Source organism: Anomaloglossus baeobatrachus, chromosome 1 (genome assembly GCF_048569485.1).
Source record: "Anomaloglossus baeobatrachus isolate aAnoBae1 chromosome 1, aAnoBae1.hap1, whole genome shotgun sequence".
Taxonomy (NCBI): Eukaryota; Metazoa; Chordata; class Amphibia; order Anura; family Aromobatidae; genus Anomaloglossus; species Anomaloglossus baeobatrachus.
Genome location: NC_134353.1, coordinates 337033260 through 337321617, shown reverse-complemented (window position 1 = coordinate 337321617; position 288358 = coordinate 337033260). Strand labels below are relative to the sequence as shown.

The window sequence follows — 288358 nt, the reverse complement described above, 5'->3', positions numbered from 1 at the left end:
TGCCAGCATTCACAGGAGATGATCATTTGTGCTATGCCAGGCTGTGCTTTAGCACGGCTCAGTACAGAACAAGCGATCAGACAGTGCAGGCTTCAAGTCCCCAAAGAGGACTAGTAAAATCTATAAAAAGTAGAAAAAGAAATGTTTTGGGAAAAAAAATAAACCTCAAAAGTTCAAATCACCCCTCTTTTGCCCCTTTGAAAATAAAGCAATAAAAAAAAATACATATTTGGTATCGCCGAGTTCAGAAATGCCGATTTATCAAAATATAAAATAAATAAATTAATTTGATTAGCAAATTGCGTAACTGAAAAAGAGAAGTCAAACCCCCCAAATTATGTTTTTTTTGGTCGCCGCAACACTGCAATAACAAGCTATCAAAATATTGTATCTAAATGAAAATAGTATAATTAAAAACATCAGTTCAAGACGCAAAAAAAACCACACATAGAAAAATGAGAACGCTACAGGTCTCACAAAATTGCAACAAAAGTGCAATTCTCTTTTTTTTGAGAAATTTCAGATTTTTTTTCACCACTTAGGTGAAAGTAAAACTGTACATGTTTGGTATCAACAAACTCGTACTGACTTGGGGAATCACAATACCAGGTCAGTTTTTACCATATAGTGAACATGATAAATAAAAACCCCACAAAAAATCGTGGAATTCCATTTTTTTGCAATTTCACCGCACTTGGAATTTTTTCCCATTTTCCAGTACAATATGTGGTAGAATGAATGGTGTCATTCAAAAGTACAACTCAACCTGCAAAAAATAAGCCCTCATATGGCTATATTGAAAGAAAAGTAAAAAAGTTATGACTCCTCGAAGAAGGGGAGGAAAAACTAAAAAAATTGGTAAATGGCCTCGGGGTGAAGGGGTCAATATTATTCCTAGACCTATTGATTAAAATGTACTTGTTCGGGGAACAAAAAATCTAAAAAATAAAATTACATTGAAAGGGGTTTTTCAATGTAATTTTATTTTTTAGATTTTTTTTTTCAATCTAATATGTCGTTATCTATGCTGTATATTTAAAAAGAATAAAATCAGAAATCTTGCCATTTTTACACTATCCACTAGGCCATAAGCTAGACTCGCACTTTCTGTTCTGTACAGAAAACATTTCAGCAGTGTTATCATCAGAGACACTTAACATGAAAGGCATTACTTCTACACTCATTAGATAATAGCCCCCACCATTCACAATATGTGATGCTACAGACCCCTCTTCTTGTCCTTACCTTTGCCCCGCTCAGTCTATTCCTGACTCAGTCCGTTCCTGCTAATGTCCATGTGCACAGGCAGGAAGTGGGAGTCTAATATTAGTGGCCATTGTGGAAATTGAATTTTACATAGGAATTAAAATATAAATCATTATCAACATTTTTTTTAAAGACTGTCTTAAACATTAGGTCATGTTTTTATGACACATTCATTTTAACACTAGAAGTCCCAGAGAGGGGTCATTTAACATTTCTACCATTGGAACTCTATGGAGCTCGAAATTCCTGAGACTTCTAGTGTTAAAGGGTACATCCGATTTTGACGTCCCTTTGCATAAAAAGTACATAGAGAAGCTTTCACTCTGGTGGTTTACCATGGCCACCTTTGTCATTGTCACCTATTCACTGGAAAAGATGACAGTTAATACTATCCGCAGCTGCACAGAGCTTTACAGATCAAAACCAATTGATAGAAATATGGATTCAGTGAAAGACAGTCATCTTTCTATTGCCCTGATCTTTTGTCTCCATCCAGGTAAATGCCGTTAGCCATATATTTATAAAAGTTTAGTTATGACATTTTCAAAAAAATGGAATCCTGCATCCTATCATTTCTGCACCATGTAATGTTTTTTTGGATTCTTATGAGTAAAGCCAGATATCTTTCCACAAGTCTTCATTTGTTGAAAATGTAATATCTGATTGCCAAGCCTAATAATAATTCCAGAATGTATGTAAACCAAGTGATCTAAGGATCTACATAGATAAGGAGACGGCTGCAGATGAAGATTAGAAACTGTATGGCTGGAATTTTAACCAGTTCGCACAATTTTAAGAGTCTTCTAGGATGTTTATCATAGACCATGGTTCATCATGGAGAGTGGTCATAAAGATAGGATACTATTTGGTGTTTTACTTGGATATAGGATTGTGAAGAATAACAAGGCCATGGCTGGTAAGGTCTGATAAAATTATTGACTGTATTTAAGTATCCGATTTTTAATACAGTAATTAGTACTCTCTGCTTTTGGTATTGATTGAGTGCAGAGTATCTCATATAGTGCATGTGAATTATAGAGGACACAGCACATTTTAAAGTTGGCGCCATCATTTCTAGTTATGTCCCTAATCCTAGCTATTGTCATGGCCGAAAGTGTTATCACCTTTGAAATCGTTCCAGAAAAAAAAGCATTTCAGAAAATTATTACAATTACACATTTTATTAGACACATGTTGATTTCCTTTGTGTGTATTGGAACAACACAAAAAAAACACAGGGAAAAAAGGCAAATTGGACACAATTTCACACAAAATTACAGATATGGACAGGACAAAATTGTTGGCACCCTCAGCTTATTATTTGGTTGCACACACTTTGCAATAAATATCCCTTCCTAGACCCATCAAAAAGCTTCTTACACCTGTCATCTAGAAATTTGGACCACTCTTATTTTGCAACTTCTCCAGGTCTCATATTTAAAGGGTACCGTCTCCCAACAGCAATTTTAAGATCACCCCACAGGTGTTCAATGGAATTTAGAATCGGGATGTAAAGACGCTTTAACAGGTCTGGTTGCTGAATAAAGTGAGTGCGCGTCCATTTCAACTCATCGGGTCATTGGCATATACAAACAAGTATATGCTAATGACTTGAAGAGTCGAAAGGGAAGTGCACTCACTTCATTCAGCAAAAAGACCCATGTTAAACGGCCGTCGTCTGACCAGCTACACTTGATCAATCCCTTTCCTGCCTGGACCAGACTAAAAGAAGTATTTTTACATGGTGAGTGCCACCTTTTCTTTTTGTGTATCAAAATTGATTTTTTGTTTCCCCATCCAGGGAACTTGATCTCCTCCCATAATCAATAACAGTGCTGAGACATTTCTTCTTTTCTCTGTATTTGGATTGTCAAACTTTTTGATTATGTTGCGCACTGTGGACAAAGGAATATCAAGATCTCTGGAGATGGACTTGTAACCTTGAGATTGTTGATATTTTTCAACAAAGTTTGTTCTTTAGCCCTAAGGGGTACTTCTCACATAGCGAGATCACTGCTGAGTCACAGGTTTTGTGATGTACCAGTGACCTCATCAGCGATCTCGCTGTGTGTGACACGAAGCAGCGACCAGGCCCCTGCTGTGAAATCGCTGATCGTTACACACTGTTCTGGTTCATTTTCTGCTCATTGGTCTCCCGCTGTGCAGCACACATTGGCATGTTTGATGGCGGGATACCAACGAGCGGTACGCTGGTAACCAGGGTAAATATCGGGTAACTAAGCAAAGCGCTTTGCTTAGTAACCTGATGTGTACCCTAGCTACGTATACAGTTAGGCAGCGCTGGCAGCCTCTAAGCGGTGTACGCTGGTAACCAGGGTAAATATCGGGTAACCAAGCAAGTTACCCGATATTTACCCTGGTTACCAAGCGCAGCATCGTTACACGAGTCGCTGGTGGTTGGTCGTTGGGAAGAGATGCCTGTTTGACAGCTCACTAGTGACCCTGTAGTGACGTACCAGCGATCCTGACCAGGTTGTATCGTGGTCAGAATCGCTAGTACGTTGTTTAGAGAGACACTACCCTAGCTACGTATACAGGGAGGCAGCGCTGGCAGCCTCTAAGCGGTGTACGCTGGTAACCAGGGTAAATATCGGGTAACCAAGCAAGTTACCTGATATTTACCCTGGTTACCAAGCGCAGCATCGTTACACGAGTCGCTGGTGGTTGGTCGCTGGTCGTTGGGAAGAGATGACTGTTTGACAGCTCACTAGCGACCCTGTAGCGATGTACCAGCGATCCTGACCAGGTTGTATCGTGGTCGGAATCGCTGCTACGTCGTTTAGTGAGACGGTACCCTAAGATAGTTCTCTTCTCCTGTTTCTGTTCTCCATGATTGGTGTGGCACACACAATGCAAATATTGAGTCAACTTCTCCCCTTTTTATCTGTTTTCAGGTGAGATTTTCATTTTGCCCACACATGTTACTTGCCGTAGGTAAGTTTGAACAAGCATCATATATTTGAAACAAAGTTGTTTTCGCACAATTTGGAAAGGTGCCAACAATTATGTTCCTCGCATTTTGGGAGTTTTATGTAAAATTATGTCCAATTTACCTTTTTTCTGTATTCTTTTTGTTGTTCCAATATACACAACGGAAATAAACATGTACATTTCAAAACATGTAATCGCAATATTCCTGAAAGACATTCTTCATTTTCTGCAACAATACTTTTAGGTATGACTATATGTACTGTAATTAAATGAATTTGCAGTTTCTATGTGAAAACATAGCCATGGTCAGGAATTTTTAGCAACTGAAAATATTAGCACTTATTCAGAATTGCAATGCTCCATTTGTGTATCGTTATGTGGTTTCTTCATCCATTTACTATATTTCTACGCTCAGACTCCAGTTACTGTCTATAGATGACAGGAATTTATATAGAGAACCTTGCAAAAGTATTGCATCCCTTGGCTTTTTACCTTTTTTTTGTTACATTACAACCTGTGTTTAAATATTTTTGTAATCCAATTTATGTATGATGCATCAACACTAAATAATATAAGTTGGGGAAGTGAAGTGAGAAAAATACAGGCAAAAATGTAATTTATAGGATAAAAATTGCCATGTCCATATGTATTCACCCCTTTTGCTATGAATCCCGTAGAAATTTCTAGGGCAAGCAATTACCTTCATAAGTCACACGCTTAGTGAAAGGAAATCCACCTGTGTGCAGTGTAAGTGTCCCGTGGTCTGTCATGTATATACACCTTTTGTGAAAGACCACAGAGGCTGCAACACCATTAAACAAGAGGCACCATTAGCCAAACACCATGAAGACCAAGGCGATCTCCAAACAAGTCTGAGACAAAGTTTTTGAAAGTACAAGTCAGGGTTGGGTTCTAAAAAAAATATCACAATCTCTGATGATCCTCCAGAGTACCATCAAATCCATTATCATCAAATGGAAAGAACATGGTACCACAACAAACCTCCAAAAGAGGTCCGCTCTCCAAAACTCTCAGCCTTAATCAAGTATGCAGCATAGAGACCAAAGTTAACCCTGAAAGAGCTGCAGAGTTCCCAAACAGAGACTGGAGTTTCTGTCCATACAACCACAATAAGCTGTGCACTCCATAGAGGTGGCTTTTATGAGAGTGGGCAGAAAAAAAAGCCTTTATGTACAGCCAAAAATTGGAAGGCTTGTTTTAAGTTTGCCAAAACACATGTGGCGGACTCCTCAAATGTATGGCAAATGGGGCTGTGGTCAGACCAAAATGTAAATTTTTGGCCACCAAGGTAAACCCTATATCTGACACAGCTCATCCCTTCAAGAACACCATCCCACAGTGAAACATGGTGGTGGCAGCATCATGCTGTGGGGATGTTTTTCAGCAGCTTGGACGGAAAATTATCCTATTCGAGAGGAAGATGGATGGTGCGAAATACAGGGATATTCGTCAGCAAAACCTGTTTCAGTCTGTCAGTGATTTGAGATTGGGAGGGTGGTTCCAACAAGACAATGACCTAAAGCATACTGATAAAGCAACACTCAAGTGGTTTAAGGGGAAACGTGTAAATATATTGGAGTGGCCGAGTCAAAGCACAGACCTTAATCCAATTGAGAATATATGATCAGACGTGAAGATTGCTGCTCACCAGAGGGAACCATCTAACTTGAAGGAGCTGATGCAGTTTTGCCTTGAGGAATGGGCAAAAATCCAAGTGGCAAAATGTGGAAAGCTCATTGAAACTTATCCAAAGTGACGTGCACCTGTAATTTCCACAAAAGGAGGCTCTACAAAGTACTGTCTTTAGGGGGGTGAATAGTTATGCCCACTGAATTTATCAGTTATTTGTCCTATTTGTTTGCTTCACAATAAAATGAAAACCAAATATTCACAGTTGTAGGCATGTTCTTTACATGAACTGATGCACACCCTCAAAAAAAACCCATGAAATTCAAGGTTGTGAGGTAGCAAAACATGAAAAATGCCAAAGGTGGGAATTGTTTTGCAAAGCACTGTACATGTGATGCTCCAATTTTTTATATGTATCTTCTGATCTATTTCTCAAAGTTGGACAGGGGAACATAGCCAATTGTATGGGGGTTATTGTTTTGTAAAATTTACACAGCCAATATAGCAAGTTAAATATCATTTTAAATGCATTGAGTTACTTCTTCTCCACTAGTTTTGTACTCCATCATGTGAGATACCCTGGGGCTTTCACAATTCAGATAACTGCTTTAGGAAACAGACAACAGGCTTGTTTGCAAACACATACCTACCACTTAAGTGAAAGGTCAATACAAAGTAGATCAGTCAGCTTTCCCTACCCTCTAATTTGTAGTGTAAAGATGATACAATGTCTGTGCAGACAATGAACCACCAAGAAATGTTCAGTGATTTCAGCTTAAAGGGCTTTTTATAATTTTTAAATGTGATAACTGATGAGAATGAAGGGGCCACAGTGCTGTGTTGTCAATTGAATAGGATCAGCTAAGTTTCTTACTCAGCGGTTGACCAGGAGAACTGCTGTGTAGAAAAAAACTAGCACTCCTACCATATAATTCTCAAGATGAATGGTGTTCACAAAGGTCAGACATCCAGCAATCATTGAAGGGGTTGTCCATTACTAGGACAACCCCTTCTGATTCAACATTTCTCCCCCAGGTAAAATAATAAAACCTACATTTACCTCCCTCTCAGTACTGCAGCTCATGTTGGGTTGTGACATTATGTGAGCCCCCTCGTCCAGTCAGCTCCGGCTTCTGTCTTCCCACTTTTGGACCAAACGAGTTAATCAACATTAAGTGTGGCTACTCTCACTTCCTGTTGATTGCTTCTGTGTCAGAAGACAGATGTCGGCACTTATTGGAAGCGCGGCACACGTGATGTTACAACTCCACATGAGCCCCGTATCTACTGGAACCGTGCCGGTACAGGAGGTGAGGATAGGCTTTATTATTTTATCTGAGGGAAATGTGGAATCAGAAGGGTTTGTCATAATAGTGGACAACCCTTTTAAGCGATGGCATAATCTAATGATATACCATCATTTTAAAATCTGGATATACCTTTTTAAAGCTTTGAGATCTGTGAATACAGCTCTTCATTGTAAAAAAAACTAGAGTTCGTATGCAGTAGAAGGCATTGGGAGCCAGCCTGGTTTGCTTGAATAACATGTCTTCTATATACACATGTTCCAAAGAATACCCTGCCAAGCACTCAGGGTAGGGCACTACTCTGGGAATCTTCTCGTTTTTCTCACCATGGTTATAAATGTAGTGTTATTGGAAACACTGCAGGGTTTGAGTGACATATAGATATTGTAACAAGGGAGCCTGCTCCTGTTTTATGATGTCCACGTAATCATAAATCACCTGACAAATTTTGTCTTTTTTGTTTTTACAAATAAAAAACTGTAAAAAGAGGTTCAAAGGTAAACCCATTTTTATATTTCAATCATACAGATACCCCACAGGTGAGATCGTGACGCTTCTGTCTATACACCATGTCCGTGAAGGAAATACCGGCTCTTAGTAATTATCTCTAGATCTACATAACTTTAAGATTAGTTTTTCTTTAAGCTCTATTTATTTTAACATAATGTATTAAATGTTGTTTTAAGTCCTAAAGTCTGATGGACAACTAAATATACCAATTTATTACAGAGACAAGAAACGTGTGATTTGCATTCTCAACAAAATGTTTTTCACGGGGCCATACTTAATAAAAGAAATATTACCCATGTTTTACCTAGTTTATAATAAAATCTCTGCCTCTTAATTGCACAACTTAATCTCCCAATATTTCTAAATTTGCCAACAATTCCCAAATCAGGAAATATATTGTATCATGAAAAGAGAAAACTTAAAACTCTATAATTGTGGCACATTGTACACTTGATATCTTACCTTACGGAATTCCTTCTGGGTGGTAAAACTAGTGATACATGTAACTTATTAGGACGGAATACAACTCGTCATTTCCGAGGGGTATTACTCCTTGTTGGTTCAGAAGAACAAACTAAAAGACTGCGCATATCACATATGTAATAAAGTATGAAGAAGTTCAAAGTACACAGGTTGGTTTAGGTCTGTTCAATGACAGGCAGACGTGCAAACGAATGTACAGTTTACGAAGGAGCTGCATTTAAATAGGACGTGAGATTGCTTATTAACTGTTCACAGGATGAAAATTGTGCTGAGGCAAACTCATAACTTTCCTGAACTTTGAGTTCATTCCTTAAGAGCTAGTTTCCGTCTCGTTAGACCTTGGAGGACTGGGTCTGTGCCCTGAAGTTTCACCCGACTATCTGTTTTATCCAGTGGTCATATATTAATTCTTCACTTTCATATTAAGATTTAAAGGCTTGTGAAACTTGTACTAATACTGTACAAAGATAACAGTTATGCCACAAATCACAACACACGGTAAAACATTTATTACAGCGTGATATGCAATAACTCATTGTCGTGATTTTTATTAAAAGTTCCCTTTAACTTACAGATTAAGTTTGACACTAATTATTATCGAGTGGTTATGTTGTAAACTGGGTACGTGGCTGCCACATATATCTGTATATCTTTTCCTGAGGGTAGAAAACATGAAATTTAGGATCTGCAAGCATGGCTGAGCTTATTCCTTCTAGTAAAGCAAAGCGGGAACGTTTCAGACCACTTTAATTATTAGAAAATAATAGTAGAGGAAATCTGCCAACAGATATCTAATGTGAATGTATATGTAGGGTTTTAAAAGGACAGGTCATCATTTTGTTCTTCCCATTGCAAACTGGTGCATAATTCAATTCAACCATGTAGTCGAATGAAACAAACACTGAAAGTAGTATGTGACGTACCGGAGACCTCAGTGACCTTTCACAAGTCAGTATGTAAAATATCTCATCTATTATGGTTAGTAGATGTATCCGGAAGCAATAACAGGTCCTTAATGAAGCAGTAGATGACACAGAGTGAGTTTGCCAAGTGCTGAAACGTATGACACTTTTTTCCTTTAGGATTTCTCTGCTTTCTCCATATTGTAAAAGGTATCTCCAAGTTTCAGTCAATACAGTTGAGTAGATAACATTCATGAAGATAAAGAATTAACCATAGGTAAATTTTTTTCTATATGTGCTGAAGGTATCCATCTGAGGTCACTTTAGGAGACTAATGTTATCTTTTTCCGGAATTTAGGTGAGCCATAAATACATGTCAATAGACAAAGAATGCGAGCTGCAGATTGCTTTATCTTATATGTTGCTTAATACCTTGCTGTCTGAATATAAGTCTCATAAGAAGACCATATTGTGGTGTTGGGAAATGACTACATTGTAAAGCTTCATTTTGACTTGCACATATGTATGTGATTTTTTACTGTCTTGACGGATTTGTGCAGAAGTATCCTAATGCAGGGCAAGTAATGATAGCCATCATTTAACTGTCACACAGAGTTTTGCTCAAAACTCGCCGAGTGTCATGGCGGCGAGTTAGATGCTGTTCACACTACAGATTCTGACACTCCACACTATGGTTTCGCTGGGGTGTCTAAGGTACACAGGCACGCTGGGGCGTCGACCAGCTGTGTGCTCATTAATGGTCAGGTTAAAAGGAGTTAACTTTTGCTAGCTGGCTGTTGTTGGAAATCACATTAAGCCCACCTTTTTAAGATAGTGGAATCTGTCTTCCCACATCGACTATAGTTTATTGCTCTGTTGGTCTGTGTGCTGTTCCGTCCCAGTTCTCCTGGTGATTATATTGCATGGTGCTTGGAGTTATTGTGAAATTCTCTTGTCGTCTTGTTGTTTCCTCCCTGCTCATATTTTCCGCCTTACCTCTTATTGTCTTATACCTTTGTGTGAGTATGCTGTTAGAGTTTAGTTTTTTCCTGTTTGTCTATCTTTGTTGGTTTTATCAAACTCCTGTCCAGGCCCTCCCCAGGGGTAGGGACGGGGGTATAAGCTCAGGGTTGGTCAAAAGCAGGGTCAGGTAGGCGGCTCAGACATTCTCACCTTCAGAGGTAACTCTGAAATAAGAGATAGCAAGGGTCCCCTAGTCTAAGGGCCAGTCTAGGAGTCCCGGTCCCCTGCGCACCCTGATCACCATGACATTAACCTACAGTAAAATCATACCTTATTTAACTATTTAAAATTTTTCCTTGCCCTTTGTGGACTTATACCGTTCCTTTCTATACACTGCTCTTTTCTTTCTTTATATGCCATTACGTAATGTCAGTGAATATTAATGTATTACTGTACTGTACTTGTGTACTTGGGACTTACATCAGTTTACTGTCTGTTACTTATTTTTAGCTACTACAGTCATATGAAAAAGTTTCGGCACCCCTATTAATGTTAACCTTTTTTCTTTATAACAATTTGGGTTTTTCCAACAGCTATTTCAGTTTCATATATCTAATAATTGATGGACTGAGTAATATTTCTGGATTGAAATGAGGTTTATTGTACTAACAGAAAATGTGCAATCTGCATTTGACCGGTGCAAAAGTATGGGCACCTCAACATAAAAGTGACATTAATATTTTGTAGATCCTCCTTTTGCAAAAATAACAGCCTCTAGTCGTTTCCTGTAGCTTTTAATGAGTTCCTGGATCCTGGATGAAGGTATATTTGACCATTCCTGTTTACAAAACAATTCCAGTTCAGTTAAGTTTGATGGTCGCCGAGCATGGACAGCACGCTTCAAATCATCCCACAGATTTTCAATGATATTCAGGTCTGGGGACTGGGATGGCCATTCCAGAACATTGTAATTGTTCCTCTGCATGAATGCCTGAGTAGATTTGGAGCGGTGTTTTGGATCATTGTCTTGCTGAAATATCCATACCCTGCGTAACTTCAACTTTGTCACTGATTCTTGTACATTATTGTCATGAATCTGCTGATACTGAGTTGAATCCATGCGACCCTCAACTTTTACAAGATTCCCGGTGGCGGCATTGGCCACACAGCCCCAAAGCATGATGGAACCTCCACCAAATTTTACTGTGGGTAGCAAGTGCTTTTCTTGGAATGCCGTGTTTTTTTGCCTCCATGCATAACGCCTTTTTGTATGACCAAACAACTCAATCTTTGTTTCATCAGTCCACAGGACCTTCTTCCAAAATGTAACTGGCTTGTCCAAATGTGCTTTTGCATACCTCAGGCGACTCTGTTTGTGGCGTGCTTGCAGAAACGGCTTCTTTCGCATCACTCTCCCATACAGCTTCTCCTTGTGCAACGTGCGCTGTATTGTTGACCGATGTACATTGACACCATTTGCAGCAAGATGATGCTGCAGGTCTTTGGAGGTGGTCTGTGGATTGTCCTAGACTGTTCTCACCATTCTTCTTCTCTGCCTTTCTGATATTTTTCTTGGCCTGCCACTTCTGGGCTTAACAAGAACTGTACCTGTGTTCTTCCATTTCCTTACTATGTTCCTCACAGTGGAAACTGACAGTTTAAATCGCTGAGACAACTTTTTGTATCCTTCCCCTGAACAACTATGTTGAATAATCTTTGTTTTCAGATCATTTGAGAGTTGTTTTGAGGAGCCCATGATGCCACTCTTCATGGGAGATTCAAATAGGAGAACAACTTGCAAGTGGCCACCTTAAATACCTTTTCTCATGATTGGATACACCTGCCTATGAAGTTCAAAGCTCATTGAGGTTACAAAACCAATTTAGTGCTTTAGTAAGTCAGTAAAAAGTAGTTAGGAGTGTTCAAATCAAGAAATTGATAAGGGTGCCCATACTTTTGCACAGGTCAAATCTTGTTTAAATGCGGATTGCACATTTTCTATTAGTACAATAAACCTCATTTCAATCCACAAATATTACTCAGTTTATCAGGTATTAGATATATGAAACTGAAATAGATGTTGCAAAAACCCAAATTGTTATAAAGAAAAAAGGTTAACATTAATAGGGGTGCCCAAACGTTTACATATGACTGTATATTTGCTGCTGGAATTAGCTTGAAATTTAAACCTGCTAAATTGAAAATTCATAACATTTTTCAAAGTAACTTGCTAACCAGGGCTTCATTTTGGTGGAGTCAGAGATGGAGTCCGACTCCTAAAAGATATAATAAATTGGGTACAGAGGTGCAGTGCAGTATCTGATGAATATTGTTTCATAAGAATTTGGGAAAGCTATGAAGTAAGTAGTGATGTTACCAATTTACTATAGTAAATTTATCACACATATGAGTCATGTAAAGTTGAAACCAGAAGTTTCCCTCCGCTCTCTATAAAGACACATGCAGGTTTTTCTCACTATCTGACATGAAATGAGAATAAACCTTTCCCATTTTAGGTCAATTAGGAACCAAAATTATTTTTATTTGCCTAATGCCAGAATAATGAGAGAGAATGTTTTAAGGCATTTTTATTACTTTCTGCAAAGTCAAACGTTTACATACACTATGGGTACACTGCCTTTAAAAAATATGGAACAGCCCATATGATGATGTAATGTCTTTGGAAGCTTCTGATAGGTTTATTGGCAACATCTGAGTTAATTAGAGACACCAACACACTGCTTTTTTTGTGTAGCATCATGGGAAAGTCAAAAGAAATCAGACAAGATCTCAGGAAGAGAATTGGGGATATGATGATCCAGTACCAGTATTCCCCGCTCCAGAGTTTTCCAGACCCGGCCTTTTCATGTCAGGAGTTAACTCCCATCAGCCTTGTTCTGGTTTCAGGAGACACTATATCTGGTCGCTGCACCAGCATTCCAGTGCTGGTTATAATTTTACTCTGCAGATTGTAACTGGCTCTGTTGAGATTTCATGTTTGATCTGACTCCTTATTACCATGCCCTGACCTATACCCTTCCCCATTCGTCGGTCTGTCCCAGTTCCTGACTTCCGGCTCCTGGCAGTTGTTTACCCATCCTGGTACATCCTCCTTCCCGTGTTTGTATCTCCTCACCCTCCGGTCTTGTCTTCTGTTCCCTGTGCCCTTTGTTTTTCCCTATGTATACCTGGTCTCCCGGCATCCGACCTAGGTTCTGTTTTCTGACTTGATCTTGATCTTCCCTTTGCAATGATATTATAATGGCCAAAATAGCTATATCCAATAAAGGATCAAGATTCTAAGATGACAGGTCTTAAACCATGACTAACAATAGAGGAATTATTCAGAATTAAATAAACAGAAGGTCACACATATGTACATAAACATTTGCTCAAAAATGGAATGATCTCACCAAAGTCGTCATGATCCATAAGGTAGATCAGGCTTCTCCTATGGTCTGTAGTCCTAATATCGGCCATGTGAGGCAGTGATGGGAGTCCATCAGTATCGCTGTTTGGGACTAATACTGACCCTTTCTTAACCCCTTAGCTCCCGCCCTTACAAGGGCAGTCCACAACTGGTCCTGTTGTGACTGACCCTTGTACTTCATCCAGGTGCCTCGGGAGAACATGACTACCCGCTGTGAGCTTCAGGGAGAGACTGAGTGAGCCGTGCGATCAGCAGTGACGTTGCTCAGGTTAGTTGCGGGCACAGCTGGAGGTTCCCACGGGCCTCCACCTTTGACTGCAGGTATCCTGACTTAAAACATCCTCTCAGCAGTATTCCAGCTTTATTGTTAATTATGTGTTTTCTCATCTGTTAGGGAAAATTGTAATCGTTTACCTTGATGACATTCTCATATATTCACAAGAGTTTTGCGTCTCATTTGGAACATGCCAGACTTGTATTACAAATGATCACAGTGAATAAATTGTACGCTAAGCTAGAAAAATGGGTATTTGCCGTTCATGAACTTCTATTTCTGGGTTACATTAGCTCAGCTGCAGGTTTTTTGGATGGATCCCATTAAATTATAGACTATTTTGAAATGGGACCATTCCGAGAACATCAAAACCCTGCAACATTTTTTAGATTTTGTTAATTATTACCAGAAGCTTTTTAAGAACTTCTCTACTATAGCAAGACTGCTTACTGACATGACTAAGAAAGGTACAGACTTCTCTAGATGGATTTAGGGTTCTTTATATGTTATTGACTGTCTTAAGAAGTGCTTCTCATCCACACCCATATTGATACAGTCGGATGTATCTCAACCTTTGATGGTGGGGGATGATGCGTCAGAGGCGGGGGTGGGAGCTGTATTGTCTCAAGGTCTGTGTCTTGGTAAACTGCGTTCATGCACCTTCTTTTTTAAGAAATAGTCTTCAAGCCGAAGGTAATTACAATATTGTAACATGGAATTATTGCCTTTTAAGTTAGCATTTGAGGAATGTTGACACTTTCTGGAGGGAGCTACTCATCCTGTTACAGTAATCGCGACCATACAAACCTTCTTTACCTTGAGTCAGCTAAATGTCTTACACCGAGACAAGCTCGATTAGTATTTTTTTTTACTAGGTTTTTTTTTTGTTGCTTATTGCCCTGACTCTAAAAACATTAAAGCCAACGATTTGTCCTAGAGTTTCCGGGTGGGGTTGGCAGTGGTAGAACCCTGTGAGGAACCTGTCCCCATTCTTCAAAAGGGAAAGGTGGTGTCAGCGCTCAGTACTGATGTGCAATCTGAGATTGCTAAGGCACCGGGTTCCGGTGACCAAGTTGTTTTTTCCCCTGAATCTTTGTCTTACTTTGTCAGACTATAGATTTCTACAGTGAAGTTACCTATAAATCAGCAGAACAGAGCCTTTATGCCCATACCTTTAGTATATGATGCCTGATCCTGTTGCCCGGTTCTTTTTAAAGATGTCCTTAATTTGTTGAGTACAGTGTAATAAAATAATAGTTGTACTTTGATTTTTTAAACAATTTTAGGCTTTCCCAGCAAAACGCAACTGATTGAATGAACAGGAATATGTATGCATACAAAAAGATATTGCACCACTTCCCATGTCTTATGCTTTATTTAAAATGTGTTAAAAATTGACCACATCTTTGTGTCATACGTTAGGTAAAAGTCCATGTGTGGATGGACATGCATGATTTGACATGTAAAAACAGCTATAGGTTACTTTACATTTTCCTTTACGTATGTATTATACCTCCCACGAGATTGACATACTAAGTGGTAAAAGTTGAGCAGAGAATAGTTTTTTTGTTAACTAAACTATCTTGCGAGCAGCATGACAGAGAGGGGCTACCAGAAAGCACATAGGCTGACTTGTATCTGAAGTAGCATCATTTTTCCCAATATGTACTTTTTAAGGGGATTTTCCATATTGACTGTATATGCCATCAATTTATGATTGGTGTGGTGAAATCTTTGGGAAACACATATTCTTAGAATAAAATGTGTACCTTTCTCCGTTTTTCTACACAGTTGGCGGCTGGCAATGTTTCAGCATGGCCTCATCTTTACGACATGTTGCAACAAATTTTTGATTGCAGGTAGCATCTTTGATAAATTACTGGATAAAATGTAACCATTTTTTCTACATCCACATCTTTTAAAAAGTAGTCTTTATTTTTACTTTTTCCTCCACTTTTACAAACTGACTTGGTGCTAAAGGCCCTGTTACACGCAACGACATCGCTAACGAGATGTTGTTGGGGTCACAGAATTCATGACGTACATCCGGCCTCGTTAGCGACGTTGTTGCGTGTGACACGTATGAGCGACCGCTAACGATGCAAAATACTCACCAAATCGTTGATTGTTGACACATTGTCCATTTCCCAAATATCGTTGCTGGAGGCAGGTTGTTCGTCGTTCCTGAGGCAGCATACATCGCTATGTGTGACACCGCAGGAACGACGAACAACACTGTACCTGCGTCCTCCTGCAACGAGGTGGGCGTGACTTTCATGCGGCTGCTCTCAGCCCCTCCGCTTCTATTGGACACCTGCCGTGTGACGTCACTGTGACGCCACATGAACTGCCCCCTTAGAAAAGAGGCTGTTCGCCAGCCACAGCGACGTTGCTAGTAAGGTAAGTATGTGTGACGGGTACCAGCGATTTTGTACGCCATGGGCAGCGATTTGCCCGTGATGCACAAACGACGGGGGCGGGTGCTTTCACGAGCGACATCGTTAGCGATGTCGCTGCGTGTAAAGCCCCCTTAAGGGTTATAAATTGTAGATCAAATGGTTAATATATTTGTCACATAGCAGGGAGAGGGGGCTATAGTGTTTTGTTATTGTGAATGGTTTTTAGATGTTTATATGACAGTCGTTGCTTTTAGTTGCATTGTATACAGCTGCCAAGTTAGGTGACTTTGTCATTTCAAACATTAAAGAGAACCTGTAAAAAGGATAAGGGTAACCACGCTAATTTTATTGCTGTGTACAGTCATGGCCAAAAGGTTTGAGAATGACACCAAAATTATATTTTCACATGATCTGTTGCCCTCTGGTTTTTAATTGTGTTTGTCTGATGTTTACATCACATACAGAAATATAATTGCAATCATGTTATGAGTACCAAAAGGTTATATTGACAGTTAGAATGAGTTAATGCAGCAAATCAATATTTGCAGTGTTGACCCTTCTTCTTCAGGACCTCTGCAATTCTCCCTGGCATGCTCTCAATCAACTTCTGGATCAAATCCTGACTGATAGCTGTCCATTCTTGCATAAGCACTGCTTGCATTTTGCCAGAATTTTTCGGTTTTTGTTTGTCCACCCGTCTCTTGATGATTGCCCACAAGTTCTCAATGGGATTAAGATCTGGGGAGTTTCCAGGCCATGGACCCAAAATCTCTATGTTTTGTTCCATGAGCCATTTAGTGATCACCTTTGCTTTATGACAAGGTGCTCCATCATGCTGGAAAAGGCATTGTTGGGCGCCAAACTGCTGTTGGACAGTTGGGAGAAGTTGCTCTTGGAGGACATTCTGGTACCATTCTTTATTCATGGCTGTGTTTTTAGGCAAGACTGTGAGTGAGCCAATTCCCTTGGCTGAGAAGCAACCCCACACATGAATCGTTTCAGGATGCTTAACAGTTGGCATGAGACAAGACTGGTGGTAGCGCTCACCTCTTCTTCTCCTAATAAGCTGTTTTCCAGATGTCCCAAACAATCGAAAAGGGGATTCATCTGAGAAAATGACTTTACCCGAGGCCTCAGCAGTCCACTCCCTGTACCTTTTGCAGAATATCAGTCGGTCCCTGATGTTTTTTCTGGAGAGAAGTGGCTTCTTTGCTGCCCTCCTTGAAACCAGGCCTTGCTCAAGCATTCTCCGCCTCACAGTGCGTGCAGAAGCACTCACACCAGTCTGCTGCCATTGCTGAGCTAGCTCGGCACTGCTGGTAGTCCGATCCTGCAGCTGAAACAGTTTTAAGATACGGTCCTGGCGTTTGCTGGTCCTTCTTGGGCGCCCTGGAGCCTTTTTGGCAACAATGGAAGCTCTCTCCTTGAAGTTCTTGATGATGCGATAGATTGTTGACTGAGGTGCAATCTTTGTAGCTGCGACACTCTTCCCTGTTAGGCCATTTTTGTGCAGAGCAATGATGGCTGCACGTGTTTCTTTAGAGATAACCATGGTTAACTGAAGAGAAACAATGATACCAAGCACCAGCCTCCTTTTAAAGTATCCAGTGGTGTCATTCTTACTTAATCATGACTGATTTATCGCTAGCCCTGTCCTCATCAACACCCACACCTGTGTTAATGGAACAATCACTAAAACAATGTTAGCTGCTCCTTTTAAGGCAGGAATGCAATGATGTTGAAATGTGTTTTGGGGGTTAAAGTTCATTTTCTTAGCCAATATTGACTTTGCAAGTAATTGCTGTTAAGCTGATCACTCTTTATGACATTCTGGAGTATATGCAAATTGCCATTAGAAAAACTTAAGCAGTAGACTTTGTAAAAATTAATATTTGTAGCATTCTCAAAACTTTTGGCCATGACTGTAGGGTAGTTAAACACAAATTCACACATACCTACCTGGGTTAAAATGCCTACCTAAAATGCCTACCTGAGCTTTCAATTTTAATGTAAATGAGGCTGCAAGTGCACTCAGGACAATAAATTGTTTGACGTCGAGGTTACAGGGTTTCATGTGAAGAATCAATGTTCCTAATGACATAAGTGACTAAGCAATGCTATAAACATTTACTGTATCGACATGACAAACTAATCTATTAAAAATTCATTTGCTAAAGTCTTATCTGTCATTAATACAAATGCAATAAATAACATAACAGTGTCATTAGTGGAATAAAGGACTGAGAGGCCATTGTGTGTTTTCCCTTATTGATTCCATTCTAATATTGTAAGAAGCATTTGTGATATTTCCATAGAATGAATATGCCTTAAATGTTATCTAAGTGTTTGTTAAAGTACGTTAATCATATATTGGATTGGTAACAACCCACCCAATCTACACAGAGAGATCAAACTATAGATGTCCATAAATGTAGTGATGTGTCTAATAAGGAGAAATTACACAGGTATAAAGTATGGAACATGTTTACTGAAGTTTATTTAATACTTAGTATGAAAACCTTTGTTGGTGATGACAGCTTCAAGATGCTTCCTGTAGGAAGAAACTAGTTGCATGCATTGCTCAGGTGTGATTTTCGTCCATTCTTCCACACAAACACTCTTCAAATCCTGAAGGTTCTGTAAGTTCCTTTTATGAACTCTGAGCTTTAATTCCTTCCATTACTTTTTTTTAGATTCAGGTCAGGTGATTGGCTGGACCATTTTAGCAGCTTTATTTTCCTAAAACTGAATGAGTTTCCTTGCCTGTGTGTTTGGGATCATTGTCTTGCTTAAATATCCAGCCTCATTTCACCTTCATTATCCTGGTAGATGGTAGCAGATTTTTATCAAGAAAGTCTTAGTACATTTGTTCATTCACCTTTCCTTCAAATACATGAAGTTTGAAAGTGTCTTATACTGAAAAACAGCCAAACACCATGATGTTCCCACCTCCACATTTCACTGTTGATATGGTGTTTTTTTGGGGTGACATGCAGTGCCTTTTGGCCTACAAACATAGTGTGTATTACGGAATCCAAACAGTTAAATATTTGTCTCATATGGCCAGACTATATTCTTCCAGTATTTCACAGGCTTGCCAAAATGTTGTTGAGCAAACTTTAACGTGCTTAAGCAAGCTTTTTACTTAGCAGTGGAGTTTTTTGTGTTCAGCGTGCATATAGGTCATGGAGGTTGAGTGCATTATCTATTATTTTCTTTGAAACCATTGAACCTGCTGATTCCAGGTTTTTCTGTAGCTCTCCACAGGTGATTCTTGGCTCTTGGACAACTCTTCTGATAATTCGTTTTACTCCTCTGTCTGAAATCTTGTGGGGAGCACCTGGTCGTTGTCTGTTTATGGGGAAATTATGTTCTTCCTGCTAACTTCCTGTTAATAGCCCCAACAGGTCTCAATAAAACCTTCAGTAGTTTAGAAATTCTTGTGCAACCAATGTCATCAGTATGTTTTCCAACAATAAGGTCGCAAAGTTCTTAAAAAAGCTCACTGGTTTTACCCATCACGAAATGTCTTGTGAGACACCTTTTTATAGGATATAAATTAAAACAGCTAATATTATTTTTTAGAAAGTGGCAGGATTGCTTTCTAATTACTGATAGATTTCAGCTGGTTTCATGACTTTCCATGGCTTTTTGCACTTCTTTTTCCCTGTGTAATTTCACATTATTACATATAACTTAATTTATTGACATCTGTGGTTTGAATTTTTTTTTTGCCTTTGTGGATTAGATGGGTTATTACTGACATCTGGTGAGAAATTCATGTTAATAGCACCTTTAGAAATATATTTACTTAGAAATTGGTGACGTTTGCAATCCTTATTTTAGCTACTGTACATACCCATCTACTGTTATCTGTGCATACTGTAAGCCCATGTTCACACAGGGCGTTTTTGTTGTGTTTTTGGTACTTTTTTGCAAACAAAACCTGATCTCTCGGCAATAAAGAAGCTGTGTTTTTAGCTGCTTTTTTGTGGAGTGTTTGCCTTCTTTAACAAAGCTGCATTTTTTTCACTCTTTGTTTTCAATGATGAAAAAGAGCAACAAAAACTTTGAAAAAATTGACATGCTGCTTTTTTAAAAAACGCAGCATTTTGACTTTTAAGTCAGGAAAAAATGCAGGCGTGTGTCTGTGTGCGCATGAGATTTCTGACATATTAGGGGTTTTGCTGGTACATCTTTTTATTAGCATGTGTTTGCATAAAGCCAGTGAAAAAACAATGCAAAAAAATGCACCAAAACGCTCAACATAGCCTTAAAGGAAAAACACCACCTCTACATATTATAGGTGATAACTGCCACTGAGATTCTTATTAATATGGGATATAAGTTTCACAATGATACAGCTATAAGCCATTTTTACATGTATCACCTGTTGTTTTGAGTTACTGATATATTAGATGTCCATATTAGCTATCACTGTCTTATGTCAATCATGCTCTCAAAATTACTTTTGTCTCCACATAGTAAAAAGGCTATGATTTAGATGTCATGCCCAAAGCTTGTCTATGCAGACCTCACTCTTCTCCGTCTTCAGCAGCACTTCCCTTAATAACAAAAGTACCATTATACTGCATAAAATATCCTCCCACACACTGTCTCCATAATGTCCCCCCCACACTGCCCCTCTCTATTCTGCCCACACTGCCCCTCTCCATACCACATAGCCTCTGTCCCATTTCCATACATTTGCCATAATCACCTTTATATCAACTCCTTGTAAGTTGTACTTTATGAACTTCCCTGACTGCCTTTTAGTAGATATTTCCTGATAATTGACAGAACTTCAAAAACTAATTCAGAATTTTTCCTTCCTCAGAGTTCTTAATGGAACCGCACATTACAACTTTGCTCAGCTAGATGAATTTATGGATCTTCTAATGAAAAATGGATTGGTGCCAGGTATGAAATCTGTATGCTAAAACTTTACAATATTCCAATAAATACTATGGAAACTATTTACATAAAAAAACCCCCAAAAAACAATAAACATTCAGCCAACAATTTTAATAAGAATTACTGCTTCTAAATTTGAGGTGGGGGGGTGGGGGGGGGTTCACTAAATCACACTTTTTAGCTCATATAGTGCAGATTGAGACTTTTAGTTGGTTACACGACAAGAGCCTGTCAATAGGTTTTTACTATGTACTCTGAGAACATCATGGCATAGAGGCTGAGACCCTGATTTCAGTGAGGTCACTTAATAGTCTGTGTGTTACTGTTTAAATAGAAGCAGTGTTTTAGTAGTAGAAGATTATCACTACAGGACTAATTGTCTTCTGCCTCTTAGTTAACTGCTTTGAGTAACCCTGCTCCCAACACAGATTAGCACTTTTTCTCAATGTACACATTGTACAGCATACTCAGAAAGCTGCCAATCTCTGAGCTGTGCTAGATCTGTAACAGAGAAAACAGTGATTTTATCACTAGAGTTGAGCGAGTAACTAACTATTCGTACTCGCTATACTCATGAGTACTGTCTAATACTTGCGTATTCGTTCCGAATAGCATGTGCAATGCAAGTCAATGGGGAAAAACTTGCAAAGTAACGAGTAACCCGAATGCTGCACTATTCGTGCGAGTAGCAAACAGTACGGCATTGAAGTTACTTGTTACATTGCGAGTTTTCCCCCACTGAATTGCATTGCACACACTATTCGGAATGAATACGCGAGTATTAGACAGTACTCGTTATGAGTATAGTGAGTACGAGTACGAATAGTTAGGTACTCGCTCAACTCTGTTTATCACAACTGCCGCACCCAGTAAACTAAATGATATATCTCTGGAATCAGGGTCTCAGCCCCTATATCATGTTGCTCTCACTTAGCAAAAACCTATTAACAAATTACCTTAAAGCACCACTCGAACAATTTTTTTTATTTTTACCGTTGGAGGGTTGCTTTTGATCTAAGGTCTCTGCCTCCTGTATTATACTCACTCTCCGGTGTTTTCACCCTTTATTGGCACCGCTCCAGTCCTGCGGCGTTATTTTGTGACGTTTGATTGGACGGAAGTCAGAAGTTACGCCGCAAGCTCTCAATGCAATGCAGAACGAGGTTTTTCATATACATTGAAGAGTAAGCTTCGGCGCTCCATGAAACACTGGAGCTGACGGTAGTTCACAAATCATAGAAGACCGACCGGAGCGTCGGCAATAGAGGATGAAGACGCGGCAAGTGAGTATAAGATGGGGGGCATAGGACTTGGAGTGGTGCTTTGTAAAAGGCTTTTCCATCATATTAAATAATAGTGTATTGCTAGAATATGCCATAGCTATCTCATTAGTGAGATTCTACCTCCTTGATTCTAGACAATCCCTACATTAAAGTTAATATATTCCTTTCAGCTTTTTCTCATCAAAATGCTGTTTTCATACAGGCTATCTTCAGAGATAAGGGATCTGTACTGGTCTAATGAGTGAGCCTTTGTGATACGTCAAAACTTTTATGTCTTTTTTTTTTCTAGGTTTTGAATTGATGGGAAGTCCATCTGACTATTTTACTAATTTTGAAGATAAAAGACAAGTGTTTGAATGGAGACAACTAATTTACTTGACCTCAAAACGGTACATTGGTAAGTTGCTGATTATTATTTGGTTGCATCTTAAGGACTTGAAACATTAGTTGATTTGATCCCCAAAAAATAGATAACATGAACTTCATCCCAGTGCACAGAGTGGGTGTGGAAACATTTTAATTCACAGTTCTTAATGATGGAGGTAATACACCAGAGTAATAAAGTTACCATTACACACATATTAAGCCCCTTAAAATAGCAGAAAAGAATATTAAGACTCCCAATAACCTTTTCTGATATGTAAACTGTTATGTGGGCTTTACATGAGACGACTGATCGTGCGATGAATCGTCGGGGGCACGGTTTTCGTGACGCACATCCGGCATCGTACACGACGGCGTCTCGTATAACACCTCCTAGCGACGCAGTATCGCTCACAAATCGTGAGTCGTGTACTCGTCGCTAGGTTTCTTAAAATTGTTTAATTAAAATGATGGCGGTTGTTCATCGTTTCCGTGGCATCACACGTTGCTCCGTGTGACACCCCGGGAACGATGAACAGCAGCTTACCTGCATCCCGCGGCTCCTGACGGCTATGTGGAAGGAAGGAGGTGGGCGGGATGTTTACATCCCGCTCATCTCCACCCCTCCGCTTCTATTGGCCGGCTGCCGTGTGACGTCGCTGTGACGCCGAACGTCCCTCCCACTCAATGAAGTGGACGTTCGTCGCCCACAGCGAGGTCGTCCGGAAGGTAAGTGTGTGTGACCGGGGTTAAACGAGTTTGCGCGACATGGGCAGCGATTTGCCCGTGACGCACAAACGACGGGGGCAGGTACGATCGATCGTGAAATCGCACGATCGGTCGTCCCGTGTAAAGCAGGCATTACTCTCACCAAGTTACCGGGTAGAAATTGAATGAGTACCATCCATCTTTAACTTTTATATAAACCTTGTATATCATAGATTCTACCTGGAATGGTGCCCTCCCTCTTTATGGTCTCTCCACTGGCATAACATAAAGTATTAATGGGATACAGTAGGTTTACCAATTTAGACAGTTACAAAGAGTTAACATAAAGGTCCTATGAGGTTTGACATTGCCTATTTAATGTAATTGGCAGGTGAAAATTTGTTTTTTCAAGGTTCTTAACTTTTTACTGGCACCTACGTAAGTTATCACCTTTCCAGTAGATATATGATATTGTTAGATCAGTGTGGTTCTACATCCATGATCATCGATGCCCAAGATGGATGACTTGTCCCCCCATTCATGCTCCTCTCGTCCACCATTTTAGCAGGATATATCCAAAATCTATAAAAAGCATCAACCCACTTTACTTAGGGCAGACCCTGTCCAGGAGAAACTATCTAAAAATGTATAAAGCAACAAATGTTATGATAGGTTCTTTTAACATCTGCATTGTGGCTTCTTTTTTAATGGAGACTATGAAAATAGTACCAAATCTGTCGGACAACAACTACAGCCAGAGTGTCATTGTGGTGCCACCACTGTAATGGGAAGTATACATCTGAATTCAAAATCTGATGAATGATGCTCCAAACCACTTTTATTAAACATGAGAAACTAAAGGAAATGAAAGGTCACCAATTCCAAACTGCAAAGTGTTGAAGACGTAGAATACACAACTGTATCATAGATGTTGGGTCACATGCAAAAGAAAACTATAGGTTCTTTTTGGAATTTGTGTATAGCAAACTTTGGACACATTATTTATAGAATAAAAGAATGTTCATATATACACTACTCACAAAAAGTTAGGGACATTTGGCTTTTAGGATGATCCTAAAATGCCCTCTATCTTTTTCAGGTGAACTAACTGTGACGTTCTCTAGCCATGTGAATGCACATGTCCAAATGTTCAAAAGGCCACTTTTGACTTGTAGGATTACTACTTCCAATAGGTGGCACTAGAGTTTGTCTCCTTCCTCCCTGGAGAGACAATTTGAATATTTCCCAGAAGAGCATTGCAGCTATAAGTTCCCCTAACTGGCAGCCAGATTGGTTTGTCAGGTCTCCGCAAGGAGAATAGTATTCCTCGTGGTCCCCACTATAGCTTCTCATATGCCAGATCAGATGCCATACTTTGCACTGATGAGGGGCAATCACCTCAAAACACTGTGTCTGCAAATTGGGGTTCTGATCTGGTATAAATCCTAAGTCATATGAAAAGGCTTGTTAAAAGGCCACTTTTGACTTGTAGAATTGCTACTTCCAATGGGTGGTGCTAGAGTTTGTCTCCTTCCTCCATGGAGAGACAATTCAAATGTTCAATGTTTCAGTACTTTTTGCACAACTTGCTGTTCTCTAAGAAGGAGCTTAATGGCAACATTCACAGCAGGTGTTTGATCCATGAATTGCACAATAAATTTCAGGGTTCAATTAGAATTGGTATTTAAACGGTCCCCCTCACCATGTTGTTCACATTTTAACATCATGAGACCAAGATGACATCTAACAATTTATTAACAATAACTTGCCATTGCGTGGCTTCAAGAAGGATGTTTTAAGACGGAAATGGCCACTAAGTTTATAGTAGTGTCATCAGCAGGTTGCAACAGAGACTGAAAGAGTCACACAAAGGCATAGAAGTGGCTGCCCTTTGGCCACATCCCACACTGATGACCGCTTCATTGTGAACAATGTCCTTCGGAAACCAATTATGAATGCCATACAAGTCCAGGCATATTAAAAGGAGCTGAAAAGCTCCCAATTGTTACATTAGACCATTTGAAACCATTTACATGGGCGGCACGGTGGCTCAGTAGTTAGCACTGTAGTCTTGCAGCGCTGGGGTCCTGGGTTCAAATCCCACCAAGGACACCATCTGCAAGGAGTTTGTATGTTCTCCCCGTTTTTGCGTGGGTTTCCTCCGGGTACTCCGATTTCCTCCCACACTCGAAAAACATACAGATAGGGACTTTAGATTGTGAGCCCCAATGGGGACAGTGTTGCCAATGTATGTAAAGTGCTGTGGAATTAATAGCGCTATATTAATTGAATAAAATTATTATTATTATTATTTACATCAGCGTGGTCTGTGTTTTTAGGTGACCTGCAAGGCTACCTAACCACACCACGAGGCACAGGCATCATCAACCTACTGGATGAGGGACCAGTGCTGTTCACTGATGAAAGTCAATTCATGCTGAGCAGAAATGACATCTGTCAACGATGTTGGAGACATCAGTGAGAGCACTATGCATCAGTCACTGTTGTTACCAGATGAGCCTTTTGTTGTGGTAGTGGTACCGTGTGGGTAGATTAGGTGTCTAGTCAATATAGAATTGCCCTACACTTTGTGAGTGATACAGTGAGAAATAACATTAATCCAGTCATTGTGCCTTTGCATGAACAACACGGGCCTAATTTTATTTTCATAGACAACAATGCCAAAGTTCATCGAGGTTGCATCATTAGGGAATGGCTGCTGGAGACTGGGGTACCTCAAATGGAGTAGCCTGCACTTTCTCCAGACTTGACTCCCATAGAAAACCTATGGGATCAGCTGAGTCGCCATGTAGAGGCTCTTAACTCTGTACTCCAGAACCCCAATGTCCTGAGGGTCACCCTTCTAGCAAAGTGGAATTTTATGCCTCAGTAGACAATAACTCGACTTGTAAACAGCATGAGATGTCGTTAAGCTGTAATTGATGCTCAAGGCCATATGACAAGTTATTGAGACATTGACATTTTTTTGTAAGGTACACTGTCATGATTTGACTGGGGGATAGCAAGGGACAGGGGATACTATGCTGTCCCTTATGCTAGGGCACCCTAGGCTATCTCTAACCTTAGGCTTAGTCCTGATTGTGGAGAGTCCAGTGCCTGGCTATTCTCCTGACCAGATCTAATCTGTTACCCTGCTCAGGAAATGAAGGGGCAAAGTATGATGGCAAAAAAGATTAAGATGGGAAAAACAAAACTCAGTGGCTGATGCATAGCACTCTCCTTAATGTTTCCAACATAGTTGACGGCCTCCATTTCTGCTCAACATGAATTGACTTTCATCCTTGAACAGCGCTGAGGCCCACTGGTCCCTCGTCTGGCAAGACAATGAGAACTGTGGCTGGTAGTGTGGTCTGGTACCATCTTGCATGCAGACCAAGCTGGTGTATTGAATGATCACTTGGGTGCCTCTCATGTCCATTAAATGTGCTTGGAATTGTGTAGCATTCATCATCCATTTACGAAGGGCATTGTTCCCAGTGAAGTGGTCATCAGTGTGAGATCTGGCCAAAAGATGTCCACTTCTGTGCCTTTCAGTGACTCTTCCAGTCTCTCTATATCTCTGTTGCAACCTTCTGGTCACACTCTTTGACACTCTAAGCTCAGTGGCCCTTCTTTCTGAGAACATCCTTGAAGCAATGGTGAGGTGCTGTTGATCAGTTGTTAGGTGTCTTATTGATCTCATGATATCAAGGTGTGGGCAGTAAGATGAGAAGGACTGTTTAAATACCAATTCTAATTGAACCCCGAAATTTATTGGGTGATTCATGGACCAAACACCTGTTATGAATTCTGCCATTAAACGCCTTGTAGAGAGCAGTAAGTTGTGCAAAAACATTGAACAGTTGGACATGTGCATTCAGAAGTTTAGAGACGGTCACATTAAGTTCACCTGAAAAGGTTGGAGTGCATTTTAGGATCATCCTGAAATTTCACCTGGAAGCCATATATTTCTAAATGTCATGGGTAGGTCAAGATTTAATGAAGACATTGTAGAAGATAAAGTGCATCAAATATCGCAGCTTGAAAGATGCCACCAATTTCAGAACACTAGTATTTTGTAATCTTTAGACAATTATCAGTAAAAATATTTTTCTGACTTTAAAGCCTGGCACCAGCTGACCATGTGTATTGATTGTCTACCTTGGTGCTTGGCGTGCCTGTGCCGAAGGCTGAATGCCAACGATACCTGTTCAGTAAGCGCAACTGATGTATTCATTGGTCAAAAACAAGCTATTTTCCAATGGTGACACTACTGGTTTCATTGAAACAGCCTTTGTTGCCCAAACAGTTGCTTCCACTGTCTTCTGCTCCATGGAGGTTGAATTTATGTGACAGAATATGCTGGCAGTGATTAGTATTGTGTATAGTGACAATATATTATTGCCGCTATGGTCCAATATTGTCTATTTATACACATTATGTTTATACTAGCTATATGTGTTAACATTGGAAATAAATCTTTTTATTTTATAAGGCTCTATTCACAATAGTACTGGATACTGCATCACATATTCCTGTAAAAATAACAGAAACCGCAATAGTACATCATGACCTCCCTTATATAAGTCCATCAGATCCATCTGCTATTGCCAGTGTCCATTGTGCAAAGGATTCGGAATTGCATAATGGTTTCTGTTTATTTGCCTGTTAGGGAGTAACCATTGTTTTAATTTTTATAAATTAGTAATACACATGAAAATAAGAAACTTTGTAATATATCTTAGAGAAATCTGCTTCTTCCTCCTGTTGGATTGATCTTTCACTTCATGGGTAAAATCTGTATTTGGTGAAGACAAAATGATGCCATTATTGAGATAGGAGATGACTGTTGGTGCTCATAAAGAGGGGAATTGGCAGAATTATGGAGGAGCATGAGGCACAAACATTCTGCTGCAAGTTCTCTAGACTTCACAGTTAGGGTACGCTCACACAAGCATATACATCTTACGATTGATATCTGATGTATTATGGGATAGCACTTGGAGCGATGTCATTTAATAGAGCTGGACTGATACCTGACTTTTTTCACTGACAGAATCAGCCAGTGAAAAAGAACCACAGCATACTGTGATTTGCTGCTCAATTCGAATGGTGCACATGTGATGCCCCTGGACTAGTCAGGGCGTCACAGGGGACTGCACGCTCTTTATCCTTAGTGCAGGACTCAACCCCTCTTGGTTCTGGGTTCCCAACTTGCAGCACTGCATTAGCATCCAAAAATCCCAATCACACCTCACACCACACTCTGTCAGGCACACCAGTGGGCTGCTAAGTTGGAATAGGGACGCCCACCTAGGGGTCAGGCAGACTGGTGGGGGGTGACAAGTCAGTTCAGTGGTAGCCCTCGAGCAGTAAGGAGCTAGGAGGGAGCGTGTGGCTCCCGAGGAGAAGAAGATTGGGTTACAGTCGGTGGTCTGGACCCGGAGGAGTTGGAGACCCGGTCGCGGGATATTGGGACTGGGTGCCTGACTTAGTCTCGGAGGACAGTCAGCAGCAAGTACAATAGCCGGTCTCGGACCGAAAGCACGGCGGGGTACTGTACCCTAGGTCGGGGAGAGGCTTCAAGTAACCCGGCAATTAATCTGCGGAGGATAGGGCCTTTATGGACTGTCCCCACGAAGCTCAGAGATTGGGGGCACTAGCGCAACGAAGGGGATAGGGCTTTCCAACCAAAGCAGCCCACTGAAATCCCAAACGTGAGCTCCTGAGAGCACAACTCGCTCACTCAAAAAGTGGGGAGCTGGGCCCGGACAGCTTCAAGCTTACGGGCCACTTGGACACTACTAAAATTTGTGCACGGAGTCAGGCTCCGGACCATCAGGCAGTACTGCAGGGGACGGATACCCGGACGAGCTCCCCCAAGAGAGGGCAGCGGCACCCAGGTTTACCACGTTGTCAGCGTCTGCTTCTGTATCTGAGTGAGTACCTGCGTTCCCCCTGCTCCCAGCTCCCCTGCGCTCCCCTGCTACCCCACCATCCAGAGTCCTGGAGCCTTCCCTACCCGTGGAGGGTAACGTCATCTGGCTGCCCCCATTCCATCACCCCGGGTACTCCCACAGGCAGCGGCGGTACTCCTTGTTACCGCACACCACGGGTGGCATCACGAACTATATATCTACCCTTGTAATAATCCCCCCATTTCCCTCGAGCCACGAGTAATCACCCCCGTATGCGAGCGGTTTGACCGCTACTGGGGCGGCGCACACACACACATTTAAGTCTTGGGTGCTTGGAAATCATCGAACTGCACACAGATATCATCTGAGTGCAGTCTGATTTCCATAGACCCGCAGAATGGAGAAGATGGAGAAATTTTGTTCTCCTTTTTCTCCTCACAGTGTCCAATAAGATGACACTCAGATCAAGCTTAGATCAGACTTTGATCAGTGTCATTAGCATAATTGACCTAATTCTCTCAATTGAGAAAGTCTATGTTCGTGTGACCCCGACCTTACACTTCTCCACATAATGTCATTATCTCAGTAATGGGATACTGTTCTCACTGAATACAGATTTTACCCATGAATTGGAAAAAAAAACCGGACAAATTGATGACTCACTGATAGTAAAAATTGACACACGGATGACACACTGATGATAAAAAAAAGACACATGGATCACATACCAAATGTAAAAATAGACACATAGATGACACACTGAAAAAAATAGACACATTGATGACACACTGATGACACATTGAGGGTAAAAACAGACACATAGATAACACATTGATGGTAAAAATGGACACACAGACCATACACTGATGGTAAAAATGGATACACAGATGACACACTGATGATAAAAACGGACACATGGATGACACTGATGATAAAAACAGACACACAGATGACACACTGATGGTAAAAATGGACACATGGATGACACACTGATGGTAAAAACGGACACACTGATGGTAAGAAAGGACACACAAACCATACACTGATGGTAAAAAAAGTACACACTATACTCTGATGGGAAAAATGGACACATGGATGACACACTAATGGTAAAAGCATATCCAGTGGCACTCAATAATATAAGGATACATTGGCATTGCATTACTGCTATAAGAATATTGGAGATAGGAGAAAAATACCTAGCTAATGTGAAAAATGAGCAAAAAGACATAGGCATTGCATTACTGCTTTGGAAATATTGGTAAAAATAAATTTTTAGCTTATGTATTGGCCAATCCATGAGAGCCCAATGACCTCGACAAGGTGATCTCATAATATCGGGGACCTACTGTAAATGCCTCTATGTTCGATTAAAAATCTGCATGTCTGGGCAGATAGATTTCTGGTTAGAGAAGATGGTGGACACACCCTTTTAACATTAGTTATATATTTTTCTCCTTTCTCCAATATTCTTATAGCAGTAATACAATGCCAATGTTTCCTCTCAATATTATTGAGGGCCACTGGCTATGCTTTTGTAGTTATGTTGTTTTTTCGGTTGGCGCCTATTCACATTTGTAGAAGATGCTGATCAGTTTTCTGATATGGTTGTAGTGCATTTGTTCTCACTTAGCAGCACTCCACCCCATAACCAGGATGTGTCCACTAGTTCACTGGTTTTACCCATTCTGAGATGTTTATTGTGTGGCACCTTGGTAATGAGACACCTTTTTATAGGTCATCAGTTGAACCAGTTGATGTTATTTTTCACTAAGTGACACGGTTGCTTTCTAATTATTTACTGATAGATTTCAGCTGGTGACATGACTTTCCGTGGCTTTTTTGCAACTTAGTTTCTTCATGTGTTCAATACTTTTTCCTGTGTAATTTCTCATTATAACACATGACAACATTTTGGGACATCAGTGATTTGATATATTTGCCTGTCTGGATTGGATGGGTTGTTATTGACATCTGGGGAGAATTTCATCTCAATGGCACCTTTAGAAATATATTTACTGTATTTTTTGGATTATAAGATGCACTTTTACTCCCAAAAATTTGGGAGGAAAGTGAGGGGTGCGTCTTATAATCTGAATGTAGCTTACCAGGGTGGTGGAGAGGGGTTGCAAGAGGCCGGAGGAATGCTGAGGTGCTGTGCAGGGGCTGCGGTAGCTGTGCAGGGGATGCAGTGACTGTGCTGTTTCTGCAGCCGCTGAGCAGGGTCTACAGCGGCTGCTGCTGGGGCGGCTGTGCGGTGTCTAAAGCGGCTCTGCAGGGTCTATGCGGGATCTCCAGCTGCTGTACAGGGTCTTCGGCGGCTGGATTTGCGCTGCTGGTCGGTTGGTGAGGACTTCAAATTATGCCGCTCGGAGTCTGCACGTGCGCAGATGGAGCTCTCGGCTCAAGCTCTCATTTGCGCAGGCACTGCCTCCTGCCCATTGATGTCCCTCCAGTGGACTTCAGGAAAATGGCACCCGGAGGTGGCGCTTGCGCAAATGAGATCTTGGCTTGCCATTGAGCCTAGAGCTCAAACTGCGCTGCCTCTGGGCACCATTTCTTTGAAGCCCTCACCGCGCGCAGCTGCCGCCGCCCGAGCACAGGAGTATAAGCCTACGCCGCAGCCCCAGCCTCTGCCGCAGTCCGAGCCTCCGCCGCTGCACCAGCACAGCCTACAGTTTCTGGAACGCCCATGCCTCCTGTGACTCCTCCACCACCGCTACTGCCCCCTCCGGCAAGACACCACCGGATTACAAGACGGACCCCATTTTTTATTTCAACCTTTTTTTGCTCTGAATTTGGGGTGCGTCTTATAATCCGGTGCGCCTTATAAAACGAAAAATACGGTACTTAGAAAATTGGGGACGTGCTCAATACTTATTTTACTTGCAGTATATCAATAAAATTGTACTTCCAAATATTGTCCTCTGTTCTAAGAGCGAGATGGGAGCGTTCAGATTCATCTTGCAACATTAGGCTGGAGTTTCACATCAACATACTCGTATGCCAGCAGTTTGCAGACAAGTTCCGCAACCAAAAACATTTCTGCATTTTGCTATTTAAGAGCTGTAATTTTGCTGTAAGTAAAATAGATAAATCACAGGCTAGGTGGACCAGTATGTGACTTGCATTGAAGTTTATGGCAAGCGACACTCATTCGACTCATTGCAACCAGCAACAGAAATCCAATGCATTTGCAATTATTTGTGACTCTGTGTCTAAGTCACTGCTGGTCACAGATCACAATGTGACACCATAATAAATCATTACCTTTGATTTCATAATATGATGCACCTTGCATGTGGACCTAGTCTTGTTATAGTGAGCACTTCCATCACAGATGGGCTTTACATATAGTTACCTAACATTATTATTATTGCTTTTTACAGATAAGTATGGTTTAGAACATGTCTCGAATTGGAATTTTGAAACCTGGAATGAACCAGACAATCATGGTTTCGACAATGTCTCCATTTCTGTAACAGGTATTTTGTTCTCCCTCAATCCTGGTTAGCGGCAGACCGGGAGATCTTAGAAATATGGAAAAATTATAGTTATTTCTAAATTTGTAGAAACCATCAGAAAGGCAACTTTTTTCTGATCTGGATGATGATACTAGGAGTGATACCCAGTGCAGGATTTGTAGTTTGTTTTCCCAGGATTTTTGTTTTTTTTCCATTTTTATCCAAGTGATGTTAACAGGGAAAGAAGACAGCACATTATAAAAGGCATAAAGCATGTGGATGTTACATACTGTGTAGAAAATGACATAGCAATCTGTAGAAATATTGTGGTTTATGAACTTAAAGCGGGTTTTACACGCTACGACATCGCTCAAGTGATCTCGTTGGGGGTCACGGAATTTGTGACGCACATCCGGTCGCTTTAGCAATGCCGTTGCGTATGACACCTATGAGCGATTTTGCATCGTCGCAAAAACGTACAAAATCGCTCATCGGTGACATGGGGGTCCATTCTCAAATATCGTTACTGCAGCAGTAACGAAGTTGTTCCTCATTCCTGCGGCAGCACACATCGCTCCGTGTGACACCACAGAAATGAGAAAACTCTCCTTACCTGCCTTCCGGCCACAATGCGGAAGGAAGGAGGTGGGCGGGATGTTCGTCCCGCTCATCTCCGCTCCTCCGCTTCTATTGGGCGGCGGTTCAGTGACGCTGCTGTGACGTCACTGTGATGCTGAACGAACCGCCCCCCTTAGAAAGGAGGCGGTTCGCCGGTCACAGCAACGTCGCAGGGAAGGTAAGTAGTGTGACAAGTCCGGGCGATGTTGTGCGATACAGGCAGAGGTTTGCCCGTGTCGCACAACTGATGGGGGCGGGTACACACGCTGGCGATATCGGTACCGATATCGCAGTGTGTAAAGCGGCCTTTAGGCTATGTGTACAATAGAGAGGGTTTTTAGAGGCAGCCAAAAATAATGAGTTTTCTAGTGGAAACTGCTTCAGGAAACACTACTTCTTTGGCGGCTTCACACTTGCGATTAACTCGCATGAGTGCAATGTGAGAAAATCTCGCATTGCACTCGGACCAATGTTAATCAATGAGGCAGCTCCCATCTGCTATTTTTTTCTCAGTCCAAATCGGACTGAGAAAAAAATCGCAGCATGCTGCGTTTTGGTGAGTTTCTCGCGCACGTCTCCCCAATTAAACACTATGGGTGCGTGGAAAAAACGGATGTCACACGGACGGCACACACACCATCCTAGTGACATGCGTTTTTCTAAATACATTTATCGCATGTTGCAGAAAACACTGGAAATGAGGGAGGTCTGTCGATGTCGGTCAATTTCTATCTCTGTCAATCGGTCTGTCTCTCTCTCTGTCGGTCTCTCTGTCTCCCTGTCATCGGTCTCTATCTCTCTCTGTCTGTCTATCCCTCTCTCCCCTCTCTCATACTCACCGATCCCCGTGCACCGGCGCGGCGCTGCACGGCTATCACAAAGCTTCGGCGGCTTTTCCCCTTTTGAAAAAGCCGGCCGCTCATTATTCCATCCAGTATTCACTGCTTTCCCCGCCCACCTTCGCCTATGATTGGTTGCAGTTAGTCATGCCCCCACATTGAGGGACAGCTGTTTCACTGCAACCAATTACAGCCGCCGGTGGGCGGGTCTATTTCGTGCAGTAAATTTAATAAATAAATAATTAAAAAAATGGGATGAGGTTCCCCCCAATTTTCATACCAGCCAGGGTAAAGCCATACAGCTGGAGGCTGGTATTGTCAGGATGGGGAGCGCCACATTATGGGGAGCCCCCCACCCTAAAAATATCAGCCAGCAGCCGCCCGGAATTGCCGCATCCATTAGATGCGACAGTCCCAGGACTGTACCCGGCTCATCCCAAATTGCCCTGGTGCGGTGGCAATCGAGGTAATAAAGACTTAATGGCAGCAACCCATAGCTGCCACCAAGTCCTAGTTTAATCATGGCTGGCGTCTCCCCGAGATACCTTCCATGATTAACCTGTAAGTTAAAGAAAATAAACACAAAAAACGAAAAATCCTTTATTTGAAATAAATGACAAAAAAACCCACACCTCTTTCACCACTTTATTCAAGTCCCCAAATACCCCTCCAGGTCCGACGTAATCCACAGAGGTCCCACGACACTTTCAGCTCTGCTACATCAGAAGCTGACAGAGAGCGGTCACAGACCACGACCGCTGTCTGCGAGCTCCCCGCAGCGACTGAAGTGAGTCGCGCTATCAGCTGTGCTGTCACTGAGGTTACCCGCGGCCACAGATCTCAGCGGGAGGACTGCAGCTAGCCACAGGTAACCTTAGTGATGGCACCGCTGATAGCGGAGATCACTTCAGTCACTCAGGGGAATTGCGGTCACCAGTGAGACCTTCACCAGTGACCGAAAATCAGGCCACGGCACACAGAGAGAGCTGCGGGATGACAATGAAGTCAGGTGAAGTTCATCCGACTTCTTTCTGATCGTGCGGCTCCGTCTGTGTCTGCTGTCAGCGGCCATTCAGCTCTGCTACATGGCTCTGTCTGTGTCTGCTGTCAGCGGTCATGTAGCAGAGCTGAAGGGCAGATGACATAGCTGCTGAGAATAAAAACGGATAACATACGCACCAAACACGGATCACATACAGACTACAATCAATTGAAAAATCACAGAATCGCATTGCTGTTGCATTGCACACGGATCAAGACTTGAACAGACCTCATGCTACTTTCTAGTATGAGACTCGGTCCAATTTTACACTCGCAAGTGTGATTCCAGCCTTTGGTGAATTTTCGGAAGACTTTTTCCTTTCCTGCAGCAGCTTTGAAGAATTTTTGAATTGTTATGGAAGTGTTTATTTTTGTTGTTCTGAAGTGCTTTCCAGCCTAATGATTGGACCGTTGGGAGTGGATTACATCAGGTGCGCTTTCTTTCTTTCTTTCTTTCTTTCTTGTGTTTTTCAAAACCTGAAGTATAAAAAAACTCAAAAGATTTAAAGAAATTGTCCACTTTCAGAAACGTGGGTCCCAAACTGTATAAAAAATGCAAAAAACCTCCCCAAAAATAAATCAAAACATGCAGCGTCAAAAACATGATAAAATTGCATGTGAACAAACACAGTTAAACAAACGCAAGTAACTAATTTCTCTAATAGATGCAGAAATGCAGCAGAAAATCTGCAAGATCAGAAACTCACCAACTACTCATCATGGGAACGTAGGGACAAATAGCTCTGCTATAGGTCCTGATGGTGACAGCCCGACTTATCACTATAAAGCCATATTCACACGAAACATAAGCACTGTATTGTTTTGTGCAGAAAAAAGTGGATCTGGTTTACATTAAAACTCATGCCCCCTATCTATTTAAAGATGCTGCTAGGTGTGCATTTATGGAGGGCATTTTTACCTGGGGAACTTCAGAAAGTGCAAATAAAAACACAGTTGTGTTTTTTTAAGTGCAGAATTCCTATGTTTGTACCCGAACAAAAAGAGTAACAGTTTTTTATCCTAGTGATCAGCAGATGCCTCACCAGTATGTTGTTTCTGATTTTATTAAAAGGAAACTGTCAAGTGTAATATGCACCCAGATCCACGAGCAGTTCTGAGTGCATATTACTAATCCCTGCCTAACCGTCCCTGTATCTAGAGCGACCACACCTCTGATGCTGCACATTTATTAGCATGTTAGCACAAGGGCGTGCTAACATGCTAAGGGCTCATGCGCTCTTAACTGCTGAATATTCTGCAGCAATTTCACAGCACATGTGCGCGTCATATCGCTGCAGAAACACTGCATAATGGATGCAGTTTTTTTGTGCAAGAAAAGCCGATTTCATGCGCTATAGCTGCTGCCCCCACCATAGACAGAGTGGGAGCTGCATCCAAAGCGCACGGAATAATTGACATGCTCATTTTATGAACGCACGGGTTTGGGTCAAAATTTTAGCACCCAAATCACTGCGTTCCTAAAAGCATCGTGCGCATGTCTCATGCACAATCTACATAGATTGTGCAATGAACGTAGGACACATGCATTTACGCTGCAGTGCAATACGCACCGTAAATGCATGCACACAGCCTAAAGGGGGCTTTACACGCAACGTCATCGCTACTGAGATGTCGTTGGGGTCACGGAATTCGTGACGCATATCTGGCCTTGTTAGCGACGTCGTTGAGTGTGAAACACACGAACGACCGCTAACGATCAAAATTACTCACCATATCATTGATCATTGACACGTTGTTCTAATCTCAAATATCGTTGCTGTTGCGGGACGCAAGTTGTTCTTTGTTCCTGACACCTGACACCGCAGGAACGAGGAACAATATCGTACCTGCGGCCGCCGGCAATGAGGAAGGAAGTAGGTGGACGGGATGTTCCAGCCGCTCATCTCTGCTCCTCCGCTTCTATTGGGCGGCCGCTTAGTGACCCCGCTGTGACGCCAAACAAACCTCCCCCTTAGAAAGGAGGCGGTTCCACGGCCATAGCGATTTCGCTAGGCAGGTAAGTACGTGTGACGGGGACTAACGTTGTTGTGCACCACAGGCAGCGATTTGCCCGTGACACACAACCAACGGGGGCGGGTGCTTTCACCAGCGACATCGCTAGCGATGTCGCTGTGTGTAAAGTGGCCTTTAGGGGGCAGACTAGCCAAGGGAACCAATGCCCTTGTGACTAGTCCCTGGCCTCATTAGCATATTATAAAGGATCTTTAGAAATACTTTCTCTAAAGATCCCTTTATGTATGATACTAGATACAAGGACAGTAAGGCATAGAAATATGCACCCAGAACTGCTTGTGGTCCTGGGTGAATATTGCACCTGACAGGTTCCCTTTAAACTAAAAGTTGGTACTTTGCCAATAATTGTCAGCCAAAAGGCATTTCTGAGTGCCAGATTTCTAAAACCCAGTGAAATGAAATCTTCTTAGCAAATAATATCCAGTGAGAATGAAACTCTAAAGCAGATTATGTAAATGTATGTGAACGCTGTACACTACATTACTTTTCTTGCATACATTTGAATACATTTTTTTTTTCTTAGGAAAATTTAATGTGCATGTTTGAAACAGAAAGGGACATACATTTCCTTTCCTGCTTAACCAAAGATCTTAGTAATGCAAATTGTATCTTGTCTACATAATTTCTCTCTGTTGTCTCATGACAGTATACACTGTATGGACATATATGTGTACACCTAATCCAGGTGGTTAGAAACCTGATTCTAAAACCGTTGGTAGTAATGAGTAATCCTGTGGATATTCGCCTAAAAAAATCAGGTTCAACAGCTAAACTTGACCCTATAAAGCACTGTATTTATTTGATTTTGAATTACATGCACCTATCACTGTCCCTCACTCCTACGGCATCCTATCCCTACAATATATTTGTTTTTTTCCTAAATGCACCTATCACTGTCCCTCACTCCAACAGTGTACTCTCCCTATTCTAGTCAAGGCAAAATGGCGACGCAGCCTTTATACTGGCCAAGTCACGGGGTGTGTCGGCCAAATCACAGCCATGCCAATACTTGACATGGCTGCACTGGCTCTGGAAGTGCCCAAAACCTAAAAGTTTGCTGATTTTTTTGCTCTGCAACCTTTCAGCAAGCTTTACTCTGGTGAAAAACCCAAACAGAAACTGGATATACAGTAAAAAGTCTGTGTTCAGGGTTCAGCACCAAACTCAAGGTGTCTGGTACGGACTCTGAGTTTTACAGTTCGAGTTCACGCATCCCTAACCATGGGTGCTAATATGGAGTCAAGCTACTTTTTGCATTTTTTTCAGCAAAAATGGAAAATATCTGTAAATGAATGAGATTTGGCTTACAAATAAATCCCAGAGCAGTTTGATGAGGTTATGAGCTCGCTATTAAAGTTCCTAAACTATGCCTTTCTAACCCCAAGATTGTGCCCTGCCGCAAAGTCAGGCTGGAAAAGAAACGGACCTTCCACAAAGTTGGAAGTATACAATTGTGCAAAATGTCTTGGTATGCTGAAGCATGAACTTTACCATTTTATAAAAATGAGGGGCCAGTCTAAATCTAAAAAATACAACAAAAAACAGCCCAATATCATATCCCCCATCCACCAAATTATACAATGGGGCTATGTATTCTGGTGGGCAGTGTTGTCAAAGCACCTGCAAACTTAAATTAATCTATAAGACTGTCAGATAGTGAAACCTGTCCTTTCACAAAAAATGAATCCCTGATTCATTATTCTAAAGAAACAAACCACACAGTACTCACCTGTCCTGGGTCCATCGGTGAGGCTCGTCACTTCTCCCCGTGTCTGGTTTTGGCTTTGGCGCTGACTCACATCAATAGTATGGCAGCCAATCAGTGAGTTCAGCAGTTCTGCCCATAGATGGGGAATGCCCTCCTCAGAGTTCCTGAGCTCACTGATTGGCTACTGCACTCTCAACGTGACATCAGCGCCACAGCCAAAACTAGACACTGAGACCAGCGGCGAGAACCAACGCTGGACCCAGGGAAGGTTAATAAAGTTTCTTTACAATAAACTGCAGCCAGCGATTAACATTTACGAAAACCCCTTTAGGGCTCATGCGCACGTTGCGTACTGCAGCGTAAATGCATGCGTCCTGCGTCCCCTGCACAATCTATGAAGATTGTGCATGAGACGTGCGCAGGATGCTTTTATGAACGCAGCGATTTGGATGCTAAAATTTTTACCCAAATCCGTGCGTTCATAAAAGCAGCATGTCAATTTTTTTTGCGTTCTGGATGCAGCTCCCGCTCTGTCTATGGTGGGGGCAGCAGCCAGAGCGCATGGAATCGGCTTTTTTTTAACAAAAATACTGCATTCATTCTGCAGCGATTTGAAGCGCACATTTGCTGTCAAATCGCTGCAGAATAATCAGCAGTTACGCGCGCATGAGCCCTTAAAGGGAACCAGTCAGGTGCAATATGCACTCAGAACCTCGAGTTCTGGGTGCATATTGCTAATCCCTGCCTAACCGTCCCTGTATATGTCGCGGGCGGAGGAGGGGACGCTGCGCTCTCCCTCTGCTCGGGTCCGGCTGCCGCTGCTGCTGCGGCCTCTGCTGCTCGGTGGCTCGAGCGTTGTGCCGGATCCCGGGGACTCGAGCGGCGCTCCTTGCCCGTGAGTGAAAAGGGGTTTGGTTTTGGGGATTTATAGTCCGTGACTCCACCCACGGTTGTGGTGATTGTGTGGACACCACCGCTGCTCTGTATGGGGATCCCGGGAGCGGTGACAGAGAGCAGCTTTGTTGTTATTTCTCCCCTCCGTGGGTAGGGGGTTGGTTGTCCCGGGGCCCGGAGAGGGGTAGGGATGGATGGCAGGCCGGGTGCGGGGCCTGGTGAGGTGCAGGGTCGCGGGGGCAGAGCTGTGCCGCACGGCACGGTGGTACTCACTCAGCCTGAGATGTTGACACAGTTCTCGGTAAAACACACGGCTGGAAAGACGGTTCCCACGGACGGCTGCTGTTGCTTTTCCCCGGTAGTTGACGGTGACAGTCTCTGTCCCTGCACTTAGTGAAATGTTGGTAGCGATGGGTTCCCACCGGTAACCCGCTCCCCGGCTTGGATATGGGCCGGAGGAGCCCCTCTTTGCCCGCAGGCGCTGGCCCTGAGAAACTGGTGCCCTGGCGGTGGCGGTGTCTCTCTCCTACGGTTGGACTGTTGCCTTCAATCGGGACTTAGTTGTTGGGAGACCCAGGAGGTCCCCTTCACTGACGGATTTGGCAAATTCACGGCGACTCCTAGCCTTGCTGGGATCCGAAAGGCCCCTGCCAATGGTACTGGCTTCTCTTCGTATACCGCTCCGGTACCGCCGGGCCACCACCCGTCCACGGTCCTTTTGGCAACCTCCGATCAGCCTCTCCTGCAGACGGTCACCGCCGTCTGCTGACCTTGCTGTCTCAGTCCGGGGCACACACCCGGACCAACTTCAGGCTTCCTCTACTGTCACTTTCTCTTCCACTTTTTTACTCCTCTCACTTGCTCCTCTACCACTTCCTTCTCCAAACTCTATCTCATCTCATCTGCCTGGTTTTCCCGCCTCCAGGACTGTGAACTCCTCGGTGGGCGGAGCCAACCACCTGGCCCACCCCCTGGTGTGGACATCAGCCCCTGGAGGAAGGCAACAAGGATTTTTGGTGTAGCTTTGGTGTACCTATCTGGGGTGTAGGGTGTGGTGGTGTTATGACCTGTGACCCCTGGCTTGCCCAGGGCGTCACATTCCCTCTTAGCAAAATGCAGACCGTCCGCGGGCTGCCCGTCCAACACCGGTTTTATTTTTCTGAAAAAAGATAAAAACATAAACAAGTATAATAACTTCATCCCACAGCGGGAGGTAATGTACTTAAACGTTATGGTAACATTTAAACGGTTGCTGCTGCCGCTCTCTCCCACCCAAGTAACCTGTACCTGATGCTGCCTCTAAGAAACAGGCAGCACCCCTTGACCCCAGTCCTGAACCAAATCACCCAAGCAGGATCTGTCCTTCCCCTCCAGAGGGTAGCCACCGGTTCCGGTGGTGGCTGGGCCCCAGCCTGCTCCACTGCGGGCCCTCCCTCCAACCTGCCTCTCCGGAGGCGGTAACGGTTAGCTGCAACAAATATATTTATTTACATGCCACTTAACGTTTGTGGTTGCCCTGCAAGTTCTCGGGCCTGTTCATAGAGAGTTCCCTATGCATAAACTGTAGACGATCCCCACGGGGACAACAATGCCGGCAACGGCCGGTTCCAAATCACGGTTGCAGACAATCAGGTTAACCTTCGGTAATCATTTTCATTTTCTTCAAAAACTTTTCAAAACTTTTTAAAACACACACACTTGTGGTCACAACGGGGACGGTGCAACGGTGCTCCGCTGCCATCACTGTGCACTTTCGTCCTCCCCACCCGGCTCTGGGTGGAAGAACACGGGCACCAGCCCCTCCAAGCGCATAGCAAGCGCGGCGAGGAAGGGCCGCCCGATACCCGTTATTTCCACTCCGGGGAATGTATGTGGCCTCCATGCCATGCAGAGCGACGACTCCCTCATCCTCTTCCGAAATGGGCTCGGTGTCTGGCCCGGAATCACGATCGTCCGTCCCTGCGCCAGGCGGGTTGCCGCCAGCTGTCGCAGCTTCCAGGCTCGCCACTCTCTCGGCTACTAACAAAAAGGGGTGCACGCCCGACGGGCCAGGTGCAGCGCGGTGCCCGGGTAAGGAGGACGGAGGCGGCATGGGGGCCAGAGGTAGACCGGGTCCCTCAGCCGCAACGGCCGGTCCCTCGGGGACACAGGGGCGTGGGTCACTCACCAGCTCCTCCACCATGGCCTCCATTCCATACACCCATGCAACCGCAGCTACGTCCTCCACCTCCGCGGTCCACTGTCCATCAGCCTACAGATCTGGCTCCGGTAGTGTCAGCAGATCCCTGCCGTTCGGGCCCTCAGCCATGCCGCTGTTCCGGGCACCGGCTCAGTAGCCTCCGCATAGCTAGATGGAGCGGACATTCTTTGCAGGGGTCAGCGGATCGTGGGGTCCCGGCGTCCCTATCTGTACAGCCGCGGCTACAAGCGACCAGTCGCCATTTCGTCCCCCTTAGCCTCTTTTCGGCCCCTCCTCTATCGGGGCGGGGTTTTGGCCTTCGCGCCTCCACTACTCGAGAAGACGCTCGAGCGGGAACTTTTCGCGCCAAAGATGGCGACTTCCGAAATTTTTCGGCCGGACACCTCCGGCGGTAACAAGGCGCACCTGTACCCAACGGCAGAGCGGTAAGATCCTGTTCGTGACGCCAAGTTGTCGCGGGCGGAGGAGGGGACGCTGCGCTCTCCCTCTGCTCGGGTCCGGCTGCCGCTGCTGCTGCGGCCTCTGCTGCTCGGTGGCTCGAGCGTTGTGCCGGATCCCGGGGACTCGAGCGGCGCTCCTCGCCCTGAGTGAAAAGGGGTTTGGTTTTGGGGATTTATTGTCCGTGACGCCACCCACGGTTGTGGTGATTGTGTGGACACCACCGCTGCTCTGTATGGGGATCCCGGGAGCGGTGACAGAGAGCAGCTTTGTTGTTATTTCTCCCCTCCGTGGGTAGGGGGTTGGTTGTCCCGGGGCCCGGTGAGGGGTAGGGATGGATGGCAGGCCGGGTGCGGGGCCTGGTGAGGTGCAGGGTCGCGGGGGCAGCGCTGTGCCACACGGCACGGTGGTACTCACTCAGCCTGAGACGTTGACACAGTTCTCGGTAAAACACACGGCTGGAAAGACGGTTCCCACGCACGGCTGCTGTTGCTTTTCCCCGGTAGTTGACGGTGACAGTCTCTGTCCCTGCACTTAGTGAAATGTTGGTAGCGATGGGTTCCCACCGGTAACCCGCTCCCCGGCTTGGATATGGGCCGGAGGAGCCCCTCTTTGCCCGCAGGCGCTGGCCCTGAGAAACTGGTGCCCTGGCGGTGGCGGTGTCTCTCTCCAACGGTTGGACTGTTGCCTTCAATCGGGACTTAGTTGTTGGGAGACCCAGGAGGTCCCCTTCACTGACGGATTTGGCAAATTCACGGCGACTCCTAGCCTTGCCGGGATCCGAAAGGCCCCTGCCAATGGTGCTGGCTTCTCTTCGTATACCGCTCCGGTACCGCCGGGCCACCACCCGTCCACGGTCCTTTCGGCAACCTCCGATGAGCCTCTCCTGCAGACGGTCACCGCCGTCTGCTGACCTTGCTGTCTCAGTCCGGGGCACACACCCGGACCAACTTCAGGCTTCCTCTACTGTCACTTTCTCTTCCACTTTTTTACTCCTCTCACTTGCTCCTCTACCACTTCCTTCTCCAAACTCTATCTCATCTCATCTGCCTGGTTTTCCCGCCTCCAGGACTGTGAACTCCTCGGTGGGCGGAGCCAACCGCCTGGCCCACCCCATGGTGTGGACATCAGCCCCTGGAGGAAGGCAACAAGGATTTTTGGTGTAGCTTCGGTGTACCTATCCGGGGTGTAGGGTGTGGTGGTGTTATAACCTGTGACCCCTGGCTTGCCCAGGGCGTCACATATACACTAGAATAGATAAAGAGATCTTTAGTAAAAGTATTTATAAAGATCTTATATCATGTGCTGATGAGGCCAGAGACTAGTCCCAAGGGTATTATATCCCCCGACTAGCCACCCTCTTAGCATTTTAGCACGCCCACAGGCACAGGGGTGTACTAACATGCTATTCATTTCAGCATCACCAGCGGTGACGCGTGTACCTGTGATTGCTGTGACCGCGCTTCTGAATGCCTTGCACTTCCAGTCATGCGCAGTATGAAGTCGGGTGTACATGTCCAGGCTTCAGAGAGGTCTACTGCGCATGACCAGAAGTGCCTGGCATTTAGATGCGCGGACACAGCAAACACAGGTACACACGTCACCGCTAGTGATGCTTAACTGAATAGCATGTTAGTACACCCCTGTGGGCATGCTAATATGCTAAGAGGGCAGCTAGTCGGGGGACATAGCTGAACTGGAAAGGGTGCAGAGAAGAGCGACCAAGATTATTAGAGGAATGGGTGGGCTGCAATACCAAGACAGGTTATTAAACTTGGGGTTATTTAGTTTGGAAAAACGAAGGCTTAGGGGGGATCTAATCACAATGTATAAATATATGAGGGGACAGTACAGAGACCTTTCCAAAGATCTTTTTACACCTAGGCCTGCGACTGGAACACGGGGGCATCCGCTACGTCTTGAGGAAAGAAGGTTTAATCATAATCACAGACGAGGATTCTTTACTGTACGAGCAGTGAGACTATGGAACTCTCTGCCGCATGATGTTGTAATGAGTGATTCACTACTAACATTTAAGCAGAGCCTGGACGCCTTTCTTGAAAAATTTAATATTACCAGTTATGTATATTAGATTTTATGACAGGGTGTTGATCCAAGGAACTAGTCTGATTGCCGGATGTGGAGTCAGGAAGGAAATTTTTTCCCCATTGGAACTTGTTTGTCACATTGGGGTTTTTTTTTTTTTTTTGCCTTCCTCTGGATCAACATGTTAGGCTACGGGTTGAACTAGATGGACTTAAGGCGGGCTTTGCACGCTGCGACATCGGTAACAATGTGTTACCGATGCTGCAGCGATAGTCCCGCCCCCGTCGCACGTGCAATATCTAGTGAAAGCTGCCGTAGTGATTATTATCGCTACGGCAGCTTCACACGCACATACCTGCCGTGCGACGTCGCTCTGGCCGGCGACCCGCCTCCTTCCTAAGGGGGCGGGTCGTGCGGCGTCACAGCGACGTCACACGGCAGGCGGCCAATAGAAGTGGAGGGGCGGAGATGAGCAGGATGTAAGCATCTCGCCCACCTCAGTCCTTCTCATTGCAGCCGGCGGCAGGTAAGGAGAGATTCCTCGCTCCTGCGGCTTCATACACAGCGATGTGCGCTGCCGCAGGAGCGAGGAACAACATCGTACCTGTCGCTGCACCGGCATTATGGAAATGTCGGAGGCTGCAGCGATGATACGATAACGACGCTTTTGCGCTCGTTCATTGTATCAAAAAGGATTTGCACGTTGCGATATCGACTGCGACGCCGGATGTGCGTCACTTTCGATTTGACCCCATCGACATCGCACGTGCAATGTCGCAACGTGCAAAGCCGCCCTTAGAGTCTCCCTTCAACCTTAAAAACTATGAAACTATGATGATACTATGATATAACACCCTTGGGATTTGTCCCTGCGCTCACTATCATAAGATAAAAGATCTTTAGAAATACTGTACTTTTTCTAAAGATCCCTTTATCTATGCTAGTGTATACAGGGAAGGTTAGACAGGGATTAGCAATATGCACCCAGAACTGCTCGTGGATCTGGATGCATATTGGACCTGACGGGTTCCATTTAATTCTTATGTGTGCAAATCCTCTGCAATGGAAATCCATCTCATAAAACTCCTGACACATAGTACTTGTGCTGATGTATACAGTATTGTTAGGGTATGTTCACATGACGTTTTTCTCCATATCTATGAAAAAAAAGTCCAATTATTCTGATCAGACTTTGATTCGAGTTTGACAAGGGTCTGATCAGCGTGGCATCAGATTTGAGAGAGAAAAAAAAATGGTTCTCCACCTTCTCCATCCAATGTCATCCAAGTGTGGTCCAATTTTTTTTCACAGACCCATTTACTTGCAGTCATGATTTTGAGCCAACACTTAAAAAAGCACACAGAAAAAAATCGGAAAATGTGTACTGCATCGTAGACTATCATAGGTTCGAGGGCTACACGTGAAGACCGTGGCTAGCACTCAGACGAGAAAGTCGGCAGTGTGTACAAGCCCATAAATTAATTATAGCAACAAATTACTATAATAGTCCCCCCATGTTTAAGCGTACGGTGCTCTTTGGTATGTCTTCTACCTTTTGTTCATGTATGGATATTGGATGGCTGTCTGATTTTATGCTGAACTCAATAATTATGGTGGTGTTCACATACTTTTGGCCCTATAGTGCACATGACAACAACTCAACTTTTTTTGCCTCCTAGTATTAATTAGAAATGAGTGAAAAAATTAAAAATGTGGTAGTTTTATGATTGGTAACGGATACAAAGGAGGCAGAAACACAATACAGGAACAATTACAGAGAATAGAATGAATCAGTATTATATTTTTATTATAGCCCTCTAGAAGTCATCATTTTTATGCCTTGCCCATTAACAACCACAAATCTATTCTGTTATTCAGGCTTTCAGAACTACTATGATGCTTGCTCTGAAGGACTTAAAGAAGCAAGCCCAAAATTAAGATTTGGAGGCCCCGGAGATTCGTGCCACTCACCACCTAAATCACCAATTTGCTGGGGTCTTCTGGGTCATTGCTATAATGGTACCAATTTCTTTACTGGGGAGACAGGAGTGAGGCTGGATTACATTGCTCTGCATAAAAAGGTTGGTACCATTTGGGTTTTCGGGTTTTAAGAACTTTATTTATTTAGTGTCCTGTTTTGCATGATATATATATATATATATATATGTATATATATATATATATATATATATATATATATATATAAAAAAAATATATATAAAAATAATATACATATATGGCTTTTGTGCAGGTGGAATAATATTCACAGGAAACATGTGAAGGGTTTATGAAGGTTGGTAATATCATATGTGCTCATTTTCACACTTATGTATCCACCTTTTGCTTCTTTCTCCTCCTGAATTGATCTTTCACCCTCATTTCATGGGTACAATCTGTATTTAATGAAGCCAGATTTTCCCATTACTGAGATAGGAGATGGCAGTTGGTGCTTTTAAACCTCTATGGTGGGAGCAGACATTTTGCTTTACGTTCCATATGACTTAATGAGCACCAACTGTCGTGTCCTATCCCCAAAATACAAAAATCTGTATTCACCGAAGACAGATTTTATCCACGAATTGGGAATTTTGAGAATGAATGATCAATTGAGGAGGAGAAAAGAAGCGGATTTCTTTAATAAAATACTGTATATTACAAAGTTTCTTATTTTCATATGTAGTATTGATGTATCATGTACGGGAGGGGGGAAGAAAAATAAATATCCAACAGTTACTTTTAAAGCTGCCCATTTTATGTAGCCATCTATTGTAATTCCTTTATTAGACCGCCCTCTGGTGGTTAAACCAGAACACTGCATTATCAATTAAAATTGCTTTTTTTTGGTCTGTAGGGTGGAGGAAGCTCTTATCGTATTTTGGAGCAAGAGATCGATACTGTTAGCGAAATTCAGCAACGCTTTCCTCATTTCCGACATATTCCGATATACAATGATGAGGCTGACCCTCTAGTAGGTTGGTCCACACCACAGTCTTGGAGAGGCGATGTTACGTATGCAGCCATGGTTATAAAGGTATAGTTATAGGCTCACATCTGTATTGTTATACCATGAGGAATAGAAGTAGTGGCACTTCTGTGTGCTCTCTGGAGGTCATTGCCACAGGACAGGACCCAATAGTTTTCTCTTGTTAGTAAATCAAATAGATGCTCTAATTTAATTCCTTAAAGGGAACCTGTCAGGTCAAAAAAGCGTTCTGACCTACAAGCAGGAGCCTGGGTGAGCTATTAACCCCTTCCTACCCATCCCTGTGTTATATTGTGTAATATGAAAGTAATAAAATAACATTTTATTACTTTCATATGTCCTATGTAAATGACAGGGTCTCTTGCCCCATGGGCGTCTCATCACCCTGTGGGCGTCTAAATGCTTTCCATGGTATCACGCCCCTGTGGGCGTGATACCATGGATGTACATCAGCAACGTGACCGTTGCTACTTCAGAATCTCGCGTGTGCTTACCATTCTCGCTGCCTCATCCTGGTTGCGTGTTGGCTGCTGACGCGCCCTGCGCATGCTCAGAAGACGCCTGCAGTTCCGGTCAGGTGCAGTGCGCGTCAGAAGCCGAGAAGCAAGCGCCAGGATGAGGCGGCGGCGAGAATGGAAAGTGCGCACGCGAGATTCTGAAGCTGCAGAACTGACGTCGCTCATGTAAATCCATGGTATCACGCCCACAGAGGCATGATACCATGGAAAGCATGTAGACACCCACATGACGATGAGACTCCCATGGGGTAGAGACCTATGCTATTTACATAGGGAATATGAAAGTAATAAACGTATTTTATTTTTTTTCATATTACACAATATAACAACACAGGGATGGGTAGGAAGGGGTTAGCAGCTCACACAGGTTTCTGCTTGTAGGTCGGAACGCTTTTTTGACCTGACAGGCTCCCTTTAACAAGCTGTGAACTTTTTGTTTTTTTCTCCTTTTTTTCCAAGAACCATAACTTATTTTTATTTTTCCATTGCTATAGCTGTATGAGCACTTCTTATTTTGTGGGACAAGTTACAGTTTTGCTAATTTTACTTTACAGTGTAATGAAAAACGGGAAAAAAATTCCAAGTGTGATAAAATTGCTAAACAAATACATTTCTCCCACTTTTTTGTGCGTTGTTTTTACAGCGCTCATTTTGAACTTATATGGACCAGGCATAATGATTCTCCTGATCAGTACGATTACGGCAATACCAAATTTGCCCACTTTTTTTTTTGTTATTTTGGTGGTGAGAATAAAGGGAAAACTGTAGGGAAAAAAACATTGTCTGTGATGTTATTTTCTGAAACCCGTAACTTTTTTATTTTTCCAACCATGGAGCTCAGTGAAGGCGTGTTTTTATTGTTACCATTTTGCGGTACATGGGATGTTTTGATCTCTCTTTATTGTATTTTTTGTGGGAAGTGTGAAGACTCAAAAGCACCACTTTTGGAGTTTCTTTTTATTTCCTTTTTGGCATTTAATGTATTATTTTAATAATGTTATTAAATTTGAATTTTTTGGAATCAGCGATACCTAATATGTTTATATTTTAAATTTATTTTCAATGGGGTTAAACAGGGTATGTTTCAGATTTTTTTATTTTATATATTTTTTTTATATTTTGTAAAACTTTTTCTTATTTTCACTTTTTTCTCTTTTAGTCCTTTTAGGGGCCTCACCAAGTTTACAGCTATAGGGCCTTCAGTATTGTAACCCTGCTGCGGTCAAAGATTGACAGTGGCTTTTAAAGGGGTTGTCCACTACTAGGAAAACCCCTTCTGATTCCACATGTTTACCCCATTTTAAGGGACTGTCCACTACTTTGACTTTGATGGCCTATCCTTAGGATAAGTCATCATTGTCTGATCGGCCAGGGTCCGACACCCAGCACCCCTGCCGATCAGCTGTCCTCGTCCCCGGCGGTGGCAGCCAGTAAATGCTCAATTCCGGAGCTGCTCCATCTTCTGATAGCAGCCAGGTATTGCACATCCACTTCCCATTCTAAACAATAGGAGGCGGATGTGCAGTACCCGGTTGTGACCGCTATCAGAAGACGGAGCAGCTCCGGAACTGAGCATTTTTGGCTGCCTGCCGCCACCGCCGGGACCGAGAACAGCTGATCGGTGGGGGTGCAGGGTGTCAGATCCTGGCTGCTCAAACATTGATAACCCATGCTAAGGATAGGCCATCAATGTCAAAGTAGTGGACAACCCCTTTAAAATAATAAAGCCTATATTCACCTCCAGTATCGGTGCCGGTTAAGTGGTGCTGCGGTTCCCTTTCCCGGAGCTTATGTGATGTTTTAATGTCACACAAGCCCCACGTCCAGTCAGCATTGGCTTATTGTCTTCCCGCCTTCAGACCAAAGAAGCAATCAACAGACAGTGAGTGCTGCAGCTCCTGTTGTTGCTCATTTGGTCTGAAGGCAGTGAAAGAGAAGCCGGCGCTAATTGGACGCTGGGCTCACAAGATGTCACAATGTTACGAGAGTCCTGGAAATGCGAACCACAGTACCGCTGGAACAGCGCCGATATGGGAGGTGAGTATAGGCTTTATTATTTTACCTAGGGGAAACGTTGAATCAGAAGGGGTTGTCCTAGTAGTGGACAAACTCTTTAAGTGCTTTAACTGCGATGATCAGAGCAAGTGCCGGTCACTGCAGATATTGGAAGATGCCAGCTGTGTTCAACCACGGGCATCTGCCTGATAAGAAGCAGGCTCAGCTACTGAGCCAGCTTCATGCATTCCTTATCGACCTGTAATGAAAATGCACATAGTATGTGGTTAAGGGTTTTAAAAGTTCTTATCTCTTCTTTCAGGTAATATTACTTTGTGCTAATGGGGATAAAGCAGTATTCATTGCTATTTTTCCCAGTGAGAAAGAAATGTGTTTTAATAAGTTCAATCACGTTATCACATTCTATCACAACCACTTCTATAACAATCACTTAAATCTCAGAGTCAAAAAGTAGAAATGTTGTAGAAATAGTCATGTGGAGAGTAGACCTGTCAGTAAGGTCTCCTTCAGAGATCTATTTTGCACATTCGTGCTCTATCTATGGTTTTTTTTTTTTGCTATAGAACATGTACATATTATAGTTTATGAAACTGATCACGTCTTTGTTTATCTTGCAAAAAACTAATAGAGACGTCCTATTTTAATACTAGTCCCAGACCAAACTCGGCTATTTTAGTCTATAGGTTTGTGGAAAAAAGGAGAATCTTGAAAAATCTCCATCAGTTTTTTTTTTAAAGGGAACCAATCACCAGGATATTCCTATATAACCTAAAGCCACACATGTAGTGGTCAGCTCAGATGTTTAGGTTTTGAAATCCAAGAAAGTAAAGTTTATAAAATTAGCTGCTCCATTGAGCGCTTACTACTGCCTGATGTGTCTCTGTGGCCCGTAGCAGTGTGATGATGTCAGCAAGGTGCTGATCTCATCCCATTGCTGCACGTCGGGGGCGGGGCCCAGTTCTGGCGTTACACTGTTCAAATGTATTTATGTTTGAGAAACGCAAATACATTTGATATGAAAGGAGGGAGCTGCGGTCACCGGCACCGCTGCGCTCCTCAGTAGTGTGTACATGCCGGGCACAGGCTCACATACCAGAGCCAGCACAGCACAGCGCAGCGCGCTGCCTCCTGGTCCTGCTGCTTTCAGCTAGTGTGCGCAAGGCAAGTAATGCTGCCCGTCCTGCACACTGCTGAGGAGAGCAACAGTGACTGCAGATTGAGCGTCCCAGTACAGGCACCGGCCCACTACAAGGGCCGGCACTTTTGGCATTTTCCAGAATTGCCCTAAGGCCACTCCAGGCCTGCCTTGCCCCTTCTGGTCACATGGGTATGACCTCACACAGGTCCTGCAAGAGACAGAGTGAATTGTTTGTATAATACTTATGCTAATTCTAACAGGGGGAGGGGATAACTATGAATATATTATCTGATCCTCAGCTGCTGTCACTCAACAAGCAGCTAATTTTATAAACTTGGATTTCAAAACCTATACATCCGAGCTGACCACTAAAGGTATGTATAGAATCAGCCTGATAGTGCCAATACAGCACTGGCTTTAGCTTATATATAAAATTCTGGTGATTGGTTCCCTTAAACATACGAAAAAAGCTGAAAAAACATTGATGGTAAAAACTGGCACTGACCAAGCTCTGATGAAATTTGGTTCAATGTTTTTACATATCAGAAAAAATAAAGATTTCTGAATGAGGCCTAAGTCTGTAACACTTGTGTTGTAATGTATGGAAAATAATTGCAAAAATGTGACAAAACCACACTGAAATTCTGTCCTGAATACAAACTGCATTTCTGCATGTGTATTCTCTGTGAACTGGAGGCTTTAGCTCTTTAAGGTAAAAGGCCACCACCATAGTATTGTTAAGATTCTTTTCGTCATCTGATTAGCAGGGAGGTAAGCCTACTAAAGGATTAACATCAATAGAGTTTGGTACTTATGCATGCCATCAGTTCATAGAATTCAGCAGTATATAGTTGTATATAAAAGCATGTCTGTATGCTATTATAGGCACAATTCACAAACTTCTTGAAGAAGCAATTATACTTCTGGTGTCTATTTCCACTCTAGATTAAAGAAAAAAATAATCACTTAACTAAAGGAAATCAATCTTTACTTTTATTCCATCCATAACTTGTTTCTTTTTCATTTTGCTACTTTTAACAGTTTTTATCATTTATTTCTGCTCTAAACTATCAAATTCTGGTAAGAGAGCAAACAAATAAACTGGAATAAAATGTTAGCATGGAAGATTTACATTTTAATACAGCTACATAACCGCTAGCAAATGAGTCAGCATACAGCCTGTCCATGTGAGTGATCATACAGGTGCCATGTGAATGATTTTAGGGATGTAATTTGATTGACCACAGAGGACCATGTGAGTGACCATAGTGAATCCATGTGAGTCACCATGGGGGAACCATGTCAGTGATTATATGGGAGCCATATGAGTGACCATAGGTGAGACTTGTGAGTGACCATAGTACTGCAATATTAGTGATTATAGAGGAGCGATGTAAGTTGTCATAGGGGTGCAATGTGAGTGACCCTAGGAAAGCCATGTGAGTGAATAACCGGAAGATGTCAGTGATCGATTATAGGGAAACCATGTGAGTGATCATCGGGGAGCCATGTGAGTGACCATAGGGGAAACATGTCAGTGACCATATGGGAGCCATATGAGTGATCATAGGTGAGACTTGTGAGTGACTATAAGGCCCTGTGCGCACTTACCGTTTTTTCCCGCGGATTTCCTGCAGTTTTGCTGCATGTTTCGCTGCAGAAAATGTTCATAACATCTCTGCAGTGAATCACCAGCAAAACCTATGGAAAAAAAATGCTGTGCGCACTATGCGGAATTTGACAGCTGCATGTTTTGCTGCGGGAATCCCGCAGAAAAACAATTGCATGTCAATTCTTTTCCGCACATCGAGGGATTTCACTCCATTGACTGCCATGTAATCGTGAAATCCCGAAGGGAATAACGCAGGCAGCAAATTCTGTGCGGTTCATTGCATTTTCCTGCGTTATCCCCTCCGGTATTTTGCGGTTTACCTGTGGTAATGTACATCGCTGCCTGCGGTTTGCAGGGAAGTGATGTCATTATGACAGGAAGAGGAAGCAGAGCAGAGAGTAAACACACACATCACAGACACACACAGACATCACAGACATCACAGACACAGACATATAGAATACACATAGAAAGTAAACGGAAATATAGAAAAAAAAACACGTGGGCTCCGCCGTATTTTTACCTTCCAGCCGAGGTAAACACACAGCGGTGGCCCGGTATTCTCAGGCTGGGGAGGGCGAGGGGCAGGGTTAATGTCCCCCGCCTCCCTCCCACCTCCCGCAGCCGAGAATAGCAGCCTCAGCTGCCCCGGGACTGTCACATGCATTATGTGGCAGTACCAGAGTGTCCCCAGCTCTTCTAGATGCCGTGATGTGGTGGCGATCCAGGTAATAAGGAGTTAATGGCGGCGGATCGCCACCACTAAGTCCAGGCTTGATCATGGCAGCGTCTATGCGACAGCTGACATGATCAACCCGTAAGTAAAGTGAAAAAACACACACACCGAAAAATCCTTTATTTTAAATAAAACACAAAAAAGCTCCTGGTTCACCTGTTTATTAACTCCCCCGAAACACACAGCTCTGGCGTAATCCACGTCCTGCGATGCTTGCATCCAGCCGCGACTGACACAGACACAGCGTTGAATGCAGCCTCGCAGCGAGACAGCAGAGGTAACCACAGGGCATTTCCCACGGCCGGTAATTTGAACTCACTACCGACCATGAGAAATGCAGCGTGTGCTCACAGGGTCTATCTATCCTTCTATCCCTCTATCTAACTATTTAGCTATCTCTCTATCTATTCTTCTATCTATCTATTTATCTATCTGCTATCTAAGGATTTTTTTTTTTTTTTCCAATGTGCTATATTGCATTGAATGCATTAAAGCACATGTACCAACCCGCACGCGGCAAAACCGCGGCAATACCGCAAACAATACCGCGGTAAAGCCGCAGCAAACCGCGGCAAACCACATGCGGTTTTCGGGTGCGGTTTGTCGCGGTTTTTTACCGCGGGTGCGGTAATCTTTCAGTACTTGCGGAATTTTCTTGAGAAAATTCCATTTTCCAGTGCGCACAAAGCCTAACAGTGCAATGTTCGTGATTATAGAGGAGCTATGTAAGTGAACATAGGGGTGCAATGTGAATGATTAATGGGAAGACATGAGTGATCAATTATAGGGGAACTATGTGAGTGATCATAGGGGTTCCATGTGAGTGACCATATGCTTATCTTCTGAGTGACCATAGGGGAGCTATATGAGTGGCCACAGAGATGCCATGCGAGACACTATAAAAGTGCTATGTCAATGTTCATAGTAGTGCTATGTCACTGTTCAGTGGCAAGACATGTGAGTGATCGATCATAGGAGAGCTATGTGAGTGATCATAAGGGAGCCATGTGATTGACCATAGGGGTATCTTCTGAGGGACCATAGGGGAACAATATGAGTGATTAATGAGAAGACATGTGACTAATCATTCATAGGGGAATTATGTGAATGATCATAGGGGAACCATATAAGTGATCATCGGGGAGGCCATATGAGTGACCACAGAGATGCCAAGTGAGAGACTATAAGAGTGTTATGTGAATGTTCATAATGGTTCCATGTGAGTGCTCACAGGGATGCCTTGTGCATGACCATAGGGATGCTTACTCATATAGGCTCATACTTGGGATATGCATAGTACACATGTAAGACCTGCTATTTGCAAACTGCTCTTGGTGGCCAAATGATACACTGTATGTATCAAAGTATGATCTCTCATGTAGCCTCAACTGTAATTCCTAGATCAATAGTAAGAAAGAGAGAAAAAGAATTGTATGTATGTATGTATGTATGTATGTAGGGATCAACCAATAAGACTGTTCAAATCAACAAATATACAGTGCCTACAAGTAGTATTCAACCCCCTGCAGATTTAGCAGGTTTGATAAGATGCAAATAAGTTAGAGCCTGCAAACTTCAAACAAGAGCAGGATTTATTAACAGATGCATAAATCTTACAAACCAACAAGTTATGTTGCTCAGTTAAATTTTAATAAATTTTCAACATAAAAGTGTGGGTCAATTATTATTCAACCCCTAGGTTTAATATTTTGTGGAATAACCCTTGTTTGCAATTACAGCTAATAATCGTCTTTTATAAGACCTGATCAGGCCGGCACAGGTCTCTGGAGTTATCTTGGCCCATTCCTCCATGCAGATCTTCTCCAAGTTATCTAGGTTCTTTGGGTGTCTCATGTGGACTTTAATCTTGAGCTCCTTCCACAAGTTTTCAATTGGGTTAAGGTCAGGAGACTGACTAGGCCACTGCAACACCTTGATTTTTTCCCTCTTGAACCAGGCCTTGGTTTTCTTGGCTGTGTGCTTTGGGTCGTTGTCTTGTTGGAAGATGAAATGACGACCCATCTTAATATCCTTGATGGAGGAGCGGAGGTTCTTGGCCAAAATCTCCAGGTAGGCCGTGCTATCCATCTTCCCATGGATGCGGACCAGATGGCCAGGCCCCTTGGCTGAGAAACAGCCCCACAGCATGATGCTGCCACCACCATGCTTGACTGTAGGGATGGTATTCTTGGGGTCGTATGCAGTGCCATCCAGTCTCCAAACGTCACGTGTGTGGTTGGCACCAAAGATCTCGATCTTGGTCTCATCAGACCAGAGAACCTTGAACCAGTCTGTCTCAGAGTCCTCCAAGTGATCATGAGCAAACTGTAGACGAGCCTTGACATGACGCTTTGAAAGTAAAGGTACCTTACGGGCTCGTCTGGAACGGAGACCATTGCGGTGGAGTACGTTACTTATGGTATTGACTGAAACCAATGTCCCCACTGCCATGAGATCTTCCCGGAGCTCCTTCCTTGTTGTCCTTGGGTTAGCCTTGACTCTTCGGACAAGCCTGGCCTCGGCACAGGTGGAAACTTTCAAAGGCTGTCCAGGCCGTGGAAGGCTAACAGTAGTTCCATAAGCCTTCCACTTCCGGATGATGCTCCCAGTGGAGACAGGTAGGCCCAACTCCTTGGAAAGGGTTTTGTACCCCTTGCCAGCCTTGTGACCCTCCACGATCTTGTCTCTGATGGCCTTGGAATGCTCCTTTGTCTTTCCCATGTTGACCAAGTATGAGTGCTGTTCACAAGTTTGGGGAGGGTCTTAATTAGTCAGAAAAGGCTGGAAAAAGAGATCATTAATCCAAACATGTGATGCTCATTGTTCTTTGTGCCTGAAATACTTCTTAATACTTTAGGGGAACCAAACAGAATTCTGGTGGTTTGAGGGGTTGAATAATAAATGACCCTCTGAATAAACTTTTCACAATTTAAAAAAAAAATAAAAAAAGAAATAACATTCTTTTTTGCTGCAGTGCATTTCACACTTCCAGGCTGATCTACAGTCCAAATGTCACAATGCCAAGTTAATTCCGAATGTGTAAACCTGCTAAATCTGCAGGGGGTTGAATACTACTTGTAGGCACTGTATAATTTTCTTGGTGCCGGGTTCCTAACATGGGACTGTGTATTGGAGTGTTTGTTGATTGTCTATATTTTAAATGTTTTTAACCTTTTCACTGTTCTGTGTGGATATTTTTGTATGCATAAAATTTGTACCAATAAATTATATATTTGTTAATTTGAACAATGTCTTATTGGTTGATCCCTACATACAGCAATTCTTTTTCTCTCTTTCTTGATATGGTTCATTATTGCTGGTGGTGATCCCGATAGGGGAAAGGTGCCCCCTTATTTCATATGATCCTAGATCAATATTGCCACAGCATTAACTACTAGAGAACCAATCAAACTCTATATGAAGGTGCCTTTACTGACTATACTGCTTATATAAATGCTTGCTATATAGCAAAACTGCACTAATATAACATAATGTCACCCATTCATTGAATTAAAAGTGTGTAAAATCTACTTCCATGGTAATGAGTCTTGTAATTGGTTCTCTCTGGTAAGTATCCATCCTGGTACCATGCGGCGCTGCACTGGAAAGTAGCACTAAAGTCATAGTGTTATAAATTATTATGGGAGCCATACTTTTAATATAATTATAATAACCTACATAGATTTCACAAATTATTCTAATGTAATGTGGTTTATTTTTGCACTTGCCATACATTTATTGTTCTATATGTATCTAGGTAATAGATCAGCACCTGGATTTTATGCATTCAGATGGAAACCCCAGCATGAACTACAGCCTGCTAAGCAACGATAATGCTTTCATGAACTATTACCCTCACTACTTTACTCAGAGGACACTGACGGCAAGAATCCAGATGAACAACACTAAGCCGCCACATGTCCAGATGGTGAGAAAACCAGTGTTAGCGGTAATGGGCTTGCTGGCTTTATTAGGTACGTGTCTGGGTGATTACTTCCTAAACATACTCATGTCACAAGTTTGCTCTAATCAATGGAATGTAAAAATAGCAGTATTATAACTAATATTACTGGTCAGTATGCAAGTATTAGAATTCTAATAAACAGTATAAGAATATCATTGGGCAGTATGCAAGTGATAGAAGGGGTTGAGTCACGTAATAATGTTTCTTATGTTTTGCCAATGTAGACTTTTTGAAACATTTTTTTTAACAAATAGCCACAGAATAATTGATAAATGAATGCTTTATGTTTTGCAGGCGAAACGCAGATTTCCTCTTCCATAGTCAGTAAAGTGGAAACATCCAGGAACTATAGCACTTTTGGAGTCATAGCAAGTGTCTATGAACCAAATGATGGAGATCTGACTGATAGTTGGCAGTCGGCCATAGTTATTTATGCTTCGGATGATAACAGGACATCAACAGAAATCAATAGAGTAACATTAAATCTAACAAATTATCCAAAGGCAAAAGGTGACTTTCTAGTAAGAGACCATAGAGAAAGCTATCAAAGGAAAGCTACATCACCAGTGTTGTAGAGGATGTATCAACAAAATGTGTGTTATTTATGTTAAGAGCAGATGTAATCAAATATATGCTTTGACATAAAATGTATTAATACAGAATATAGCAAAATCCCTTTTCATTGCAAAAGCCTTTTGCTCTGTAGATTCTACTTTCCCTTAATGCATAGCATCAATGGAATTGTTATTCTGCAATTTCCAATATCCCTTGCTGCGTAGCTCTACCAGGAAGAGTGAGCAGTGCTCAGCAGATACCAGAAAGTGTGCAGATACCAGAAAGTGTGACCAGCGGTCAGCAGATACCAGAAATTGTCAGCAGATACCAGAACATATTAGCAGCGCTCAGCAGAGACCAGAAAGTGTCAGCAGCATTCAGAAGATACCAGAAAGTGTAAGCAGTGCTTAGCAGATACCAGAAAGTGTCAGCAGCAGTCAGCAGATACCAGTAAGTGTCAGCAGCGCTCAGCAGATACCAGAAAGTGTTAGCAGCGCTTAGCAGATACCAGAAAGTGTCAGTAGCGCTCAGCAGATACCAGATAGCGTCAGCAGCGCTCAGCAAATACCAGATAGTGTCAACAGCGTTCAGCAGATACCAGAAAGTGTCAGCAGATACAGATAGTGTAAGCAGTGCTTAGCAGATACTAGAAAGTCTGACCAGCGGTCAGCAGATACCAGAAATTGTCAGCAGATACCAGAACATGTGAGCAGCGCTCAGCAGAAACCAGAAAGTGTCAGCAGCGTTCAGAAGATACCAGAAAGTGTAAGCAGTGCTTAGCAGAAACCAGAAAGTGTAAGCAGTGCTTAGCAGATACCAGAAAGTGTCAGCAGCACTCAGCAGATACCAGAAAGTGTCAGCAGCGCTCAACAGATACCAGATAGTGTCAGCAGCGCTCAGCAAATACCAGATAGTGTCAGCAGCGTTCAGCAGATACCAGAAATTGTTAGCAGATACCAGAACATGTGAGCAGCGCTCAGCAGAGACCAGAAGTGTCAGCAACACTCAGCAGATACCAGAAAGTGTCAGCAGCGTTCAGAAGATACCAGAAAGTGTAAGCAGTGCTTAGCAGATACCAGAAAGTGTCAGCAGCACTCAGCAGATACCAGAAAGTGTTAGCAGCGCATAGCAGATACCAGAAAGTGTCAGTAGCGCTCAGCAGATACCAGATAGCGTCAGCAGCGCTCAGCAAATACCAGATACTGTCCGCAGCGTTCAGCAGATACCAGAAAGTGTCAGCAGATACAGATAGTGTAAGCAGTGCTTAGCAGATACCAGAAAGTGTGACCAGCAGTCAGCAGATAACAGAAATTGTCAGCAGATACCAGAGCATGTGAGCAGCGCTCAGTAGAGACCAGAAAGTGTCAGCAACACTCAGCAGATACCAGAAAGTGTCAGCAGTGTTCAGAAGATACCAGAAAGTGTAAGCAGTGCTTAGCAGATACCAGAAAGTGTAAGCAGTGCTTAGCAGACACCAGAAAGTGTCAGCAGCACTCAGCAGATACCAGAAAGTGTCAGCAGCGCTCAGCAGATACCAGAAAGTGTCAGCAGCGCTCAGCAGATACCAGAAAGTGTTAGCAGCGCTTAGCAGATACCAGAAAGTGTCAGTAGCGCTCAGCAGATACCAGATAGCGTCAGTAGCGCTCAGCAAATACCAGATAGTGTCAGCAGCATTCAGCAGATACCATTAAGTGTCAGCAGATACAGATAGTGTAAGCAGTGCTTAGTAGATACTAGAAAGTGTAAGCAGCGCTCAGCAGATACCAGAAAGTGTCAGCAGATACAGATAGTGTAAGCCGTGCTTAGTAGATACCAGAAAGTGTAAGCAGCACTCAGCAGATACCAGAAAGTGTCAGCAGCGTTCAGCAGATACCAGAAAGTGTCTGCAGTGCTTAGCAGATACCAGAAAGTGTCTGAAGCGTTCAACAGATGCCAAATCGTGTCAGCAGCACTAAGCAGATACCAGAACATGTGAGCAGTGCTCAGCAGATACCAGAAAGTGTCAGCAGCGCTCAGTACTTACACTATTAGTACAGTCACAGTGCTGGCAACGGTGCATATTAGTGATGTGTCGTTCGCGAACGAGCCGATTCTTTGAGCCGGCTCTTTGAAGTGAAGGATATGAGCCGAATCATCAAAGTGAACGAGCCATAAAGAGCCGCTTTTTTTTTTCTCTGCTTCAGGGGGAAGCAGGAGATAAGGAGAAGAGTAAAGTAAACACAAGCTCTGGGCAGGAGCTGGCACTTAAAGCTATACACACATAGTGGTTCTTCCTTAGTTCAGTGGGCACAATTGAGTACCAGGGAATGATGTGCTAGGGTTAAGTTTTCTGACCTCGACTGGCACATATGGTAATGTGTAGGAGGAGAGGGGCTCAGCTTGTTTGCTGATAACAATGATCATCTTCTCTAGGTATTATAGTCAGGGTTCACCACTACAGTAAAGACCTGACCAGTTGTTGGGTAAGTAATAGCATTTTAGACCAAACATATGTAAAGAAGTGTATACAGCTTCAATCATTGTATACAGTTAGTAACAGAAGTCAGCACTTAGTGTCCAGTGTGTGCACAGAACAGATGACCCCTGACATGTTCATGTAACCCTGTAAGGTTTTCTTTCTGGCATAAAAAAGAGAAAATCATTGATAATAAACCATGTCTCCATTCCTTCAATGTTTAGTGGAAGCTGCTGCTGTGTGTGTGTGTGTGTGTGTGTGTGTGTGTGTGTGTGTGTGCGTGTGTGGCGCCCTAGGACCTGGTCGCCACAACAGCATTGCCCTCCCAAAGGGTTAATGCTGAGCCTGGAGGTAATTGGGAGATCCATTGGCCAGCAGGTTTAACACCCAACACAGTTCTCCCTCCGGCCAGCAGGGGGAGCTCTGAACCTGGAATTCCAGGGAGCCTTCCTCTACCTGACCAGAGGGAGGAAGTGGAGTCAGTCTGTAGGGAGTAGTAGAAGTGAACAGACGTAGAGTGAGCTGTCCTGTGAATCTGGGGCCTAGAGCTGGAGCAGCTTGGCCCAGAGAAGCAGGAATAGCTGAGAGGCAGCAGAGAGACTCAGACATCGGAGTCTGTGGTTGCCAGGGTATAAAATCCGTCCCTGGTAGCCGAGTCCGAAGGGCAGGAGAGCTGCAAGCCCCTGGCCCAGAAACATCCAAGGTACAGCTGCAGCATCAGGGCCCGGTGTGGACTCCAGCGGAGAAGCACCAGAGAGAGGGTCTGCGCAGCCACCTACAGAAAGAAGGGACGTGCCATCGGTCCCAGCAGCAAAGAGGGCCATTGCTGGATTCAGAGAAGCAGGGTCCTATCATCACAAAGCAAAGTACAGGAGTAGGCCTCATACTCAGCTGGCCAGAAAGATCATCCCAAGTACTTCCAGGCCGACCGGATCCCCATCACCACCTGTAACGGTCTCCCAGGACTGGACTGTTCCCAGAGTAAAAGAGGAGAAGGTAAAGAGACTGTTGTTTGTGCCTGGTTCTTTCCTCGCCTGTCGGCCCTGCACCGTGTTAGCCACACAACACCATAGACTTTCACGGGCACCAACTGTATCCCGGGGCATCGCTCCACCTGTGGGGAGCAGTACCATCATAGCTGCCATAACATCACCCCGGAGTTCTCCCATAGCAGCGGCGGCTTAATAGCCGCATACCACAGGTGGCGTCACGAACATTAACTTTAACTCATCAGCCACATATTCAACTGACACCCACCAGGGCCACGGAGCCGGGCCCAGCCACCACTGACTACCACCGGACTAGTCTGGCCCGGCACCGGGTGTCCCATAGCCCTGGGGTGGGCGAGTCAATTTTTGGCGTCACGAACAGGATTTCGTGCCCGGTCACACCGGGTACTGTGCGCCTGAAGAATTGCGCTTTAAAGACTGTATTACTGCGTGTTTCACTGTTTGAAAACTGCCGCCGCCATTAGCCTCACTGAGCGCAGGAAGAAGGGGGGCGTGCCTGACAAAGAGCGCGAAGGGAGCGCGCCATCAGAGCAGAGCGCTGTTAACCCCGCGCGACCCAGAAGGAAATTTGAAAAGTGAACGGAGCCTGGTAAGGTTCACTAAGGGGGAGGAAGATGTCCGACGCAGAGGGAGGGCAGGTGGCTGCCATAGCCCGAGACGCCGCAGCACCAGCCGAAGCGATCCCTGTCGCCGTCGCCCCATCCCCCGCTGTAGCGCCGGTAATGCCGATCACCATGCCGTACATACCGGGCGCAGAATGGCTGCCGCAGTACTCCGGGGAGTCCCATACCTTGAGCGACTTCAGAGAAAGCCTGCACAGCTTGTTCCGGGTGTATCCGCTGACTGAGAGCCAGAAGGTGGGCATATTAACGGGACAGCTAGCCGGCGCAGCCCAGCGTGAAGTGAAGTCCTGGCCTGATACAGATAAAGGGACAGTAACCCAGATACTGGCCAAGCTAAAGAGTACTTTTGACACCCGCACCGCAGCAGAGATAAAGATGAGATTCTTTGGGTGCAAGCAGCGGGCCACAGACAGCATAAGGGACTATGCCTTAAACCTGCAGGAGGCCCTGAAAGCGGTTAAACAAGTGGACCCAGAGAGTGTACGTGAGGAACACAAACTCCTAACTGAGCAGTTCATAGAGGGGCTCCTGTCAGATGCCCACAGGACCCAGCTGCGTATCATGGTCCTGCAGAACCCTGCTCTGGACTTTGCAAAGTTTAAGGACCAGGCCATCCGGGTACTGAGAGAATCTACACCGAATGACCCAGTACCCCTCCGGCCTCTTGCTATCACGTACCCCGGGGTGGTGCCTGCAACACGAGCCACTGCAGGGGCTGAGGCGCAGTCCCTGGATAAGGATCCCACTGCAGAGCTCAGACAGCAGGTCCAGGAGCTGACCAAGACTGTAGCTGCCCTTGCCAAGACCGTGCAGTCTCTACAAGTGACCCCATCGCCTGCAAGAATCGAGTTGGCCTCCAGCCCAGATGACGTCCCATGGATGCGACAGAGGAGGGTTCCGCCGACCCGAGGCAGAGACACAGACCGGTATGATTCAACGGGACAACCGATCTGCCGCCGCTGCAGCCAGGCGGGCCACATTGCACGATACTGTCCTTTAAATGGGCCGAGCCTGGGGCCAGGAGCCGACCCCCAGGTGTAAGGAAGCCCGGCTCAACCCCCAGCCGCAGCAAGTATGTGGGAGGACGACCGGTCCTTCCTATTGTGCTGGATGGGATCCCTTTGAATGCCCTCCTGGATACTGGGTCCCAGGTAACAACCATCCCCTATAAACTGTACAAGAGATATTGGGCTGATTCAGACATTGACCATGGCCCAGATGATGATTTAACAATTGTGGCCAGTAATGGTCAGCCCTTACCTCAAATTGGGTACAAAGAAGTAACCATTAAAGTGGGGCGGGTAGAATTGCCGTGTCAGGGGATGATAATTGTAGATATTGATCGCAAAGAATCTGACCCATTGGTAACCATTGGTACAAATGTGATAGAAAATTGTGTTGCCGAAGTGATAATTTTGTTGCAACAGGCGTCTGAAACTGCCAGCTCCGGGCAGCAGCGTGCCCTACAGAGGGAGATCAGAGCCCTGATGAGGAGGCAGCAGGTAGAGCTGGCCGGAGGAGAAATTGGCAGTGTGAGGGTAAGTGACCCCCTCCCCATTGCAATACCCCCAAGAAGTGAAATGTTGATATGGTGTCGGGCAGCAATAGGCCTCAAGGGTCAGGATTACCATGCCTTGGTAGAACCGGTGTATTCAGACAGTAGGCCTGGAGTCCTGATAGCCAGAGGGGTAGCAGACGTCCGCAAGGGGAGAGTGCCCATCCGTGTCCTGAATTGTGGGGAGGAGGAAGCCAAATTGCCCCGGTACGCCACTGTAGCAAAACTGTACACTGTCAGCAACAACACCATCAAAGCAGTGGAACCCTTGATCCCGTCCGACCAGGCGGAAGACAATGGCTCCAAGGGGCAGCTGGAAGACTGGTGCCAAAACTTACATGTGGGCACCGACTCCACCCCCTCACACCAAAAGCATGGGGTTTACCGGGTGGTACAGGAGTACGAGCGGGTCTTCAGCAAACACCCCCTAGATTTTGGGCAGGTGAAAGGGGTTAAACATCAAATCCCCACGGGTGATCATCCTCCCGTTAAAGAGAGATACCGCCCTGTACCCCCCGCACAGTATCAGCGTGCCAAAGAAATGTTACGGGAAATGAAGGAGGCTGGGGTTATCAGAGATAGTTGTAGCCCCTGGGCAGCTCCACTAGTGCTCGTAAAGAAAAAAGATGGTACAATGAGAATGTGTGTAGATTACAGGCAAATTAACCGCATTACACATAAAGATGCTTATCCACTACCCAGAATAGAGGAGTCACTAACAGCCTTAAAGTCAGCTAACTATTTCTCCACCTTGGATCTCACCAGTGGGTATTGGCAGGTTCCCGTGGCAGAGGCGGACAAGGAGAAGACTGCATTCACGACGCCAATGGGCCTCTGCGAGTTCAACTGTATGCCATTCGGGCTCTGCAACGCCCCAGGGACATTCCAACGGTTGATGGAGTGCTGCTTGGGCCACCACAACTTCGAAACCGTGCTGTTGTACCTGGATGACGTCATAGTCTACTCCAAGACTTATGAAGACCACCTGAAGCACTTAGCAGAAGTGTTTGAGTCTTTGTCAAAATATGGCCTGAAGATCAAGCCGTCCAAATGTCACCTCTTGAAGCCAAAGGTACAGTACCTGGGTCATGTGGTCAGCGCAGAAGGTGTGGCACCTGATCCGGAGAAAGTCACCGTAATCAAGGACTGGCCAAGACCCACCACGGTAAAGGAGGTGCGGCAGTTCCTTGGGCTGGTGGGCTACTACCGAAGGTTCATTGATGGTTTCACCAAGATAGCAGCGCCCCTTCAAGATCTCCTGGTGGGCCAGCCAAAGCAGGCTAAGAAGCAGAGCCCTCCATTTGAATGGAGCAGCCAACTAGAAACATCCTTTGTCCAGCTGAAAGGGGCTCTCACGGGAGAAGAAATTCTGGCCTACCCTGACTACAGCCAGCCGTTTGTACTGTATACAGACGCCAGCAACGTGGGCCTGGGAGCCGTTTTGTCCCAGGTGCAGGGAGGCAGAGAGAAGGTGATAGCGTACGCCAGTAGGAAGCTTCGGCCCACAGAAAGGAATCCAGAAAACTACAGTTCCTTCAAGCTGGAGTTCCTCGCTATTGTTTGGGCAGTGACTGAACGCTTCAAGCACTATCTGGCGTCGGCCAAGTTCACCATCTTCACGGACAACAATCCGTTGACACACCTGGCAACAGCCAAGTTAGGTGCGTTGGAACAGCGATGGATGGCCCGGCTGTCTAACTTTGACTTTACCATCAAGTATCGGGCTGGCAAGAAGAATAACAATGCTGATGCGCTGTCCAGAATGCCTCACTTACCCGAATCTGGAGAAGACCTGGATGAACTCGAAGAGATAGAGTTACCGGCTTTCCATCATCAGGGTGTTTCCCAGTGTGAGCATGCTGTGGGAGTGAAGCGCTCGAGCCAACACGAGGTCTCGGTTAACCCATTGCTCCACCATAATTGGGAAGAGACACAGAACGGTGACCCGGCTGTGCGATTGGTCAAAGAAAAGCTAGCACAAGCTGAGACTCATCTTGGCCCAGATGCTCCAGAAGAAGCCCAGCAGTTGTGGAAAGAGAGGGGACGACTGTTCACCTACCAAGGCAAGCTCTGCAAGAGATACGTCAACTGGCGAACAAATGAACTGGTCTGGCAGATCGTGGTTCCGCAGAGGGATGCACCAATGGTCCTAGCAGCTTATCATGATAACGCAGGCCACTTCGGGTGGAAGAAGTTGGAGGCCCTACTCCGTGATCGGTTCTATTGGGTGCACATGAGAAAGATGATCGAGAAGTGGTGCCGAGACTGTGGCCCGTGTAACCTGAGGCGGAAGGATGATGCCAGCCAAAGGTCTCCCCTACAGCCAATTGTCACGAAGCAGCCCCTGGAGTTGGTGGCCCTGGACCACGTGAAGTTAACACCAAGCCGGTCAGGCTATGTGTACGCCCTCACAATTGTGGACCATTACTCTCGTTTCCTGGTAGTAGTGCCTGTGAAGGACCAGACAGCCAGAACAGCAGCTAAAGCGTTCCAGGCATCCTTTTGCCGGCCTCACGGTTATCCGGAAAGGGTACTGACTGATCAAGGTCCTGCATTCGAGGCAGAGGTGTTCCAAGAGTTTTGTAACATGTACGGTTGTAAGAAAATCAGAACAACACCGTACCACCCCCAAACCAATGGACTGTGCGAGAAAATGAACCATGTGGTTATTGATATGCTGAAGACTCTACCTCTGGAAGAAAGGAACCAATGGCCAGAGAAGTTGCCAGATCTGGTCGACCTGTACAACCATATCCCAGTAAATTCGACCAACTGCAGCCCCGCTTACCTGATGCGAGCCAGACCTGGCAGGTTGCCTGTAGACTTTGAGATGGGGACTGTGTCGCCTGAGGCGGTTCAAGAAATAGAGGATTGGGATACAGGACGGCAGCAGCAGTACCGTAAGGTCCAGGAATGCGTAGAGAGGAGCCTGTCTCAAGCCAGAACAAGACAAGAACAGCAGTACAATCAAACGGCCCCAGCAACTCCCTTAGCACCTGGAGAACAAGTCCTCAAGAAGAAGCGGAGGACGCATAAATTGGATGATCAGTGGGAAAACGAGCCCTACACCATTATCCCCTCCAACTTTGACAACAGTAAGGTGTGCCTCATAAGCAAGGACGAAGGCAAGACTTGTCAAGCAGTATCCAGAGACCGCCTGAAGACGTGCCCTGAGCGGTGCAAAGTTCAAAAGGAAGTGGAGGAAGTTCGAGAAGAGGGGGAAGAGATGATACAAACAATCCTCGGCAAATTCCCCAAGACTTGGACCCGCATAAATGGTTCCGTAGTGGTACCGGTCCTGACGTTCCCACAGTTGGTCGAGCCAGAAACAGAACAGGTTCCGGATCCACCCAAAGAACCGTCCGCCCCGACACGAGGTGACACGCCAGCAGTGGAACAGGAGGATCAACCCCCTGTCAGTGGTGAACCTGTCATACCCTTGGCGACTCTTAGACCACATGGGCGATCATCATGCATACCTATTGGGGTTAGGCCTACCGGTAGTGCTGAGATAGGAGACACACTAAGTAGTCAGGGACAAACACCAGAGCTACGCAGGTCTCAACGCAGCACTCGGGGACAACCCCCTCTAAGGTATAGGGAATCAAATGTATAAAGGAAAAAGAAAGAGTATTTATTAGAATGTAAATAGTTGTGTATAAAATGCCTTTTTGTTTTAGGTGATTGAGTAAATGGACAGTTGGGCCACTGGACTATGGGTGGCCAACACTCTAATTGTACATAGTTAGCACCAGTGTGCTCAACACCCCTGAAGAAAAACCCGTCCGGCGTGCATAGAGTGGGGTCATCAATGCTCTGACGCACGCCCAGAGCCTACGTTGGGGGCTTTTTTTTTTCTCTGCTTCAGGGGGAAGCAGGAGATAAGGAGAAGAGTAAAGTAAACACAAGCTCTGGGCAGGAGCTGGCACTTAAAGCTATACACACATAGTGGTTCTTCCTTAGTTCAGTGGGCACAATTGAGTACCAGGGAATGATGTGCTAGGGTTAAGTTTTCTGACCTCGACTGGCACATATGGTAATGTGTAGGAGGAGAGGGGCTCAGCTTGTTTGCTGATAACAATGATCATCTTCTCTAGGTATTATAGTCAGGGTTCACCACTACAGTAAAGACCTGACCAGTTGTTGGGTAAGTAATAGCATTTTAGACCAAACATATGTAAAGAAGTGTATACAGCTTCAATCATTGTATACAGTTAGTAACAGAAGTCAGCACTTAGTGTCCAGTGTGTGCACAGAACAGATGACCCCTGACATGTTCATGTAACCCTGTAAGGTTTTCTTTCTGGCATAAAAAAGAGAAAATCATTGATAATAAACCATGTCTCCATTCCTTCAATGTTTAGTGGAAGCTGCTGCTGTGTGTGTGTGTGTGTGTGTGTGTGTGTGCGTGTGTGGCGCCCTAGGACCTGGTCGCCACAACAGCATTGCCCTCCCAAAGGGTTAATGCTGAGCCTGGAGGTAATTGGGAGATCCATTGGCCAGCAGGTTTAACACCCAACACAGTTCTCCCTCCGGCCAGCAGGGGGAGCTCTGAACCTGGAATTCCAGGGAGCCTTCCTCTACCTGACCAGAGGGAGGAAGTGGAGTCAGTCTGTAGGGAGTAGTAGAAGTGAACAGACGTAGAGTGAGCTGTCCTGTGAATCTGGGGCCTAGAGCTGGAGCAGCTTGGCCCAGAGAAGCAGGAATAGCTGAGAGGCAGCAGAGAGACTCAGACATCGGAGTCTGTGGTTGCCAGGGTATAAAATCCGTCCCTGGTAGCCGAGTCCGAAGGGCAGGAGAGCTGCAAGCCCCTGGCCCAGAAACATCCAAGGTACAGCTGCAGCATCAGGGCCCGGTGTGGACTCCAGCGGAGAAGCACCAGAGAGAGGGTCTGCGCAGCCACCTACAGAAAGAAGGGACGTGCCATCGGTCCCAGCAGCAAAGAGGGCCATTGCTGGATTCAGAGAAGCAGGGTCCTATCATCACAAAGCAAAGTACAGGAGTAGGCCTCATACTCAGCTGGCCAGAAAGATCATCCCAAGTACTTCCAGGCCGACCGGATCCCCATCACCACCTGTAACGGTCTCCCAGGACTGGACTGTTCCCAGAGTAAAAGAGGAGAAGGTAAAGAGACTGTTGTTTGTGCCTGGTTCTTTCCTCGCCTGTCGGCCCTGCACCGTGTTAGCCACACAACACCATAGACTTTCACGGGCACCAACTGTATCCCGGGGCATCGCTCCACCTGTGGGGAGCAGTACCATCATAGCTGCCATAACATCACCCCGGAGTTCTCCCATAGCAGCGGCGGCTTAATAGCCGCATACCACAGGTGGCGTCACGAACATTAACTTTAACTCATCAGCCACATATTCAACTGACACCCACCAGGGCCACGGAGCCGGGCCCAGCCACCACTGACTACCACCGGACTAGTCTGGCCCGGCACCGGGTGTCCCATAGCCCTGGGGTGGGCGAGTCACGTGCATGTGTGTGTGCGTGTGTGTGTGTGTCTGTGTGTGTCTGTGCATGTGTGTGTGTGTGTGTGTTATTTTTTTGTGACCACAATTGATATTTTTTTACTAGTTTAGTGACTACATACAACATATTCATTAGCCTCTATATGCATGTGTCTGTGGCGTTGCGGTGTCACAATTCTCGCAGTTAAGACTTTTTTTCTATTTCTGTTAACAAATCCTGGTATTTTTAGATGTAAATAGATCTGACATCTGCACACAACCTCTATACATTTGTTTTATGTGCAATACTACCTCAATGACATTTATTGTCACTTAACTGTTAAAAAAGTTGGTATGTAACTAGTGTTGTATTGCCATATTGTGTTCCACTTGCTGGGACTTGTAGTGCTGTGCACCACCAGCAGAAGGTGGACCCATGCTATGTTAGCATTTAAACATTTCTGTTCCAGGTTGTGTTGAAATAAACTGATTTTGCTATTCAGCATCCTATGCTTCCATATGTTGGTGTGCGTACAGTATGTGTGTACAATGTGTGTATGTACAGTGTGTGTACAATGTGTGTATGTACAGTATGTGTGTACAATGTGTGTATGTATGTGTGTCCTTTGTGTTCAGTATGTACAGTGTGTGTGTGTTGCACATATAGTGACAGGCAGCACAGTAATTGCAACTCGCCTTTATTTTCAGGAATTATAATCTTTTGTAGGAGCGACACATATCAGAGCACTGAATAATGTAGAAAGGACATGTACAATAAACACCACATAAAAGAGGAGCGAGGGCCCTGTCCAGAAGAGCTGACAATCTGAGGAAACGGAAACAATAATGCTAAAAACTGTTTTTACTGCTTCACTAGATACATACAAGGGTGTAGAATGAGGTTCCCAATGTACAGGGGAGGTTCTGTATCATCACAAGGTGTAGCAGAGGGTTTTTTTTAAAAAAAGAGCCGTTTTTTGAGCCGAAAGAGCCGATTCTTTTTGGTGAGCCGAGCCGAATGAGCCGGCTCATCAAAAAGAGCCGGACTGCCCATCACTAGTGCATATTAACCAATTGCTGCACTGCTGATGAGTGCATAGCTCTAAAATGTATCTGTGCCGCCCCCACGTCAGCAGCCGGGCTGCTCAGATCCGGATCCGCAGTGGCTCAAGGGGTCTCCGGACCCGGGGGTTGTGCGGACACTCAAATAAAAAGGGGTTGTAACATGTATCGGGGATTGTTGTAGATAGTTTGTGACGCCACCCACGGTGTGTGGTAAAGTGGAGTACCACCGCTGCTGTTGGGGAGCACTCAGGGGCGATGGAATGGCAGCTGGCTGTTAACCCCTCCGTGGGTAGGGGTGGATGCCCCGGGGCTCAGTGTCCAGAACACGGGAGGTGATGGCTGCTAGTGGTGGTGCACTGGGCCGGACCGAAGGGTGTTGGTGTACTCACGATTAAATGATTGCACACAAGTCTGCTGGTAAACCAAGGTGTCAGTGGCCGGCTGCCGCTTCAGGGTGTATACGGTCCCCACACCTGTCTGGTGTACCAATGTCTCTTCCTCCGGCACTTTGTACTTTCTTGCTGTTTTGGACAACCTCGTATGGAACGGGGAAGTCCACTCCCGGTTTGGTTTTGGTTGGGAGATGTGCCCGCGAAAACTGACCCTTGGGATCTTAGTGGGTTGTTGCGGATACCCTATCCCCGCGGTGGGCTGCCGTTTCGCTCTATCTGGGCTAACACTCTGGAACAACGTCTGGAACCTTGCTCCCGGCCTGGTTAATTAGAGAAGGGGCTTGCAACCGTCTTCTAACTAGGGTCCAGGTACCTCGCCTGTGCATGGTTTCCGCACCGGATCTCCGCTGTCGGTATCGGCGGGCTCCAACCCTGTCCCGGTCCACCGTGATACCAGATAGCAGATACCAGATAGCGTCAGCAGCGCTCAGCAAATACCAGATAGTGTCAACAGCGTTCAGCAGATACCAGAAAGTGTCAGCAGATACAGATAGTGTAAGCAGTGCTTAGCAGATACTAGAAAGTCTGACCAGCGGTCAGCAGCTACCAGAAATTGTCAGCAGATACCAGAACATGTGAGCAGCGCTCAGCAGAAACCAGAAAGTGTCAGCAGCGTTCATAAGATACCAGAAAGTGTAAGCAGTGCTTAGCAGAAACCAGAAAGTGTAAGCAGTGCTTAGCAGATACCAGAAAGTGTCAGCAGCACTCAGCAGATACCAGAAAGTGTCAGCAGCGCTCAACAGATACCAGATAGTGTCAGCAGCGTTCAGCAGATACCAGAAATTGTTAGCAGATACCAGAACATGTGAGCAGCGCTCAGCAGAGACCAGAAGTGTCAGCAACACTCAGCAGATACCAGAAAGTGTCAGCAGCGTTCAGAAGATACCAGAAAGTGTAAGCAGTGCTTAGCAGACACCAGAAAGTGTCAGCAGCACTCAGCAGATACCAGAAAGTGTCAGCAGCGCTCAGCAGATACCAGAAAGTGTCAGCAGCGCTCAGCAGATACCAGAAAGTGTTAGCAGCACTTAGCAGATACCAGAAAGTGTCAGTAGCGCTCAGCAGATACCAGATAGCGTCAGTAGCGCTCAGCAAATACCAGATAGTGTCAGCAGCGTTCAGCAGATACCATTAAGTGTCAGCAGATACAGATAGTGTAAGCAGTGCTTAGTAGATACTAGAAAGTGTAAGCAGCGCTCAGCAAATACCAGATAGTGTCAGCAGCGTTCAGCAGATACCATTAAGTGTCAGCAGATACAGATAGTGTAAGCAGTGCTTAGTAGATACTAGAAAGTGTAAGCAGCGCTCAGCAGATACCAGAAAGTGTCAGCAGATACAGATAGTGTAAGCCGTGCTTAGTAGATACCAGAAAGTGTAAGCAGCACTCAGCAGATACCAGAAAGTGTCAGCAGCGTTCAGCAGATACCAGAAAGTGTCTGCAGTGCTTAGCAGATACCAGAAAGTGTCTGAAGCGTTCAACAGATGCCAAATCGTGTCAGCAGCACTAAGCAGATACCAGAACATGTGAGCAGTGCTCAGCAGATACCAGAAAGTGTCAGCAGCGCTCAGTACTTACACTATTAGTACAGTCACAGTGCTGGCAACGGTGCATATTAACCAATTGCTGCACTGCTGATGAGTGCATAGCTCTAAAATGTATCTGTGCCGCCCCCACGTCAGCAGCCGGGCTGCTCAGATCCGGATCCGCAGTGGCTCAAGGGGTCTCCGGACCCGGGGGTTGTGCGGACACTCAAATAAAAAGGGGTTGTAACATGTATCGGGGATTGTTGTAGATAGTTTGTGACGCCACCCACGGTGTGTGGTAAAGTGGAGTACCACCGCTGCTGTTGGGGAGCACTCAGGGGCGATGGAATGGCAGCTGGCTGTTAACCCCTCCGTGGGTAGGGGTGGATGCCCCGGGGCTCAGTGTCCAGAACACGGGAGGTGATGGCTGCTAGTGGTGGTGCACTGGGCCGGACCGAAGGGTGTTGGTGTACTCACGATTAAATGATTGCACACAAGTCTGCTGGTAAACCAAGGTGTCAGTGGCCGGCTGCCGCTTCAGGGTGTATACGGTCCCCACACCTGTCTGGTGTACCAATGTCTCTTCCTCCGGCACTTTGTACTTTCTTGCTGTTTTGGACAACCTCGTATGGAACGGGGAAGTCCACTCCCGGTTTGGTTTTGGTTGGGAGATGTGCCCGCGAAAACTGACCCTTGGGATCTTAGTGGGTTGTTGCGGATACCCTATCCCCGCGGTGGGCTGCCGTTTCGCTCTATCTGGGCTAACACTCTGGAACAACGTCTGGAACCTTGCTCCCGGCCTGGTTAATTAGAGAAGGGGCTTGCAACCGTCTTCTAACTAGGGTCCAGGTACCTCGCCTGTGCATGGTTTCCGCACCGGATCTCCGCTGTCGGTATCGGCGGGCTCCAACCCTGTCCCGGTCCACCGTGATACCAGATAGCAGATACCAGATAGCGTCAGCAGCGCTCAGCAAATACCAGATAGTGTCAACAGCGTTCAGCAGATACCAGAAAGTGTCAGCAGATACAGATAGTGTAAGCAGTGCTTAGCAGATACTAGAAAGTCTGACCAGCGGTCAGCAGCTACCAGAAATTGTCAGCAGATACCAGAACATGTGAGCAGCGCTCAGCAGAAACCAGAAAGTGTCAGCAGCGTTCATAAGATACCAGAAAGTGTAAGCAGTGCTTAGCAGAAACCAGAAAGTGTAAGCAGTGCTTAGCAGATACCAGAAAGTGTCAGCAGCACTCAGCAGATACCAGAAAGTGTCAGCAGCGCTCAACAGATACCAGATAGTGTCAGCAGCGTTCAGCAGATACCAGAAATTGTTAGCAGATACCAGAACATGTGAGCAGCGCTCAGCAGAGACCAGAAGTGTCAGCAACACTCAGCAGATACCAGAAAGTGTCAGCAGCGTTCAGAAGATACCAGAAAGTGTAAGCAGTGCTTAGCAGACACCAGAAAGTGTCAGCAGCACTCAGCAGATACCAGAAAGTGTCAGCAGCGCTCAGCAGATACCAGAAAGTGTCAGCAGCGCTCAGCAGATACCAGAAAGTGTTAGCAGCACTTAGCAGATACCAGAAAGTGTCAGTAGCGCTCAGCAGATACCAGATAGCGTCAGTAGCGCTCAGCAAATACCAGATAGTGTCAGCAGCGTTCAGCAGATACCATTAAGTGTCAGCAGATACAGATAGTGTAAGCAGTGCTTAGTAGATACTAGAAAGTGTAAGCAGCGCTCAGCAAATACCAGATAGTGTCAGCAGCGTTCAGCAGATACCATTAAGTGTCAGCAGATACAGATAGTGTAAGCAGTGCTTAGTAGATACTAGAAAGTGTAAGCAGCGCTCAGCAGATACCAGAAAGTGTCAGCAGATACAGATAGTGTAAGCCGTGCTTAGTAGATACCAGAAAGTGTAAGCAGCACTCAGCAGATACCAGAAAGTGTCAGCAGCGTTCAGCAGATACCAGAAAGTGTCTGCAGTGCTTAGCAGATACCAGAAAGTGTCTGAAGCGTTCAACAGATGCCAAATCGTGTCAGCAGCACTAAGCAGATACCAGAACATGTGAGCAGTGCTCAGCAGATACCAGAAAGTGTCAGCAGCGCTCAGTACTTACACTATTAGTACAGTCACAGTGCTGGCAACGGTGCATATTAACCAATTGCTGCACTGCTGATGAGTGCATAGCTCTAAAATGTATCTGTGCCGCCCCCACGTCAGCAGCCGGGCTGCTCAGATCCGGATCCGCAGTGGCTCAAGGGGTCTCCGGACCCGGGGGTTGTGCGGACACTCAAATAAAAAGGGGTTGTAACATGTATCGGGGATTGTTGTAGATAGTTTGTGACGCCACCCACGGTGTGTGGTAAAGTGGAGTACCACCGCTGCTGTTGGGGAGCACTCAGGGGCGATGGAATGGCAGCTGGCTGTTAACCCCTCCGTGGGTAGGGGTGGATGCCCCGGGGCTCAGTGTCCAGAACACGGGAGGTGATGGCTGCTAGTGGTGGTGCACTGGGCCGGACCGAAGGGTGTTGGTGTACTCACGATTAAATGATTGCACACAAGTCTGCTGGTAAACCAAGGTGTCAGTGGCCGGCTGCCGCTTCAGGGTGTATACGGTCCCCACACCTGTCTGGTGTACCAATGTCTCTTCCTCCGGCACTTTGTACTTTCTTGCTGTTTTGGACAACCTCGTATGGAACGGGGAAGTCCACTCCCGGTTTGGTTTTGGTTGGGAGATGTGCCCGCGAAAACTGACCCTTGGGATCTTAGTGGGTTGTTGCGGATACCCTATCCCCGCGGTGGGCTGCCGTTTCGCTCTATCTGGGCTAACACTCTGGAACAACGTCTGGAACCTTGCTCCCGGCCTGGTTAATTAGAGAAGGGGCTTGCAACCGTCTTCTAACTAGGGTCCAGGTACCTCGCCTGTGCATGGTTTCCGCACCGGATCTCCGCTGTCGGTATCGGCGGGCTCCAACCCTGTCCCGGTCCACCGCGACTGGACTCCCGTCGCCTTTGGACACGGTCCACTGCATGCCACCTAGCCAGTAGACCAGGGCCACTACCCTGGCTACCCTTCACTAGGCTCAGACTTAAACTTGCATTGCCACTTGAACTCGACTCTGACTCCTTCTCACTGATTCCCTCCCCCGGATCCTCAAGACCCCTAGGTTGGCGCTCCCAATCTGCCTGGTCCCGCCCACTAGTGTGTCATTCCTACCCTGAGGGGTGTGGCTTAGATTTTATGGCAGATGGTACCTGGTGTAGGGTGGTGTTGTGTGGGGTGTAGTGTTTCTCTGTGACCACCTGACGGCGCCAGGGCGTCACATATCCCTCTACCAGTCCAGCACTGAGACCTCAACAGATTTACAAGCTGTGGACTGGTAGAGAGATTCCTTGAGGGCTTTACTGCCAGTTCAGTGGAGCAATGAGTCACGGTGCACCTGAGCCAGCACTATGACTGTACTAATACAGTATCTGCTGAGCGCTGCTAACACTTTCTGGTAGGGATAAGCGGCTGTTGGTGTAGGAGAAAGTGAAAATCAGGCAATAACTCACTTTGTTTATGATGTTATGCATCATGGCAAATTTACGTTGGCAGAGCAGTGGAATGTGGGAACTTCATGGAGAACACTTCAGCCAATATCAGGTTATTTCCATAGTAGGCTCGTACCATGAAAAGGCATTTTTCTCAGTTTAGGTTTTTACTTTATTAATTAATTATTTGTCAAATCATATGTTTCTTCCATCAGCTCTTAAAATAATGAAATGTTTTGTGATAGGTGTTCTTTATTGTTTGCATCTATTGTACATATCATTAAACACATTAATCCTACCCACCTATTAAAACCCCTATAAATATTAATTTTTGCACTTCTCCTTTTTTTTCTCTTGAACCAAAACCCCCAACTTTTTTATTTTTCCATCACCAATTCTTGTTTTTTATTTTTTGTGGGATGAGTCAAAATGACATGTGATATGATTTGTTTTTTCCTAATAATGTCCTGTAAAATGTGAAAAAAAAATTCCAACTGCAGCGGTGAGCAATTCAACTATTGCTTTTGAGGTTTGTTTTTCCTGAGTTTATCGAGTGGTAAAAATGGCTTGGCAATATGATTCTTTAGGTGGGTATGATTACAGCGATGCCAAGCTTATAACATTTTTTATTATTGAAGTGTTGGGGGGAAAAAAATCAGACGTTTGAGAAACAAAAAATAGTTTTTGAAACGGGTAACTTTTTTTATTTATTTTTATGTCAGTGTAGCTGTGTAAATGGTTTTTTTTTGGGATGGCCATCGGATTTTTTTATCTATACCATTTTGGGGTATATTCAATGTTTTGATCGCTTTTATAGCATTTTTGGGGGTCATGTTTCTGAGCCGACTGCAAACTCTGGCAGTATTAGACTGTGCAAAAACACAACCATAAATAAGGGGATAGACAACTTCCATATATTCACATATTACCAGAAGCAATAATAAAGTAATGGCACCTAACAGAGTTCTAAGAAAATATGGTCCAGCATTATTTCATCGTTTACTGCAAAAAAACCCAAAATATTTGGTTTCCTGACTTTAAAACTCTTTTTTAGATCTTGTGTATGTAACATACTACATGGATAATACATTAACAAATCCATATCTGGAATGGCAAAAGGCAGGAAGTCCAGATTTCCCTTCTGTTGAAGAATTTAAACGCATACGTGATAAAGAGGTAAAACCATGCTGAAAAGTACTTAAGACACAATACATTTATATTCTTGTATATTGGTCTATTTTTAATAGTATCCTGAAATGTTGCTTAAAGGAAGTCAGGTCTTTGAAATGTAAATCCAACAACATCTTTAAATCTTTTATCTGTTGCTGCATTCTTAAGTAATGAGTGTTTTAATAAATATGCAAACGAATCTTAAAGAGCACTGGGCCAGACAGCAGACTTCCTGAGCCTCTGCCTCCCGATGTTGTTTTTCCGAACAGCACCAGCCTCCTTAGCTTGATTGATAGCTCACTGTCTGTGTGACAACATGCTCCAGGAAAGGAAATCAGACAGTGAGCTATCAATCAAGCTAAAGAGACTGGGCTGAGCCAAGCTGGGAACTAATATTGGGAGGCAGAGGGTAGTTAAGTGCTCTGTTACACCTAGTGCCTCATTTGCACATGAATGAAAACACTAACTTTTCTGGAATGCAGCAACAGATAGAAGATATAAAGGTGTTGATGTGGTTACGTTTTAAAACCTGTATATATGTGGTTTAGGGGATAGACTCCTTAACCGACAAATTCCATTTAACAGATACTCCCCTTCGTACTGGGATCACCTGGATAAGACAGATAATGTTCCAAACTCTCTAGAAGTGACTAGGGCCTCTCTTTATTTGCACCTGTAGAGATACCTAGATGGCAAGATTAATTTAATCATGACAAAAACTAATGGAAACGATAATAATTATAATATAGATTTATCTGTAAGAAAAGCTTTTATGAGAAGTTTAGATTAACCAGTGTTTAAGAGGTTACATATTTGAACTAAAATTTGTTGTAAAATTTTTTGACCTCTTTTAAAGGATCCAGTCATGGAAGGGCCTACTGTATTCCCTAAAGATGGTGATACAGTTCTAAGAATGCAACTTCCAGTTCCTTCAGTGCTTCTTGTTCATATATGTGAAAAGCCCCAATCTCCTCCTGGACAGGTGAGAGTGACGGTTCTTATCTTTTGAATATGGGTTCATTTTTCAAAATGAAATACTTATTTTGTTGCACAGGCTTTGCCATGAGGCTGTATTTACACTATAGGTTTATCTATATGTCTTTTCCAATTACCAGTAGATCAAAAGTATTGTACAATTTTGTCTGATCTGGAGGACCACATATAAAGGTCACACCCCACATTGCTGCTATGTACATAGTATTTATTCCTGCCGTAAGTATGGGACCACCCTCTTGTGCCATAAATATGCCCTTTCAGGGTAAGTCCATATTGGATGGAGATTTTCTAGGGTGAACCTAGAACCTTCCGTAGGGCGGTAGTCGCGAGCAAGCCGGGTCTTCCTTTTCATGTCCTGGCATGCTACAGAAAAAGTGGTTTCCCCAATAATTGTGTGTTATGCGCGGCATTCACTTGCTCTCTGCTGCCTTTGGTTTCCTCTGTCTCGGGAAGCCCACCATACGCAAATCAGGCAACACTTGGTTTTGTTTTATAAAAGACAAATTTTACTTGGCTACAAAGTTCTTCTCCACTGGATACGTCACAACGGGCACATACACTTCAATGGTTCCATTTCCCGTTACAATACACTTCAAGTCTGTTTCCCTCTCTAGGTTTTCACCTTAAGGCCTTGTGCGCACACTGCGTTTTTACCCGCGTTTTTGCTGCAGAAATTTCTTGAGAAAATGGTTGTAACCTTTCTGCAGACATTCACCAGCAAAACCAATGGAAAACAAATAGCTGTGCGCACACTGCGTTTTTTTTTTCAAGAACATTCTTTCTGCGGAATTTCCTGAGAAAAAGAATGCGCATGTCACTTCTTTTCTGCAGGTACCTGCGTTTTTTGCCATAGATAATGGTAAAATAACGCAGGGACCAACCTGCGGGAAAAACACACCAAAAACGCATAAAAAACGCATGCGCCTTAGGAAGAAAGCGGTTCGCCGGCCAGAGCGACGTCGCAGGGCAGGTAAGTGCGTGTGGAGTTGCCGTAGCGATAATGTTCGCTATGGCAGCTATCACAAGATATCGCATGTGCGACGGGGGAGGGTGCTATCGCGCTCGGCATCACTAGCCGATGCTAGCAATGTCGCAGCGTGCAAAGTACCCCTTCCTCCTGGTGAGGCCTTCCCCTATATGGAAAGGGGTTTTCAGGTGCGCTTTCAAAACCAGCCCTGAGCCTTAAGATCCTGAAGTGTTAACGCCTGTGAGTACGGGGAGTCCTGCCCGACTTGAGCTGAATACACCAGGCCACACTAAGCTATCTCCAGCCTAGCTCCAACTACATCAAAGATGGAGTCTCTCCTCTACCCACAGAAGCTGTCTCCTCCCCAGTGGGCTGTTCCCGCAGCTTAACTCTTTCCTATAACTCTATCACCTGTTCTACAAGCACTATCTAAACTGGCCACTAGATGGCAACATATTTCACAATCATTATTATTGTCATCATCTTATACTCTATAGATTATGTACAGTCATGGCCAAAAGTTTTGAGAATGCTACAAATATTAAGTTTTACAAAGTCTACTGCTTAAGTTTTTCTAATGGTAATTTGCATATATTCCAAAATGTCATAAAGAGTGATCAGCTTAACAGCAATTACTTGCAAAGTCAATATTGGCTAAGAAAATTAACTTTAACCCCCAAAACACATTTCAACATCATTGCATTCCTTAAAAGGAGCAGCTAACATTGTTTTAGTGATTGTTCCATTAACACAGGTGTGGGTGTTGATGAGGACAGGGCTGGTGATCAGTCATGATTAAGTAAGAATGACACCACTGGAGATTTTAAAAGGAGGCTGGTGCTTGGCATCATTGTTTCTCTTCAGTTAACCATGGTTATCTCTAAAGAAACACGTGCAGCCATCATAGCTCTGCACAAAAATGGCCTAACAGGGAAGAGTATCGCAGCTACAAAGATTGCACCTCAGTCAACAATCTATCGCATCATCAAGAACTTCAAGGAGAGAGCTTCCATTGTTGCCAAAAAGGCTCCAGGGCGCCCAAGAAGGACCAGCAAACGTCAGGACCGTATCTTAGAACTGTTTCAGCTGCGGGATCGGACTACCAGCAGTGCCGAGGTAGCTCAGCAATGGCAGCAGGCTGGTGTGAGTGCTTCTGCACGCACTGTGAGGCGGAGACTGCTTGAGCAAGGCCTGGTTTCAAGGAGGGCAGCAAAGAAGCCACTTCTCTCCAGAAAAAACATCAGGGACCGACTGATATTCTGCAAAAGGTACAGGGAGTGGACTGCTGAGGACTGGGGTAAAGTCATTTTCTCAGATGAATCCCCTTTTTGATTGTTTGGGACATCTGGAAAACAGCTAATTAGGAGAAGAAGAGGTGAACGAACGCTACCACTAGTCTTGTCTCATGCCAACTGTAAAGCATCCTGAAACGATTCATGTGTGGGGTTTCTTCTCAGCCAAGGGAATCTGCTCACTCACTGTCTTGCCTAAAAACACATCCATGAATAAAGAATGGTACCAGAATGTCCTCCAAGAGCAACTTCTCCCAACTGTCCAAGAGCAGTTTGGCGCCCAAAAATGCCTTTTCCAGCATGATGGAGCACCTTGCCATAAAGCAAAGGTGATCACTAAATGGCTCATGGAACAAAACATAGAGATTTTGGGTCCATGGCCTGGAAACTCCCCAGATCTTAATCCCATTGAGAACTTGTGGGTAATCATCAAGAGATGGGTGGACAAACAAAAACCAACAAATTCTGGCAAAATGCAAGCATTGCTTATGCAAGAATGGACAGCTATCAGTCAGGATTTGGTCCAGAAGTTGATTGAGAGCATGCCAGGGAGAATTGCAGAGGTCCTGAAGAAGAAGGGTAAACACTGCAAATATTGACTTACTGCATTAACTCATTCTAACTGTCAATATAACCTTTTGGTACTCATAATATGATTGCAATTATATTTCTGTATGTGATGTAAACATCAGACAAACACAATTAAAAACCAGAGGGAAACAGATCATGTGAAAATATCATTTTGGTGTCATTCTCAAAACTTTTGGCCATGACTGTACACAGTTCTGCTTGTGTTTTCAGGGGGCCACCTCCTCACTAGCCTGTAGTAAAATCCACACAATTTGTATGCACATGTTGCTGGTGATTTTTCTTCATTCTTCCACATTGAAAAGAGTAGGAGCTCATTCAGACTTCCGTTGTTTCATCTATAAGTTATATCTGTGTTTTGCACAGAAGGCACTTATATCTATTATGGAGCTGTTCACCTGTCTGTGTATTTTCACAGATTGAGAGGTCTGAAAAAAAAATTATGGAGACATGTCAAAATTTGATCTATGGGTACCATCCATGTGCTATCATTTTTCATTCATCGTTTTCTTTTCTTATCTGAGAAAAACTGATGATGCTTTGATGGTAAATACTGTGACACTAGCCAAATCCTGATGAAACTCTGATTAAAAAAAGGCTGATTAAACCTGGACCATTTTTTTTTCCTGTACGGGGAAAATCACTTACTTCTGATTGTCAAGATTCCATGTAGAAAAAGTCTGCAGCTAATGAATGAGACTAGAAAAATGCCTTATATTGTATTCTGCTGCACATTTCACTGGCACAAATCCATAGGCGTAAAGGACAGTGACTGCAGGATTAGAATGAGACAATGGATGAAGAAGAAGCCATGAAAGTTTGTCCATCTATTGTTTCTTTTCTTCATAGGTCACTGGACTTCATTTTATTCCTCTTATTAGAGGACAAGTAGTAGTGGTCTGGAGCGATGCATATGTGGTATCACGGTAAGTGCCCATTTCTGATGGTCTCTGTGTTATTTCTTATTCATGCTCAGTTTAAAAAACAATGAATTACAACTTTGCCCATTTATGTTAATTTATGTTGTTTTACAGATGTTTGAAGACTTATGAAGTGGAGTATTCATTTGATGGCTTAAACTTTAGCAGAATAAATAGAAAGAATGTTTTTTTTACTTTATTCACTTATAGTCCCGGTACGTCTTTTCACGTTGTCTTTTATATTATTAACAGACTTTGTGCTATAATATAAATTGTTTCTATATAACCGGTCAATATAATTAGGCAGCCAATCATTGATGAAGCAAAACACTCATTTGTCAGCTCAAATTATTTTGAAGCTTGCTTAAAGGGAATCGGTCAGCAGGTTTTGGCTACCTCATCTGAGAGCAGCATGAGGAGATTCTGGATCCAACAATGTATCACTTAGATTACTGGCTGCAGCAGTTCTGACACAGTCAAAATCTTTAGATTTAGCCATGTAAAAGATTCCACAGAGCTAACCCCGCCTACACCAGGCTCTCAATACAGATTGTATACTGATATTGAGGTGTCAATCACAGCAGTGGGTGTGGCGCCCTGGACAAGCCAGGTCGTCACAGGTACTGAAACAATACACCCCACACGCCGGCTAGGCACACCGAAGTCAGACAAAAATCCTTGTTGCCTCCCTCCAGGGGCTGATGTCCACACCAGGGGGTGAAGCCAGGCGGTTGGCCCCACCCACCGAGGAGTTCACAGTCCTGGAGGCGGGAAAAGGAAGTCAGTGGGTAGAGTGTGTAGTGGAGAGTTGAAGAGTGAAGTGGTAGCGGAGGAGACTGACCGTGTCCGGGTGCGTGGCCCGGGCACATACAGCAAGGTTGGCAGACGGTGGTGACCGTCTGCAGGAGGGGCTGATTGACTTGAACCGTAAGGACCAGGGACGGGCGGTGGCCCGCCGGTACCGGATCGGGGAGCGAAGAGAAGCCAGCACCATTCGGCAGGGCCTACGGACCCCGACCAGGCTTGGAGTCGCCGTAAAACCAGTCAAATCCGTTAGCGAAGGGAACCTCCGGGGTTTCCCAGCAGTCAAGACCCGATTGAAGGCAACAGCTCAAACCGTGAAGGGAAATACAGTCACCGCCAAGGCTACAGTTCCCAGGGCCAGAGCCTGCGGGCAAAAGGGGCTCCCTCAGCCTCCATCCAAGCTGGGGAGCGGGTTACCGGTGGGAAGCCACCAGAACCGAGAACACAACACAGGTGCAGGGAAAGGCAGTCACCGCCAACCTACCGGGAGAAGAACCACCGCAGCCGTCTGTGGGACCTGTCCATCCAGCCGTTTGTTTTACCGGAGACTTTGTATTCATCATTGGCTTAGTGAGTACCACTGTGCCGTGCGGCACCACGCTGCCCCCGCGACCCTGCACCTCACCAGGTCCCGTAACCCACCTGCCATCCTTCCCTCACCGGGCCTCGGGACAACCAACCCCCTACCCACGGAGAGGAAAAACAACATCCGAGCTGCTCCCTGTCATCGCTCCCGGGATCCCCGTCCAGAGCAGTGGTGGTGTCACAACCTCACCACAACCGTGTGTGGCGTCACGGACAATAAATCCCCACAACCATTCCCCTTTTCACTCACGGGCGAGGAGCGCCGCTCGAGTCCCCGGGATCCGGCCCACCGCTCGAGCCACAACTGAACAGCAAGCGAAGCAGCAGCACCGGACCCGAGCGTGGTGAGCGCAGCGTCCCCTCCTCCGCCCGCGACATGGGCATGTCGGATTGCCATACATGTGAGTTTCTAGGCCTGTCATGTCAAGTGTCATGCTGCCTAAACAATCATAGCATAAACAAAATATTGGACCATGATAAGATAGGCATGCCTGAACTCTCTGTGTTAACCCTTGCAGCATGCTTGCTTCAGCTTACATAGCAAAAACCTGCTGACAGATTCCCTTTAAATATCATCATTCTCAGCAGCACATTGTCTGTATAAACAGATGTGCTGCTGATAACAATGACCGCTTCTGCACACAAAATGATCTATTAAAGATCGGGCTGTGCTTATTGGAAGTGCAGTCAGCGTTTCTAATCAGGTTAATAAACAACCGCCAATTACCAAACATGGAGTGACTTGATTACTTTAGGTCCCCACAGAAATAATAAATTATTATATAAGTCCGCTTTCTTTCAAGGACTGATTAAGAAATTAAATTAATTGTCTGGAAAGGTTGTGATAATTCCATAGTATCGAGGCCCTGTCTGACTATTTAGAAACATAGATTGAAGGCATCGAAGTAGGTTCTATGTTCTGCCAGTGGATGTCTTCTGGTACTGTTGTTTATTTATTATGCATTGCTTATAAAGCACCATCATATTTCGCAGCGCTTTACAGACATCATCATCACTGTCCACATTGATGCTCACAACATAAATTTCCTATCACTATACAGTCATGGCCGACAGTGTTAGCAGCCTTGAAATCGATCCAGAAAATCAAGTGTTTCTGACAGAAAATTATTGTAATTTCACGTTATATTATACACATGTTTATTCTCTTTGTGTGTATTGACACAACACAAAAATAAAACTGAGAAAAAGGGCAAATTTGACATAATACACAAAACCCCAAACATGGGCAGGACAACATTTTTGGCACCCTCAACTTAATATTTGGTTGCACACTTTTTGGAATTGATAAATGTAATCAATCACTTCCTATAACCATTAACGACCTTCTTAGGCCAGTTTCACACATCTGACTTTTCGCCGCTTTGCCGGATTCGGCGCACGCCAGTACAGTGTATACAGTACAATGGCAGCGCAACAAACGCCGGTCACATGCTGTCATGTGACCGGAGCATGTGATCCAGAAGTTGCGGTGCTGCCATTGTACTGTATACACTGTACTGGCGTGCGCCGAATCCGGCAAACCGGCAAAAAGCCGGATGTGTGAAACCGGCCTTACACACTTCAACTGGAATTTTATACCTCTCTTTTGCAAACTACTCCAGGTCTCTCATATTTGAAGGTGCCTTCTCCCAACAACAATGTTAAGAACTCTCCACACGTGTGCACTGGGATTTAGATTCAGACTCATTAAAATTATGTTTGGTTCCAGACCCAAACTTGACCCATAATACCGAACCCGATGTAAGTCAATGGAGACTCGATCTTATGTGCTGTAAAATGGATATAGTAAGGGCTAGGGGACTGCAAAAGGAAACTAAACGGGGGCAATTGTCCTACAAACAAATGTGGATAAGAAATAAAAAAATAGATGTACGCTCCCGCATATTTTTGATAGCCAGTGCTGATAAAGCGTATAATTGCAGACTACAACCCTTAGCTGTCAGCTTTACCTTGGCTGGTTATCTAAAATAGAAAGGATGCCCCTCTATTTTTTTTTTTTTTTTTTTATGCAAATAATTTAAAAAAATAACGTGGGGTTCTCCCTATTTTTGATTACCAGCCAAGGTAAAGCAGACAGCTGGGGCTGGTAGTATCGGGGTGGAAAGGCCCATGGTTTGTTGGCCCTTCCCAGCCTAAAAATACCAACATGCAGCCGCCCCAGAAGTGGCGCATCCATTAATCGCTGTGCCCCAGTCTTCCCGAATGCCTTCATTCGGTGGCAATTAGGGTAATACTTATGGGGTTGATGTCAGCTGTGATTTGACATCTGGCATCAAGCCCAGGGGTTAGTAAAGGAGAGGCCTCTATCCCTAGTTACCAGCAGTGCCAGTGTTTTTCTTGTTTTGGACATCCTGTAAATATATATGAAATTTAATGACCACTACTGCCTCTTCTCAATGGCTGAATACAAGGCTAAATATATTACATTCACCTGCATAGAATAATATATAAGCAGACCTTTAGACTCATAATTCTATACTGACTAGGTCATGTGACTAACAGCTTTTTTATTTCTCTTTTCAGAAAGTGGCAACGTATCTGGATCTTACAGAGTGCGTGCTGTTAACTATTGGGATGTTCCGGGACCCTATAGTACTCCAGAAGAGTATAAAGAATTATTTTAGACTGGTTGAAAGATTAAGCAACCTTGAATATTATAAAAATAAGTACCGCAAACTGTGTAATGTTGCCTTGAAATCTTAATTTACCATGCAGCAACATTCTAAACAAGTTGTGACAGTCCCAGCTGTGATTTATATGAGCTTTAATTCACGTAATGTAATGCTCATGTGAATGGAATAACTTCAAAGTGAGTTGGCAGTCAGCATGACAGCTACAACATATTTGACCTTCAAAAATAACAGCAATATGCCCCTTATTAGCAACACTGATATTATACATTTATGGTACATGTATACATTTGCATAAAATGTTAGTGTTTGTGTTTTTTATTTGTTTTTTTGTTTTTTTTTTGTTTTTTTTAAACAATTAGGCTCTGTTTACATTTGCATTGTGGTTTTATTCATAATTAGAAACCCTATTGCATTGCGGGACCCATTGCACCGCACCTGTGGCAACTGATGGACTCAATTGACTTTGGTTCTGCCGAGGTGTCCATCGTATTGACAGAAGTAGCACTGCATAAAGAGCATAACTGTTATACTATTTGTGCTCCTAGATGTGCAGTTACAATAAGAAGAGGATATGGGGGTGATTCATCAGAGCTTTTACTTGAGAATGCCGGTGTAATCCACTTTAAGAAGTCAAGATGTTTGCGCAACTCAGAATAGTGGAAAAATATTGCGACCTTTGGTATTTTCATGCCAGTAAGAAGTAGATTTGCCAAAGTGGATGGAGCGGTGAATAGACCATGGCAATTCCCACCCGTCAAATTCAACTGGATTAGCATTTCTAGCAAGGCTGATGCCACTGAGAAGATGCACTAACTTTATAAATTGGTCGGCAAGCGCTTAAAGAGAACCTGTCAGATGCAATATGCACCCAGATCCACGAGCAGTTCTGGGTGCATATTGCTAATCCCTGCCTAACCGTCCCTGTATACACTAGCATAGATAACGATGTCTTTAGAAAAAGTATTTCTAAAGATCTTTTACCGTATGCTAATGAGCGAGGGTACTAGTCACCTGGGCGTTAGTCGTCCCTCATTAGCATTTGTTAGTATGCCCCTGTGGGCATGCTTTTCATGCTAATGAATAAGCAGCGTCACAGGATGAGCTCACTCAGCTCTCCGCCGCCATCGCTGGATTTCGGCTCAGTGTGCATGACCACGGAGGTTTGGTCATGCACACTACTTCAGTTTGAAGCCAGGATGCATACACCAGGCTTCATAGTGCGCATGAGCCAAACTCCAGCGTTGAGCGGCGATGAAGTGAGTGAGATCATCGTGTGACGCTGCGTATTCATTATTCCACAAGGGCGTACTAACATGCTAATGAGGGGCGACTGGCCAGGGAACTAACTCCCAGGGGGCTAGCGCCCTCGCTCATTAGCATACGGTGAAAGATCTTTAGAAATACTTTTTCTAAAGATCCCTTTATCTATGCTACTAGATACAGGGACGGTTAGGCAGGGAATAGCAATATGCACAGAACTGCTCATGGTTCTGGGTGCATATTGCACCTGACAGGTTCACTTTAATGAATCGGACCCTATATCTTTTATTTTTTTTTTTTAAACCCAGTTTTATCTTTGGTCTATTTTACTGGGAATCTGTATATTATATACAAATGAAATTGTGGGGAAATTTTTATAATTATTAAAATGAGTCCGCTAGGGCGGAAGTGCAGAATCTGCAGCCCACGTTGCAGCCTGTGATGCCATTCATTGCGGCCCCCAACTACCTCTGACTCCTCTGTGTTCAGTAACATAAATTATGGATAATTGCACTCATTATATGGTTATCTTGACTCATTTTTTCTGCAGCTCTAAAAAGCACAATACAGTCTTTGTCTACAATAGTGAAAGTTCCAGGAATGGAAACCCGCGCTCAAAAGATTTTGGCATATGCAGTATTGTGAATAGATATCTTGGATCATCAGAACACTCATTGAAAAAAGATCGGGCTCCTCTTCACTAGGGTTATATAACATACCAAAGCTATTAATTTACTCTGTCCCTCAAATGTAAATCTGTACAGTTATCTATATTCTACAGATACTTATAGGGAATATGGCAGCAGGTTTTTGCTATGTAAGCGCAGTACAGCATGCTGTAAGAGTTAAAAAACAAAAAGCAACTGTGCTTCTCTTATCAGTGTGTGTGCAATTGTTCACATAAACTAATGGCTTTATTACCCTTTGATTACCATTACAGGACTAGAAACTCACCTGCATGGCAGTCCAGCAAGTTCCCTGCTGTAATTGACACCTCATAGTTAATGCAAAATTTCTATAGAGAAACGGATGTGGGCAGTGGTGTTCCTGAATCTTAATTCTTTGATTGTTTCAGATGGCTTCAGCAAGGAATCTATGTGATACACCGATGGATTCAGAATCTCTTTGCCTACAATATGTTGCTGTCAGATGAGGTAGCAGAAACCTGCTGATAGATTCCCTTTAACACTACAGGCAAATGTAGTACTGCTGCATGATATGACAATTACATATAATAGACCTTGCCAAAATTAAGGCCTTTTCTCTGACATCACATACTTTTCTGCATACATGTGCTGAAGCTTCACCTTCCAGACCTGCTACTTTGCTTAATCTAATGAAATTAGTATATAAAGGAGTGTTTCCACAATTTAAAGCTATCCCTTATCCTCTGGGTGGTTAGACCCTCACTGTTCATCTAGTGATAGAGCATAACTTCTAATTGTGGGAATACTCCTTTAAGATCTATAGTGTACCAAGCAATATGGGGACTTGATGAATAAGAGTGAAAAAATGTAAAAGTGTTGTTTTATTGTCTTAGAGTTGTTTTTTCTTCAACAGGTGCCTATCATTATTGAAGGGAATCTGTTACCAAGTTCTTGTCACGTAATCTGAGAGCAGCATAATGTAATAATGTAGAGAAAGAGACCCGGATGCAAGTGATGTGTCACTTACTAGAGGGCTTGCTGTAGCTGTGATACAATCGTTTTATCAACAGGGAATTATCACTAAAGAAATAGTAAACCTGATGCCATGTAGCCCTCGTATTCATGACCTCTGTATAACCTTAAGGCCCCGTCACACACAGAGATAAATCTTTGGCAGATCTGTGGTTGCAGTAAAATCATGGACATATTGTTCCATTTGTACACAGCCACAAACCTGGCACTGATTATCCACAATTTCACTGCAACCACAGATCTGCCACAGCTTTATCTCTGTGTGTGACAGGGCCTTTACTCCCACCACTGATTGGCCGATTTTCTGCCTATGCACAGTGTACACAGAAAGCTGCCCATTAGTGGTGTGAGTGCGGTTATACACAGATCAGTATTCAGAGAACCTGTAGATCTGCAGCAGGTTAAATAAGTACAGCCCAGTAAGTTATACATTGCTGGATTCAAGGTCTCTGGCCTTACATCATGCTGCTCTTAGATGGGGGAGCACAAAGCTAGGACAAAATTGAATAGATTAGTCACATTTTGCAGATAATATTATTTCAAATAGCACAAATGATTCTGTAATAATGTTTTAAGTCTTGAAAAATATGAATGGAAAGTTGACACAATAAATTTACAAAAATTATAGATTTATTTTTATACCGCACAGTGAATGATCTACAGATTACCAAAGTGAGCTGATATGTTAAAACTTATGAAAAACGTTAATTGGAACTTTGTTGCATTAGTTACATGACACACAATTAGTCAATTACTACAAATGTAACATTTAAAATATGTAGTTGCACCAAGAAATAAAAAAAAAGTTGTGCATTTATTAAAGCTGTGTTCACTCAGGATGAGTAGATTCCATACTCAAGTAGAAAATTATTCTTCGAGAATTTCATTTCAGCAAGCTCCTGCAGAGAAAAAAATGAGAAATTATTTCGTTTTATTGGGGAAATTTTGATTGCATGCTACCAATTATTTTTGAAAATGGAATAAACCTAGGTAAATGATCAGATTATATATACATTTCTAGGTGTATTATGCCTTTTATGTTTTTTTCATAAGGATATGTGTGATAAATTCAGGTGAGGTACCCAACCTTCACATGCTGTCTAGCCACGTGACCTCTGTAGTCAGCAAGTGATTTGTAAATAGAGTGCACAAAGTTTATGTAAATAGAGTGCACAAAGTTTATGTAAATAGAGTGCACAAGGTTTATGTAAATAGAGTGCACAAGGTTTATGTAAATAGAGTGCACAAAAGTTTATGTAAATAGAGTGCACAAGGTTTATGTAAATAGAGTGCACAAGCTTTATGTAAATAGAGTGCACAAAGTTTATGTAAATAGAGTGCACAAGGTTTATGTAAATAGAGTGCACAAAGTTTATGTAAATAGAGTGCACAAGGTTTATGTAAATAGAGTGCACAAAAGTTTATGTAAATAGAGTGCACAAAAGTTTATGTAAATAGAGTGCACATCAGCAACTGCCAGGAGGCACAGGGACCAGTAGGGAACTGTAAAACATCCGAACCATGTGGATTGGTGACATGAGTCTGACATTTTGTTTACTTTTATAACATTCTAAACTGTTTTTAGATTATTTTAGGACTTAACACCCCCTTTAAAGGGAACCAATCACCAGGATTTTCGTATATAAGCTAAATCCAGTGCTATACTGGCACTATCAGGCTGAGTCTATACATACCTGTAGTGGTCAGCTTGGATGTTTAGGTTTTGAAATGCAAAAAAGTAAACTTTATAAAATGAGCTGCTTCTTGAGTGACAGTTGCACTGGAGCAGATAATTTATTCATAGTTATCCCCTCCCCCTGTTAGAATTAGCATAAGTATTATACAAACGACTCACTTTGTCTGTGGAAGGACCTGTGTGAGGTCATACCCATGTGACCTGGTATCCAGCTTTGGTGGCTGAGGCCCCGCCCCTTCTGGTCACATGGGTATGACCTCACCACAGGTTTTTCCACAGACAAAGTGAATAGTTTGTATCATGCTTATGCTAATTCTAACACTAACCACTAAACAGCCAACTCCAAATAGAGTGCTGAAAGTAAACCTTTTCTGGTTCTAAGGCATCATTGCGAGTATACAATATCTTTTCCAGTGCTGCAGATTGGCTGGTAAAATGAAAAGTATTGGGGATGACCAAATTGTGATATACGGTAATATGAAGTAATATGGTGCCAAAAGATGGGAAATAATAAGGCGGATGGTGTGCACCCCTAGTATAAGAAATACAAAGAAGTAATTATACTTTTTGATATGTACAAGAGGATACCATTTTTGGTACTGTTCTATGTGATTAGTGTGAGGTCAATATCTTATTCTCCATTTAACTATGAAGGTGATTGATGTAGGTTTAGGTGGGAGCATCAAAGACAATTAAGAGACTTAAGGCCACTTTACACGCTACGACATCTCTAAAGCGATGTCATTGGGGTCACGGAATTTGTGACGCACATCCGGCTGCGTTAGCGATGTCGTTGCGTGTCACACCTATTAGCGATTTTGAATTGTCACAAAAATGTTCAAAATCGCTAATCTGTGACATGCCCCCCTATTCCCAATTACCGTTGCTGCTGCAGGTATGATGTTGTTCGTCGTTCCTGTGGCAGCACACATCGCTATGTGTGACACCGCAGGAACGAGGATCCTCACCTTACCTGTGTCCCACCTGCAATGAAGGAAGAAGGTAGGCGGGATGTTACGTCCCGCTCATCTCCGCCCCTCCGCTTCTATTGGCCGGCTGCTTAGTGATGTCGCGGTGACGCCGAACGCACCTCCCCCTTGGAGGGATTGTTCGGCAGTCACAGCGACGTCGCAGAACAGGTATGTGCGTGTGACCCTGCCATAGTGATAATGTTCGCTATGGCAGCGATCACCACATATCGTTAAAACGACGGGGGCGGGAGCTATCGCACACGACATCGCGAGCAATTGCAAGCGATGTCGCAGCGTGTAAAGCGGCCTTAAGACTATTTTCCAAATATAGGGTCTTTTCTTTCTCAAAAACTATGCTGGACATGGCAAAGAAGTGCTGGAGCTGGAATGGAGAATTATTTATACACAGTGGTTATTGCCAATAAAGGGTAGATGGGGCTGATTCATGAAAGCATTTACTTTAAGAAACTGGTGTAAAACACTTTGAAAAGTTGCCAATTTTTGTGCCACTGGAAGTCATGCCAAAATATTGCAACTTTTGGCATTTTCACGCCAGTTTGAAGCATTTCCTCCAAAGTGAGTTGAATTGAGGAGAAACCAGGATGGGGTGTGGCTACACCCAAGCATAAAATTTACTAAAAGGGATGCCAAGTGAAAGGAGTAGCATTTCTGGAGAGAAACTCAATGGTTCATGCCAAACAAAATATGAGGTGTGCACTTCTCAAAGCACCACTCCAGCATTTTGTTTTGTTTTTGTTTTTATTGCACCAATGGAATGTTTTAAATGTAAGTCCCTTGACCCCTGTATTATACTCGCCTGTCACTGTCTTCATCTTCTATCGATGCTGCTCCGGTCGGTCTCTGGCGATTTGTGACCTACCAGCAGCTCAAGTGCTTCATGGAGCTTGACGGAGGTCAGAAATTAATTTAACTCTATCAGAGCCTCGTTCTTACTCTCTTAGACATGCATTGTGACCTAACTTCTGACTTTCTGCCAGTCAGAAGTTACAGTCATAAGATGGAAGATGAGTATATGACAGGGGGCTTACATTTAAAGCGCTATTCAAACCTTAAAAAAAATGCTGGAGTGGTGCTTTAATAGTTAAGGTGCATTGTACTACATTGAGATTGGCATGCACAACGACAGTCTTGATGAATTTCTCCTAAGAGTCTGGAAGTGTAATTATCATGGTCTTGATTTCCCTTTATTTTTCAATACATAAAAAAGGTGTTTCCTCCTGGATTTAATATAAGGTAAGGAGTATATAAGGAGTAGCAGAAAGGCTAAGAAACGTGAAGATGACCATAAAGTTTGGAGGTGTTCGGCCTCCAGTCAAGACCGGACAGATAAAAAACCCTTGATAATACCTTTGTTCCAAGACACTCACAGTTTGAACACTTCATCACTACTCTCTTAGGCCTCCTTCACACATTCGTGTCTCCGGTATGTGTGACGTCCTTTTTCACACGTACCGGAGACACGGGCACAAGTAGACCCATTGAAATCAATGGATTTGCGCACACGTGCGTCTTTTACCAAGGACCGTGTGTCTGTGAGAAGCATACATGTATCCGTGTGCTCCACATGTAGACATTTCCATTTTTCTACGGCAGAACGGGTGTCACATAGAGCGCACGGATGTGCTCTGTGTGACACGTACTGGAGAAAACACACGTGTCTGTGAAATAAAATGAATTTCTATACTCACCTTCTCCAGCGCTGCTGTCACTTGCTTCCGACCCTGCTTATTATGCTCATCGTATATTCACTGCACAGAGGACCGGAAGTAGCAGCAGCAGGGAGTCGGCAGGACTGGAGACCTTAGATCAGCACCACTAGGGACAGGTGAACAGAATGTTCTTGTTCTCCGTGTTTTATCACGGATAGCACACGGAGAACACGTGTTCATTTCTACTAAATATATTGATACATATTCAGAATGTGCCAAGTGTAAAGTCTGCTATTAGCATCTCACTGCTTCGCAATCTAGACACTTGATAACTGTTCTGCTTTTTTAGTTGTTTTAATGCCAAATTACACCCAAAAATTGTGAACCATTGTACAGTTCAGTTTAGAATTTAAGGCTCGGTTTGCCTGAGAATACTTAGAGGATATTTATAGCTTAGATTAGCAATTGGATTGTAAAATACACTTTATTCTAAAATATTTTGGAACCAAATTCAAAATGCAATAGCTTCTAAACTAAATATGAAAGCTGCTACATACCAGATTGGAGAACTGGTTGAAATTGTCCAGCCATGCAGATTTCTTCTTGTTTCTGGCGCACAAGCCTTGTAATAGCTGGTGAAAATCCACGTGGATTGCGTGAGAAGATAATGGCATAGCCATCATTACATGTGCCATCTTCTTTTAGCGTACGGCAAGCATAAGTAATAGCATAGTTCTCATAGTCTGTGTCAATCACCCAGTAGTTGTCACCTGGAAAATACAAAAATCATTCAATATACAATATATATGAAAAATAAGAAATGTTTTTACCTTTATATTCTAGTAAAATGTACCTAGAACAGTTTTTCTTAACTTTTTCAAGCCAAGTTGTCACTAATAACAAGATGTTCCAACCAAGCATTCCCAAGAAATACCGTATTTTACGTTTTATTAGACTCACCGGATTATAAGACTCACCCCAAATTTGGAGAAAAAAAGTAGAAAAAATTATGGAGTCCGTTTTATAATCCGGCGGTGTTTTATCTGGGAGAGGGGACAGCAGCAGAGTCAGGGTCACAGAGTACTGCAATGCTACCAGTGGTACAGAGGGGGCCCAGATACTCACTGCGGACGCTCCTCTGTGTGTGGCTGGTGATGCGACACTGCTCTGCACTGCGCGGGAGGCGGTGAATCACCGGCCATTCTGAAGATGTCAGTAGTTGGCAGTGAGGGCTTCAAATAATGGCTGCTGGAGTCGGCGCTTGCGCAAATGAGAGCTTGAGCTGAGAGCTCCATCTGCGCACATGTTGACTCTAGGTGCCAATATTTGAAGCCCTGACCACCGACATCTTCAGAATGACCGCCCACCGCACAGAACAGCTCCGCGTAGAGCCGCCCCGCACAGAGCAGCCCCGCACAGAACAGAACCACGTCACCAACCCTGCACAGAGCAGAGCTGCGCCGCCCCATGCACAGAACAGCGCCGCACAGACCAGCAAGGGTAGCACACAGCATAGTATTACCCCTGCCTACTTTGACCCCTCTTCACCACCCCTTTTTAAACTACATTCAGATTTCAAGACGCACCTCTCATTTTTCTCCCAAATTATTGGGAGGAAAAGTGCGTCTTACAATCCGAAAAAATACGGTAAAGCAGGTATAAATGTTAACAAAACAAGGCTTTGCTCACGCTGCTTTTAGAGGTTCCCTTTGGAGCATTACTTCATAGCTCCTTCAGCTATGACAGGAAGGATAGCTCATCAGAACCTCTAAAAATGACAGATCCCAGAACAAACCCGCTAAACATGACAGGCCCCTTAAAAAACGATAGACCACAAAACAAGGCCCCTACAAATCGCAGGAAAATATGCTCCTTCTAGACACTTCCAGCAGCACTTATCTCATGATAAAATAAGGTGTCAGGAATATTGAAATTCATCATATCTAAGCCATTGTTCTTTAAAAGTCAAGATGTCAGATAACAGTTGTACATAACATTTTTTACTATCTATCCACAATTATTGATTTTCAGAATGTCACCGTTACAGCATAAAAGTACCTGCAAATAAATGTCATGATTTTCCCAAGTTTTTTATACTGATTTTGTGGATAAGAAAATAGTTTAAAATGATTTTTAGGGAATTTGTTAAAATGTACCCAAGAGCAGAGTATAAGGGAAATATTAAAAAAAACCTATACTGATCTCTTCAGTATCCTACTGCTCCATTGCTACCATCCCAATAGTCCCCATTGGTCTCAACTTATTTCCTGCAGCAACCGGATGGCGCATACAATTATCATAATCGCTATAGCCAATCACTGGTCTCAGTAGTCACTTGCAATACATATAGTCATCACCATTACTGCCAGAGATTGGCTGCAGCAGCCCGTAAATAATGTATAGCATGTGATCACTGCTGTGATATAAGTAAACAGTAAGGCCTTGTGCGCACTGGACAGAATTTCCCGCAGATTTCCTGTGGATTTGCTGCATGTTTCGCTGCAGAAAATGTTCAAAACATCTCTGCAGTGATTCACCAGCAAATCCTATGGGAAAAAAAAAGCTGTGCGCAATAGGCGGATTTTGACAGCTGCATGTTTTGCTGCGGTATTCCCGCAGCAAAAACAATTGCATGTCAATTCTTTTCCGCAGGTAGCTGCGGGACGGCTACTGGAGGAATCTCCAGTAATACCAGTCCTGGCCGCGGTTACATGCACTGAACTCCGCAGCTGTCACTTGAGCTCCGGAGTGCAGCGTAGACTAAACTGCGAGCGCCGGGTGATTGATTCCCCGGCAATTGCAGTTTAGTTCAGACTGGGCTGATCTCCGGAGCTCAGGTGACAGCTGTAGAGAGGCCGGGCTGCACTCCGGAACTGTCACCTGAGCTCTGGAGATCAGCCTGGTCTGTACTAAATGGCAATCGCCGGGGAATCAATCACTCGGCGCTCGCAGTTTAGTCTAGGATGCCCTCCGGAGCTCAGGTGGGAGCTCCGGAGTTCAGTGCAGGTAACCGCGGCCAGTCCTGGTATTACTGGTGATTCCTCTAGTAGCCAGTCTGACGCTGGCTGCGGCATTTCTGCACCAAATCCGCAACAAAATGCAACAAGCCGCATGCGTATTTGGATGCGGATTTCGGTGCGGTATTTTCCCGCAGGTGCAGAAATCTTATTGAGCCTCTGGAAATTTTTTAAGAAAATTCCTCTTTCTAGGGCGCACAGGGCCTAACTGTCAGGGACCACCTGAGTTGTGGCCATTTAGAGGTGGTGGATTTAAGAGATTAGTTTAGGGTTTTTTTTATATTATTTAACAAAATGATATGGAAACAAACTTAGCTTAGCAGAGTAGATCTCTACTTACCTCCACTTGATAGATAGCTAGCCAGTCCCTGGTAGGTCATATACATTTTAGCTGGTATGGTTACATCTGGTACGGAGTATTGAGCGGCCATGTCTGCACAGATCAACCAGAACCTGAAAATGTAATTATTATGGTCAGCTTATGATTTTAGATTATCAATAAATTTGTCTCAAGATGTTACTCTAGAGATGGAAGAATTGATTTGCAAGACTCTGGTCCATCAGCCAGGTCAGAAATCTGCGACCACTGGACGGTACGCCTCCTTACTTCCTGACATTCACAGCTCTACATTTGATTAGCTGGCCTGGCTGATCAAAAGAAGAGCGGGTAATGACAGTTGGTAAGAAAATTTGCAGGGCCCCCAGCTTGCAGCCACAGATTAGTTACTTGGCCTGATGGACCGCAGTCCTGCAAATTGATTTTCCCATCTCTAGTTATTTTTCTTATTAATTTCTTATAAAAATATAAATGAAAAATATGGGCTGAGATTGATGAGTGTTACATACCCAAAAAGTTTAACTCTGCCTTTTGATGATGCAGTCATTGTGCCATCTTCATCTACTGTGTAATCAGCAGAAATGTTATCCTGAAGAAAGAGGCCTTCTGGGTCCTTTTTTCCAACAGCATACCATTTTCCCCCATACTAAATGCAAAACCAAAAATTATTAGCATTGCAGTACATTCTATGCTACCAGTACATTTTATTGCTTTTTTTGATTCTTTTTAGTAGCCTTTTTGATATCATATTTTATGCATTTAGACACTTCAGTTGCATTACACCAATTTCCCTTCCTTTACACTTTAGAATTTTGTGAGGAGTATTTTTTTGGAATGGGAAAACCATCGTTTACAATATGCTTTTTGGCAACTAATTCAAACTTCAAATGAGCTTTTAGACTTTAATGGTTTTTAGTCCCAAGTAATACCTGAGGAAGCCAAAGAACTGGCAAAACATATCGAGAGGGAACTGGTGCTTGACTGAATATCTATATATATAATTGCCTTATTCTGTCTGTCTGTCTGTCATGCTCCAAAATTGTGTCCTTACGGTGACACAAAGCTGATTGGCCGCTGGGCTCGCCATTGCCCCGCCCCCCCACACGGATTGGCCTCTCGCCCCGGCTCTCTGCAGGCCCCGCCCCCCTCACGCAATGCACGCTCGCTCTGGCCCAACTGACACGGAGCTCCGACTCCCAGGTGAGTACACACACACACATCAGATCACACTCACTCTCACACACACCTCACACATCCACACACTCACAACATCCTGGGATATCGCTTGCTTCTACACTGGGATCTTGACGGAGGCCGTGAACGCTGGTAACCATTATACACATCGGGTAACTAAGGTCCCTTGGTTACCCGATGTGTATCATAGTTACCAGTGTACACCGGCTCCGTCACGATCCCAACAGCGCCAGACATAACCTTGCGATGCTGGGATCTTGACGGAGGCCGTGAACGCTGGTAACCATTATACACATCGGGTAACTAAGGTCCCTTGGTTACCCGATGTGTATCATAGTTACCAGTGTACACCGGCTCACACTCACTCTCACACACACCTCACACATACATCACATCGCATCCACACACTCACAGCATCCGGCGATATCGCTTGCTTCTCGGCCTCGATACTGTGCTGTTGTGACCTTCCAGGACCTGCCGGAGGATCACATGGCCAGAAGCATGTGGTATCTCCGGATGTTGTGAGTATGAGCGCGTATGTGCAATATCGTCAATGTGTGTGTGCGTGAGTGTATGCGATCGGGTGTGTGTGAGTGTATGCGATCGGGTGTGTGTGAGTGTATGCGATCGGGTGTGTGTGAGTGTGTGTGAGTGTATGCGATCGGATCTGTGAGTGTCGGCAGAGGAGCATGGCGTGCTGGAGGAGGCTGGGAGGAGAGAGGCTGATCCTGGGGAAGGCTGGGATGGGGAGGCTGAGAGAAGAGAGGCTGATGCTGGGGGAGGCTGAGGCTGGGGTAGGCTTGGAGGAGAGAGGCTGATGCTGGGGACCGAAAAGGCATCAGCTGGGGACAGAAAAGGCTGATGCTGGGAGGAGAGAGGCTGATGCTGGGATGAGAGAGGCTGATGCTGGGATGAGAGAGGCTGATGCTGGGATGAGAGAGGCTGATGCTGGGGACAGAGAGGCGGATGCTGGGGACAGAGAGGCGGATGCTGGGATGAGAGAGGCTGATGCTGGGGACAGAGAGGCTGATGCTGGGGACAGAGAGGCTGATGCTGGGATGAGAGAGGCTGATGCTGGGATGAGAGAGGCTGATGCTGGGATGAGAGAGGCTGATGCTGGGATGATAGAGGCTGATGCTGGGATGAGAGAGGCTGATGCTGGGGACAGAGAGGCGGATGCTTGGGACAGAGAGGCTGATGCTGGGATGAGAGAGGCTGATGCTGGGATGAGAGAGGCTGATGCTGGGATGAGAGAGGCTGATGCTGGGAGGAGAGAGGCTGATGCTGGGGGAGGCTGAGGCTGGGGTAGGCTGGGATGAGAGAGGCTGATGCTGGGAGGAGAGAGGCTGATGCTGGGATGAGAGAGGCTGATACTAGGGACAGAGAGGCTGATGCTGGAGACAGAGAGGCTGATGCTGGGATGAGAGAGGCTGATGCTGGGATGAGAGAGGCTGATGCTGGGGACAGAGAGGCTGATGCTGGGGACAGAGAGGCTGATGCTGGGGACAAGAGAGGCTGATGCTGGGGACAGAAAGGCTGATGCTGGGGACAGAGAGGCTGATGCTGCGGGGAGAGAGGCTGATGCTGGGAGGAGAGAGGCTGATGCTGCGGGCAGAGAGGCTGATGCTGCGGGTAGAGAGGCTGATGCTGGTGCAGCATGGGGGATGGAGCACGATGGGGGGTGCGCAGCATGGGGGATGGAGCACGTTTGGGAGTGCGCAGCATGGCGGATGGAGCACGTTTGGGAGTGCGCAGCATGGCGGATGGAGCACGTTTGGGAGTGCGCAGCATGGCGGATGGAGCACGTTTGGGAGTGCGCAGCATGGCGGATGGAGCACGTTTGGGAGTGCGCAGCATGGCGGATGGAGCACGTTTGGGAGTGCGCAGCATGGGGGATGCAGCACGATGGGGAGTGCGGAGTATGGCGGATGGAGCACGTTTGGGAGTGCACAGCATGGCGGATGGACCACGTTTGGGAGTGCGCAGCATGGCGGATGGAGCACGTTTGGGAGTGCGCAGCATGGGAGATGGAGCACGATGGGGGGTGCGCAGCATAGAGGATGGAGCACGATGGGGAGTGCGCTGCATGGGGGATGGAGCACGATGGGGAGTGCGGAGTATGGCGGATGAAGCACGTTTGGGAATGCGCAGCATGGCGGATGGAGCACGTTTGGGAGTGCGCAGCATGGCGGATGGAGCACGTTTGGGAGTGCGCAGCATGGGAGATGGAGCACGATGGGGAGTGCGCAGCATGGGGGATGGAGCACGTTTGGGAGTGCGCTGCATGGGGGATGGAGCACGATGGGGAGTGCACAGCATGGCGGATGGAGCACGTTTAGGAGTGCGCAGCATGGCGGATGGAGCACGTTTGGGAGTGCGCAGGATGGGAGATGGAGCACGATGGGGGGTGCACAGCATAGGGGATGGAGCACGATGGGGAGTGCGCTGCATGGGGGATGGAGCACGATGGGAAGTGCACACCTCCCCCCAACACACACACACGCGCGTGCACTGCACAACACACCACACACACACACTGGGAACCACAAACAACTGCCCTACACAGACACCCACACACAGACAACGCTGCACACAAATATACGCACATACTGCACAACACACACATTGCACAAAACATACCTCCCCCCAAAACACACCACACACACACAAACCGCGCAACACACACACAACGCTACAGACACACAGCGCTCCACAAACAACGCAACACACATACAACACCGCTCTCACCCCCCATCACACCCAGACAACACCCAGAACATGTACAGCGCCTACACAAACACTTGGTAACTACACACAACAACATCTAATATATAAATATATATATATATATATATATATATATATATATATATATATATATATATATATATATATATATATATATAAACAAAAATCATACATTAACTACACAATATGTAAATTCTAGAATACCCGATGCGTAGAATCGGGCCACCTTCTAGTTAATAATAATTGCCTAGTTTGACTTCAGCTAAAGACAAATCAGACAATAGATAGTTCTCCTTTGTGAAGGATAATTAGAGCATTGATAGAGGAGAAATGGCTCTGCCTAATTGATGAAATTTATAACAAGCGAAAACAGTTACTTATTGAAGAAATAAGTATTGAATACAGCTGTGTATTGTTAAATGCACATTGTATCACACTGCACTATTTTATTTTCTTTAGCCATTTTTTAATGCAGCTACGATACAACACATACGTACACTGATACAACACTTAATGTCACTATAACAATTTTTTTCTGTTAGTGTAAATGACATGAATAAAGAATCGTTTCTTGTGCATGGTTATATTTCCTATTTTGTGGTGGTGTGTGAATTATAAAAATAACAAAAATCTGTCAAAAATTAATCCTTAAAATTATGTAGTTCAAGAAAAACCCTTTGAATGTAGTGAAACATTTAACTGAATGTTTTCTGACAATACTGTGCTGGTTACATTGTAGAAAGTGCAGATTTGTGCACAACCCTAGTTTAATAGGAAACTATACAGAAAATATAGTTTGAATAAATCAATAGTACTTGCAAATATTATAAACTTTGTAATATATGTTATCAGAGAATTTTTTCTCCACTTTCGAGCCTTATCTTCCTCTTCCCTGTCTCCTGAACTTATCAACTACTCTGAAAAAAACGTTTAAAATCTTTTGCTCAAGACAAAACAGATTGTTGTCATGATGGGGTGTCAGGTTAGGCTGCTTTCACACATCCCGTTTTTGCTGTCAGGCACAATCCGTTGAATACCGGATAAAAACGATCCAGCGCCGAATGCTTTTTTATCCTCCTTGTATTGTATTAGCGTAGGAGTGTCCCTGATGCCCTTGTGTTTCATCCGGCGTGCGCTGGATCCGGCGAAATTTCTGTGTCCGGTTGCCGGAAAGGACGCAAAAGGGAACGGTTTTTGTCACCGGCAAAAAAAAGCACCGCGCCGGATATGGCATCATGCAGCGTGTTGTAAAATGAAAGCCTATGGGGGCCGAATCCGTCGTAATGCGGCAAAAAATGCATTCCACCGACTAATCCGTTTTTTTTTAACTGAACATGCTCCGATGTGTAAATTCTTTTCTGGTTAGAAAATCTCTCTCTCTCTCTGTCTGTCGGTCTCTCTCTCTGTCTGTCGATCTCTCTCTCTCTCTCTCTGTCGATATCAGTCTCTCTCTGTCAGTCCGTCGGCTCCCTCTGTCGATGTCGGTCTCTCCCTCTCACCCCGTCTTTCATTCTCACCGATTACGGGCTTGGCGCTGCAGAGCTGTCACAAAACTCCCGCGGCTTCTTCTGCTTTGAAAATGCCAGCCGCTCATTATTCCATCTTGTATTCACAGCTTCCCCTGCCCACCGGCGCCTATGATTGGTTGAAGTCAGACATGCCCCCACGCTGAGTGACAGCTGTCTCACTGCAACCAATCACAGCCGCTGGTGGGCGTGTCTAAATCTTGCAGTAAAATAAATAAATAATTAAAAACAAAATGGCACGCAGTCCCCCAATTTTCATACCAGCCAAGATAAAGCCACAAAACTGAAAGCTGGTATTCTCAGGATGGGGAGCCCCACGTTATGATTAGCCCCCCAGCCTAAAAATATCAGCCAGCAGCCGCCCGGTATTGCCGCATCCATTAGATGCAACAGTCCCGGGACTCTACCGGGCTCATCCCGAATTGCCCTGGTGCGGTGGCAATCAGGGTAATAAGGAGTTAATGGCAGCCCCTAGCTGCCACTAAGTCCTAGATTAATCATGGCAGGTGAGACATGAGGCAGGAGACATCTTTCATGATTAATCTGTATTGAAAGTAAACAATCACCGAAAAATCCTTTATTTGAAATAAAAGACAAAAAAACACCCTCTTTTACCACTTTATTAATCCCCAAACACCCTGCAGGTCCGGCGTAATCCACACGAGGTCCCACGATGCTTTCAGCTCTGCTACATCGGAAGCTGACCGAAGCGACCGTAGAGCACCGCCACTCACTATGAGCTCCACAGAGCAACTGAAGTGAGTCGCGCTGTCAGCGATGACGTCACTCAGGTTACCCGCAGCCACAGCTGGATTTTCGGTACAAACTGCTACAATGGATCCGTTTTTTACCGGATTCATTCTATCAGTTTTACCACAATCTGCGCCGGATCCGTTGCATCAGGCACACACTGGATTGTGCCTGATGGCAAAAAACTGATGTGTGAAAGTAGCCTCACACAGCATGCTGTACTCTATAGAGAGGTGAGCAGATTGAGGAAATAGGCGGAGAGAGACGTGCTGAGCTTTAAAAGTTAAAGCACCACTCTAGCTGTTTTTTTTTTATTTCAACGCTGAACTGATACTTTAAATCTAAGTCCCCTGCCCGTCTTATACTCAGCTGCTGGCGTCTTCATCTGTTTCCAGTGACGCTTTGGTTGGTCTTCTGTGATTTGTGACCTGCTTGCATCTCCTGTATTTCATGAAGCGCGCCAGAGGTCACAACGTAAAATAATATAAGTCTATGAGATCCTTGTTCTGTTCTTGTTGTGGCTCTCATAGACTTGCATTGAGACCTTGTGACGTGACTTCCAAACAATGAGTTGCTCCAGTGAGCAGCGCCAAAAAAAGATGAAGCTGTTGAAAGATGAGTATATGACAGGGTGAGGGGACTTTAAATTGAAGCCCCAATCCTGCGCTGAAAAGAAAAATGCAGGACTTGTGCTTTCACCTCATCTTATAACTGGATTAACATCTACACAGCTCAGAACTGCTGTGTCATTTTCCCAATGCTGCTGTTGATTCTAAGGCGGACTTTGCACGTTGCGACATCACAAGCCGATTCTGCGATGTCGCACGCGATAGTCCCCGCCCCCGTCGCAGGTACGATATCTTGTGATAGCTGGCGTAGCAAAAATTATCGCTATGCCAGCTTCACATGCACTCACCTGCCCTGCAACCGTCGCTCTGGCCGGCGACCCGCCTCCTTCCTAAGGGGGCGGGTCGTGCGGCGTCATAGCGACGTCACACGGCAGGCGGCCAATAGCGGCGGAGGGGCAGAGATGAGCAGGATGTAAACATTCCGCCCACCTCCTTCCTTCCGCATAGCCGCCGGCGGCAGGTAAGGTGAAGTTCCTCGCTCCTGCAGCATTATACACAGCGATGTGTGCAGCCACAGGAGCGAGGAACTACATCGTACCTGTCGCTGCAGCATAATTATGAAAAAGTCGGAGCCTGCAACGATGATACGATAACGACGCTTTTGCACTCATTAATCGTATCATCTAGCATTTACACACTACGATCTTGAAAGTGATGCCGGAAGTGCGTCACTTTCGATTTGACCTCACCGTCATCGCATGTGCGATGTTGCAATATGCAAAGCCGCCCTAACTTTGTTAACTAAAGACACAAGGGAAAAACTAGGGAGAAAGCTGCACATGACACATAATGACCAGAAAGTGTTATTCCTCAGGTATCCCGACACGACAGTTTACTCTGAAAAGTTGAGGCTACAGCTGCATACATGGTCATGTGTACAATACATATTTGTATGCTCTGTCCAGATAAAAAAGACCAATGTGACTTCAAGTTGAAAGATCCAGTGTGGTTCCAAAAACAGAAAAAGTCCAAACTGAATGGCGCCCCAGCCGGCAGAGCTCATTCACTGATATTGCTCTGGTGATTCCACCGGTGTCCTCGATAAGCAGCGCTGCATTACTTCTCGATCTTGCCACAGGGAGCTGAATAGACCAATTTCCAGTCACATTGGACTTTTTTATCTGGACTTATCTGTTTTATTATTTGTTACTATTTCAGCTAGGTGGTCAATAACCTTAATTTCCTCACCGCCAGCCGATTTTTCCGTTTTGTTTTCTTTTTTTTGTTTTTTTTTTGCCCCCTTAAATTCCGAGAGCCATACGTTTTTTATTTTTCACTCAATCTTGCCATATAAGGGCTTGTTTTTTATCAGACGAGTTGTACGTTTAAATTAAATCATAGGTTTTACCATATAGTGTACTGGAAAATGGCAAAAACATTCCAAGTGCGGACAAATTGCAAAAAAAGTGCCATTTCATGATTGTTTTTGGGATATTTTATTCACCGTGTTCATTGTATGGTAAAACTGATGTGTCCATATGATGCCTCAGCTTGATATGAGTTTTTAGACACCATAGATGTATAGGTTTAATTTTATCTAAGCGGTTAAAAAAATGTGAAGTTTGTCCAAAAAAGTAGTGCACTTTTTGCGCCATTTTCCACGACCTGTAGCATTTTAATTTTTAGGGATCTATGGCTCAGTGATGGCTTATTGTTTGCGTCTCAAGTTGACATTTTTAATAGTACCATTTTTGTGCAGATGCTACTTTTTGATCACCTGTTAATGCATTTTGTGCAAAATTTGCGGCGATCAAAAAAAAATGTAGTTTTAGCTTTTGTATTTTTTGCCGCTACGCCGTTTACCAATCAGATTAATTGATCTTATATTTCAATAGATCAGGCATTTCTGAACTCGGCGATACCAAATGTGTGTATATTTTTTAACCCTTTAATTGAATGGGGTGAAATTAGGGTGATTTGAACTTTTAGGTTTTTGGGGGGGTTTTTACATTTTTTAAAACTTTTTTTTTTTTTTACTTTTTTTATAATACGAGTCCCCCCTAGGGGGCTATAAGGATTAGCAGTCTGATCACTCATTGATTTCTCTTGATCAGAGCTGCACAGCTCAGAACTGTAGAAATGCTCGTCTTCTGTAACAGCGGCCGCTCTGCCGAGTGTTACAGGAAGTGAATCACGCTAGCTACAGGAGTCATCACATCGACTCCACGTGATTACGTCACGTGACTTCCAATGGTGGGTATTTAAATCGCGCTGTCACATTAACAGCATGATTTAAGGGGATAACAAGGGGATTCACTTGTGCCTGCAAGGCACAGATGTCTGCTGTACAAATCAGCTGACATGTGGGGATCACCACCGGCTGCCCGCAGCAGCCACAGGTGATTACCCCATTGATGGCTTAGGATGAACTAGTAAGGCCCTCGATTGTTAAAAGGTTAATAGCTCAAATAACCCTTTTTTTTAATATGTTGTTTAGTTAATGAACCATACATGAAAATCACATAACATACGGATGATAAAAATGAACACATGGACTGATGACACCAGTAACATTTTTTGATGTATATGTTTAAACACGAACATATGAAACAGGCCTAACACCATTCCACTTTAGCAGTTAGAACTTTTAAGGCATACATTGTCTTAGGAGATAACGCTCTATTGTTAGACTGGAAAGGGTAAGTTTACTAAGGTTTTGGATATTAGGTGTGGATTATACAAACTCTGATGGGACATCAACCTCTCTTGCACTTTGTGCATTTATCTCTCTATTGTCAGAGAAGCGCAAAATATCTTTACACTGTGTGCGAAATTATTAGGCAATTTGTATTTTTAATGATTAATTTTTTTTATTGAACAACTACCGTGCTGTTGGTCAATCCAAAAGGTTAATAAACCTGAATATTTAAGAAAGTAGAAGTGAGGTTTTATCTTTCTTACGAGAATATCTATGTGAATAGAATTATTGAGCAACTAAATGAAAACGTAATTTTTCTTAATTGTTTATTTTCATCTGTAAAACTAAAAATAATAACCAAACAACTCAACATTTACAAAAATACATTTCTGACATTTAAAAAATATCAGTCCCCACTGTAATCGCCATTCTATTCTATAAGTCATAAGCCTTCCATCCATGAAGTTTGTCAGTTTCTTAAACTGTTGATGATCAATTCTTTTCGCAGCATCAACCACAGCCACCCAAACACTGTTTTCCTCCACTATAAATCAACCATTTTACAAAGGGCCCACAAGTTCTCAATAGGGTTTAGGTCAAGTGAGGCAGGGGCTATGTTATTAATCTTTCATGTTTAAGGTCTCTCATTGGCAGCTAAGCAAAGGAGTATTTTGAGGCATGCAATTGAATATTGTCCTGCATATAAATTATAGTTTTCTTGAAAGATGCAGGTGTTTTCTTTTAGTAATACTTGAAGAAAGGGTCTTGCAAAAACTGGCAGTAGATTTGGGAGTTGATTTTGAGTCCATCTTCAACTTGTAAAGGAACAACTAGCTCATCTTTAATAATACCAGCCCAAAGCAGTACCCCATTTTGATCTTACTGGTGTCTTAGTCGAAGTGGAGGTCTGTGCTCACTACTGATCCATCTACAGCATGGGTCCCCAATTCCAGTCCTCAAGGGCCGCCAACAGTGCATGTTTTCAGGATTTCCTTAGTATTGCGCATGTGATAATTTAATCACCTGCACAGTTGATGATTCCAACACCCATGCAATGCTAAGGAAATCCTGAAAACATGAACTGTTGGCGGCCCTCGAGGACTGGAGTTGGGGAACCCTGATCTACAGGCTCAACCATTTGCTCCGTCAAGAGTCACTCTCATCAGTCGAAAAAACCTTTGAAAAATCTGTCTTCAGATATTTTTTGGATCAGTCTTGATGTTTCTTACATGTTTTGTTCAGTAATGATTGGGTTTCAGCCTACCTTGGCCATGTCGTTGAGCACTGAAAATCTTATACTTCTGGTCACTGAAGGCAGACTGCAGTTATGCAAAATTACTAAACTGGAGGATTATGGGTTCCTGTTTTTTTCACGTTTGATTCTTCTCAAATTTCTGGCAGTTATTTTATGTGTCAACATATTTTTGCAATTCGTTGACTATTTGCAACAAAACTTTTCATGGTTCTGTGATCACGCTCCATCTCTTAGCAATTTCAAGAGTGCTGCAGCCCTCTGTAAGACTTTTAACAATTCCTGATTTTCCAAAGTCAGAAAAATCTCTTTTTTGGCCTTGCCTAATATTTCTGCCCACCTTGATAAGGGGTATTGATATCCTTAGGCCTCACCCTCCCTCATTACACGAACACACATCACCTGATCTACTTCATCCAATAAGCCTTCAAGTTATACAGCTTGGACTTGGAAATTCTGCATAAAAATGATGATATGATCAAAATACTCACTTACCTAATCATTTTGCACAGTGTAATGTAAGTCTCATGACATCCTTCTGCTCTGATAGTGTTTTGGTGAGTGAACAATGTTAAGGTGCTCAGGTTTACATCATTAAAAATGGGTAGCAGAAGCCACCCAGTTGTTATTTTTCCATTCACAAGATAAGAATGAGAAAGTGGCTAAAGAACAAAAAAATTGGGAGACGACAAGCTTTAAAGAGAAGCTATCAGTTTTACATTTTTAGAAAAATTACTTGTCCCCTTGAATTCTCCTAAAAACTTAAAATATAGACACTACTATATAGTGAACCATATTGGGGAAGTGATCCATGTCATGCCCACGTATCAAGCGAGCCAGCAGAAGTGACTAAATATCATAACAAATACCGTGCAAGGCATGAAAGAATGTTTTTGGTGCAAAGTCGAATTCTGGTGCATTAACACAGTAAATCTGCCCTAATTTATCATCTATTCTTACTTTTTTAATGTCAAAATCCGTTTTCACTTTCAGAGAATCTACCACACAAGATTGGGCCTTGCATTGTTCTATGATGGTGAGAAGAGCAGCAATCAAGACGTACTTAAAGTGCTTCATCCTGAAAGAGATCAATGTTTATCATTCATTAACAATTAGTTATATAGGATGAATTGCAAGACTTACTAGACATGACATTCATCACAATTAGTGGTGCAAGGGTTACAGTCACCCTTGGGCCCTGCTTTAGTAAGAAGTACAAAGTTATATCAATGGCACATAAAAACTATCTTGCATTGGGAGTCTGGCGTTTTAAATTACAGCTGTAGCTAAAATAGAAATACGTTATTCGAGCTTCTTATATGTCTTGTAAATATATACTGTCTCATTACGGTGAATTCACATTCTGGAGATATTGTTGCAGAAAGTTCTACAGCTGTCCTATTCATCTGAAAGCATCCCATTTACATGAATGGAGCTGATTTGAAGGCACAGCAATTTCTGCAACAAAATTTGCAGCGTGTGAATTTATCCTAATGAGGCATAAAATAACTACAAGGCATATGAGAAAGATTATACTTGAATAATTAAAGTAATACGTATGAAGAGGACAACACCCAACAAGAAGGAGAGATAAAATCACAAAGCCTAGATTTTAGTTCAGTGTTCTTTAGTGGTTTCTTCTCTACATGCTCCAGTCACTACAAGCTGCAGCATCTTTTTTAGGGTCTCAATACATTGACGCCATCAAATTCACTTGCCAATTTAATTTGATTCCTCAGAGAAGACAGATTTAACAATATACAGTACTGTGCAAAAGTTGTAGACAGATGTGAAAAAAATGCAACAAGTATCACTGCTAGGTACACTTACACATAGTTTTTGATGGAACTGCAGGAAGGTTGTTCCAAAAGTCTTGGAGAACTAACCACATATTTTCTGTGGATGTAGGCCTATACAAAGCTTTGTCTATTCATGTAATATACAGAAAGACTCAATGATGTTGCGATCAGGACTTTGTGAGAGTCAGATAATCATTTCCAGAACTCCTTGTTTTTGCTTAAAATAGTACTTATACATTGACTGTATGACTGATGTCTATATGCTGCTGCAGATTTAATTGAGAGACAATTAATGCCTTCCTAATGGTACTGCGTGATGGATAGGTATCTGTCAATATTTCTTGTCATTGACAACTCAGAGAAAGGGGCAACATTGAAGACCACAGACACCGTGGTCATCCAAGGAAGTAGTCCAGACGATGAAAGACACATCATGCCTACTTCCCTTCAAATTTGTAAGACATTCAGCATTGCCATCAGCTCAGAACTGGCAGCAATCAGTGAGACCTAGTTACACTCATGTTCTGTTCATAGAAGTTGGTCCAGAAATGGTTTTCATGGAAGAATTGTGGTCAAAAATCATAACTACAACATTGAAACAATGCCAAGTGACTCACATCAACATGTATGAAAATATTGGTATTCTGATGCAGAAAAATATCAGCAGGGCCTCAGGACTCTTCCATCAAAATGTAAAATATTTGCTTGTAACAAGTCAGTTTGTTCGCTGAAGGATTGAGGAGCGGTACATTAATGAGTGTTTGCAGGCATCAGTAAAGCAAGGTGGAAGTTCCGTGCAAATTTGTGGCTGCATTCCAGCAAATGGGTTGGGGATTGGTCAGGATTAATTATGTCCTCAATGCTGAGAAACACATGCAGATAATTATCGATCATACAATACCATCATGAAGATGTGTGATTAACTCCAAATTCATTCTGCAGCAGGACAACGACTCCAAACATACCACCAATGTCATTAAAAACTATCTTCAACGTAAAAAAGAACATTGGTTCCTGGAAATGATGATATGGCCCTCAGAAATCCTGATTTCAACATCGAGTGTGATTACATGAAAAGACAGAAGGATTTGTGCAAGCCCGCGTCCACAGATCTGTGCTTATTTGTCCAGGATGTTTGGAACAATCTCCCTGCCGAGTTCCTTCAAAGACTATGTACAAGTGTACCTAGAATTATTTTGATACGGTTTGAAAACAAACACAATTTTCCTTTGTTCATTCACTTTCCATTCTGTTAGTCGATACAAATATACTATTAACACATATTTTTAAAACATTCTACTCTACAGAATTCTTTCCATAAGTACAGTGCCTTGAAAACGTATTCATACTCCATGAACGTTTCCTCATTTTTTCATGTTACATCCACAAACTTAAGTATATGTTGTTGGGATTTTATGTGATATACCAACATTAAGTAGCAAGTATTTGTAAAGTGTTAAGGAAATGATGCATGGTTTTCTAAATATTTAAAATAAAATATAAATCTGTGACGTTCATGTGTATTCAGCCCACTGAGTCAATACTTTGTAGGACCACCTTTCTCTGCAATTACTGCTGCAAGTCTTTGGGGTTTATCTATACCAGCTTTGCACATCTAGAGACTGGAATTATTTGGCCATTCTTTACAAAATAACTCTAGCTCAGTGAGATTGGATGGAGCGTGTCTGTGAACAGCAATTTTCAAGTCTTTCACAGATTCTCAATGTGATTTAGGTCTGGATTTTGACTGGGCTATTCAAACGCATAAATATGCATTGAAGTGAACCATTTCATTGTAGCACCAGAGGTATGTTTAGGTTCATTGTCCTATTAAAAGGTGAACCTTTGCCTCAGTGTCAAGTCTCTTGTGGCCTCCAACAGGATTTCCTCCAGGATTGCCCTGTATTTAGCCCCATCCATCTTCCCATCAACTCTGACCATCTTCCCTGTCCCTGCTGAAGAAAAGCATCCCCACAGCATGAGGCTGCCACCACATGTTTGAGGTTGGGTATGGTGTTTTCAGGGTGATGTGCAGTGTTAGTTTTCTGTCGCACATAGATTTTTGCATTTAGCCCAAAAAGTTCAGCTTTGGTCTCATCTGACCAGAGCACCTTCTTGCATATGCTAATTGGTTTCCCTACATGTCTTTTCACAAACTGCAAATGGGACTTTTTTTACGTTGCTTTCAAAAATGTCTTCCTTCTTGCCACTCTTCCATAAAGTCCAGAATTGTGGAATATAACTAATAGTTGACTAATAGTTGTCTGCAGACAGATACTCCCACTTGAGATGTGGATCTCTGCAGCTCCTCCAGAGTGACCATGGGCCTCTTGAATGCTTTTCTGATTAGTGATCTCCTTGCTTGAGTTGTCAATTTATGCAGGCGGCAATGTCTTGGTTGGTTTATAGTTGTAGGATTCTCCTTACATTTTTGGATGATGGATTGAACAATTAGTGGATTGGATTGGACATGGATTGAACAATGGATTGAACATTGGATTGGACAATGGATTGAACATCTCCATGAGATGTCCAGAGATTGGGCTATTTTTTTATGAACTAACCCTGCTTTACACTTCTCCATTACTTTATCCCTGACCTATCTGCTGTGTCCCTTGTTTCCATGATGCTGTTTGATACGTTATCTCACACAAACCTCTGAGTCCTTCACAGAACAGCTGTAGTTATATGGAGAATAAATTACACACAGGTGGACTCAGCTTACAAATTGTGACTTCTGGGGGCAATTGGTTAGTCAGGATTTTATTTAGATGTATCAGACCAAAGTGGGATGAATACAAATGCATGTCACAATTTTCAGGTTTATAATTTTTAAATATTTAGAAAACCATGTATTATTTCCTCTACACTTCACAAATACTTTCTACTTTTTGTTGGCATAGTACATAAGACCACAGCAAAATACTTTAAAATTTATGGATGTAATGTGCTGAAATGTTGAAAAGTTTACTGGGTATGAGTACTTTTTAAGGCACTGTATATGTGTTGATATAGTCACATAATGTATAAATCAAGAATATTTGCAGATTTAATCTTTTTTCCTAATGAAAAGTATCAGTGAAGTGATGTATCTTATTATAAAGTATTTCCCCTTTCCTATTTTTTAAGACTCTACTTCTATCCCCTCTGTGTATTGCAGTGCTCAAATCTGCCTTCTCTGAGAAAAACAAATTATACCTGATGTCTTTGAAAGTCTATAGAAAAGGGAAGGGAGTTTAAGGGAGTCAAAAGTTTAGATACTTAAAAAGAAGCTGCTTTAGCGTCTAATTACATATACTTCATGGAATTGGAGAGATACATTGTGCCATGGTGTAACTACAATAGGTGCAGGAGTTGCAATCGCACTTGGGCCCTAGAGCCCTAGCGGGTCCAAATAGTCCCTTTAGCTTATATGAAAAGACTAGTGATGAGCAAGCACTATCATGCTCAGGGGCTCGGTACACATAATGAATAGTTGGATACTTGGATGGGCACGACTCAAGTATCCGAGTATAATGGAAATCAATGAGGAACTCCAGTATTTTTTCTGGAAGATTTCTTGGAAAAATGCTCGAGTTCCCTATTGACTTCCATTTTACTCAGTACACGAGTTTAGCCCGTCTGAGCATCTTACTGCTCATTACGAGTACCGAGCCCCTGAGCGCGATAGTGCTCCCTCATCACTAGAATAGACTATTGCTATTAAAGGCTTGCAATAATTAGGGGACACATTAAAGTTTTTGTATTGAGGTCCATCACCTTCAAGTTTCACCACTAGTTAAAAGCTAGGCTCATGCTGGTTCAAGAAAACATCAGATCCTTGCTGGTTAAAACATTAAGTGTTGTGCATTTATAGAAACTATGGCATCTATGGTGGTTGATGGAGAGATGGAGCAGCCATATGCACTGTACAATGTTACTAATACAAACTCAACATGCAAATATAAGCCCTCACAGAGCTATGTTGAGAGAAAAATATATCCATCAGGGCTTTCAGACTATGTCTACACAAAATTGAGTTATTTTTCTATTAAAGGGTTATTAATGTCTTCATAGATGTATATTGTTGGATAGTGCTTGTAAAAACAATCAGTTTTGCATTTAACACCTATTAATTTTTCAATTTCGCACATTCTTGAGATATTAACACTTTTCTTTTCTTTACAGTTTATTGCCTAGTAGAGCGATCACCGCTGTCCAGTTTGTAAGTACTGCGGTGAAGATGGACTGGATTAGACAGAAATAGTACACTCCAGCCATCCTGTGGTAACAAGCTCAGTAGTAAACAGATTGGAGGTGGTCGGTGTCCAAGGCAATAAAATTCCTTGCATTTACAAACACTATCCATTTTTGAGAATAGGAATACCCCTTAAAATTACATCATGTTTAAAATTTTCTTTTTAGAAAAATGGAATTTTGACATGTGATAAATAAAAAGGCAAAATTTGCTCTTGGGTTTGTGGCCAGGTCCTTTTTGGCCCATTTTGGGTTTTAGGACAAAGCAAATTTAGGCATGTTGCAGAAGTAATACATGTAAAATTATATAACATATCATATTTGGTATATCTGTATTTTAACCACTTTTAGATTAATGCTAATGTTTTTTTTTTTACTGGACAGTAAATGTAAAAAATATCCTATAAAATAAATTAAAAAAAGCTGATAAATTACGGTATATGTATTCCAAAATTGTACCCAACAACAAAGAAAACAAGCCTCCGCACAGCTAATGTATGGCAGTGCAAAAAAAGAAAAATGAAGTTAAGGCTCATGAAATCATACAATAAAGGAATAAAAAAAAATTGCTTAGTCAGTAGCTCAACAGATTGTGCTTTTCAACCCCTTAATACTTTATGACATGTACGGCCGTCATAAGCACTTGTCAAATAATACATCATAGCTGCTTGATAATGAATATCATGTTGATCGCACAGGTATTGTCGATGTACCATGATAAAAAGTCATATGTAGCCCAAAATTGGACAAATAAAAAATACAGCTTGTTATATTAAAAGCAATCCGTCATACAGCTGAATCAGCAGAAAAATAGCGTCTCAGAACATGATGACTAATAAAAAATGTCTTTCCTTAAAGAGATTCTGCCATATTGAAAGTCATCGTGATATAGAGGTAATATCGGGATAATGCTGGGCTTTCTAGACAAGTGGACAGTCCATATCGGGGTTGGGCAGCCTTTATTGTATAAATGTTCATACAGAGACAGCTGTCAGTCACCTATAAGACCACCCACTTGACTAAAAGCCCAGAATAGGCAAAATTAAACGAATAAAAAAACAGCTGAAATATTTTCTTGTGAAATATAAGTGAATTATAAGAAAAGTGTTGGGTATCATCACACATGTATTTTACCTGCATACATATTAATTATCCAGCACAGCGAATGCTGTGTATAAATTGTGAAAAACAATGACCGTATTACCACTTTGTTCATCCCACTTCACAAAAATTGAAAGAAAGGAGACCTGAGTGGTATCTACCCAAAATTCATACTAGGCAAAATCACACCTTATTCCACTAATAACAACATTCGAGTCTCACAATAGGGAAAAAAAAGTAAAATAAAAATTATATATCAATTTATAATGATTTATTTTTGTGTAAACATAATCAAACTTGATTGAAACGGTGCACATTTGGTATAGACCCGCAGAATAAATAAACATGGCAATTATACTGGATGGTGAATGATATTTGAATAAGTATCCATAGTTACGGGGCTTTCTTAATTCATCCCGCCTTCCAAAAAGTATATGGAAAAGTTATTAAAAAACCCCAAAACTATCTGTACTATAAAATGGTACCATTTGTTTTGCAACAATAAGCTGTCATACAACAATATTTGCTGTAAATTCTAAAAACAATGAAGAAAATGTGTTTTTAAGGCTAAGGAGGCCTGGTCGTTCACAGGTTAAAAGTAAACAAACAATGGGCTTATATTGTTACAGAGACAGTGCCTTAAATAGCAGAGTGCCTTATAGTATAGCAATACGTTACTTGTATATATTGTTATATAGAGGCTTATGGACCACGAGAACCTTTTATCCAATGTCAGCCATGAACATGGTTTCTCTGGTGCCTAATGGAAATTCTGCTCCCAGCTGATGTATGGAAATTTACACTGAAATATTAGCTAGTATGACAAAGAAACACAATGTATGCAAACAGTAAAGTAATAGCTGGTAAGAGAAAGTTGTGAAGATGACCAATCAATGCACAGAAATAATGCTGCCTTCAGTGTGAAGAGCGAACGTACCTGGTTCTCTATGAAATTAACTGAAGACTTCACAGATTCAGATGAACGTCACTTTCTGTCCGTTTCAGTATTTCTGCTTTAAATAATAAGCCCCCGGTCTACCTAAGTATTTATTTTGGTCCATGGGGCGCAGTAAGAAGCTTAACATTCGTTAATCCATTACATAAAATCAATGTGTAATCCTTTTCTCAGATGTACGTCTGCCTAATTGTGAGAGAACACACACGAGTTGGATGAGAAGAGAGTGTCTTAGGAAATTCCGCACGTGTCATCCCTACATGCGGACTGTCATAAGTAGAGTTGAGCGCGGTTCGTGGTTCGTGGTTCTCCAGTTCTAGGCTCGAGTGATTTTTGGGCTGTTCGAGATCGAACTAGAACTCGAGCTTTTTGCTAAAAGCTCGATAGTTCTAGATACGTTCGAGAACGGTTCTAGCAGCAAAAAGCAGGGCTTTTTACAGCTACAGTGAGCAGGAGCCATCGCTGGCAGCCTGCCACAAGCTGGTAACCAAGATAAACATCGGGTATCCAAGCAAAGCGCTTTGGTTAGTAACCCGATGTTTATCTTAGTTACGTGCAGGAAGCCCACACTTTCCCGCTCAGCTCGCTCCACCCCCTCCTGCCCGCGGCATGTACACATACATACACATACACAAACACACACACACACACACATCCACCCCCCCCCCCCCCCGCCCGCTTGCCCGCTCGCTCGCTCGCTCGGCTTACCTGCGGTGATGAAGTCCCGCCATCCCGACCTCAGCGCTGTCACTGTCCTCCATGGCCGCCGCTTGTCACATCACCTATCGCTTCCGACCCGAGACTGACACTGGCGGTGACGTCACGGACCTCTCGCGATACTTGATGTGAAGGCGCCGGTCATTGACCTCAGTGACAGGGGCTGTCAGTGTGCTGGAGATCAGCGCAGGTAATGTACCTCACTGACAGCAGCACTTGTCACCCCCCTGCAGTGACCTGGGCTGACCCATTGATGTTAGCTCAGGTCACTGCACTGCTCTCCCAGCCAATGGGGAACATCCTGCTCTTCATTGACTGGGACAGTGTGCATCGTCATGGCAACCCCTTGGATTACACCAGACCTGGATTTGTTTTTCAATCTAATAAATTGGTTAAAGAGGGAATGTTTTGGGGAGTGTTTTTTCAAATAAAAATGTGTTTGTCGTGTATTTTTTTTTTATTACTGACTGGGTTGGTGATGTCGGGTATCTGATAGACGCCTGACCTCACCAACCCCAGGGCTTGATGCCAGGTGACATTACACATCGGGTATTAACCCAAAATATTACCCCGTTTGCCACCGCACCAGGGCGCGGGATGAGCTGGGGCGAAGCACCAGGATTGGCGCATCTAATGGATGCGCCACTTCTGGGGCGGCTGCGGCCTGCTATTTTTAGGCTGGGGAGATTCCAATAACCATGGACCTCCCTAGTCTGAGAATATCAGGCCCCAGCTGTCTGCTTTACCTTGGCTGGTGATCCAATTTTGGGGGACCCCTACGTGTTTTTTTTTTTAATTATTTATTTAATTTAAAATAACAGCGTGGGGTGCCCTCAGTTTTGGATTACCAGCCAAGGTGAGGTTGCCAGCTGTGGTCTGCAGGCTGCAGCCGTCTGCTTTACCCTAGCTGGCTACAAAACTAGGGGGAACCCTATGTCATTTTTTTTTCATTTTTTTGGCTAAATACAAAGCTAAGCACCCCTTAGTGCCACATGAAAGGTACCAAAGGGTGTTCCACTTTTTCTACATTTTTTTCTCCACTTTCTCTCCACTTTTTCTCCACTTTTTCTCCATTTTTTTCTCCACTTATTCTCCACTTTTTCTCCTCTTATTCTCCACTTTTTCTCCACTTTTTCTCCACTTTTTCTCCTCTTATTCTCCACTTTTTCTCCACTTTTTCTCCACTTTTTCTCCATTTTTTTTCTCCACTTTCTCCACTTTTTCTCCACTTTTTTCTCCACTTTTTCTCCTCTTATGCTCCACTTTTTCTCCTCTTAATCTCCACTTTTTCTCCACTTTTTCTCCACTTTTTCTCCACTTTTTTCTCCACTTTTTCTCCTCTTATGCTCCACTTTTTCTCCACTTTTTCTCCACTTTTTCTCCACTTTTTCTCCACTTTTTCTCCTCTTAATCTCCACTTTTTCTCCATTTTTTTCTCCACTTATTCTCCACTTTTTCTCCTCTTATTCTCCACTTTTTCTCCACTTTTTCTCCACTTTTTCTCCTCTTATTCTCCACTTTTTCTCCACTTTTTCTCCACTTTTTCTCCATTTTTTTTCTCCACTTTCTCCACTTTTTCTCCACTTTTTTCTCCACTTTTTCTCCTCTTATGCTCCACTTTTTCTCCTCTTAATCTCCACTTTTTCTCCACTTTTTCTCCACTTTTTCTCCACTTTTTTCTCCACTTTTTCTCCTCTTATGCTCCACTTTTTCTCCACTTTTTCTCCACTTTTTCTCCACTTTTTCTCCACTTTTTCTCCTCTTAATCTCCACTTTTTCTCCTCTTATGCTCCACTTTTTCTCCACTTTTTCTCCACGTTTTCTCCACTTTTTTCTCCACTTTTTCTCCTCTTATGCTCCACTTTTTCTCCACTTTTTCTCCACTTTTTCTCCACTTTTTCTCCACGTTTTCTCCACGTTTTCTCCACTTTTTTCTCCACTTTTTCTCCTCTTATGCTCCACTTTTTCTCCACTTTTTCTCCACTTTTTCTCCTCTTAATCTCCACTTTTTCTCCACTTTTTCTCCACTTTTTCTCCACTTTTTCTCCACTTTTTTCTCCACTTTTTCTCCACTTTTTCTCCTCTTATGCTCCACTTTTTCTCCACTTTTTCTCCACTTTTTCTCCACTTTTTCTCCACTTTTTCTCCTCTTATGCTCCACTTTTTCTCCACTTTTTCTCCACTTTTTCTCCTCTTATGCTCCACTTTTTCTCCACTTTTTTCTCCACTTTTTCTCCTCTTATGCTCCACTTTTTCTCCACTTTTTCTCCACTTTTTCTCCACTTTTTCTCCTCTTATGCTCCACTTTTTCTCCACTTTTTCTCCATTTTTTTCTCCACTTATTCTCCACTTTTTCTCCTCTTATTCTCCACTTTTTCTCCACTTTTTCTCCACTTTTTCTCCTCTTATTCTCCACTTTTTCTCCACTTTTTCTCCATTTTTTTCTCCACTTTCTCCACTTTTTCTCCACTTTTTTCTCCACTTTTTCTCCTCTTATGCTCCACTTTTTCTCCTCTTAATCTCCACTTTTTCTCCACTTTTTCTCCACTTTTTCTCCACTTTTTTCTCCACTTTTTCTCCTCTTATGCTCCACTTTTTCTCCACTTTTTCTCCACTTTTTCTCCACTTTTTCTCCACTTTTTCTCCTCCTAATCTCCACTTTTTCTCCTCTTATGCTCCACTTTTTCTCCACTTTTTCTCCACTTTTTCTCCTCTTAATCTCCACTTTTTCTCCACTTTTTCTCCACTTTTTCTCCACTTTTTCTCCACTTTTTTCTCCACTTTTTCTCCACTTTTTCTCCTCTTATGCTCCACTTTTTCTCCACTTTTTCTCCACTTTTTCTCCTCTTATGCTCCACTTTTTCTCCACTTTTTCTCCACTTTTTCTCCTCTTATGCTCCACTTTTTCTCCACTTTTTCTCCACTTTTTTCTCCACTTTTTCTCCTCTTATGCTCCACTTTTTCTCCACTTTTTCTCCACTTTTTCTCCACTTTTTCTCCTCTTATGCTCCACTTTTTCTCCACTTTTTCTCCACTTTTTCTCCATTTTTTTCTCCACTTATTCTCCACTTTTTCTCCTCTTATTCTCCACTTTTTCTCCACTTTTTCTCCACTTTTTCTCCTCTTATTCTCCACTTTTTCTCCACTTTTTCTCCACTTTTTCTCCATTTTTTTCTCCACTTTCTCCACTTTTTCTCCACTTTTTTCTCCACTTTTTCTCCTCTTATGCTCCACTTTTTCTCCTCTTAATCTCCACTTTTTCTCCACTTTTTCTCCACTTTTTCTCCACTTTTTTCTCCACTTTTTCTCCTCTTATGCTCCACTTTTTCTCCACTTTTTCTCCACTTTTTCTCCACTTTTTCTCCACTTTTTCTCCTCTTAATCTCCACTTTTTCTCCTCTTATGCTCCACTTTTTCTCCACTTTTTCTCCACTTTTTCTCCACTTTTTCTCCTCTTATGCTCCACTTTTTCTCCACTTTTTCTCCTCTTAATCTCCACTTTTTCTCCTCTTATGCTCCACTTTTTCTCCACTTTTTCTCCTCTTATGCTCCACTTTTTCTCCTCTTATGCTCCACTTTTTCTCCACTTTTTCTCCACTTTTTCTCCTCTTATGCTCCACTTTTTCTCCACTTTTTCTCCATTTTTTTCTCCACTTATTCTCCACTTTTTCTCCTCTTATTCTCCACTTTTTCTCCACTTTTTCTCCACTTTTTCTCCTCTTATTCTCCACTTTTTCTCCACTTTTTCTCCACTTTTTCTCCATTTTTTTCTCCACTTTCTCCACTTTTTCTCCACTTTTTTCTCCACTTTTTCTCCTCTTATGCTCCACTTTTTCTCCTCTTAATCTCCACTTTTTCTCCACTTTTTCTCCACTTTTTTCTCCACTTTTTCTCCTCTTATGCTCCACTTTTTCTCCACTTTTTCTCCACTTTTTCTCCACTTTTTCTCCTCTTAATCTCCACTTTTTCTCCTCTTATGCTCCACTTTTTCTCCACTTTTTCTCCACTTTTTCTCCACTTTTTCTCCTCTTATGCTCCACTTTTTCTCCACTTTTTCTCCTCTTAATCTCCACTTTTTCTCCTCTTATGCTCCACTTTTTCTCCACTTTTTCTCCACTTTTTCTCCTCTTATGCTCCACTTTTTCTCCACTTTTTCTCCACTTTTTCTCCTCTTATGCTCCACTTTTTCTCCACTTTTTCTCCACTTTTTTCTCCACTTTTTCTCCTCTTATGCTCCACTTTTTCTCCACTTTTTCTCCACTTTTTCTCCACTTATGCTCCACTTTTTCTCCACTTTTTCTCCACTTTTTTCTCCACTTTTTCTCCTCTTAATCTCCACTTTTTCTCCACTTTTTCTCCACTTTTTCTCCACTTTTTCTCCACTTTTTCTCCACTTTTTTCTCCACTTTTTCTCCACTTTTTCTCCTCTTATGTTCCACTTATTCTCCACTTTTTCTCCACTTTTTCTCTACTTTTTCTATGGTCGGTCTACCCATTAGCTCTGCCATGCATAGTGTAGCTCTACACCTACTGCACATGTTACTTTATGATTGACATCTCTTTCGTACCAGAGCTGTCTAAGTCTACTCTGACCCCATATTTGTCATTACTATATTGTCCTTGTACTGTATTATGACATTTGTATCATGTGTTTCATTTCTTGCTGTGTTGCAATTTTTTTGCTGCATCCCAATTGTACCTCTACATTGTTCGAGTTTATGTTATTGTTCTCTCACTCTTATGTGATACTGATTATTGTCATTTTTCATGATTACATGCAGATAAGTCCAATCTGACGAAGGCTCAGGCCGAAACGTCATTTGTAACTTGTTTTGGACAAAAACATATATGCTTATGAAAAAAAAATTTTCTTAATACGGACCAATAAAGAGTGATTTTGCATTACTATCCGTTGTGACTTACTGACTTAGTCTGGGAGATATAGAGTGCCGAGGTTACTCACTAATTTTATCTATTATTACCTCTGAGCACCTATATACCAGTGAGCAGAGCTTCCTCTACAGTAGTTCTCCTGATTAGGCATGCCCTTACCTCATGAGCAGGGCATTGCAGCTTTGGTAGCAACCATTACGACATGGACTCTGCTGCTGTGGACCCGGGGAGAGTGAGTGCAGATTCATTGCACCCACACTCCTCACATGAAGGGTCCGCACTCCTAGAAAATGGGGGATACGTTCCCTGAGTGTCTCCCCCCCATATTCTAGACGGTCCAGAGTCGTCGTGGGACCCCTTTATTTTTTTTCTTACAATAAATTGGTGAAAGAGGAAATGTTTTGGGGACTGTTTTTTCAAATAAATTTCTTTTGTCGATTTTTTGTTTTTGTTAGTACTGACAGTTTATGATGTTGGGTATCTAATAGACGCCATGACATCACAAACTGCTGGGCTTGATCTCAGGTGACTTTACAGCTAGTATCAACCCGATTTATTACCCCGTTTGCCACTGCACCAGGGCACGGGATGAGCTGGGGTGAAGCGCCAGGATTGGCGCATCTAGTGGATGCGCCACGTCTGGGGTGCCTGCGGCCTGCTATTTTTAGGCTGTGAAGGCCCAATAACTATGGACCTTCCCACCCTGAGAATACCAGACCACAGCTGTCCGCTTTACCTTGGCTGGTGATCCAATTTGGGGGGTCCCCTACTTTTATTGTGTAATTATTAATATTTATAAAATAATTATAAAAAAGAGCCTGAGGGGACCTCCACATTGGATCCCCAACCACGGTAAAGCTGCCAGCTGTGGTTTTCAGGCTACAGCCGTCTGCTTTACCCTAGCTGGCTATCAAAAATGGGGGGACCCAACGTAATTTTTTTTTTTTAACTATTTTTTAAATAGAAAAAATTAATGGGCTTCCCTGTATTTTGATTGCCAACCAAGGTAACGGCAGGCAGATGGGGGTGGCAACCCATAGCTGTCTGCTTTATCTGCGCTGAGAATCAAAAATACCGCGGAGCGCTACGTCATTTTTTTAAAGATTTATTTTTACAGCACTGTGATGTCCAGCAATCAAAATACAGGGAAGCCCATTTTATTTTTAGTTATTTAAATAAATAATTAAAAAAAATATATGTTAGCTCCCACTGCATTTTTTGTATTGCTAGCTAAGGGTAATCCAAGCAGCTACTGGCTGCTAACCCCCACTGCTTGGTGTTACCTTCACTGGCAATGGAAAATCCAGGGAAGCATTTTTTTTTTTTTTTGCCAAAAAGCTACAAAAAAAGGACGTGAGCTTCGCCATATTTTTGTATGCTAGCCAGGTATAGCAGGCAGGTGCTGGAAGAGTTGGATACAGCGCCAGAAGATGGCGCTTCTATGAAAATGCCATTTTCTGAGGTGGCTGCAGACTGCAATTCGCAGCAGTGGGGCCCAGAAAGCTCAGGCCAACCGGTGGTGCGGATTCCAATCCCAGCTGCCTAGTTGTACCTGGCTGGACACAAAAATGGGGCAAAGCCTACGTCATTTGTTTTCTAATTATTTCATGAAATTCATGAAATAATAAAAAAAGGGCTTCCCTTTATTTTTGGTTCCCAGCCGGGTACAAATAGGCAACTGGGGGTTGGGGGCAGCCGTACCTGCCTGCTGTACCTGGCTAGCATACAAAAATATGGCGAAGCCACATAATTTTTTCAGGGGGCAAAAAACTTCTGCATACAGTCCTGGATGGAGTATGCTGAGCCTTGTAGTTCTGCAGCTGCTGTCTGTCTGTATGGAGAAGAGCAGACAGCAGCTGCAGAACTACAAGGCTCAGCATACTCCATCCAGGACTGTATGCAGAAGTTTTTTGCCCACCAAAAAAATGACGTGGGCTTCGCCATATTTTTGTATGCTAGCCAGGTACAGCTGGCAGCCACGGGCTGCCTCCAACCCCCAGTTGCCTATTTGTACCCGGCTGGGAACCAAAAATATAGGGAAGCCCGTTTTTTTTTAATTATTTCACTTATTTCATGAAATAATTAAAAAACAAATGACGTGGGCTTCGCCCTATTTTTGTGTCCAGCCGGGTACAACTAGGCAGCTGGGGATTGGAATCCGCAGCACAGGTTAGCCCGAGGTTTGTGGGCGCCTCTGCTGCGGATTTCAGTCCGCAGCCGTCCCAGAAAATGGCGCTCTCATAGAAGCGCCATCATCTGGCGCTGTATCCAACTCTTCCAACAGCCCTGGAGCCGGGTGGCTTGTTGGGTAATCATGAGTTAATACTGGCTTTGTTTTACCAGCCAGTATTAAGCCAGAGATTCTTAATGTCAGGCACGTTTGACCCGGCCATTAAGAATCTCCAATAAAGGGTTAAAAAAAGACACCACACAGAGAAAAAATACTTTAATAGAAATAAATACACAGACACATTAGAGACTCCATCTTTATTACCCCTGTCAGCCCTCCACGATCCTGCTCTTCTGTCTTCTTTCTTTCTAGTGTAGTAGTAGTGACGATTGTAGTGAGGGGCATCACTTGGGGCTGGGGAACCTCCATCCTAACTACAATGCTCACTACAATCGGGAAGCAGCGTGCAGCCTTCACTCCGTGAGTGATCACTGCTGGCTGCTAGCGGTAACGCTGACAGACGCGTTACCATAGCAACGGTGCTCCCGGAGCCGTGGTTAGCGGTGACATCACCGCTAACTGCGTTGCTATGGCAACGGTGATCTCCGTTAATGACCGGCTGTGTCAGCCGGTCCCTAACGGAACGGGGAGTCGACCGTGTGCTAGAGCATGTCGCCGGTACACGGCGATACACATATGTGCACCGTGTACCGGAGAGATGCACTCGCAGGTCCTACATGACGTGTCATAGTCATGTGACCAGTCTGTAGCCAATGAGATAATAGCCACGTGACTGGTCACATGGCTATTTTGACGTCACGATAGGTCCTGCTTCTCTGCTGGCAGTGCAGGTCACCGGGAGGATTCAGCGATCATCGGATGGAATAGCGGCAGGAGACAGAGTGCAGAAGGGATCGCGAGGACCGGTAAGTGTTATGGCAATGTTTATTAACTGTTTGTGTACATTTATAATGCATTTTTATGTGTTTGTGATTGCCTCCCATTATAGCCTATACGTTCGAGTTCGGTTCGTCGAACGTTCGACGAACCGAACTCGAACGGGACCCCCGTTCGGCGAACCGGCCTCGAGCCGAACCGGGACCGGTTCGCTCATCTCTAGTCATAAGCCGCCACAGTAGCAGAGGCCATGAGTTCATCTCATGTACATGATATTGGTGGATGAAGAAAACTCCTCGTCTTTTTACTGTGGATAAAACACATTCATTTGTTTCAGTGGAGCTGAACTGCTAAACCAGATACAATGATGGGTGCGGTGCTGTTTCTGGAAGAAATCAGCCATGCATATTCAGTCCTGGAAGCGCCCATCAGGGTAGTCTCACACAAGGTGTTTTGAGGACTTTCTTAAAGGTTTTATTGCACGCAATGTCGCATTTTTAATGTCAATTGTTGCTTTTTTTTTTCTTTTTTAGCATTTTCTTTATGTGCCCAAACCTTAAACAGGACTTGTAACCAGGTTAAAAGTGTCCAGTTTTTGCTCTTATTTTATTCCTGCTACTCCCCTGTATATGCCACTTTTGTTTCTCTCTATAGTCCACCATATTCCAACATATGTTCATTACTAGATTACTAGATTTGGATTACTTGAACAATGTTTTGTGGTCTAGGAGCAAAATAAACTTATTTAGTTCAGATGGTATCAGGGATATGTGGTGGCAACCACATGAGGAGTACAAAGACAAGTGTGTCTTGCCTACAGTCAAGCATGGTGGTGGGAGTGTCTTGATTTGGGGCAGCATGAGTGCTGTCCACTATGGGGAGCTACAGTTCATTTAGGGAACCATGAATGCCAACATGTACTGTGACATACTGAAGCAGAACATGATTCCTTCCCTTCGAAAACTGGGCTGCAGGGCAGTATTCTAACATGATAACGAGCCCAAACACACCTTCAAGGCCACCATTGCCTTGCTACAGAAACTGAGGGTAATGGTGTAGGACTGAACAAGCATATCTTTAGACCTAAACCCTATTGAGCATCTGTGGAGTATCCTCAAATGAAAAGTGGAAGAGCACAAAGTCTCTAAAATTCGGCAGGAATGGAAAAGGATTCCAGTGGCTCCTGTGAAGCTCTATTAAAAGGGAACCAATCACCAGGATTTTTGTATATAACCTAAAGCCAGTGCTATACTGACACTATCAGGCTGATTCTACACATACCTGTAGTGTTCAGCTCGGACATATAGGTTTTGAAATCCAAGAAAGTAAAGATTATAAAATCATCAGCTTCCTGAGTGACAGCAGCTGAGGATCAGATAATAGCTGGGGGGGGTGGTATTTATAGTTATCCCCTCCCCTGTTAGAATTAGCATAAGTATTATACAATTGGTTTAATTTTTGACTTGCAGGACCTGTGCTGAGGTCATGCCCATGTGACCAGAAGGGGGGGCCTCAGCCAACAAAGCTGATACCATGAAGCAACATTTTCCTGTTGGCTGAGGCCCCGCTCGTGCAAAAGTAAATCAATTGTATAATACTTATGCTAATTCTAACAGGGGGAGGGGATAACTATGAATGTATTATCTGATCCTCAGCTGTTGTCACCCAAGAAGCTGCTGATTTTATAAACTTTACTTTCTTGGATTTGAAAACCTAAACATCCGAGCTGACTATTCCAGGTATGTATAGAATCAGCATGATAGTGCCAGTATAGCATTGGCTTTAGGTTATAGAGGAAAATCCTGGTGATTGGTTCCCTTTAACTCCATTCCCAAAAGAGTTAAGGCAGTGCTTGAAAATAATGGTGGCCAAATTGGATTGGAGATTCACCCACATCTGTTAATCAGTTAAATGCTACTGTCAATCACTGCCAATGGCAATTAACACTCACTGACAGGAAGTGCGTAACTGATCCCGCCCATCAACACCCCTGTCACATGATCACGATGTCAATGGGTTATCAAGACAGCCTGGGATCAGCTGATGACATGCCTAATATCACAATACTCCTGTGAATGTTGGCTATGTGCTAGCATTCGTAGGAGATCGTGATTTTTGCTTTATGGAGCAGTGCTAATTCACTGTTCTGTGTCACGTAGGCGATCGGACGACCACAACTTCAAGTCTCCTAAGGAGACTATTAAATACAGTAAAAAGTAAGAAAAAAGTTTTAAAAATATTAAAAAAAACAAAAGTTCAAATCACCCCCCTTTTGCCCAATTAAAAATAAAACAATGAAAAAAATACATATATACTGACAAAAAAATAAACACAACAATTTTGTTTTTGCTCCCATTTTTCATGAGCTGAACTCAAAGATCTAAGAGTTTTCTATGTACACAAAAGGCCTTTTTCTCTCAAATATTTCTCACAAATGTGTCTACTTCTGTGGTAGGGAGCACTTCTCCTTTGCTGAGACGATCTATCCATCTCACAGGTGTGGTCTGCGGTTGTGAGACCGGTTGCATATCCTACAAAATTCTCTGAAAAGCCTTTGGAAACAGCTTATGGCAGAGAAATGAACATTCAATTCATGGGCAACAGCTCTGGTGGACATTCCTGCAGTCAGCATGCCAATTGGATGCGCCCTCAAAACTTGTGACATCTGTGGCATTGTGGCGTGTGATAAATCTGCACATGTTAGAGTGGTCTTATATTTGTTAGAGTACATTTCACGTTCAATTTGCACCTATTCTGTTCTGACTGAGCATTGCTTTCCACCAGCTTAAGGTGATTTTTAATTTGCTATTAGTAGGTCCCTGCCCATAAAATTGTAGACTGCTCAGCCCGGGTAGAGGCATTTAGGTAGGGTTCCAGCATAAGAGATACGCTTTGATGCTGGCTGCTGGGATCACATAAAACTGGCCTTTGTTATGCGCTAAGTGTCTTAATTTATAAATGTATTCCCCTAGCAGTAATGCATGGCCAGATTCCTATATTCAGGGTTTGCATACTTTAGTGCAGGGGTGGGCAATTAATTTTCCCATGGGGCCGCATGAGAAATTGGGATTGGTTTAGAGGGCCGGACTAATATAATTACCTCAGTTCTACCCAATATACTACATCACTACACCCCCTCCATATACTACACCTGTAATAAACTACATCACTACACCCCCCATATACTACACCTGTTTTATACTACATCACTACACCCCCTCCATATACTACACCTGTATTATACTACATCACTACACCCCCTCCATATACTACACCTGTAATAAACTACATCACTACACCCCCCATATACTAGACCTGTATTATACTACATCACTACACCCCCTCCATATACTACACCTGTAATAAACTACATCACTACACCCCCCATATACTAGACCTGTATTATACTACATCACTACACCCCCTCCATATACTACACCTGTAATAAACTACACCACTACACCCCCCATATACTACATCACTACACCCCCTCCATATACTACACCTGTAATAAACTACATCACTACACCCCTATATACTATACCTGTATTATACTACACTCCCTCCATATACCTGTAATATACTACACCCCCATATACACCTGTATTATACTACACCACTATATAATACACCTCCGATATACTACATCATTACACCCCATATACTACACCTGTAATATACTACACCTCCATATAGCACACCTGTAATATACTACATCACTACATCCCATATAGTACACCTGTAATATACTACATCACTACACCCCTATATACACCTGTAATATACTACATCACTACACCCCTATATACACCTGTAATATACTACATCACTACACCCCTATATACACCTGTAATATACTACATCACTACACCCCTATATACACCTGTAATATACTACATCACTACACCCCATATACTACACCTGTAATATACTACACCTCAATATAGCACACCTGTAATATACTACACCTCCATATAGTACACCTGTAATATACTACACCTCAATATAGCACACCTGTAATATACTACACCTCCATATAGCACACCTGTAATATACTACATCACTACACCCCTATATAGCACACCTGTAATATACTACATCACTACACCCCTATATAGCACACCTGTAATATACTACACCTCCATATAGCACACCTGTAATATACTACATCACTACACCCCTATATAGCACACCTGTAATATACTACACCTCCATATAGCACACCTGTAATATACTACATCACTACACCCCTATATAGCACACCTGTAATATACTACACCTCCATATAGCACACCTGTAATATACTACACCTCCATAGAGCACACCTGTAATATACACCTCCATATAGCACACCTGTAATATACTACACCTCCATATAGCACACCTGTAATATACTACACCTCCATAGAGCACACCTGTAATATACACCTCCATATAGTACACCTGTAATATACTACACCTCCATATAGTACACCTGTAATATACTACACCTCCATATAGCACACCTGTAATATACTACACCTCCATAGAGCACACCTGTAATATACACCTCCATATAGCACACCTGTAATATACTACACCTCCATATAGCACACCTGTAATATACTACACCTCCATAGAGCACACCTGTAATATACACCTCCATATAGTACACCTGTAATATACTACACCTCCATATAGTACACCTGTAATATACTACACCTCCATATAGCACACCTGTAATATACTACACCTCCATAGAGCACACCTGTAATATACACCTCCATATAGTACACCTGTAATATACTACACCTCCATATAGTACACCTGTAATATACTACACCTCCATATAGCACACCTGTAATATACTACACCTCCATATAGCACACCTGTAATATACTACACCTCCATATAGCACACCTGTAATATACTACACCTCCATATAGCACACCTGTAATATACTACATCACTATACCCCCATATACTACACCACTATATACACCTCCATATAGCACACCTGCAATATACTACACCTGCACCCCCATATCACACACACTACACCCCATACAGCCTGCACCCCCATATCACACACGCTACACCCCCATATGTCACACACCCTGCCCACATATCTCACCCTGCCTGTACCCCCAACTTACCCCTCTCAAACACTCTGCACCCCTTCACATCCTTTTGTCAGTCTGCAGCCCTCATATGCCACTCACCCTGTAGCTCCATCTTCCCTCATATGCACTCACCCTGCAGCCCCCCTCCCCCTCATGTCCCCTCTTTTCTTATTACCAGTCATCATGTGTCCACATCTCCTTCAGCATTCAGCATGTCTTGCTTTCTCCCCGGCATCCTGTGTCTCCTCCCACACAGTCACATGGGCGTGACATCATCGCAGGTCCTGGAAGATGAATTATTCCGTCTGCTCTGCTGTGCTGCTCCTTCTCCTGCACTGACTGTGCGGACCTGCACAGGATCTCTCCCTACTCGGCATGCTGCAGCCCGGCTCCACTGCACCGGCTGAAGACGGGCGGGCCGGTCACAAAGAGCAGGCGGGCCGGATGTGGCCCGCGGGCCGCCCGTTGCCCAGGTCTGCTTTAGTGTCTCAGTGTGCAGCTGTTTATTTCTTAGAGTATATTTCAAGTTCAGTTTGCAATTTGTCTGTTAGGAAGGGCCTTAGTTTTGTCATTTGAGAAAAGAAATAAAAACGCCACAATTATGTTTTTTGATTGCCACAAAATTACAATAAAATGCAATAAAAGGAAAGAAAAACATTGTATCTACCCCCATAATGATATCAGTAAACACTTCAGCTCAGGACACAATAAATAAACCATCACACATCCCCAGATCCCAAAAAATGAGAATGTTACCAGTCTCAGAAAATGACAACAAAAGTAATATTCTTTTTTTTGACAATTGATTTTTTTCACCACTTAAATAAAAAAAAAGAACTTGTTTGGTATCTATGAACTCATACCTGGGGAATCATAATGCCAGGTCAGTTTTACCATATAGTGAACATGGTAAATAAAAAAAACATTGTGGAATTGCACTTTTGTTTGCAATTTCACCACACTTGGAATATTTTTCAGTTTTCCAGTACACTATGTTAGGCCCCCTTCACACGTCCGTGAAAATCACGTACGTGTTTCACGGACGTGTCAAAGGTGCGTTTTCCCCTCCGTGAGCCGTGTTTATGGCACTACGTGTGTTCTCCGTGTGCTATCCGTGATAACACATGGAGAACGAGAACTTTCAACTCACATGTCCCTGGCGTCGCTGTCCGTGGTGCTGATCTTCGGTCTCCGGTCCTGCTGCCTCCCCGCTGCTGCTGCTTCCGGCCGCAGTGAGGTGAATATTCAATGAGCATAATGAGCGGTGGTCGGCAGCAAGTGACAGCAACGGCAGAGACAGGAGGGCTGGAGAAGGTGAGTAAAGATTTATTTTTTTCTCTGACACGTGAGTTTTCTCTGGTGCATGTCACATGGATCACATCCGTGTGGTCCGTATGCGGGCCGTGTGACACCCGTGATGCCGGAGAAAACGGGGACATGTCTACGTGTGGAACACACGGACACGTGTATGCTCCACACGTACACACGTTCCATGGCAAAACACGCACGTGTGTGCAGACCCATTGATTTTAATGGGTCTACGTGTGCCCGTGTCTCCGGTATGTGCAGGAACGGACCTAACACGTACCGGAGACACGTGCGTGTGAAGGGGACCTTACAGTGCCTACAAGTAGTATTCAACCCCCTGCAGGTTTACACATTCGGAATTAACTTGGCATTGTGACATTTGGACTGTAGATCAGCCTGGAAGTGTGAAATGCACTGCAGCAAAAAAGAATGTTATTTCTTTTTTTTTTTTTTTTTTAAATTGTGAAAAGTTTATTCAGAGGGTCATTTATTATTCAACCCCTCAAACCACCAGAATTCTGTTTGGTTCCCCTAAAGAATTAAAAAGTATTTCAGGCACAAAGAACAATGAGCTTCACATGTTTGGATTAATTATCTCTTTTTCCAGCCTTTTCTGACTAATTAAGACCCTCCCCAAACTTGTGAACAGCACTCACACTTGGTCAACATGGGAAAGACAAAGGAGCATTCCAAGGCCATCAGAGACAAGATCGTGGAGGGTCACAAGGCTGGCAAGGGTTACAAAACCCTTTCCAAGGAGTTGGGCCTACCTGTCTCTACTGTTGGGAGCATCATCCGGAAGTGGAAGGCTTATGGAACTATTGTTAGCCTTCCACGGCCTGGACAGCCTTTGAAAGTTTCCACCCGTGCCGAGGCCAGGCTTGTCCGAAGAGTCAAGGCTAATCCTAGGACAAAAAGGAAGGAGCTCCGGGAAGATCTCATGGCAGTGGGGACATTGGTTTCAGTCAATACCATAAGTAACGTACTCCACCGCAATGGTCTCCGTTCCAGACGAGCCCGTAAGGTACCTTTACTTTCAAAGCGTCATGTCAAGGCTCGTCTACAGTTTGCTCATGATCACTTGGAGGACTCTGAGACAGACTGGTTCAAAGTTCTCTGGTCTGATGAGACCAAGATCGAGATCTTTGGTGCCAACCACACACGTGACGTTTGGAGACTGGATGGCACTGCATACGATCCCAAGAATACCATCCCTACAGTCAAGCATGGTGGTGGCAGCATCATGCTGTGGGGCTGTTTCTCAGCCAAGGGGCCTGGCCATCTGGTCCGCATCCATAGGAAGATGGATAGCACGGCCTACCTGGAGATTTTGGCCAAGAACCTTCCCTCCTCCATCAAGGATCTTAAGATGGGTCGTCATTTCATCTTCCAACAAGACAATGACACAAAGCACACAGCCAAGAAAACCAAGGCCTGCTTCAAGAGGGAAAAAATCAAGGTGTTGCAGTGGCCTAGTCAGTCTCCTGACCTTAACCCAATTGAAAACTTGTGGAAGGAGCTCAAGATTAAAGTCCACATGAGACACCCAAAGAACCTAGATAACTTGGAGAAGATCTGCATGGAGGAGTGGGCCAAGATAACTCCAGAGACCTGTGCCGGCCTGATCAGGTCTTATAAAAGACGATTATTAGCTGTAATTGCAAACAAGGGTTATTCCACAAAATATTAAACCTAGGAGTTGAATAATAATTGACCCACACGTTTATGTTGAAAATTTATTAAAATTTAACTGAGCAACATAACTTGTTGGTTTGTAAAATTTATGCATCTGTTAATAAATCCTGCTCTTGTTTGAAGTTTACAGGCTCTAACTTATTTGCATCTTCTCAAACCTGCTAAATCTGCAGGGGGTTGAATACTACTTGTAGGCACTGTATATAGTTACAGAGGCTGAAACAAAGCCCTAAGTCCATCTAGTTCAACCTTCCTCCACCAATTATACATTTCATCACTAAATCATTTATAACTGACAATGTTGTTTGTACTGAGGAAATCATCCAGCCCTTTTTTAAAATTTGTTATAGTGTCTGCCATCACTACCTTTTGTGGTAGGGCATTCCACAGTCTGACTGCTCTAAATGTGAAGAACCCATTCCTATTTAGCTGCCGGAATCGCTTTTCTGCCACTCGCAGTGAATGCCCCCTGGTCCTTAGTATTGTGTTTGGAAGTAATCAGGCTATGTGCGCACGTTGCGTTCTATTAGTCACTGCATGTGCGTCTCAGAATGCAGCCGAAAAACTGCGTTCTGAGACGCATTGTTACAGCAGAATTCCTGGATGCTTCCAGAATGCACATTTTTGACAGTGCGGTCCCACTCAGCTCTGCAGCATCCCCTTAGACTTGCAGCAGAGCCGAGTGGGACCGCTCTGTCAAAAAGAGCATGGCTGGCTGCGAGACAGAGCCACGCGATCAGAATGAACTTGGATGAACTTCACCTGACTTCTTTGTGATCGTGCGGCTCTGTGCGTGTGCCACGGCTTGATTTGCGGTCACACGTGAAGGACTCACCTGTGATCGCAAATCCCCTGAGTGACTACAGTGAGCCGTGCGATCAGCTGTGCTTTCATCAGGTTACTCACGGCCACAGTTGAAGTCCTCCACCAGAGAGCGGTGGCCGCGACCAACCTCAGTGACAGCACAGCTGATCGCGCAACTCACTTCAGTTGCTGCATGGAGCTAACAGGAGCGGCGGTGTTCTACTGCCGCTCCTGTCAGCTTCTGATGTAGCAGAGCTGAAAGCGTCATGGGACCTTGTGTGGATTACATCGGACCTGGAGGTGTTTTTGAGGGGTTAAAAAAGTGGTGAAAGAGGGTGTTTTTTTTGTCTTTCATTACAAATAAAGGATTTTTTGGATGCGTGTGTTTATTTTCTTTAACTTACAGGTTAATCATGGAAGGTATCTCGGGGAGACGCCTGCCATGATTAACGTAGGACTTAGTGGCAGCTATGGGCCGCTGCCATTAACTCCTTATTACCTCAATTGCCACCGCACCAGGGCAATTTTGGATGAGCCGAGTAGAGTCCCGAGACTGTCGCATCTAATGGATGCCGCAATTCCGGGCGGCTACTTGCTGATATTGTTAGGCTGGTGGGCTCCCCATAATGTGGAGCTCCCTATCCTGAGAATACCAGCCTTCAGCCATGTGGCTTTACCCTAGCTGGTATCCAAATTGGGGGGACCACACGTCGTTTTTTTTTAAATTATTATTTTTTTTTTTTTACTGCTTGATATAGACACGCCTACCGGCGGCTGTGATTGGTTGCAGTGAGACAGCTGTCACTCAGTGTGGGGGCGTGTCTGACTGCAACCAATCATAGGCGCCGGTGGGGGAAGCAGGGAATACGAGATGGATTAATGAGAGGCCGGCATTTTCAAAAGAGGAGAAGCTGCCACAGTGTGAACGCCGTGCAGCGCCGCGCCGGTGATCGGTGAGTATGAGTGAGGGGGTGAGAGGGAGAGACCGATATGGACAGAGAGAGATAGAGACAGAGAGAGAGACCGACCGACAGACCGACCGACAGAGAGAGACCGAAAGACCTGCATTTGTTATGTCAAAAAAACATGCGGATCACAACAGAAATGCAGTGCAAGCGCACTGCTTAACATATTGGCAGCGTTTTTCTACATCTCATTGATTTCAATGGGTGTAGAACACTGCCAAAACGGACAAAAGAATTGACATGCTGCTTTTCTAAACGCAGAGATTTTGTCAAATTTTTGACAATCAAAATGCTGCGTTTCAAAAAGCATCGTGCATGATTCATGAATCATTTTGCATGATTCTCATATACTTTGCAAGGGAACCAGAATGCATGCATTTTGGCAATGTGACGGTGCTGCTCAAAACGCTGCAGAAACGCAAAAAAAAACCCACAACGTGCGCACATAGCCTAAGTCATGTGCCACTCCTTTATATTGACCACACATGTAACTATTTATACATATAAATGAGATCTCCTCTCAGACGTCTTTTTTCTAAGCTAAACATATCTAACTTTTTCAACCTGTCATCATATGGGAGGCCTTCCATTCCTTGTAGTAGTCTAGTTGCCCGCCTTTGAACTGACTCTAACTTCTGAATGTCCTTTTTAAAAATGTGGAGCCCAAAACTGGATCCCATATTCCAGATGTGGCCTTACAAGTGACTTATAGAGGGGTAACTCATGTGTATTTAATGGATGGTGTCATTGAAAAGTACAACTCATCGTGCAATAAACAAGCCCTCATATGGCTATATACACTGAAAACTAAAAAAGTTATGGCTCTTGGAAGAAGGGGAGGAAAAACAAAAACGAAAAAAGGGGATAAAGGGGTTAAGGTCAAGTTTAGGCATACAAATTAAAAATAAAAGAAAAACAACTTTGGCCTTTTCACAGCACAATTTTGCATAATCTTTACATGTATTTTTAGCTAAAATAAGAAGGATAATTTAAACCAGTACCAAAGCTTTACTGTGTGAACAAGGCCTTAGAAGTTATTGATACTTCCTGCCAACTTTGTAAACTGTTACATTTTATCATGAGAATTCTTCCAAATTGTGACAGATCTGTTATCTGCATCTTATTAGACCAGCACTTTTCCTTCCTAGTGTGTTTTTTAAAAAGTGTGTAAAATATATGTAAAAACACATTTTATATAAATACATCATGTTAATACTTGAAATGAGAAATATTAGTAAAATTGAATTCTGCAGATAATACCATTTGAGTGTCTGTTTAATTAAATCCTAAGTAGCTTGGTTTAAGATGCGTAGCACAGACACTGCTAATTAATCCATCTGTGTGCACGATAAAATATTCGTGCTAAAACTGCACCAAAACCCCAAAGTGATATATATTACGCTACATTTGGTTACATTTTGTATCAAAATATCTGTACATATTTATAGAATCTAACAGATGATTGAGAGATTTAGCGTGAGTCACCTGATCTGTTTGGCTTGAGCAAATCTGTCCTCCTAAGTTCTCACCTTCAGCATTATTAAGGATATGCTTTCCTTACCACTGAGATTAATACAGACTTGACACCTTCTCATATTACTAACAGCGCACCAGTCTGGATCTTATCACATTAACCACAATATTGGATACTAGAACAATTATCCTTTAAATTAATTTACGTTCGGTAAGAGCCTTCCAAAATGAGTCTTAAAAAAGAGGATGTGACGGCATTTTTGGAAAACAATCCGGTATTTACTGAAAAATACTTCAAGAAGACGCTCAAACCAGAGACGATAGCAAATGCCTTTGGCCGGAAAGATATGACTGTTGACTTTGCTACTTTCCGGGAACTTGCCCAGGTAGAAGAAAGTGAAATCCTCTTTGAACTTATTAAAGACATGCAAGAAAGTATAAATATGGAAAAAGTTGTATTTAAGACCCTTAGGAGGATCAGTAGTCTTATTCATGCGGATCGGTGCAGTCTCTTCATGTATAGACAAAGAAATGGGACTCCTGAATTAGCCACAAGACTTTTCAATATCCAGCAAAATAGTAAATTGGAGGATTGCCTCGTACCGCCCGACAGTGAAATTGTGTTCCCTTTGGATATTGGAATTGTAGGACATGTTGCACACACAAAAAAGACCATCAATGTCAAGAACGTTTCTGAGGTAGGTGGATAGCTATTTCTGATGACTATACTTCATGTTGTGAATGGGTTTGTTCAAATAAAGCGATAAAACTACTATAGATTTATTAAACTTGTATAGCGCCAGGTTATTCAGCAGTACCTTCCAGACATTGTCATCAGTAACTGTCCCCAGTGGGACTTACAATCTAAATTCCTATGGGCCCCTTTTCCATCTAGTTTTTGGTGTTATTCACCTCTTTTTCATTTGTGCCTTAAGCGGGCTGTACACGCTACGAGATCGCTACAGCGATCTCGTTGGGGTCATGGATTTTGTGACGCACATCCGGCCGCTGTAGCGATCTCGTTGTGTGTGACTCCTAGGAGCGATTTTGGATCATTGCAAAAACGTCCAAAATTGCTCCTCGTTGACATGGGTGTCCATTCTCAAATATCGCTGCTGACGCGTGGGCGAAGTTGATCCTCGTCCCTGCGGCAGCACACATCGCTACGTGTGACGCTGCAGGATCGAGGAACCTCTCCTTACCTGCCACACGCCAGCAATGAGGAAGGAAGGAGGTGGGTGGGATGTTCGTCCCGCTCATCTCCGCCCCTCCGCTTTGATTGGCCGGCCGCTTAGTGACGTTGCGGTAACGACGCTGTGATGCTGAATGTCCCTCCCCCTTGAGGGAGGGATTGTTCGGCAGTCACAGCGACGCCGCCGACCAGGTAAGTGCGTGTGACACTGCCGTAGCGATAATGTTCGCTGCGGCAGCGATCACCAAATATCGGCATAACGATAGGGTCGGGTGCTATCACGCTCGCCATCGCTAGCATCGGCTAGCGATGTTGCAGCGTGTAAAGCCCGCTTTACTCTTCATTTGATTTGCGCCTTTATTAAAGTTTACATTATATTTGTTCACATATTATTTATGTTCACTTCTGTGGGTCTGGCTATGAATTCCAGATACTTTTGGTTCGTTTGAGTCGTTAGTTGCAACTTTTCAAAAAGCTACTATTTTATATATTTTTTTGTGCATATATACTCCATTTACCCTTGGTATTATTTTATGTTCTCTTTGATTTTTTTCCGCAAAGTTTACGACATTTTATCAAAATATTAAAGGTTGAAAAAAGGCTTTAATAAAAAAAAGAACATTTTTTAATTTGAGCAAATTCATGAATCATGTGCACCAGTTTGAATAATTTGGCACAAAAATAACAATAAATACCACATGACAAAAAAAGAGAAAATAAAATAAAAAAAAAATGCAAAAGGTGAATCAGGCTCGGTGTCTTTGGAAGGTGAGAGAAAACCTATAAAATCTCAGAGAGGGCATACAAATTCCTTACAGATTTAAGATTGAAGCCCACGACCCCAGTGCTGTAAGACAACAGCGTTAACCACTGAGCCACAGAGCATACATCATGGGCACAGTTTTGATTGGTCAGCAAATTTTATTAGATTTAATGAGATTGTTGGATATTTAAATCAGTTTAGTATACAATATATCCCATCTTCATAAATGGGTATTGTTGGAGAGTTCTTATAAATACAAGCACTTTTACAATTTACTGCTTATTAAAATTTGTAGCTGTTCTTAAGACATTTGCACTTTTGTTTTACTTACATTATGTTGTCTTGGAGACCGACCGCCGCTGTCAGACAGCAGAACATGTGCAATGGTTATAAGTTCCATTTAATTGACCTGGTAAGCACAGATTTGGACCTGCAATCTTCGGGGCACACTCTTACCTCCTAATCCTGGCCAGATTCAGTGCAAAGCTTACAAGCTACAGACCGGTTGAGGTTGGTCTCCTAGGCAACGAGCTATAAACAAAAGAAAAGTGTCAACATTTCAAGAATCGCTGAAAATTTTAATAAGCACTAAAATGCAAAAGTGCTTGTTTTTACAAGCAGTATCCAATAATGTCTATCTATGAAAATGGGAATAATCTTTCATGTAATCTTTAGAGTTTTCTATTTAGAAATATTGAGTTTTGCTGTGGATCAAGCTCTGGGGCTTGTGGAACATTCCTTTTTTGGGACATGACACAACCCTGCTTAACTATTAATGCCAATATTTTCAAAACAAATGTTACCAAAGCAAAGTTACTTTTATCTATACTCCCATTACTCTATGTCATCCAGTTATGCTTTGCTGCAGTAATTGTTCAGTAACTCTCTATAGGGGCTTTCACTATGACAGTTATGACCTATCATTGGATAGGTCATTCATGGGGTCAGACACCTATCAACTCTATCAGTCAGCTGTTACCAGTCCCAGCAGCTGCCAGATGTACATTGTGTATGGAGTTGAACATCACTATTCATTTGAAGAGGAGGTGATCTGTAGTACCTAGTAGTGTTACGGAGCTGTCGTGTTCCACTCCATCACTGAAATTGTCTCTTCAAGGAGGAATGAGACGAACTCTAGTGCCACCTATTGGAAGTAGCAATCCTAAAAGTCAAAAGTGGCCCTTTAACAAGCATTTTCATAAGACTTAGGATTTATGCCAGATCAGAACCTCAATTTGCAGACACGGTGTTTCTGGGTGATCGCCCCTCGTCAGTTCAAAGTATGAGATATGATCTGGCTTATGAATAGCTATAGTGGGGTCTAAGGAGAAAACGTTTCTCCTTGTAGAGCCCTGACAAACCAGTCTGGCTGCGAGTGAGGAGTCTTAGGCCCTGTGGCCACGAGACAAAATTTAATGTGGATTTTGCTGTGGAAACTCTGCGGATTTTCTTGATTTTCCAGACAAATCCACAGGTTTATGAAAGTACAGGCACTCTCCATGTTTTCCTATGGGATTTGGGGAGTGCTGTCACAATGCTGCAGATTTTGCACCTGCGGGAAATGCTGCGGATTTTGCACCTGCGGGAAATGCTGCGGATTTCCTGCAGATTTATCCGCAGGACACTTTTCCTCCCGTAGGCACATGACCTTACAGCGGCAATGCTCCTCTTGGAAATATTCAAATTGTCTCTTCAGGGACGAAGATATCAAACTCTAGTGCAACCTAGTGGAAGTAGCAATCCTAAAAGTCAAAAGTGGCTCTTTATAGAGCCTTTAAAGGTTTCTCAGGGGACTATTATGTTGCTAAAATCCAGCATGGTTGGTAGCCTTAAACTATTGGTGAAGGGGAAAACACATCGGGACCGAGAGACCCCAGGATCCGAATGGGAGTCTTCTGCCTATGGCCCTAAGCTAAGTACTGTTATACATATCTTTTTGCACGTGCTTTGTGTTGCCTTATCCCTCCACTGATTATTATGGATTGATGTAAATAGGGACTGTGGAGGGACAGTCTGTAGGGCAAGCCGCCGTGGAACAGGGGTACCAGCTGAACCTAGGGCTTTAAAACTTCCATTTATAGGCAGGGAGAGATATCTATATAGGTTGTTGTCTATAGGGACTCTTTCAACCAGTTTCTCCCTTTGGGCCCTCAATATTTTGTGGATATCACACACGGCAAAATGCACTTTATTCAATTGTTACACAGTTCTGCGACTAAAAAGCTGTTTGATTATTTTCATCTAATTTCCATGTATTTTGGTGTGCTGAAAATGAAACAAAAATTGAAAAAAATCCTGGATGTCAGGATTTGCCACACAACGCAAAATTCTCTTCAAATTTAGTAAATTTTTTTCTTTTTTTTTTAGGGTTTTGAAAGTTAAAATTACTATTAATTAATTCACATCAATGCATTGAAGATATATAATGCCAAAAAGTAGAACTTTCAAAGGAAAGAATTTTCAGAGTGAGCTAATGAAACCAGCATCAACATTTTGCAAGCTGAATGAGCGGGCTCTGACATGTCCGGGCTTGTTTCAATTGTTTTATCTTTGTTCTCGCCTGTTCACACTTTTTAATCTCAGTTCGTGTTAGCTCTTTATATTCAACCGTGTTTCCCAATGTTAGCATTATGGCTCAGCGGAAGTGTATTAATTCGCCTGACAGTTTCTGTTACATTTGTGGTGAATCTACAGTGTTGAAGCAACAGCTAAATATTACAGACTTTGTGAAAAAAGTATACTTCGCATATTTCGGACTAAAGCTTGGAGATCAAGATAAAGGTTGGGCGCCTTATAAAGTGTGCAAACGGTATGTTGAGGACCTCCAAAACTGGTTCAAGGGTAAGAAAAAAGCTTTCCGTTATGGGATTCCTATGGTATGGCGAGAGCAAAAGAACCATAGTGATGATTGTTACTTTTGTTCATGCGATGTGAAAGGGTATAATTCAAAATGGAAGCATTCCATTTCATACCCCAATATTCACTCAGCAATTCACATCCCCCATGGCACAGATATACCAGTACCCAAGGCCCCTGCTACCTTGGAAGAGATAACTATGTCCGATGAAAGTGGAGTCATACCTGAACCAGATGAATCAAGTTCTGACTTTGAAGATGATACAAGACCAAAATTGTTTTCCCAGGAGGAGATGAATGATTTGGTAAGAGACTTAAATCTTCCCAAAGATACCGCTGAGTTACTTGGCTCAAGGCTCAAAAGTAAGAATTTATTGTTGCCAGGAGTGTCTTTTTCATGGTTCAGACATCGTGAAGACGAGTTCGTTCCTTACTTTGCCCAGGAAGATAAGTTGGTTTATTGCATCAATGTCGAAGGTTTGATGGGTCAATTCAAAATCCAATATGATTCAGTGCAATCTCGTCTTTTGATAGATTCTTCAAAAAGAAGTCTCAAAGTAGTTTTACTCGACAACAGCGTTTTTTATGCTTCCATCCCTGTAGGTCATTCCGTAAACCTCAAGGAAATCTACGAGAACTTGGAATTGGTTCTTCGTAAACTGAAATATGAAGACCACGGGTGGCAAGTGTGCGAGGGTTTGAAAGTCTTGTGCATGCTGCTCGGGCAACAAGCTGGGTATACCAAATACCCTTGTTTTCTGTGTCTATGGGACAGTCGAGACCGACAAAATCACTGGACCAAGCAGAATTGGCAGCCGAGGGTGCTCACAGTTGGGGAAAAAAATGTCCTCCGAGAAACTTTGGTTCCTCCCCATAAAGTTCTTTTACCACCTCTCCACATCAAATTGGGATTGATGAAGCAATTCGAATGAATGTAGAATGCTTCAAATTCTTGGTCGGCAAGTTTCCAGGCCTCTCGGAGGCAAAATTGAAGGAAGGTGTGTTCGTCGGACCAGACATTAGAAGGCTTATAGCTGATCAAAAGTTTATCAATACCATGACGCATTCTCAAAAAGAAGGGTGGATTGCATTTAAAGAGGTCGTAGAGAAATTTTTAGGCAATAACAAAGACCCTGACTACAAACAAATCGTCGGACGAATGCTGAAAGCATTTCAAGCTTTAGGTTGCCTGATGAGTTTGAAAGTGCATTTCCTCCATTCCCACCTTGACAACTTTCCTGAAAATTTGGAAGCTGTGAGTGAAGAGCAAGGTGAATTATTCCACCAGGACATTAACCCCTTCACGACCTCGGGCAGTAAAATTACGTCCTATTTTAACGTGACTTAACGACCAGGGACGTAATTTTACTGCCTAAAGTTCATTTGATTGCCGTGGCCATAGCAACGGCTTTCAAATGATGTCCCCTGCTGTTTCTTACAGCAGGGGACCTTTGTTTCACCCCAGGGGGAGTGGCATCGCCACCCCCCATCGACGATCGATGTGAGTGGCTGTTCAAATCTGAACCGCCAACCACATCTTTCGCACTGATTTCGGTAAAAATAATGCCGAAAATAGTGCGATACTGTGAGATCCGGCTATGAGATGCCGTTTCAGGTACAGCAGATCATAGGTGGATCTCAAACATGCCGCCCCCAGCCCCTGCAGCACTGATTGGAGCGATCGTGCTATGACGCGCAATCGCTCCAATCAGTGTGCAGTGGGGTGGTTTGATTTACTGGTGGCCGCCCTTCCCAGGCCTGTGCTGGTCTGGGGACCCTCCCCCAACATGTCTGCAGCGTGCAGCACTGGCTGGTACTAGTGGTACCACGCCACCGCTGCTGCTGCCACTGCTGTCACGGAGCAGGAGCAGGAGCAGGAGCGGTGAGTATTGTGCTCACCTTGCAGCCTCTGCGCACTCCTGTGATTGCTCCTGCGCGCTCCCGTAATGGCCCCTGCCGGTGCCCCCCTGCGATCTGCCCCCCCGACATCCCGATCTGCCCCCCCGACATCCCGATCTGCCCCCCCCGACATCCCGATCTGCCTCCCCGACATCCCGATCTGCCCCCCGCCATCCCGATCTGCCCCCGTCATCCCAATCTGCCCCCCGCCATCCCAATCTGCTGGCCTCCCCCGTGATCTCTATTCTGCAGCTCCTCTGGTATCTCCCTCCTCCTCTGCTCTCCCCCTCCCCCTCTGCTCTCCCCTTCCCCCTCTGCTGTCCCCCGACGTCCTCTTACCTGTCTTCACCGGCCGATCACATCTGCCTCCATCGCTGGGTCCTTCTTCCTGGGTCTTCTGCTGAGCTGTCCAACTTCCTGCCTTCTGCTCCTGTAAAGCTGTTCCTCCTGCTAATCCTCTGGGTACTGTGAGTATAACTTTTTTTTTTTTCTTTTTTTTCCTCTATCCCCTGTCCATTTTTACACCTCATGCGTCCGTGCGTCCCGCCGAGCGCTGATCAGGGATGCAGATAAAGTATCTGCATCCGTGGTCAGTTTTCGGCGGGACTTTTTTTCCCGTATCCCCGACGCTTTTTGTATCGCATCAGTCCGTGCGTCCCGCCGAGCTCTGATCAGGGATGCACATAACGGATCGGCATCCCTGCTCAATTTTTGGCGTGACAAAAAGCATCGGGGATACGGAAAAAAAAGTCACGCCAAAAATTGAGCAGGGATGCCAATCCGTTATGTGCATCCTTGATCAGCGCTCGGCGGGACGCACGGACTGATGCAATACAAAAAGCGTCGGGGATACGGAAAAAAAATTATCGCATCTGTCCGTGCATCCCGCTGAGCGTGGATCAGCATCCCTGCTCAATTTTTGGCGTGACTTTTTTTTTTTTCCATATCCCCAGCGCTTTTTGTATCTCATCCGACCGTGCCTCCTGCAGCGGCCGATCAGTGCACTGCGTCTGTGCGTTTGAAAAGTCAAATGGCGTTCCTTGTCTTGAGCCCCGCCATGCGCCCAAACAATTGATTTCCACCACATATGAGGTATCTGCGTACTCGGGATAAATTGCACAATACGTTTTATGGTGCATTTTTTTCCTGATACCGTTGTAAAAAGAAAAAAAAAAGCTACCTTGTTGCTGCAAAAATTTAAAAAAAAAATTAAACAAAAACAAATAATTTTCACGGTTCAACGTTATCAACTTTCAGTGGAGACCCTGGGGGTACAAGGGGCTCACTAAACATCTAGATAAATTCCTTGAGGGGTCTAGTTCCAAAATGGGGTAATTTGTGGGGGAGCTCCACTGTTTAGGCACCATAGGGGGGGTCTAAAAACGTGACATGGCGTCCGCTAATGATTCCAACCAATTTTGCTGTCAAATGGTGCCCTTCTCTTCTGAGCCACGCCATGCGCCCAACAATTACTTTCCACCACATGTGAGGTATCTGCGTACTCAGGAGAAATTGCAGAATACGTTTTATGGTGCATTTTTTCCTGATACCCTTGTGAAAAAAAAGCTACCTGGTTGAAGTAACAGTTCTGTGGTAAAACAAAAGAAAATTGTATTCATGGCTCAACATTATCAACTTCTGTGGTGCCCCTTGGGGCTCACTAAACATCTAGATAAACTCCTTGAGGGGTCTAGTTTCCAAAATGGGGTCACTTGTGGGGGAGCTCCACTGTTTAGGCACCTCAGGAGGTCTCCAAACGTGACATGGTATCCGCTAATGATTCAAACAAATTTTGCTGTCAAATGGTGCTCCTTCTCTTCTGAGCCCCGCCATGCGCCCAAACAATTACTTTCCACCACATATGAGGTATCGTCGTACTCAGGAAAAAAATGCACTATAAATTTCATGGTGTATTTTATCCTGATACCCTTGTGGAAAAAAAAAAGCTACTTAGTTGAAGCAACAGTTTTGTGGTAAAAAAAAAAAAATTCTTTTCACAGCTCAACTTTATAAACTTCTGTGAAGCCCCCAGGTGTTCAAAGTGCTCACCAAACATCTAGAAAAAATATTTAAGGGCTCTAGTTTCCAAAATGGGGTCACTTGTGGGGGAGCTCCATTGTTTAGGCACCTCAGGGCGTCTTCAAACCTGACATGGCGTCCGCTAATGAGTGCAGCTAATTTTGCGTTCAAAAATTCAAATGGCGCTCCTTCCCTTTCGAGATCTGCCGTGTGCCCAAACATTTGATTTCCACCACATATAAGGTATCTGCATACTCAGGAGAGAGAAAATGGACAATGCATTTTATGTTGCATTTTTTCCCGATACGCTTGTGAAAAAAAAAGCTACCTAGTTGAAGCAACAGTTTTGTGGTAAAAAAATTTTTTTTTCTTTTCACGGCTCAACGTTATAAACTTCTGTGAAGCCCCCAGGTGTTCAAAGTGCTCACTAAACATCTAGAAAAAATATTTGAGGGCTCTAGTTTCTAAAATGGGGTCACTTGTGGGGGAGCTCCATTGTTTAGGCACCTCAGGGGGTCTTCAAACCTGACATGGCGTCCGCTAATGAGTGCAGCTAATTTTGCGTTCAAAAATTCAAATGGCGCTCCTTCTCTTTCGAGATCTGCCGTGTGCCCAAACATTTGATTTCCACCACATATAAGGTATCTGCATACTCAGGAGAAAATGGACAATACATTTTATGTTGCATTTTTTCCCGATACCCTTGTGAAAAAAAGCTACCTAGTTAAAGCAACAGTTTTGTGGTAAAAAAATTTTTGTTTCTTTTCACGGCTCAACGTTATAAACTTCTGTGAAGCCCCCAGGTGTTCAAAGTGCTCACCAAACATCTAGAAAAATTATTTTAGGGCTCTAGTTTCCAAAATGGGGTCACTTGTGGGGGAGCTCCATTGTTTAGGTACCTCAGGGGGTCTTCAAACCCAACATGGCGTCCGCTAATGAGTGCAGCTAATTTTGCATTCAAAAATTCAAATGGCGCTCCTTGCCTTTCGACCTCTGCCGTGCACCCAAACAATTGATTTTTACCCCATATGGGGTATCAGCGTACTCAGGAGAAAATGCACAATAAATTGTAGGGTGCACTTTCTCTTTTCTCCATTGTAAAAATGAAAATTTTATGGCTAAAGTAACATTTTTGTGTTAAAAAGTAAAATTTTCATTTTTTCCTTCCACATTACTTTGGTTCCTGTGAAGCACCTAAAGGGTTAATAAACTTCTTGGATGTGGTTTTGAGCAGTGTGAGGGGTGCAGTTTTTAGAATGGGGTCACTTTTGGGTATTTTCTGTCACCTCGGCCTCTCAAAGTCACTTCAAGTGTGATGTGGTCCCTAAAAAAATTATTTTGTAAATTTTGTTGGAAAAATTAGAAATTGCTGATGAACTTTGACCCCTTCTAACTTCCTAACGTAAAAAAAATGTCTTTCGAAAATTGCGCTGATGTAAAGTAGACAAGTGGGAAATGTTATTTAGTAACTATTTTGTGTGACATATCTCTCAGATTTATGGGCATAAATTTTCAAAGTTTGAAAATTGCGAAATTTTCAAGATTTTCGCACAATTTCCTAAATTTTCACAAATAAACGCAAAAAGTATCGGCCTAAATTTACAACTGACATGAAGTACAATATGTCACGAAAAACAATGTCAGAATCGCCAGGATCCGTTGAAGCGTTCCAGAGTTATAACCTGTCAAAGTGACACTGGTCAGAATTGCAAAAAATGGCCCGGTCATTAGGGTGTTTTAGTGGCCGGGGGTGAAAGGGTTAAAGAGCTGGAAAGAAGATACCAGGGAAGATGGAGCATTACAATGATGGCAGACTACTGTTGGACGCTTCAGAGAGACATTATAGATGCTACTCACAAGCGTAAATGTACCAAAAGAAGCCTCACAGTGAAGAAGAATCGATTTTAGTGTGTGTTAGTGAACTCATTGCAGTTAAAAAAATGATTTTCATGAAACATTTGTAATAAAAAATTAATTTTATGAGTCTATTTTCATTTATTTTGAGGTATTGTCTTATTTAACGTAGTTACTTAAATTGTCAGAAAACGTGATGTCATATGACAAAATGGAGGTCATGTTCAGATTCAGCGCACTCAAAAACAAAGATTACGTGGAATAACCATAACAACTCTCGAAAAAAATGTTTTTGCAGACCTGTGTTATTAGTCCATTGGGTTTAATCATTTGTATTATAGCACCTTTACCCCTTTGTGGTTTAAAAAATTGGGATTTTATAAATAATGTAATAATTTGAATTTAAAGGTTATAGATTTTGTTCACCTGTAAAATTTGTTCTCTCCTATAGACAGGTCATTAATTGTTGGGCTTACCTAATAATAAAAGTATTAATAGTAGAAAAACAGTAGAATAAAATACATTCATCAGCATTGAAATTGGAGTACCAAGCAGGAAAAGTCATACAATTATGGAAGTCATCGGATCATTAGTCATGTTAATTACATTCAAAGGAGAAACCCCAGGGCCTTCTTCACATTGATTTTATTTAGCTTTACTTTGACTATATCTACTTTTAGCCAGCGGAGTGTATTAGATGACACATTAAGAGCATTGGGATCAGATGCACAGCTTCTCTCTCCTCTTTAGTACCGCATACAGTACAGACCAAAAGTTTGGACACACCTTCTGATTCAAAGAGTTTTCTTTATTTTCATGACTGAAAATTGAAGATTCACATTGAAGGCATCAAAACTATGAATTAACACATGTGGAATCAAATACTTAACAAAAAATTGTGAAACAACTGAAAATATGTCTTATATTCTAGGTTCCTTAAAGTAGCCACCTTTTGCTTTGATTACTGCTTTGCACACTCTTGGCATTCTCTTGATGAGCTTCAAGAGGTAGTCACCGGAAATGGTTTTCACTTCAAAGGTGTGCCCTGTCAGGTTTAATAAGTGGGATTTCTTGCCTTATAAATGGGTTGGGACCATCAGTTGTGTTGTGCAGAAGTCTGGTGGATACACAGCTGATAGTCCTACTGAATAGACTGTTAGAATTTGTATTATGGCAAGCAAAAAGCGAGTGTCCATCATTACTTTATGAAATGAAGGTCAGTCAGTCCGAAAAATTGGGAAAACTTTGAAAGTGTCCCCAAGTGCAGTGGCAAAAACCATCAAACACTACAAAGAAACTGGCTCACATGAAGACCGCCCCAGGAAAGAGTCACCTCTGCTGCAGAGGATAAGTTTATCCGAGTCACCAGCCTTAGAAATCGCAGGTTAACAGCAGCTCAGATTAGAGACCAGGTCAATGCCGCACAGAGTTCTAGCACCAGACACATCTCTAGAACAACTGTTAAGAGGAGACTTTGTGCAGCAGGCCTTCATGGTAAAATAGCTGCTAGGAAACCACTGCTAAGGACAGGCAACAAGCAGAAGATACTTGTTTGGGCTAAAGAACACAAGGAATGGACATTAGACCAGTGGAAATCTGGGCTTTGGTCTGATGAGTCCAACTTTGAGATCTTTGGATCCAACCACCGTGTCTTTGTGCGACACAGAAAAGGTGAACGGATGGACTCTACATGCCTGGTTCCCACCGTGAAGCATGGAGGAGGAAGTGTGATGGTGTGGGGGTTCTTTGCTGGTGACACTGTTGGGGATTTATTCAAAATTGAAGGCATGCTGAACCAGCATGGCTACCACAGCATCTTGCAGCAGCATGCTATTCCATCCGGTTTGCGTTTAGTTGGACCATCATTTATTTTTCAACAGGACAATGACCCCAAACACACCTCCAGGCTGTGTAAGGGCTATTTGACTAAGAAGAAGTGTGATGGGATGCTATGCCAGATGACCAGTCTCCACAGTGACCAGACCTGAACCCAATTGAGATGGTTTGGGGTGAGCTGGACCGCAGAGTGAAAGCAAAAGGACCAACAAGTGCTAAGCATCTCTGGGAACTCCTTCAAGACTGTTGGAAGACGATTTCCGGTGACTACCTCTTGAAACTCATCAAGAGAATGCCAAGAGTGTGCAAAGCAGTAATCAAAGCAAAATGTGGCTACTTTGAATAACCTAGAATATAAGACATATTTTCAGTTATTTCACACTTTTTTGCTAAGTATTTCATTCCACATGTGTTAATTCATAGTTCTGATGTCTTCAATGTGAATCTACAATTTTCAGAGTCATGAAAATAAAGAAAACTCTTTGAATGAGAAGGTGTGTCCAAACTTTTGGTCTATACTGTATACAGAGCTGAGGAATTTAGTAATTTTGGCTTCTCTTGATCCTCAGTAATCAGCTTTTATTATTATTACTTAGAGGACCCACCTGTGCAGAACCCTGTTGTATTTATATATTTAAAAAAAAAACAAATGTAGGGATTTCTCTTGCTTTATTTTGGCTACATCCCATTCATTTTCTACTAGCAAGTTTTATTTTTTTTTACAGAATCTATTCAGCTCTTTGTAGTTTGTAAATGCTAGAGCTGATGTACAAGATTTTATTCTAAATGCACTTTTTTGTCAATAATAGCATATCTAAGTGCAGGTGTAAGCCATGTTGTCATTTATCAGGGCAGACACAGATGGAAGCGGGATCCTGTGCAAGAACAGCATATGGGTCCACTCAGAGGCGGACTGGTCATTGATGCAGGGGGGTAATTGCCCCCTGGGCCGGTCTATGAGCAGTAGTTTCGGGCTGCCTGGCCATCTGTCTCATTAGTGTGTGTGGCTGCTGTGGCGCCTAAGCTCCCAGTCTGCAGTGACAGGAGGCCGGTGGCTGCACACACAGTTCTACGGAAGCTGCATTCAGCTACTCACCTGGAGCCAGACTTGGCAGCAGGGCTGGAGCTTCATTTCAAATGAGCTGATTCCTGACTTCCTGTTTCTGTTCCCCGCTGAGGCCGGCTCCACTGCATGTACAGACACTTTTTTGAAGGTAAATATACATACATGGTTCTGTGTTTGTGCTTTGTTGATGTGGCCTGGCTGTGTGTGTGTGTGTATGTATATGAGGCCTGGCTGTGTGTGTGTGTGTATATGAGGCCTGGCTATGATAGGAGGCCTGGCTATGATAGGAGGCCTGGCTGTGTGTGTGTATAGGAGGCCTGGCTGCCTGGCTGTGTGTGTGTGTATGTGTAGGGGGCCTGGCTGTGTGTGAGGCCTGGCTGTGTGTGTGTGTATAGGAGGCCTGACTGTGTGTGTGTGTGTGTGTGTGTATAGGAGGCCTGGCTGTGTGTGTGTGTATATAAGTAAAAAACATTTGCCCATGTGAGTTGCAATGTTTCGGTTCCATGACAGTTAAATGTTCTCAGTCTCTGTATTAGGCCTCGCTCACATTGCTCACGGCACAATGTTAGTCAATGAGCCAGGGTAGATCTGTGAGCGCTCCACAAATCGAATCACACACACCCATACAAATCTTATGGATGCATGTGAAACATCGGACTGCTCTCGGATGACATCCAAGTGCAGTGTAATGTGTGCAGAGATGGAGAAGATGGAGAAATTAATCTCTCCATCTTCTCCGCTCCTGTGATCCGTTTCCAGCATGTCAGAGACTCAGATCACAGTAAATGATGCCCTGCTCACGCTCGCAGCAGAGCCTGAGCCTAGTGTCATTAGCATATTGTATCCAATGCTTTCCACTAGTGTGACCCCGGCCTTATTCTGTATATTCCCACCACAGAGTATCACTTCTCTTATTCTGTATACTGGGTGTAATCCTTAGTACCTGTATTATTCTGTATATATATGTCGCGGGCGGGGAAGGACGCCGCTGCGCTCGCTAACGCTCGGGTCCGGCGCTGCTGCGATGGCTGCTCGGTGGCTTGAGCGGTGGGCCGGATCCGGGGACTCGAGCAGTGCTCCTCGCCCGTGAGTGAAAGGGGGTAGTTTGGTTTGGGGATTTGGTCCGTGACGCCACCCACGGGTTGTGGTGAGGTTGGGCACCACCACTGCTGGTGACGGGGATCCCGGGAGCGATGGTGGGGAGCAGCTGGGATGTTGTTTTCCCCCTCTGTGAGTATTGGTTGGTGGTCCCGGGGCCCGGTGAGATGACAGGGAGGCAGGGTTGGATAGGTGCAGGGTCGCTTGGACTGCGCAGCGCGGTGCCAGACGGCCCGGTAGTACTTACTCAGCCATAAAGGTACGCAAAGTCTCTGGTAAACGAAACGGCTGGATGGACGGGTCCCGCAGCCGGCTGCTGTGGCTTCTCCTGGACGGTTGGTGGTGGCTGCCTTTCCCTGCACCTTTGTGTATGTTCGGTCCTGATGGATTCCCACCGGTAACCCGCTCCCCAGCGTGTGTATGTGCCGGAGGAGCCCTTTTGCCCGCAGGCTCTGGCCCTTGGAACTCTAGCTGTGGCGGTAGCTGTATTTCCTTTTGCTGGTCGGACGGTTGACTTCAATCGGGTCTTAGCTATTAGGAAACCCCTGGGGTTTTGGTCACTGACGGATTTGATCTCTAATGGCGACTCCAAGCCTGGTCGGGGTCCGTAGGCCCTGCCTGTGTGTGCTGGCTTCACTTCGCTCCCCGGTTCGGTACCGGCGGGCCACCGCCCGTCCCTGGTCCTACGGTTCCGCGTTGATCTGCCTCTCCTGCAGATGGCCACCACCATCTGCCAACCTTGCTCTTGGTGCCCGGGCCACACACCCGGACACGGTCAGTTTGCACCTCCACTTCTCCTTCACTCCTCTCTCCTTCACTTCCCTAACTGTTCCCCTCTGACTTCCTTCTCCCGCCTCCAGGACTGTGAACTCCTCAGTGGGTGGGGCCAACCACCTGGCTCCACCCCACCTGGTGTGGACATCAGCCCCTGGAGGGAGGCAACAAGGCTTTTGTGTCTGGCTGATGTGCCTGTCTCAGGGTGGGGGTGCGTGTTGTAGTACCTGTGACGACCTGGCTAGTCCAGGGCGCCACATATACACTGCACAGTACCACTTCTCGTGCCCTGTATACTGGGTGTAATTCTCAGTATCTGTATTATTCTGTATATAGATACACTGCACAGTACCACTTCTCTTGTCCTGTATAGTGGGTGTAATTCACAGTATCTGTATTATTCTGTGTATATATACATTGCATAGTACCACTTCTCTTGTCCTGTATACTGGGTGTTTCTGACCTGAAAGTCTCTTTTACAATGTAAGTCTATGGAACCTTGTTTGGATGTTCCATAGACTTGCATTGTAAAAGGCTCTTCTAGGTCACGGAGAGTGCAGCATGACTCAAAGAGTCTGCAGAGCGGTGATGTCACTGAGAAGAGGAGCAGAGTGGTGGAGCACACAGGGAAAGGTTGTGGCAGATGAGTATATTCAACACACTTACAGTACACTACAGTAACATTTACACACAGAGAGAGAAAACAGTTCATATGAGACTTCTTTAGATGGACTGTTTTGTCTGTTTTATAATGGAAGCGAGTATATATGAATCAACTCTGTGGACAAAATGCAATTTCCAGGCCTCATTTTTTCCAACATTGTTTTCCGAGCTCTAGACAGATTTCTGCAATCCCTATGTGACAGCAGACTGATGAATGGTGATAGAGCGCAGTGCACACTGTCAGGATTCACCTGTATTCCCAGTGTAGTGATCGGATTTATGCATTTTTCACAGTTATGGTCATGTGCTGATTAGAGTCCTGGACACCTCTCTCAGTAGGACACTGATAGTGATAGACGTGGATGAGAATTTAGTCGGCATTTCACTACAACAATATCATCATTACTTCGGCTTTATCTTTTTAAAGCCTTGTTACCTCTACTCCTTATGTTAAGCAGCCGGAGGTAAATACAATAAGGATGGGTCGATGCTCATGAGCCACTGCTGTGTGCTTGCCCCGCAGGCCAAAATTTGCCAGTCAGCCCCATCCACTACAGTCCGATAGCTCATCATAACGCACAATCTCACCTGCTTTGGAGGTAGAAATAAGCTCTTTACTGCTTGGGCTCTTGTGCAGCTGCACAGATTGCACCAATGGTATGTTAGCCACTGTCATTTATACTTATTACCTATAGGAATACATTATACAATCTGATTGACCAATTTAGACTTAATGGGGATGTACACTACGTGGATAACAACTTCTCAATCACTGTTTTCCCCAAGTATATAATTACACCTATTTTCACCTCCACTGCTGGCGCCGTTCCATTGATGTTAGCAGTGGCTCTCCAGGGGTTCAGCGCCCACTTTGCTCTCACTGGTTTTGGATAATTCAAACACCAGGAAGAATTGAGAGAGGAACTGCAGCTCTGACTTCCTCTAGATGCCAATTACATCCAAAGGAGTGAAGTGGAATATGATAGGTCATAGGAATTGTGTTACTTAACAATGTCACGCAAGCCCCAGAAGAGCCAACGTCGACACTGTGGAAAGACGCCAGCACCAGAGGTGAGTATAGGTGTTATTATTTTACTTGTGGGAAACATAATGACTGGGAAGGGGTTGTCCAAGTAGTGGACAACCCCTTTAAAACACTCCTTTTTACACCTGTAGCTGGATGTCTGGCTACCATCGTCATACAATTCATTCTGGTGATTTAGAAAGTGATGTTCTATTTTTTTTGTAGTACTTAACTGATTCATGTAACCAGTGGTATAGCCAATTCTCCCTTGTCCCAGGAGCTGTTTTTCAACATGACAGTGCCAGGCCACATGGTGCTCATGCTTTTGTGAGTAGCCGGCATGGCCTAAACACACTACTTAGGCCTACAGTGTTTCCGGACTTATTTCCCATTGAGCACATCTGGGGTACACACTGGTCAGAAATGACTAAGGGAGCTGCAAGCAGTGATTCTTGATGATTTGCGTGGCCAAGTGCAGAGTGGTAGAACATTTCCCAGACAACCATTAAAGGGAACCTGACAGGTCCAATATGCACCCACAACTGCGACAAGGTCTGGGTGCATATTGCTAATCCCTGCCTAACCGTCCCTGTATACACTTGCATAGATAAAGAGATCTTTAGAAAAAATATTTCTAACTATCTTTTATTGTATGCTAATGAGCCAGGGGACTAGTCCCCTGGGCATTAGTTCCCCTTGTTAGTCGGCCCCATTAGCATGTTAGTACATCCCTGTGGGCGTACTAACATGCTAATGAATGTGCAGCATCAGTGGATGATCTGACTCACCTCATCGCTACCCGACACTGGATTTTGGCTCAGTGCGCATGACCCCGGAGTTTCAGTCATGCGCACTACTTCAGTTTGAAGCCAGGACGCATATGTCACACTCCCCGGGTCCTCGGCTCCCCTCCCCGGGTCCTCTGCTCCGCTCCCCGGGTCCTCAGCCCCGCTCCCCGGCTCACCTGCCACGCTCCCCGCTCTCCAGCCTCCGGTGCCCGTCCTTCCCAGGCCCCCTGGTCTCCGATCCCGGCGCCCGACGGCTTCCCAGGCCCTGGCCGGCTCCCCTGCGTCCTCCTCTCAGCTTCCTTCCCTGGCTTCTGGCACCCGGGCCGCGCGCATGCGCATTAGGGCGCGCGCGCGGTCACTGACCCTTTCTTAAAGGGCCAGCGTCCATTAACAGGAAATGAGGCTAAACAGGTACAGGGTATAAAGGGGTTTATTGTCCAAGGGGGCGGGGCCTGATCTTCGTGTTTCCTAAGCTAGGAGTCAGGTCTCCTGGTGTCGCTGTGTATATACTCACCTATCTCTCTTGTAGAGCCGTGCCTGCCTCGCCATCCGGTCCTGCCGTATCCTGAACCCCGAACGCTGTCCATCTGCCATCCTGACAGTCCGCACCATCTCGGATCCCTGCGGTGACCCGTCATCTCGCTCCAAAGGTTCCGGACCCCGCGTGACATCACCTCGGCTTCCGAACCTGAGCTGCGTCACCCGGACTACCACCAGTGACTCCGTGGTCCCAGGGACTTCTCCGTTATACTCGTGTGCACGGACTGTTCTGCTGCCTATAGTGCTCCAGCTACCGGACCCCTTACCACCATCAAGGAGTTCGGCCCAGTGGATCCACCTCCTGGGTCTGCCCGTCCACCTGGCCCTGACAGCATACACCCGGCTTGATAGTGCGGATAACCAAAACTCACTCCTGGGTCATGACAGATTCCCTTTAATAACCTCATTGATAGCAGCCCAGATTTGTAACTGTCTGCATATACACTCAATAATAAATAGAAATGTTTTAAAAATTTTGCTTCCATTTTTTTATCATTTGCATACCATTAATATGTCTGCTGATCCTATAATTTTCATAATTACACAACTTCCTTCTTGGTGTTGCAATTTCAGTGTTCGAGAGTAAGGGGCACTTTGCACACTACGACATCGCAGGTGCGATGTCGGTGGGGTCAAATGGAAAGTGACGCACATCCGGCCTCGCAGGCGATATCGTAGTGTGTAAAGCCTTTTTGATACGATTAACGAGTGCAAAAGCGTCGTAATCGTATCATCGGTGTAGCGTCGGTCATTTCCATGATTTGGAAATGACCGATGTTACGATGTTGTTCCTCGTTCCTGCGGCAGCACACATCGCTGTGTGTGAAGCCGCAGGAGCGATGAACATCTCCTACCTGCATCCTGCTGCTCACGCCAGCTATGCGGAAGGAAGGAGGTGGGCGGGATGTTTACGTCCCGCTCATCTCTGCCCCTCCGCTTCTATTGGCCGTGTGACGTCGCTATGACGCCACACGACCCGCCCCCTTAATAAGGAGGTGGGTCGCTGGCCAGAGCGACGTCGCAGGGCAGGTGAGTGCATGTGAAGCTGGCGTAGCGATAATGTTCGCTACGCCAGCTATCACCATGATATCGCAGCTGCGACGGGGGCGGGGACTATCGCGCATGGCATCGCAGCATCGGCGATGTCGTTGTGTGCAAAGGGCCCCTAACGTAAAGGAGAAATTTGTTTCAATTGATCTCACATAATGCAATGAAATGCCTTACTATCTCAAAGATTGTTTTCTCTAGATTGGCCCTTTGGTTCCTTCATCCCAATATTCCTTAGTCATCCTAATAGGATGAATATTAGGTGAGGGGCAGCTGTAGTGAAAAGAATCAAAGTAATGCCGTCATTCTTGCCATCAGCATCTCTTACCCTATACTGTCAAGTATGGAGAGAGGAGCATATCACATATTTTAACCACTCCAGGGTCAACCCTCAAGCTATTAAAAGAAGTAACATAAGACAGAACATCTACACACAAAAGTCATTTTCACATTGCTGTGCATTATGTCTATTTAATAGATTTTGTGGCGCTTTTTTAATTTCCAAGTGAAAACCACCTGAAAAAAACACCGTGTGCCCATTCTCCTAAACAGGAGAGTAAGGTTTCTTTCCATTAGACCTTTCCTTTATTTAGGATTGGTTAAAAGAAATAACATTAAAAACTGCACCAAATTGTACTATGAAAGACTTAAAAATAACACATATTTGTTGCATATATTTACAAGCCACTAGTTCGGAAGATATATATTAATTAATGTTACTGTTTGTGAATTTTAGCAGAAGAAATGTCCCAAAGTTTTCTTTGTATACTACCTTAGCTTTCTGCATCATATTATGTTAGGCTAGTGGGTGTAGACCCACTGTGCCACTGACCAGGTTTACACCCTCTGGGCATTACTAGGTTTTTACCAAGTTTTCGCCAGAGCCACTGATGGTGAGGATAGCCTGAGCTGTCAGTAGACACCAGGTATCACTCTAGGGCAGCCACCAGTACAACAGCAGCTGAGCCAAAGGGACACATGTATAGAGGGTAGGCAGTAGAGAGTGGGTGGTGGAGTCTAACAGGATGGAGTATGTTCAAGGGAAAAGCTGGACGGGCAGGTGCTGGAGACAGGCAGATCGGATTTGGGTACATGGACAGGCAGGACTGCTTCAGGAACTGTAGACAGGCAGGACAGGTACAGCAGACAGACTAGGTTTATGAACACAGAGGAAGGACGGGTTCAGGAACTAAGACAACAGGTAGACAGCAGACTGGAGTACTGATAGGATCAGACTAACCAGGGACCTAATTGCTCAAGTACCTCCCTACAATAGAAGGTACCTTAAATACCGAGTGCCTTCTAGCCAAAGGCTGGTGAACACTTTCTGATTGTGTGCTGTCTCTATAAGAGGCAAGGATCATGTGCACCCGAGCCCTAAGGACATTGCTAGGAGACCTGCGCAACATGCACAAGTCCTGGAATGTGAGGACCACAGAAGCAGCAGGGGAGCTAGCAGGCTGGGCACAGTGGGGAGTATGTCCGCTTCCCTACCGAGGGGATGAGGCGGAAGGGTTCAGGGATGCCACACTTTACATAATACCAGTTTAAAGTGAAGTGATGGAATGAACCAGTACAACGGGTGAGCCTGATTGACTTGTACTATGAAGCCGCTCTCCCTTATATACACCTCTGACATCTACTACATTTTCTATAATTGAAGATAAAGCTGTGGAAAATAAAGTGCAATAGGGTCTTACCCTTAAAGGTACAGGGCAGGGGAGGGGGGGAGCAATATTACTCACCAACTGTAGTTGTGACAGTCACAACTACTATAATTGCATGTAGAAATGGACCACGGCAGCGGCAACCCAAGCGGCAGATAACAGAGAGAGGTAGAAGACGGGTTTCTAAATGCCGCGCCAATGATCATAAGTCTGAAGATCAGATTAATGTAGCTTTATTGTTGCATAGGTCTACGCGTTTCAGGAGCTCTGCCCCCTTCCTCAGGACCATAAAAAATAAGACAACATCAAATATTTGATTTAATTAATTGAATTAATCTGATCTTCAGACTTGTGATCATTGGCGTGGCATTTAGAAACCCGTCTTCTACCTCTCTACATTTTCTATAATGTCTTACTTTACCTGCTCTTTATTACCAAACCTGTAGTGTGTAGGTGGTACAGCTTTACTTATTAATTCTGTAAATCTTTCATTTCTACTTAGAGTACATTGTACAGCAAATTTGCAGATGAGCTTACAGAATACGCAACAAAGAACATACTTGCTACACCGATCATGAATGGAAAAGATGTAGTGGCAGTTATCATGGCAGTCAACAAAACTGATGGTGCATTCTTTACTAAAAATGACGAAGATGTAAGTATATTTTCATTTAAATGTATTTTACTTTTTGTCTCTCACTCAAGAAGTATGACGCTTGTGTGGCGCCCTGGACAAGCCAGGGGCCACAGAGAACAACACCAACACACCCCACACTCCCGGTCAGGCACACCTAAGTCAGACACAAAACCCTTGTTGCCTTCCTCCAGGGGCTAATGTTCACACCAGGGGGTGGGCCAGGCGGTTGGCCCCGCCCACTGAGGAGTTCACAGTCCTGGAGGCGGGAAAAGCAGGCAGTTGAGTTCAGATCAGTTTGAGAGGTGAAAGTGGAAGGAGGAAAGTGGTAGTAGAGCAGACTGAAGTTGGTCTGGGTGTGTGGCCCGGACGGATCAGCAAGGTTGGTAGACGGTAGTGACCGTCTGCAGGAGTGGCCTTTCGGAGTTTACCGTAAGGACCGTGGACGGGCGGTGGCCCGGCGGTACCGGACCGGTACATGAAGAGAAGTCAGCACCATCTGGCAGGGGCTTACGGACCCCGGCAAGGCTAGGAGTCGCCGTAAAGTTGCCAAATCCGTTAGCGAAGGGAACCTCCTGAGTTTCCCAGCAGCCAAGTCCCGAAAGAAGGCAACCGTCCAACCAAGAGAGGGAGACACCGCCACTGCCAAGGCAACCGTTTCTCAGGGCCAGAGCCTGCGGGCAAAAGGGGCTCCTCCAGCCCATATCCAAGCTGGGGAGTGGGTTACCGGTGGGAACCCATCGGAACCATCTACCATACATAGGTGCAGGGAAAGGCAGTCACCATCAACCTGCTGGGAGAAACAACACCGCAGCCGTCTGTGGGACCCGTCCATCCAGTCGTGTGTTTAACCGAGAACTGTGTCCTCATCATTGGCTGAGTGAGTACCACCGTGCTGTGCGGCACAGCACTGCCCCCGCGACCCTGCACCTCGCCAGGCCCCGTAACCCGCCTGCCAGCCATCCCTACCCCCATCACCGGGCCCCGGGACAACCAACCCCCTACCCACGGAGGGGAGAACTAACATCAAAGCTGCTCCCTGTCACCGCTCCCGGGATCCCCGTCCAGAGCAGCGGTGGTGTCACAACTTCACCACAACCGTGGGTGGCGTCACGGACAATAAATCCCCACAATCAATCCCCTTTTCACTCACGGGCGAGGAACGCCGCTCGAGTCCCCGGGATCCGGCCCACCGCTCGAGCCACCACCGAGCAGCAGCAGCCACAGCAGCAGCGGCCGGACCCGAGCAGTGGGAGAGCGCAGCATCCCCTCCTCCGCCCGCGACACTTGCTAAGTGTATAATATGTCATGTTCAAAGCTCTAACTATCATAGAGTCTGGCTATTCTAGTACTGTGTAGCCTGTGGAATCATTTACAGGGTAACAGTAAGGGGTACTTTGCACGCTGCAATATCGCTACTGCGATATCGTCGGGGTCAAATCGAAAGTGATGCACATCCATCGGTGATCTGTGTAGCGTCGGTCATTTTCATAATGTCGCACCAATAAGAGATACGATGTTGTTCCTCGTTCCTGCGGCAGCACACATCGCTGTGTGTGAAGCCGCAGGAGCGAGGAACATCTCCTTACCTGCCTCCACCGGCTATGCAAAAGGACGGAGGTGGGTGGGATGTTTACGTCCCACTCATCCACGCCCCTTCGCTTCTATTGGCCTCCTGCCGTGTGATGTCATTGTGACGCCGCACGACCCGCCCCCTTAGGAAGGAGGCGGGTCGCCGGCCAGAGCGACGTTGCAATGCAGGTAAGTGCGTGTCAAGCTGCCGTAGCGATAATGTTCACTACGGCAGCTATCACAAGATATCGTATGTGCAACAGGGGCGGGTACTATCGCACTCGGCATCGCTAGCCGATGCTAGCGATGTCACAACGTGCAAAGTACCCCTTACTCCGTTCAACCTTCTCACAGTTTTCCAACTAGAAGTGACTAGTTATACTAGTTCTAATAACTTGATTGGTAAAAATGTAATCCCTTCATCTCCGGCCATTTTCCGTTTTTGAGCTTTCCTTTTTTCCTTCTCTTCTTCCAAGAGCCATAACATTTTTATTTTTCTGTCAACATAACCATATAAAGGCTTGTCTATTGTGGGATGAGTTGTAATTGTCAAAGAAATCATTCATTTTGGTGTATTGAAAAATGGGGAAAAAAATTTACATAATTACAAGTGCGGTGAAATCGTAAAAACTACAATTTGTACTTTATGTTAAATCTGACCCTGCAAAATGATTCTCCAGGTCACTACAAGTTTGTAGATACTAAACATGTATAGTTTTCATATTCATATAAAATTCACAATTTTGTAAAAAATAAAAATAACTTTTGGAACCAATTTCCAACAATTGTAACATTTTTATTTTATGGGCTCTGTGGTTAAGTTATTTTTTTTGCGCTCTAAGCTGACGTTTTTCTACATTGTACCCATTTTGGATACAATGGAGAATATAAGTATTTGATACACTGACAATTATACAAGTTGTCCCACCTACAAAGAATGTACAGGTCTGTAATGTTTATCATAGGTACCTTCAACTGTGACAGACAGAATAAAAAAAATCCAGGAAATCACATTGTATGATTTTTTTAATAATTAATTTGCATTTTATTGCAAGAAATAAGTATTTGATACAATAGAAAAACAGAACTTAATATTTGGTACAGAAAACTTTGTTTGCAATTACAGAGGTCAGACATTTCCTGTAGTTCTAGACCAAGTTTGTACACAGGGTTTTGTCCCACTCCTCCATACAGATTCTCCAGATATTTCAGATTTTGGGGCTGTCACTGGGCAATATTGACTTTCAGCTATCTCCAAGGATTCTCTATTGGGTTCAGGTATAGAAACTGGCTAGGCCACTCCAGGTCCTTGAAATGCTTCTTACGGAGCCACTCCTTACTTGCCTTGGCTGTGTCACTGTCATGCTGTAAGACCCATCCATGACCCATCTTTAATATGCTTACTGAGGGAAGGAAGCTGTTGGCCAAAATGTCCATCCTCCCTTTGATATGGTGCAGTCGACTTGTCCCCTTTGCAGAAAAGCACCCCCAAAGTATGATGTTTCCACTCTCCTGCTTCACGGTTGGGCCGGTGTTCCTTGGGTTGTACTCATCCTTCTTTTTCCTCCAAACACGGTGATAGAGTTGATACTAAAAAGTTCTATTTTGGTCTCATCTAACCCCATGACCTTCTCCAATGTGCTGTGCAGCTCTGATCAGCAGAAAAGAACAAGCGATCAGACTTCTGATCCATAAAGTCACCTAGGGGAACTAGTAAAATAAATAAAAAGTAAGTTTTTAAAAATAGGAAAAAATAAAAACCTAAACGTTCAAATCACCCTCCATTCGCTCCATTGAAAATAAAACAGTTTAAAAAAATAAAAAAAATATAGACATACTTGGTATTGACGCGTTCAGAAATGCCCAATCTATCAAAATATAAAATCAATTAATCTGATTAGTACACTGCGTGGCAAGAAAAAAAATTCAAAACGCCAAAATTACGTTTTTGGTCACCGCAATTTTTTTCTTTTTAAAATGCAATAATAGGCGATCAAAACATAGCATCCAAACAAAAATAGTATAATATCTATATATATAATTGCCTTATTCTGTCTGTCTGTCTATCTCTCTGTCTGTCTTGCTCCAAAATTGTGTCCTTACGGTGACAACCGTCTGATTGGCCGCTGGTTCGGCCTGGCCCCGCCCCCCCACGGATTGGTCGCTCGCCTCGGCCTGGCCCCGCCCACCCGTACGGATTGGCCGCTCGCCCCGGCCCTCCGCACGCATTGCCAGACATAACCTTGCGCTGCTGGGATCGTGACGGAGCCGGTGAACGCTGGTAACCATTATTCACATCGGGTAACTAAGGTCCCTTAGTTACCCGATCTGTATCATAGTTACCAGTGTACACCGGCTCCCCAGCGGCCTTGCCCCGCCCCCCCCCACGGATTGGTCGCTCGCCTCGGCCTGGCCCCGCCCTCCGCATGGATTGGCCGCTCGCCCCGGTCCTCCGCACGCATCGCCAGACATAACCTTGCGGTGCTGGGATCATGACGGAGCCGGTGAACGCTGGTAACCATTATACACATCGGGTAACTAAGGTCCCTTAGTTACCCGATGTGTATCATAGTTACCAGCATACACCGGCTCCATCACGATCCCAGCAGCGCCAGACATAACCTTGCGCTGCTGGGATCGTGACGGAGCCGGTGAACGCTGGTAACCATTATACACATCGGGTAACTAAGGTCCCTTAGTTACCCGATGTGTATCATAGTTACCAGTGTACACCGGCTCCCCAGTGGCCTTGCCCCCCCCCACGGATTGGTCGCTTGCCTCGGCCTGGCCCCGCCCTCCGCATGGATTGGCCGCTCGCCCCGGCCCTCCGCACGCATCGCCAGACATAACCTTGTGCTGCTGGGATCGTGACGGAGCCGGTGAACGCTGGTAACCATTATACACATCGGGTAACTAAGGTCCCTTAGTTACCCGATGTGTATCATTGTTACCAGCATACACCGGCTCCGTCACGATCCCAGCAGCGCCAGACATAACCTTGCGCTGCTGGGATCGTGACGGAGCCGGTGAACGCTGGTAACCATTATACACATCGGGTAACTAAGGTCCCTTAGTTACCCGATGTGTATCATAGTTACCAGCGTTCACCGGCTCCCGGTACACATGTGCAGGGAGCCGGCATTATACTCCTCTCCCCCCAGGACTACTCCTCCTATTATAGTCCTCTTATTACACTCCTCTCTGAGTATAATAGGAGAACTATTATAGCATGGGGGATGTAGCACGATGGGGGGTGTGCAGCATGGAGGATGTAGCACGATGGGGAGTGCGCAGCATGGGGGATGGAGCACGATGGGGAGTGTGCAGCATGGGGGATGGAGCACGATGGGGGGTGCGCAGCATGGAGGATGTAGCACGATGGGGAGTGCGCAGCATGGGGGATGGAGCACGATGGGGAGTGTGCAGCATGGGGGATGGAGCACGATGGGGGGTGCGCAGCATGGGGGATGGAGCACGATGGGGGGTGCACAGCATGGGTGATGGAGCACGATGGGGGGTGCGCAGCATGGGGGATGTAGCACGATAGGGGGTGCGCAGCATGGGGGATGTAGCACGATGGGGAGTGAGCAGCATGGGGGATGGATCACAATGGGGGGTGCGCAGCATGGGGGATGGAGCAGGATGGGGGGTGCGCAGCATGGGGGATGGAACACGATGGAGGGTGCGCAGCATGGGGGATGGAGCACGATGGGGAGTGCACAGCATGGGGGATGGAGCACGATGGGGAGTGCACAGCATGGGGGATGGAGCACGATGGGGAGTGCGCAGCATGGGGGATGGAGCACGATGGGGGTGCGCAGCATGGGGGATGTAGCACGATGGGGGGTGCGCAGCATGGGGGATGTAGCACGATGGGGAGTGCGCAGCATGGGGGATGGAGCATGATGAGGGGTGCGCAGCATGGGGGATGGAGCACGATGGGGGGTGCGCAGCATGGGGGATGGAGCACGATGGGGAGTGCGCAGCATGGGGGATGGAGCACGATGGGGGGTGCGCAGCATGGGGGATGGAGCACGATGGGGGGTGCGCAGCATGGGGGATGGAGCACGATGGGGGGTGCGCAGCATGGGGGATGGAGCACGATGGGGGGTGCGCAGCATGGGGAATGGAGCACGATGGGGGGTGGACAGCATGGAGTATGGAGCACGATGGGGGGTGCGCAGCATGGGGTATGGAGCACAATGGGGGGTGCGCAGTATGGGGGATGGAGCACGATGGGGGGTGAGCAGCATAGGGGATGGAGCACGATGGGGGGTGCGCAGCATGGGGGATGGAGCATGATGGGGGGTGCGCAGCATGGGGGATGGAGCACGATGGGGGGTGTGCAGCATGGGGGATGGAGCACGATGGGGAGTGCGCAGCATGGAGGATGGAGCACGATGGGGAGTGCACAGCATGGGGGATGGAGCACGATGGGGAGTGCACAGCATGGGGGATGGAGCACGATGGGGGTGCACAGCATGGGGGATGTAGCACGATGGGGGGTGCGCAGCATGGGGGATGTAGCACGATGGGGAGTGCGCAGCATGGGGGATGGAGCATGATGAGGGGTGCGCAGCATGGGGGATGGAGCACGATGGGGGGTGCGCAGCATGTGGGATGGAGGACGATGGGGGGTGCGCAGCATGGGGGATGGAGCACGATGGGGGGTGCACACCTCCCCCCAAAACACACACACACCGCCACACACGCACTGCACAACACACCACACACACACTGTGAACCACAAACACCGCCCTACACAGACACCCAACACACAAACAGCGCGGCACACACAAATATACGCACATGCCGCACAACACACACATTGCACAAAACATACCTCCCACCAAAACACACACACACACCCCACACCCACACAAACTGCGCAACACACACACACAGCGCTCCACAAACAATGCAACACACAACGCAACACACAAACAACACCGCTCTCACCCCCCGCCACACCCAGACAACACCCAGAACATGTACAGCGCCCTACACAAACACTTGGTAACTACACACAACAACATCTATATATATAACAAAAATCATACATTAACTACACAATACGTAAATTCTAGAATGCCCGATGCGTAGAATCGGGACACCTTATAGTATTAATATATTAGTATAAATATCAGCTCAAGATGCAAAAAATAAGCCATCACTGAACCCCTGATCACGAAAAATGAGAACACTACGGGTCTCAGAAAATGGTGCCAAAAGCTCTACTCTTTATTTAGATAAAGTTCTGATGTTTTTTTAACCCCTTAGATAAAAGTAAAGGTATATATGTCTGGTATCTACGAACTCGTACCAATATGAGGCATCATACTGATATATTAGTTTTACCATATAGTGAACACTGTGGATAAAATATCCTCCCAAAAATCGTGCAATTGCATTTTTTTTTGCAATTTCAGGTCATTTGGAATTTGTTTACTGTTTCTCAGTACACTATATGGTAAAACTAATGGTTTCATTCAAAAGTACAACTCGTCCCGCAAAAACATAAGTCCTCATGTGACGTCACAGGTAATTACATCAACCACATACACACGCACCCCCATCCCCTGTGAGGTCACACACATGTCACCCGAAAGGGAGACCTGATATCTCCCTCAGGGCCAGTAGAGCACACCAGGTGGGCGGAGTCAGGCGGAAAGGCACGCCCACTGAGGAGACTACTGTCCTGGGGCAGGAAGTTAAAACAGACAAGTTTTAAGTTGACAGTGAGTGGTAGTAGAGCAGCTGTCAGGGACCCGGGTAGGAGCCTGGGCCCCTTGTAAACGTCAGGCAGGCAGACGGTGGTGGCCGTCTGCAGGAGTACCGGTACAGCAACCGGCGGAACCGTACGGACCGGGCCTGGGTTAGAGCCCGCCGTTCCTGAACCGAGGAGTCAACCGTGTACCGGAGCACTAGAAACCGGGTACTCAGAACCCGTCCTAGCTTAGAAGCCACTGAGTATAGGCAAATTGACTGATTGCTGGCTGGACCTCACGGGTTCATCCACACCCAAAGTCCCGAAAGAAGGCAAAAACCCACCGAGACCGGGTGAGCGCCACCGCCAAGGGCCAAACACCCGAAGGGCCAGCGCCTGCGGGTAACCGAGGGCTCCTCCGGCAGCTCAATGCCGGGGAGCGGGCTACCACTGCTCAGGTAGGGGAGCCGAAACACAACATCCAGAGGTGCACGGGATAGGGGCCACCATGAACCCCACAGGGGACACCTGCAGCCGGCTGCGGGAACCGACCACATCCGAACTTTGGTTTACCAGTGACTCTGAGTGTGAATCAATCGTGAGTACACCAGTGCCATCCGGGCACGACACTGCACCGCGGCACGGCACCCTGCACCCCGACAACAACATCAGCGCTCAGTCCCATCCACTCAACCGGGGGCCCCGGGACATGCTGCCCCTACCCACGTAGGGGCTAACATCCAGGCTGCGGCTGCAACACCGATCCCGGACGAGCCCGCCTTCACTCCAGCCACAGCGGTGGTGCATCCTGTCACCACGACCTGTGGGTGGCGTCACAACCCGTTGAACGACAGCGCGGCCCTCCCCGGCTGTGCGCCTCGTCCCACACCATCACCACCACTACCCCGCTACCTCTCCCCTCTAACAAGGCAACGTGGCCCCCGGTCCGGAGGCGCTCGTGCCACCGACAACCCGAGCACGGACCTCGAGCGGCTCGGCCCGAGCAAGCGGAGGAAGCGGCCGGGCCCCTCTCAGGGCGGTACACTCATATGGCAAGATTGATAGAAAAATTAAAAAAGTTATGGCTCTCAGAGGAAGGGGAGCAAAAAGCGAAAACGAAACACAGAAAATCACCCGGTCGTGAAGGGGTTAAGAAGAGCCCAATGACCATGAAACTTCCCAGCCTGACAATATCAGCGCTTGGCTGTTATAAAAAATGGGGGTGACCCCACATTGTTTTTTGATTTTAATTATTTATTTGTAAAAATCTATTTATAGTAGCTATCTATTAGCAATCTCTCTATGATCTATATCTCTATTGATCAACCATCTAGCCCTCTATCCATCTAGCTTTGCACATCTTTAATACATAAAAATTATTCATTTCAGTGTCATGCACTTTTTTCTAGTACTCGTCATACGGATGTAATGGAAATCATGTTGTGGGCGTGAGAACACGGAAAGAGGGCAGACTAGTCTTGGGAACTATTGCCTCTTCAACTAGTTAAGGCCCTAATTAGCATAGCGAAAGCAGGGCTTATATCACACATTGTCAAGGGGATGTTCGGTGCACGGTGCAAAACAGAGGTATAATGGGGCTGGAAAGTTAGGCCATTATGGTAAGGAGAGGGGAGACTGTTCACCAACTGACATTAACCTATGTCTGCTCCCTGAACTCCCCAATGTCTTCAAGCGGGTCCTTCCCCCCACCATTGTCAGTGCTTAGTCCCTCCACTCTCCCTGGCTAGTGCAAAGGTGAGTGCACTAGCTTTCACCACTATGATAAGAAAACACCGGAGAAGGCAGACAGACAAAAATAATGAACTCTAAGGCGGGCTTTACACATTGCGACATCGCTACCGATATATCGTCGGGATCACGACGTTAGTGACACACATCTGGCGTCGGTTGCGACATCGCAATGTGTAAATCCTAGGTGCGATGATGAACGAGCACAAAAGCGTAAAAAATCGCTGATCTGTGTCACGTCGTTCATTTCCATAATGTCATTACTGCTGCAGATACGATGTTGTTTGTTGCTCCTGCAGCACCACACATCACTGTGTGTGAAACCGCAGGAACGACAAACATCTCCTTACCTGCGTCCACCGACAATGCAGAAGGAAGGAGCTAGGCGGGATGTTATGTCCCGCTCATCTCCGCCCCTCCGCTTCTATTGGCCGGCCGCTTAGTAACGTCGCGGTGACATCACTGTGACGCCGAACGCACCTCCCCCTTGAAGGAGGGATTGTTCGGCGGTCACAGTGACGTCGCTGACCAGGTATGTGCATGTGAAGCTGCCGTAGCGATAATGTTCGCTACGGCAGCAAGCACCAGATATCGCATATACGACGAAGGCGGGTGCTATCGCGCTCAACATCGCTAGCAATTGCTGGAGATGTCGCAGCGTGTAAAGCCCGCCTTAGTCCAAAGCTACAGCCAAGCACCAGAGCTGCAAGTGGCATGATCTCAGCAACCTTCAGAGGCTTCCTCTCTCCACGATGGTCAGTTCAGACACACACACACACACACACACACACACACACACACATACATACACACACACACACACACACACACACACATACACACACACACACATACACACACACACACACATACACACACACACACACACATACACATACACACACACACACACACACACACACACACTCGCAATTTCCAGTAAATTTCGAAAACTTCAACAAAAATGAGATTTACATGGAAAAGATTTGTTGGTTTCTGCTAGCTACATCATTGATTAGAAGTAAAGTGTGTGCACAATTTGCCCCTAGGGACACTGACTTCTTTGTTTATATACTTACAGGTATTTTTGAAATATTTAAATTTTGCTTCATTAAATCTGAAAATTTATCACTTGAGCTATCTACATAATTGTGAAACACGACGAGGACAGGTAAAGTGTCTGTCTGTCTATCTATCTATTCATCCATCCATCTATCCATCCATCTATAAGTCTGTCTACCTGTCTATTCATCTAACCATCCAGTTCTCTAACCCAATATTATTAAGTCTTATTGCACAAATGTGAAGTAATTTCATTATAAGGAACATATTTCTATATTGTCCAGGTCCTGCTGTGGTCAGCGAACAAAGTGTTTGAGGAACTCACAGATATTGAGCGACAATTCCACAAGGCCTTCTATACTGTGAGAGCGTACCTAAACTGTGATAGATATTCAGTTGGCCTTTTGGACATGACAAAAGAAAAGGTATTGTATCAACCACGAAAATGTAGTGTTCATTCCTTTCCAGATTTTAGTATCTCATGTACATGTGATCACAGGATGTCTTTTAAAGGTCACCACTCCTGATGTGTCTATTTTAGTGTATATACGGTGTATAAATATATATATATATCTATATATATATATATATATATATAGCTGTCGCGCTCCGGGGCAGCTGGGCTGCTCGGATCCGGCCGGTCCGTGGCTCAAGGGGCACCGGATCCGGGAGCACCGTCGACCAGTTTTAAATGTAATAATTTAAATAAAATAGAAGTCCGACTACGCCACTCACGGTTTGTGGCCAGGGATGATAGGGCCGCCGCTGCAGGTTCCCACTGGGGATGATGGATGGGGGCAGCGTGGATGGTGGAGCCCTCCGTGAGCAGGGTTTTTCCCCAGGAGTAGGTGAAGGGTTAACGTAGAGGTGCAGCGCAATGAAGCAGTCTAGACAGAGATTGCAGTTTGATGGTTTTTACTCACTGGATTTAAGCCCTGGGGACGTACTGGATCCCAGGTGTGCCCCTGTCCTGATGGCTGTGCCGGCCAACCTGGTGCCACTCTCCACCTGTGCACTCTGGTGTATGTGGGACCTCCCTGGCGTGGAGCACTTGGAGGTCCTCATTTGCGTTCCAAAATTCCAATGGTGATCCTTCCCTTTTGAGCCCTGCCGTGCAACCAAACTATAGTTTTCCATCACATATGGTGTATTGGTATACTCAGGAGATTTTGCCAATAAACTGCATGGTTCATTTTTTCCGGTTACCCTTGTGAAAATTCAAAATTTGGGGTTACAGTAACATTTTTGTTGCTTTAGTTTCTGTGAAGTATTTGAAGAGTTAACAAACATCTTGGATGTTCTTTTGAGCATTGTGGGGGTTGCAGATTTTAGAATGGGGTCACTTTTGGGTATTTTCTGTCACCTCGGCCTTTCAAAGTCACTTCAAACGTGATATGGTCCCTAAAAGAAATGATTTTGTAAATTTTGTTGGAAAAATGAGAATTTGCTGATAATATTTTAACAAGAGATGAGCGAACCGGCCGTGGTTCGGCTCGAGTTCGGTTCGCCGAACGGAGGTCTCGTTCGGTTCGTCGAACGTTCGACGAACCAAACTCGAACCAATACGATATAATGGGAGGCAATCACAAACACATAAAAATGCATGATAAATGTACACAAACAGTTAATAAACATTGCCATAACACTTACCGGTCCCCGCGATCCCTCCTGCACTCTGTCTCCTGCCGCTATTCCATCCGATGATCGCTGAATCCTCCCGGTGACCAGCACTGCCAGCAGTGATGCAGGACCTATCGTGACGTCAAAATAGCCATGTGACCAGTCACGTGGCTATTATCTCATTGGCTACAGACTGGTCACATGACTATGACGCGTCATGTAGGACCTGCGAGTGCATCTCTCCGGTACACGGTGCACATTGTGTTTCGCCGTGTACCGGCGACATGCTCTAGCACACGGTCGACTCCCCGTTCCGTTAGGGACCGGCTGACACAGCCGGTCATTAACGGAGATCACCGTTGCCATAGCAACGCAGTTAGCAGTGACGTCACCGCTAACCGCGGCTCCGGGAGCACTGTTGCTATGTTAACGCGTCTGTCAGCGTTACCGCTGTTACCGCTAGCAGCACTGATCTCTCACGGAGTGAAGGCTGCACGCTGCTTCCCGTGCAGCTTTCACGGAGTGAAGGCTCCACGGGAAGCAGCGACTTCCCCCATGCAGCAGTGATGTAGCAGAGCTGCATTTGTTGAACGAGAAAGACAGAAGACCATGGATCGTGGAGGGCTGACAGGGGGTAATAAAGATGGAGTCTCTAATGTGTCTGTGTATTTATTTCTATTAAAGTATTTTTTCTCTGTGTGGTGTCTTTTTTTTAACCCTTTATTGGAGATTCTTAATGGCCGGGTCAAACGTGCCTGACATTAAGAATCTCTGGCTTAATACTGGCTAGTAAAACAAAGCCAGTATTAACTCATGATTACCCAACAAGCCACCCGGCTCCAGGGCTGTTGGAAGAGTTGGATACAGGTCCAGATGATGGCGCTTCTATGAGAGCGCCATTTTCTGGGACGGCTGTGGACTGAAATTCGCAGCAGAGGCGCCTAGAAACCTCGGGCTAACCTGTGCTGCGGATTCCAATCCCCAGCTGCCTAGTTGTACCTGGCTGGACACAAAAATAGGGCGAAGCCCACGTCATTTGTTTTTTAATTATTTCATGAAATAAGTGAAATAATTAAAAAAACGGGCTTCCCTATATTTTTGGTTCCCAGCCGGGTACAAATAGGCAACTGGGGGTTGGAGGCAGCCCGTGGCTGCCTGCTGTACCTGGCTAGCATACAAAAATATGGCGAAGCCCACGTCATTTTTTTGGTGGGCAAAAATCTTCTGCATACAGTCCTGGATGGAGTATGCTGAGCCTTGTAGTTCTGCAGCTGCTGTCTGCTCTTCTCCATACAGACAGACAGCAGCTGCAGAACTACAAGGCTCAGCATACTCCATCTAGGACTGTATGCAGAAGTTTTTTGCCCCCTGAAAAAATTATGTGGGCTTCGCCATATTTTTGTATGCTAGCCAGGTACAGCAGGCAGGTACGGCTGCCCCCAACCCCCAGTTGCCTATTTGTACCCGGCTGGGAACCAAAAATAAAGGGAAGCCCTTTTTTTATTATTTCATGAATTTCATGAAATAATTAGAAAACAAATGACGTAGGCTTCGCCCCATTTTTGTGTCCAGCCAAGTACAACTAGGCAGCTGGGGATTGGAATCCGCAGCACAGGTTGGCCTGAGCTTTCTGGGCCCCACTGCTGCGAATTGCAGTCTGCAGCCGCCTCAGAAAATGGCATTTTCATAGAAGCGCCATCTTCTGGCGCTGTATCCAACTCTTCCAGCACCTGCCTGCTATACCTGGCTAGCATACAAAAATATGGCGAAGCTCACGTCCTTTTTTTGTAGTTTTTTGGCAAAAAAAATAAAAAATGCTTCCCTGGATTTTCCATTGCCAGTGAAGGTAACACCAAGCAGTGGGGGTTAGCAGCCAGTAGCTGCTTGGATTACCCTTAGCTAGCAATACAAAAAATGCAGCGGGAACCCATATATATTTTTTTTTAATTATTTATTTAAATAACTAAAAACAAAATGGGCTTCCCTGTATTTTGATTGCTGGACATCACAGTGCTGTAAAAATAAATCTTTAAAAAACATGAAGTAGCGCTCCGCGGTATTTTTGATTCTCAGCGCAGATAAAGCAGACAGCTATGGGTTGCCACCCCCATCTGCCTGCCGTTACCTTGGTTGGCAATCAAAATACAGGGAAGCCCATTAATTTTTTCTATTTAAAAAATAGTTAAAAAAAAAAAATGACGTTGGGTCCCCCCATTTTTGATAGCCAGCTAGGGTAAAGCAGACGGCTGTAGCCTGAAAACCACAGCTGGCAGCTTTACCGTGGTTGGGGATCCAATGTGGAGGTCCCCTCAGGCTCTTTTTTTATAATTATTTTATAAATATTAATAATTACACAATAAAAGTAGGGTCCCCCCCAAATTGGATCACCAGCCAAGGTAAAGCGGACAGCTGTGGTCTGGTATTCTCAGGGTGGGAAGGTCCATAGTTATTGGGCCTTCACAGCCTAAAAATAGCAGGCCGCAGGCACCCCAGACGTGGCGCATCCACTAGATGCGCCAATCCTGGCGCTTCACCCCAGCTCATCCCGTGCCCTGGTGCAGTGGCAAACGGGGTAATAAATCGGGTTGATACTAGCTGTAAAGTAACCTGAGATCAAGCCCAGCAGTTTGTGATGTCATGGCGTCTATTAGATACCCAACATCATAAACTGTCAGTACTATCAAAAAAAATCGACAAAAGAAATTTATTTGAAAAAACAGTCCCCAAAACATTTCCTCTTTCACCAATTTATTGTAAGAAAAAAAATAAAGGGGTCCCACGACGACTCTGGACCATCTAGAATATGGGGGGGGAGACACTCAGGGAACGTATCCCCCATTTTCTAGGAGTGCGGACCCTTCATGTGAGGAGTGTGGGTGCAATGAATCTGCACTCACTCTCCCCGGGTCCACAGCAGCAGAGTCCATGTCGTAATGGTTGCTACCAAAGCTGCAATGCCCTGCTCATGAGGTAAGGGCATGCTTAATCAGGAGAACTACTGTAGAGGAAGCTCTGCTCACTGGTATATAGGTGGTCAGAGGTAATAATAGATAAAATTAGTGAGTAACCTCGGCACTTTAAATCTTCCAGACTAAGTCAGTAAGTCACAACGGATAGTAATGCAAAATCACTCTTTATTGGTCCGTATTAAGAAAAAAATTTTTTCATAAGCATATATGTTTTTGTCCAAAACAAGTTACAAATGACGTTTCGGCCTGAGCCTTCGTCAGATTGGACTTATCTGCATGTAATCATGAAAAATGACAATAATCAGTATCACATAAGAGTGAGAGAACAATAACATAAACTCGAACAATGTAGAGGTACAATTGGGATGCAGCAAAAAAATTGCAACACAGCAAGAAATGAAACACATGATACAAATGTCATAATACAGTACAAGGACAATATAGTAATGACAAATATGGGGTCAGAGTAGGCTTAGACAGCTCTGGTACGAAAGAGATGTCAATCATAAAGTAACATGTGCAGTAGGTGTAGAGCTACACTATGCATGGCAGAGCTAATGGGTAGACTGACCATATAAAAAGAACGGAGAAAAAGTGGAGAAAAATTAACTGACTTAGTCTGGGAGATTTAGAGTGCCAAGGTTACTCACTAATTTAATCAGGAGAACTATTCTACATTTCCAAATATTGGTATTTGCTGATATTATTGTTATTCCACCTACTATATATTGGGAATAGGATCTTGGAGATAGAATACCCCTTTAAGTCCAGTTATCCAGCTGAATGAATACTTAACAACAGAGCTCGCTATTTAGATGTGTTTTCTTGTGGCGTATAACGGACTCTCATGTTTGGTAGTCGTTCAGCAGGGAAACTATAAAAGCAAATCCCTCCATTTGGAAATGTAGTATATAGCTCTCCTGATCAATTATGTTCCTTACCTCATGAGCAGGGCATTGCAGTAATAATAATAATAATTTATTCATTTATATAGCGTTATTAATTCCATAGCGCTGTATGTCTTTGGAGTGTGGGAGGAAACCGGAGTACCCGGAGGAAACCCACGCAAACACGGGGAGAACATACAAACTCCTTGCAGATGGTGTCCTTGGTGAGAATTGAACCCAGGACCTCAGCACTGCAAGACTGCAGTGCTAACCACTGAGCCACCGTGCCGCCCATTTAGCTTACAGATGCATAACCACCACTCACTGTGTCTGAACACAGGAAGCTGAGCTGACAGCCGCTCTGTGCATGCGGCAGCGTCTATTGTGAAGGAGAGGGCCGTGGGGGGATCAACGCTGCACAGGTACCGTGGGACACCGGGGAACACCGGTGGGGTTATAGGGGGTGACCTGGCAGGGCCTGGGGAGGAGTGTGCCATGGCACATGCAACAGAAATCAGAGGAGTAGGGTGAATGCGGCCGGCGCGCTGCTGTGCGCGCGGCCATCTTGGATTTCTGGGAGGGCATCGGGGGGGGGCACTTTGGCGACACCGGGGGACCGGAGGGGACCGGGGAGGAGATTTATCATGTTTGTTCATGCCAGATGGGAGATAAATAATTTTTTACCGGCGCTGTCATTTACTGTAACATGATCATCGGTGTACGGTGTATACCTGTGATCACGTGAGTGGGGACCGGAAAAACCGTCCTGAATCATGATCTCCAGGGTCTCAGCTAGCCCTGAAACCCCGGAGATTTTCTGACGCTGGGGGGCGTTATTCACTTATTTCTGCCTGCTGTTTATAAACGGCAGATCAGAATAAGGCTACATTAACACGACCGATCCATTTTTGCGGCTGCAAACAACAGTCCGTTTTTTTTCACGGGTGCATCCGTGTGGCATCCGTTTCCGTTCCGTAGACGGTCCGTATGTCATCTGTTTGTCATCCGTGTGCCTTCCGTTTTTTTTGTGTACTGCAAAAAAACTGAAGGACGGTAAATGCATAAATTTACCCAGGATCCATAGCTTCATCCTACATGAGGCGGTCACATGTTCACTCCAGTGCCATTTTCTACTGCTTTTCACAGCGTAGAGCGCTCTGGTGATTTTCTTGTGCTTGTGCACTTCATATCAGTCTTTTCTGTCATTATAATGGCAGAAAGACACATAATGTCCCACTCTCCTGCATTTTGTAATTTTGCACCCTTTGGTGCCTTTCATGTGGCACTAAGGGGTGCTTAGATTTGTATTTAGCCAAAAAAATGAAAAAAAAAAATGACGTAGGGTTCCCCCTATTTTTGTAGCCAGCTAGGGTAAAGCAGACGGCTGCAGCCTGCAGACCACAGCTGGCAACCTCACCTTGGCTGGTAATCCAAAACTGAGGGCACCCCACACTGTTATTTTAAATTAAATAAATAATTAAAAAAAAAAAAACACGTAGGGGTCCCCCCAAAATTGGATCACCAGCCAAGGTAAAGCAGACAGCTGTGGTCTGATATTCTCAGACTAGGGAGGTCCATGGTTATTGGACTCTCCCCAGCCTAAAAATAGCAGGCCGCAGCCGCCCCAGAAGTGGCGCATCCATTAGATGTGCCAATCCTGGTGCTTCGCCCCAGCTCATCCCGCGCCCTGGTGCGGTGGCAAACGGGGTAATATATGGGGTTAATACCAGATGTGTAATGTCACCTGTCACCAAGCCCTGGGGTTGGTGAGGTCAGGCGTCTATCAGATACCCGACATCACCAACCCAGTCAGTAATAAAAAAAAATAGACGACAAACACATTTTTATTTGAAAAAATACTCTGCAATACATTCCCTCTTTAACCAATTTATTAGAAAGAAAAACAAATCCAGGTCTGGTGTAATCCAAGGGGTTGCCATGACGATCCACACTCTCCCAGTCAATGAAGAGCAGGATGTTCCCCATTGGCTGGGAGAGCAGTGCAGTGACCTGAGCTAACATCAATGGGTCAGCCCAGGTCACTGCAGGGCATGACAAGTGCTGCTGTCAGCGAGGTACATTACCTGCGCTGATCTCCTGCACTGCCGACAGCACCTGTCACTGAGTTCAATGACCTTCACAGCCAAGTATCGCGAGAGGCCCGTGACGTCACCGCTAGTCAGTCTCGGGTCGGAAGCGAGAGAAGGTGATGTGACAAGCGGCGGCCATGGAGGACAGTGACAGCGCTGAGGTCAGGACTTCATCACCGCAGGTAAGCCGAGTGGGACCATGTGTGCAGAGTGACAGGAGGACGTCAGTGTCGTGGACTGCATGGCTGGGGACGTGTGTGTGTGTGTGTGTGTGTGTGTGTATGTATGTGTACATGCCGCGTGCAGGAGGGGGCGGAGTGAGCTGAGCGGGGAAGTGTGGGCTTCCTGCATGTAACTAGGATAAACATCGGGTTACTAACCAAAGCGCTTTGCTTGGATACCCGATGTTTATCTTGGTTACCAGCTTCTGGCAGGCTGCCAGCGATGGCTCCTGCACACTGCAGCTGTAAAAAGCCCTGCTTTTTGCTGCTAGAACCGTTCTCGAACGTATCTAGAACTATCGAGCTTTAGCAAAAAGCTCGAGTTCTAGTTTGATCTAGAACACCCCCAAAAATCACTCGAACCGCGAACTGGAGAACCTCGAACCGCGAACTGCGCTCAACTCTAATTTTAACCCTTCTAACTTCCAACAAAAAATTGTTTCAAAAATTGTACTGATGTAAAGTAGACATGTGGGAAATATTTGCTAACTGTTTTGTGTACCATAATTCTCTGGTTTAAGCGCATGAGAATTCAAAAGTGTGAAAATTGCTAAAAAAAAAAATCTCAGAACCACTGTGATCTGTTGAAGCGTTCCAAAGTTAGTACCACATTAAGTGACACTGGTCAGAATTGAAATAATTGGGCTGGGGGGGGGTGAACGGGTTAAGTGTAACCATTGATATTTTTGTTTATTAAAATGTTGTTTGAATGCCATACATTAAGAATTGATTATGTCAGTCTTAGTAAATACATGTGTTTTGTGTAAAAAATAGTTAATATTTAAAAATAGTCTAAAATATATTAAAATTATGATTTTGCATATGTGTGCATTCCAACTATGTATAAGTCAGCAAAAGGAAACAGGAGAATCCGGATCTCGATAAATGAAATCACCTTTTATTGATGTGCATTAAAATCCCTTTTATGGCTATGTGCGCACGCTGCGGATTTACCGCGGATTTTACCGTTAATTTGCCGCGGATTTGCTGCAGAAAATGTGTCAAACATTTCTGCAGTCATTCCCCAGCAAAACCTATGCGTATAAAAAAATGCTGTGCGCACACTGCGCTTTTTATACCTACGGATTTACCCACGGAATTAATGTATATGTCACTTCTGTTCTGCAGATACCTGCGTTTTTTGCCATAGATAATGGTAAAAAACCGCAGGGACCAACCCGTGGAAAAACCGTGGCAAACCGCGGCCAAAACGCGGCAAAACGGTTTTACCGCGTTTTTTGCCGCGGTTGCAGTATTCTGCCAGAGGGTGCGGATTTTTCTTACGAAAAGTCCATTTTCTAGTGCGCACTGCTCCGTTGATCACTGGATCAGTGATCAAGGGTGTAAGCCTGAAACATGTTTTCATATATTTTCCTGTTATAACATGGATTTTAATGCACATCAATAAAAAATGATTTTATTTATCGAGAACCGGATTCTCCTTTTTCCTTTTGGTGTTTTACTGCGGGCCAGAGGTTTGAAGAAATTTTTTTCCGAATGGATACAGTATATGCCACGTATGTATTCAGTATTGTGGTGAGCATAGAAACGTTTTCTTTTTCTGACTATGTACAAGTCAGATCTTTAAAAAATAAAAAAAAAATGTAACCCTGTATTGTATATTAAAAAGGAAACCACAATATTTACGGTACTTTTTCTGATCACCTTTCCCCCAAAAAGTATAAAAAGCAAACAAAAATTTGTATGTACTCCCTAAATTGTACTAATTAAAATGATAGCTTGCCACAAAAACAAATCACAGAAAAAATAAATAAATGTATGGGTCTTTTAATATGGCAAAACAAACCAAAATTTCAGTAAAGCAGTAACGGAAAGAAAAGAAAATTAAAATGATATAACTTTGTTATCGTAATGGTACTGAACTGTAGAATCATATTATCAGGTCACTTTACTGCTCAATGAATATAAAAGCAAAACCCAAAGAAGCAGTTGAGGATTTCGATGTTTTTCATCTTTGACTTAGAAATTGTTCCCCCTTTTTTCAATAAATTATAGAGTACAGTAGATGGTGTTATTTAATACAATTAATTTGTTAAAAAACAAGGCCTCATATGTTAATAGAACAAAAGTGGCAAAGCGGAAAAAGCTGTGGAAAAAATACAAAATTATTAAAATTCCAACCTTTTTTTTTATTAGGAATTTTTTGACCTTTGGCCTGTTCTGATGGGAGAGGTTCCTCCTTATTCTGGACCACGCACACCAGATGGAAGGGTAAGTTATCCGTAAGTTAATATATGTGTGGGTTTTTTTTATCTTTCATAAGGATAATGCCTGCTTTACACGCTTCAATAAATCTTTCAATCCGTCGTCGGGGTCAAGTTGTAAGTGACGCATGATATAGAAGGGTTAATAGTTTCTCTTTTTCTTTATTAAAGATTTATTGTTATTAGTAAGTATATCTGATGGTAGTTCATAGTCATTATGGAGCCTACGGAATAAGAGGCAGACTCAAGGATTATTATGGTTTCTAAATGTTCTTCTTATCTCATATGCATGACTCTACATTTTTGTTTTGCTAAAACTTAAAGGTCATATGAACAATTAGTAAAGTTCAGCTTGAAGTTTTTTTCTTTTTCTTTTGCAATATCACATTGATCTGTAAATGGTATAAATAAACTGTACTTTGATGAAATAAACAGAAGAAATTGATCATGCCCACATGGATGCTGGTCTTTTCTCTCCGAGCGCTCGATCTTGATTAGGTCTGAAGAGGCCTAACTCAAGAGGACCTCACTGGTGATCCCATAAGCTGACTTGTGACAAAACAGAACAGCTACAACACGCACATCCTGCATCGTTCGTGACGTATTTGCGTGTGACACCTACGTGCGATCAGGATTGAAAGAAAATACGGTGATCGCATACACGTCGTTTATTCATCATACATTGGACGTTTTGTTGTATGAACCTAGTGAATTGTAACGTGTGACATCCCTCATACGATTTTTGTGTCTGAGGCTATGTGCGCAGGTGTGCGCTCTGCACCGCAGCTTAAAAAAGGTCCGCTTCAGAGCGCAGCTGAAAAGCTGCGTTCTGAAGCGCCTCACAATGTCTGTCATGCACTAATCTCTGTCAGTCGGTCACTATCTCTGTCCCTCACTCTCTGTCCATGTCAGTCTATCCCCCTCTCTCATATACTCACCGATCCCCGATCCCCGGCTCTGCACGGCATTCACACTGCTCCGGCGGCTTTTACTGTTTTGAGAAAGCCGGCCGCCCATTAAACAATCTCGTATTCCCTGCTTTCCCCGCCCACCGGCGCCTATGATTGGTTACAGTGAGACACGCCCCCACGCTGAGTGACAGGTGTCACGCTGCACCCAATCACAGCAGCCGGTGGGCGTGTCTATTCTGTGCAGTGAAATAAATAATTAAATAATTAAAAAAAACGGCGTGCGGTCCCCCCCAATTTTAAAACCAGCCAGATAAAGCCATACGGCTGAAGGCTGGTATTCTCAGGATGGGGAGCTCCACGTTATGGGGAGCCCCCAGCCTAACAATATCAGCCAACAGCCGCCCAGAATTGCCGCATACATTATATGCGACAGTTCTGGGACTGTACCCGGCTCTTCCCGATTTGCCCTGGTGCGTTGGCAAATCGGGGTAATAAGGAGTTATTGGCAGCCCATAGCTGCCAATAAGTCCTAGATTAATCATGTCAGGCGTCTATGAGACACCCTCCATGATTAATCTGTAAATTACAGTAAATAAACACACACACCCGAAAAATCCTTTATTAGAAATAAAAAACACAAACATATACCCTGGTTCACCACTTTAATCAGCCCCAAAAAGCCCTCCTTGTCCGGCGTAATCCAGGATGCTCCAGCGTCGCATCCAGTGCTGCTGCATGGAGGTGACCGGAGCTGCAGCAGACACAGCCGCTCCGGTCACCTCCACACAGCAAATGAAGACAGCCGGCGATCAGCTGAGCTGTCACTGAGGTTACCCGCTGTCACTGGATCCAGCGGTGGATGCAGCGGTGGCCGCGGGTAACCTCAGTGACAGCTCAGCTGATCGCGCGGCTGTCTTCATTTGCTGTGTGGAGCTGATAGGAGCGGCGGTGTATTCTGCAGCTCCTGTCACCTTCATGCAGCACAGCTGGACGCGACGCTGGACCATCCTGGAGTACGCCGGACAAGGAGGGCTTTTTGGGGCTGATTAAAGTGGTGAACTAGGGTATATGTTTGTGTTTTTTATTTCTAATAAAGGATTTTTCGGGTGTGTGTGTTTATTTACTGTAATTTACAGATTAATCATGGAGGGTGTCTCATAGACGCCTGACATGATTAATCTAGGACTTATTGGCAGCTATGGGCTGCCAATAACTCCTTATTACCCCGATTTGCCAACGCACCAGGGCAAATCGGGAAGAGCCGGGTACAGTCCCAGAACTGTCGCATATAATGTATGCGGCAATTCTGGGCGGCTGTTGGCTGATATTGTTAGGCTGGGGGGCTCCCCATAACGTGGAGCGCCCCATCCTGAGAATACCAGCCTTCAGCCGTATGGCTTTATCTGGCTGGTTTTAAAATTGGGGGGGACCGCACGCCGTTTTTTTTAATTATTTAATTATTTATTTCACTACACAGTATAGACACGCCCACTGGCTGCTGTGATTGGGTGCAGTGTGACACCTGTCACTCAGCGTGGGGGCGTGTCTCACTGTAACCAATCATAGGCGCCGGTGAGCGGGTAAAGCAGGGAATACGAGATTGTTTAATGGGCGGCCGGCTTTTTCAAAACAGTAAAAGACGCCGGAGCAGTGTGAATGCCGTGCAGAGTCGGGGATCGGTGAGTATGAGAGAGGGCTGCTCAATTCACTTACTCAGGAGTTTAGCGGTCACCGGTGAATCCTTCACAGGTGACCGCTAATCAGGACGCGACACAGACAGAGCCGCAGCATGACCATGAAGTCGGGTGAGGTTCACCCGAGTTCATTCTGACAGTGCGGCTCTTTCTGTGTCTGCTGTCATCTGCCATTCAGCTCTGCTACATGGCTGTCTATGTCTGCTGTCAGCGGCCATGTAGCAGAGCTGAATGGCAGATGACATAGTAAAAACGCATCCCTACACATTACACACGCTTGGCAAGTCAATAAATAAAAAAAAAAAAAGGGTGTCCAATGCATACGTCACAGATCACATGATCTAAAGGATCGCACACAAAATTGATCAATTTAACATAGACTACTAACGCACGTGTGACAGCAAATGAACGACCTATGTGCAATCTCATTCAATCGCATATGCGACCTGGGCGTGTCACATCGCATACGAGATCGCATACCTAATTGTAAGGTGTAAAGCTGGCTTAAGGCCAGATGGAGCAGATATCTTTGAAAACCGGTCCAACCCATCCCCCACTCTACCTGGCCTTATCTCGAATGTCCAGAGTTGGGGTAAACAATACATAATACTCTATGGAGTTATACTATTAGGTAATTCACCATTACTATAAATATGAAATCTTGTTTTATTAGTTATATTTCTGTATTTTTAGGAAATTGTATTCTACAAGGTTATTGATTACATACTGCACGGAAAAGAAGACATCAAAGTTATTCCGTAAGTATATTTAGAGCATACATGTAGAATATAAAGTACCTTTAGAAAGTAAGAAAGTGTTTTCCCCTGTTTGAAACAGGTAGAATTGTGTGGATTGTAGGGGGTTTTATCAGACCTTTAAGCTGGCTTTACACACTGCAACATCGCAAACGACATCGCTGTAACGTCACCGGTTTTGTGACGTAGTAGCGACCTCCCCAGCGACATTGCAGTGTGTGAAACACATCAGCGACCTGGCCCCTGCTGTGAGGTTGCTGATCGCTACAAATCGTTCAGGACCATTCTTTGGTCCTTTGTTTCCCGCTGTGCAGCATGATCATGTGTAAAGGGGACTTAAATGTGCAGGCAGCAGGAGCCGGCTTCTGCGAACACTGGTAACCACGGTAAACATTGGGTAACCAAGAAGCCCTGTCCTTGGTTATCCGATATTTACCTTCGTTACCAGCCTCCGCTGCTCTCACTGTCAGTGCCAGCTCCTGCTCTGTGCACGTGTAGCAGAGTACACATCGGGTAATTAACCCCATGTGTGCTGTAACTAGGAGAGCAGGGAGCCAGCGCTAAGCAGTGTGCGCTGCTCCCTGCTCTCTGCACGTGTAGCTACAGCACACATCGGGTAATTAACCCCATGTGTACTGTAGCTAGGAGAGCAGGGAGCAGCGCTAAGCAGTGTGTGCGGCTCCTGCTCTGTGCACATGTAGCTGCAGCACACATCGGGTAATTAACCCGATGTGTACTGTAGCTAGGAGACCAGGGAGCCAGCGCTAAGCAGTGTGCGCTGCTCCCTGCTCTCTGCACGTGTAGCTGCGTGCGCTGGTAACCAAGGTAAATATCGGGTTGGTTACCCGATATTTACCTTAGTTACCAAGCGCAGCATCGCTTCAGTGCATCGCTGTTGGCTGGGGGCTGGTCACTGGTTGCTGGTGACAGCTCACCAGCAACCCGTGTAGCGATGCTCCAGCGATCCCTGCCAGGTCAGGTTGCTGGTGGGATCGCTGGAGCGTCTGACTGTGTGACCTCTCACCAGCAACCTCCTAGCAACTTACCAGCGATCCCTATCAGGTTGGGATCGCTGGTGGGATCGCTGAAAGTCTCAGTGTGTAAAGGGGCCTTTACAGCAGTTCAAAAGAAGGACTATCTACTGTCAGTCCAGCGCCTATAGGGGCTTTCTACTGCATTTTAAAAGACTTGTAAAAAGCTGTATATTTTTGCAGACTATTTTTTTCTTAAAGTGGGAGCCATCACATGAGTTCTTTTAGACCATTTTTATATACAATCATGATCAAATTGAGATTGACACAAATTTTGGTTTTCTCAAAATTTGCTATTTCAATGTTTTTAGATCTCATAGGGCTCAATCAGAAGTCAGTTTTTCATATGCAATTGCTATTGTTTTTTAACGGGTAGCACCATTACAGTCTCTGGGGCTATACACATGCTCATGATTTTTGTAAGCTGAGGGGTACATGTGAAATCACGTCCGATATTGATTTGACTGGATCAAACTCGCCAATGCAAATCTATGGGTCAGAGCTCGTTCACACAACCGTATGAATAATCGTTCAAAGTTTCAACCAAAAAAGTGGGACAATTTTGTTCTCACTTGTCATCCGTGTGCAGTCTGTATGTGATCCGTTTTGTTTTATATTACTAATTTACAGGACCATTTACAGTTTCCTATGTTACATAATTGAAGTATATCCATAAAAATTGAATGCTATATTGTGGCATCCATGTTTTTCTCTCGCACTAATAGAATTCAATGGCTCTCATCTGATTTCCAGAGGAAAATCTTGCATGGTGAAATTTTTTTCACATACAGATTCGGTCAGTGAAGAAAAATACAGTCATTTGCACTGCCTCAATGAATAATATTGGTCAGATTGCTGCCTGTTTTTTTCATGAACAACATTTGGACTGGAAATATGTACATGTTAATGAGCCCTTCTGGTTAAAATGATGTGGAAGGGCCCATATGTTTTCCCACACGTATTGTTGACTTTGTGCATGCGGTCTATGGAAAATCATGCAGGTACATCCAATTTTGTTCCCAATGCTGGATCAAAATTGGCAATACAAGTCTATGGGTCAGGTCTCGTTCACATAACCATATTTTCAGTCCGAGTCCTAGCCTAGATCAATGTTATTCAATGGGCAGTGCAGATGATCAATTTTTGTCACTGACTAAATTTGTGTGTGAAAAATATCGCTATTTGCTTCTGTTATTCAGATAAGATTCATCCATTCAAGTCTATAGGTGCGAGAAAAAAAAAATCAGATGCCACAGTATAGAATCCAATTTTTACAGATACATTACAATTCTGTAATGTAGGAAACGGAAAATGGTCCAATAAATTATTTAAACCGGTTGCTGTAGAAAATCGGATTGTACATGGATGACAAGTGAGAATGAAAACGTAAATGAACCCGATGAAAAAATTAAATTTGACGGCACTTGAATGACATTTTCACAGACTGTCAGAATGGAGAAACGTTTTTTTCCTGCAGGTATAAGAAAAACTGATGACACTCGAATCACACTCTTATCAAAGTCTGATCCCCAAAAATCGGTCAATATTCTTCTATGGGTTCACACAACTGTATAAAAATAATGTTGGGTTTCATTCAGAAAAGTGGGACAATTTTTTTTTTCTCACATGATATCCATGTACAATCCATACACAATACATTTTTTTTACAGCAGAAGCTTTACAAGATAATTTCCTATGTTACAAAATTGTAATATATCCATAAAAATCAGATGCTATACTTTGGCATCTTATTTTTTTTGGACCAATAGTCTTGAATAGGTGAGTCTCATCCGATTTCCCAAGGAAAATCGTGCATGTTGTGATTTTTTACACACATTGATTAGGTCAGTGACAAAATTGGTCATCTGCTCTGCTTCATTTAATAATATTAGTCCAAGTGTTGTTCACAGACAGCTCTCAAACTGAAAATATGGGCATGTGAACGAGCATTACATGAGAAAATCGGACATCTGCATGAGCCCTTATATAAATTTGCAGAGAAAAAAAGGGCTTTTCCATGACTTTGATATTGATGGCCTACCCCAGGGATGGCTCATCAATATTAGTTTGATGGTTCTCTGACACCTGATGATGTGTATAGCTCCCGTGGTGGCCAAACTTTCACAGTGTACAGAATTGGAACTACTCAGCTTTGTACACTGTTCCTGGGTTGCCAACCGTTCAGAAATTCCAGGACAGTCCATAAAAACAGGGCACTATAACTGAGGCTGAAGAAACTTATACAGATTATTTTGACCATAATTGTTATCATTTTACCATTTTACAGTTTATAGTGAATGCAGAAAATGACTTTATATCAGAATTATGGGCTATAGACATGTATCACTTATAACCAGAATAATTTATGATGGTTTTCCAATCTGACTGTTTGATAATCCGTCAAGAAAAAAATAAAGAGGCAAATTGGCAATCCTACACTGTGAACTGGACTATCCCTGGTACTGAACTCAACTCCCATTGAAGTGGGTCACCTGGTGTTTGTCAGGATTACTCAATTTTCCTCACCCCCGTCACAGTGGGTACTGTGCAGTGATGTGTGGCATGCTATTTAGGGGTTTGCACTCCACTTGTCCATGTTATTCACATGCACACTGATTAGATTTGTGGATGGTTTTTTTTACTAATTTATATTGGTTTGTGCCACTGTATTTCATTAGCCATTGGTATAGGTATATCTGGCTTTTATTTGGATAGCTTATAAGCACTGTTCTTGGTTCAGGCTGTTTTATATATGTACAGTAGATTACAAATTGTTCAATTATAATACAATTATAATGGTAGAAGTGGAAGCACTGATGCACAAAACCGGCCTCAAAAAATAATAGAAGACTGAACAAGCATGTACACTCATGGCCAAAAGTTTTGAGAATGCTACAAATATTAATTTTTACAAAGTCTACTGCTTAAATTTTTCTAATGGCAATTTGCATATACTCCAGAATGTCATAAAGAGTGATCAGCTTAACAGCAATTACTTGCAAAGTCAATATTGGCTAAGAAAATGAACTTCAACCCCCAACACACATTTCAACATCATTGCATTCCTGCCTTAAAAGGAGCAGCTAACATTGTTTTAGTGATTGTTCCATTAACACAGGTGTGGGTGTTGATGAGGACAGGGCTGGCGATCAATCAGTCATGATTAAGAAAGAGTGACACCACTGGACACTTTAAAAGGAGGCTGGTGCTTGGTATCATTGTTTCTCTTCAGTTAACCATGGTTATCTCTAAAGAAACACGTGCAGCCATCATTGCTCTGCACAAAAATGGCCTAACAGGGAAGAGTATCGCAGCTACAAAGATTGCACCTCAGTCAACAATCTATCGCATCATCAAGAACTTCAAGGAGAGAGCTTCCATTGTTGCCAAAAAGGCTCCAGGGCGCCCAAGAAGGACCAGCAAACGCCAGGACCGTATCTTAAAACTGTTTCAGCTGCGGGATCGGACTATCAGCAGTGTCGAGCTAGCTCAGCAATGGCAGCAGGCTGGTGTGAGTGCTTCTGCACGCACTGTGAGGTGGAGACTGCTTGAGCAAGGCCTGGTTTCAAGGAGGGCAGCAAAGAAGCCACTTCTCTCCAGAAAAAACATCAGGGACCGACTGATATTCTGCAAAAGGTACAGGGAGTGGACTGCTGAGGACTGGGGTAAAGTCATTTTCTCAGATGAATCCCCTTTTCGATTGTTTGGGACATCTGGAAAACAGCTTATTAGGAGAAGAAGAGGTGAGCGCTACCACCAGTCTTGTCTCATGCCAACTGTTAAGCATCCTAAAACGATTCATGTGTGGGGTTGCTTCTCAGCCAAGGGAATCGGCTCACTCATAGTCTTGCCTAAAAACACAGCCATGAATAAAGAATCGTACCAGAATGTCCTCCAAGAGCAACTTCTCCCAACTGTCCAAGAGCAGTTTGGCGCCCAACAATACCTTTACCAGCATGATGGAGCACCTTGCCATAAAGCAAAGGTGATCACTAAATGGCTCATGGAACAAAACATAGAGATTTTGGGTCCAAGGCCTGGAAACTCCCCAGATCTTAATCCCATTGAGAACTTGTGGGCAATCATCAAGAGACGGGTGGACAAACAAAAACCAACAAATTCTGACAAAATGCAAGCATTGCTTATGCAAGAATGGACAGCTATCAGTCAGGATTTGATCCAGAAGTTGATTGAGAGCATGCCAGGGAGAATTGCAGAGGTCCTGAAGAAGAAGGGTCAACACTGCAAATATTGACTTGCTGCATTAACTTATTCTAACTGTCAATATAACCTTTTGGTACTCATAATATGATTGCAATTATATTTCTGTATGTGATGTAAACATCAGACAAACACAATTAAAAAACAGAGGGCAACAGATCATGTGAAAATATTATTTTTGTGTCATTCTCTAAACGTTTGGCCATGACTGTAGTGCAGTAGACTGTGACCGTACTACTTTGTACACTGTTTTCTCATGGGGCATTGCCCATAGCGGTCCGCTAACAGCTGTCTACTTATAGAGAACCTGTCACTAGGTCAAAAGTGGCCAGTTTTTGTTGCACTCATTAGTGTATATATATATATATACAGTGCCTACAAGTAATATTCAACCCCCTGCAGATTTAGCAGGTTTGATAAGATGCAAATAAGTTAGAGCCTGCAAACTTCAAACAAGAGCAGGATTTATTAACAGATGCATAAATCTTACAAACCAACAAGTTATGTTGCTCAGTTAAATTTTAATAAATTTTCAACATAAAAGTGTGGGTCAATTATTATTCAACCCCTAGGTTTAATATTTTGTGGAATAACCCTTGTTTGCAATTACAGCTAATAATCGTCTTTTATAAGACCTGATCAGGCCGGCACAGGTCTCTGGAGTTATCTTGGCCCACTCCTCCATGCAGATCTTCTCCAAGTTATCTAGGTTCTTTGGGTGTCTCATGTGGACTTTAATCTTGAGCTCCTTCCACAAGTTTTCAATTGGGTTAAGGTCAGGAGACTGACTAGGCCACTGCAACACCTTGATTTTTTCCCTCTTGAACCAGGCCTTGGTTTTCTTGGCTGTGTGCTTTGGGTCGTTGTCTTGTTGGAAGATGAAATGACGACCCATCTTAAGATCCTTGATGGAGGAGCGGAGGTTCTTGGCCAAAATCTCCAGGTAGGCCGTGCTATCCATCTTCCCATGGATGCAGACCAGATGGCCAGGCCCCTTGGCTGAGAAACAGCCCCAGAGCATGATGCTGCCACCACCATGCTTGACTGTAGGGATGGTATTCTTGGGGTCGTATGCAGTGCCATCCAGTCTCCAAACGTCACGTGTGTGGTTGGCACCAAAGATCTCGATCTTGGTCTCATCAGACCAGAGAACCTTGAACCAGTCTGTCTCAGAGTCCTCCAAGTGATCATGAGCAAACTGTAGACGAGCCTTGACATGACGCTTTGAAATTAAAGGTACCTTACGGGCTCGTCTGGAACGGAGACCATTGCGGTGGAGTACGTTACTTATGGTATTGACTGAAACCAATGTCCCCACTGCCATGAGATCTTCCCGGAGCTCCTTCCTTGTTGTCCTTGGGTTAGCCTTGATTCTTCGGACAAGCCTGGCCTCGGCACGGGTGGAAACTTTCAAAGGCTGTCCAGGCCGTGGAAGGCTAACAGTAGTTCCATAAGCCTTCCACTTCCGGATGATGCTCCCAACAGTGGAGACAGGTAGGCCCAACTGCTTGGAAAGGGTTTTGTACCTCTTGCCAGCCTTGTGACCCTCCACGATCTTGTCTCTGATGGCCTTGGAATGCTCCTTTGTCTTTCCCATGTTGACCAAGTATGAGTGCTGTTCACAAGTTTGGGGAGGGTCCTAATTAGTCAGAAAAGGCTGGAAAAAAGAGATAATTAATCCAAACATGTGAATCTCATTGTTCTTTGTGCCTGAAATACTTCTTAATAACTTAAGGGGAACCAAACAGAATTCTGGTGGGGTTGAATAATAAATGACCCTCTAAATAAACTTTTCACAATTTAAAAAAAAAAAAATAAAAAAAGAAATAACATTCTTTTTTGCTGCAGTGCATTTCACACTTCCAGGCTGATCTACAGTCCAAATGGCACAATGCCAAGTTAATTCCGAATGTGTAAACCTGCTAAATCTGCAGGGGGTTGAATACTACTTGTAGCCACTGTATATATATATATATATATTTATTTATGGGTTTTTTTGTCATACTGCTCCAGAGATATGGATTTTTTCATATAGTACAAATTTTCATGGTGTTTACCAACTGGGCGTAGCCCACAGGATTATCTTGGGCGTGTCTTTAGGTTCCTCTGCATAAATACACATTGGTGAAGATTAGAAAAATTTGCCCTAAATAAAAAGAGCCATGCTTCTATAACCGAATGGCAATTTAAAAAGAAAAAAAGGGGAATGTTCAGGGGAACATTTTTGACCAGATAACAGGTCTTATTTAAAGAGGTTATACATTGAAGAGAAGTTTAAATCTATACACCAAATAGATGAAAACAAACAAATTATCACTAATCCTGTGAATAGGTGATAACTTCTTGATTGGTAGGGATCTGATTGCTGGTAACTACACCAATCAGTAGAACAGGGAACTCATCCCCAATGAGGCACTTTTGTTCCTGTTAGGATGCGGTGGTAGTGTGCATGACTGGCCACCATTGCATTCATTCTCTATAGGGCTGCCATAAAATGCCAAGTACAGCGCTTTACAGGCCTATAAGAAATTAATTCAGTGGTAGTCAAGCATGCACACTAACACTGCATTCTAATAGGGAGAAACATTTCCCATTCTGTCAGTTGGTGTAGGTCCCAGCAGTCGGACGTCCACCAATCAAATTGTGGTAACCCCTTTAAGACTAGCCTCTCTTCCCCTAAAGCTCAGCAGATAGAAACAAATACATCCACCACAAATACATCATTATACATTATGTTTTTTCTTCCTTTAAAGAAACCCCCCTGCTGATCACTGGGCTCTGATTAGTGGGCTTCCAAGTTTTGTTGCAGAAAGTGGATTTGTAAGTTTCAATGATATTATTTTTAATAGAATGCATTACCTAAAAGTCATCCTATGTTGTTAACTTGCATTTCCTAACAAATTACTGTTCTAATGATACTATATTTATGGTATGTTTTGAATATTGTGTTAAATTCTTTAACTACATCTGTACTGCCCATAAACTTTAAACTTCTGGACAGTACTCAGTTTATTAAATCGTCAATGCTGATTGTGCAGCTGTGGAGGTGGAAAGCTAGCTGTAAAGCCCCCGTCACATTTAGCGACTTAACAGCGATCCCGAAAACGATGCAACCTGATAAGGATCGCTGGTAAGTCGCTGGGAGGTCTCTGGTGAGATGTCACACAGTCAGACCTTACCAATGACTCAGTAACGATACAGGTCGCAGTAGTGACCTGCATAATGATCTCTGCTGTCATTGGGACCCTGTCACACAGTGTCAAACATAGCAATGCGTCCTGCCCAGCAGGACATCGCCTTCCAAGAAAATGGTCCAGGACATTCAGCAACGACCGGCGACCTCACAGCAGGGACCAGGTCGTCAGCAGCGATGTCGCTAGCGATGTCGCTTAGTGATACGTGGCCTTAAGAACAAGCTAGACTCCCCACAGAAAAAATAAACAAGGTTTATTACCCAGTCAGCTCTGCTGTTCAAGCAGGATGCTTAATTTCCCCTTTAACTGGGTTTAATATATTATCCCCAGTTACAGCGGAAATCAGCAATAATAACATGTTAAAATGCCCCCAAAAGGTACTTTAAGACCCTATTAAGGGAACAGTAGTGTGAAAAGAATGAAAACATAAACAAAAAAGTAAGGAAAAAGCTAAACTAAAAAAAAGAGACATCAACAGTAAAATTTATAGCCCCTCCCCTGTTGAAAAAAAATATGTCCAATATTTAAAAAGGGAATGAAATGTAAGTTTTGTTTTGTAGCAATACTTAAGATTAAAAAAATATACACATATTTCTTTTTTTCCTTGATATTTTCCTCTGATAGCAGAAATAAAAAAAGAAATATAAAGATGACGTAAAATTCAAGCTCTATGTATCACAAAAAAGGCAAATATTATTTGAATATCTGTGCAAAAAAATCTAATTTAGTGAAAACCCATGTAGGGTTAATCTGCATGTTAACAGCATTATTAAAGTGCCTGTCTACTGCACTAAAATTGCAGCACCTGGGAGGTCATGAACTTCATTTTTCTTTGGTGCTGCCGGCATTTTGTCATGCAGGTGTATCCAGAGCAATTACAGTCACTGACTGCTCTGTGGCTGCCGAGAGAAATAAAGTTCATTTTGTCCCGAGTGCTGCACTTTTAGTATTGTAGCCAGGCAGCTTCCTAACACCATTAATCTACAAATTAACCCTGTGTCTGCAGGTTAATAGCATTAATGGACACGACAGGTTCCTTTTAATTTCATATTCTCTACACTAAAATCTGGTCATTGCTGCACCTGCAAGAAGACCATTATAATATACCTTTCATTTACATTTTTGACATAAGCAATAGTGTTTACTACGTTTTTGTCTAAGTTTACTTGGATTCAAAACTTTTTTTTTCTACTCGTAAAAAATAAATGAAGAAACAGTCCTCTATTAATTAAAATATACACTCGCCTATTAATCCCCTCTCACTCCATCTCCATTGCTGCCTGGGTCTCCAGCCAGTCTCTTGTTTCATATTTAAGGAGGCCCACCATGTGATTGGTCCAGACAGAGATTGGCTGCAGTGGTCACAATTACACAATTGCAGAAGAGAGAGGAGTATTGTTTTTATGGGCTCAGGGATGTTATCTGCCAAGAGGCTAGCCCATCTCATATTTAACTAGCAGAAAATGGTAAACTTGGCTAGGACCTATTACAACCATCTGCTACTTGAGTGGAAACAGTCACAGACGGCTGAGTGAGAGAACCTTATAGTTATTCCTGCCAGTGTTTTTTGGAGCTGAGCTCAGGAAAAACTTGACAATTGAAAATGTCTGTAGAGGGGAAAAGGTACTACTAAAGTATACACACAATTTATTCTGAGTAATAGGTTCACTTTATTGTGATATTGCTATAAACACCATATGGAAATGCATGTTCTTACACTTTATTATTTTACTCTTATATAGATTTGCAACATTATGAATGCAGCCGCAGATGAAATGTTCAAATTTCAGGTAAAAATATAATATAGTTCTTGTAGACAAGACAGGCAGCATTTGTGGTTGACATAGCTTAATGGGAATCTGTTAGCAGGGTTTTGCTACCTCATCTGACAGCAACATAATGAAACCAAGGGGATTCTGAATCCAACAGTGTATCCCATAGATTACTGGGTGCAACCGTTCTCACATAATCAAAGAATTTAGATCCAGTTAAACATCAATGATGATTGAGCTGTCCTTGCCCACACCAGGCTATCAATAGAGATTGGATTACAACCAAAATAGTAGTAACAGAAAGTGTTAGTATTATCATGTCCAATAATTCTGAGAAAATAATGATAGTTATAATAAAAAAAGAGTCCATGAAGTCCCAATGGAGAATAAACCTGGTCAAGAACTTCTGTGATCCATATGTGAAAGCCATCAGCTGATCTCCTTGCCATCGACTTATCGCCGGGAGAAAAAATCAATCGGCATTCCAAATCAGCTATGCTCATTGAACAATCAGTTGACCAGCACCCCATACACATTAGAGTTTGGGATGAACCCATGGATATTGTCGGGTTCGGGTAACATTAGTCTAATGTGTATGGTTAGGTATGCAGTCCAGAACGATCTGGCCTGTTGAGTCCTGCAAGTTGGCATGTGACGTCATCCAACTTCAGCTATGGAAGCATGGCTCCAAAATGTGAGGTGGATCTACATGGTGATTCCATATTCCTATCCTGATAATATGTGTTCAACTTCACTGTTCCTAACACTAATACATATAAAAAAATGCAATTAAATATACAGTATATTTATTAATCCTTTATTAAGACATAAAAATAAGTAAGGAGAATAATTAAAATGTGTCAAATTAATAATAGTATAAAAACAATTCCTTCTGTGTATTACAAAATGCTCATACATTCAAAATGAATGGGATATCCTATTCTTATGTATACATGACATATATGATTTCTTGCTTGTTTAAGTTAGGACAAATCCTCATAATAAAAAAGAAAGTGAACTGAAGTTATCATTGCCCGACATAAAAAGTAGGAAATTATGGCATACACCATATCTATGCTAAAATGTGTGACTTTTTAGTTATTTTTATGTCTGTTATGCCACTTAGTAAGTAGCAGTTAATGGAAGCAGTAAGGCTACAAATATGGACTGACACGTTTATCATAGTAAGAAAACCTGGTCTTATTAAATTCCCTTCTATTAATAACGGCTTTCCAGTATGTGAACAGGAAAGCCCATGTGTTAAAGGGATTGTCCAAGCTGAAAAGTCTGCAGTCACTCTATGTGAATCCAGAGTACTGAATTGTGACATTGTGCAATTCACATACTGAAAGGATTTCCCTATAATCCAATTCCCATACTGTCAGGATTTCCCTATAATCCTCTTGTGAGTTGGCAGTTTTGTGACCACAGGTATGAGATGCTGACTTGCTGACTAGACTCATCTGGCTTCTCTCAGTTCTCTTCTATGAACAGAAACCAGGTGAGACTAGTCGGCATGTGACTGCTCATATATGGCTGCAGTCACATAAAGTGATTGCAGACTTTTTATTTCAGCACAGACAACCCTGTTAACTCAAAAATTCCCTATTTGAAAAATAATTCTGTCAATTGGAAAATCCGCTGTAAGGACCTGACTTGTAGATTACAGAGCACTGTGGAAACTTGAATTCAAGGAATCAGAATTAAATAATTAAAGAAGTTGTAGCCATTCTGTAAAAATTTTGTCCCTGCAGTTTGGTATAAATAAATAGATTGTGCTGTACTCACCTTTCCAAGGTCCACTGTCAACTATTGTTCCCCATGCCTGATATTGGCCATTGGCAATGACATCACATCCACTGCGCAGCAGCCAATCAGTGAGCTCAGCAGCTATGGTTTGGTCCTGCTACACTGGCAGAGCTGTTGAGCTTACTGATTGGCTGTCAAGCTATATATGTTACGTCGGCACCGCAGTCAATGCCAGACACTGGGGGCAACAAGGGAGACTAATTGGTGGACCAAGGAAGGTGAGTACAGTGCAGTTATTTTTTTTTATACCAAATTGTGCTAAGAGACAAAATTTTACAAAAAGTGGACAACTCCTATAATGACTCCAGTTATATACCCCTAGTATATAAATTCACACCAATGTACCTTATAAGATTATTTTCCTTGTCCTACACTTTTTTTTCCAGCTAACCTGGTTGATTTAATCTAAGTTATTTATGAATTTGTTTTCAAGAAAGAACCTTTGGATGAATCAGGCTGGGTTATTAAAAATGTTCTGTCAATGCCTATTGTGAACAAAAAAGAAGAAATTGTTGGCGTTGCTACCTTTTACAACAGGAAGGATGGAAAACCTTTTGATGAGATGGATGAAACATTAATGGAGGTAAATAACTGGTTAGGTTATCTTCATAATTTTACCATTCTGTTTTATAAGTGGCCCCTAACTTTCAAAAGTGATGCAATTTAGCAAATGGCTGTGTTTAAAAAGAATATAAGGTATTTTTCTGATTATGAGACTGCATTTTTTATCAAGAAAACATCTTGCTAAAATTATGTGCGTCTTATAAATTGCATTTAGTAAGGTCATCAGTAAAATGATTTCCACTTAGGAGAAGAGTCTTGGTCTCCCAGACAAAAGCTGATCACTTTAGAATAAGTTATTACCCCCCTCTTCTACCCTAGAGCACAGAGAAACAAGCACAACTGTAGACCACCAATATTATCTCCTCCACATCTTTATATCACCAGAGTATCTTTATTATTCACATTTTTTCCCTATTTTCTGTTGTCCAGACCTGGGTGCGTCTTATAATCAGGTGCGTCTTATAGTCAGAAACATATGAAACCTTTGTTTTATACCTATAGCTTAAATCTGAAGTTCAATTCTGAATTCATTCTCACTTCAAACTGCCCCTACTTTTCCTATAATACATTAGGTAGGATATTAAGACCGATGTATTCAGACTGCACAGTTTGTTTGTAGTCTGTAACCGAGGAGTCACAAAGGTCTGTACAGCAACTATAGACACAAACGGTAAGAGATTCTATATGTTTTCCAAATTTCATTCATTTTTTTTCTTTAGATTTGTATTTGTAATGGAACTATGAAAAGGAAAGATTGTAAGATATACACATTCCTAACATATGTGAAAACATTTAGACAGTGGGTACGGAAAGTATTCAGACCCCTTTAAATTTTTCACTTTTTGTTTCATTGCAGCCATTTGGTAAATTTGAAATAGTTGATTTTGTTTTTTCTCATTAATGTACACTCTGCACCCCATCTTTGCAGAAAAAAGCAGAAGTGTAGAAATTATTGCCAATTTATTAAACAAGAAAAACTGAAATGTCACATGGTCGTAAGTATTCAGACTGTCACGCTCCCCGGGTCCTCGGTTCCGCTCCCTGGGTCCTCACCCCCGCTCCCCGGCTCACCTGCCACGCTCCCCGCTCTCCAGCCTCCGGTGCCCGTCCTTCCCAGGCCCCCTGGTCTCCGATCCCGGCGCCCGACGGCTTCCCAGGCCCTGGCCGGCTCCCCTGCGTCCTCCTCGCAGCCTCCTTCCCTGGCTTCTGGCACCCGGGCGGCGCGCATGCGCATTAGGGCGCGCGCGCGGTCACTGACCCTTTCTTAAAGGGCCAGCGTCCATTAACAGGAAATGAGGCTAAACAGGTACAGGGTATAAAGGGGGTTATTGTCCAAGGGGGCGGGGCCTGATCTTCGTGTTTCCTAAGCTAGGAGTCAGGTCTCCTGGTGTTTCTGTGCATGTACTTACCTATCTCTCTCGTAGAGCCGTGCCTGCCTCGCCATCCAGTCCTGCCGTATCCCGAACCCCGAACGCTGTCCATCTGCCATCCTGACAGTCCGCACCATCCCGGATCCCTGCGGTGACTCATCACCTCGCTCCAAAGGTTCCGGACCCCGCCTGACATCATCTCGGCTTCCGAACCAGAGCAGCGTCACCCGGACTACCACCCGTGACTCCGTGGTCCCAGGGACTTCTCCGCTATACTCGTGTGCACGGACTGTTCTGCTGTTTATAGTGCTCCAGCTACCGGACTCTTTACTACCATCTAGGAGTTCGGCCCAGTGGATCCACCTCCTGGGTCTGCCCGTCCACCTGGCCCTGACAGTAAGATCAGGCCATGGATCCCGCTGCAGCACTAGCAGCCGTACAGGAGGAACTCCAACGCCAGCGTGAGACTCAGACCCGCATGCTGCAATTCATGTCTTCTGTGGACGCCCGCCTGAACACGCTACAAGCGGCAGTTACGACTTCAACATCCCGGGCTTCCACTAGTCAAGCCACGGCTCCAGCTCCTGTGGCGACTTCTTCAGATACCACCAGACTTCGGTTGGCTTCACCACCCCGGTACGCCGGAGACCCCAAGACCTGCAGGGGATTCTTAAACCAATGCTCCCTCCATTTCACGCAGCTGCCGCATTTGTTTGCCTCCGACCAAGCCAAGGTCGCTTTCATCATGTCCCATCTAGAGGGTGAGGCACTGGCGTGGATGAACCCCTTGTGGGAGAAGGGGGATCCTGTGACCACAAACATCCAGGACTTCCTGCAGGCATTCCGTGGTACCTTCGATGAGCCCGGACGCGCCTCCGCGTCTGCTTCGTCTCTTCTCCGCTTACGTCAGGGGACTCTGACGGTGGGTCAATACGCGATCCTGTTTCGCACCCTGGCCTCAGAACTAGGGTGGAACAACGAGGCCCTAACCGCCGCCTTCTGGGAAGGACTCTCAGGGCGAATTAAAGACGAGCTGGCGGGTCGTGACGTACCGACCACCCTAGATGCCCTGATTGCCCTAGCGACTCGAGTGGACATTCGCTTTCAGGAGCGATCCAAGGAAGCGTCCCGTGAGAGACGTCCGGTACGGCATTCCCCTCCTCCGCAGAAACCCTCCGTACTTCAGTCATCGACAGCTGGGGCTCCCGTCCACGAGCCCATGCAGATCGACCGAGTGCGTCAGTCTGAACAACGTCGAGCAGAGCGGCTCGCCAAGGGTCTCTGCTTTTACTGCGGTGAGGGCACACACCTGCTACGCTCCTGTCCAGAGAGGCCGGGAAACTCCAAAGCCTAGGGTTGGTAGGAGAGGCCACCCTAGGTGCTGGGACTCTCTCTGACCCGGTTACATGGACAGTGCAAGTGACAACGGGAGAGACGCGGTTCACGGCTGATGCCTACCTCGATTCCGGGGCAGCAGGCAATTTCATCCAGCAGACCACGGTGGACAAGTACCGGGTGCCTGTTATTCCACTCGACAAGCCCCTAGTGATTGCCTCGGTGGATGGGAGACCCCTCTCTGACACCATCTCCTGGATCACCAGGCCGGTCGAACTGCGTATCGGTGCCCTTCACACCGAGAACATCGCTTTCTACGTCCTCCCACACATGTCCCACCAGATCCTGCTGGGACTTCCATGGTTGCGGACACACGAACCATCAGTCAGTTGGGGCACTGGCGAAATCACCCGATGGGGCTCTTCGTGTCATGAGAGGTGCCTAAAGTCCATACAACCCATCCGACGACCTCCGGTTCCAGAGAACCTACCGGGGCTGCCCTCGGCCTATTGGTCTGTTACGGTTGCTGCGAGCACTGGAGACTATGTCCAGATTTCTTGCTACTGCACATGTGCGAGCGCTGGAGACTAAGTCCAGATTTCTTGCTACTGCACATGTGCGAGCGCTGGAGACTAAGTCCAGATTTCTTGCTACTGCACATGTGCGAGCGCTGGAGACTAAGTCCTATCTTGGAGCTATTGCACATGTGCGGGTGACATCATCACTGACACGAGGTCACATGTCTCTGACACCTTCTATGCCGATTGGTCGCTGGTCATGTGCTTGTGACGCCTTGCTCGGTGATAGGCCAGCATGATGTCACTCTTGTCGTTCTGGCAGCGGATTGGCTCTGGTGTCCTCCATCTTGGATGAGGCACAGAGTCTATATAAGACCCTGACACACGCCGCATGGCGCTCAGTCCTCTTGGTTCATGCATGAGGGTAGACGCCCTGTGCACGTTCCTCTAGGCATTCCTCTGTCTATGCTAGGTGAGCGCTACCGGCAGGGTAGCGTTCTTATACCTTACAGCTTCAGCTGCTGTCCGTATCCTTACCTCTTAGGGGAGCGGACATAGGCAGGTGCCTGAGGCACATGGTCTGGCTGGGCCTTGTGATTCGACTCGTAGGTGGACGTTGCCGCTAGGGTAACGTTCCTTATACTGCGTCTGGCAGTTGTTCGTATCCTCGCACACTAGGGGAGCGAACAGAGGTAGGAGCTTTGTGCGGCTTACGCTGCTGTTCGTCTCTTTTGCACCACTAGAAGAGCGGACCTAGGCAGGTGCCATATCTAGTGGTTCGTGTCCTCGCACACTAGTGGAGCGAACGCAGGTAGGAGCTTTGTGCGGCTTACGCTGCTGTTCGTCTCTTTTGCACCACTAGAAGAGCGGACCTAGGTAGGTGCCATTTCGCACACATCGCCTTTATCTCTGTGATTATTAACAGAGATCATTCCACACACCCTCCAAGTAAGGGAGGAATTGCTTTACTTATTATATCCTTCTGTGAGTTAACAGAGGTATTGCACTCTGCCATAGTCTGCAGCAGAGTCTTTGCACGGTGGACCCTGACTGTCTGATACTCATTTAAGTTATTATCAGACAGCCCCCCGTAACATGGTCCTTTGCAGATGTTTTTGATAAAAAGGAATCCGAGGTACTGCCGCCACATCGTCCATACGATTGTGCCATCGACCTGCTCCCAGGAACAACACCACCACGAGGACGGATATATCCTTTATCTCCAGCCGAAACAAGGGCCATGTCTGCTTACATCTCAGAGAGCCTGGCAAGGGGGTTCATTCGGAGATCCTCCTCTCCTGCTGGAGCAGGTTTCTTCTTTGTCAAGAAGAAAGAGGGCGACTTACGCCCATGCATAGACTACCGGGGTTTGAATCAAATCACCGTAAAAAACAAGTACCCACTGCCGCTCATTCCCGAATTGTTTGACCGGCTTAGAGGAGCTCGTGTGTTCACCAAGCTGGATCTCCGGGGTGCTTACAATCTGGTACGCATCCGCTCTGGTGACGAATGGAAAACCGCGTTCAATACGCGCGATGGACATTATGAATACTGCGTGATGCCCTTCGGCCTGTGTAACGCTCCTGCCGTCTTTCAAGAACTGGTGAACGACGTGTTCCGGGACCTTCTCTACATCTGTGTGGTAGTGTATCTAGATGACATCCTTGTCTTCTCTCCGGACCTCCAAACCCACAGAGAAAACGTACAGCTGGTTCTACAAAGACTGAGAGAGAATCGTCTGTACGCAAAGTATGAGAAGTGTGTCTTTGAGCAGTCTTCTCTCCCCTTCCTGGGGTACATCATCTCTGATACCGGACTGCAGATGGATCCCAAGAAGGTCTCCGCCATTCTCAACTGGCCTCCTCCTTCTGGACTGAAGGCAATCCAACGCTTCCTGGGATTCGCCAACTACTACCGCCAGTTTATCCCTCACTTCTCTGCCTTGACTGCTCCTCTCTCCGCCCTGACTAAGAAGGAGGCTAATCCAAAGGACTGGTCACCTGCGGCTGACGCCGCGTTTGGCTCTCTGAAGCGGGCATTTGCCTCCTCTCCTGTACTTCACCGTCCGGAGTTAAACCGCCAGTTCACCTTGGAGGTGGATGCCTCCTCCTCAGGAGCCGGAGCAGTGCTCATGCAAAAGTCCTCCTCCGGGAAGATGGTGACTTGCGGATTCTTCTCCAAGGGCTTCTCAGCGCCTGAACGCAACTACACCATCGGTGACCGAGAGCTCTTGGCAGTCAAACTGGCTTTGGAGGAATGGCGCTACCTCCTGGAAGGGGCAGTGTACCCCGTGATTATTTACACGGACCACAAGAACTTAGAATACCTGCGGTCCGCTCAGCGACTGAACCCACTGCAAGCCAGGTGGTCCCTATTCTTTGCCAGGTTTGATTTCCAGCTTCACTTCCGACCCGCGGACAAGAATGTACGTGCTGATGCCTTGTCCAGGTCTTTCATGCCCATGGAGCAGGAGGAAGAGACTACCCAACCCATCATTTGTCCTAGTAAAATCATTCCGGTGGCTCCTGTCACCCTGGCCCAGATACCGCCCGGGAAGACCTATGTCTCCGAGGTAGACAGGGAAAGAGTGTTACACTGGGGTCATGCCTCGAAAACAGCCGGTCATGCTGGTCAGAAAAAGACATGGGGTGCGATTGTACGTCATTACTGGTGGCCATCCCTTCGCACGGACGTCGCTGCTTTTGTATCCGCCTGTTCCTCTTGTGCCAGGAACAAGACGCCCAAACACCTCCCATATGGCCGTCTTCTGCCTCTGCCGATACCGTCAGTTCCGTGGCAACACATAGCAATGGACTTTATTACGGACTTGCCATTGTCCTCCGGACACACAGTCATATGGGTCGTGGTGGACCGGTTCTCTAAAATGGCCCATTTCGTCCCTATGGCTGGACTGCCCTCTGCTCAGGAACTCGCGGACGCCTTTATACAACACATCTTCCGCTTGCATGGCTTTCCATTACACATCGTATCCGACAGAGGAACTCAGTTCACCTCCCGCTTCTGGAGGGCTCTCTGTAAACATCTGGGAGTGACTCTGGACTTTTCATCTGCATACCATCCTCAGTCTAATGGCCAGGTAGAGAGGGTCAATCAAATCTTGACCTCTTTCTTACGTCACTATGTTAACGTCCATCACGACGACTGGTCCGCTCTTCTTCCTTGGGCTGAATTCTCCCACAACCACCACGTCAGTGAGTCCTCCTCCAGCTCTCCCTTCCATGTCGTTTACGGACTTCAGCCTTTCATCCCATTGCCTGTATCTCCTTCTTCGGATGTCCCTGCTGCAGATACAGTAGCCCGTGACTTTGCAACCATTTGGGACTCTATCAAAGCGTCCCTTGGGCGTGCTTCCCTGCGGATGAAAAGACACGCAGACAAGAAACGTCTGGACCCTCCGTGTTTCTCTCCTGGAGATCTCGTCTGGCTTGCTTCCCAGTACGTCCGCCTGAAGATACCATCATACAAGCTGGGTCCTCGCTACATTGGGCCGTTTAAAGTCCTCAACAAGATCAATGAGGTCTCCTACAAGCTACAGCTCCCGGCCACGATGAGGATACCCAACTCCTTCCACGTCTCCCTGCTCAAGCCGGTTGTCCTTGGTCCCTTCTCCGCTGCTGCCAGTCCGGCTCCTCCACCTATTGCCGATGACGACATCTATGCGGTAAGGGATATCGTGGCCATGAAGACCGTACGAGGTCGACAGTTCTTCCTGGTGGACTGGGAAGGGTATGGTCCTGAGGATAGGTCCTGGGAGCCCAGGGAGAACGTGGGCACTCCTCTGATCCGTGCCTTCATGTCCCGGTTGCGGGGAGGGGGGCGTGGGGGGGGGGGGTACTGTCACGCTCCCCGGGTCCTCGGTTCCGCTCCCTGGGTCCTCACCCCCGCTCCCCGGCTCACCTGCCACGCTCCCCGCTCTCCAGCCTCCGGTGCCCGTCCTTCCCAGGCCCCCTGGTCTCCGATCCCGGCGCCCGACGGCTTCCCAGGCCCTGGCCGGCTCCCCTGCGTCCTCCTCGCAGCCTCCTTCCCTGGCTTCTGGCACCCGGGCGGCGCGCATGCGCATTAGGGCGCGCGCGCGGTCACTGACCCTTTCTTAAAGGGCCAGCGTCCATTAACAGGAAATGAGGCTAAACAGGTACAGGGTATAAAGGGGGTTATTGTCCAAGGGGGCGGGGCCTGATCTTCGTGTTTCCTAAGCTAGGAGTCAGGTCTCCTGGTGTTTCTGTGCATGTACTTACCTATCTCTCTCGTAGAGCCGTGCCTGCCTCGCCATCCAGTCCTGCCGTATCCCGAACCCCGAACGCTGTCCATCTGCCATCCTGACAGTCCGCACCATCCCGGATCCCTGCGGTGACTCATCACCTCGCTCCAAAGGTTCCGGACCCCGCCTGACATCATCTCGGCTTCCGAACCAGAGCAGCGTCACCCGGACTACCACCCGTGACTCCGTGGTCCCAGGGACTTCTCCGCTATACTCGTGTGCACGGACTGTTCTGCTGTTTATAGTGCTCCAGCTACCGGACTCTTTACTACCATCTAGGAGTTCGGCCCAGTGGATCCACCTCCTGGGTCTGCCCGTCCACCTGGCCCTGACAGTAAGATCAGGCCATGGATCCCGCTGCAGCACTAGCAGCCGTACAGGAGGAACTCCAACGCCAGCGTGAGACTCAGACCCGCATGCTGCAATTCATGTCTTCTGTGGACGCCCGCCTGAACACGCTACAAGCGGCAGTTACGACTTCAACATCCCGGGCTTCCACTAGTCAAGCCACGGCTCCAGCTCCTGTGGTGACTTCTTCAGATACCACCAGACTTCGGTTGGCTTCACCACCCCGGTACGCCGGAGACCCCAAGACCTGCAGGGGATTCTTAAACCAATGCTCCCTCCATTTCACGCAGCTGCCGCATTTGTTTGCCTCCGACCAAGCCAAGGTCGCTTTCATCATGTCCCATCTAGAGGGTGAGGCACTGGCGTGGATGAACCCCTTGTGGGAGAAGGGGGATCCTGTGACCACGAACATCCAGGACTTCCTGCAGGCATTCCGTGGTACCTTCAATGAGCCCGGACGCGCCTCCGCGTCTGCTTCGTCTCTTCTCCGCTTACGTCAGGGGACTCTGACGGTGGGTCAATACGCGATCCGGTTTCGCACCCTGGCCTCAGAACTAGGGTGGAACAACGAGGCCCTAACCGCCGCCTTCTGGGAAGGACCCTCAGGGCGAATTAAAGACGAGCTGGCGGGTCGTGACGTACCGACCACCCTAGATGCCCTGATTGCCCTAGCGACTCGAGTGGACATTCGCTTTCAGGAGCGATCCAAGGAAGCGTCCCGTGAGAGACGTCCGGTACGGCATTCCCCTCCTCCGCAGAAACCCTCCGTACTTCAGTCATCGACAGCTGGGGCTCCCGTCCACGAGCCCATGCAGATCGACCGAGTGCGTCAGTCTGAACAACGTCGAGCAGAGCGGCTCGCCAAGGGTCTCTGCTTTTACTGCGGTGAGGGCACACACCTGCTACGCTCCTGTCCAGAGAGGCCGGGAAACTCCAAAGCCTAGGGTTGGTAGGAGAGGCCACCCTAGGTGCTGGGACTCTCTCTGACCCGGTTACATGGACAGTGCAAGTGACAACGGGAGAGACGCGGTTCACGGCTGATGCCTACCTCGATTCCGGGGCAGCAGGCAATTTCATCCAGCAGACCACGGTGGACAAGTACCGGGTGCCTGTTATTCCACTCGACAAGCCCCTAGTGATTGCCTCGGTGGATGGGAGACCCCTCTCTGACACCATCTCCTGGATCACCAGGCCGGTCGAACTGCGTATCGGTGCCCTTCACACCGAGAACATCGCTTTCTACGTCCTCCCACACATGTCCCACCAGATCCTGCTGGGACTTCCATGGTTGCGGACACACGAACCATCAGTCAGTTGGGGCACTGGCGAAATCACCCGATGGGGCTCTTCGTGTCATGAGAGGTGCCTAAAGTCCATACAACCCATCCGACGACCTCCGGTTCCAGAGAACCTACCGGGGCTGCCCTCGGCCTATTGGTCCTTTGCAGATGTTTTTGATAAAAAGGAATCCGAGGTACTGCCGCCACATCGTCCATACGATTGTGCCATCGACCTGCTCCCAGGAACAACACCACCACGAGGACGGATATATCCTTTATCTCCAGCCGAAACAAGGGCCATGTCTGCTTACATCTCAGAGAGCCTGGCAAGGGGGTTCATTCGGAGATCCTCCTCTCCTGCTGGAGCAGGTTTCTTCTTTGTCAAGAAGAAAGAGGGCGACTTACGCCCATGCATAGACTACCGGGGTTTGAATCAAATCACCGTAAAAAACAAGTACCCACTGCCGCTCATTCCCGAATTGTTTGACCGGCTTAGAGGAGCTCGTGTGTTCACCAAGCTGGATCTCCGGGGTGCTTACAATCTGGTACGCATCCGCTCTGGTGACGAATGGAAAACCGCGTTCAATACGCGCGATGGACATTATGAATACTGCGTGATGCCCTTCGGCCTGTGTAACGCTCCTGCCGTCTTTCAAGAACTGGTGAACGACGTGTTCCGGGACCTTCTCTACATCTGTGTGGTAGTGTATCTAGATGACATCCTTGTCTTCTCTCCGGACCTCCAAACCCACAGAGAAAACGTACAGCTGGTTCTACAAAGACTGAGAGAGAATCGTCTGTACGCAAAGTATGAGTAGTGTGTCTTTGAGCAGTCTTCTCTCCCCTTCCTGGGGTACATCATCTCTGATACCGGACTGCAGATGGATCCCAAGAAGGTCTCCGCCATTCTCAACTGGCCTCCTCCTTCTGGACTGAAGGCAATCCAACGCTTCCTGGGATTCGCCAACTACTACCGCCAGTTTATCCCTCACTTCTCTGCCTTGACTGTTCCTCTCTCCGCCCTGACTAAGAAGGAGGCTAATCCAAAGGACTGGTCACCTGCGGCTGACGCCGCGTTTGGCTCTCTGAAGCGGGCATTTGCCTCCTCTCCTGTACTTCACCGTCCGGAGTTAAACCGCCAGTTCACCTTGGAGGTGGATGCCTCCTCCTCAGGAGCCGGAGCAGTGCTCATGCAAAAGTCCTCCTCCGGGAAGATGGTGACTTGCGGATTCTTCTCCAAGGGCTTCTCAGCGCCTGAACGCAATTACACCATCGGTGACCGAGAGCTCTTGGCAGTCAAACTGGCTTTGGAGGAATGGCGCTACCTCCTGGAAGGGGCAGTGTACCCCGTGATTATTTACACGGACCACAAGAACTTGGAATACCTGCGGTCCGCTCAGCGACTGAACCCACTGCAAGCCAGGTGGTCCCTATTCTTTGCCAGGTTTGATTTCCAGCTTCACTTACGACCCGCGGACAAGAATGTACGTGCTGATGCCTTGTCCAGGTCTTTCATGCCCATGGAGCAGGAGGAAGAGACTACCCAACCCATCATTTGTCCTAGTAAAATCATTCCGGTGGCTCCTGTCACCCTGGCCCAGATACCGCCCGGGAAGACCTATGTCTCCGAGGTAGACAGGGAAAGAGTGTTACACTGGGGTCATGCCTCGAAAACAGCCGGTCATGCTGGTCAGAAAAAGACATGGGGTGCGATTGTACGTCATTACTGGTGGCCATCCCTTCGCACGGACGTCGCTGCTTTTGTATCCGCCTGTTCCTCTTGTGCCAGGAACAAGACGCCCAAACACCTCCCATATGGCCGTCTTCTGCCTCTGCCGATACCGTCAGTTCCGTGGCAACACATAGCAATGGACTTTATTACGGACTTGCCATTGTCCTCCGGACACACAGTCATATGGGTCGTGGTGGACCGGTTCTCTAAAATGGCCCATTTCGTCCCTATGGCTGGACTGCCCTCTGCTCAGGAACTCGCGGACGCCTTTATACAACACATCTTCCGCTTGCATGGCTTTCCATTACACATCGTATCCGACAGAGAAACTCAGTTCACCTCCCGCTTCTGGAGGGCTCTCTGTAAACATCTGGGAGTGACTCTGGACTTTTCATCTGCATACCATCCTCAGTCTAATGGCCAGGTAGAGAGGGTCAATCAAATCTTGACCTCTTTCTTACGTCACTATGTTAACGTCCATCACGACGACTGGTCCGCTCTTCTTCCTTGGGCTGAATTCTCCCACAACCACCACGTCAGTGAGTCCTCCTCCAGCTCTCCCTTCCATGTCGTTTACGGACTTCAGCCTTTCATCCCATTGCCTGTATCTCCTTCTTCGGATGTCCCTGCTGCAGATACAGTAGCCCGTGACTTTGCAACCATTTGGGACTCTATCAAAGCGTCCCTTGGGCGTGCTTCCCTGCGGATGAAAAGACACGCAGACAAGAAACGTCTGGACCCTCCGTGTTTCTCTCCTGGAGATCTCGTCTGGCTTGCTTCCCAGTACGTCCGCCTGAAGATACCATCATACAAGCTGGGTCCTCGCTACATTGGGCCGTTTAAAGTCCTCAACAAGATCAATGAGGTCTCCTACAAGCTACAGCTCCCGGCCACGATGAGGATACCCAACTCCTTCCACGTTTCCCTGCTCAAGCCGGTTGTCCTTGGTCCCTTCTCCGCTGCTGCCAGTCCGGCTCCTCCACCTATTGCCGATGACGACATCTATGCGGTAAGGGATATCGTGGCCATGAAGACCGTACGAGGTCGACAGTTCTTCCTGGTGGACTGGGAAGGGTATGGTCCTGAGGATAGGTCCTGGGAGCCCAGGGAGAACGTGGGCACTCCTCTGATCCGTGCCTTCATGTCCCGGTTGCGGGGAGGGGGGCGTGGGGGGGGGGTACTGTCACGCTCCCCGGGTCCTCGGTTCCGCTCCCTGGGTCCTCACCCCCGCTCCCCGGCTCACCTGCCACGCTCCCCGCTCTCCAGCCTCCGGTGCCCGTCCTTCCCAGGCCCCCTGGTCTCCGATCCCGGCGCCCGACGGCTTCCCAGGCCCTGGCCGGCTCCCCTGCGTCCTCCTCGCAGCCTCCTTCCCTGGCTTCTGGCACCCGGGCGGCGCGCATGCGCATTAGGGCGCGCGCGCGGTCACTGACCCTTTCTTAAAGGGCCAGCGTCCATTAACAGGAAATGAGGCTAAACAGGTACAGGGTATAAAGGGGGTTATTGTCCAAGGGGGCGGGGCCTGATCTTCGTGTTTCCTAAGCTAGGAGTCAGGTCTCCTGGTGTTTCTGTGCATGTACTTACCTATCTCTCTCGTAGAGCCGTGCCTGCCTCGCCATCCAGTCCTGCCGTATCCCGAACCCCGAACGCTGTCCATCTGCCATCCTGACAGTCCGCACCATCCCGGATCCCTGCGGTGACTCATCACCTCGCTCCAAAGGTTCCGGACCCCGCCTGACATCATCTCGGCTTCCGAACCAGAGCAGCGTCACCCGGACTACCACCCGTGACTCCGTGGTCCCAGGGACTTCTCCGCTATACTCGTGTGCACGGACTGTTCTGCTGTTTATAGTGCTCCAGCTACCGGACTCTTTACTACCATCTAGGAGTTCGGCCCAGTGGATCCACCTCCTGGGTCTGCCCGTCCACCTGGCCCTGACACAGACCCTTTGCTCAGACACTTATATTTACGTCACATGCTGTCCATTTCCTTGTGATCCTCCTTGAGATGGTTATACTCCTTCAATGGAGTCCAGCTGTGTTTAAGTTTAAGTAAACTGATAGGGCTTGATTTGGAAAGGCACACACCTGTCTATATAAGACCTCACATCTCATTCATAGTGCATGTCAGACCAAATGAGAATCATGAGGTCAAAGGAACTGCCCAAGGAGCTCAGAGACAGAATTGTGGTGAGGCGCAGATCTGCCAAGGTTACAAAAGAATTTCTGCAGTACTCAAGGTTTCTAAGAGCACAGAGGTCTCCATAATCCTTGAATGAAAGAAGTTTGGGACCACCAGAACTCTTCCTAGACCTGGCCGTCCAGCCAAACTGAGCAATCATGGGATAAGAGCCTTGGTGAGAGAGGTAAAGAAGAACCCCAAGATCACTGTGGCTGAGCTCCAGAGATGCAGTAGGGAGATGGGAGAAAGTTCCACAAAGTCAACAATCACTGCAGCCCTCCACCAGTCGGACCTCTATGGCAGAAGAAGCCTCTCCTCAGTGCAAGACATATGAAAAACCGCATATAGTTTGCAAAAAAACACATGAAGGACTCCCAGACTATGAGAAATAAGATTCTCTGATCTGATGAGATGAAGGTAGAACTTTTTGGTGATAATTCTAAGTGGTATATGTGGAGAAAAACAGGCACTGCTCATCACCTGCCCAATACAATCCCAACAGTGAAACATGGTGTTGACAGCATCATGCTATGGGGGTGTATTTCAGCGGCAGGGACATGATGGCTGGTTGCAATTGAAGCAAAAAGATGAATGCAGCCAAATATCGAGATATCCTGGAAGAAAACCTCTTCTAGAGTGCTCTTGACCTCAAACCTGGCCGAAGGTTCACCTTCCAATAAGGCAATGACCCTAGGCACACAGCTAAAATAACAAAGGAGAGGCAAATGAGTAACTCTGTGACCATTCTTGACTGGCCCAGCCAGAGCCCTGACCTAAACCCAATTGGGCATCTCTGGAGAGACCTGAAAATGGCTGTCCACCAATGTTCACCATCCAACCTGACAGAACTGGAGAGATCTGCAAAGAAGAATGGCAGAGGATCCCCAAATCCAGGTGTGAAAAACTTGCTGCATCATTGCCAAGAAGACTCATGGCTGTACTAGCTGAAAAGGGTGCTTCTACTCAATACTGAGCAAAGGGTCTGAATACTCATGACCATGTGATATTTCAGTCTTTCGTGTTTAATAAATTTGCAAAAATTTGTACATTTATGGGGTTTTTTTCTGTCAAGATGGGGTGCAGAGTGTACATTAATGAGAAAAAAAAATGAACTTTTTCGAATTTACCAAATGACTGCAATGAAACAGAGTGAAAAATGTAAAGCGGTCTGAATACTTTCCGTATCCACTGTATATTGACTGATTAGGCTTCATATACATAAGCCAAATAATGTAATATGTTTAATCAAAGCCCTTTGTAACACAACAGATATTCAATATGTGAAAATATTTGATTAGATAGTAAGTATGTTATTATGAAACCATTTACTTGTTATATTTTCCTCCTTTGCAGTCTTTGACACAGTTTCTGGGCTGGTCTGTTCTAAACACTGATACCTATGACAAGATGAATAAGCTGGAAAACCGTAAGGACATTGCACAAGATATGGTGATGTACCATGTGAAGTGTAACTGTGAAGAAATGCAAGATATCCTGGTAATTGGTAGTTTTTATGAATTTTGTTTTGCACAAATTGTGTATCTGGACTACTACCTACCCTTAACCCCTTCACGACCTATAAAATGCTGATACTTGATAGGTTGTGTCCCTGGCTTTGATGCGGGCTCCTAGGCTGAGCCCGCATCCTTCCCTAAACATGTCGGCTGATCTGATCAGATGGATCAGAGATCTGCCCATGACTGTTAACTAGTTAAATCTTGCTGTCAATCTCTGACAGCAGGATTTAACATGCGGCAAGCAGGGGGAGTGTATAACTCCCTGCTTCCATGGAAGGCCCCCAAAGACCCTGTGACATGATGTGTTGTCATGACAGCCAGGGGTCAGCCGGGGTTCAAATTTCTAGATCTTTGGATGCCATTAAGTTGGCCTGGAGGACTCTTTGGTGAACTATTCTGACCCTAATTTGTATCACTGATATTTTTGGATGTGGACAGAACATAAGATCATTTGAAATATGGGAAAAGTATCTTACAACTTGTACTAACTTCCTGTCGAATAAAGTTTTTTTACTTGGTTGTATATTTGGAAATATTAACGATTTCCTCTCCAGGGCTACCCTTCATCAGCTGTTATATTTAACCTTCATGATTAATTAATGACCCAACTTATATAACTTTTATCCTACTGTCTTTTTCTAGCCATCTCGTGAAAAACTTGGAAAGGAGCTTGAACAATGTGACGAGGATGAAATTGCCAAACTACTTGTATGTATAAAATATTCTTTAAAAAAAACCCAGAAAATGCTACTCCCGTCATCCCTGAAATTTGTCACATATATTCTGACAGCAGGAGCTCAATATCTGACTACAAACTACCACTTACCCATATAAAAACATGCTGAGAAAGTAGCAAGTTGTGTTCAGAGACTTTGAGCTCCCTCCATGAAAAAAATTACTTTCATATGGATAAAAACTAAGTTATAATTACTATTTTTTTTATTAAAAGCTGAAGAAAATATGTAGTACTGTGCAAAGATTTTAAGCATGCTTTAAAAAAAGAAGTATTGATATGATATATAAGGGTGTGACCACGCTTTGCTTTCAAATGGCAGCATGTGCTCTGAATTAATGAGTCAAAAGTTGAAATATCTGACTGTATCAAAAGGCAGATTTTTCGCCGAAAGACTGGATTCTGGTACAATAATGAGTGTCTTTAGGCAACAGTAAAGCATGGTGGAGGATCCTTGGAAGTTTGGAGCTGCATTTCAGCAAAAGAATTTGGAGATTTAGTCTGGATTAATGGTGTCCTCAATGCTGTGAAAGACTGTCAGATACTTATACAAAATGATCAGGGAAGCATCTGATTGGCTCCAAATTTATTCTGCAGCAGGACAATAACCCCCAAACTACAACAGTGTCATTAAGAAATATGTACTATTGCTTTAATTATTTACAGCAGATTCTGACACATGATAAGGTTTTAATACTAGAGTGCTAGGTACCGTCCCGATTTGGGTACACCTTGTCGCGGTGGGATGGCTTTATGCTTTTTTGATCAAAAATGTTGTTCACTAAGTACCCTATGTTTATTTATATGCATTATTGTGTTCACTTATTTCCAGCAGGATATATGTCGATATTATGATTTTCACCTTGGTTTTTGTTTATCTAATGAACATGCATATATGAATATGCGCTTATAACTTATATGTATACTAACTCACGCTTCAGCTCATTTTTTTGTTTTTCTTTAGTCTCCTGTACTCAGTACAAATAGGGTGTCACTGAGCTGCTATTGCTTCCCATGGCTGTGTGCCTATACAGTAGTTGAGACACAGTCATTTTCTGCCCTTATTCAGACTGAAGTCTATTCTGACACATGGTAAAGTTTTAATACTATAGAGTGTTAGATACTTTCCCGATTTGGATATTTCTTGTCAGGGTGGGATGGCTTTATGCTTTTTTGATCAAAAATAGTGTTTACTTAGTACCCTATGTTTATTTATATGCGCTATACTTTTATTTAGTTACAGCAGGGTATACGTCCATATTATTTTCATCTTGGTTTTGAGTGTCATTAAAAAGTGTCTTCAGTGTAAAGAAGAACAAGAATTTCTGGAAGTGATGATCTGTCCCTCCCAGAGTCCTAAGCTCAACATAATCAGACTGTTTGGGTTACATGAAGAGATAAAATGATTTGCACAAGTTTACATTCACATAAGATCTGTGGTTAGTAGAGATGAGCGAACCGGTCGCGGTTCGGCTCGAGGTCGGTTCGCCGAACGGAGCTCCCGTTCGGGTTCGGTTCGTCGAACGTTCGACGAACCGAACTCGAACCAATAGGCTATAATGGGAGGCAATCACAAACACATAAAAATGCATTATAAATGTACACATACAGTTAATAAACATTGCCATAACACTTACCGGTCCCCGCGATCCCTCCTGCACTCTGTCTCCTGCCGCTATTCCATCCGATGATCGCTGAATCCTCCCGGTGACCGGCACTGCTAGCAGAGATGCAGGACCTATCGTGACGTCAAAATAGCCATGTTACCAGTCACGTGGCTATTATCTCATTGGCTACAGACTGGTCACATGACTATGACGCGTCATGTAGGACCTGCGAGTGCATCTCTCCGGTACACGGTGCACATTTGTGTATCGCCGTGTACCGGCGACATGCTCTAACACACGGTCGACTCCCCGTTCCGTTAGGGACCGGCTGACACAGCCGGTCATTAACGGAGATCACCGTTGCCATAGCAACCCAGTTAGCGGTGACGTCACCGCTAACCGCGGCTCCGGGAGCACCGTTGCTATGGTAACGCGTCTGTCAGCGTTACCGCTGTTACCGCTAGCAGCACTGATCACTCACGGAGTGAAGGCTGCACGCTGCTTCTCGTGCAGCTTTCACGGAGTGAATGCTCAACGGGAAGCAGCGTCTTCCCCATGCAGCAGTGATGTAGCAGAGCTGCATTTGTTGAACGAGAAAGACAGAAGACCATGGATCGTGGAGGGCTGACAGGGGGTAATAAAGATGGAGTCTCTAATGTGTCTGTGTATTTATTTCTATTAAAGTATTTTTTCTCTGTGTGGTGTCTTTTTTTTAACCCTTTATTGGAGATTCTTAATGGCCGGGTCAAACGTGCCTGACATTAAGAATCTCTGGCTTAATACTGGCTAGTAAAACAAAGCCAGTATTAACTCATGATTACCCAACAAGCCACCCGGCTCCAGGGCTGTTGGAAGAGTTGGATACAGCGCCAGATGATGGCGCTTCTATGAGAGCGCCATTTTCTGGGACGGCTGCGGACTGAAATTCGCAGCAGAGGCGCCCAGAAACCTCGGGCTAACCTGTGCTGCGGATTCCAATCCCCAGCTGCCTAGTTGTACCCGGCTGGACACAAAAATGGGGCGAAGCCCATGTCATTTGTTTTTTAATTATTTCATGAAATAAGTGAAATAATTAAAAAAAACAGGCTTCCCTATATTTTTGGTTCCCAGCCGGGTACAAATAGGCAACTGGGGGTTGGAGGCAGCCCGTGGCTGCCTGCTGTACCTGGCTAGCATACAAAAATATGGCGAAGCCCACGTCATTTTTTTGGTGGGCAAAAAACTTCTGCATACAGTCCTGGATAGAGTATGCTGAGCCTTGTAGTTCTGAAGCTGCTGTCTGCTCTTCTCCATACAGACAGACAGCAGCTGCAGAACTACAAGGCTCAGCATACTCCATCTAGGACTGTATGCAGAAGTTTTTTGCCCCCTGAAAAAATTATGTGGGCTTTGCCATATTTTTGTATGCTAGCCAGGTACAGCAGGCAGGTACGGCTGCCCCCAACCCCCAGTTGCCTATTTGTACCCGGCTGGGAACCAAAAATAAAGGGAAGCCCTTTTTTTATTATTTCATGAATTTCATGAAATAATTAGAAAACAAATGACGTAGGCTTCGCCCCATTTTTGTGTCCAGCCAGGTACAACTAGGCAGCTGGGGATTGGAATCCGCAACACAGGTTGGCCTGAGCTTTCTGGGCCCCACTGCTGCGAATTGCAGACAGCAGCCGCCTCAGAAAATGGCATTTTCATAGAAGCGCCATCTTCTGGCGCTGTATCCAACTCTTCCAGCACCTGCCTGCTATACCTGGCTAGCATACAAAAATATGGCGAAGCTCACGTCCTTTTTTTGTAGTTTTTTGGCAAAAAAAATAAAAAATGCTTCCCTGGATTTTCCATTGCCAGTGAAGGTAACACCAAGCAGTGGGGGTTAGCAGCCAGTAGCTGCTTGGATTACCCTTAGCTAGCAATACAAAAAATGCAGCGGGAGCCCATATATATCTTTTTTTAATTATTTATTTAAATAACTAAAAACAAAATGGGCTTCCCTGTATTTTGATTGCTGGACATCACAGTGCTGTAAAAATAAATCTTAAAAAAAATGACATAGCGCTCCGCGGTATTTTTGATTCTCAGCGCAGATAAAGCAGACAGCTATGGGTTGCCACCCCCATCTGCCTGCCGTTACCTTGGTTGGCAATCAAAATACAGGGAAGCCCATTAATTTTTTCTATTTAAAAAATAGTTAAAAAAAAAAATGATGTTGGGTCCCCCCATTTTTGATAGCCAGCTAGGGTAAAGCAGACGGCTGTAGCCTGAAAACCACAGCTGGCAGCTTTACCGTGGTTGGGGATCCAATGTGGAGGTCCCCTCAGGCTCTTTTTTATAATTATTTTATAAATATTAATAATTACACAATAAAAGTAGGGTCCCCCCCCAAATTGGATCACCAGCCAAGGTAAAGCGGACAGCTGTGGTCTGGTATTCTCAGGGTGGGAAGGTCCATAGTTATTGGGCCTTCACAGCCTAAAAAAAGCAGGCCGCAGGCACCCCAGATGTGGCGCATCCACTAAATGCGCCAATCCTGGCACTTCACCCCAGCTCATCCCGTGCCCTGGTGCAGTGGCAAACGGGGTAATAAATCGGGTTGATACTAGCTGTAAAGTCACCTGAGATCAAGCCCAGCAGTTTGTGATGTCATGGCGTCTATTAGATACCCAACATCATAAACTGTTGGGTATTGGTGTACGGTGTACGGTGTATACCTGTGATCACGTGAGCGGGGACCGGAAACACCGTCCTGAATCATGATCTCCAGGGTCTCAGCTAGCCCTGAAACCCCGGAGATTTTCTGACGCCGGGGGGCGCTATTCACTTATTTCTGCCTGCTGTTTATAAACGGCAGATCAGAATAAGGCTACATTAACACGACCGATCCATTTTTGCGGTCTGCAGAAAACAGTCCGTTTTTTTTCACGGGTGCATCCGTGTGGCATCCGTTTCCGTTCCGTAGACGGTCCGTATGTCATCTGTTTGTCATCCGTGTGCCTTCCGTTTTTTTTGTGTACTGCAAAAAAACTGAAGGAGGGTAAATGCATAAATTTACCCAGGATCCATAGCTTCATCCTACATGGGGCGGTCACCTGTTCACTCCAGTGCCATTTTCTACTGCTTTTCGCAGCGTAGAGCCCTCTGGTGATTTTCTTGTGCTTGTACACTTCATATCAGTCTTTTCTGTCATTATAATGGCAGAAAGACACATAATGTCCCACTCTCCTGCATTTTGTAACTTTTCACCCTTTGGTGCCTTTCATGTGGCACTAAGGGGTGCTTAGCTTTGTATTTAGCCAAAAAAATGAAAAAAAAAATGACGTAGGGTTCCCCCTAGTTTTGTAGCCAGCTAGGGTAAAGCAGACGGCTGCAGCCTGCAGACCACAGCTGGCAACCTCACCTTGGCTGGTAATCCAAAACTGAGGGCACCCCACGCTGTTATTTTAAATTAAATAAATAATTAAAAAAAAAAACACGTAGGGGTCCCCCCCAAAATTGGATCACCAGCCAAGGTAAAGCAGACAGCTGGGGTCTGATATTCTCAGACTAGGGAGGTCCATGGTTATTGGACTCTCCCCAGCCTAAAAATAGCAGGCCGCAGCCGCCCCAGAAGTGGCGCATCCATTAGATGCGCCAATCCTGGTGCGTCGCCCAAGCTCATCCCGCGCCCTGGTGCGGTGGCAAACGGGGTAATATATGGGGTTAATACCAGATGTGCAATGTCACCTGGCATCAAGCCCCGGGGTTGGTGAGGTCAGGCGTCTATCAGATACCCGACATCACCAACCCAGTCAGTAATAAAAAAAAATAGACGACAAACACATTTTTATTTGAAAAAACACTCCCCAAAACATTCCCTCTTTAACCAATTTATTAGAAAGAAAAACAAATCCAGGTCTGGTGTAATCCAAGGGGTTGCCATGACGATCCACACTGTCCCAGTCAATGAAGAGCAGAATGTTCCCCATTGGCTGGGAGAGCAATGCAGTGACCTGAGCTAACATCAATGGGTCAGCCCAGGTCACTGCAGGGCATGACAAGTGCTGCTGTCAGCGAGGTACATTACCTGTGCTGATCTCCTGCACACTGACAGCACCTGTCACTGAGTTCAATGACCGCCGCCTTCACAGCCAAGTATCGCGAGAGGCCCGTGACGTCACCGCTAGTCAGTCTCGGGTCGGAAGCGAGAGAAGGTGATGTGACAAGCGGTGGCCATGGAGGACAGTGACAGCGCTGAGGTCGGGATGGCGGGACTTCATCACCGCAGGTAAGCCGAGCGGAACCATGTGTGCAGAGTGTGTGTGCAGAGTGTGTGTGCAGAGTGTGTGTGTGTGTGTACGTGTGTACATGCCGCGGGCAGGAGGGGGCGGAGCGAGCTGAGCGGGGAAGTGTGGGCTTCCTGCACGTAACTAGGATAAACATCGGGTTACTAACCAAAGCGCTTTGCTTGGATACCCGATGTTTATCTTGGTTACCAGCTTGTGGCAGGCTGCCAGCGATGGCTCCTGCATACTGTAGCTGTAAAAAGCCCTGCTTTTTGCTGCTAGAACCGTTTTCGAACGTATCTAGAACTATCGAGCTTTAGCAAAAAGCTCGAGTTCTAGTTCGATCTAGAACAGCCCCCAAAATCACTCGAACCGCGAACTGGAGAACCGCGAACCACGCTCAACTCTAGTGGTTAGTTTTCCAAGATGTTTGGAACAAACTTCCTGTCGAGGTCCTTCAAAAACTGTGTACAAGTGTACCTCGAAAAAAACAGTGGGTGGTCACACCATATAATGATCAGATTTAAATTTCTCTTTTGTTCACTTTGATTTTTGTTAATTGGTAAAATAAGCTATTAACGCTTTGATTTCTTAATACATTTTCACTTTGCATACTTTTTTCAAAGTTGCCTAAACCTTTTTCACAGTACTGTATAAATAATATTTTCATAAAAATATATGGTTTACTAGTATTGCTATGAAAATTACAGAATGTTATTTATATATCTGGTCTCAAAATATATTACTTATGGGGAAAAATGTTAAGAATATTTCTAAAAACATAATGAAAACATTAATTAACATTCAACTAAATATATACATGTGTGCCGAAATGGCTGCTCCTTATTTCCAGAAAACACAATTGCCAGGAGCTACCAAATTTGAAATTTATGAATTCCGTTTCTCGGATTTTGACTGCACAGAAATAGATCTTGTAAAATGTGGAATCCAAATGTACTATGAACTTGGAGTGGTAAAGAAGTTTCAAATCCCTCCAGAGGTAAGAAATTAAAAGTAAAGTAAGTAAAGTTATGTTATAAATGTCTGTAGATTACAAGGATTAGCCTTATCAATATTTTATAACATGTAGATTTAAATTAAGTATTTGTAATCTGTAGAGATGATCAAGTTGATCTGCAAAAGATCAAATTAGGTTGACTGCCCAGTTCATCTATGGGGATTTTAATTACCTGCCTTTATCATTTAGGCATTGGTGAGATTTATGTATGCCATGAAGAAGGGATATAGAAGGGTTACCTATCACAACTGGCGCCATGGATTCAATGTTGCACAAACCATGTTCACACTTCTGATGGTATGTCTCTATTTGGCCAATATATAGCTTTTTTTATGCATTTAAAAAGGACCAACCACCAGGATTTTCCTATATAAACTAAAGCCAGTGCTATACTGGTGCTATCATGCTGATTTTACACATACCTGTAGTTGTCAGATCGGATGTATAGTTTCTGAAATACAAGTAAACTTTGTGAAATACAATGATATTTGATTGATAGCAGCTACAGAATATCTGATAGGTGGGCCAGATTTTGCCAGTTATTCCCACCCCTGTATGCCTGTCCTTTCTCCCCCTCCTTTCTCTGTTATTACAGGGTTAGGACGGTCCAGGTAGGTAGACAGGGGCGAGAATAACTAGCAAAACCAATAACTAGCAAAACCCGACCCACCTATTAGATATTCTGTAGCTGCTATCAATCAAATAACAGTGTATTTCACAAACTTTACTTGCCTGTATTTCAGAAAGTATACATCCGATCTCACAACTAAAGGTATGTATAGAATCAGCATGATTGTGCCAGTATAGCACTGGCTTTAGTTTATACAGGAAAGTCCAAGCTTTAATAGAGCTACATTCCAATATTTATCATTAACAACTTTTTGAAGGACAGGAGTCCTCTTCTTGCTCTATCTTATGCTAAAGATAGCTCAAATATCAGTGAATGTGCATAGACATATAAGGAAAATAAAAATTTTCTTATTTGTATATTATATGTTTCCTTGTTTATAGACTGGGAAATTAAAGCGCTATTATACAGATCTAGAAGCCATGGCCATGGTTACTGCAGGGTTTTGCCATGATATAGACCATAGAGGAACTAATAATCTTTACCAGATGAAGTAAGTAATGTAGTTTGTGTTTTTTTTTATATTTTATGAATGCAACTGTTAGGTAATATGTACTTTGATTACATGTACCAATATTGTTGTAAAACGGCCTCACAATGAGATTGGAACGAATGATCATGTCTATGGCAACAACTAAATAAATTATTGTATTAGAGGTAAACATATTAAACACATTGCATGCTCACTATATAATTTTGCTTTACTACCATATTAATGGCTTACAAGGTGTTAATGTTTGGGTCGTATCATTATACTATTTATACTCAAAAAAATCCTCAGAAAAGTGGAGAAAGCAATTTTTAATGAAGTTACATGCTAATTCTCTATTTATACTTTGAACTCTCAATGTGAAAATATACATTTTTTTAAGTTTAACTTGGTTGTTTTCTTCAGATCTCAACATCCTCTTGCAAAATTACATGGATCCTCTATTCTGGAAAGACATCACTTGGAGTTTGGCAAGGTCCTTCTGGCAGATGAGGTGACAAAGCTATGCTTCAGTTTTATCTTTATGACGTTAGCTAGGTTAATGTAAAATGAGTTAGGTGGAATATCTAGAAAATAGAGGACGTTTCACCAAATTTTACATGTTGACCTGGACACAGGATGTAATAGTGTCTGCAGAGTGGAATAAGATGTTTTTGTCTGTTGCAGAGATACTAGCAATCCAATGTATTTCCACCTAATGAGTTAACGTTTTTTAATGTCCAAGTGGGTGTAGTTATATACATTTCACTGGGGAATTGCAATTCTTCTACCTATAGGATTGCTATCTGGTAACTTCAGCGGTAACTTAAGAAAAGTTAACTCATTATGCGTCATAAAACCAAAATACTCTTTAAAATCTAAATTGTATTAAGATACTATTAATAATCCCAACCATGTGAATTTTTTAGGTGCGCAAAATCAAAGATTTCCTATAGGTGCATAGTAAATGGAGAGAGATAGGCTGACCCTAAATGAGTCACTCCCTCCTGTGCCCTACCTGGCAGCCAAGTTCGGCACCCTAAATTACGAAATGGCGCCCCCGCTCACCATTTTTAATAGTATCTTAATAAAATTTAGATTTTAAAGGGTATTTTGGTTCTATGACACACTTTTATATTACTCTCAGCAATAGAAATTTAATTTTTGTATTTTAACTCATTATGTGCCAAATACATTGATAGCTAATATCGCTGCAAGAGAAAGGTGAAATTAAAAACAAACAAAAATGTTTTATTCCCCATAGTAGCCATTATTACATCATGTGTCCAGTTCAACATGAAAAATTTGGTGAAAGGTCCTCTGTCTATATAAAATTGTCTGAAATAATAATGCATTATAATACATAATTAAAAAAATTAAGACATTTCCTCACTAATTTAGTGATAAAAGGAGAAAAGTTTCTTTAAGAAAAAAGTGGCTTAAATTTGTCGCAACAGTAACATTACCTAGAACTGGATATCCTTCAAAAAATTGATAAAAAGGCAAGAATGGAGATAAGAGAACCCGATGTTGGGTGTTCAGAGTTCGTACTGAACACAGACTTTTCCAAAAAACAGAGTTCAGATTCAAAGTTCGGGTGATTTATATGTGCAAACCACTCAAGCGAGTAGCGCTGTGCTCGGTTATGCTTGATGATCAGTCCAGTGCAAGTCGATTGCAGTGTTTGAATGACTCACACTGGGGGTAACAAAACCATGATTGGATGTCATGTGAACACACACAAAAAAAATAAAAATGAAAAAACCCTGCCCAATGTCCCCCGGAACTGTTTATGGCAGGCTGCATGTGGGCGTAGAGCCGAACTGCCCAATTAGTGACTTCAAATGAAGTTCAGGTCAAGTCCTGGTCCAGAACAGGACTTTATGAAAAGTTCATCTAAGCAAAAATGTACTGAGCACCACCTGCTTACTGAAAACTCCACTTAGGCAACATTGATACTGAAGTATTCAGTATAAGACTCTTAAGTGGTGCGCTGCAACAGAAAACGTTCCATATAACATCAGAAAAAAAGAAAAGAAGAAACCACACTCACCATTTATGTCCAAATGTTCTTTATTGAAGATCTATAAAATCACCGGGGAACGAGGTGTAGGTAAAATACCTATTTGTTTGGCTGTCCATCAAAATTACATAACTTCAGGCAATGGTTGATCTAGTCACAGCGTGATACATAACAAATACTTATCAATTATTCTCTAAAATAATCTGCTTTGTTTTTTTCTGGCAGTCCATGAACATTTACCAGAATCTTAACAGAAGACAGCATGAACATGTCATTCACTTGATGGATATTGCAATTATAGCTACCGATTTGGCTCTTTATTTCAAGTGAGTGTATCGAAAAAGTAATTGAAGTACTGATTAATTCCATTATCATGATCGATAGTGTGATATTTGTTTTTGATGTACATTTTGTGGTATAAATGCCCACCTAGGCCAAGAAACTGGTTCAAGGTATATTATTTTATGATTACTAAACTGAGACTTTTAGTAAGCTACCTTACAAATACTAATTAAACATATGGGCCTGGATACATCAAAGCTCACACATCAAATTTTTCGAAAGTGGCAGCTTTCATTATGCCAGAAATGTTATACTGATAAGATGTGCTAAATTCATTAAGTGGTGTGTGCCACTAAATAAATTTGGCTCATCGTATTATTGCACCACGCCCTTTTTTAAGACTGGTTAACAAAACATCAGTCCTAATGAATCATGGCCATGCTTAAATAAAATATGCAGGAAAATGAATAATTTGTCATCTTATATACTGGAAAATGGAGTTATGTAACTGGAAGCCTAAATGGCAGTGGTATCTAATTCCAGTTGGATCTGCATTATCAGTGGATCCTTGCTCCACTATAATTTCATTATTTCCTGATATTATCTACTCGTTTACTCTAGATTTAACCTGGAATGTAGTTTGCTGTATTGCAAGATAAAAAATATGTAAAAAAGTTGACTAATATATATTTAAAATAAAGCTAAGCTATGTACACAATGAAGCCTCGATTCATTAAGACTGGTGTTTTTTTCACCACTTTTAAGAAGGCGCATGCAGCAAACATATGCATTAAATTCATTACGAGGAGCACATTATTTGATGAATTTGACTCATCTTATCAGTAGCGTGCGCCCCCGTGTACCTAGCCAATTTTACTCCAATTGGGGAATAGAGGAACATTTCTGGGGTGAGAAATGGCACCAGTTTTGAAGAACCTGACAAGCAGGTGTAGAGGCGCATCATCCCGCCGGTGCCCTGGCTCATTTTCTCAGTACTGCCTGAAACAGGCATGAAAATGTCAAAAGTCATTTCAAATGCTTTATTCCAGTTTTTAGCATAAACACTTTGACGAATCAGGGCCCTAGTCTATTTGCTGAGTTTTTAGTTCAGAAACTGAGTGTAATGTCTCTATATCATCTTCAAAAACTGAGTTTCTGCTCAGTGTCCACTCCAGAAAGACTCAAGTCACAGTTCTTCAAAATTTTAATATCAGAATTCTAGTGTAAAAAGCTTTGAAAGTCACAGAACTTTACCATAATGTGAAGCTACACAAAAATGTAGATACTTTTTGCATTTTTACACCATTTTTGCCATCACCAACAATGTGGAGCTGGAAGGGGATGCTGTGTAACGAATATTGGCGATCTTAACGCTTGATGATCGGCGGTGCTTCTTAAACAGCAAACATTTGTGGGGAGGAGCATGCCATTTCACATATGCCTCTTAATGAATCAGGTGTCAGGTTTCTCATACTTCACCTCGCCTTCTCATCAAGACTGGTGTGAAAAATGAAGGTCTTGATGAATTAGGTCCTCAATGTGCACATACCCTAACTAGTAGATCTAACCATATCCACCCCACCTCAAAAACAGTACAGGTATCGCACTGGAGACAAATTCAGATGTAGACCAGTTCACCTCCACATCCATGGACTCATACATATATTTATAATCTATATATCCGATGAAACAAACAAAATATTAATTGTAGATATCCGGTGACCTTATTAACTAATACTATTGAGTGGTGTTAGAGGTAAGAGTATTTATTTTGGAGATTTCTTTCCCTTCTCAGGAAGAGAACAATGTTCCAGAAAATTGTTGACCAATGTCAGACTTATGACGATCAGCAGAAGTGGAATGAATACTTAGCACTTGAAACAACAAGAAAAGAAATAATTATGTATGTATGCTCTCATGCTTCACAGTCTTGAATATAATAAGCAAACTTACAAGTCACAATTTATCTAAAAAAATACCCTGGGGACAGGGAAAGATAGAAAGAGACAACGCAGTGCCAATCTGAGTGTAGTGAGTTTTTTTTATATAAAGGTGTTGAAATAGTGGAACTCTCACCTGATTCAGAGGTTAGAATGCCTGGAATAATCCAAGAGGAGTTGATCCACTTTCCAATAGGGTTATGGGGCAGCATGCAGCAATCGCACTGGATACTATAGAGGTGCCCTCCAGCAGGTCCACTTAGTGAAAAAGTTCCAAAAGGCAATTACCAGTCTTGCAGCGCTCCTGCTACCAATGATGGAACATATTGGATGATTTTTAGTCATATGACTAGACCAATATACAAATAAGTGAAAAAATATTTTATTATTACATTAAAATATAGTTAATTATACAACGCATTTTGGCTCAGATGTGTTATCCTTCAGCTGTTTTCAGGTATATTTGAGCTTATAATTACCACAAAACTGGTAATTGTCTTTTGAAGTCACAAATTTATATATACTTTGCAGCCCCTACCCACCTTTTATGTTTTCCTTATATTGTGAAAAATAGCTTGAAAAAGTTCAGCACCTAGATAAATGTAATATATTTAGAAAAAATAGAGGGAAAGAGTGGGAAGACTAAAAAAATCTCCTTACTCTTTTTCCTTCTTCTACTCTGACATCCTTAAGTAGTGACTAAAGTTTAGGAAAAATGTTTCAAATTTTTTGGCCTTTTAGTGGTTGAGACAATAACTGATCAGTGAAAAATATCTACACAGAGTGGAGTTCAGATTCTACAAGAAGTCAGTGGGAGTCCCAGTCCTGAAGCACCATCAATCGTCCACACAGAGTGGAGTTCACATTCTAAAAGAAATTAGTGGGGGTTTCATTCCTGAAGCACCATCAATTGTCCACACAGAGTGGAGTTCAGATTCTACAATAAATTAGTGGGGGTCCAATTCCTGAAGCACCATCAATTGTCCACACAGAGTGGAGTTCAGATTCTACAAGAAATTAGTGGGGTCCCATTCCCGAAGCACCATCAATTGTCCACACAGAGTGGAGTTCAGATTCTACAAGGAGTCAGTGGGGGTACCAGTCCTGAACCACCATCAATCATCCACACAGAATGGAGTTCAGACTCTACAAGAAGTCGGTGGGGGTCACAGTCCTGAAGCACAACCAATAGCAGCAATTTGAGAAGTGTGCATAGAGCAGATTACACAGATTCAATAGAAAGTTTGTGACTCTGACTTTCTATTGAATCCATAATCTGATCTGTGCAGTCCTGTCCCTTGGGCTGTGCACTTCTCAGCTATATTTTGTGTGGTCAATGAGGTCTAAGGACTGGGACTCCATTAAACTCTTTTTAAGTGCTAAGGCAGGAGCTGTGCTTTCTTGCCTCCTGAGCTGTGCACTTCTCGACGATCTTTTGAGTGATCAGTGGGGGTCTCAGACCCCTAATAATTTAAAGAGAATTAATGAACTAAAAAAACTTTGGCAAAATTTTAGTTACGGTTAAACCTTTTAAAGTGGTAGACACTTTTTTTTTTCAAACCCTTTCTTCCATGAACAATGTCTTTTTGTGAAACAAGTTGTAAGGGTACCATTGATTCACCAAATAATGTATTGTAAAGTGGGAAATAAATCTTTGTGGGATGAAATAAAAAAATAAACAGCAATTCTGCTATAGTTCTTTTTAAATTGTGTTAACATTATTCTCTGGGTCATTGCTTTTACTCCTATAACAAACAGGTTTTTTTTACTACTTAAAAAATACTTTAAAAAATTATTTGTATTGCCATATTCTGAGACTTAACTTTATTTTTTTTCATCAATGGAGTTGTATATAAGCTTGTTTTTTGTGGGAGAAGCTGTAATTTTCATTTTAGGGTATCACTATTGGAAATTAGTGTTTTCTATTATCCAATAATCATGCCATTTTGATTTTCTTTAATGATATTCAGAATGTAGGTTAAATTATAGTATAAATAATGGTCTAAGAAATTAACCAGTAAAACATTTTTTCAATTAATGGATAAAGATGTCCGTTATGTGCCGAATCGATAGCTGTGTGGAACACGTGCACACATATAGTATTTGGTGAGTTTTTTACCTCAATATTTGTAACTAGAAATTAATGTACATAACTAGTACTCCGAATAGCGAGCACAATGCAAGTTAGTTGGAAATTCGAGTAATTTTCTGCTGGACTCCAGCAGAAAATTACTCGCATTTCCCAATCAGCAGACAATTATCTGCATACCCCATTGATTTGCACATAGAAAATCCAAAATTCCAGCAGCAAAGTCCAAGAAAGTATGTTAAAAAATTCTGTCTCTTTCTGAGACAGACTAAGAACTGAACTACCTTGTTCGAAACGCGTTCTCTTGGTCACGCTCTGAACCTTGCTTGGACTTTTTTTAAATATGCCTTAAAAAAAAATTCAATATTTTTTAACATTTTTAAAATTTTGGATTTTTTATGTACAAGACTGCCAGTGTTTTCTTTCCCTGCACAAGTCCTGGGGCAGTGGTCTCCTTCAGCTACAGGTGAGTGGATACAAATCTCTTTTTGTTGGGCCCATTGCCTTGCATTGTACTTGATATTCGGCATGAATAAGCGAGAATTACACAGTACTCAGTTATGAGTATCGCAAATACGAATATTTCGAAACTCGCTCATCTTCATTTGTAACCAAAATCAGGAGTGGAACAGTCAGAGGAAAAGTGTAATGGAATTACGGGCACCACTGCTGTATTTATTACCTACTCCTGGTTCTGGCTTATACTGAGGTAAAAAAATCAACAAATACTCAACGTGTGTGCGAGGCCTGATGAAAGGCTCATTGCTAGGATTTACAGAGTAGCAGATAGTGCTTTTCTCAAATGGTTGAATTGTTCAGCTCAAAGCTCTACTCTAGATGAGCACTATGATAATGGCAGAAAAGACCAAAAGTAAAATCATGTAATTTCCCACTCCTTAAAATTAGCTTTCACCTTTTCACAACTGCTATTATATTTCTCTTATAGGGCTATGATGATGACAGCGTGCGATTTATCTGCTATTACAAAGCCATGGGAGGTCCAGAGCAAGGTCATATAGCTACCATTCTATCATTATATATTGTGTATATTTTGTGCTGTGTTCATAGCTATGTATCAAACGAATACCTCAGAAGAACTTTCCAGTGAGAAACCCCAAATCTATTTTATCTATCTATCTATCTATATCTATCTCTCGCTATCTCTCTCTCTATCTCTATCTATCTCTCTCTATCTCTCTCTCTATCTAGTACACAAGCTGAAAGGGGTATTATTAAGTTTAGAAGTGGATAACCTCCTGATCACTATTGATATGACTGTGAAGAACCACATAAGATTAGATCAGTGGTTGCTCAGTATACCCAAAATGGTTGAAAGTCAGTGGCATAACTTCAAGATTTTCCACTAAGCCCCATACACTTAAACAGGTCCCCGAAATTCCACAGATCTATAATAATATTGCTCTCAGCTCCAGGCCTAGATGCAACTACAACCTCTTCACTTACTTTAGATATGCACCTGCCAACTGCTTTCACTCAGACTAACAGTGTCACTCTGGGACTAAGAGGCACCATACCCTACCACAACTCATACACCACATGATATTTGATAATAAGCTTACGATCTATAAGTAAATATGTGAGGGGGTAGGTGGAACACAATAGGTAAAGTGCTTGTTATGTTTGGCCCAGTTATCAAATTAATAAGTAGAAGTTTTCAAATAAAACTGCATTATCTGATCATCAGCCAATATCTAAGTACAGTTACCAGGTGCTATTGAGTGCATGGAGGATATGGACACAGATAAATGGGAGGGACCAGATTCTCAAGAAAAAAATAGACAGAGATAACAGGGAAAAGGTAGATTAGTGAAGTGATTGACATATCTAATGAAATGTGTTTTTAATGCACGCTTAATAATGGGAGGGTTAGGTATTAATCAGTTTGTTTGGGGTACTGCATTCCAGAAAACTTGTGTAGCCTGAGAGAAGTCTTGGAGATAGAGGTGCGACGTTCGGATTATGGATGATGTTTATCTTAGATCAGTTGCAGAATGGAGAGCATTGGTAGCGTGATAGGTAGAGATGAGGGAGGAGATGCATAGAAGTGTAGAACTGCAGACAGCTTTGTGGGTGAGAGAGATAAGTTTATAATGTACTCTGTTGAGGAAAGGTATCAAGTGCAACGAATAGTGCATCAGTGAAGCGGCTGGACAGAAATTTGACCCTGGCTGCCACAGAACGGATTGGAGAGGAGAAAGGTTGGTTAGAGGGAGACCGATCAGTAAAGCTTTGCAGTAGTCTAGACAAGGTTGAATAAGAGTGACAGTAAGTGTTTTTGCAGTTTTCAAAGTTTCCACTGCTGCAGCTCTATTTAAAGTCTATGAGACTGATGGAGATATCCAGGAGTTCACCAGCAGTCACTGTTAAGTGTTAACTCCCGGGCAATGAACAGAACTTGACATATTCATACAGGTGTCATATACAGCACAGTAATGTTAGTGCAATAAATTATATTCTACCATCTTCACTTCTGGATTATAGCATTATTCATCTTTCTTAAATTGTGTCTTATTTACCAGGTAGCTCTTTTAGTTGCGGCTGAATTCTGGGAACAAGGTGACTTGGAGAGAACTGTACTTCAGCAACAGCCTATTGTACGTAAATGTATTTTATAGTGAATAATCTTATACTGTAGACACTGCTACATACACCAACATTATGGTCATTTTAATAAGAGCCTCTACCTTCATATAGATAGCAGTTTTCTTTATGGCAGCATAGTGTCCAATGAGATAAAAGGATGCTGTCATTAGATAGCATCCTAATCTTAAAGGAAAGATCTGAAGTCACCAAATCTAATATAAAAACAGTACAAGGGAAAGACCAACTTGCCTCTCTACAAGACTGCTTATTTGTGATGGGCCAGCACTATCATGCTCAGATTCATTGTGCTTGTTAAGAGCAGTTGGACGCTTGGATGGGCGTGACTCAAGCACCTGAGTATAATGGAAGTCAATGGAAACTCAAGCATTTTTTGGGGAAAACTTTCAGAAAAATGCTCAAGTTCCCTATTGACTTCCATACAAGCATCCAACTGCTTGTTACGAGTACTGAGCACCTGACCATGGTGGTGCTCGCTTATCATAACCGCTTATCTTTTTTTCCAGCCAGGATATAGCAATAGCTCTCATGGAGTAAGCCTTTAGGCTTAAGCGGAAAGAACACCTTAACAAAGTAATAGCATGCCTAATCCACCTACATAATGCGCTCCTTACTAGCCATCCTGTTTCCGTTTTTCCACCAAATTGGATGAAAAGGTTATTAATTTCCTATCTTTTACACAAAGTAGATCAATACACCTTTTAAAATCTAAATGATTAAAATACCTTCTGTTCATTTTTTGTGACCTATGAAAGTGTGATTTTTTTTGTGGCAAGAACACAGGGCTGGGTTCAAATATCATTTTGTGGTTGAATGAAAAGGACTCCAAAGATATATGGCAGCTATGAAAACTTATTTCAGTTTCAAAGGTTTGCTGCATATGCTAGAAGTTGGCTCAAATAGCGCTTTAGATAAAGCCTTTAGTACAAAACTTGGATTGCACAAGGGAAACCTGGGAGAAGAGACAAGATATCCTGTAGCCAGCTTTGATGATTCAAACAATCCATGGGTTAGACAACACTATCTTCTGAACCAGCTCACTGAGGGCAGATCCATGGACATTTGATATGGCAGTTTAAGGCCCTGTGCGCACTCACCGGATTTTGCCGCGGATTTTTTGCAGTTTTGCTGCATGTTTCGCTGCAGAAAATGTTCATAACATCTCTGCAGTGAATCACCAGCAAAACCTATGGGAAAAAAAAATCCTGTGCGCACTAGGCGGATTTTGACAGCTGCATGTTTTGCTGCGGGATTCCCGCAGCAAAAACAATTGCATGTCAATTCTTTTCCGCACGTCGCTGCGGGATTTCACTCCATTGACTCCAATGTAATCGTGAAATCCCGCAGGGAATAACGCAGGCAGCAAATTCTGTGCGGTTCACTGCGTTTTCCTGCGTTATTCCCTGCGGTATTTCGCGGTTTACCTCCGGTAATGTACATCGCTTGCCTGCGGTTTTGCAGGGAAGTGATGTCATTACAGGAAGAGGAAGCGGAGGAGAGAGTAAACACACACAGATCACAGACACACACAGACATCACAGACACAGAACACAGACACAGGCACATAGAACACACATAGAAAGCAAACGGACATATAGAAAACAAAGCACGTGGGCTCCGCTGTATATTTACCGTCCAGCCGAGGTAAGCACACAGCGGCGGCCCGGTATTCTCAGGCTGGGGAGGGAGAGGGGCAGGGTTAATGTCCCCCGCCTCACTCCCCCTCCCGCAGCCGAGAATATCAGCCGCAGCTGCCCCGGGACTGTCGCATGCATTATGCGGCAGTACCGGCGTGTCCCCGGCTCTTCTTGCTGCCGTGTAGCAGTGGCAGTCAAGGTAATACAAGGGGTTAATGGTGGCGGATCACTGCCATTAACTCCAGGCTTGATCATGGCAGCATCTATGAGACAGCTGACATGATCAACCCGTAAGTAAAGTGAAAAAACACACACCGAAAAATCCTTTATTTTAAATAAAACACAAACAAGCCTCGTTCACCCTTTTATTAACCCCTCCCGAAACAAAGCTCCGACGTAATCCACAGGTCCTGCGCTGCTTACATCCAGCCGCGACTGACACAGACACTGCTGAATGCAGCCTCGCAGCGAGACAGCAGAGGTAATTACCGGTCATTTCCCACGGCCGGTAATGTGAACTCACTGCCGACCATGGGAAATGCAGTGTGCTCACAGGGAAACTATCTATCCTTCTATCTATCCCTCTGTCTATCTATCTATTCTTCTATCTATTCTTCTGTCTATTTCTCTATCTCAGAATTAAATGACTTTTTTTTTTTCTTCAATGTGCTTTATTGCATTGAATGCAATAAAGCACATACCAACCCGCACGCGGCAAAACCGCGGCAATACCGTGAACAATGCCGCAGTGAAACCGCGGCAAACCGCAAGCAGTTTTCGGGTACGATTTGCCACGTTTTTTACCGCGGGTGCGGTAATCTTTGAATACCTGCGGAATTTTCTTGAGAAAATTCCATTTTCCAGTGCGCACAGGGCCTAAGTCCATTAATTTAATAAATATTATATTTTATTGTAATTATACTGTTACTTTAAGAACACACACTTTTTGCTCTAACACCCTCAAATTTATTTCTTTTCTAAGTCAGTTTAAAAAGCCTTGACATCTGTAGTATGTCAATCTCAAGAGCAAAAATGTCCCAAAGCTTTGGATCCCAATATCCCTTGGAGTGGTTTTATTTAGAGCTTTTGTGTCTGGAGTCCTGCTTGCTGCAGTGGCCCTCTTGCTAATGATTCCTATCTCATATGTGTCTGTGTTGACACTCTATTTTTAATAGGATTAGTGAACACCAATGTATTTGCCTTGCCTTCATCCAATGCACATTGGCTAGTCTTCTTATGGACCCTTACATCAATCTTCTAGTGCCAGAGCAACAAGTCACATTAGGTCAGGGGTCTCAAACTCGGCTGGGTGTATGGGCCCGCACAGAGGAAAAAAATCATTTGGGGGGCCGCATTCTTTGCAGGGCAAAGTGACATTTTTATTGGTACCATATATAATATATATATTTTATTTGTTTTTACACACCTTGGGATCACTGATTTTGAACATTTTCACTTGTTTATTATAGCAAACGTGCACATTCTTTGTTTAAATATAAACTTTTTTTTTTTTTTACATTTTATCCCTTTCTTGTAACTAATAGTCTTACAATTAGCACTATATAGAAATTTTTGACCAACATCTTTTAGTAATGTTCCCCATATTGTTGTAACGTGCACATCCTTGTCCCCTGGTAGTATTGTGCCCCATCCCACAGTAATGTGCTCATCCTTGTCCCCTTGTAGTATTGTACCCCATCCTAGTCCCCATCCCACAGTAATATGCTCATCCTTGTCCCCATCCTAAAGTAATGTTCCCCATCCTTGTCCCCATTTTGTAGTAATGTGTTCATCCTTGTCCCCATGTTATAGTAATGTGTTCATCCTTGTCCCCATCCTATAGTAATGTCCTCAATCTATAGTAATGTGTCCATCCTTGTCCCCCATCTTATAGCCAATCTATAGTAATGTGTCCATCCTTGTCCCCCATCTTATAGTAATGTTCCCCATCCTTGTCCCCTTGTAGCAATGTCCCCATCCTATAGTACTGTCCCCATTCTATAGTAATGTGCCCATCCTTTAGTCACAAGGCCGGTCTCTCCAATCAGAGCTGGGGGCGGGTGACACTGAGGTCACCCAGCTCCAGCCAATGATCAGGGCTACAGCTTCCCTGATCTTGGCTGGATTTCAATGTTTCAGCGATTTTCAATGGCTGAAACATTAGTGGCTGTGATTGACTGAGCGGTGTTCGTCAGCCAATCACAGCCTCCGTAGGTCCGGGGAGGAGACACCACCCCTCCTGAGGTCCCCTCCTCCCTGAATCTAAGGTATTTGCAACGATCGCAGCCACTGGGGCTGCGATTTCGCCATGACGTACATGGGTCCTTAAGTAACAGGGATCCATAACGTACCCAGTACGTCATAGGTCGCTAAGGGGTTAACGTCCAAAACACACACACACACACACACACAAACACACAAACCATTCTAATCACCTGTCCCAAGCTCCCTCTGCTGCCTCATCTCTGCTTCGTGCGGCCCCCAGGCCCGTGCCCCTGTTCACTATCGCGGCAGGTGCAGTGTCACTGTCAGTGATTTATGTGAGATGATTGTATTGCCGGCGCGAGAGCGCAGCGCCTGCAACACATTCATCTGACATGAAGTGCAGACAGTGGCTGCGACCCCTGCAGCTGCTGCGATAGTGAACAGGGGCACGGGCCTGGGGGCCGCACGAACTACCCTGAGGGGCCGCATGCGGCCCGCGGGCCGCGTGTTTGAGACCCCTGCATTAGGTAGTAGCAGTACTCTGCTGAAGTGTGCTTCTGTTAAAATATACTGATTTTGACCAGGAATGTTTTCTAACCTTGTTCACCCACAGTCAGCCTGTCTTTCTGCCTGTCTACTGCTTTGGCTTAGTATATCCAGATGAGACCCCTGTGTTATGGATGGTGTTTCTAATGGTTTGGCTGTTCCTGGTTGGGAAGGGATTCAGATTCTTCCTGAGGATGTTTCTGGGCTCCCTCTAGTGGCCAGTGCTGGAAGTGAGTCAAGTTCTGTGCTTGTCAGTGAGACCGGTGCGGGGCTTGACTTTAATCCCAGTGGGCCAATCATGTCCAGCCCCTGGTGTATAAAGGAAGGGATTCTGCCTCAAGCTGATGCCACTGATATTGTTTCCTGTGTCAGCTTTTTTCCAGTGAACATGTCTTGAACACCAGGTTCTCCTGTTATGTCATCCGTGTGCCTGTGACCCGCAGGACACTTCTCCAGTGCGCTCCAGTTTGTCTTTTTCTCTTGGAGATCTCCAGTGTGCCTGCTACAGTTTGTCTGCTTCTGTGGATTCAATTTTTGCCTCTTTTTTTCTTAGTCGTCCTGATCTCACCTTTGGAGCCTTGGAGAAGTACTTTGTTTTCTAGCCTGTGTCTGAACAGTTTTCATGCATTTTTCTCATATGTGTAATGTTTATTTTGATTCTGTTTCAATTAGTTTTGAACTGATATTAAGACTGTTCATTCACAGTGAAAAAATGCATAGTGGATTTTTTTTTTCTCTGTCTGAACATGGCCCTGCATTTTTTGGTCATATATGCATTTGTGCTCCATTGTGTTCCCACTGATGAACTTTAACAAAGGGACATTGCTGAGAATCCAGTGAAGACCTTTCTACATAATTTTTGCATATTTACTTTTGTTGTACTTAGTATACAGTTTATTAGACCACATAAATGGTCTGCTCACTATTAGTCTTGTTGGACATTTAATATTTTTCTGCCTATGGCAGTTGCTACTTAACCGATTTTTGAGACATCCTCACTTGGATGCTAATCCTGTCTGGTGTCCAGCACAAGAGTTCCGTGATATAGTGGGTGGAGGATCGTGTGGTCCTAAGGGAATTTCAATCATCAGGAGTTCAGAAAACTAGACTGTGGACAAAAATCATCATCAGGAGTTGGCATACAGTCAGGGCCAGAAATATTTGGACAGTGACACAAGTTTTGTTATTTTAGCTGTTTACAAAAACATGTTCAGAAATACAATTATATATATAATATGGGCTGAAAGTGCACACTCCCAGCTGCAATATGAGAGTTTTCACATCCAAATCGGAGAAAGGGTTTTGGAATCATAGCTCTGTAATGCATAGCCTCCTCTTTTTCAAGGGACCAAAAGTAATTGGACAAGGGACTCTAAGGGCTGCAATTAACTCTGAAGGCGTCTCGCTCGTTAACCTGTAATCAATGAAGTAGTTAAAAGGTCTGGGGTTGATTACAGGTGTGTGGTTTTGCATTTGGAAGCTGTTGCTGTGACCAGACAACATGCGGTTTAAGGAACTCTCAATTAAGGTGAAGCAGAACATCCTGAGGCTGAAAAAAAAGAAAAAATCCATCAAAGAGATAGCAGACATGCTTGGAGTAGCAAAATCAACAGTCGGGTACATTCTGAGAAAAAAGGAATTGACTGGTGAGCTTGGGAACTCAAAAAGGCCTGGGCGTCCACGGATGACAACAGTGGTGGATGATCGCCGCATACTTTCTTTGGTGAAGAAGAACCCATTCACAAGATCAACTGAAGTCCAGAACACTCTCAGTGAAGTAGGTGTATCTGTCTCTAAGTCAACAGTAAAGAGAAGACTCCATGAAAGTAAATACAAAGGGTTCACATCTAGATGCAAACCATTCATCAATTCAAAAAATAGACAGGCCAGAGTTAAATTTGCTGAAAAACACCTCATGAAGCCAGCTCAGTTCTGGAAAAGTATTCTATGGACAGATGAGACAAAGATCAACCTGTACCAGAATGATGGGAAGAAAAAAGTTTGGAGAAGAAAGGGAACGGCACATGATCCAAGGCACACCACATCCTCTGTAAAACATGGTGGAGGCAACGTGATGGCATGGGCATGCATGGCTTTCAATGGCACTGGGTCACTTGTGTTTATTGATGACATAACAGCAGACAAGAGTAGCCGGATGAATTCTGAAGTGTACAGGGATATACTTTCAGCCCAGATTCAGCCAAATGCCGCAAAGTTGATCGGACGGCGCTTCATAGTACAGATGGACAATGACCCCAAGCATACAGCCAAAGCTACCCAGGAGTTCATGAGTGCAAAAAAGTGGAACATTCTGCAATGGCCAAGCCAATCACCAGATCTTAACCCAATTGAGCACTTGCTCAAATCCAGACTTAAGACGGAAAGACCCACAAACAAGCAAGACCTGAAGGCTGCGGCTGTAAAGGCCTGGCAAAGCATTAAGAAGGAGGAAACCCAGCGTTTGGTGATGTCCATGGGTTCCAGACTTAAGGCAGTGATTGCCTCCAAAGGATTCGCAACAAAATATTGAAAATAAAAATATTTTGTTTGGGTTTGGTTTATTTGTCCAATTACTTTTGACCTCCTAAAATGTGGAGTGTTTGTAAAGAAATGGGTACAATTCCTACAATTTCTATCAGTTATTTTTGTTCAAACCTTCAAATTAAACGTTACAATCTGCACTTGAATTCTGTTGTAGAGGTTTCATTTCAAATCCAATGTGGTGGCATGCAGAGCCCAACTCGCGAAAATTGTGTCACTGTCCAAATATTTCTGGACCTAACTGTATATTAGGGTTTTGCTTGCTGCACCCAGTGATTCTATCCTTTGGTGTCTTAGTTAGCAGATCCTCTCTTTGCTCAAGTCTATTCCTAACCAACTGTGTATTGTTTACTTCTTATATCATCGTCAATATATGTTGGGGGCTTTCATTATCCCTTTGGGGCTGCTCTGAGGCAAGTTGGGATTCCTTTCTTCATCTTTGAGGCTAGCTAGTTTCTTAGGAGGTGACGAGGTATTTAGGTAGAATAGGCACGCTTCACTGCTATTTTTAGTTGTTTAAATAGTCAGGGGGTTGCCGCCTGTTAGTTACCAACCACTCTTGTGCTCTTTTTTTCTAGTTTTCCAGGTTTTTTACTCCTGGACTTTTGTTGTAGTGGATCTTAGTTCTTGGATTGCCACTATCTCTGGATAACAGCTGCTTCTTTCCCTTGAATGAGATATCTACGTGAATGTCAGTGGTCTCCTAGTCCTGACCATAATACCCTGTCTTTCTAACTACACATTCTGATACTGTTTAGTGTTGTCTGCTAAGTTTCTCATCAGAAGAATACTTCTCTTAGGTAGCAACTTCGGAATTCCACACTATAAAATGCCTGCTTAGGAGTTAAAGAGTGGCTACTGAAAGATTCCCTGTGCTCTGCTCCTGAATTTAAGTTTACACCAAAACCGTTGCAACCCAGCAGATCTACACTATCACCAGTAATCCTAGAAATAACTAGAAAGTGAATCAAGAGTTTTGAAGTTGTTCATTGTCTTGAATAAGTAAATGGATTTTGGAGCTAGAACGAGTGCGGTAAAAAATCCTTTGGTATCTCTTTGCTCAAAATTGGGAACTAGAACCAGAACTTATGAATTGATCAGGGATGGTGATGTAGGGTGGTGAACAGAAGACGCATTCAGTTAGCATTTCACAGTATCTACAAGTAAACGTAACCATCTGCTGGTCAAAGGTAATAAAAGTAAGCAGGAACTAAATAGTTGAATAGGTATTTCTTTGAGGAAAGGGTTTAGAAGAGACAGTTGTGTTGCAGTTACTAAATATAAAAAGGCTGGCCGGGCCGAGAATGGGAGCAGTTGGTGCCAGAGCCTGTAACAGGCTGGTTGTGTTGCCGCGGAGAGAGCTAACAGTGGCCCAGAAGGTCCAAGAGCAGTCAGATCCTGTAGAAAGCCTGAGTTATACTTGAGCTGAGAGAAAGATATTTAACCAGCACCAGTAAATGACCCGGAATCAGCATGCAGAAAAGTACCTGAGAGTTATACAGGTCCCAGAGGAAGACCACACTTCATGGCCAAGCACCAAAGACCAGATGCCGCTTACCGGACCCAGAAGACAGATGTGCCTTGGCGTATTGTACTAAGCAAAGCAAATTGTTTGCTAAGATTGGACATTGAGGGTCCTGTTTGGCCCGTGTGTTGATATAATGAATTATCTTAAGAAGGGACATTGTGGAAACAGTAGGGTGATACTGATGCTTCTCTGGCAGAGAGCAGTATTGAGTTATCGATAGTAATACCTGTTAGCTAGTGTCTGAATTTACTGTATGTGAAAGTATTGAATCTAAAACTTGTATATTATTGATGGTGTATTGATCTGTTGCCTGAAGGTCACCCGTATTATTTGGTGATTGGCTTTTATCATTGCTAACCTTTTGTTTCTAAAAAAAGAAAATAAATAAACTGTTGTTAAGTCATCACTGAGTCACTTTTACTGCATCGTTGTATCTCGCACCTTTTTTTTACACTTGGCATAGTTGGCAAGATGCAACATTCCAAAGCAGAAATGGTGGACCAGTCAGTGATCGATTCCACTAGGGGCAGCATTACCCTGGCAGCTATACTTGGCAACCTACCAAAATTTACGGGGAATAATTTGTTGTTTTGGGACTGGGTAGAGTGGCTGAAAAACATGCTACGCATGCACCCCATTCCACCTGCCTTGCAGGTGAAAGTGGGCATCCTGACATTGGATGAAGAAACATGACAGATGGTTATGTATTGACAAACACAAGACTGTGTGGTAATTAGGATCTTAGAGGACATGCATTGCGACATGCATCCACTGACTTGGGCGATTTGTGCATTCGCCTGTTCCATCGGTTTCAGAGAGAGAGAGAGAGAGAGAGAGAGAGATACAGTAGCTCTGTACGTGAATGCTCTGCAGGAAGTAAAGGCTAACATTACCAAACAGTCTGATAGTGAATATAGGGGATTAGGTCACTGGATAAAGTACTAAGTGATCAACTGGTTGAGGGTCTAAGGGATCTCTACCTGAGACAAGCCCTGAAAGGACGTTTACACGATAATCCCAGCTTGAGCTTCCTCAAAGTTGGAGTAGACGCTAGGGAGCGATAGCAAGAGACAGCAGCTATGATAGATGTTTAACGGGGCTATGAACTAGCTGCCTCGGAGTTGCTTGAGACTAACACAGGTTGGGCCTGTGTGTTGCGGCAGGAGAAACAAGAAATCAGAGGAGAATTACGCAAGATTCAAAGAAGCCTCACAGCTACTGCAGAGCTGAGTGCTGCACCCCAGTATGAAGAGAGGCTAGAACAAGGGTATCCCCTACTAATAGATCAGCAATATCAGCTGTGTCACACACCTGAAGACCATAGCATTGAACTTTAGACTTGTGGAAATAGAGGACACATAACCAGGAACTGCCTTATCAAAGAAAACCAATAGCAAAAAGAAAGCCTCACTCATCGTGGGTATTGACTGTGGTAAAGGACTCAAAAACTCACACTGTCCTTCAAAGGCAGCGCCTACTGAGAGGAGTGCCCACCCCGTAGAGCGAAGTGAAGAGAGAAGGTCCACACATTGCAGAGTGATCACAGACAATGGACGGGGACCTGGAAGAAACAGGATAGTGAGGCGAAGAGAACCTCATTCAATGTAAGGTGGACCTGTGGCACAGAACACTGAGAGGTGAAGAGGGTGGCATCATTTACCTGCGGGAATATGTCAGCATTACCCTGGTGTCTGAAAGCAATTTGGTTGGAGCCAATGTGCGCAATATAAGTGGAAGATGAAGGTGACTTCACAGTAAGATATTAAAGAGCCGGAGACAGTACTGTGTATGAAGGTGCACCTCAACAACCCAGAATACGAAGTCTGCTCTGAATTAGAAGAGAAGACTGAATCTACAAGGGAATTAGAAGATGCTATGCCATGGGGCATTGACGAAGGGGAAGATGAGTGGTTTGTGGTGCCTTCAGGTAATAAAAACAAGCAGGATCTAAAGAATTGAATGGGTGTTTCCTCGAGGGAAGAATTTAAAAGAGACACTGAGTAAGGAGACAGTTGTGTGGCAGTTACTAAATATAAAAGGCCTGGATGGGACTAGAAGGGGAGGAGTTGGCGCCAGAGCCTGTTACAGGCTGATTGTGTGGACGCAAAGCAAGTTTACAGCCACCATCGCCTAAAACGATCTGTCAGATCCTAAAGGTCGCGCCATCTGCCTCATTATAGTGAGTGCTTCTGTTGGGAATTCTGACTTAATTGTGATTTTTGGGACTTGCCTGAAAACCCCAATGTAAGTGCTTAGAGCCCCGGATAAATGTGAGCTGAGCCTTATTCTGATTTTTGGGCAGTAGAAAGAACTAATAGACAGCAGTAAAAGAATAGTTCTTATTTTTATTTTTACATAGTTCACCATACAGTATTAGGGTATGTATCCACGATCAGGACTCACTGCGTCCTGGACGCAGCTGGTCCTGACCTTCGGGGCCGCGAGTCTCCTTTGCAGGAGACTGCAGCTGCTCGTACCCACGATCAGGGTTCAGTGCAGTGTGGTCTCTCGCATGTGTTCTCCCTACGGATGACGCATACAAATCCGCAGCAAACAATTGACATGCTGTGGCTCGGAAAGCTGCACCGCAGGTGGGTGTTTGCTGTGGAAAAAACAAGCACAATGGGCACAGGATTTCTAGAAATCCCATCCACTGTGCTTGTACTGTACAACGCAGCATTTTGGACGCAGCTAAAACACGCAACATCCAAAACGCTGCAAAACGCTGTCGATACGATTACAGCTATACTAGTTTTATTTGTTTTTTATGTTTTGCTTTTATAACATAGTAAAAATGCTTTTTTATAGAAAAATTAATTTTAGCCATATTCTGAGAGCTGTAACTTTTTTATTTTTTGCCGAACAGAGCTGTATGAGAGGTTATTTTCTGCAAGACCAGTTGATTTTTTTTTTCAGGCTTTTCAGATGCAGAATGAACAAAACAATTCACTTATTGTTTTTATATTTTTTTGTGACCACATGGGCCCGCTCATTTCATATGCATGCATCCTCCTGCCCATCATCTCTCAGCGCTGAAGCTGGCGCTGACAGATGGGTAGGATGTTGAGCGGGTGGTGCGCGCATAATTAACAGTCAGCCTGCGTGATCATCCCTGGCATCTACAGCTTGGAGTGATCATGTGTGGCTATATTCACTGTCCCCCGCACATCATCATCAGTGCGTGGGCAGTGAATAAGTACGGTATACTCACCAGCCACCGATCCCTGCAGCATCACGATCTCCTCCTGTATGCTGGCCCGCTGATGTGTGTGGAGAGTAGTGCGCACAGCAATGACGTCATCACTGTGCACACTGCTCCATACAAGTCAGCGGCGCTGCTGCTGGCACAGACAGGAAGACGAGCGATGCTGCATGGAGTGAGGAAAGGTGAGTATAAACGTTTATTTTTTTTTGTGTGCCACAGGATGCGGGCCATATACCAGGATGGGGGTATATAGCAGGATGGGGGTATTTAGCAGGATAGGGTTATTTATAAGGATGGGGGTATTTATCAGGATGGGGGTATATAGCAGGATGGGGGCTATACCAGGATGGGGGTATATATCAGGATGGGGTTATTTATCAGCATGGGGGCTATACCAGGATGAGGGACATATATACAAAGATGGGGATCATATACAAGGCAAGAGGATCATTACCAGGATGGGGTACCTAGGTAGAGAATTTGGGGACATTACCCCGATAACAGTGTCGTCAGCAGATCTTCAGCCCCTTAACAGTGTGTCATGACCACATTTTTTGCTTAAAATTTATTTTCCTAATTTCCTCCTCTAAAATTAGGGTGCATCTTATGGTGCGGTGCGTCTTCTAGTCTGAAAAATACGGTATTTGTTTTTGTATCATTATATTCTGAGAGCTGTATCTACTGTATTTTTTTCCAAATGAGCCATATTAGGGCTTCTCTTCTTGAGGGATGGTTTGTTGTTTTTATTTATAATATTTATTTATTTTTTTTTTACATATGACTTCTTGATCATTTTTTATTACATTTTTTGTGTGTCATTATTTTTTAAAAACTGTAATTTTTGGCAGGTTTTTTTTTCTCCCTGCGGTGCTCATCATGCGGAATTGAAAACATGACAGTTTTATAGCTTGGGCTTTTTGGATGTGTCAATACCAATCGTGTACTTTTTTTTTGCTTATTTTTGATTTAACACAAATGCTGCATTTTTAGTGGTGACTTTTTTTGTGTATTTGTTTTTCTTTACTTTTTTACTTAGTATCACTGTAGGACATGAATATTTTTTACTTTGATCGCTGTTCTCATGCATTGCAGGACTTGTGTTCTGCAGTGCCATAGACCTGTAAGTGACTAAGTGACACAGCCTGTTAGATACTGCTTATAGGAGAATCTCACAGGCCACCATACCCTGAGGTCATCAGATGACCTCATAGTACCATGACACCCATCGTCACCTGCGATTATGATACCGCTGTCTCAATTGACAGCAGTTTTTAAGACATTAATCAGCCCCGATCGGTTCCAAAACCAGTGAGGGGCAATGCTCATGGATGTCATCTGTCATGTACAGCTGTCACCCGTGTGACTTTCACCTGTGTGGAGGAAGCGGGCGCTATTTTCTTATTTCTTCATGGCCATTTTAAAACAGTAATCAGAAATAAGACCCAGTTTAATGCGTAAGTGGTTAAAGATGTTGTCTCATGATGATAAATGGTTAAAATTGCAAGTTTTTGTAGAAACAATCAACTTTGCAGTTTATTACCTATCAAAAAGCCTCCTTCTCCCCAGCAGAGATATTTTTAATTTTATTGTTTACTGCCTAGGTTACTGTCTCAGTTGCAGGCTGCCAATGGTGGCTGGTCTTAAAAACATGGAGTGCATCGATTGCAAAATCTTTTCAGCAGAGCTTATAAATGTGCCGCCCCCACGCCTGTAGCAGCCGAGCTGCTCGGATCCGGACCCGCTGTGTGGCTCGAGGGATCCTCCGAATCCGGGGGTCACGCGGACACACCAAATGAAAAGGGGGATGTAGTTGTACGGGCTTGGACGTATTCAGTTCGTGACGCCACCCACGGTGTGTGGTGAAAGGTGGCACCACCGCTGCTGTTGTGGGACACCCCAGGGGAGATGTAATGGCAGCTGGATGTTAACCCCTCCGTGGGAAAGGATGGTTGCCCCAGGGCCCAGTGGCTCTGTGCAGGGAATGGCGATGGCAGGGGCCTGCGCGCCCGGACGTACCAGGGGATGTTTGGTTACTCACAGTTGAATAAATCACACGAGTCTTTTGGTAAACCAAGGTGCTGGTGGCCGGCCGCATTGGCCGTTTGTACTCTGGTCCCCCACCCGGGCTGGTGGTTGCCATCTTTTCCCTCTGCACTTTTTTTTTGCTTGTGTTGGACTTCCCGGTATGGAACACGGAAGTCCACTCCCGGCTAGTTGTGTACCTGAGGAGCCGTGCCCGCTGACGCTAACCCGTGGGATCTATCGGGCCCTGGCGGTTTCCCTATCCCTCTCTGTGACTGATTGTCTGCTTTTAGGAGTTTGGTTGGGACAGGACCTAAAATCCTGCCCTCAATTGGTTAATTAGCTAGGCCGTTGGTTCTGGTCCTGGCTTCAGGGTCCAAGTATCCCCTCTGTGTACGGTTTCCGGGTCGGTTCTCCGGTGTCGGTACCGGCGGGCTCCAACCCTGTGCCAGTCCACCTCGGATCTCCGGCTGCCGTCCTCCCGTTGCCTGCTGATGGAGACCACCATCTGCCACCTAGCCAAGGCACCAGGGCTCCGACCCTGGCACCTATCAACTTGAGCTTCACCTCCGCTGGAGCTACACCTAGCCCCAGCCTCCACTCCTCTCAACTTGAACTCTCGACTTAGACTGATCTGATCTCTTCTCTTCTGTTTTCCCACCCTGGGCTGTCTAGACCCCTAGGTGGGTGTTTCCTAACCACCTGGTCCCACCCACTGGTGTGCCTGTCTTGCCCTGAGGGGGGTGGCTAGGGTTTCAGGTTGGCTGTATGTAACCCTGTGAGGGATGATGTTATGCGGGGGCCTCTTGTGTGACTACCTGGTTTTGCCAGGGCGTCACATAAACACAACTCTGAAGCCATATTAAACTGTGGAAATCCCTGGAGTTATATCGGTCATCTTGATAGGTGCTTACTTATGAGTGACTGATATATTGGCAAATCATAGCGTAGAACACATAACAGTGCTCGATCACATCCAATTGAAGTGTGAATGGAAGTTATCGTGAATTTGATTTGGCCACTGGAGTCCACCACTATTGGTAGCCCTATGGTGAGGTCACCATCAGAGGTTTTAAAAGGGGATGTAACCGGTTTTCAGCGTTCTATAGCCTCAGTCCCCTGATGAAGCCAGTCATGGCGAAACATGTCAGGGAGGCTATTAGCTGTTAGTTTTTAACAGGCAGTGTAGGTGATAGCCAGCCATATTACGTTAGGAATTTATCTAGAGTAGTGTTGGTCCGCGGCCGCACTTATCTTATACGGAATTGGCTTCCCACCTGCCAATTTTAACTTTTGTCCATTTATATAATTTAATAAAATTTATTTAATTAGGTCTTTAGTTAGGGTACCTCTTGTTGCCCTTCGGGTAAATAGTGTTTGTATAATTACCCCTACGCTGACCGGGTGTGACAATCAGAGGTTAGTGTTTGTCAAGTAACCCCTCTGTGCACGGTTTCTGGGTTGGTTCTCCGGTGTCGATACCGGCGGGCTTCAACCCTGTCCCGGTCCACCTCAGATCTCCGGCTGCCGTCTTCCCATCGCCTGCTGATGGAGACCACCGTCTGCCACCTAGCCAAGGCACCAGGGCTCCGACCCTGGCACCTGTCAACTTGAGCTTCACCTCCGCTGGAGCTACACCTAGCCCCAGCCTCCACTCCTCTCAACTTGAACTCTCGACTTAAACTGATCTGATCTCTTCTCTCCTCTTCTGTTTTCCCGCCCCGGGCTGTCTAGACCCCTAGGTGGGCGTTTCCTAACCACCTGGTCCCGCCCACTGGTGTGCCTGTCTTACCCTGATGGGGGTGGCTAGGGTTTCAGGTTGGCTGTATGTAACCCTGTGAGGGATGATGTTATGTGGGGGCCTCTTCTGTAACTACCTGGTTTTGCCAGGGCGTCACATAAACACAACTCTGAAGCCATATTAAACTGTGGAAATCCCTGGAGTTATATCGGTCATCTTGATAGGTGCTTACTTATGAGTGACTGATATATTGGCAAATCATAGCGTAGAACACATAACAGTGCTCGATCTGGCCGGATCACGTAGTCCTGTGCTCCTCCGATGCTGCAGAGGTTGACTTGCTTTGCTTGAAGCAATGGAGAGAGAACAAATTTGGCCAGCAGCGCGACTATGTAAGTGGTCAATCAATCGGAAGTCCACTGCACTGTCAAGCAGGAAGCCATCTTACTCAAGATCTCACCAGCGACCTCCTAGCAACTTACCAGCGATCCCTATCAGGTTGTATCATTGTTGGGATCACTGGTAAGTTGTTTAGTGTGACTGGGCCTTTAAGCCTGCTTTATACGTTGCAATTTCGCATACAATATCGTATGCGATTTGCAACGCCCCCATCGTATGTGTGGCACGTTCAATTTGTTGAACGTGCCGCACAAACAATTAAACCCCGTCACACGTACTTACCTTCCATACGACCTCGATGTGGGCGGCGAACATCCACTTCCTGGAGTGGGAGGGACGGTCAGCGTCACATCGACGTAACGCGGCAGCCGGCCAATAGAAGCAGAGGGGACGAGATGAGCGGGACGTAAACATCCCGCCCACCTCCTTCCTTCCGCATTGTGGGCCGGGAAGATGCAGATGGCTGGGAAGAACGAAGCTGTGTATAACATAAAACTAGATTTCCATAAGGATAATAAAAGGATGGGGGAGCTGGAGGGCAGCATTCTCTCTGTTGAAGAGAAATGCCCTCCTATATACAGGATTTTAAAGGGGTGGTCCAAAGGCTGAATATACACTTTCATCTAAATCCCTATCTATTTATTGCCCCAATCTAAACTAATTTCTAATATGGCTGCATTAGAAATTACCTCTCCTTCCTTCACTAAACTAACTACTATTGATTTTTTTTACCCTCTTCTTTCTGTCTGATGACCCTTAGTTTGAGAATCCCAGTGCATGCTGAGGTAGTTAAACAAAGCGTCATCAGGAGTCAGAAGCCGTGGTCACTGCCACATCAGAGATTTCAGTCACTTTCATTAGCTTTTCTTGTTCATATGAAAAAGAAAAGCCCAAAAGAATAGAAAGACAGTCTAACATCTTTTTCTATTATTTTCCTATCTAAAAGTCAATGAAATTGGACCACACTCAAATTGCATCGGAGTGATGTCTAATTTTTTCATGGACCCATAGGCTTACATTGCAGATTTTGACCAGACACTAGGATCAAAAATCAGATGTTTCACCGATTTGTTCCAAAGAAAATAAGCCAGATAAACAGCCTCAGAGACTATCACAGGTATGAGTGCCATATGTGAAATACAAAAATGGCGCTTGTACGCAAATAACGGACATCTAAATGAGCAGCACTAGACCAGAACTAGATTCAACCTCAGAGTCTGGTGTAAACCTTATATTCATCCATATATCATGTTGGAAGTACTAGACTAGGATAATGTTTATAAAGTATGAAAAGAAGATCTCCACTTTGCTAAGAATTTCAGAAAACTAACTAATTAATACGTTTAATAAACATGCTTTAAGAACAAAAACTGCCTTGAAACAGCATTCATGTTTTGTGAATTGAAATTGAAATGTTTTGCGCATACTGTAACACCCACAAACTAAAGCCTGCTTTACACGTTCCGATTTCGTATACGATATCGTCCCGTCCATACGACCTCGATGTGGGCGCCGAACGTCCACTTCCTGGAGTGAGAGGCACGTTCGGCATCACATCGACGTCACGAGGCAGCTGGCCAATAGAAGCGGAGGGGCAGAGATGAGAGGGACGTAAACATCCCGCCCACCTCCTTCCTTCCGCATTGCCGTCAGGGAGCCGCGGGACGCAGGTAAGATCTGTTCATCGTTCCCAGGGTGTCACACACTGCAATGTGTGCTACCCCGGGTACGATGAACAATCTGACATGTAATTCTAGAGAAAGGTACGATGTGTATGCGATGAACTTTTTTTTTTTGCAATCGCATGTACCTGTCACACACTGCAATGTACCTTACGATGCCGGATGTGCGTCACTTACGACGTGACCCCGCCGACACACTGTAAGATACATTGCAGCGTGTAAAGCAGGCTTATGTTTTGCAATACACTCTGTGCTGTTGGTAGGGGATGAGCTGCTATGATTTCTCCATGTACATCACAGCACACAGGTTTGGATTCCTGCTCTTCATTATTCCTCAAAACACAGACAGAAGCAGCAGATGTATAGTGTAAATTATAGAGTAATACTAATCAGTATAGATGTGAATCCAGCTCTGGGTTAAGGTAAGACTTTTTAGAACACTCTACACAACCTTACTGTGTATCTCTCTGTCTGTTTTCTAACTCTGCTGCTCTCCTCTCCTTCCACTTCCCTCTCCATATTGTACAATGGCCTGTGTCACATAACACCATAATCATCTGGCAGTGGTTAATTACCCGATGTGTACTCCAGCTATGTGTGCAGGGAGCAGGGAGCCGGCACTGGCAGTGTGAGAGCGGCAGAAGCTGGTAACGAAGGTAAATATCGGGTAACCAAGGGAAGGGTTTCTTGGTTACCCGATGTTTACCGTGGTTACCAGCGTCCGCAGAAGCCGGCTCCTGCTCACTGCACATTTAGTTGTTGCTCTGTCGCTGTCACACACAGCGATGTGTGCTTCACAGCGGGAGAGCGACAACTAAAAAATGGTCCAGGACATTCAGCAACAACCAGCGACCTCACAGCAGGGGCCAGGTTGTTGCTGGATGTCACACACAGCAACATCGCTAGCAAGTTGTGCCTCAGCAGCGATGTTGCTAGCGATGTTGCTAGCGATGTTGCTTAGTGTGACGGTACCTTAAGATACAGAGATTGCAAATGGGAAAACTAGTGAAAATGCAAAACACAAGACACATAATGGCCAGAAGTAGTGTCATTCCTCATGTACACATAAATGACATCCAATTATGGAACTTATTATTCCAAAATCTATTGATTAAAATCTACCTTGTTTGTAGGAAAAAAAAATAAATAAATAACTTGACAGTATAGCCACCCTTTAAATAAAAGATGAGCATTGCTCTGACACAACCAGTCAATTAAAAGTATGACTTTTTGTTTGATAACTTATCTATTTAATGTTGGCAAACAGCAATTAAAGAATCTGATAACAAATGGAAAGTTTAAGGAATCACACTGAGTTTTAATACATCACACTGATTTTCATGGAAAATCAGTGTGATGTATTATATTTCCCAACTTATTGTTTGAGAGAATAAGTAAGAATACTTAATTTTGGACAATATGCAATAATATAATAATAAATTACATGAACTTTATACACACATCTATTTTTTTTTATTGTGGATGGGCAACATTTTTAATTTGCTATAGCCTTAGGGGTACTTTGCACACTACGACATCGCAGGTGCGATGTCGGTGGGGTCATGTCGAAAGTGACGCACTTCCTGCGTCACTCTCGAAATCGTAGTGTGTAAATCCTAGATGATACGATTAACGAGCGCAAAAGCATCGAAATTGTATCATCAGTGTAGCGTCGGTGAATTCCATAATTATGCTGACGCGACGGTCCGATGTTGTTCCTCGCTCCAGCGGCTCCCGTCGGATATGCGGAAGGAAGGAGGTGGGCGGGATGTTTACATCCCGCTCATCTCCGCCCCTCCGCTCCTATTGGCCGCCTGCTGTGTGACGTCGCAGTGACGCCGCACGACCCACCCTCTTAATAAGGAGGCAGTTCGTCGGCTAGAGCGACGTCGCACAGCAGGTGAGTGTATGTGAAGCAGCCGTAGCGATAATATTCGCTACGGCAGCTATCCCAATGATGTCGCAGCTGCATGGGGGCGGGGACTATCGCGATCGGCATTGCAGCATTGGCTTGCGATGTCGCAGCGTGTAAAGTACCCCTTAGTTCTACCATTCATTCTATAAGCTTGTATCTGATACAGAGTCCTAGCCGTAAGCTCTTCTTACTACACAAAGCTAAGAGCCTGTGTGTAAGGCCTCTTTCACAGATCCGTGTAAAAAACACATGTTTTTCAGGGACATGTTGAAGTTGTGGGCGGCACTCTGTGTGCTGCGATTTTGGCACACGTGTGCTCTCTGTGTGCTATCCGAGATAGCACACAAAGTTTAGGAACTTTTTACTCACCTGCCCCCGGAGCTGCTGCTTCCGGGTCCACGGTGCAGTGAATATTCATGAGCATAATTAGCCGGCCCCAAAGCAAGTGACAGCAGCGTTGAAGACAGCAGCGCTGGAGACAGGTCAGTATAGAAAATCATTTTATTTCAAAGACACAAGTTTTCTCCGGTATGTGTACATGGATCACACCACTGTGTGGTCAGTGTGACATCGGTGCTACCGGAGAAAAACGGACTTGTCTCCGTGTGGAACACATGGACGTGCGTGTGCTCCATACAGACACATGGTCCTTGTGAAAACACTGAGGTGTGCTCAGACCCATTGATTTTAGTGGGTGTGGTTATGTCCGTGATTCTGGTACATAGGAAAACCACGTCATACATACCGGAATCACTGAGGTGTGAAGGTGGCCTAATAAAGAGTGAGAAAATATGAAAGCCAAGCAAGGTGTGCTGCACATCATTCCTCCCCTCCATTCCTCTCCTTTGAAGCACTCCCTAAACAAATTGCTTGCACCAATCTATGGAAGTATATAGCAAGGAATTGTATATGTGACTAAATAAGTTTCAGCTTTCAAAAGATTTAAGTGTTAATGATGGGTGAGCATGATCGCCACTGTGCGATACTTGATAGAGCATTGGCCGAGTATCATGAATGTGTCGTTGGTGAAACATTGAACACAAAGCACAGGCTTCCTTCACTGAATGATGCAAATTGGCAGCCTTTGAATGGCTTTCACTGGGTGTAAAAACAATATTTTTGGATGTAGTGTGTCCAAAAAACCCTCCCTCCCCTGGAATTTTCTGTTAATGGCTGGCTGTATGTGTGCAGAGAGCCGAACTGCCCAATCATTGACTTCCCTAAAGCTCATTACTGGAGTGGAGCCCCTCCAAGGGACTGACCTGCTCGATTCGAGTAAAGATCAATCGAGCATCATAGGGTATGCCTATCATTACAAGTAACGAGCACCAAGCACTGTAGTGTTCGCCCATCACTATTAAGCATCTCTTTTAGCAACTAAGAATATTTACAGCCATAAACTTATACCACAAATCTCACAAACATCATTGATATGCCAGACATGAACAGGTTGTTGAAAAGTTCAAGACAGTCGTATATAACTAGCATTCATTAGCGCTACTTAATGTCCCTTAGCTGGCCTGGAATAGACTTCAAGACATATTAGAAGTGTTCTGCTGCTTCCATTTTAATAGAGAATTAGCCTGCATTTATGAGTCAAATTTCACTGACAATTAATTATTTCTAATAATACCACAATAACGTATGATTATTTCCTAATATAAAATCTGTTATTCCAATTATAGCCAATGATGGACAGAAATAAATCTGCAGAACTGCCAAAGCTCCAGTGCGGTTTTATTGACTTTGTCTGCACGTTTGTATATAAAGTGAGTAATTAAAATAGAACATAGACATATTTCTGAATGAAGGTCGTGTCTTTTTCCTCTTTGCCTGCTACTGCGAAAAAGAATGATCTATTTGTGTATATATGCAAGGTATTTTGCTATTTCTTTTCTGTTGATGTAACCATATGAGGCTTGTTCTTTGAAGGACAAGTTGTCAATTTCATTGGCACAATTTAATTTCTTATATAAAGAAATCTTTGCGGAGTAAAATGCAAAACAGAAAGTTGCTTGTACAATACTGCATTACTTATGACATACTTTTGAGTTCCATATTTTTCAAATTATAAGATGCATTTTCCTCCCAACAATTTGGTAGGAAAATGAGGGGTGTGTCTTATAATCCGAACGCAGCTTACCGTGGGGTGGTGGAGAATGGTGACAGGAGGTAGGGGCGGGGCTACGGACTGTGTGTTGTCGGCGCTGTGCTGCTGTTAGGGCTGTGCAGCGCGCGGTGCTGCTCTGTGTGGTGGGTGGTGCTGTTCTGTGAGGCACTGCTCTGTGTGGCGGACAGTGAGGCAGGGGTCATTCTGAAGATGTCAGCAGTGTGACCTTCAAATAATAATGCCCCGAGTCGGCACGTGCGTGTCGCCTTCAGCCCATTGATTCCACCTCCTTTTGAGGTTACAGTGGGCCCCCTTAACTCTTGAGCAGATGCACCAAGGGTATGTCTGCCCCTGGGTAGAGTACACCTTTTTCTGCAGTACCAGATACATGAATGTCCATATATAATTAAAAATTGTTTAAAAGAACTGAGAGTCCTCAGTAGTTGATACCTTTTAATGGCTAACTGAAAAGGTGGTAATAATAGCAAGCATTCAAGACTACTCAGGTCTCTTTATCAGGCTCAGTAGAGAGAAGAGACCTGAGTAGTCTCGAAAGCTTGCTTTTATTACCATGAGCTTGCTATTATTACCATCTTTTCAGTTAGCCATTAAAAGGTATCAACCACTGAGGACCTTCAGTTCTTTTAAACAATTTTTTTTATCTCTACTGGCCAACATGGTACAAAGATATATTTTACCTGTATCATATATAATTATGGCTGAGTACGGTTCTGTAGGTTGGCTCAGATGAACAGGTTTTGTACAGGTCGGAGACATTGTGCTACCATTAGTCATACTAACATTAACATATCTGTATCGAGGAATGCAGTGAAATTGCCAACGACCGACCCTTCATTCTGCTACTTGGTGTGAGTCCTGGCTTCTCTACCTGTAGACCCACCTTTTTTTAATTCCCAGAAATCCCTTTTTGCAATGATTTGCGACTTAATGTCCAAAATATAAACATTAAACTTCATTACTCAGTATAGCTGTGATAAATGCTAACAATCATTTCATCACGTATAGGAGTTTTCTCGCTTCCATGAAGAAATTCAACCAATGTTGGATGGTTTACTGAATAACAAGAAAGAATGGAAAGCTCTGGCAGATGAATATGAGGCCAAAATGAAGGCAATCGAGGAGGAAAAAAAGAAAAGGGAAGAAGCAATTGCTGCAAAGAAAGGTCTGTGATAGATAAAATCTAATCCGCGCTCCTGGCTAGCACCACAATGGATACATCTACCAATGCTGAATGTTAGATCAATTCAACTCATTATTGTCCATGACAATGGTAGAATTTTTTTCAGTTAAAGTAATAATTTTTACCACCCGCTGAACTTCACTAGAAAAACTCACTAGATATTTGTCAACTGATCGCAATTTTTGTTGTATTTGCTCATACAAACATGTTGATTAATCACCCTCGTATCGGTGTTACCGCTTACATGCGAAATGTTTTGGTTCTTGGTCACACAAAATATATTTAATGATATTAGCCTTAATCCATAATCTTCTAAATCCTCTTTTGCCAAAGTCACTTTACTTATTTAATCAATTTGTTTTCAGTTAGCTGTCCCTGATTGCCTGGGCTGACACAGCATATTCTTCTGTAATGTGGTGTATGACCTATATATTACGGCCTAGGCTATAATTATTAATAAAAAAAATAAATGACCACTATCTAATATATATTTCTACGGCCTATGTAAAATGTCTGTACTTTCTTATTTCATAGCTGCTGCTGACGGAACTGGAGGGGATGGCAATGCCAAATCATCAACTTGTTCAATCATTTAATTTTCTGCATATTAAAGATATTTGGAATCACACTTGGAGTACAAGACGAATATAGTTTTTGTAAAGCATGACCCAAGATACTTTTTTCTTTGTTCTATTTTTAATGTGATTTTTAAAAATATCGTATGCTACACAAAAGAATAACTAGTTTTCATAAGTTGAACACCACTAGGTTCAGTTTGCATTCTGCATCAAACTGCTAATTGGGACCCCAGATAAATCTGTTTCCTATCAATAGAGGAATTACCCTAAATGTTTAGTCTCAGTGACCCCAATAATAGAAAATTGCAAGCCTGATAATAATAAAGGAAATCACTTTTATTTACATATAAAAGCAAGACAAAATTCCTTACACATATTAATGTTAAGACAACACAGGTGAGGCTAAAAAGGGAAGTAAATTGAAGAATAATAATTGAAGAATAATAGTAATAACCTTCCTCCTATAATATAAACATAAATGATCTAGATATCTTAGTGCATATAGTCAAATAGTGTCAAATACAGCAGAAAAAAACATAAACACATAGTCTCCTGCCTCTGCTTCCTTTTAGATATCTTTTAGTCAATTACTATTTACAATTTTTTATACCTCTATAGTTGGAGTGTTGTATGATAATTGCACCTACTATAGAACATCTGTGAGCATATATATATATATATATATATATATATATATATGTGGCTTACTTGGTTTAGTTATTCTTGATCCATACCATGCTTTCCAGTTAGCATGTATATGTATTTATGTGGCATTTTCTGCTATATATGGCACTATTTGACTATATGCATTAAGATATCCAGATTACTTATATTACTATCATTCACTACTTGGACAACCCCTTCTCATTCCCCATGTGCGCCCTCATAAATACAAAAAACCCTATACTTACCTTCGGTGCCAGCGCCATTGCAGCGATGTCGGAACTTGCGTTCCTGGGACCCATGTGACATTGTTATAAAATGCGAGCCCTACTACCAATCGGCACCGGTTTGTCTTTCTTCAGCGCTCTATTGGGAGACCCAGACGATTGGGGTATAGCTACTGCCCTCCGGAGGCCACACAAAGCACTACACTAAAAAGTGCAAGGCCCCTCCCCTTCTGGCTATACCCCCCCGTGGTATCACGGGTACTCCAGTTTTCAAGCTTTGTGCGAAGGAGGTCAGACATCCATGCATAGCTCCACAGATTTTAGTCAGCAGTAGCTGCTGACTATTTCGGATGGAAGAAAAGAGGGCCCATATAGGGCCCCCAGCATGCTCCCTTCTCACCCGTAGATGGTGTTGTAAGGTTGAGGTACCTATTGCTGGTACAGGGGCTGGAGCCCCACATGCTGTTTTCCTTCCACATCCCCTTGTAGGGCTCTGTGGAAGTGGGATCCTGCCGGCCTCAAAGCTCTGACGCCGGGCTCCATCCACAGACCCATAGCACCTGGTGGATGCCGAGCAGTAGTACCATCAGGGACAAGGCCCTGCATCATACAGGTACTCTGTGTCCCCGGCAGGCACAGACACACTCCGGGCTGGCTGGGTGTTGTAGTGCGCCGGGGACCGTAACGCTAGAGCTAGTGTTCCTACAGTTTAACTGGGGGATTTTTTTCTGTGTTGTGGGAACGCAGCGCCGACCCCCGCTGGACCGGCGGCGCTGCTGTGACTTTTAGTTCGCCGGGGACACGCCGACCGCGCTTTTACGGCGGTGGCGTTTATAAATCTAGTCCCCGGCTTTTGCGGCCTAGGACGCCGGCAGCTCCGATTCGTTCCCGCCCCCACCCTGTCAATCAGGGTAGGGGAGAGACGCTGTTTCACGGCAGCGACGAGGGCTGGAGCCTGATTTACATGCTCCAGCCCTCTCACTAGGCACAGAGGGAAGCAGGCTTCCCGCTCTTAGCCAGGAACGCCCAGGGCCCGCCCCCCCTCCTCTCTCAGGACGCCGGCAGCCATTACATGCATGTCTGGCTGGAGGAAGGACGCAAGGCTCTGGGAGACCTGGACTAGGGGGCTTTGGAGATCACACACCCGCTCTTAAGCGGGCGGTAAGCGGCTTTTCAGCTGGCCCCTCTAGTGCCTCAGTGTGTATTAGTGTACTGTGTCACTGGACATATATATATATATATTTCCTTATTGTTTGCACTGTGAGGTCGCTTCCTGGCTGTATACCCAGATCGCTCTGAGGAGGCAGCAACATGTCATCCACAAAACGCAAGGCTGCCAAGGCTAGGGCTGTGTACACTGCGTGTGCTGCATGTGGGGCTGCTCTACCAGCAGGCTCCAAGGACCCCCATTGTGTGCAATGCTCAGATCCGGTGCTGCTTCGCCAGCCGGAGTCAGGAGAGATAGTGACCCAGGCTGAGACGCCTGTAAGTCCTGCCCCGGTGTCAGGGACAGACTTTGCAGTTTTTGCTGATAATATGTCTGTGACTATGGCAAAAATCCTTGAAACTTTGCAATCCATGCCTGGGGCTCAGTCTATGGACACGGCGAGGTCTCTGTCCTCTAATCCCCCTCAGTTGGATTTAATCCAGACTGCAAGGGGGTCCCCGGCTTCACAGGCTGAGTATTATGACTCAGATGATAGCCCCAGCCACCCTAAGCGGGCTCGCTGGGAAAGACCCTCAACGTCATCACACTGCTCAGGGTCTCAGCGCAATCAGTCGCTCTGTGATGCGTCTGATGAGAGTGATCAGGAGTCTTATCCTGGAACCCCTCTCAATCTGGATACCCCGGATGGGGACGCCATGGTAAACGAGCTTATCTCAGCCATCAATAGACTGTTGGATATTTCTCCCCCAGCCCCTTCTGCAGAGGAGGCAGCTGCAGAGCAGGAGAAGTTTCGTTTTCTCTATCCCAAGCGTAAATTAAGTGCTTTCTTGGATCACTCTGACTTCAGAGAGTCAATCCAGAAACACGACGCTCATCCAGAAAGGCGTTTCTCTAAACGTTCTAAGGATACACGTTTTCCTTTCCCCCCTGATGTGGTCAAGCGCTGGACCCAGTGTCCTAAAGTTGACCCCCCGATTTCCAAACTTGCAGCTAGATCCATAGTTGCAGTGGAGGATGGCGCTTCACTTAAGGATGCCAATGACAGACAGATGGACCTCTGGTTAAAATCTGTCTATGAAGCTATCGGCGCGTCGTTTGCTCCAGCATTCGCAGCCGTATGGGCACTCCAAGCTATTTCAGCAGGGTTAGCAAAAGTGGATGCTATCTTACATCCAGCGGTGCCGCAAGTGGCGTCCCTTACCTCGCAGATGTCCGCGTTTGCGTCTTACGCTATCAATGCGGTCCTAGAATCTACCAGCCGCACCTCAATGGCGTCCGCCAATTCGGTAGTTTTGCGCAGAGCCTTGTGGTTAAAGGACTGGAAAGCAGATGCTGGTTCCAAAAAATGTTTAACCAGCCTGCCTTTATCTAGAGATAGACTGTTTGGCGAGCCATTGGCTGACATCATTAAACAGTCCAAGGGTAAAGACTCTTCTTTGCCCCAGCCCAGATCAAGCAAACCTCAGCAGAAAAAATGGCAGCAGAGGTTTCAGTCCTTTCGAGGTTCGGGCAAGACACAATTCTCCTCGTCCAAAGGGACTCAGAGGACGCAAAGAAGCTCAGATTCCTGGCGGGCTCACGCGCGCCCCAAGAAAGCAAATGGAGGAACCGCTTCCAAAGCGGCTACCTCATGACTTCCAGCTCCCCCCCTCCGCATCTCCGGTCGGGGGCAGGCTCTCCCGCTTTTCCGACATTTGGATGTCACAGGTCAAAGACCGGTGGGTGACAGACATTTTGTCTCGCGGGTACAGAATCGAGTTCAGTTCTCGTCCTCCAGCTCGGTTCTTCAGAACCTCCCCACATCCAGACCGAGCAGATGCCCTGCTGCAGGCGGTGGACTCCCTAAGAGCGGAAGGAGTAGTGGTTCCTGTACCGCCTCAGGAACAAGGGAGAGGGTTTTACTCCAATCTCTTTGTGGTTCCAAAAAAGGACGGCTCGTTCCGTCCTGTTCTGGATCTAAAGCTGCTCAACAAACATGTGCACGCCAGGCGGTTCCGGATGGAAACCCTCCGCTCTGTCGTGGCCTCAATGTCTCAAGGAGACTTCCTTGCCTCAATAGACATCAAAGATGCTTATCTCCATGTGCCAATTGCTACAGAACATCAACGTTTTCTACGTTTTGTGATAGGAAACGAACATCTTCAGTTCGTAGCTCTGCCATTCGGTCTGGCGACAGCCCCACGGGTTTTCACCAAGGTCATGGCGGCAGTGGTAGCGGTCTTGCACTCTCAGGGACACTCGGTGATCCCTTACCTAGACGATCTACTTGTCAAGGCACCCTCTCAAGAGGCATGCCAACTCAGTCTACATGCTACACTGGAGACTCTACAGACGTTCGGATGGATCATCAACTTTCCAAAGTCGAATCTGTCTCCGACACAGTCACTAACGTATCTTGGCATGGAGTTCCATACTCGAGCAGCGAGAGTGAAGCTTCCGCTGAACAAGCAGCGGTCACTACAGACAGGGGTGCAATCCCTCCTTCAGGGCCAGTCGCACCCCTTACGGCGCCTCATGCACTTCCTCGGGAAGATGGTGGCAGCCATGGAAGCAGTTCCCTTTGCGCAGTTTCATCTGCGCCCACTTCAATGGGACATTCTCCGCCAATGGGACGGGAAGTCAACGTCCCTGGACAGGAAAGTCTCTCTTTCCCAGACGGCCAAGGACTCTCTACAATGGTGGCTCCTTCCCACCTCATTGTCTCAGGGAAGATCCTTCCTGCCCCCATCCTGGGCAGTGGTCACGACAGATGCGAGTCTGTCAGGGTGGGGAGCAGTGTTTCTCCACCACAGGGCTCAGGGGACGTGGACTCCGCAGGAGTCCACCCTTCAGATCAATGTTCTGGAAATCAGAGCAGTGTATCTTGCCCTACTAGCCTTCCAGCAGTGGCTGGAAGGAAGGCAGATCCGAATTCAGTCGGACAACTCCACAGCGGTGGCATACATCAACCACCAAGGGGGGACACGCAGTCGGCAAGCCTTCCAGGAAGTCCGGCGGATTCTGATGTGGGTGGAAGCCACGGCCTCCACCATATCCGCAGTTCACATCCCCGGCGTAGAAAACTGGGAAGCAGACTTCCTCAGTCGCCAGGGCATGGACGCAGGGGAATGGTCCCTTCACCCGGACGTGTTTCAGGAAATCTGTCGCCGATGGGGAGTGCCGGACGTCGACCTAATGGCGTCCCGGCACAACAACAAGGTTCCGGCATTCATGGCGAGGTCGCGCGATCAAAGAGCTCTGGCGGCAGACGCATTGGTTCAAGATTGGTCGCAGTTCCGGCTCCCATACGTCTTTCCACCTCTGGCACTCTTGCCCAGAGTGTTACGCAAGATCAGATCCGATTGCAGCCGCGTCATACTCGTCGCCCCAGACTGGCCGAGGAGATCGTGGTATCCGGATCTGTGGCATCTCACGGTCGGTCGACCGTGGTCACTGCCAGACCGACCAGACTTACTGTCCCAAGGGCCGTTTTTCCATCAGAATTCTGCGGCCCTGAACCTGACTGTGTGGCCATTGAGTCCTGGATCCTAGCGTCTGCAGGATTATCTCAAGGAGTCGTAGCCACAATGAGACAAGCTAGGAAGTCAACGTCTGCTAAGATCTACCACAGAACGTGGAAGATTTTCTTATCTTGGTGCTCTGCACAGAGAGTATCCCCTTGGCCATTTGCATTGCCCACCTTTCTTTCCTTCCTGCAATCGGGGTTGGAAAAGGGCTTGTCGCTCAGCTCCCTTAAAGGGCAAGTCTCGGCACTGTCGGTGTTTTTTCAGAAGCGTCTAGCACGTCTTCCTAAGGTGCGCACGTTCCTACAGGGGGTCTGTCATATTGTGCCCCCGTACAAGCGGCCGTTAGATCCATGGGATCTGAACAGAGTACTTGTTGCTCTGCAAAAGCCGCCCTTCGAGCCTCTAAAGGACGTTTCTTTTTCTCGCCTGTCACAGAAAGTGGCGTTTCTTGTCGCGATCACATCGCTTCGGCGAGTGTCTGAGCTGGCAGCTTTGTCATCCAAGGCTCCTTTCCTGGTGTTCCACCAGGACAAGGTAGTGCTGCGCCCCATTCCGGAGTTTCTCCCTAAGGTCGTATCCTCGTTTCATCTTAATCAGGATATATCCTTGCCTTCCTTTTACCCTCATCCGGTTCACCGGTATGAAAAGGACTTACGTTTGCTAGATCTGGTGAGAGCACTCAGAATCTACATTTCCCGAACGGTGCCCGTGCGCCGTTCCGATGCTCTTTTTGTCCTTGTCGCTGGTCCGCGCAAGGGATTGCAGGCTTCTAAAGCCACCCTGGCTCGATGGATCAAAGAACCAATTCTAGAGGCCTACCGCTCTGCGGGGCTTCCGGTTCCTTCAGGGCTAAAAGCCCACTCAACCAGAGCCGTGGGTGCGTCCTGGGCATTACGACACCAGGCTTCGGCTCAACAGGTGTGCCAGGCAGCAACCTGGTCCAGTCTGCACACTTTCACCAAGCATTATCAGGTGCATACCTATGCTTCGGCGGATGCCAGCTTAGGTAGAAGAGTCCTGCAGGCGGCAGTGACATCCCCGTAGGGGAGGGCTGTTTTTTTGCAGCTCTAACATGAGGTATTTCTTTACCCACCCAGGGACAGCTTTTGGACGTCCCAATCGTCTGGGTCTCCCAATAGAGCGCTGAAGAAGAAGGGAATTTTGTTACTTACCGTAAATTCCTTTTCTTCTAGCTCTTATTGGGAGACCCAGCACCCGCCCTGTTGTCCTTCGGGATTTTTTTGTGGTTTGCGGGTACACATGTTGTTCATGTTGAACGTTTTTTTCGGTTCTCCGATGTTTCTCGGAGTTAATTTGTTTAAACCAGTTATTGGCTTCCTCCTTCTTGCTTTGGCACTAAAACTGGAGTACCCGTGATACCACGGGGGGGTATAGCCAGAAGGGGAGGGGCCTTGCACTTTTTAGTGTAGTGCTTTGTGTGGCCTCCGGAGGGCAGTAGCTATACCCCAATCGTCTGGGTCTCCCAATAAGAGCTAGAAGAAAAGGAATTTACGGTAAGTAACAAAATTCCCTTCTTCTCTGCCTTCTTACAGTTAAGTAATTGACACAAAGTGAGTGTGAGCCGCAGATCTCACTCTCTGTTAACCCCTTAACGACCGCGGGTAGTAATATTATATCCTAGCGGTCATAATGCTACTGCCCGCGGTCTGCCGCCGGTAGCATGCCGCGATCAGCACACATCTCAGCTGATTTTCACAGCTGAGATGTGTGCCTGGTAGGCACAAGCAGAATCGTTATCTGCTCGTGCCGTTTAACCCCTTAAATGGCACTGTCAATATGTGACAGCGCCATTATAATCGCGATCGCGGTAAACGTTTACTTACCGCCCGATACCGGAAGTCACATGATGTGATCACGTGACTTCCGGTGGTTGTCATGGTAGCACAGGGTCATGGGATGACTCCTGTGCTAGACATGAACTACTTTCAGTTTCACTCAGTCCGGGGCCCAGTGAAGCAGAAAGTGAGTGTATCTGCTGTTTACAGCTATATAGCTGTGATCAGCAGATAGGGCAGAGCGATCGGATTGCTGATTGCTATAGCCCCCTAGGGTGACTAGTAAAATTAAAAAAAAGTAAAAAAAAAAGCTTTATAAAATAAAAAAAAAAAAAACTAAAAGTTCAAATCACCCCCCTTTTGCCCCATTGAAAATTAAAGGGTTAAAAAAATAAAAAATATACACACATTTGGTATCGCCGCGTTCAGAAATGCCCGATCTATCAAAATATAAAATCAATTAATCTGATCAGTAAACGGCGTAGCGGCAAAAAAATTCCAAACGCCAAAATGATGTTTTTTTGTCGCCACAACTTTTGCGCAAAAGGCAATAACAGGTGATCAAAACGTAGCATCTGCGCAAAAATGGTACAGTTAAAAAGGTCAGCTCAAGATGCAAAAAATAAGCAATCACTGAGCCATAGATCCCGAAAAATGAGAATGCTATGGGTCACGGAATATGGCGTAAAACAATCTCCCCTTTTTTCGAACAAACTTCCGATTTTTTTTAACCCTTTTTATAACAGTAAACCTATACATGTTTGGTGTTTACGAACTCGCACTGACCTGAGGCATCACACCGACACATCAGTTTTACCATATAGTGAACACAGTGAATAAAATATCTCAAAAACAATAGTGCTATTGCACTTTTTTTTGCAATTTTTCTGCATTTGGATTTTTTTGCCGTTTTCCAGTACACTATATGGTAAAACTTTTATGGTTTTATTTAAAAGTACAGCTCGTTCCGCAAAAAAATGAGCCCTCACATGACCATATTGACTGACAAATAAAAAAGTTACGTCTCTCAGAAGAATGTGGAAAAAAAAACGGAAAGCGAAAAATCGGCCGGTCATGAAGGGGTTAATTACTTAACCGGCCGAAGGCAGGGAGAGACAAACCGGCGCTGATTGGTCGTGGGGCTCGCATTTTATAACAATGTCACATGGGCCCCACGTTGAAACCGTGCCAGCATCGGAGGTGAGTATAGGCTTTTATACTTTTATGGGGGTGTACATGGGGAACGAGAAGGGGTTGTCAAGTAGTGGGCAACCCCTTTAATATATTTCCCAGGTGCTCCCACTTTTTTAGCCTCACCAGTGTCGTCTTAACATTAATATCTATATGTAATTTTGTATTGCTTTTATATATGAATAAAATTCCTTTTATTATTTTTTGGCTTGCAATTTTCTATTATTGGAGTTGCCCTTATTATTATGATTGTGGTTATAGTGATTTAATTTTTTATATTCTTTTAGTTTGAGTGATCATCACATGAAAACTCGGGGTCGGGGTTACGGTTTTTGTGACGCACATCCGGCATCGTTTGCGTCGTCGTCTCGTGTGACACCTACGAGCGATGTAAAACGTTTGCAAATTGTGTGCAAATCGTTTATCTGTCACACGTCGCTCATTTTTAAAAAATCGTTTATTTTTCTTTCAGCTGGATGTTCATCGTACCCGGGGTAGCACACATCGCTCCGTGTGACACCCCGGGAACGATGAACACAGCTTACCTGCGTCCCGCGGCACCCGCCGGCTATGCGGAAGGAAGGAGGTGGGCGGGATGTTTACGTCCCTCTCATCTCCGCCCCTCCACTTCTATTGGCCGGCCGCTGTGTGACGTCGCTGTGACGCCGAACTTCCGTCCCCGTTCAGGAAGAGGATGTTCGCCGACCACAGAGAGGTCGCTCAGCAGGTAAGTATGTGTGACGGCGGTTTAACGACTTTGTGCGACATGGGCAGAGATTTGCCCGTGACGCACAAACGACGGGGGCGGGTACGATCGCTCATGCAATCGCACAATAGATCGTACCCTGTGACGATCGCATTAGACACACGGCATGAAAATTGGAGCGAGTCGAATGCCCTAATCGGACTGAGAAAACAACCTCAGCATGCTGTGAGTGTAATGCGATCCTTGTTTCTCTCTCACCCATTCAAGTCTATGGGGCGAGAGAAAAATCGTACACCGGTGTACTGCGAGTGCAGGGCGAGAATGGCAATAGGTGGCAGCGGAGGAGAGAGGGAGATAAATCCCTCCCTCCCCTTCGCAGTGCTGGCCCGCCCCTCCTCAGAGCCGGCCCACCCCTCTTCAGAGCCAGCCAGCCCCCCGCAGCTGCGGTCCGATCGCATGATCGGACCTCAGCGACAGTGACACTCGCATGACACTCAGCTCCCGGTGTGCTGCCAGCATGAGCCGAGTGTCATGCAAGGATCGCAGTAGTCCCTCCCCATGTGGCCCCAGCCTAAAATGTTCACTTGCCCTCTAAAAACAACTTACAAGTTTACAAACTTGGGAATTGAACAAGTTTTCCCAAAATGTCTCGTTTTTCCCTATCTTTTGAATTGGGGATAACTAGTTGATTTCTGGGGGTCTGCCCCCTGGGAACCCTGTGAACCTTAGCGCTACCCTATGTAATCATTTGTGCCTGATACTCTAGCTCTGACACTGTTCGGTCTCATTCACTTTAATAGGGATTAGCTGTCGTATCAGCTGCATATAACTATAGATTCCTTGGAAAAAACAACTAACTATGCATATACATATTTTAAATTTTACAATTCTAAGCCCTTTGGACATTGGCCTCTACAAGTATAATAGTAAGTGATTGGGGTAGGAGAATGAAGATAAGCATAATAGACAACCTTACAGATATGAGACTGTACCACATACCTAATAGCGTGTTTGTCATAGTAGTCATAGTAGTCATATGTGTATGTTACTGCTATATTGTGAATGGATCACATTTTTAAAAACCTACGCAATATGCTATTGATCATTTATTATGCAATGTAAATAAAGTTGTTTTTTTCCATAAAAACTGTTGTACATTATTTGTTTGGTTATAAATGATTTTATTTTCTGTGCATAAAAGAAATACTTTGTTGGAAGAATCGTGTGCAAGGTTTAATTTTTAACATGTTACCAAGCATTAAACAGTATGGCAAGAATCATTTCCAGTAGGCAAACCGATGTTTGGAAGTACAATACAGAAGTCCATTTCTCAAAGTACTATTATATATATTTTTTTATCCCTTTAATCTTTAATGGGGCAAATGGGGGGGATGATTTGAACTTTTGTTTTTTTTTTTATTTTTGAAACTTTTTTTTACTTTTTTTATTTTACTAGTCCCCTTAGAGAACTATCAGGATCAGCAGTTTGATCGCTCATTAATCTCTCCTGATTAGAGCAGCATCGCTGTTCCGTTCTTGTTACAGCCGGCTGTCTGTTGACTGTAACAGGAACTACTGTACGTCATGATAGTGACAGGAGTCATCACATGACCCTTTGCTACTATGACAACCATCGAATCCCCGTTATTGCATTACGGTCCGCAGATGGCAGCGGGGAAAGACGTGTTCCCCGCTGCGGCGCTTTCAATCGCGCTGTCACATTTTGACAGCGTGATTCAAGGGCTTAACAAGCGCCGGTGGAACACGGATCCACCTGTGACTGTGAGGCACACGTATTTGCTGTACAAATCAGCAGACATGTGCAGGGATCACCACCAACTCACTGCAGAAGCCGCTGGTTATCACCCCTTCATGATTTAGGATGTATCGTTACATCCTCGGTTGTGAAGGGGTTAAGTCAATTTCTTCCCTTTTTATCTAGTTTCAAGTGTGATTTTCATATTTCCCACACCTGTTATTTGCCACAGGCAAGATTGAATGAGCATCACATGCTTGAAATAAAGTTGCTTACCAATTTTTGAAAGGTGCCAACAATATTGTCTGGCCCATTTTTGTAGTCTTATGTCCAATTAGCCTCTTTGTCTCTTTTGTTTTGTTCCACTACACACAATGGAAATAAACATGTGTATGACAAAACATGTAATCTGAGAGAAATATTTGATTTTCTCGAATAATTTCAAGGGTGCCATCACTTTTTATATATATATATATATATATATATATATATATATATATATATATATATATATCTTTTCACATTTTTGTAGATATTTCATCATATCTTTTCATGGGGCAACACTGAAGATATGACACTATGATACATTGTAAAGTAGTCAGTGTACAGCTTTACCGCTTATATAGGAGTGGAAATCTGCTGTGCCCTCTAAATATCTCAACACACAGCCATTAATGTGTAAACTGAAGCTGCTGGCAGCAAAAGTGAGTACACTCCATAAGTCAAAATGGTCAAATTGTACCCAAAGTGTCAATATTTTGTGTCTGCATTATTATTTTCAAGCACTGCCTTAACTCTCTTGGGCATGGAGTTCACTAGAGCTTCACAGGTTTCCACTAGAATCCTCTTCCACTCCTTCATGAAGACATCACAGAGCTGGAGGATGAAGAGACCTTGTGCTCCTTCACCTTCCATTTGAGAATGCCCTACAGATGCTCAATAGGGTTTAGGTCTGGAGACATGCTTGGCCAGTGCAACACTCAGTTTCTTTAGTTAGGCCTCTGCCACACTCACGTGAAAAAAATGAACCGTTTTTTCACATACGTGTTAAAGGGGTGGTTTGCTCCCCGTGTGCCGTGTTTGTGGCACGTACGTGTTCTCCGTGTGTTATACGTAATAACACACGGAGAACGGAAACCCCACCTTACCTTTTTCTTCCGGAGCGGTCTGTGGTGCTGAATGACAGCATCCGGGACAGGCCACTCCCCGCTGACGCTGCTTCTGGCCCCCAGTGAAGAAGATGCGTTGTTCAATTTCACTGGGGACGGATGCAGGTGACAGCTGCGGCAGAGACTGCAGGGCTCGTGAAGGTGAGTGTGTTTTTTTTATTTTTAACCTGACACGTGTGTTTCTCCAGCGCGTGTCACATGGGACCACATCCATACTACATCCGTGTGGTACGGGTGCGGGCCATGTGACACCCGTGCTGCCGGAGAAAATTTGACATGTCAGCGTATGAAACACACGGACACACGTAAGTATGGAACGGACACACGTTCCGTTCCTAAATACTTACATGTGTCCAAAACATTAGGATTACCTAGGCCCACGTGTGTACGTGTCTCCGGTACATGAGAAAAATGTCAAACACGTACCGGAGGCACGTGAGTATGGCAGAGCCCTAAGGCAGTATTAGTCTTGGAGGAGTGCTTGAGGTCATCATGTTGGAATACTGCCCTGCCTGCAGCCTAGTTTCTGAAGAGAGGGGATCCTGCGCTGCTTCAGGTTGTCACCGTACATGTTGGCATTCATGGTTCCCTAACTTAACTGTAGCTCATCACAAGCGGCAGCACTCATGCAGCCCCAAGCCTTGACACTTAAACCACCATGCTTGACTGTAGGCAAGACACACTTGTCTTTGTACTCCTGACTTGGTTGCTGCTCCACACGATTGATAACATCTGAACGAAATTATTTTATTTTGGTCTCATCAGACCACAAGACGTGGTTCCTGTAATACATATCCTTAGTTATCTTGTCTTCAGCAAACTGTTTGCCATCTTTCTTGTGCATCATCTTTAGAAGAGGCTTCCCTCTGAGCCACAGCCATCCAGACCAATTTGATGTGTAAAAAAATATCACAGAAAAAGAAGCAGTCATTACCAACACAAGATTGATACGATGTGAGTGGTTGTTTCTTAAGTATTTTACACTTGTGCTGCCCTCACCTTTATGATAGGGACCTGCTGTATCCTGCTAGTGCACAGGTAATCTGGTCTTGTGTTGGTAATGACTGCTTCTTTTTCTGTGATGTTTGAATTTATGTCCTATGGGAGCCTGTTTTTAATCCAATTTGATGCAGTGTGCGGTGTATGGTCTGAGCACTGACAGGCCCACACCTCACCCCTTTAACCTCTGCAGCAATGCTGGAGCCACTTAATATGTCTATTTTGAAAAGACAACCTCTGGATATGACGCTGGGCACGTACACTCAAATTCTTTGGTTGACCATGGTGAGGTCTGTTGAATCAGTCTTGTTAAACCTCTTTATGGTCTTGACTACTGTGCTGCAGCTCAGTTTCAAGGTGTTGGCAATCTTCTTATAGCCCAGGCGATCTTTATGTAGAGCAACAATTCTTTTTTTCAGATCCTCAGACAATCCTTTGTCGTGAGGTGCCATGTCAAGCTTCCAGTGATCAGTATGAGAGTGTGTGTGAGGGATAACACCAAATTTAGGGCATCTAGTACTGGATGTGAGAGACAATTGGCTACAGCTTTACCTCATAGATGGTTACAGTTTATTTGGCTGATCTAGTTGGATGGATGGTAAGGGGGGAATCTTTTTGGTTAGACAAAAAGCTCCCTTCTTTTTTACAGATTTTGGAGTGATAAAGCTCCAGGTGTCCACTCTCATCATCTACGACACTGCATATCTCAATGGATTCAGGATTAAATAAGAAAGATAATTTATAATCTTTTGGAAAACTTTATAAAATGAAAGGAGACCATATAAAAAAATCTATCTGAAAAATAAAAGTGCAGAAAATTAAGAAGACTTTGAAAAATAGAAGTGTTAATAAATTATTTGTATTAATTAACAAACGGTAAAGTGAATGAAAAAAAAGAGAAATCAAATCAATACTTGGTATGACAACCCTTTCTCTTCAAAACAGCATCAATTCTTCTAGGTGAACAGATTTTGAAGGAACTTGGCAGGGAGTTTGTTTCAAACATCTTGGAGAACTAACCACCGATCTTTTATGGATGTAGGCTTGTATAACCCTTTAGGTGGGCTTTGCACACTACGACTTCGCAGGTGCGATGGCGGTGGGGTCAAATCGAAAGTGACGCACATCCGGCGTTGCAGTCGATATCGTAGTGTGCAAATCCTTTTTGATGCGATTAACGAGCGCAAAAGCGTCATTATCGTATCATCGGTGTAGGGTCCGACATTTCCATAATGCCGGTGCAGCGACAGGTACGATGTAGTTCCTCGGTCCTGCGGCAGCACACATCACTGTGTATGAAGCCACAGGAGCGACGAACATCTCCTACCTGCGTCCCGGCTGCAATGCGGAAGGACGTAGGTGGGCGGGATGTTTACATCCTGCTCATCTCCGCCCCTCCGCTGCTATTGGCCGCCTGCCGTCGCTGTGACGCCGCACGACCCGCCCCCTTAGGAAGGAGGCGGATTGCCGGCCAGAGTGACGTCGCAGGACAGGTGAGTGCATGTGAAGCTGGCGCAGTGATAATGTTCGCTACGCCAGCAATAACAAGATATCGCTGCTGCGACGGGGGCGGGGACTATCGCGCTCGACTTCGCAGCATCAGCTTGCGATGTCGCAGCGTGCAAAGTACCCCTTAGTCTCTGTGTAATCTCAGACAGTCTGAATTTTGTTGAGATCATGGCTCTTTGGGCACCACATCATCACTTCCAGGACTCCTTGTTCTTCTTTATTGTGAAGATAATTCTTAATGACATTGGTTGTATGTTTGGGGTCATTGTACTGCCCCAGAATAAATTTTGAACCAATTAGATGCCTCCCTGATGTTACTGCATGATGGATACGTTTCTGTTTGTATTTTTCAGCATTGAGGACACCATTAATCCTGACCAAATCCCAAACTCCATTTCCTGAAGTGTAGCCTAAAACTTCCAAGGAATCTCCACCGTTTTACTGTTGCCTACAGAAACGCACTATTGTACCACCCTCCAGCCCATCAGAGAACAAACTGCCTTTTTCACAGCCAAATATTTCACATTTTGATTTTGTCATATATACTGTCCTTTTGCTTGGTCAGGACTTAATCACATTAAATATTCAAGGTTAATTTTAGCACTATTTTTTTCTCAACTTAAGCCTTTTTTTGAAAATTATTCTGCACTTTAAGATGTTGTACGGACGTAGACCAGTTGTTAGGTGCTTATCAGTCAGTAGATGGCAGCATAACACTTACATGATTTTAAGGGCACTAAGCTATTTCTCCATGTCATGTATTTCATGGCGTGTGCATCCAACTAAGTTACAACCATTTGTGTTTTTCAAGCAATAGTTTGGAAAAATAAACATAAATTAATGTAGTAAACTTACTGGAGTTTTACTCCCGAAATCGGTCATAAAATGCTTGGATGTCCTTACTGCCATTATTACAACACTTTTTATGTCAATATAGAGGAAAGCTTGTCTTGTTTCTCTTACTATAATTCCAGGTTTCTACAGCTATTGCCTTAGCAGTCTCAATTTTTATATTTTAAAAAATTTGTCTCATCTAAAATCGTTAAATGGGTAAATTTGCAAATTCTTTTAAAAATGACCAACTTTGACCTCTTATTAAACACTAGAAGGTGGCCCGATTCTACGCATCGGGTATTCTAGAATTTACGTATTGTATGAAGAAAAAACAAAAAGCCAGCACTAAATGTGCACTTCAGCACTAAACATTCCAAACTGTACTTATTATAAAAATTTTGAGATTTTTGGCAAAAAATTGCAATTTCTTGAGCTGCCTCGCCACGTCACGGCAAATCTCATTTGAGGCAGTCCTACACTAAAATATTTTTATAAAATGTGCCATACGGCCTCACATATGAATAGTAGAACTGCTCTTAGCAGCACTCACCTGGTCTATTTCAATCCCGTACCCATGACTGAGTCATGGCTGTGGGCGGGACAGGTCCAAGCAAATGCTGCATGAAGTAAACAGCCTGTGGACAAGGCCTGATGACTTAATGTGAACAGTCACCAACCGCCAAAATCTAGACAGATAGAATACATCCCAAATTGGGGTGCATAGCAAGGTGGAGGTCAACCACTGACCAATTCAATGAAGAAAAAACAAAAAGCCAGCACTAAATGTGCACTTCAGCACTAAACATTCCAAACTGTACTTATTATAAAAATGTTGAGATTTTTGGCAAAAAATTGCAATTTCTTGAGCTGCCTCGCCACGTCACGGCAAATCTCATTTGAGGCAGTCCTACACTAAAATATTTTTATAAAATGTGCCATACGGCCTCACATATGAATAGTAGAACTGCTCAAATTCATGCCAAAAATCTCAACATTTTTAAAATAAGTACAGTTTGGAATGTTTAGTGCTGAAGTGCACATTTGGTGCTGGCTTTTTGTTTTTTCTTCATTGAATTGGTCGGTGGTTGACCTCCACCTTGCTATGCACCCCAATTTGGGATGTATTCCATCTGTCTAGATTTTGGCGGTTGGTGACTGTTCACATTAAGTCATCAGGCTTTGTCCACAGGCTATTTACTTCATGCAGCATTTGCTTGGACCTGTCCCGCCCACAGCCATGACTCAGTCATGGGTACGGGATTGAAATAGACCAGGTGAGTGCTGCTAAGAGCAGTTCTACTATTCATATGTGAGGCCGTATGGCACATTTTATAAAAATATTTTAGTGTAGGACTGCCTGAAATGAGATTTGCCGTGACATGGCGAGGCAGCTCAAGAAATTGCAATTTTTTGCCAAAAATCTCAAAATTTTTAAAATAAGTACAGTTTGGAATGTTTAGTGCTGAAGTGCACATTTGGTGCTGGCTTTTTGTTTTTTAATTTACGTATTGTGTAGTTCATGTATGATTTTTGTTATATATATATATATATATATATATATATATATATATATATATATATATAGATGTTGTTGTGTGTAGTTACCAAGTGTTTGTGTAGTGCGCTGTACATGTTCTGGGTGTTGTCTGGGTGTGACGGGGGGTGAGAGCGGTGTTGTATGTGTGTTGCGTTGTTTGTGGAGCGCTGTGTGTCTGTAGCGTTGTGTGTGTTGCGCGGTTTGTGTGTGTGTGGTGTGTTTTGGGGGAGGTATGTTTTGTGCAATGTGTGTGTTGTGCGGTATGTGCGTATATTTGTGTGTGCAGCGTTGTCTGTGTGTGTGGGTGTCTGTGTAGGGCAGTTGTTTGTGGTTCCCAGTGTGTGTGTGTGTTGGGGGGAGGTGTGCACTTCCCATCGTGCTCCATCCCCCATGCAGCGCACTCCCCATCGTGCTCCATCCCCCATGCAGCGCACTCCCCATCGTGCTCCATCCCCTATGCTGTGCACCCCCCATCGTGCTCCATCTCCCATGCTGCGCACTCCCAAACGTGCTCCATCCGCCATGCTGCGCACTCCCAAACGTGCTCCATCCGCCATGCTGCGCACTCCCAAACGTGCTCCATCCGCCATGCTGCGCGCTCCCAAACGTGCTCCATCCGCCATACTCCGCACTCCCCATCATGCTCCATCCCCCATGCAGCGCACTCCCCATCGTGCTCCATCCCCTATGCTGCGCACCCCCCATCGTGCTCCATCTCCTATGCTGCACACTCCCAAACGTGCTCCATCCGCCATGCTGCACACTCCCAAACGTGGTCCATCCGCCATGCTGCGCACTCCCAAACGTGGTCCATCCGCCATACTCCGCACTCCCCATCGTGCTGCATCCCCCATGCTGCGCACTCCCAAACGTGCTCCATCCGCCATGCTGCGCACTCCCAAACGTGCTCCATCCGCCATGCTGCGCACTCCCAAATGTGCTCCATCCGCCATGCTGCGCACTCCCAAATGTGGTCCATCCGCCATGCTGCGCACTCCCAAACGTGCTCCATCCGCCATGCTGCGCTCTCCCAAACGTGCTCCATCCGCCATGCTGCGCACTCCCAAACGTGGTCCATCCGCCATGCTGCGCACTCCCAAACGTGCTCCATGCGCCATGCTGCACACTCCCAAACGTGCTCCATCCCCCATGCTGCGCACCCCCCATCGTGCTCCATCCCCCATGCTGCACCAGCATCAGCCTCTCTACCCGCAGCATCAGCCTCTCTGCCCGCAGCATCAGCCTCTCTCCTCCCAGCATCAGCCTCTCTACCCGCAGCATCAGCCTCTCTCATCCCAGCATCAGCCTCTCTGTCCCCAGCATCAGCCTCTCTGTCCCCAGCATCAGCCTCTCTGTCCCCAGCATCAGCCTCTCTGTCCCCAGCATCAGCCTCTCTCATCCCAGCATCAGCCTCTCTCATCCCAGCATCAGCCTCTCTCCTCCCAGCATCAGCCTCTCTCCTCTCAGCATCAGCCTCTCTGTCCCCAGCATCAGCCTCTCTGTCCCCAGCATCAGCCTCTCTCATCCCAGCATCAGCCTCTCTCATCCCAGCATCAGCCTCTCTCCTCCCACCATCAGCCTTTTCTGTCCCCAGCTGATGCCTTTTCGGTCCCCAGCATTAGCCTCTCTCCTCCCAGCCTACCCCAGCCTCAGCCTCCCCCAGCATCAGCCTCTCTTCTCTCAGCCTCCCCATCCCAGCCTTCCCCAGGATCAGCCTCTCTCCTCCCAGCCTCCTCCAGCACGCCGTGCTCCTCTGCCGACACTCACAGATCCAATCGCATACACTCACACACACCCACACACACCTGATCGCATACACTCACACACACCCGATCGCATACACTCACGCACACACACATTGACGATATTGCACATACGCGCTCATACTCACAACATCCGGAGATACCACATGCTTCTGGCCATGTGATCCTCCGGCAGGTCCTGGAAGCTCACAGCACAATATCGCCGCCGAGAAGCAGGCGATATCCCAGGATGTTGTGAGTGTGTGGATGCGATGTGATGTGTGTGTGAGAGTGAGTGTGATCTGATGTGTGTGTGTGTGTGTGTGTGTGTGTGTGTGCGCTGTTATGTGTGTGCGTGTGTGTATTTTCCGCCGCTGCAGGACCTTGATGCGCTGGTAACTATGCTACCATGGTTACCAGCGTATCTCGTCCCCCGCTCGCACGGGAGCCCACATCAGCATACGCCGGCCAGCCCCAGCAATGCGAGGGTATGTGTCGGCTGGTTTGGCGGCGTACGCTGATGTGGGCTCCCGGGGGTACAGTACTCACCTGGGAGTCGTGGTTCCGTGACCGTGTCGGTTCGGGGAATGCGTGGGGAGGCGGGGCCAGAGCTAGCGTGCATTGTGTGAGGGGGCGGGGCGTGGCCGAGTTGCCAATGCCTGCAGGGTGCCGGGGCGAGAGGCCAATCTGTGGGGGGGGGCGGAGCCTGGGCGAGCGGCCGGCCAATCCGTGTGGGGGCGCAGCCTGGGCAAACGGCCAATCCGTGCGGGGGGGCGGGGCCATGGCGAGCCCAGCGGCCAATCAGCTTTGTGTCACCGTAAGGACACAATTTTGGAGCAAGACAGACAGACAGACAGACAGACAGACAGAATAAGGCAATTATATATATAGATTCTCTTAATTCCCTAGAATTAGAGAATTTTTAATTCTATTGTGTACAGTCTGTTGCCTCGGTTACCGACCAATCTACAGTCTCAGAGTGGTCGGTTTCCTAGCCTAAGGGAGCACACTGCTTGCGGTTCTATTCTTCAGAACATAAACTGATGCTACAAATCTCTGGATCCAGACAGACTCCGTTCCCCTGCGTTTCACCCTGCCATACCATGCTGTAAGGGCAAACCTGCTTTTGCTAGCAGACAGAGAGAGCACTCGGTTCAAACCAGGGATGTTATCATGACTTCGGTCCACAAGGTCAATCTTCATGAACAAGCTGTCTGCAAATAGAAAGCCGTAAGGCAGTCAAGTAGAGCCTTCGTAACATAGAAGATGAATCAACCTCTTTAAAATAATTTTATACTTTTTTCCTTATTTAAAGGGACCCTGTCAGGTGCATTATGCAGCCAGACCCACGAGCAGTTCTGGGTGTGCATATTAGTAATCCCTGCCTAAACCTCCCTGTATGCACTAGCATAGATAAAGATCTTTAGAAAAAGTATTACAAAAAAAAAGAATTACTAATATGTACCCAGAACTGCTCGTCTCTCTGGGTGTGTGAGAGGTGGAGGGCACAGGGCAATCATCGACGTGGTTGAGATGCCCCCCCCCCCCCCCGAGGCCTGGGAGCACTCGGAACTGGGCCGCGGTTCTGTTTCTGCTTGGAGGATGTCACGGCGACAGGCACCGGCGGTGTGGTTAATTAACGTGGGAAAACATTATTTACAAGGGGAGATGAGTTTGTGATGCCACCTGCGGTATGCGGCAAGATATGTGCCGCTGCTGCTATTCGGTTCCCCCCTGGGCGATGGGGATGTGTGACGCCCTGGCCTATCAGGTCATCACAGGGTATTGTGCAATCTTACCTTCTGCACAGTATCCGCATCCTCCTTGGTTACGGATCCCTGTTCTTTGGTGTTGCTAAGATCAGAGCCAGTCAAAACCCTAGGAACACTTTGCACCACACCAACCAGACACACCATTGGGAGGCCTGAAGGGAATAGGTCCACCCACTTGGGAGGTTGGTAGGGGAAAGTGAGAAGTGTGAGGAAGAGAAGAGAGAGGGAAAGTGAAGGAGTAGGAGTGTGGAGTGGTGTCTCTCGAAGTGAGAGGTCACCAGTTTGGGAGCAGGGCTCCTTGAGACTACTAGGGGGCAGACGTTGGTCTGGGTCTAGTAGGAGCTGGAACCCCGATCGCAGGGGATCGTGTCAAGGGGCAGGGATCTGCCGAGGAGGGCAGCCGGCGGCCTTGAGCCATCTCTGGGCAGGGGCCAGGGCATGACGGGTAATTTACCTGACGGGGGTGAAGTCTTCAAGATTCATTCCTCACCCGCTCCAAAATCGGGGTACTAGTGCAACGAGGGGATAGGACTTTTCCCAAAACACAGTCCAGAAAATCCCAAGCGTGAACCCTGAGAGCAAGCTCACTCCGTTAGCCATACGGGTGAGCGGGACCCAACTAGTTCCACACTACAGGGTCCAAATAGTGAAGTAGGTGCCACGGAAAAGGCCACAGGCTAACAAGCAACACCAAGGGCACGGATCCAAGCGTGCTCCCTCCTTGCTGCAGCGGTGCTCAGAATTCTGGTTTACAAGCTGTCGGTGTCAGTATTTTTGGACTGAGTGAGTACACAGAAACCCTTTCCTCTCCCAACGGCACCCCTTCATTACCATCACTGGGCCCCAAGGCAAACCCCCCCTACCCACGGAGGGGTCAAACACCTTGCTGCCATACCACCACCACCGGGAGCTCCCAATAGCAGCGGTGGTACTCCATCTTACCACGCACCGTGTGTCACGTCACGAACTCCTAACTAGAGATGAGCGAGCCTCTAGAGGCTCGAGTTCGGTTCGTCGAATGGAGGCCGCGTTCGAGTTCGGTTCGGCGAGTCATTCGACGAACCTCTCGAACCCCATTGAAAACAATGGGAGGCAATCATAAACACATAAAAACACATTCTAAATGTACACATATAGTTAATAAACATTGCCATTACACTTAGCGGTCCCCGCGACGCGTCCTGCACTCTGTCTCCTGCTGTTTTTCCTTCTGATAATCACTGCGTCCTCCCGGTAACCAGCACTGATGATAGGACCTTCCGTGATGTCAAAATAGCCATGTGACCAGTCATGTGTCTATTATCTCATTGGCTACAGACTGGTCACATGACTATGACGTCATGCTAGGTCCTGTCAGTGCATCTCTACGGTAAGCGATGCTCGTTTAAGCATGTAATTTTACTGGCGAGATGCTCTAGCACATGATGGGCTTCCCCGTCCATCCATGTCAGCGCTCTTTACAGAGTCAGCCCACATGCAAGGACTAGCTGTCACAGCCGGTAAATAGCGGCACCGGGAATCACGTGATCGGAGCACCGTTGCTATGGTAACCCGTCTGTCAGCGGTGACATCACCGCTAACAGCCGGCAGCCTCTGGTCACATACAGAGTGATTACTGCACGGAGCAGCAGCGTCTTCTTCCCATGCAGTGCTGTCTGATGTAGTAGAGCTGCATGAGTTGAAGGGGAAAGAAGACAGAAGAGCAGGATCGTGGAGGGCTGACAGGGAGTAATAAACATGGAGTCTCTAAGTGTGTCTGTGTATTTATTTCTATTAAAGTATTTTTTCTGTGTGTGGTGTCTTTTTTTTAACCCTTTATTGGAGATTCTTAATGGCCGGGTAAAACTGACATTAAGAATCTCTGGCTTAATACTAGCTAGTAAAACAATAGCTAGTATTAACTCATCATTACCGAGCAAGCCACCCGGCTTCAGGGCAGCTGGAAGAGTTGGATACAGTGCCAGATGATGACGCTTGTATGAAAGTGCCATTTTCTAGGACGGCTGCGGACTGCAATTCGCAGCATAGGCACCCAGAAAGCTCGGGCTAACCTGTGCTGCGGATTCCAATCCACAGCTGCCTAGTTGTACCTGGCTGGACACAAAAATCGAGTGAAGCCCACGTCGTTTTTTTTAAAATTATTTCATGAAATTCATGAAATAATTAAAAAAAGGGCTTCCCTATATTTTTAGTTCCCAGCCGGGTACAAATAGGCAGCTGGGAGTTGGGGGCAGCCGTAACCTGCCTGCTGTACCTGGCTAGCATACAAAAATATGGCGAAGCTCACGTCATTTTTTTTTTTTTAGTTTTTTGGCAAAAAAAAATAAAAAATGCTTCCCTGGATTTTACATTGCCAGTGAAGGTAACACCAAGCAGTGGTGGTGGTTAGCATCCAGTAGCTGCTTGGATTACCCTTAGCTAGCAATACAAAAAATGCCGCAGGAGCCCATATATTTTTTTTTTAATTATTTATTTAAATAACTAAAAAAAAAAAGGGCTTCCCTGTATTTTGATTGCCTGACATCACAGGACTGTAAAAATAAATCATTAAAAAGAATGACGTAGCGCTCCGTGGTATTTTTGATTCTCAGCGCAGATAAAGCAGACAGCTACAGGTTGCCACCCCCATCTGCCTGGTGTTACCTTGGCTGGCAATCAAAATACAGGGAAGCCCATTAATTTTTTTTTTTTTAAAATAGTTTAATAAAAAAATGACGTGGGGTCCCCCCATTTTTGATAGCCAGCTAGGGTAAAGCAGACAGCAGTACCCTGAAACCCACAGCTGGAAGCTTTACCGTGGTTGGTGATCCAATGTGGAGGTCACCCCAGGCTCTTTTTTTATAATTATTTTATAAATAATAATAATTACAAAAAAAAGTAGGGTCCCCCCAAATTGGATCACCAGCCAAGGTAAAGCGGACAGCTGTAGTCTGGTATTCTCAGGGTGGGAAGGTCCATAGTTATTGGCCCTTCACAGCCTAAAAATAACAGGCCGCAGGCGCCCCAGAAGTGGCGCATCCATTAGATGCGCCAATCCTGGCGCTTCACCCCAGCTCATCCCGTGCCCTGGTGCAATAGCAAACGTGGTAATAAATGGGGTTGATACTAGCTGTAAGGTCACCTGACATCAAGCCCAGCAGTTTGTGATGTCATGGCGTCTATGAGATACCCGATATCACAAACTGTCAGTACTAACAAAAAAAATAGACAAAAAAAAATTTATTTGAAAAAACACTCCCCAAAACATTCCCTCTTTCACCAATTTATTGTAAGGAAAAAAAAATAAGGGGGTCCCACGACGACTCTGGACCGTCTAGAATATGGGGTGACACGCTCAGGGAATGTATCCCCCATTTACTAGGAGTGCAGACCCTCCATGTGAGGAGTGTGGGTGCAATGAATCTGCACCCACTCTCCCCAGGTCCACAGCAGCAGAGTCCATGTCGTAACTGTTGCTATCAAAGCTGCAATGCCCTGCTCATGAGGTAAGCGCATGCTTAATCAGGAGAACTATTCTACATTTCCAAATACTGGTATTGGCTGATATTATTGCTATTCCACCTACTATATATTGGGGATAGGATCTTGGAGATGGAATACCCCTTTAAGTCCAGTTATCCAGCTGAATTAATACTAAACAACAGAGCTCAATATTTAGACATGTTTTCTTGTGGCGTATAACGGACTCTCATGTTTGGTATTCGTTCAGCAGGGCAACTATTAAATCAAATACCTCCATTTGGAAATGTAGTATAGCTCTCCTGATCAACTATGTTCCTTACCTCATGAGCAGGGCATTGCAATAGCTTACAGATGCATGGTTACCGCCACTCACTGTGTCTGAACACAGGAAGCTGACCTGACAGCCGCTCTGTGCATGCGGCAGCGTCTATTGTGAAGTAGGGGGCCGCGGGGGATCAACGCTGCACAGGTACCGTGGGACACCGGGGAACACCGGTGTGTTATAGGGGGTGACCTGGCAGGGCCTGGGGAGGAGTTTTCTGTCGCATGTGTCATTGCACATGCCACAGAAATCAGAGGAATAGGGTGAATGCGGCCAGCGCGCTGCTGTGCGCGTGGCCATCTTTGATTTCCGGGAGGAGGTCAAGGAGGGGGACCGGAGGGGACCGGGGAGGAGATTTATCTCCCATCTGACATGTTTGCTCATGCCAGATGGGAGATAAATAATTTTTGACCAGCGCTGTCATTTACTGTAACGTGATCATCGGTATACGGTGTATACCCGTGAAAACGTGAGCGGGGACTGGAAAAAACGGCTTGAATCATGATCTCCAGGGTCTCAGCTACCCCCTGAAACCTCGGAGATTTTCTGACGCTGGGGGGCGCTATTCACTTATTTCTGCCTGCTGTTTATAAACGGCAAATCAGAAAAAGGCTACAGTCACACGACCGATCCGTTTTTGCGGTCCGCAAAAAACGGTCCGTATTTTTTCACGGATGCATCCATGTGGCATCCGTTTCTGTTCCGTATACAGTCCGTATGTCATCTGTTTGTCATCCGTGTGCCTTCCGTTTTTTTGCGTACTGCAAAAAAACTGAAGAAGGGAAAATACATAAATTTACCCAGGATCCATAGCTTCAACCTACATGAGGCCGTCACATGTTCACTCCAGTGCCATTTTCTACTGCTTTTCACAGTGTAGAGCGCTCTGGTGATTTTCTTGTGCTTGTACACTTCATAACAGTCTTTTCTGTCATTATAATGGCAGAAAGACACATAATGTCCCACTCTTCTGCATTTTGTAATTTTGCCCCCTTTGGTGCCTTTCATGTGGCACTAAGGGGTGCTTAGCCTTGTATTTAGCCAAAAAAATAAATAAATTTAAAAAAAAATGACGCGGGGCTCCCCCTATTTTTGATAGCCAGCTAGGGTAAAGCAGACGGCTGTAGCCTGCAGACCACAGCTGGCAGCTTCACCTTGGCTGGTAATCCAAAACTGAGGGCACCCCACGCTGTTATTTTAAATTAAATAAATAATTAAAAAAAAAACACATGAGGGTCCCCCCCAAAATTGGATCACTAGCCAAGGTAAAGCGGACAGCTGGGGTCTCATATTCTCAGACTAGGGAGGTCCATGGTTATTGGACTCTCCCCAGCCTAAAAATAGCAGGCCGCAGCCGCCCCAGAAGTGGCGCATCCATTAGATGCGCCAATCCTGGTGCTTCGCCCCAGCTCATCCCGTTGCCCTGGCGCGGTGGCAAGCGGGGTAATATATGGGGTTAATACCAGATGTGTAATGTCACCTGGCATCAAGCCCTGGGGTTAGTGATGTCAGGCGTCCATCAGATACCCGACATCACCAACCCAGTCAGTAATAAAAAAAAAAAATAGACGACAAACACATTTTTATTTGAAAGAACATTCCCCAAAACATTCCCTCTTTCACCACTTTATTAGAAAGAAAAACAAATCCAGGTCTGGTGTAATCCAAGGGGTTCCCATGACGATCCATACCATAGTCAATGTCCCAGTCAATGAAGAACAGAATGTTCCATATTGGGTGGGAGAGCAATGCAGTGACCTGAGGTAACATGAATAGGTCAGCCCAGGTCACTGCAGGGCATGACAAGTGCTGCTGTCAGGAGGATAGCGAGGTACATTACCTGCGGTGATCGCTGCACTCCTGATAGCAAAGCTGTCACTGCAGGGCATGACAAGTGCTGCTATCAGGAGGATAGCGAGGTACATTACCTGCGGTGATCGCTGCACTCCTGATAGCAGAGCTGTCACTGGGTTCAATGACCGCCGCCTTCACAACCAAGTATTGCGGGTGCCTGTGACGTCACCGCTAGTTACAGTCTCGGGTCGGCAGCGAGAGCAGATATGACAAGTGGCGGCCATGGAGGACAGTGACAGCGCTAACGTTGGTAAGGCAGGACTTCATCACCGCAGGTAAGGAACTTCACTAACCTCCTGACAGCGCTTGTCATCCCCGCAGCTGCTGGCACCGCAGTGTGGGCAGCTGCGGACACCGTACAGTGTGGGCAGCTGCGGACACTACTGAGCGGCAACCGCGGGGCTGGGGCTGGGGCTGGAGCGGGGCACAGACTGCAGCAGCATCCGACGGAAGTCACACGGAAGTGCTTCTGTGTGGCTTTCAGGGATTTTTGCACACATAGCCAGGGTAAACATCGGGTTAAGCAAAGCGCTTTGCTTGGATACCCCATATTTATCTTGGTTACCAGCTTACGCAGGCTGCCAGCAATGGCTCCCTGCACACGTAGCTGTAAAAAGCCACGCTTTTTGTTGATCGAACCGTTTTTTTAGCAAAAAGCTCGAGTTCGATCTCGAGCACCCCCAAAAATCACTCGATCATGAAATTGGCGAACCTCGAACATCGCTCAACTCTACTCCTAACCCCCTGTACATATCCCCCGTTTTACATTCGGGGGTCCGCGCGACCCCCCCCCCTTTTCCCCGGGTCCGGAAACCCCTCGAGCCACCGCGGTTCTGGATCCGAGCGGTTCGGCTGCTGACAGGGGGCGGTACAGACGCAGCAGAGTTGGTATAGCTATCCACAGGTAGAGCTGAGCCCCAGGGCTAAGGATGGACGTGTGGAGTAGTGGCAGGGTGCAGGGCTGGAGGCGCAGGCAATAACTGGGCAACACAGAAATGCAGTCACAAGGTCTTTACTCCCAGTTAAGAGTTACAGGTTACCACAACTAGTCAGAGGCTGCCCTTGGAGTGCTGAGTCCTGCTGTGATGTTCTCCAGCCGATCCCCGGATAGTCTCGAGGCACAATCCGATACACCCTTCTGTTCCTTCCCTGGTCATCTTCCTGCGCTGGGTTCTCCCACCTGCCCTGCGCCTCACACACAGAGCCAGTGTCCACAGATTCTTTTATGGGTGGCTATCTTGCCTTGTCCCTTGTCCTATGTGGTCACCTTTTCACTGGATGTGTGTGGCTATGGCTTAGGTACTTGAAGTAGCCTCAGCCTCCGGTTTTCTAGCTGAGCCTTGTAGTTGAGGGGCCGTTCCCCTTCGCGGCCAAGTCGCTCCACACTGGTATACCGGCTGTGGATAAGAGTCCACGGATGTATAGCGCACTTCCCGTGGTTCTAGGACTCCTTCTGTTCTGATCCTGGGATGAGCTGCTCCAGCTCCAGACCCAAGGACCTCTCTCCTCCACATCCACTTCCTGACTGCTAACGTTCTACACTTTGCTCCTACTAATTAAACTCCACCTCCAGACTAGCTTCGGGCTGTGCTTTCCTAAGGCAACTGCAAAGGTGCAACTTGCCTTAACTACGGCCTAATGGAGTGTCGCTAAATTAAGAGTGTTTGTGTGCGTAACGACTTTTGACCTCCTCCTTACCTGGGAATGGGATACCACACCTCTGGCTGAGGTGCAGTACCTCTGTGGCGATTGAAGCCTCAGGGGTGCCACATAGTCGTGGCAGTCAGGGGAACAACAGGTCACAGTGCAGCCTGCTGTTAACCCTCACCTCCCCGTCGCCGCACCTCACACAGGACAGACTCCGCAACAGTCTCAGGTGACACACATTTAAATCTTCAGATACTAAAGTCCAGTCTCAGTTCTTCAACTTTATTTCTGGTATCACCGCACTTCTACCATACGTCACAGCAGCAGCTATCGGTCCTCTGGTAAAAGGGCACCATTTCCCATCTAAGCCCTCACTTTCCTTTCTTCCCTCACTCTGCTTAAGGGACATCCGGGGTCTGCTTCTCTGCAGAGGTCTCTCCTAAGTGACAGGCAATCCAAACATACCCTCCACTCTTCAGGGGAGCACACTGACCTTTTCCGGGGGCTGAGGGTTTCTTTCCTCTCCTGCCAGCAGGCACCGATGCCAGACCCCCGACTGTCAGACTGAAATCCCTCTCTGTACGGGACGTGGATCCGCCATCTGTTCCGGAATCCGCGTGTCACAGCCACAGGGGTGACCTATTGGGTCAGGGTCTGTTGATTGGGATCTTTCATCTGCATCTTGCTGGGGACACTCCTGTACTCTACTTCCTGTCTCTCTCTTATAAAGCTCTCCCCCTCCTCCTGCCTACCCAGGTGCTAGGACCTTCGCAAAGCAACACTGCCACCTGGTGGCGTAGTCACATAAATTAGCCAATTGCATTAGATAAAGAAGCCAGTGGGGTGCCGGATACAAATGCAGGGGTGGGCCTAACCCTTAACACCTCTATAGGTGCATAATGCACCTGACAGGTTCCCTTTAAATTCGCAGATCCAATTAAAAATCCGCATTAGCCCCTGTTCATATGTACGTGTTTCCGGCACGTTTGGCATACGTTCTCTTTCTTACCGATACCACATGTACCCATTATAACTTATGGTGATCTTCACATATCCGCGTTTTCACACGGATCGGTATGTTTTTGTGAACACCACAGAGACATACCTGTTTTTTTCTGTCAGCAGGGATGACAAGGGCCAATAAGTCTATGGTTACATGAAAACATGTACATCTGTATGCCGCCTGTGTGCCGTGCGTGTTTAGCCTGGCAAATTATAGGGAATTGTAATTTAATTCTAAATTTCTTTAGTCATAAATAGAAAAACATGGATGGCACATGCAAGGAAAATACGTGAAAAACTGGTACCGGTGTCATCAGTTTGTGTTTTATACTGTTACGTCCTGGATGTGGATTCACTGGACCGTGCACCGGACTCCCCTGGAGAGGCAACCAAGAGCTAGCCCCTATACAGGGACTGTCTGGTCGCCCCACCAGAGGGCTTAAATGCACGGCAGTCGGAACACGAGTAGGTACGGGAACAGCGTCCTTCAGGGGACTGGTAGTACAAAGTCTCTGGGGCCACAGGGTTCCAGAAATAATGCCGGAATCAGGTTCAGGTGCCGGGTTGGAACAACAGACGGGATCTGGGTCCAGCTGGGCCAAGTCCAGGTGACGGGTTCAGACTGACAGGAGGTGGTGAAATCCTCAGCACACGGTCACCGGGACGCTTCCTGGAAGATCGGCACTCTGGGACCAGGTCAGGACGGCAGACGGGCTCTGCGGAAGACACAGAGTTAATTGGGATGCAATGCACAGAGAGACCTGACATCTAGCTCAAGGAACACGTTGCTCAGGCGCCGCCCACATGGAAAGGGAAGCCTTATATACCCTGTCCCAGTATCATGTCAAATCCTGCTTCAGGCGTGCTGGGCCTATACGTTAAGGTGAGTGGGCGCGGCCCCACCCTATACACATGAATGGGCCTCAGAATCAGAGCCTGACAACTCAGAGTCAGACCACTCAGAGTCAGACACAAGGCAGCAGGACGCAGGGGGGCACGAGCGGGGGCGGCAGCCGTGACCGGTGGGCACGTGGACCGGATCAGTGGGTAAGGAGCGGTGCCGTGACGGCGGGAGCGTGACATATACAGATGTGTGAAGGAGACTTCAAGCGGTGTCTAAAGAATATTTGATGAGCTTATTGATGTGGCTTTTCAGGCCAAGCCACTTCAAAATGCATATCACAAAACTGTGTGTGAGCATATCCTTGGGCCGGGATCATATGTCATTTGATGCCACACTTCATTACTCTGTTGAAGTTTCCATCTAAAGTCCTGAAAAACAGGATTCAGACAGATCTGCCAATGGAGCAATTGACAGATTGAGTCATTTTGTGCTTGTCGGATGTTCGTGTTGGCAGCGCCCACTTTTCTGCAGCAAGCACAAAAGTGTGGAGGGATGCGCTTTTGTACCCACTTAAAATGGCAGACAAAAAAAAAGGTTAGATAGTCACTTTGTGACTTTTTTCTAAAGTCAGTGGCCCTGTCTTCAGTTACGCTGTTATCTCAATTTTCAGGGCTCATACGGAAGCCTCAACTGTGTCAATATGCAGGTATGCTGAGTTCTATGTGTGGATTTTCACCATAGAATTACATTAGAAAATCTATAGGTAAGAAATACATATAGGTTTTTAGTGCATTACTACAGTGGAAACCCACTAAAAAAAAGGGTATAATTCCCATATGACTGAATCAATAAAGTTTTGTCAAATAACAGGAAATATAAAAAACAAAGCAGCTTTCTTTAAAACATGACATCCCAAAAGAAACACAAACTTGCTAAAAGAACTGAAAAAAATACACTCAAAACAGGAAAAAAAAAATGCAGAAAAAAACACACATAATAGCTGCAGGAATGCTGAAGCACATCTGCAACATCAAAAACTCACCAAATGCTCATTGTGGGAATGTAGCCTTAGGGCTCGCTCAAATGTGTGTAAAAAATTATATATATATATATATATATATATATATATATATATATATATATATATATATAAAACTTTCATCCAGATAAGTTGATGAGTGAAATCCATTTGGTATTTCGTATGCCATAAGAGTGTGTGATTATTTCCCCCCAGGATCCGTATGACACCCGTATGCAATGCCTTTTTTTCTCAGCATCATTTATTCTACATTCATTTACTGGACTATTTAAAGTGTTTTGTGCTACAGAATGGTAATGCATTAGTAAGGGCTCATTCAGACGTCCGTTCCGTTTGTCCTGGTCGGTTCTTTTTTTTGCGGACCTACTGACAAGACCATATTTTCAATTTGTTTTGTGTAGGATCAGATGGCACACGGAAGTGCTTCCATGTGTCAGCCGTGTCCCTATGTCTATTCCGTTAATATGGAACATGTCCTATCCTGTTCCGCAAAATGTGGACCGTAACACAATACAAATCAATGGGTTCGCAAAATACAAGGAAGTCACAAGCAAGCACTTCCGTGTGGCTTTCGTTTATGGGTGTCCCTGCCAGCCCCGCAGCGGCTCACAGCAGTGTGAGCGGCTGTGAGGATGACGAGTGCTACCATCATGAGGTTAGCTAAGTTCATTAATTGCGGTGATGATCTCTGCTGAACTTGTGACATCAGCGCTCATCACTGACTTCCGTGTCCGCCACGTTCTCACCTCAAGTCTTGCAGGCGGCCCGAAGCTGTGACTAGCGGTGACGTCACGGGCTCCCACGATACTTCGCGTGAGTATGTGGTGGCCATGGAACTCAATGACGAGCGCTGACATGATGAGTTCAGCAGTGTTTATGGTTGTAGGTAATGAACTGAGCTAACCTCATGACGTCAGCGCTTTTCATCCCCTGCGGTGACCGGGAATGACCTAATGATGTTAACTCAGGTCACTGCACTGCTCTGTCAGCCAATGGGGGACATTCTCTTCTTCATTGACTGGGACAGGGAGTATGGATTGTCGTGGGATCTCCTTGTTGGATTATACCGGACCCATATTTGTTTTTTCTTTTTAATAAATTGGTGAAAGAGGGAATGTGTTGGGGAGTAGTTTTTCAAATAATTTTTTTTTTGTCGTCTATTTTTTTTGTTACTGACTGGTCTAGTGATGTCGGGTATCTGATAGACGCCATGACATCATTAATGCCAGGGCTTGATGCCAGGGGACATTACACAGCTGGTATCAACCCCATATATGACCTCGTTTGCCACCGCACCAGGGCAACGGGATGAGCCAGGGCAAAGCGCCAGGATTGGCGCATATAATGGATGCACCACTTCTGGGGTAGCTATGGCTTGCTATTTTTAGGCTGGAGAGGGTCCAATAACCATGGAATTCCCTAGTCTGAGAATACCAGACCACAGCTGTCCGCTTTACCTTGGCTGGCGATCCAATCTGGGGGGGCCCCACGTTTTTTGTTTTAAATTATTTATGTTATTTCATTTAAAATAACAGCATGGGGTGCCCTCTGTTTTAGATTACCAGCCAAGGTGAAGCTGCCAGCTGCGGTCTTCAGGCTGTCACTGTCTGCTTAATCTTAGCTGGCTACAAAAAATAGGGGGGACCCCACGTCGTTGTTTTGGGGAAAATAATGAATTTTTGGCTAAAAACAAGGCTAAATATCCTTTAGTGCCACATGAAAGGGTCTAAAGGGTGCAAGATTCCAAAATGCATCCATCTATCTACCTATTTACTATCTATCTAGCTATCTATCTATCTATCTATCCAGCTATCTATCTTTCTAGCTTTTGACTGTATGTAATCCTCCTTCCGTTTTTTTGCGGACCGAAAAAAACCCCAGAAGGCACCCGATGTAAAACGGACCGTATGCGGAACAGATGTGGTTTTCACATGGATGTCACACGGATGGATATGAGGAAAAACAGTACCGTTTTTACGTACCGCAAAAACGGGACGGTAGTGTGAATTTACCCTCAAAGACAGATGGCATACGGATGGTCCGTGTGCTCTCTGTTTTCGCGCACACATAGACTTCCATTGCTAAGTCTTCACCATTTTAATTTACCATATGCAGCATGCTGTGATTTTTTGATTAGACTAAAAGCAGCTGAGAGAAAAAAACATAAAAAATAAAAATCGCAGATCAGCACTGCCTTATTTAGAATTGGTGTGAGTGCAATGCGATGTGAGCAAACTCTTAAAGAGACGCACATCAAGAGAAAGAGGAACAATAATTGTGTGTGGATTTACATGATCACCAACTTCTGTCTGCACAAAGATAATGTATACTGAAAAGCAAGGAGACAGTTCTACCTGTGCCAATATTTTTTACACAGACATACAGGGAGGCAGTTATTTTTTATATTAAACTAAATGTACATTATTTACTACCAGTGCTTACTGTAATATTATATGCAGTATGCCGTTTATGTAGAATTTCTTTATTTAAATACTCAGAAAGGCATATTTGAAATTCAAACCTCCAAGATATCTCTGCTCCTGAAAGTCTCAGGCAGGAAATATTACCATCATCTTTCCTATTATGATTTTATATTTTCATAGATAGGAAACATGACATGGCTGAAATCCATTTGCTGGACTTCCGGCCATCATGCAGAGACACAAAATGATGTTTTGCAGTCACCACTTCGTTATGGACTAAAAAATATAACTTTCCTATCTTTTATATGCACACTTTTCATAAAATCTCAATTTATAGTTTGTATAGGATGAACAAAGGGATTTGAACTCTCTAGTCTTCTGTCCATATGGTCATTATCTGTACAAATTTGCCTCACAGATGTTGGCCATAAAAGTTTCCTTGATTACAAAAGGGAGGGGGGCAGCTGTATGTGGAGGTTGAGTGTGGTTTGTTAGCTCTTGGTCCATTATAGATAGAAAGAAAATACAATTCATACGATGATTTATGAAAATATAAACCCATAAAAATATATCTTCCATATTCCTAAACTAACAGTTTTCAAACCAAAACCTCTAAAATTACAAATCCCCCTGTATAAACACTTTAAACAAGATTTCTAAAAAACAAAATAAAAGATCACTAAATTGATAATCCTTAAAAAGGACATGTCTTTTGCTTAAAAAAAAAAAAAAAAAAGAGTTAAAAATTCTTGGAGCTCCACCGATTCTGCTCTTTGCTTCTTTTTTGCTGTGTTGCTCTAGTGCAGATGTCGCGGGCGGAGGAGGGGACGCTGCGCTCTCCCACTGCTCGGGTCCGGCTGCTGCTGCCGCTGCTCGGTGGTGGCTCGAGCGGTGGGCCGGATCCCGGGGACTCGAGCGGCGCTCCTCGCCCGTGAGTGAAAGGGGGGTGGTTTGGGGTTAGGAATATTGTCCGTGACGCCACCCACGGTTGTGGTGAGATTGGTGACATCACCGCTGCTCTGGACGGGGATCCTGGGAGCGATGACAGGGAGCAGCCTGGATGTTGGTTCTCCCCTCCATGGGCAGGGGGTTGGTTGTCCCGGGGCCCGGTGATGGGGTGTGGATGGATGGCAGGCGCGTTACGGGGCCTGGTGAGGTGCAGGGTCGCGGGGGCAACGCTGTGCCGCACGGCACGGTGGTACTCACTCAGCCAATCATGAACACAAAGTCTCCGGTAAAACAAACGGCTGGATGGACGGGTCCCACAGACGGCTGCAGTGTTTCTCCTCCCGACACGTTGATGGTGACTGCCTTTCCCTGCACCTGTGTAGTGTAGACAGTTCCAATGGGTTCCCACTGGTAACCCGCTCCCCAGCTTGGATGGAGGCTGAGGGAGCCCCTTTTGCCCGCAGGCTCTGGCCCTGGGAACTGTAGCCTTGGCGGTGACTGTGTTTCCCTCTAACGGTTGGACTGTTGCCTTCTATCGGGACTTGGCTGCTGTGAAACCCCGGAGGTTCCCTTCGCCAACGGACCTGACAATTTCAGCGGCGACTCCTAGCCTTGTCGGGGTCCGTAGGCCCTGCCGGTTGGTGGTGGCTTCTCTTTGCGTACCGGTCCGGTACCGCCGGGCCACCGCCCGTCCACGGTCCTTACGGCTAGCTCCAATAGGCCTCTCCTATAGACAGTCACCACCGTCTGCCAACCTTGCTGTTATATCCGGGCCACACACCCGGACCGCTTTCTGTCTGCTCCTCTACCACTTCACTTCTCCACTTCCAAGCTAATCTCAACTACTACTCCTACCTTTTCCCACCTCCAGGACTGTGAACTCCTCGGTGGGCGGGACCAACCGCCTGGCCCACCCCCTGGTGTGAACATCAGCCCCTGGAGGGAGGCAACAAGGATTTTTGTTTGACTTAGGTGTGCCTGACCGGGGTGTGGGGTGTGTTGGTGTAGTACCTGTGACGTCCTGGCATGTCCAGGGCACCACATTCCCCCTTAGTAAAATGCAGACTGTCCGTGGGCTGCCCGTCCATCACCGGTTTTATTTTCACAACTGAAAAGAGATAAAACGGTAAAACATATAATACAAGTATATTAACTCTTCCCACATCGGGAGGCATATTTCTTAAACATTGCTAACGGTAACGGCTTCCGCTCTCTCCCACCCAAGCAACCTGGCCCTGATGCTGCCCCTAAGCAAATGGGCAGCACCCCTTGACCCCAGTCCAGCACAAGTTACCCGAGCGGGTTCTGTCCTTTTCAGGGGACCCACGTCCATGGGGAACCCCTGAAACCCCTGGAGGATCGCCACCGGTTGCAGTAGTGGCGGGCCTGGGCCATCTCTTCCCTCCAGGCCCATCCTCCAAATCAGCCTCTCCGGAGGTAGTCTCGGTTGTAAGCCAACATTTCTATTTACATACCACAAGTTTGTGGTTGCCCTGCCAGTTCTCGGGCTTGTCCGTAGCAGTTTTTACGCATTGGTTTCAAGGGGTCCCAATGGGGACCACAGTGCTTCGTAGCCAACGGGCTACCACAAACAAAACTGTAGGGTCCCAACGGAGACTTGCCGTAGGGTCCCGACGGGGACTGTCAGCTGGGTCCCAGGGGCCATCCACAATGCCTGGCTCCGGTACAGCTTCCTCCTGCAGCTTTCCCACAGTCCACCACCGAACAGAACGAGCCCCCAACGCCACCCTCACACAGGGGTGACACTATCCCACAGGACTCCATTTTCAGCTGCCGATGATGCGGGTACGACTGCTCCTCCAACTGGACTCCTTAGCCTTGAGGGCCGTCTAGAACGTCAGTAGAGTCCCAATGGGGACCGACAGCAAGGTAACCGCGAACCGCTACCATGCTTTAACTTTCCTTACTTCAAGGCCGGCCATTTGCAGGGCACTGACCTGCAAAATGCCCCCACTGCCAGCAGTACCTGCAGCGTGCCCTGCAAATGGCACCATTTGATGATTGCCACCAAAGAGGCTTATTTCCATGAGTTAGGAGTCCATCTACTGACAGGTGAAAACTAACTGCCATAAAGATGATTTGTCACAGCGGCGAAGAGACAAGTGTGAAGGGCATTGCCACACCAGAGACAGCTAGGACACTAGTACCTATGTGTGAAAACTGACATAGTGTAACTAAGCATATGCTGCAATGGGGCACAAACTTACCAACAGAGCTACTATATATTATTTCTTGCGCTGGTCTCTGATCACTGGATCGCTCCTTATAATGTGTAGTGACAGTGCGCTCTCTTGCTGGCTTGTCACTTCTCATCAGAGCTAGCGAGGGAGCGTTCTGTCACTGTACTCGGGGAAGAATAGTGTACAGTGACAAGATCCTACTGAGCATACATTAGAATTGACAACCGATGCATGCTCAGTGGAACAGGGACTAGCTCATCCCCTGAAACGAATGTCCCTGATGATGCTTTGTTTAAGGGTGAGGATAGGCTGCAGCAGTGACCACAAATTCTGCTCCTGACAACCATTTATTTAACTATCACAGCATGCACTGGGATTCTCAAACAAAGCGTCATCACAAAGGAAGTGCTAAAAAAAAAGTAGTGAGGGAACAATAGGGAATTTTTAATAAAAATGTGCTAAAAAAGAGACCAGACTATCACATTAAAGAAATATAAATTTAGGATTAAAATAAATGTTAGTTTTGGACCACTCCATGAAACATTGCAGAAAACCAAATGCTAACAGCATGTAATATAATTCCTTGCCGGCTACAGCGTTCATCACATGACCACACATATGCTATTTTCATACTTACAATCATGTGGCAATGAACGTTTCTTCTTGTTTCTCTTAATGAAGCAGTGGCTTTAGTTTTTAACTGAACATTGAGAGAATTAAGAAGAGTAGCTAGTCGGCACCTGCAGTTAGGTCCAGAAATTTTAGGACAGTGACAAAAGTTTGGTATTTTAGCTGTTCACCAAAACATATTCAAGACACTGGTATATAATCAATATGGGCTTGAAGTACAGACTCTGAGCTTTAATTTGTGGGTTTAGGAATTACAGCTTTTCAATACGTACCTGCCTCTGTTTCAAGGGGCCAAAGATAATTGGACAATTACATCAAAAGCTGTTTAACACTGTGTCAAGATGTTTTGAGGTTTGTTTCGGCCTGTCCATCATGTGCCCGCATCAAGAACCCTAAGTAACTTACTGCTGGACAACTTCTGCAAATACTGGTGTCATCTACTCCTTGGTAGCATATATCACCGAACTGCCAAAGTACTCTGGCTGCACCGTCATCTGTGTAGTAGTGCACAGGTTTTCCAAGATGGCCCCTTTCACTCCATTCACTGGTTTACCCTCTGCACCAGTTCTTGCTAAGCACTTCATACAGAACATCTACCGGCTACACGGCCTACCACTCCACATCCTGTCTGACAGAGGGATCCAGTTCACAGCTTTGTTCTGGAAGGTCATTTTCATGCTGCTGGATGTCACCTTGGACTTCTCGTCAGCCTACTACCTTCACTCCAATGGCCAATTAAAGTGTGTGAACCAGATCCTGATGAAATTCTTGTGTCACGTCGTCAACGAGCACCATGGATGAAGTTCTCGTACAATAACCACAAGAATGAATCCTTAGCTAAGTCTCCATTTCACATAATGTATGGACAACAGCCCAATATTCCATTCCCTGTAGTGATCACCTCTGGCAACCCAACTGCCGATGCTCTCATCAACGCTTTCTCCTATATCTGGGTGTAGACCAAGTCCTCCCTGGAGCAGTCTTCCACCCGAATGAAAAGGCATGTGGATAAGAGACACCTAGGGCCTCCTTTGTTTCGGCTTGGGGATAAGGTATGGTTCTCTTCCAGATACATCCGCCATCCTAGAAGTTCTATCCCCACTTTATAGGCCCCTTCGAGGCGCTCCAGCCTTTTAATAAGGTATCCAACAAATTAAAGCTCACTGCTTCCTTATGCATTCCCAGCTCATTCCATGTGTCTCTCCTCACACCCGTCATCCTGAGCCATTACTACAGATATCCAGGTACCTCACTTACCATGGTCAGTGATGAAGACACCTTTGTGGTAAGGGGAATACATGAAATAGCAGAAACCGCTGTGTGAATACTGACTTGAAAAATCCAATAGCTATATGCAAGAGTGAATATGTGAAAAATGGAATCTGCATTACTGCCATGAACATATGAATCAAGAGAAATTTAGCTACTGAATTGATTTTTCAAGTCAGTATTCACACAGCAGTTTCTGCTATTTCATGTATTCCCCTTACATAGTCACTGGTGTGCATACCTTATCTCCCCATAGTGATGTTTTTTTAGGTTTTTGCACCCAGTTCAGACTTAGACTTAGAATGGTGTTCCAAACGTTATTCCTATTTGTTAGTATTTTTTCGTTTGTGAACCCTCCCCAACCACATCTATTGCCAATCCATATCATACGCATAAATAGCCTGGGTCTCAGCTTCCCATACACGGTAGGTTTTTTAACTGCATGTGTCCTACACACAAGCTAGGGACCCCAACGTAGAGAAATACTTTGGCGTAGTGTTGGGGCTCTGTTGCATTGATCAATTCAGTAGCTAAATTTCTCTTGATTCATATGTTCATGGCAGTAATGCAGATTCCATTTTTCACATATTCACTCTTGCATATAGCTATTGGATTTTTCAAGTCAGTATTCACACAGCAGTTTCTGCTATTTCATGTATTCCCCTTACATAGTCACTGGTGTGCATACCTTATCTCCCCATAATAAAGTCTACTATACTGGCTGCTGCTGGATCCTACCCTGTCTGTCAAGTCTGCTGTATTGGCTTCTGCTGCACTATACCCTATTGTCCAAGTCTGCTGTATTGGGTGCTGCATCATCGTACCCTATCTGTCAAGCCTGCTATCTGTCAAGCCTGCTGTACCGGACACTGCTGCATCATTCCATATTGGCCGAGCCTGTGGCATCAGCTATCCTGGCTGCACCTACCATATCAGTGACTGTCCTTGTCCTCACCCCTGGGACCAGCTGTCACAGCTCCAGTTGTGACGACCCTTGACTATCAGGTCGTCACAGGGTATTGTACAATCCGCCCTCCCGTGCAATATCCACATCCTTCTTGGTTATGGGTCCCCAACTACATGGTGTTGCCTACAACAGCTAATAAAATCCTAGGTACACTCTGCACCACACTCACCAAACACACCAGTGGACGGCCTGAGTGGAATAGGGTCGCCCACTTGGGGGGTTGGTTAGGGGAGGTCAGGGGTGTCAGGAGAGAGAGAAGTAGTTTGGAAGTGAAGGAGAGAGGAGTTCAGGAGCAGGGCTTCTAGGAACTGTCTAGGTAACAGACGGTGGTCTGGGCCTAGAGGAGCTGGACCCCTGGTCGCAGGGGATCATGACAAGGGGCACGGAACTGTCGAGGACAGCCGGTGGCCTTGTACCATCACCGGGCTGGGACCAGGGCATGACGGGGTACGTGGACCCTAGGTCAGGGAGTAGCTTCCGGCAACCTGACAATTTACCCAACGAGAACGGAGCCTTCAAGATCTGCTCTCCACCTGCTCCAAAATCAGGTTACTAGCGCAACGAGGGGGATAGGACTTTCCACTAAAACGGTCCAGAAAATCCCAAGCGTAAATCCTG

The 288358-nt window shown here is 44.8% G+C and overlaps 4 protein-coding genes across 5 annotated transcripts in view; 2 read left to right on the top strand and 2 right to left on the bottom strand.

Annotated features, from left to right (window-relative positions):
* The window catches only part of SLC26A1 (solute carrier family 26 member 1), a 48315-nt gene extending 39971 nt beyond the window's left edge, over positions 1-8344 (bottom strand). Inside the window, exon 1 of the mRNA XM_075352212.1 lies at positions 8148-8344. The gene's annotated coding sequence lies outside the window, so the exon portion shown is untranslated. The remainder of the gene's footprint in view (positions 1-8147) is intronic.
* The window catches only part of IDUA (alpha-L-iduronidase), a 135970-nt gene extending 49346 nt beyond the window's left edge, over positions 1-86624 (top strand). Inside the window, exons 3-14 of one of the 2 annotated variants that reach the window (XM_075352223.1) lie at positions 20974-21056; positions 22623-22730; positions 32712-32807; positions 46483-46685; positions 47456-47635; positions 57365-57581; positions 57866-58081; positions 76849-76970; positions 77821-77946; positions 81657-81733; positions 81842-81942; positions 85661-86624. In XM_075352223.1, coding sequence (XP_075208338.1) covers positions 20974-21056; positions 22623-22730; positions 32712-32807; positions 46483-46685; positions 47456-47635; positions 57365-57581; positions 57866-58081; positions 76849-76970; positions 77821-77946; positions 81657-81733; positions 81842-81942; positions 85661-85761 — 1630 coding nt within the window. In that variant the 3' untranslated portion in view covers positions 85762-86624. The remainder of the gene's footprint in view (positions 1-20973; positions 21057-22622; positions 22731-32711; positions 32808-46482; positions 46686-47455; positions 47636-57364; positions 57582-57865; positions 58082-76848; positions 76971-77820; positions 77947-81656; positions 81734-81841; positions 81943-85660) is intronic. The other variant, XM_075352230.1, reaches the window with a different exon arrangement.
* Positions 86625-89352: 2728 nt separating this feature from the next.
* Positions 89353-115262, bottom strand: LOC142292377 (purpurin-like). Its single transcript, XM_075337709.1, has 6 exons — positions 115211-115262; positions 108098-108215; positions 96910-97046; positions 96404-96516; positions 93604-93816; positions 89353-89608 (listed from the first exon to the last, which is right to left on the bottom strand). The coding sequence occupies exons 2-6, from the start codon at positions 108212-108214 to the stop codon at positions 89598-89600; spliced, it is 591 nt and encodes a 196-aa protein (XP_075193824.1). The 5' UTR covers position 108215; positions 115211-115262; the 3' UTR covers positions 89353-89597.
* A 20217-nt stretch (positions 115263-135479) lies between these two features.
* On the top strand, positions 135480-248575 carry LOC142292369 (rod cGMP-specific 3',5'-cyclic phosphodiesterase subunit beta-like). The gene is made up of 22 exons (XM_075337696.1): positions 135480-135950; positions 156841-156993; positions 167082-167171; positions 167347-167487; positions 177007-177081; positions 180373-180437; positions 188440-188506; positions 190623-190670; positions 192895-193044; positions 207420-207563; positions 208226-208291; positions 215030-215176; positions 215384-215491; positions 216206-216315; positions 216718-216805; positions 218540-218640; positions 220392-220499; positions 223572-223635; positions 225166-225240; positions 246354-246437; positions 247805-247961; positions 248514-248575. Exons 1-22 carry the CDS (start codon positions 135480-135482, stop codon positions 248573-248575), a joined length of 2574 nt encoding a protein of 857 aa, XP_075193811.1.
* The last annotated feature ends 39783 nt before the right edge of the window (positions 248576-288358 follow it).

Excerpts from the sequence above, each read along its gene's own strand:
- LOC142292369 (XM_075337696.1), top strand. The coding sequence starts at position 135,480 with ATGAGTCTTAAAAAAGAGGATGTGACGGCATTTTTGGAAAACAATCCG. Across the intron at positions 216,316-216,717 it reads AATAATCTTTACCAGATGAA|ATCTCAACATCCTCTTGCAA; the intron begins GTAAGTAATGTA and ends TGTTTTCTTCAG. Across the intron at positions 216,806-218,539 it reads AGGTCCTTCTGGCAGATGAG|TCCATGAACATTTACCAGAA; the intron begins GTGACAAAGCTA and ends TTTTTCTGGCAG.
- LOC142292377 (XM_075337709.1), bottom strand. The coding sequence starts at position 108,214 with ATGAAGCACTTTAAGTACGTCTTGATTGCTGCTCTTCTCACCATCATA. Across the intron at positions 97,047-108,097 it reads CGGATTTTGACATTAAAAAA|TATGGGGGAAAATGGTATGC; the intron begins GTAAGAATAGAT and ends TTTTGCATTTAG. Across the intron at positions 96,517-96,909 it reads GGCAGAGTTAAACTTTTTGG|GTTCTGGTTGATCTGTGCAG; the intron begins GTATGTAACACT and ends TTACATTTTCAG.